The sequence below is a fragment of the Pipistrellus hanaki genome, assembly GCF_964339955.1.
Source record: "Pipistrellus hanaki genome assembly, chromosome: 4".
In the NCBI taxonomy this organism is placed as follows: Eukaryota; Metazoa; Chordata; class Mammalia; order Chiroptera; family Vespertilionidae; genus Pipistrellus; species Pipistrellus hanaki.
The window spans coordinates 27,573,724-27,862,081 of NC_140506.1; the positions used below are offsets into that span (position 1 = coordinate 27,573,724).

Below are 288,358 nucleotides of genomic sequence, written 5' to 3' on the forward strand. Positions count from 1 at the left end.
TCGTGGAGCAGGCCAGGTGAACCAACTCAAACAACATCAAAAGCTGATATTCATCAAAAGAAGGTTTTGTTATCAGTTTGGTGGGATTACAAAGGAATTGTCTACTTTGAACTCTTACCACCCAACCGAACGATCAATTCTGATGTCTACATTGAACAACTAACGAAATTAAACAATGCAGTTGAAGAAAAGCTGCCCGAATTGACAAATCGAAAAGGTGTTGTATTCCATCATGACAATGCAAGGCCACACACATCTTTGGTCACTCGGCAAAAATTAATGGAGCTTGGTTGGGATGTTTTGCCATATCCACCATATAGTCCTGACCTTGCACCATCTGATTACTTTTTGTTTCCATCTTTACAAAACTCCTTGAATGGTAAAAATTTCAATAATGATGATGATGTCAAATCGTACCTGATTCAGTTTTTTGCTAATAAAAACCAGAAGTTTTTTGAACGTGGGATTATGATGCTGCCTGAAAGATGGCAAAAGGTCATTGATCAAAATGGGCAATACATTACAGAATAAAGTTATTTAGTTCCATGAAAAAATTGTCTTTGATTTTCTTTTAAAAATCCGCAATTACTTAGTTGCCGATCCAATATATGTGATTAAGTACTAGAATAGGCAACTTACCTATATAGAAGAATTCTAAATAATTTATACAGATACTTTTCCCTCAAGGGGGTATCCTTAATTGTATCTGTTCAGTTACTCCCTCCCAAAGAATAAAGGAGGGGCGGGGGGAAGAGTAACAGGTGAGCAAGGTTAACATCAACAGTGTAAAGTCATATTGATAGCATGTACCTTTGATATAACACCCTAGATGAGAATACTTTATGTCTATTGTCTCCCTCCTAAAATTAATCTATAATAATAAAAGCATAATTAGCTAATTAGGCCAGACAGCTGAATGACCTTCTGGCCATCCTTCCGGATGAAGGGTGGGGGCTGAGGCAGAGGCAGTTGGAGGCAATCAGGCAGGCAGGTGAGTGTTTAGGGGTGATCAGGCAGACAGGTGAGTGATTAGGGGTGATCAGGCAGGCAGATGCGGTTAGGGGTGATCAGGGAGGCAGGCGAGCGGTTAGGGGTAATCAGGCAGGCAGAGGTAGTTAAGAGTGATCAGGCAGGCAGGTGAGTGGTTAGGAGCAATGAGGCAGGCGGGCAAGTGGTTAGGGGTGATCAAGCTGGCTAGCGGTTAGGAGCCAGTGGTCCCAGATTGTCCCTTAAGCAGAGTCAAAAGCTAAACCAAGGGCTCTACGATAAGAACATGCTTAGCATGGTCCAATGGACACAAGGAGGCTAGAGTGAGTGGAGCAGAGGGAGGCAAGGGTGCAGTCACAAGTGAGGACACAGGTACAATGGCAGGTAGGAGACAGCTCATGGATGACCTTGTAGACCACTGTAGAAACTCTGGCTCTTTCTTATTTGTCTGGGTGAAATCAGATGCTACTGTAGGCTTCTGAGTAAGAATGGCATGATTTAATTTATGTTTGAATATGACCTAGACTATGCATTGTAAGAAGGTGAGGGCAGAAGCAGTGAGTCAGATAGGAAACTAATCCTGAAATCGAGGAATGACATAAGCAGGGCCCAGTAGTCAGATTTTGTTAATGTTTAAGGTGGAACCTTAAAATAAACTTATTTATCTTTGCTTTAGTGTCTCATGCCCCCCCAAAACCCCATCCCACCCCACCAGAGGACTTCTCTTAAGGTACCCACTTCAATCACCCCTCTTCTCTCTCACAAACCACTGAATACTTCCATTGTCTGGAGAATCAGCCCAATTGATGCAGCTACAGTACCAGAGGTCAGAGCTCACCTCCCTTTCTGGCCTCATTTCTCTGGGGCATCTACAGGAAGCCTCACTTTGATTTGGTTCATTGGCCATTCCCTCAAGTTTTCTAATACTTTCCTTCCCCTGGCCCACACTTTGTTATTTTGTTTTACTTAGCACACCTTCCTCATTAACCCATCACCCATTTTGAAATTCGGTATACCTTTAACACAGAACTCAAATTCAAATTCCTTCACAGAGCCTTCCCTGCTTGCCCAGTGACAGGATTTTCACTCAGATGGCAACTATCATATACTAGCCTATAACGTAATTTCTTCTACCAGTCAGCTGCTAAACTCTAGGAGGCCCCGACTATGTCACAGGTGTTTTTGTATCACTAATGTCTGAACATAGCATGTATACAACAAATGTGTAAAATGCTTTGGCTAAAAGAATATTCATGTTAAAAAGCACCTACCCATGCAAACATATGCAATTAGGATCCAAATGAAAGATACACACACACACACACACACACACACACACACACACACTTAATACAACAAATATATTATAATGTACACACATACACGTACATGTAACATAACACATTTATTATAATACACACGCACACACAATCAAAACTTTGACAACAGCCAGAGTTTTCCACAGTCTTTAAAAACATGAAAAAATAAGGGTTAATATGAAGAAATATAACTCATAATCTTATAATTTAGGTAACAATGTAGTCTACTCAATTAAGAATTCTACTAATTAAGACTGGAAAATTGCAATGTCCCTTATATACTTAATATTTTTAATTTATATTTATTTACAATATTCTCAAGGATTGATAGAGCCACTTATGTCATAAACCAGATTTTGTAACTGGGCTCTTCGTTAGGTAAGCAAATCCAAAGGCAATAAAACCCTGAAAAGTGGGATGAAACCCCAATAGAAACTCTCTGTAACCCACAAAGTCCTTTAATAAAAAACACTGTGCAAATTCTGCATCCGGTGGATGCATTTTTATCTGCCAATATTTACACCAAGAATGTTTGTGCCATCTGTGATTTTTCATGTAACATAGTTTCTTCGGTTTGTATAATTTAGAATGTGTTTCTATCACATGTTACTGTGAACTGGTAGGCACCTCAAACATTTCAAAAACTGCAGGGCAATTGACAGCAGTCGTACAAAGCAGGCCAGAAAGGGTGCAGGGAAAGGAACCAAACTCTCCTGTTTTATCTTCTTTTATTTTTGCTTGCATTTGGTCTTTATCCTACTGGGGTCTTTGGCAATTGTATGAGTACTAGTAGATGACAGCACCAACCATACCTTTTTATTTAGCACAAGTTGGATTTGAAAAGCCAAAACAAGAAAACACTTAAGGAATCCTGAGACTCTCAGAGAAGTAAATTAAGTCTGCTATTTCTTTTAGCTCTGCTCTCCTGCTCTTTATTCTTTATTTTTTTAAAAAATATTTATTTCCCCCATTTTCAACAAGTGAAGTCATTAAAGATCACTAAAGGCACATAACCTATGAACAGGGTAAGTGTGAAAAGGCCATGGTATAGATTACAGACTGGGGGAAGACACAGAACTAGAGGAGCTTACAGTGAGTAAGCACTCAGACTTTGCTGTACAGTTAAGTATCACTGCATGTTACACAATAACTGAGGCCTTTCAATACTAGTTGTTTGCAACGGCCGCCAACCTTTCGGACCTCACAGACCACCAGTGGTTGGCGACCACTGCTCCAATGGTTTCCTTAAACCAGCTGTTGCCAACCATTCAGACCTCATGGACCTTCAGTGGTCCTCGGACCACCAGTTAGCGACCTCTGGTTTGAAGTAATATAAGCATAAGCTGTCCTTCAAAAACTGAACATAAATATAACAGGAACAAACAAGTTATAAGGAAAAATTTTAAATGTCCAAATATTAGTGTTCTTGGACAAAAATCTATTTGTTCAAGAATAAGATAATTTTAGAAAGTAGCAATTTTTAAAGAAATAAAACATTGCAAAATGAATTTTAGTCCTTCTTTATATAATTTATAAGTTTGGAAAAAAATGCAGGCTGTTAATAAGTCTAGAAAATATTTTTTATGCAGTGTATCCATAACAATACCGATCATGTAGTCTGTCTGTCTCTCTCTCTCTCTCTCTTATAGAAACATTCATATAACTAAATCTTCCCTGGATAATCTCTGTATCACCATTTTCCTCCAATTGCTTCATAAGCCATTCTAACACATCTCTGGAAACTGTGGTGGGTAGTCTAAAATCATTTATGATTTAAGGATACCTGCAATATATTAATGACATGAACATTTACATATCTAACATTTACATATATATTTAACCAAGGTAATCTTTTAAACAATGACCATATAAGAAAGTGACATTATGATACAACAGACAACAGATTTTTCCCAGTGAACTATACAGTACTTTTCTTTTTTTTTTTCTCAAACATTTAATCACCTTTATTTATTTTTTGTTTGTTTTTTGTTTATTTTGTTAATCCTCAGCCGAGGATATTTTCCCATTGATTTTCAGAGAGAATTGAAGAGACAGGGGAAGACAGAGAGAAACATCGATGTGAGAGAAACACCTGATTGGTTGCCTCCTGCAGGAGCCCTGACCAGGGCCCAAGCCGGGGAGGATCCTGCAACCAAGGCACATGCTCTTTTTTAAAAAATATGTTTTATTGATTTTTTTACAGAGAGGAAGGGGGATAGAGAGACAGAAACATTGATGAGAGAGAAACATTGATCAGCTGCCTCCTGCACACCTCCTACCGGGGATGTGCCCACAACCAAGATACATGCCCTTGACCAGAATCGAACCTGGGAACTTTCAGTCCGCAGGCCAATGCTCTATCCACTGAGCCAAACCAGTTAGGGCAAGATACATGCTCTTGACTGGAATCAAACCTGGGACCCTTTGGTCCATAGGCTGATGCTCTATCCACTGAGCCAAACTGGCTAGGGCTATACAGTACTTTTTCCATTGACAAATTCACCTCTTTCCAGAAACATACAAAGACAGTTGAAAGACAGTAATAGCACAGTGCTCATTAAGCCATTAGAAAAAAATCACCTGTTTTCAAAATATTAACTTAACCTTAGTATTAAGTGCATCAATGTGTCCCTTGAAAGGAGTGTTACTTCTAAACACTTCATATGACAAAAGGTTGTGAGAAAGTCTTATCAGCAAAACTGGTGGCAGCTACTCAAGAGATCCATTAAAAATTATTGTTAGTGATTCTACATGACAACTTACCCAACATTAACTTAATGTTCTTTTTTGTTAATTCTTTAGAATGGGAATTTAACTCTAGAATAAACACAGTGTCTTCTGAGTATAGTCAACAAGCTACAATGCCCAAGTCCACATGAGAGGTTTTCAGACCTGGCAGGAGGAATCCACTATACAGCATGGATCTCTGTCTGTACTCAAAATATCTAGTGATATTTCTCATTTATACTGAACTTCTTTGAAAAGTACTGTACTATTTCACATGATCCTTTTAGTGTAACAAAATGTATTAAATAAAACCTTTAGATGAGGTTTAAAAGCAGCTGAAAAATGGGCTGCCTTAGGCTCTAATTATCAGGAGACTCTGTTATCTGGGAGTATAGGCTCTCAAATATCAGAAACCCCAATAACTTATCATAAAAATACAAGCTCTTGCTTTTGAAAAATATACAAAATGCACTGCACATGGAAATATCACTTGATTGTCAAGGAAGACAAGATATCAGTCTCATTCATAGATTCAGGTTGCACTTGAATTTCAGTGATCTTTGTTTTTGCAGATTCCATTTTTCACAGTTTTGGGCAGCCTCTGACCTTTGGTGTAAGCACGGTACCAGAAATGGAGAAAGAGCAGCAGAAAGATGCACCCATAACTCATAATGATGTACAGAAAGACTGGAAACTGGTACTTGCAATCCTCCATGAAAAAGAATTGGCCTATGTGGATGGTGACAATAATGAACTGGACCTAACGGATGAAAGAATGAAAAATATTGTTCAGATATGAAGAGTCACAAAGGAGCAATTATTTAATGCATTCTTTGCTACTTACGTTTAAACACTCTCCAACCACCTCCAAGCTACTGTTGGATAGGGAATTTTGTCTTTCAATCTAGCCTCCATGGAAGTGAGAGTGGGTGGAACGGTGTTAAAATCCAGATGGGAATTTGGAACCACTATTCAGTCCCACCAAACTGCACAACTCCAGAGGACCTATGCAAATGTGCCTGTTGCTGGGCAACACAGCAGCCCTTTTCTACTCAGAGAACCAACAGGGCAAGTGTTTTGCAAGTCTTTGATGGAAGTCTTTGATTGATGAAATGCACATGGGACCACCACCTTATGGCCTACTATTTCAGGTAGTTTCAATTTCAAATAGTTTGTTGTTAGATTAGGTATTTCACTTCTGGGGAAATAAACATATTCTAATTAGAGCCCCACCAGTTTTGTAGGCACAAAGGCATGTCTGATTCCTCAGATCTGCCATTTGTCCTCCACTGTTAATAGATAAAAATATATACTATTTGCCAGAGACTGAGTGAGACAGTATTGGGGACCTTCTTAGTTATGCCCAAAGACTCTGTGTTCCAGAACAATTTACATAGTCTTAAGAAGGACACTTAATATATCCAGATTTTTAAAATATATTTTCCCTTACTAAAAGGCAACATGTGTTGTGTGGAAATTTTAGAAAAGTAAAAATCTATAAATAAGTAACAATTACCCATAATTCATCCAGTTATCACTGCAGTCAAGATTTTTACATAGTTTCTTTTATTATCATCATCAACTTTTCTTGTATTATGTTAAGGAACTTCTATGACTTTCCTAAAGTTTCCTAAGGAACTTCTATGACTTTCCTGAGAGTTATTCATCTCATTTTGCAGAGAAAGAAACAAAACTTTAGGAAGCCTAAGCAATATCCTCTATGCTCTATGCAGATATGATTGTGTATAACTGATACATGTGGAATAATACATGTATCAGTTATACATATATTAATAATGAACAAAAATCTATCCTTCTTTCTATATAAGTATTTTTCCACATTTCTAAAGAGTCTTTACAACATTTAAGAGTATGTTAAGTAAAAAAAAGCTTAATACAAAATATTACATGCAGTATAATACAAATCATGCAAAAGGTATACATATATGTGTATAGAGGAGAAAAGCTAGATAAGAATAAAATAAAATACCAGCTCTGATTTTCCTTGAGTGGTGAAATTATATATATTTTTTCTCTTTGCTTATCTTGATGTTCCTATTTCTCTCCAATGAGCATATGTTATTTTAAAATCAGAAAGTATACTTTAAGAAAAAGCAATTGTGAATAATTCTTATGACTTTATAATACTCCAAAGTAGGAGTTAAAATAATGTATTGCACTATTTCCTTGGGAATGGTTATTTAGGGTATTGCCAATTTAAAATACAATAAACAATTCTGCAAGGATATACTCTGATATTGATTTAATATCCTTACAGACTAAAATATCAGTCTCTCACCTGGGAGAACACATTATATAAATATGCCAAACTTCATTTAGCAAGATGTAGGATTTTAATAGAATATCAATTTCAACAGGCTATCTACACCTAAATTCATACTTTCTCTTTAGTATTATTGTCAGAATATAACACTACATTATAGACTATAAATCTGGAAACATGAGGATCATAGAAATTTTCTTTTAATAGAAGATAAAATGTAAAGCAATCAGCATCTCAACCTATGGTCACTCTTCAGAAAAATTGTATGCCATGTATTTTTAGGATTAATGCTTGGAAAGCCTTATTAGGTCTAAATTGAGTGCCTCTGCAATTCTGAACATTGTTTACTTGGGGACAATGCTCTAATGTGTGCTATGGGGGGGGTGCTTAAAAAGAAATTTTAAATAATTTTTATGACTTTGTAATATTCCAACATAGAAATGAAAATAATTTATTTCACCATTTCCTAATGTTTGGTTATTATATATATATATATATATATATATATATATATATATATATACACACACACACACACACACACACACACACACACACACATATATATATAACCAATAACTGTAGACTTTTAATCCTCACAGTATTTTCCTAGTTGGAGGAAATAGACTTAGAAATATGAGACTAGGTAGGCAGGCACACAGGAAGGCTCATGGTTCCCTCAAAGTTATATCCCCTCAAGATCATTTATCTAGAATATGACATTTCTAACTTCTAATTTAATATTATGCCTACTGAGGTTCACATAACTTTGAGATTAGTTCGTTCATAAATGTGTATCTATACTAATAAAGGGTAATATGCTACATAGACTGGACATCTTCCAGACATCCATCTGGATGTCCTTCTGGACAAAGCCACATGGTGGGAGCCAAGCCAGAGGTGGTGAGGGGTGACCAGGCCAGCAAGGGAGGGCAGTTAGGGGCTACCAGGCTGGCAGGCAGAAGCGGTTAGGGGTGATCAGGCAGACAGGGGAGCAGTTAGGGGTATCAAGCAGGCAGAGTGGTTTGGGCAATCAGGCAGGCAGGTGAGCAGTTAGGAGCCAGTGGTCCCAGATTGTGAGAGGGATGTCTGACTGTGGGATTGGGCCTAAACCGGCAGTCAGACATCCCCTGAGGGGTCCTGGATTAGAGAGGGTGCAGGCAGGGCTGAGGGACCTCCCCAATCCCCATGAATATATTTCATGCACTGGGCCTCTAGTTTTATAGCAATACACAAAATAGTATAAAGATGGCATATGGATACACATTTTTATTTAATTGTCTAAACCTCTTGATTACCAAATATTCTTTGTTTTCAATAATGTTCCTGACAACAGTTTAAATAAGATAGAAAGGATAATCATGTGATATCATATAGAGGCCAGGCACTTCATATCCTTATTGTATTGTAAACTTTGTTCTTTGTTTAGTTAATAACCTAATTCAAAGGGAAAACTAATGACTCTAGTTTAGTTTTATATATTGTTTTAAAGACAAGTAATTACTCACAAGCTGTAATGATGTCAGATATTTTTTCCACCACAAATACTTCTGGTAGGCTGGTCCCAGTGCACATAGTCCGTAGTAGGAATACATGACTACATGAACAGCTGTGTTTAGAAAGGCATGGAATGTTCCCAAACCACCTGGAAAATGAAATAATTGTCAAATGGGCGCACTTCCTCGAATAAGACACATTTTTGTCTGAACTGAGATTTTAGTATATTTATTTTTTTATTTTAGTGGGTGAAAAACACACATTATGTGAACATCAATCTTAATAAACAGTATCAAATTAGAGAGCTGGACAGATAATACATTTATTGAGTAAAATATAATATACAAATCTTAGAAAATAGCCTAGTATGCCCTTATTCTGTTATATCTTGACTAAAGATGGGCTTATGATTTGGTTTTATTTTAACAATCTGAGTTAAGATGATATATTACTAAATAATAGTAATCAAGCTCATTTTTAGTGAGAGTTAACACAAAGTGCATGACCCTTAAGTGTACATATGCATAGACCAAAGTAAACATTACCAAATTCAAGATATAAAACATTTGTGACACCAGGTAAGGCTCCCATATTCCCTTTCAACCTTGTAACCTTAATTTTGATTTCTATAATCAACATTAGTTTTGCCTGCTTTTAAACTTCATATAGTTATAATTATACTAGATATAGTATTTTGTGCCTTTCTTTCAATCAACATGTTTTTAATATTCACTCATGTTGGTGTGTATATTAGTAGTTTGCCTTTTTATTGCTATGTAGTATTATACCATATGAATACATAAGAATGTATCCATTCTCTTAAAAGATATTTGAATTATTTCCATTTTGGGTTATTATAAATAAAACCACGAAGAATACTTTTGCAAAGTGTCATTGTATGAATCAAATTCACTTTTTCCACAATCAGTTTTTAATAAATATTTTTATTACCACAAAACTTTGGCTTTTATTAGTAAGCTATGCTATGTTTGCTTTAGTCAATTACTTGTTTTTCTAAAATACAAATAAACATTTATTGTTAAACCACCTTTGTTTATTGCTCCCATTTGATTTTTATGCATTGTGCCATCCTATCTTGGTTTTCATCTTCTAATTTCCCCACAGCACCTATTTATAACATTTAATTTAGAATAGAATCAAGGAATGCTGGGGGAATGTAAGCAAAGATCATTTCAATTGCCTTTAACTGGACCAGTAGTACAGGGGGAGGAGTAACAGGGTGATTAGTTGGTAGTGGGAGAAAAAAACAAAACTCTTCCCTAGCTTCTCTTTCCAAAGTGGCTCATTCTAGAAGAATCTGCATTCTTTATGTAGAACCTAATTCAGCATAGTAATATTGTCCTGAAATTTAATTTTTTCTCCAAGATATTCCATTTCCTTTATTCCAGTATTCTTTAATTCCAGAAATAAAACAAAATCTCATAAATCTGAACTGATTGTTTTAGAAAAGGGACCAAATCCATAGACACTAGAAATTAGAGAAAGTTTAAAGCAAAATAAAAATTGTTGCACAGTAGAAACTAATTACTCTTTAATAATCATTCATAATTGCAGCAATTCTAGATATATCACTGCTAAAGTACTCTCTTAAAATAACCTATTTTAAATAATTATTTTAAAGTAGCTTAAATATTCCTCCAATGCCTCATTTATGATATATTGTCCCTTCATAAACTTTCCCTTCCTGAATAAAATTTTAGCTAATCCTTTAATTATCTCACATTTCAAATCAGAAGAAACTGAATTAATAAAGCTTATTAACAGCCTCCCAACTTTTATTAAACACATTTGGATTAGTCTTCTTTCCCGAAAGAAACTTAACTAAATATAGTGGTGAGGAAACACCTTTTCTAGGGGCATTTTAAAAATAGAATAGGTGTCTATTCCTGATGGTTTAGGAGTTAAAGCTGCTTAATAGGGATAAGCCAAATTCCTCTCAATTCTATTTGTGTCTCATGATTATAAACACACAAGAAATATACTATACCCTGGATAACCAACTACATCAGAGCCAGTCTCATTAAGACACTACTCTTATTTTTTGGCATAAGCATGTCCATGTTCCCATTCAGACGCTTTCATCATTTAAATGTCCTAAAACAAGGATACCATGGACAGGAATTTAACAAAGTACTGGTATAGCTAAGAGTGTTTAGTAAGGATTAGTGATCAAAATAAGCTATCTAAACAAACTTGCTTATTTTCTCTAGTTTATGATTACTTTCTAATAAATTATTTTGATGAGTTTGTTCAACAGAATAATCACATGTTAAGTAGCATTGTTTATGGAAGGCTTCTCCAAGAAGTATTTTCTAAGCTTGCTTTCTTCTTTGTGATAACAGTTTTGAAAAGCAAACATCTCAGAATGAATTACAATTAGTGCCATCACCTTTTAGTCCTTTGGTTTGGGAAAAATAATCACCTGGCTAATTATTATAATTCTCCATATATCTAGACGGGAATCTGTGCATAATTAATATAAAAACATGTCACGAAAATATTTTCATCATATTCAAAAGGAAAGCTGGATGGCGATTATCCCAGAGAGTTGTACAATAAGCCAACAGGAAATTAAACACTAGATAGAGATCAATTATGCTAAAGATTTTGGAAGAACAGTTTGAAACAGGCAGTTTCATTTGAGGGATGGGAGCCAATGTCAAACCATATCTCTGGAAATACCTCAGCTCTTATTCTGTGCTTGTTACTGAATAGATATCAGGTGTACATGTGTATACTAGAGTTCCCATGAAGATCTGAACAGAAATGCAATCCATGGTACACAATAGAATAAAAATATTATTTTCTAATATTTACATTTTGTAAAGCAGTAGAGGGATTAAGGAATGGAAAATGAACCCACTACAAAGTGCTTGAGGTCCATAAACATGGTGACAATGAAAAACTGAGGTATATCATGTGTTTAAATTTTCATTATTGAAAGTATTGTTTGTTTGAAATTGATTTGAAGATAGAAATTAGAAAAGTGCAAAACTCCATTCTTCAAATAAAATTTATTTTTCCCATTATGGAATGAACAGATATACAATATAGAAAAAATTATAAAATACAGAGAAGGAGAGAGAAACCACTTTTTGTGTCAATATTTCTAAATAATTATATTTGGGGGTATTGCTTTCCAATCTTTTTTTCTATTTTTATATATTATTCAGTGTTGTGGTAATATTCTGGTCTCCTGAAAGAAATCTGAGTAAATAAGATATAAGGGTGTAAAAGAAACATTTTCTTTTAAAAACAGAATAGTCACCTATTCCTGATAATTTAGGAGTCAAGCTGCTTAAAAGATGCCTCTCAACATTATTTTCATTTTACAATTATATACACACAAGTAATAACCATTCAATTAGTGGATAGTTGAGTCATTTTCAATATTTCACCAAGACAAAAAGAAGTCAATAATATCACTGAAGAAAGAACCGAGAGGCACAATATGCAAGTGAGAGAAAAAAAAGAAAGTAAAGTATGGACATTAAATAATATAGCTACCCTTTTATTGTGAAATGGACACAGATGAGGCTCTCCTCTAGTGCAAGTTAATTTTTTACATTAACATACAGTATAAGAACAGCTACATTTGCTTTTTTTTATTAACAAAAAAAATATTTAAAAAAAGGATTTCAGGACATTAAATGAATAATTTTCATACCAAGTCATTATGTTCTCCATAGCACTTTATTCCTCAGCTCTCTACTAAAATTTATGCGGCCATAACAGATAACTTAGGAAGAGATTTCTATTACAGCTTTTTTAAAAATTTTTTTATTGATTTTCCACAGAGAGGAAGGGATAGAAATAGAGAGCTAGAAACAGCGATGAGAGAGAAATATAGACCAGCTGCCTCCTGCATACCGCCTACCGGGGATGTGCCCGCAAACAATGTACATGCTCTTGACCGGAATCGAACCTGGGACCCTTCAGTCCACAGACCGACGCTCTACCCACTGAGCCAAGCCGGTTTCGGCTCTATTACAACTTTTGACCTAATGTTGTGTTTTATAGTTAGATTACTTATAGAATAATGCTTGCTCACACCCTTCCCAGAATATTATGGCTACATTTACTTTTTTTTAATATATTTTATTGATTTTGTACAGAGAGGAAGGGAGAGAGATACAGAGTTAGAAACATTGATGAGAGAGAGTCATCGATCAGCTGCCTCTTGCACACCCCCCACTGGGATATGCCCGCAACCAAGGCACATGCCCTTGACCGGAATCGAACCCGGGACCCTTCAGTCCCCAAGCCGATGCTCTATCCATTGAGCCAAACTGGTTTCGGCTACATTTACTTTTTAAAAATGCTCTGCAGATAAATGCCAATTTTGGGCAAGGAGATAGTTTACATACTGAAAAATCCAATGCCCTCTTGGCTCCTCTGGGTTTTAGCACCTCTGTTGTGCCACTGATAATGTCTTCTCATGCTCTGAGACATAAGACATGCAGATTAGACTCCCCAAGCCTAGAGAATCTAAAATGCAAACAAAAGTTACTCAGTTGTGGTCCCCCCTCCCCCTTTTTTTCTTTTTTTTTAAGTTTTGCAGAATCAGAATGCCTAATAGAGGTGAGCCTTTCACAGAAATGCTAAAACATTGTTTACTATGAGCTACAGGCCTACTTAAAGACGTCTTAAATTTAAGAAACTAGCACAAATAAAATGTTTGCTAATAAGATAAGAATATGTTATTAGGAATATCACTTAATAAAACTTTATGATAAGGTAAAATTATTTAACCTCCTGTTTTTTTTTCAGTTCTAGATGTTCAAAAGCATAAAACCCAAACCAAACAAAAGAGCCTGTAGCCAACCTTTTGACTTAAACTATTCTTGACTTGAAAAGCAGTAACAAAATATGCTTTAATATGGCAGGATGCTTAAAGAGGTTGGGACAACTGCGATTTCACACATCTTTACGGAGCTCTTAGCGTTTACAGTGTGTATCAGTTATTAGAAATTTGAAGGCAGAGAAAACATGGAGCTTGAGACAAACATTCCAACTCTCTGGATACATATAAGGAAATAGATACCTAATTACATTCCTATAAAACCATTTTGTTTATTGTTTATTTTTAAAAGATATTTAATAGAACTCCTTGGGAAAATAATAAAATCCAAACAAAACAACTAAAATATATGTAGAAGACTATACCCAAAAGTCAATGCATTTCTAAAGAATGGAGAGTTGGAGAAGAATCTGGGTAAGAGTCCTACATTTAGGTTTTAAGTAATAATAAAAGTTAGAAGTTTGATCAAAGTGATTCTTTGACGTTTTGAGTTGCTCTTAAATCACACTTAAGGATAGATTTTGTGTTTATAACATACAAAAATATTAGTATTTATAAGAAATGATCCCAACTCTCCCTTGGCTACCTGCAGCAAATTTGACTCCAAACCACCAGGTCCATGGCATGATGGTATGATGGAAGACATGCAGAAAAGTCACTTGGCTATTTTTCTTACGCAGAACAAAAAAGATCTGAAATAATTTAAAGAAAATCAAGTTCATATAAAATCATGCAATAATTTATCTAGAGTTATAAAAATATTGACAAAGTAAAACTATTTCACATCACAATTTGCTTTGAAAGGACTGACTTATAGAATGCTCATGGAAGCAGCTGATTCTTCAAGTTCAAAAGCCAATTAGTATGAAGGAACTTGGGTATGATGCCTAGTCATGGGAGAATCAATAAAAGGTAAAAAAAAGAAAAAGAAATTCCATGCAGATTTGAAAAAATCAAAGATATTAAATGATGAATATGGCCCAAAATAAATGGAAAAAATATTATTGGCAAAACACACACACACACACACACACACACACACACACACACACACACACACAAAACAAACAAACACATGTATGGCATGGAATCTTAATTCTTAGAACTGACATTATTCTACATGGCTCTCTACTACACTTTCCCAATTTAGGTAATGGATTAAGCAAATAAAGAGGACTTGCAATAAATCAAAAGTTAGCAAGTTGTTATTAAAGAAAAATGAAGAGGAAAACACTTGAAGAGTTAATTGGGGAAATAGGACAGAAAAGAAAGCAAAGCTGCCTTGGAAAAACAAGGAGGGCAAAGAAGGCACCCTCCAGACTGAATGTACCCAAGTGGCTTGCAGTAACTCTACAAACAAAGGCAAAGAATAGAAAGAATTTGAAGGAAATTTTTTTCCCAAAATAATTTCAAAAGCAGGATTAAATGTCCAAAAAGGTACTCAAAATTCAGGAGAGCAACAATGAATTAGACTTTGAAGTATAGTCCAAATTCTATAGGACTAAACAGAGTAGCAGAAACAAAAGTACTATTATAGTAGGAGTATCTCAAAAAGTGTGGCTTAAGGATGGACACAGAGGCAGCAACCATTTCCTTATGTAAGCTAGACTGAGAACATGCAAAGCAGAAACAACGAAGCCAAATGCATTTGCTTGCGCACATGGGAGAAGGCAGCACGGTGCAGAAAAAAACGGAAGACAGCAATCTGAGACCCTAGCCCATCAGGGGCAGCATTCCTTTGGGTAAGTCATTGAACCTCAGTATTTTCAGACTGAGGGCTTTGGACTTCAAAAGATCAATAGTTCTTAACCGTGGCTGCATGTAATAATGTCCAAGAAGTTTTTTTTAAAAATAGCCATGCCTGGTATCTATTCTAGATCACCTAGCTCCAAGTCTCTGAGGTTGGGCCCAACCTTTTGGCTTTTTAATGCAAGTAAGTTGACTACACCATGAGGGTTGACTGGCCTAAGCAAGGGTTCTCAGTGTGTGAACCTTGGACCAAGTCATAACATCACCTGAGAAGTTGCTAGAAATGCAAATTTTTAAGCTCCACCCAAAACCCATTGAATTAGAAACTCTAGGGATCAGGCCACGGGGCTTGTGTGTTTTTAATAAACCCTCCAGGTGATTCTAATGCATGCTAACTTTTGAGAACAATAGGAGTGATTTTATGCTCACAAAAAATCCTTTCCAGTTATTACATTATGCATAGTCATCTGGGAAGGTAAAAGCATATTGAGATTTGTTATATATTCTGAAGAGAGAACACACTTAGGCCCAAGACTGTTTCCAGATAGCCAAGGCCCACATACCACAAAGATATAATAATTACACAGCTTTCCTACTCTGGAAACAAAGGCATAGGACTTTCTCCTCTCCTTGTGGACCCTGATCTATAGCACTCCCAGGGCCCAGCCACCCAAATTCAGCTTATTCCCAGGCAGAGAGAGGACTCAGAGGGCAGCTGAAGGTAGTTTTGGTATTTCCAAAATAACTGATATGCCAGAGTGACAATATTATTGTGTAAGTTTATAAAGTTTGAAGCCTTAATTCTCTTAAAAAAGTATGATGATATAGGGTTTTTGTAAGAAGGACCAAAGGTAAAGTGTTCTCTGCTCTTTTCCTCCTAAACTTGCTTCCCAGCACAACTGTCATCCATCTAAAGAAAGATGCAGTTTTCTCGTCTATGTGTCAGTTACACGCTTATCTTAAACAGGTGGTAGACACATAAGAACACATTTTGGAGTTGGCAAACGACTGAAAAATAAGCTTATCCTATCTATTTTCTAATATTACTGATAAAAAAAGGCAGGTCTGCCTGAAGAAGAGAGATAACCAAAGTTATCTAGTTTATTGCTTTCATCAAAAGATCAAACATTTACCAAATGAAATGATGACATACTCACAGTATCTAATAGCTCGATAAATTTGGAGAAGTAATAAAGCCAGCAGGTGCGTGCCATCTGCAAAAACACACATAAATATGAATTTCTTTTTGTTTTATTTTTACATGGGGGGAAATTTAGTTCTTTTTAATTTTGGCAAAATACCTATGATATAAAATTTATCATCTTAACTGTTATTAACTGTACAGTTAAGTAGCATTAAGTACATTCCCATTGTTATGCAACCATCACCACCATCCGTGCATAGAGATACCCATCCATGTACCTAATAAAACACCGCCCCGTCGCCCCTCCCCCACAGCCTCTGACAAAGGCCATTTTACTCTCTGTCTCTGAATATCACTCTAGGTACCTCAGATAGTAGAAGCATACAGTATTTGTCCTTTTGTGCCTGGATTATTTCATTTCGCATAATGTTTTTATGGTTTGTGAATGTTGGAGCATGTGTCAGAACTTCCTTCCTTGTTAAGACTGAATGATATTCCATTATATGCATACACCACATTTTTAACCTTTCATGCCTCCACCTTTTGGCTACTGTAAATAATGCTGCTATGAATATGGGTGTACAAATACCTTTTTGAGTTCATGCTTTTAGTTCTTTTAGAACTGGAAGCAGAATTGCTGGATCATATTATAATTCTTTTTTAAGTTGTTTGAGGAACAGGATAAGAATTTACTTTTAAATTTTACAGAAAATAACATACCCGACTTCGGTTATTTCTAGCTGGTAAATTTTAGTTTTTCTTTCAATATACATATCCTAATAATTGAGTCACTCATTCTGAATTCACATTATTACAAATGGAGCCCAAAAAGTTTTAAAATTAATTTTGAGTTACTAGTTTTTCCAGAGAGAAACTTACCCTCAACGCTGTAGGCGACCGTGAATAGTCAACAATTTCACATCGAAATGAATAACCTGTACCCCAGCCAGACATCACAAACTGCAAGAGAGCACATGCATTTTAAAGAAGGAAACATTTGCTACAACAAAGGCAGTTTTGACTGTTTCTTCGTTAAATTCTCAGCTGATCAGCAGTCAGTGTGGAGGGGAAAAAATGAACAAGAACAATTACAAACTAGGAACTCACTGGATATGAAAGCAGTAAGAATTTTCAAAACCATAAACTCATACCTTATTTAAATAAACTGGGTTTGGACTAAAATGTTCATTTCTTGGGATAATTATTCTAATATAGTGGAGAACAAAACACTGGGAGTGTTTTTGCTTAAACATCAAATACTGGAAGTATATGCTAGTATATGTACATATTAGGTATATCTATATATGCCTGTGCTTATGTTTGTATATTCTAAAGAGAATAAATGGGCCTGAATTCAGTCTTTTCTGCTGATCTCTAAATGTCCCAAATAGTCAAAAAATAAATGAGCAAACCATTCCTCAATGTACTCATAAGATACACTGCTTTTTTTCCTGACCTTAGCTAGTTGGTGTGATGTGAAATGGTAGTAACCCATGGCTCTTAAAATTAAGGTTGACCAAACACAAGACTCAGATATTAGTTTGGCTTTGGACCCACATGACAAGTAAGAAAGGAAAATCTCAAGCTTAAAAAATGCAAACTAGCAAGCCTTAATTCCAGCACACCCACAAAGTGACCTTCTACTAGTGGTGAGAAGAAAAAGCTTACTGTTGGTAAGTCTGAACCGCAATTCAAAGATTACATTGACATTCTTTCAGTCTGATGGTGGGAAGGTCTTCTTTTAAAACAGTATCTGAAAATGAAAAACTAAGGACTGTAATTTTAAATTAATTCCTAAATTAATTTAGAGCTCTGAAAATATGACCACTTCTCTTTTTGATACCCTGTTCTCATAAGTGCTAATATCTTCCCAAGAATGTCTTCTTTCTCGGTATAATGGTTATATCATTTTATGCCATTAAAGTACACTTTAAATTTCTATTTTTAATTGCTATTAAAGCTAAAATGACAACTTTACAATAAATTAACTTCTAAAAAAGCAAAGGTTTATGAGGCATTATCAGAATGACATTTCCATGGTAAAAAGGAACAAAGGAGAAAGAACAACTATTTAGACTGTGGTATTTAAAAATATACCATATTTTTCTAAATCCAGCTCCTAGCTTATGTCATGAGATAATTTAATCACAATTTTAACTTGGTAAGTTATGAAATCTTGAAAATTAAGATTCAGAAAAGTATAAGACATATTTCACAGGTGAGAAAAAATATCTTACAAAAAACAGTCAATAAATTTTCTCTAAGGAACAGGGAATGTGATACAGAAATGACTTATTCTTTATGAAATCTGTCAATGAGCATCCTCATATTCTCCTGAGCTCAGACTTAACTTCTGACTGATGTAAGGAAAACGCTAAATCCATTTACTTAAACTAACATGATTGATTCTCCCCTTTCCCTGCCCCAAACAAGCACTGCGCTATGTGACTTGGCCTTTTGTGGGGACTTCATTGGTCTCTCTCTCTTTTGAAAATTATGTTTTTCTTGATTTCAGAGAGAGGATGGGAGAGAAAGAGAAACATCAATTATGAGAGAGAATCATCGATCTGCTGCCTCCTGCACACCTCCTATTGGGGATTGAGCCTATAACCTGGCATGTGCCCTGACCAGGAATCAAATCCATGACCTCCTGGTTCATGGATCGATACTCAACCATTGAGCTACAACGGCCTGGCTGGTCTCTCTTTATTAGTGTCTGACTCGTCCCAACTAACACATTCAAACCATCACTAAAAAATAAGGCACATGGGTTCCTTTAGTCTGATCTACCTTTCACCTTGCTCATATTTCCCTAACTCCTTGGTAGAGGTGTTTACTGGAGACCAAATGCAATCATGCTCCACCCAATAAACCATGAGTTCAGATGTATTCTGGAGATGACAGGATGCTCAGCCGCAAAAGTCTTTGTTTAAACAAAGAGTGGAACTGAATGCCTTCCTGATGTTAAGTTTAAGAACATTCTAAAAGTCTGTGGAGTTTTTGACATATGTGTCTATGTTTTAGGCTGTCCATTAATAAACACCAAAATGGACATATAAGTAACTCTGGTATTAGTGGTTAATGAGAAATGCACTTTCAAATTCAGATATTTTCAAACCTTCTTTTATGTTGTGATTGCCAAAATAGAAATCAAAACTAACTGGTTACAACTGAAATATTTCATAAGAAATATATTTAAGGATAGTATTTTCAATGACACAGTCAGACATAGCATAAAGGAACCTGAGAGACAATTGGTTCAATGCTGACTTTATACAATGGGAGACCTGAGGCTCAAAGAAGTTAACGTGCTCAAAATCAGGTAGCTAATTAGTAGCATAACTGGGACTAACTAGCTCCTGGTCTCCTGGCTCCCAGGTCAGTTCTTAACACTGTCTTACAGTAGGCTATATCCTATTTCTGATAATATTGTATTTTTTCTGTTCTTCCCTTTCAGTTACTTATGCTCCAGAAAGGACAGTAAGGTGGCCTGTTGAGTTAATTTTAGAAATAACATAGAAGAAATGGAAGACAGAAAAGTAAGTCCAGACTTCTGAGGGGCTTATGAGGATGAAGTCAGAACAAAGTGAGGGGAACCCAACCAGGTGGATTCATGGTGGGAACCAGGAGAGCCAGAGGGGCTTTGCTGGATCTCTTGTGAGTTCCAGTATGAGGAAGCCAGTCAGTATTGGAGAGGCAAGGAATCTCAGAAAAGCAGTGAGGGTAGCTGAGACATGTTAATAGCAGAGGGAGAGAAAGTGAATCCATGAGTCTGCTTTTAGGTTCTGATTTTTTTACAGAGAGGAAGGGAGAGAGATAGAGAGTTAGAAACGTCGATGAGAGAGAAACATCGACCAGCTGCCTCTTGCACACCCCCTACTGGGGATGTGCCCCCAACCAACGTACATGCCCCTGACCGGAATCGAACCTGGGACCTTTCAGTCCGCAGAACGATGCTCTACCACTGAGCCAAACCAGTTTCGGCTGCTTTTAGGTTCTGAAAGATCCCCACCTCTCTTACTGACAATTAAGGGACAGGCTCCCTTACGTGCTGCTTTGTGTGAGTCTAAGTTCTCTATTCCCCCAAAGCTCGGCTAAACCAAACCCAAACAACTCACCATCATCACTCGTGTAGAAACTAAATATTCCTACCATGAGGAGGACAACTCATTAGTCAGAATGAGCTCTGCTGTCAGACCTGGATTCAAATATCAGTCCTGCACTTACCAGCTATGCTACTTTGAGCAAGTTACTTAATTTGTCCAAGTATGTTTTCTTAAAACTAACATTTATGGCCAAAACTGGTTTGGCTCAGTGGATAGAGCATCAGTCTGTGGACTGAAGAGTCCCAGGTTCGATTCCAGTCAAGGGTATGCACATTGGTTGCGGGCACATCCCCGGTAGGGGTTGTGCAGGAGGCAGCTGGTCAATGTTTCTCTCTAATTGATGTTTCTAGCTCTCTATCCCTCTCCCTTCCTCTCTGTGGAAAATCAATAAAATATATATATTTTTTTAAAAACTAACATTTATGGATTCATACAATTATCTATTAAGGTTAACTATGTGTCAGTCCCTGGACTTATTGTTAATAATTCTCATTACCTATGAGTAAATTATACTTAGATCCTCTAAAAGGTTTAATACCTGGTCTATATGTAACAATTTGGGGCAAATCCCTGCTCTAGTGAGCTAAGATTCTAAAATTCCTTAAATCTCGAAAAGTTTTATCATAACAAGAAACATAATGACTGATAAACAGGTAAACTCAGGCAAAATTCTCCCATTAGGAATACTAAAGACACTTGCCTCATAACACATATACACAGAAAAGAGTACTATGAAAAAATTGTACGTTATCATCGCTTTCTTGAGTTCAAAGGGCTTTCGATTTTCCATGAGCTTTGGTCCCAGAGAAGTGACAAAATAGACATAGAGTCCCAAGATGATGGTTTGTGGCAGAGGTGATGACATTAAGAACCAGTCTTCAACTCTTGGATCTAAGAGAAAAACAAGATGTAAGTACACATCAAGAGCAACAAGCATTTCTTTAAGTGAGCACCTAGACCCTAATCTTGACAGCAGACTACATGGGCAATGATCACTACCATCTTCAGAGTAAAGGAAAATTATCAGGGATAGTGATGGGGTTAGAAACAGCGAGGCTGTTAGCACCAGAGGCTTCAAAGGGCAAAGGAAGGTAGTTACCACAACCCAGGAGAGAGTCATATGGAGTAGCCCCCTGCAGAAGAGCTGTGACCTTCAGTTGAGGGATTCAGCCATCACAAGGCAATTCTTCAAGTAAGGGGTCAGGAGAACTGATACCCCAACACCACCCTCCTCCCTCTCCCCAGTTTCCTAGGGTTCTCTATTGGCTCAACCCAACCAGAAACCAGAGGGCAGGAGAGAAAGCCCATGGATATAGTTCATATTGGTCACTCTCCAGGCCAAGCACAGCATGTGGAGTGCATCTGGTGGACAGAAAATAGCCAGTAAGGTCCTACCACCCACCATAACCAACAGTAACATTTTAGAGTTCCTCCATCCAGACATTCTTTTATATACTAAAAGTACACACATATCATCAGCCACATTAATATGTATAGTTTTTATCCCCAGCGAAATAAGGACCTAAAACCAATACCAAAGAACCCCTGTAAGGATGTTAATTAACATTATCTCTTTTGGATGGTGACAATACAAATTATTTTTTTTCTAAATGTTTCTGTTAGTTACAGACATCACATGGATGATTGAAAACTAGTTGTTGTTGTTTTTTAAGTGTCAATAAAGGAATTCCTGAATTGAAGGCTTATTTTATTTTCTTCTTTCATTGACTCAGCAAGGGGGGAAGTCAAATGACATCATCATTTTTCGGTTATTCTGCTGGCAACAGTACAAATAAAACAAGTCAGGAAAAAGCATTCTGGGCTGGCTCAGGAAGTAGAAGAAAATAATTTTTAAATAAATAACCTTTTCTTATAATTTAGCATTGTAAGCACACACCTTTTTGAAAACCCTGTGAGTGACTTTCATGGGCTACAGATTTTTTTCATATCTTTAGGGAAAAGCTAGTTAATTAGATTCATTGTTATTTGAAAGCAAATAATAAAACAAAACACTATGCTTTTTAATCCTATTTCAGCAAGCTCTGGAGTTGTGATCCTGGAATCCCTCCTGACTTGGGGCCACTGACTTAAAGTCTTTTTGCTTAATTTCCTCGTCTAAGAACTGGGCATAAAGCAGCATGTATCGAAGGAAAGGGATTTGGGAGGACTGTGTGAAAGAGGTGAAGGGATTAAGAAGTACATATTAGTAGTAACTGAATAGTCACCGGGATGTAAAGTACAATATAGGAAATGTAGTCAATTACCTATATTGTAATAATTATGTATGGTGCAAAGTGGGTACTGGAAATATTAGAGGGAACACTGTAAAGTATATGATTATATGACTACTACACTGTACACCTAAAACGAATACAAAATAATACTGAATGTAAAGTGTAATTGAAAAATAAAATAAAATAGCTTATATCTCCTAGAGGATTTAGTGAGTTACTGTATTCAGAAAGCCCAGGAAAAAATAAGTGCTTAGTAAATGTTATTATAACAGCAGGTCTCAATTCAGCAGAGCAGTCACCTCTGGAATGTTTAAAAGTCAAGTGGCCAAAAAATGACCCAGATCCAACGAAATCAGAGTCCTAGGCTCCATATGGGTCCTAGGCATCCATATTTTGAGAAAAAGCTGCTTTGGGTAAACTTCTTTCTCTTATATTTGGGGCCTAAGAGTCGCTCACCATTGCCCTGCAGGAGTAATTTCTGTGGTTTTCCTGCCTGCTGATCCAATCAGTGACATCTGGTCTTCCATACAACTACCAAATTCCTAAAAGTATACTAGTAGCTGTACTCAGATTATTCCTCTGATGAATTAGCTCTCTCCACTGAGCAGATAAAATTAAAAATCTTTAATATGATGCTCATGACTCTGAAAACTGTTTATTTTCTATGTGATCTAGTGAACTTCCCATAATGAAAAGTGTATAAGACAGGTGTGGATTGGTGACTTTGACGGTGGGGTGTAAGATGGGACTGCTCAATGATATTTAAAGTTAATCCTGAATCAGTCTATGATTTCACAAACTGCCAAAGATCAGGGGTGAGGTAAGTTCTGTTCTCTAGAGAGAAAAGGCTGATGATGCATCTTCTATTTGGCATCAGAGTTGGGTTTAAGTGCATAAGTGGAGCCAAGATGAAAGCAGAGGCTGCAAAGGCAGGCTGTCTGAGAGTCTGTACCCCAGGGATCACCAAAGTTCTGACTTATTACTACTAGTCTGATAGTTCTTTTCTAAGAGTGTGTATGTGTGTGTGAGGGGGGAGGTGAACAGGGAAACTACAAGTGTCACATACATAGAACATTAATGAACTTGTCCATCAACCGCTTATAAGGCAGTGTTCTCTTCTCAAGTAGCATGTACTAGCTCAATGAATTCTCCCTTTAAAATCCCAGGCACCAATAAGATGAAGAAGCTAGAAGGAAAAGCAATCATGTATTTCAGTACTTTGTGAAGTATTAAAGGCTCAGGATGGCAACATTCTTACTCAGATTGTCTTTGCAAAAAAGGTCACAACTAAATCTGAAGAGTTATTAGTACCACCCAAATACAAGGAAAGTTGCTTTTTAAACAACTGAAAACATTATAGTATTATTTCAAAATCTGACACTTCATATCTAGAATCATAGTAAATCCTCTTATAGCTTAAGTAGTAATTAAACCATTTTAAGATCCTGTAGCTGCGGAATGTTCCACCTGAAATAACTATGCATGATCACAACTTCTCTAGCAATAAGAAAACCAAAGAGCACAGGTAAGTATCTTAGAGGCGATTTAGGATTAGTGCCAAAGCCAAGAATGCACTTGAAATTCTTGGCCCTTGATCAGGTGCTCAGAACTTCCCAGGGTAAGCAAAGTACAACTGAACTAAGTTGGCCAGAAAAGATTCCTAATGGCTTTCAGAGATCAATCAATACCACACTACCCGGAAGCAAAAACCTCTCCTCTTTCACCTGAAGGTGTTCTTATGAGGGGGAAAATCTCTACACAAAGCTTTTTAACCTTTCTAGAGTCCAACAGGAAAAAAATGTGAAGAAACCTTTACAAACATGATATGCTGTACTGAAAGCATTTCAAGATGAAAATGCTCTATCAATCATCTGGAACCACCACCCCCACTTGCCTTGTGAAACTTCCCAAATGACAGAAGCACTTCCATGTATATTATCTGCTGGCTGGTAGCTATCATTCTAACAAAGAAACTGAGACTCACAGACAAGAAATCATTAGTTCCAGGTCCTAGCTAGTACAGTAGTGTCAGGACTAACATTTAGGTCTTTGCATTAAATATCCCCTCCCTTCCCTCCTCTCTTACGTCTTCAAATTAGCCCAACTCCAGGTACCTGACTCTTCCTCTCATTCCAATTGCACTGTTTGCAACGCTGTCTCCAGGACTCTCCTTGTCTCTCCATAACCACCCCAGCCCTGGGTCACTCCTTTTTCTGACCTAATATTATCCAGCCTTTAAATTCCTAATAAAAAGTAAAGAGTTGAACCATGAATAAAAGTAGAAGAGGAATTCAGAAGTAGTTCTTTTTTAAATATTTTATACTGCTAGCACTATATAGATAGCCATCATCTTTTAAATAGATTTGACCTGTGAGTTAGTATATTGATTATCTGAATCTCTAGGGCTCCTGCATTTGGAATAGTGAATAGCAAGGGTTGAATAGCAAGGAATCTGTCCTCCCAAACAGATCTACTTAAAAAAAAAATGTACCTAAATCTACTAGGTTCCCAAGTTCAAATCATAAGAGTTCAGGTAGCAAAGTACACCTCTACTTTGAAAAGCAATAAAAATATTAGTATTTTAAAAATAAATAAATGAAAAGAAATACTATTAGAAAGCAAAAATATAGTGATTACATGAAATACTGAATCAATGAGAACAAATTACTATAAACCTTCAGAGAAGAAAAACCTCTAAAGAAACCTATATGTCTTCTGCATCATTACGTAAGTTGAAAAAAACTAAAATAAAAGAGAAGAAAAAAAATAGAAATAACCATTCTCCATTTCCCAACCAGAGTGAAGCATCTCTATTTGTGGCATTTTTCAGGGGTAAAACTATTAGGACCTTTCTTAGTGAAATGAAGTTGGCCTTTAGCAGTCTACTGAAAATGCTAGCAACCATGAAACAGTTTATCGTGGCTGAAATTAAGGTTAACTAGAATATATTTCCAACTGTGATAGGTATCAAGAGGTGGCATCTTTCCCCCCTGAATTTGGTGAGCATGCAATTTCTGGTTGACAGGTAAAAATCACTCTAAAGTGGTGATGGTGGTGAACATGTGTAAAATAATTCAAATATGAAATACCAGAATACATAGGTTCTAGTTTTTTCTGCCCAACACTAACCATGAATTTGGCCAGGTCACATCTCTGGGCCTTAGTTTTTTCAACTCTAAAACGAGGAGTTAGCTTCGATGGTCTCTAGGTCCATCTCAGCTCTAAAATGCTCGGTTGTCTACTAGTATTTATTTAAATGTACCTTTATTATATTTTTTAGAATGTTTTATAATAGTTATAAAAGCAATACACATTTAATGGTTTAAAAAAATCCAGATAGTCAATAAGTAAATAAGAAGTTACTAATAATACTACCCCATAGAAAGAACTGCTAATCCTCACAAAAGAAATATATATGGTATTTTATAATCTGCTTTCATTTAATCTTCTTGCCATGGGATTAAATGTTTTTCTATAACACTGATGATTTTTTTTTAGTGGGCAAGGGGAGAAGGCAGGCATTTCAGAATTATTCGGGGTTACCCTAGGAAACACTCCCTGCTTTTTCTGATACACCCATTGGGGAGGGGGGGTGCACCCCTCCCATTCAAGAAGCATCCTGAATAGAGCCATTGTTGGCAATAACTATTATCTCCCTCAGGAACATTAGGCAGAATCAAGCCTAAGAGCACTGTCTCCCTAAATCACTTTTAATGGCTACTCAGTTGGAATGTACCATCATTTACTAACCAATTCTCTTCATTGGATATTAAAATTCTTTTCAAAAAAATATTTTGGGTGTCCTTGAGAGAGTGTTAAGCTACAAAGTCTCTCATTCTGTTTCAGTGAAATCCTATTAGATGTGGGAATCTTGACATAAAAAGACAGGATGAGTCTCAATTAGAAAATATGGTTACTTACCAGCATCCTTGATCCAATTATCATAAAGACGCACGGTCCTCGATGTAAGATCACTGAAGGCCATTTTCCACAGGATTTACTAGCTCTTACAGTGGGTTCTTCAGTAAAACAAAAAAAAAAAGAAATGCATTATGACCTGTGAATGCAAATAAAGCCAAGTTTCTAGTAATACAATATTAAAAATGCTAAAAATTTAATAGGAGTAACTGGCAAACCAACACACTTTTACTGAGGGTAAATGCATTAGTGAACCACATTGAACCCTGATGTAGTTGCAAACATTTAAGATTTTTTCATCATTGTAATAACAATGCTTATTTTGCTGAATAAGACTGACATTCTATGTACAAGATATAAAAGGAGTAAATGAGTATAATAACTTTATCTCCTCTTTATGCAACAATCAGATCAGGAATGGACTGAATCTCCCATGGCAATGCTGAGCTAAAAACTCAGGAGAAGAAAGTGAAAAAGACACACAAACTCTCAAAGGAGCTACTTTGATCCAGACTTACAGCTGATCATCAGGCATCTGAGAGTGGTCTTCTATATGTCACTTTTCACCATGTAAGAGAAACAGAGGTAGGAAGAGGGAGGGAAAGAAGAGTCACAAGAGCCAAAGAGAGGCTGCCTAGTTTGTCTGAACAGATAGACAAGAATAGCTGGGAAAAGACCAGTGAGGAAAAACTATCTGAACTAAATATAAAATATACTGTAAATCTTCAATAATTAAAAAAAAAAAGTGTGAAGAAGCAAACCAATGAAATACCACAGAATGTCCAGAAATGCACATTGGGAAATATAGGACAGAATTTAATACATTCTAAGATGTATACTTCCCACATTTTAACATCTCTAAAATCAGCACACAGCTCACAAGTGGAGACTGTACCATAAAATGAATAGTATATTTGATTCAATTCACATGGTGGGAAGATGAAGACTTTCTGCCTCTCCTTTGTCTTATGGAAATGCTTGGTAGCCCTGTGCTTTTTCCATGGACGCCTTAATTCCTAAAATTTCCTAAACCTGCCTATTTCACCTCTAAAAACTCCTTTCAGTATTTTATGGCTTCCCTTTGGCATATGCAAATTACAGTTAACCACTGTTGTGCTTTGGGGCCATTATTAAATAAAATAATGGTTATGCAAAAGCAAGCACTGTGATATCTCAACGGTCAATCTGATACTGAGTCGGTGGTGACAGATGCACAAGAATGCAAATGTACTTAATACCACTGAACTTTATACTTAAAAATGGGTAATATGGTACATTTTACACGTATTTTCACCACAATAAAAAAGAAATTATCTAATGTACAATAGAAAAATTGAGAAAGGACACAAATAAACAAAATCAGAAACAGAAGAGGTGAAATAACAACAGACCCCACAGAAATACAAAGAATCATAAAAAATACGATCAACTCTATTCCAACAAACTGGACAACACAGAAGAAATGGACATATTCTTAGAAAAATACGACCTTCCAAAACTCAAACAGAAGGAATCAAAAATTCTGAATAGGCTGATAACTATGGAGAAAATTGAAGCAGTAATAAAAAAAAAAAAATTCCAGCCGAAACCGGTTTGGCTCAATGGATTGGGGACTGAAGGTCCCGGGTTCGATTCTGGTTAAGGGCATGTACCTTGGTTGTGGGCATATCCCCAGTAGGGGGTGTGCAAGAGGCAGCTGATCGATGACTCTCTCTCATCGATGTTTCTAACTCTCTATCTCTCTCCCTTCCTCTCTGTACAAAATCAATAAAATATATATTTTAAAAAAAAATTCCAACAAACAAAAGCCCTGATCCAGACGGCTTCACAGGGGAGTTTTATCAAACATTCAAAGAAATAAAACCTACCTTCCTCAGACTATTTCAAAAAATTCAAGAGGAAGGAACACTCCCAAGCTCTTTCTACAAAGCCAGCATTACCCTAACCACAAACCAGATAAAGACACTACAAATAAAAAGAAGTACAGGCCAATATCCCTCATAGATGCCAAAATTCTAGCAAATCGAACCCAGCATTACATTAGAAAGATCATACACCATGACCAAGTGGGATTTATTCCAGGGATGCAAGGATGGTACAATATCCACAAATCAATAAACATGATACACCACATAAACAAACTGAGAGTCTTTCTTTTAGTATTCTAAAATAAAACCATATATATATATATATATATATATATATATATATATATATGATGGTATTTCTAAAGGTGACATCTCAATCCAGTGGGGACTAAATTATCAGCAGTAATTTAATAAATATTGTGGTAAAACTGAATAGCCATCTACAAAAAAAAAAAAAAAAGTTGGATCCAAACATTATACTATAAACCAAGATAAACACCAAGTGAATAAAATTTAAAATATGAAAACTAGAGCCATGAAGCATTGAATGACAACTTGGGAGAACACTTTTATAACCTTGGCACAGGAAAGACCTTTCTAACCTTGCCTTAAGCACCATTAGACATAAGAGAAGACTAACAAATTGAACCATATACAAATCTATAAAAATCAAGAAGAAAATACCAAATGATAAATAGAAAAAATATGTTCAATCTATATTACTAATTTCCCTTATAAAGAGTTCCTAGAGACTGATGACTTATAAGCCAAGATTTTTTAAAGTGAGCAAATATCCACAGAAAATAAAATATAAATGGCTCTTAAAACTTATGAAAATTTGCTTATCTTCAATCATAATAAGAAACCTACAATATTTTATTGCATTGATGGGCCAATGTCCAAACATATTTATCAATCAGATGGGCCAAAATGCAAAAATATGTTAACTCTGTTAGCAGGACTGTGAAAAATTCATACAATTGCTGGTGGGAGTGCAAATTAGTACAATCCTTAGTGAGAGTAGTTTGGCATTATCAATAAAAATGATAAATGCATATTTTTAACCCAGCAACCCTACTTCTAGAAACTTACCTAATAGATATACATGCACATATGCAGAATGACATATATTCAAGGTTATTCATTGCATCAGTTAGTAAAAGCAAAAGCCCTATTAAAAGGGGACTGGTTAATGAATGATAATACATCTAACACCACGAAACAGTAAGCTGCTGTAAGAAAGAATGAGGAAGTCCCCTGAGTGCTGATGTGGGACAGTATCCAAGATAAATCTCGATGTGAAAAAAAGCAATGGAAGGTACAAAATTTTTAAATGACTACCTTTTACATAGAAAAAGACGAAAGAAGAAAGAATATAAATTTATATTTCTTTAGTTTAGCATGAAAGGAACTCTGAAAAGATATCCATTTGAAAGAGAATGGGGAACAAACTGGGCTGAAGAGGTGAAAGGAAGATTTATATTGTTTTTTTAATTTATTTATGTGACTAAGAATTAAAATGTTCTAAAGGAAAAAAGTAAAAGAATAAAATCAGTTGTCTCTTTGCTGGGACAATTCCTACCTAAATACTCACACATAAATGCACATGTACACAAAAGAGGTGTTGTTATCTTAATTTCTCAAGGGCCCGTCAGCTCCAGAACCTCTCTCCAAGTCCAGGAAGGTATCTCAGCATGCCCCTGCTTTGGTACATCCTGTGTCCTCAAACTGAGTTCATATTCAAGATGTGGTGATGCCAGGATTTTACCAGTGTCAACTTAAACTCTGGTTTTTCTACAAATGTTTCTATAGTGAAGGTGTGATGTAGGGTTAGGAACAGGGGCTGTGGGGTAACTGAGAATTTTATTTGAATCCCACCACTTAATAGCTGTGTGAACCTCAGCAAAAATTAAAGCTTAATTTCCTATTCTGTAAAACAGGACAACCTCCAAGACCATAGGAGATAATATATATTTGTAAATTTTAGAGCACAGAATCTGATAGAGAATGAACACTTACTTGCCTGGCCAGCATGGCTCAGTGGTTGAGCATCAGCCTGTGAACCAGGAGGTCACAGTTTGATTCCCAGGAAGGGCATATGCCCAGGTTGTGGGCTTGATCCCCAGTGGGAGACGTGCAGGAAGCAGCCATCACTAACTCTCTCATCATTGATGTTTCTATCTCTCTCCCCCTCCCTTCCTCTCTTAAATAAATAAAAACATATTTTTTTAAAAAAAAGAATAAATACTCAGACATTATCATTTGTAGAGACAAGTTGTACCAATTTAATTGGGAAACATCTGGCCAAACTCATTATCTTGTACAGTTGAATGGCAGTTTATGGAACAAATCTAGAGAAAACTCTACTACTTTAGTTTTAAAGCCTGTATGTCATAGATTATATATGATTCTTTCCTTGATGTTTTCCAGTTGTCTCTATGTGAGTGTTCCCCTTCACCTTAACCACTGAGACAACAGACTTCAAGCCATTATTTTTATAATTAAACTGCCAAAATAATGCTGTTTAAGTTCTTTAGAATCAGACTGAAAGATTCCAATTCTATATGGCAGCGTTTTTCAACCGCTGTTCCACGGCACACTAGTGTGCCGTAGGTGCAGACAAGACAAGAATTTTATAATTTTTCACTATTTTGTTTACTTAATATTTCATAATAAAGTAATTATAAAATACTTTCTTTGTGTTTATTTGATTCCTATTCAAGAGAATTACTTTATATATAGTCAATATAGGCACAGAGTTAAATTTTTTAACATTTTCTAATGGTGGTGTGCCTCATGATTTTTTTCATGAAACAAGTGTGCCTTTGCCCAAAAAAGGTTGAAAAACACTGCTATATGGCATATGGTAGGGTTACATTTCAACGTATTATTCTATTTTCTGCGCAATTTTCACCCTTCTCCGCCTCCTTCTCCCCCCCCTTCCCCCCTCCACACACACTCATTCTACCATTTTCCTCTCTGAAGCACAGACTCAAAGAAACCACAGTGTAATGAAGGTGAGAAATACTCACAGGCTATAAACAGTGGTTTCTATAATCCTGAAGACTACACAAGGTTGAGATACAGGAAGAGAGATGGTAGTCAGAGGAGCAACTCACACTGGAAGGGACAAAGTGGCAGAAACAGACATCCTCCAAGCCAGAGAGTTGGAGGACTAGAGAGGTAGGGAAGGGATCCATTAGCTTAAGTTTCAGGGATAGTGACTCTCTCATTGATCCTTTGCTTATAATAACCTGCCATCCAACAGACCCTAACACTTGTGGGCCCACCAGAAAAGAAGGAATGCCCATAATTGTGCAGGGATTGGGAAAACAAAACAAACAAAAAAACGAACAAGCAAACAAAACAAAAAAACAAACCAAAAAACCCTGATCCATTTACCTGTTTAAACTGAACTCAAACTGCTGACAATTTCCTTATATGCTTGGACAGTGATGGACTGAATGCCAATACTACATTGTAGGAATTGGTCTAAACAACTAATGAAGGAATATGGGGCAACCTGGGTTGTCCTGCAAATATAGTGCTGCCCCTGGAGAAAAGCCAAGCATACTGCCTCCACCCCGACCCTCTGCCATGACTAAACATGGACATTTGATTGCTAGACAATGGTACATAGAGATGGGAAGAAACTTATTCTATGTTCTCAAGGTATAGAGCTATCTTCTGTGTGACAGCAGAACTAGGACCTTAACAACCAATTTAAAATATGTAATGTCATAAAAGTTCAGGGCTGGAGCCCTGACTGGTTTGGCTCAGTGGATAGAGCATTGGACTGCAGACTGAAGGGTCCCAGGTTCGATTCTGGTCAAGGGCACATCCCCTGTGGGGTGTTTGCAGGAGGCAGCTGATGGATGTTTCTCTCTCATCTATGTTTCTAGCTCTCTACCCTCTCCCTTCCTCTTTATAAAAAATTATATATATATATATATATATATATATATATATATATATATATATATATATATATTTTTTTTTTTTTTTTTTTTTTTAAAGTTCAGGGCTGGAGATGCCAGAAAAGTCAGGGCTCTCGTGTATGTGAAGCAGAAACTTAAAACTCAAAAACAGTTGACACACTTCCATTAAGGGTGGAGGAGACAAGGGTATAAGGGAAGAGAACAAAGCTCCCTGTCAGAGTTGGTCTGCCTCTAAAACATGTGGCAGGCTTTGAGTGAACAGAAGCTTGTTGATGGGGGGTAGGTGCTGGTAAGCCATTGTCCAACCCCTGCAATTGACCCATGAATATTGCTCCTTATTTTTGACAGCGGGTCACTTAGGAAAGAAGGGGTTTAATCTTTCCAGACCAGCTTCTTCAATTCTACATTAAAGATGTCAAATTCAAATGTGAGAAATGTGCTTGCTGCCTCCAGGAGAAGGCCCTTTCCACGGGGCAGCCTACCTTGGGACTATTCAAAGCCACAAGCTGCTTATGTCAGCACCAGGACATAGAGAGCATGCTTAAGGGACCTTAACAGTAACCTATTTTAACAATCATCACAGGCAGAACCCATCTGGGAGAGTCTCTTGCTGGAATTCACTCAGATGGGAGTGGGACCTTGGAGTTGCCTGCGGTAGGAAGTACCTCACAGGAGTTCAGAAATCTGAAACCAGGGCCAACTATTTCCAGGTGGAACCTCAAACATAGATTTATCCAAATCCTTCAAAACATGTTGGGGACACTCTCTTGAGGGAAAGGAGTGGTGGAGTCAGCATATGGCTTTCCTATGGCATGTCTATGGGCCAGAAGTAGGGCCATATTCTTTTCCCTTTCTCTTTTGATGTTTGGGAGGTTGAGAGGTTCTGGGATCCCTCCATTTATCTCTGTTTTGGAACTGTTTTATATCTGCTGGTGATTTCAGCAAGTCCTTTATTTGCCCTAAAAGTCCCTGACTCTTCTCTAAGTTTGCCTGTCTCTCTAATTATAGAATAATGCATTGGGACCAGATCCTCGGCAAGAGTACTAATTGCTCTGCTTAGCCTGGGAGGCTCTCTGATATTATAAGAGTAATAATAAGGACAATAAGTAGCATATGTAGCATTTTGCTAAAGGTTCGACATGAATTGTATTTTCTAGTGGGACCTGTGCCTAATATAATTGATTTCCGGGATTCCATTTGTAACAAGTTATCCTATTAACAAGTTGAGATTGCTAAGTGAATATCTAATATAAGGTTTGTCTCTTGGCCCAAATTCAGGAGTCATGACTGTGTTGCAGAGAACCAGATAGAAATGTAATCGGCACTAGTCTGGAGAGTCATGTATGTATAATGTTGTATTTTCCAGAAGCATCTAACTTTAGTAGGTCCCCCTATTAACGGAAAGGAAAGAAGTGAAAATCAAGATGAAATAAGAGAATACTAAGGAATGTAGGGAATGGTAAAGATATTTGTTTTGAGGTCCTGCTTGACATGGAAATTACAACTCTTAAGCCTGATTGAAGGGCAAGCCTTACTCTTTTCATAGAGACGTTTCATATGCATGATGATGTCACTGTTATTGGAAATAGGAAACATCCATTTTATTTAAACACTAGAGGAGCAGTGCACAGATTCATGCACTGGTGGAGTTCCTTGGCCTGGCCTGCACCCTCTGGCAATCTGGGTCCCCTTGGGGGGATGTTGGACTGCTGGTTTGGGCCCAATCCCAACAGGCTAGGCTGAGGAACCCCATTGGTGCACAAATCCGTGCATTGAGCCTCTAGATCTTTGGTTAATCTCTTCCCATTTTTCCCCCTCCCCGCTTCCCTCTGAGATTCATCAGTCTGTTCCATGTGTCCATGCCTCTGAATTGAATATCTGACCCCTTGTGGTCAGTGTGCATCATAGCTACTGGCTGAACGACCACTTAGGCTTTTATACATATAGATGTCGTATTACAGTCAGAACAACCTAAGTGTGTGGGTGTGATATAACAACAATTAGAAGTGTGAGTTCAACTCTCTGCTGTCTGTGTTTATGGGTTTACAGTATGATATCTGTACCATCACAGACTGTGCTACAAGATAATTCTAAAGAGCAGATATGTAAAAGTCACTAGAAAGTCTTCTGTGCTTCTGCACAGCATGCTTAACTTCTTAATCACATTTTGTTTTAAAAGCATTAAGATTAGTTTATTCTGTTCCCATATCACTAGGACAAGCAGACGAATGGACTCTCTGCTTCATTTCATATGTGAATTATCACTGCAGAGTAATCTCTTCAGGTCACAATCACAGCAGACACTGTTTCTCAATGATCACTGCCTTTCTTCCTTGTGGGGTAATCACTCTTCTCCCTTATTCCAGGCTCTTCCTTCTCCCTGAAGCCTTGTGCTTCCCATGTGACTGAGAGGTACAGATAGGAAATATAGTACCAATTACCCTAAAGAAGTTGCTACTATCCTAATTCTTTCTCGGTGCTTGGTGTGGATATTGGCATTTGACACAGTTGTGGGAAGGGGGATTTGAGGGACTGCTGGGAGGCATTGGGGAGTGTTTTGGAGCTCCTAAAAAAGATACAAGACCTTCTCAGTGCTCTGGATGAAGGGGCATGAAAATGTGACATTTGGAATGATTGCCACCATTTTATATCAAAACATAAAGTTCACCCATTTAGAAGACTTTTCCTTACTGCATTTTCTGTGATAACGCATCCCTGACTCCTGAGGCCATTTTGAGTTGAGTATTCTGTTGCTTATAGAGGAATGCATTTTCCTGATATGATAAGATTCATATTTGTAAAATAGAAAGTTAGCTGTTTAGTATCCTTATTTGATGATATTTGTGTTGATAATTTTGTTTGTCCAGAACACAAGTCTTTTATTCTAATTTTCTTTTATTTACTATGACCTAAGATGTAACAATGATGTTCTCTTTTACAGATGCTTGAAAATGTCAAGCGAATTTCACCCTTGAAATCGGAAGCTTCTTTCCTTACATCCTGGGTGTGTGCGCTGACTCAAAGACCTGCTCCCAGATTTCTCATCTCTTGAGTTGTTTTGAATCATCGGGTGAATCTTTTCCAATACTGACTGCACCTCCTATTCCTGTTCCTGCCCTTCTTGACCCAGATGCCTTATCAATCCAGGTGACATTCATTAACTGAATCCTTTGACATGATTTTTGTATTTATTCCTTATACTATGGATGTTGTCATGCCTGAGAATGGTTAATGCAGGATTAAGAAGAGGTTCCCAAACCTGGCCCATCACCAGACTCTCCCCAAACATATTATATCCAAGTCTCTAGGTAATTCTGATTACCAACCAGGTCTGGCAATCACTGATATAAGAACACAGAACAGAGAAAAATTGTAGTGACCTGATTCCACACCAAAGGTAAATGGTTTCAAATCTCATCTGACAAAGTCAAATTTATTTCCTTATTGCTTAATATTTAATACATCTTTATTCTTTGGGGGTGGTAGGAACTTATTTCAATGGACTCTAAGGACCATCCCTCTCAGCAAGTTAGAAAAAAATTTAGTTGGGAGGAGGAATCCTCTTAATCCTCTATGTTTTCTGTCAACATTGCCATCCTTTTAGAATGCAGGGTCCCATCTTTCATCCTCTATGTTTTCTGTCAACATTGCCATCCTTTCAGAATGCTGGTTGTCCATGCAGGTCTATGTTGTTGCCAGCTGCACGACTTCATTTTCTACAGCTCTTCTGCAGTAATTCCTTTTCTGTGGAGGGTACTCAGAAGTCTACCTCTGCTCTTGCATCACGTGGGAGCAAAAGAAATTATCTGGCTGCCTAAGGCTCCATAGCCACCTGTTCCAGCTCTACCCAAGCAAGAGAGTCTGACCCCTTTTACTCTCTGTTCCCATAATCCTGCTGGGCACCTCACCAGGGCTGTTGCCCTTCTCTCTGAGGACTGCACTAATTGCTTTCCCTCTGATTCCTTCTCCCTCAAGCCTGAAGCATGCTCTTCTGTGCTAGGAGACATGGAAACCTCAGAGGTTTCCTCCAAATCTCTCATCTATGCCTTTGAGTTCTTCTTTATGGGTAAGTGCCTGAGCTTTTGTAATTCAAAAGCTAGGATAATACTTTCTGTTTCTCTGCCTTTTACTGTCTGTTTCATTCTCAAGACAATTTGCGCAACCTAGCTATTAAATAGAAATGGCACGGGGCGGGGGAGGGGCGAAGGGAGGGTTGAGAAAGGAAATGCCAAGGAGGAACATAGTATATAGAACATTAAAATAACACACAAAATCCTGTATGGTAGGTATAACAAACATGCATTTTTGCTTCACACTGTGTGTGCATGTACACATACTCAAACACATACACACAATGATTAACAACATTGAAAATCTGTCATTTGAAATAAATTTTCACTGAGTCTATTTCACATTCTAAATTCACTTTTTTATTTTTTTAAAAGTCCTCATTCAAGGGTATGATTTATTGATTTTTTTAGAGAGAGAGAAAGGGGAGAGAGAGATAGAAACATTGATGTGAGAGAAACATAGATTGGTTGCCTCCCACACATGCCCCTACAGAAGAATGAACCCAGAACCCAGGTATGTGTCTGACCAGAGATCAAACCCACAGCTTTTCGGGGCACAGGAGAATGGCCAAACCCACTAAGCAACACCAGACAGGGTACAATTCATAAATTTTAAATTGTTCATTGTTCTCAGTAGCATTATGAAATCTCACTCTGTCTCACACTCTCTCCCACTCAAGATGTAAATCCCTTTGTCCAGCATATCTACCCCACTTCATCTCATCACATCGGCATTATATCTTGTCACAACATCACAAGTAGAAGGGTGAGTACACTGCAATAAGACTTTTATTACAGCACGTTGTTATGTGTTCTCCTTTATTATTAGTTACTATTGTTAAACTCTTACAGAGCCTCATTTCTAAATTAAGCTTTGTCACAGGGGTGTATGTATAGGAAAAAAACATAGAATATACAGGGTTTGGTGCTAGCTATCTGTGGTTTCAGGCATCCACTGAGGGTCTTGGAACATATCCCCCACGGACAAGGGGAGCATTAGTGTAATTGCTAAAGGGATTGCTGTGAAGAAAACTGCTCTTATTTGGATGAATCAATGCTGCTGCTTTACTTTAAACCGGTGGTTCTCAACTGGGAATGACTTTGCCCCCCAGGGGACATTTGTCAATTTCTGGAAACCTTTTTGGTTGAGTCAACTGGGGAGGGGGTGTTCCTGGCATGGAGTGGGTAGAGACCAAAGTTGGTGCTAAACATTCTACAATGCCCAGGACAGCTCCTCACAACTATGAATTGTCCAAAATGTCAATATAGCTGAGGCTCAAAAACCCTACTTTAAACACCAAATTATTACTTTTAGTCATTTTTCACATTTTAATATACTTAAAAGTTTCTGGCCCCCTTCTCCCAACCTCAGTATTACTACATCATAGGGACAGAACAAACTCAAGTACCAAACCTTTGCAGCACTCAAGCTCACAGCCTCTTTGTGGCTGCTCCTGCTTTACTACGGAGGGTGCAGGTGGCAGGGGCCAGCTGATTCCAGTGAGAAAACAGCCGATTGATATCTAGGTGGAAGCTTCCCTAGCAATCTTTGAGCTCTTACTGAGAAATGTATTTCTTATCTCAGGGGTTTTCTCCCCAGGATAGCAGGAACAGAGACTCCACCTGAACTCTGGTTTTCTAGAGTCATAACCTAGAGAGAGGCCATCTGTGATACTCACTTGGGAAGCGCTGGCACCACCCCACAGGCTGAGTTCTGTCACCTGTTCTGACGCACTCTGAGCTGCCCTGTCCCTTTCTAATGAGTCAGGATGCACCACCTTTTCCTTGTGCTCTCTGAGCTGGCCTTTCCCTCCTTCCTTGCCAAACCATCCTCATTTGAAGGTGTGTTTCCCTTATCGATTCTCCTAGGACCAAATAAGTAATAGCTTCATTTGCCCTGTCTCCCTCTCCTCCCTTATTTTGAACAGGGATAAAGTTACAGACCACCACCCAAATATGAGGCCAGAGTTGGCTTTTCAACAGAAAGTGTCCCCAGTTCCATCACAGACCTCCATCCCTATGTTGGTACCTTCCTGCAGCTCATTTTGGTTTATGTGTCCCAGAGCGGCATCTGTGGCTAGCCGGATCTGTTCTTAAAGGTTGGTGCCTTGCCAAAACCTGTTTGGCTCAGCAGTAGAGTGTCGGTCTGCGGACTGAAAGGTCCCATGTTCAATTCTGGTCAAGGGCATGTACATTGGTTGCGGGCAAATCCCCGGTAGGGGGTGTGCAAGAGGCAGCTGGTAGATGTTTCTCTCTCTCATCAACGTTTCTAGCTCTCTATCTCTCTCCCTTCCTCTCTGTAAAAAATCAATAAAATATTAAAAAAAAAAAAAAAAGGTTGGTGCCTTTTGTCTGCTTTCCAAAGGACAGGAAGATGGGACCTTGCCCTCAGGCAGCCTCTGCATGTGGAAAGATTCTAGAAAGTTGGATAAGTAAGTCAGAGAGGAGAAAAGCATCTGAAAACCTGTCCAGATTAGATGTCTCTAGGAAATATAAAATTATATATGTATGACCCACCAGATTAACAGACTAAAGTGACGGCTGGAACCAATGGGGCTTGTTTCTCTTCCAGAAGGAGTGCTAGAGTACTTCAAGGGCAGCTTAATCCATTTGTAATCTGAGTCCTCGTACAATGCCCTCAGTAAAATAGGTGGCAATAAAAATCTGCTGTATGAAATTTAAAATGTAAAACAAGGCAGGGTAAGAACAAACACTCCATCCCTTAGGCCTTCTTCTCCACTCTTTTCTTTCTTCAAATGAATGCAATACTCCTGTCATTCATTTCTCTTCAAACAAACAAACAAAAATTTTAGCATCTGCTATTGTGCAAGGAATATTATTTGTCAAATATGGACCCTGAATTCAAACAACTTTCAATTTTGGCAGGAAAAAATAAATACCTACACAGATATCTGAAATGCAAAGCAGAATGTAAAGTCACACAAACAGTTCCCGTAGACTCCTACAGCCTCTAGAAATGGAGATTCACATCTGGCTAGTGACCCAGAAGAAAGGCATATGGAGGAGAGGATACATGAGCTGAGCCTTGAGAATAAACGTTTCAATAGGCAAAAATATGTGCACCTGGAAAGAAGAGAGGCGTGCATCATTTGTTTATTCAATGAATATTCTTGAGTATCTGTTATGTGCCAACCACAATATCTAGGTGGAAGTTTCAGAGAAATAGCAGAAAACAAACCAAAAATCCTGCCTTCCAGAAGTTATAGAAAAGCTCCCGGTGTATTTCCAGAGAGGTTGTTAGTCCATTTTGGTAATGTACGGAATTAAGGAAGGGAACAACAGAAAAAATCAAAACAAGAAAGGTAGATCCCACAGACTGTGAAGGAACCAAAAGCCAGGCTGAAGAATTTTTTGGATTTAGTTCTGTTGACAGTGAGGTATCATTACAGGTTTCTCAATGAGGGACTGTCTTAATCAAAGTGGTGTTTGGAAAGATTAACTGGGTGGGAGAGTCTAGGGCTGGGTGCGGTTTGGAAGCTGGGAGAATATTTACGCAGCTATTGCATCTACTGGGAAGGATCCAACATAAGCATCATTTCCTTTGAGATGCCATCCCTGATTCAATCCGATCAGTCAGGACTGGTGTCCCACTAAGGTATTCTCATAACAATTTGTCTCATCTACGCTAGCACTTATTGCATAGCACTGCAAATGCCTGTTTATTCATTCTTATCTTTCCACTCCTATGAGGGAAGAGCTGAGCCTCATTAGCTTTGTGTTCCCAATGCCTAGACCAGTGTCTGGCATGCTGTATAAAATATTTGTGGTATGAATGAATGCCCCAATGTTATGGGTTAAATTCTGTCCCCTCAAAATTAATATGTTGAAGTCCTAACCCCCCAGTACCTCAGAACGTGGTCTTTTTTGGAGCCAGGGTCTTTACAGAGGCAATCAAGTTAAAGTGGCATCATTAGAAAGGGCCCTAATCCAAAGTGATTGGTGTCCTTTTTAAAGGAACAGGCATGCTTATAAGAAGAACACAGTAAGAACATGAAGATGACCAGCTACAAACCAAGGAGAAAGGCCCGGAACAGATCCTTCTCTCGCAGCCATCAGAAGAGCCCGATCCTGCCAAACCCTTGCTTTTGAATTTTTAGCCTACAGAACTAGGAGATGATAAATTCCTGTTATTTAAACCGCCCGGTTTGTAATGCTGTGCTATAGCATCACTAGCAAACTGATATGAAAATGTTCATCTAACTTGCAGAGAAGCATCCAGACTTAGAGATCAGGATTAAGGGCATCATTAACTATAAATAACAAGAGGTGATGACATGGGAGCAGCATACATCTCTGTGATAAGTAATAGAGGAGGAAATGTGGCAAAGGGCAGCCTCTCAGGGAACACCCATGTTTAGGAAATAGAAAGAGAAGCCAGGGACAAAGATAAAGGTGCAGCAGAAAGCTGCAGAATAAAGCTGCCTGGGAGAATCTGCCTCCAAATACTGAACAAAGTAAAGTAAGTGGTCAAAATACTGCCCCCAAATTTTCACAGAAGCAACCACATAAGAAAGGGCCACAGACAGATGTTCAAAACCTCAGAAAGTTGTGTGGCCCTGGGAAGGCTCTGAAGCAGAGTGTCAACCGTAGGTGGCAAAGCTCTTAATGCAATGTGGCCTCTTCCCCATCTGTACTCTTGATGCAAAAAACAAACAAACAACACACCTGGGATTTCTGACTGTGCCTGAACCTTAGGAATTCCTCATTTGAAACACAGAGGCCGAAGAAGCCATTAGGGACATTTCCGAAGTGAGAGTCTTCATCTCCTCTATGCTTCCTTAGCTGTATGTGAAACTACACTACTGTGTGAGTTGTGCCACTCACAACAGGAATGGCCCTCATGAAGCCTGAAGGACCAAACACTTCCACCCCAATTTAGACTGGAGGTGCTGCCCCACAGCCTCCACCAAAGCCCCTGTAAGGAGATAAGTCCTTAAGGGTTGACAAAAAGTTTTCCCGGGGGAAAAAATAAAATGGAAATTAAACTTTAAAAAAAAGATGAAAACATCCTGAATACATGTACAGGACCAGGAAAAAAATTGGTGGTGAAGGAGATGTTGAAATTGTATATGGGTGCATATGCCTAAGAGAAGAACTCTGCCTTGACAGGAAGCCAGAGAAAGGAGAAAAATAATGAGACATAGTCAAGTGAAGATCCCCTGGCCACACCTGCAAGGAAGGCAGGCATGAGAAAGTCCCTGTTTCAATACCTGTAATAATAAATGGTAATGGACTAAGTTTTGGACAAATTTTTTTTGCAGCAACCTATAAGCAGCTGGGGTTCTAAAGTGCAATTATATTTCAGTTGTTTGACAATTCAAAGTATTTCACTGAAACAAAGTATAACAGGCGTTTAGTTTTTTAGACAGGCCACAAACACTGACTTAGTACACAACGTGAGGAAATACAGTTTTAACTGGAGTTCTGGCTCTGAGAAATGGAGGGTCATTCAGCACAGCAAAAGAAAAGAGAACACCTTTTCCAGGACCTTAAGACAAACCTCATGTGGGTGTATTTTATACCCAGAGATCTCTATCTGGTCTACATCTCCAAATACAACTATCTACTAAGGCCTAACTCCACCCAAAATGTTCCAAGTACACAATTGTTTAATCCCTCAAACATGAAAAAGAAAAAATAATAGTCAAATTATTCAATTTCAACTCATGTGGCTCAATGCTGGAAAGAAAATAATTTCATCATTATCTAGTTATATAAAAGCCTAATACGTATGCAAATTGTCCCCACGGGAGCTTGACTGGGAGACCAATCGCTTGCTATGACGTACACTGACCACCAGGGGGCAGTGTGGGACAAAGGAAGGCCATGGCTGGCTGCCAGGGAAGAAAGGCCTCGATCAGCCCTGATCACCAGCCAGGCCTAGGGACCCTACCTGTGCACGAATTTCATGCACTGGGCCTCTAGTCTTAAATAAAAGAGTAATTCTTAAATTTTAATGTGCTTTATACCTTCTTGAGATACTTGTTGAGAAGCCATATTCTAGGGCCTCCCTCACAGGCAGCATCATTCTGGAAGATGATTCTTAACCAAACTTAGGGAAAACACTGAGCTATAATTTTCTGTTTTTATTTAAGATAATGCATGTTAATACAAATAAATTTTTAAAGGGATATATTAGGTACTTAAGAAAACAAAATAAAGCATTTCTAACAGTATGAAAGAAAAACATTTTGGAGCAGGAAAACTACAGAAGCAGGTTGGCCCAGCCTGAGGCAGCACCCCCAGGATCCTATCCTGATTGTGTATTAATACTTAACACACATCTTCATTTCACATCTGTCGGTGAAAATACTGACAGTAGAATCACATACTGAAGGGTAAGGGGGAAGTTGAGTTTATTAATTTATTCCAGTTTTTTTTGCACATAAGGGTTTTTCCAAGCCTACTGTTTAGTTATTTTTATTGCTTATCTAAATTTCTGCTTAGAGATTTAATGGAGGTCAATGGGTGGGAAGGGGAGACATATGCAATACTTTCAATAATAAAGATTATTTAAAAAGAGAGATTTAATGAAGAATTCATGATATAAAAATATTGTTCTGACCAAAACTGTTGATAGCTTAGTCCATTACCATTTATTATTATTCCTCTGAATCAATTACCAAATTATACAAATTGCATGCACTCCTACAGCACAGTAGGTCACCAGTACAGACATTCCCCTCTTGGGCATTGGGACAGCCAAGTTAGTATTTCATGGCTGGCATCTATTCTGAGTGGTAGGGCATCCATGCCACACTGGTTGTTAATAATTTTGGTGCCCACTCTAGTTTGTAATTCTATAATTGATAGTCACCATACCAAAGTTTAGTTGTAGACATCTCTTGCATTACCTAAATTCTGTAAGTTCTTGTGAGGTAGGGTGGGAAGATTGTCACATGCAAATTTACATCTTATACAAAAGTAACACCAGGGCAGGTTAGGCAAGAAGTAAATGTCATGGTATCAACAATCCATCAGTAAAGGAAATTATCAGAGCTGATGATCATATTTTGCTACACTGCTAGCAGGAAGACCCAAATTCCTCAGCTTTAAATTTAACTTAGAGGTATAAGCATATAAGACACTTTTATTTTTAAGGAACTCACATGACAAGGTCAACTTTTCAATCTATTGTTATTTAACTGTACTCTCTTTGTGCTCTTGACCTTTACTGAGAGGCTATACTTGATTTTCTCAAAAAATTTTCTTTAATAAGATTTGGTTCTGAAAAACTTGAAGAATGTGTTTTCATTAAGGTCAGTTTCACTTTTTTAAACTCTAGGACTAAGATTATTTGCATTTTATTAAATTGAATTATTACCATTTAACCAAATCTTCATGGCTTAAAGGAAGACATAATACATTTATATTAGGATATGTGTAAATAAATTTATATTATTTCTATATATAATGAGTATATATACTTATTTAAAGTGTATATGTTTAATATTATGGATAATATGGAAGATAGTATGGCTAAATTAAACATTTTTTTTAATTAAACATTCTAAGTAAGTTTCTCTTTATTGGCTTAAGTATTTTTCAGTTCCGTTAACTTGGTTCCTGGTAACTAGCAGAACTAATGTGAGTTTTCTCTCTTTCCTATTAAACTTTGTTGGAAAGGCAAATAATGAAATACCAACAATATAGATCAGAAACTGAGAAACTGGAACCTGGATAAGTTACACAATGGCAACCTCTGTTTCATATAAGCTTTACTTTTCAGTCTAGCTTCAACTTTGAGGTTTACTTGCCCCAGTACAAAAAGTACCAAAATTCAGTATTGCTACAGGAGTAATTAAGCAAAAGCACACTTGTTATTATCTCTAATATAAAAAAGTCCTTGGAAATTTGATGTGTTTTCCTTTTGGTCAGTAAATAGAAAGATACAGTATTGCAAAGTATAATAAAATCATAATTAGTCAAACTGCACATAAAAATGTTTTCTTAACAGTTCTATTATTGTACTAATTTGACCAAATGTAAGTCATATATATATATATATATATATATATATATATATATATATATAGAGAGAGAGAGAGAGAGAGAGAGAGAGAGGGCATTTTTTAAGTGAAATAAAAGATTTGAAAAATTTTGGCATAAGTAAATTATAAAATCTTCAGAGTAATTAAGGCCATAGAACATCGTTTCAGAATAGCTTTCTACAGAGATATTTATTACCTACAAATTCCAAAGTGTCTGATATCCACACAGCTACTGCACTACCTTTTTGCCATCTGGAACTTCTTTTTTATAGAGTTTAATATTTCAGATGGCCACTGATTATATAAAAATACACCCCTACCACTAAAACACACCATTTAAATTACAAAGGATTTCACCTCTCCTTTTACTTTTTTCCCCTAAGACAGATGCAATATGTATTGAATTTCTTCCAATCTGTTGTCTGAGCTATGCAGTTTGTAATTCCTTTAGACAGAATTTATGAACATAACCTTGAACCGTGCTTCTATTAAATATGTTGATCTTAAACCTCTCACTCAAACATCATTCATGGAGTTCTTAGAAGGCTAGCCAATGGCTTTAAGGATAGCAACAATGCAATGTCTTCTCATTCACTCTGTAAACCCCCATCCACAAGAGGCTACTGTCATCCTACCCTTTTTATGACCCAGCTCTCCTTCTGTATTCTCTACTGCGAATGCATCTCTCTTCCCCTAATCTCAATCTTAATCCATGACAAGTCCTAGAAAAAGCAAAAATGAGAGATAAAAACAATAAAAACTTATCTTGAGGGAAAGCAGAAGAGCACAAAGTCACAAAGGGATCCTTGCCAATATGTATGACAATAGAGAACAAAACTTATTGTTTGAGCCCTAACCAGTGGACAGAACATAGGCTTGTGGATTGAAGAGTCCCGGGTTCAATTCCAGTCAAGGGCATGTACCTTGGTTGCGGGCACATCCCCAGTAGGGGGTGTGCAGGAGGCAGCTGATCAATATATCCTCTCATGGATGTTTCTAACTCTCTATCCTTCTCCTTTCCTCCCTGAAAAAAAAAATCAATAATATATATATATTTTTTAACTTATTGTTTGATATATATTTCATTTTCATCATAAAGCACGTGTTGTGATAGAAAAAAGTTGAACCAGTTGCAACCTGCAATAGTGGATCAAAAGCAATCGTGTAAAGCCCCTTGCCGGCTGGAGCAGACAAGCTGCTAAACCTTATTGGAAAAAATAATAGGCATCTGATAATGAAATAAAGGAGAGGGGTTGTTCTTGAGTAGATCCGACATACTGTGGCTGTCTTCAGATAACCATTGCACATGGCTACAGGTGCTGTCTCTCAGAGGAGCTATACACAAAGGTTGGGAACCACCCTTCACTAAAACCCAAAGATTTTTTCCTGAGTTCTTACCTACCCTATTTCCCTGAAGTCCCATTTTGCTGACCTCTTCTTCCTTCCTGAAGCCCTGACTTTGACTTTCAGAACATACCACCCTTCTAACTGGCTTCATGCCATTCCATTGTTCAGTCTTTAATCATTTTGTACTGTTGGTGCTTTTTTTCCATACTCCTGTACAGGGGGTTTCTCTCCTCAACCCTTGGCACTTTTTTTCTTAATCTACTTACTCATAATACTATGTATGAATGACCCCCAAATCTGCATTCTGAACCCCAACATTTCACCCATGCCAGAGGCCACTATTTCCAACTGCCAATAAACATTATAACTTGGATATTGCACTGTCACGGGACACTTAACTAATCCCTAAAGGAACTAATTTTACCCAAGTTTCACCTCCCACCAATTGGCTTCTTTATCCCACAGCTCCACTGATGTTAATGGCTTGACTTTTCTTCTGACCTGAAACAATGGAATCTGCTTTGGCTCTGCTCTTTTACCTCTATCTTGTAAGCTGTTTCTTTACTTAGACCTTTCTCTATCATTCTCACTGCTAATAACCAAAAGAACCCACTTCTCCCTGTATTACTACAACTGGGCATGGACAACTCCTATCTCTACTCTTATTTCCTTTAAATTCATGCTTAGGATAAATGCTATTATTAGGGGAGGGGAATCCTAAAGTGCCACTTTCATCATCTTTTCCCCTTCTGGAGAATCTACAATGATTCCCTATCATAAACCACATCAAGCCCCAAGTTCTCAGCTCCCTTATCTGACTTTATTCTCCCCCTTCAAGTTCACTTCCCACATCTCCCTACTACTCTCTAATGTTAAAATCTTTTAATTTTGCCAGTAAGCTATTTCCCACCTGTCCCCTTCTCTCCCTCTTAACCCTCAAAGTCATCAACTCTTGCTGCCATTACATTGTTTCTACTAATAGAAATGAGGATGTAGAAACTTCAGTGGGTGTCTATTACAACACCATTAGTCCAGTTGCAAAGATTTGTAAAGAGAAGCAGCAGCAGCTAAAACTGGACAAATAGATGGGGCTGAATAATGAAGATTCCCTAAGAGCAGTGTGTCACATTTATTTGTCTTAAAGACTTAGCTCTCAGGTAAAATTGCCAAAACAATCATGAAATCATAATGAAGCACAAGCAAATAAAACAAAATCCCAAGGTCTCTCTTGTGACCACCATGTATGAGATGCGGAAGAACAATACTTCCTGCCTGGGAACTGTGCCCTAAGATAAAAGCAGTTCCTCTGCTTTCATAAATTAACCAAGATGTTCAAAAGCAAGGCACAACAAGCTCTACTGAGTAACTTCTCAGTCACCCAAATCAACCTGGGCCAACCTGGAAATTTTATTATTAGGAATTTTTGCAATTAGTAATCTAATGAACAAAATAACTGATGAACAAAATCTGAAGCAGGGAACAGACTGAAGAATCTCAGAGGGAATGGGGAAGGGCATGGAAGAGATTAACCAAAGAATTTATATGCATAGATACATAACCCATGGACTCAGACAATAATGTGGTGAAGGCCTGGAGGGGTTTAATGGAAAAATGGGGGACATCTGTAATACTTTTAACAATAAAGTTAAATCGAATAAATAAATAAAGCTGTCTTGATTAAGGTTTTTTAAATTCTTCTGAAAAGAATACCATTTTAATAATGAATTAATAGAAGCAAGCAAATCTGTGAAATAGGTCACTTGAAGCTAAAGTAGAAATATATAATGAAACAGCAGAACCACAGGTGAACAATCCATTTTTTTTATAAGGCCTCAGCAGTCATCATGGGTATTGCTCAAGAACTAAGATCCTCTGAGGGAATTTACAGGCAGTTTACTTGAAGAAGGAAAGAAAGCTCAGCATACTATGGGCAGTTCAACTAAGTACATCTGAAATCAAATGTTGCCTATTTCCTGAGGCCAGGGAGTAGCTACCCACGTTATCCAAAAGAATAACAACAGCACCCACGTATCAAGGGCTCTGGGGCAGGTGCTGAGCTAGTTATTTCATTCGCAGCATTATCTATTTAATCCTCATAGCAACACCATGAAAGAGATATCATTCTCTTTATCCACTCATCTACTGATGGACACTTGGATGGATGTGGAGAACATTATGCTAAGTGAAATAAGCCAGTCAGAGAAAGACAAATACCATATGATTTCACTTATATGTGGAATCTAATGAGTAAAATAAACAAACAAAATGGGAACAGACTTATAGATAGAGAACAGACTGACCGCTGTCAGAGGGGAGGAGGTTGTCAAGTCATAGATTCAGAAAACAGTATGGTGATTTCAAAAGGGAAAGGTGGGTGGGGGAAGATAAAGAGGTAAATTGATGGGAGGAGACTTGACTTGGGGTGGTAAACACACAATACAATATACCGATGAAGTATTATAGAAGTGTACACCTGAAACCTGTATAACTTTGTCACCCCAGTAAATTCAATCTTAACTAATAAAAGGGTAATATGCAAATTAATTGTCACTCCAAAGATGGTGGTGCCCATAGCCACAAGATGGTGGTACCCAGTCCTCTCAGCCCTGCCAAAGTCCCCCAGTCCCAGGGGAGCGGCTGCTGAGAGCGGGCAGCGTGAGCAGCCTGGTGGAATACTTGCTTCATCACCCTAGTGACGAGACAAGTGTTCTGTGCCCAGCTGCAGATGGGCCTCTGAGCCCGGAGAGCCTCTGAGAAGTGGGCACAGAATGGCTAGGCACCACAGAGAGCTACTGGCACCTGGATTCGTGCTCAGGACTTCTAGTAAAAAAGAAAAGAAAAAAAATTATGAAAGGGGGGGGAGAGAGGGGGGGGAGAGGAGTGAGAGAGAGAAGAGAGAGAGAGAGAGAGAGAGAGAGAGAGAGAGAGATGTCATTATCTTTATGTCACAGATAAGAAAACTAAATCTCAGATAAGTTAATTAACTTGCTTCTGATCACACAGTTATTATGTTGCAGAGCAAGTATTCAAAATTCAACAGCACTCTAGTCTATGTTTACCTACTACAGCATAGAGGTTTTCCAATATGAGGGGTGTTAAGGAGAAAGATGGCAGGACAGACTTAGTTTTTTAACCAACATGTATTAATATCATAGCAGAGGCTATGCGGAGGATTCAAAAGTGGACCAACCCCTTTACACCTACTAGGATGGCCATAATAAAAAGGCAGACAATGACTAGTGTTGGAAAAAATGTGGGTAAGTTCGAACACACATACATTGCTCTTAGGGTTGTAAAATGGTGCAAAAAAATAGTTTGATAGTTCCTTAAAATATTAAACATATGACCCAGCCATTCTACTCCTAGGTATATACTGAAAGAGAACTGAAAACATGTGTCTACACAAAAACTTGCACATAAATGTCCATAGCTATTATTTATAGTAGCCAAAAAGTAGAAAAGCCCCAAATGTCCATCAATTAATGAACCAATAAATATAATGTGGTATATAACGTACTGTTGAGAAAAAAAAAATAATGAAGTACTGATTCATGCTACAATATGGATGAACCTTGAAAACAGTATGCTAAGAGAACCAAGATGGCAGCGTAAGTAAACAAGGTACTTGCCATCTCCCACAACCACATCAAAATTACAACTTAAATATAGAAGAACTATCATTCAGAACCGCCTGAAATCTGGCTGAATGGAAATCCTACAACTAGAGAATTAAAGAAGAAAACACATTCAGAATGATAGGAGGGGTGGAGGAGTAGAATGTACTGGTCTAACACCCAAGTGTGGTGTGTGATTTTTTTAATCAAGAGGGCTATCTAGGTTGTAGAGGCCTCCCATGAGGAACAAGGGGTCCCAGACCCCTCAGCCCAGGGTTTCAGTGCTGTGAAGAGAAGACCCTATAACTTCAGGCTATAAAAATTAGTGGGGATTGTGGCTGAGTGACAAGGAGGCTGCTGGAGACCTAAGCAATTCCTCTTAAAGGGCCAGCACATGGATTTACTTGAACTTTCTCCCTCTGAAATTCAACACTGGGGCAATGGTTTGGCGGGGATTCAAGGACATACGAGGAGGAACTGAGTTGTCTGGTATTGGAGAAAGAACTCAGAGGCAGCTTTCTCCAAGAAAGAAAGGACATTGTTCCTATGTTGAGACCTCCGCCATCACAGAGCTGCTTGGCAAACACCACATCTGAGTCTCCATCAACCTGTTTCACACTACTTGCTCTACCCTGGTGATTCCCTAAGACCCCACCCCACCCAATTAGCAGCCCTGCCCAAGCTGTTAGCAGTGGCTTTTCCATATGAATGGCCTGTCCTGGGTCAGGTTTCGGACTTTCCTAAAATCTCTCAAACAAGCAGCAGCCCCATATCTCTTAATAAGGAGCCCCAGACCAGTCACTAGCAACAGCCTGCCTTGCTTCACAGCTTGGCCTCTCCTAGGCACTTTCAAGCCCACAAAGCAAGTAGCAGCCATCTGCAGATTGCTCTATAGCTCCTGATGAGTAGTGCCAGGCCAGGCACAGGCAGTGGCTGACTTTGCACCTTCACGGAGGCGCCCAGAGGCAATGTACCAGAGTCACAGGCAGAGATCAAGAACGTCTTCCTGGAGAAAGTGGTATCAGAGCAGACCATTCAAAAGAGCTAGGCTGATGAAAAAGCTATAGTACCCTGCAGAATATAACCTGGGGATGCCTTATAAGAGAAAATTAATATAATTTATTCCAGTTCTTCTTGACTACTGGTTTTTAAACTTAAAATGGCTTGTGGTTCACATTATTGCTAATCTCCCCAATCCACTATGTAGAAAAGTCTCAGAAAGGAGTAAAGGTAAACTCAGAAGTAGAATGTTCAAATCCTCCAATGGGATACATCTCCAAATTGAGGGATGAAAACTACAGCATTAACCACCCACTTTCACAGATTGAGGTTAATATAGAATTGAAGGCCTTTGCATGAAGAGCTATGGACCTGGAATGAAAGACAGCCAACCAATTGGTAACAATTAGGTTCCACCCTTCTTATGAAAAGAAACAATGTAAAATTTACATGGTGAATAAGTTTTAGTAGGTTGTGACAGTTCTGTTGAAATTAAGGATGGTGATGTAAAAATGAATGCCAACTACAAGACAGAGGTCCCCTGGCAGTCTCAAAAACATAGTTGGTGAAGTACGTACCAGAGTTTTCAGCACTGCATGTCCCTCAGAAATGTTTGGTGAGGATTAACTGCATGGTTAATCTTAAGCAGTACATAGTCTAGAGGCTTTACCTTAATAGATTGGAATCGATAAGCAAAGAGAAACTCTTGAAGGCCAAGGAATGAATGTTATTCACCTGCACCCCAGCCTAGCACAAACTACAACACCACAAAGTCAATTCTAAACAAATGGGCCAAATTACACCAAGGTCAGCAAGATCATATCCACATGTAGCTCTTAATAAAGTATACACTAAGAGTTCAGCTTTTCTTCAGGTTGTGATATATTAAATATATTTTTTTATTAATGACTATATGCATAAATTTAGTGCATAATACAATCTGCATTTTTAATTACTGGTGAAAATATAGATTATTCAATAAGTAATGTCAGGATAAATGGGTAACAAATTGGTAAAAAAAAGAAATTGGAATCCATATCTCATTTAATCAAAATAGATTTCATATGCATCCAAAAATTTAAATGTAAAAAAAATGGAACTATAAAAATGAAACTGGTTGAAAGGTACACATTATGTCTCTGTACTAACTCTGCAACTTCCTGTGACTCTACCATTATTTCAAAATAAAAACTTAAAAAATACTTGGTAAAATCTGAGATAATTATTTTATAATTCTAAAATGAGGAAGGCCTTTCCAACCATGACACAAAGTACAGAAGTCACAGATTTAAATATTAATTACATATGCCTATCTAAAATTAAATATCTGTGCCTGTCAAAAGCTTCAGTATACAAAGTCAGGAGACAAATCAAACAGAATGAAAACCATATGCCTCTGATATCCCAAAGGGCTAATTCCCTTAGTATGCAGACTGCCAACAAATTAACAAACAAACAAACAAAAAAAGCCAACAACCCAACAGAAAAATGGATAAAAGACATGAGTAGGTTACAGAAAAGGAAACAGAAATAAATCTAAAGTATATACAAAGATACCTGACCTTACTCAGCAATGTGATAATACAAATTTAAATTAGAAGAAATATCATTTTTACTTATCAGATTGGCAAAGACCATAAAGTTTAATAACATGTCGTTAGCCAAGGTGTAGAGAAACACACACTGCTGATAGGAATGTGAAATGGTATAACCTCTGTGGGAGTGATTTGGCAATATCTGTTGCAACGAAAATGTTCTATGTGCCTATTTAACACTTGTGTGAAAGATGCATGCACAAGATTTTTTTTTATAACAAAGTTTTAATAGCAAAAGAAATAAAAACTTTCCAAGTGTGCACCAATGTGAGGGAATACTGTGTAGCTATAAACAAAATAGAGTAGCTTTACCCATACTGCTATTGAATAATGACTAAAATATATCATTAATGCCAGGTAGAAGACAAACTCACTTGTATATGCACAGAATGTCTCTGGAAAGGTTAAGAAATGGTTAAAAAATTATAACAATAATTTAAAATATTAATGTTTCCTAAATTTTATGACCACACATGGAAGGCAGTGAACAAAGTAGTAATGATCGTAATTACACACATTTTCTGATTCCTTGGTACAGGCTTTGAAACTACAGGATACTGAGAACAGATTACTCACTAAGCAAGGAAGAAAACAGCATCAACACAAGCCAAACCCATTAGTAGATGGCATAGATTTAAGAAAGTTTTATCTAGACCTCAATATACAGATGAGCTATAAGAAATCAGGTGTTATTTACCTTTGTAGCTCAATCTCTGCCTCATTTCCCAAACTAGCACAGACTTTTTAAATATATATATAAAATTGATTTCTTACAGAGAGGAATTAAGAGTAATAGAGAGTTAGAAACATCGATGAAAGAGAAATATCAATCAGCTGCCTCCTGCACAACTCCCACTAGGGATGTGCCTGCAACCAAGGTATGTGCCCTTGACCGGAATCTGGGACCTTTCAGTCCACAGGCCAATGCTCTATCCACTGAGCCAACCCGGTTTCGGCTAGACTTTTAAAACAAAGCAGATATGCAAATGTTTGAGTGAACCGGTAACTAATTGAATGAGTAAATGGATGGGATGGATGGCATGGACAAATGGATAGATGGTTACAAGAAAGTGTGAATAGAAGGGCTTGATCTACTTCTGTTTCCATTGTCTTCTGACACTGGGCAAGCCTCAGTCCCCTTGTGGTTCCCTGTGCAAATGGGAGGTGCTGAAATGTGTGTTTAAGAACCATGATCATAATCCCTACATGAGTTGGTGGATAATTACTATTATATGTGGCAAAATAATGCCCTCCCCCCCTTTCAAAAATGCACATACCTTAATTCCTGGAATCTGTGGCCATATTATATGGCAAATGGGACTTTACAGATGTAATTGAGGTTACAGGCATTAAAATAGGAAAATTATCCTATATTATCCAGGTAGGTCCTGTGTAATCACATGAGCCCTTCTAAGCAGAGAACTGTCTGGGTGAAAGAAGAAGAAATGTGGCAGAAGAAGAAGGCAGAGAGATTTGAAACATAAGGATTCAATGCACTGTTGCTGGCTCTAAAATGGGTTCAAGGGCTAGAGAGAAGTACCCAGTAGCTAAAGGAAGCCCCTGGCTGACATCCAGCAAGGACACAGAGATTTCAGTCCTGCAACCACAAGGAAATGGATTTTGCCAACAACCTGAATGAACTTGGCAACAGATTCCTTCTAGAGCCTTCTGATAAGAATCCAGGCCAGCACCAGGAGAAACACAGACCAGAGTCATGGCTCTTGACCACCTGTGTTTCTGATCTACAGATCTGTGAGATAATTAATCTGTATTGTTTTAATTCACTAACTGTGTGATGATTTGTTATGGCAGCAACAGAAATCTAATATACAATCTTTCATTCAGTCTAAGAACCATTGTGCCACATGTTGGACCCTGTGGCACAATGGGTACATATTCTCAAAAAGCGCAGAAACCCACTGAACAATTCTATGATAGAGGTTAGCACAACACACTACAGCAAGCATGTCAAACTCAAAGGCTACTACAGGCCAAATAAATAAGGTATGTGGTCCTTGGGCCACGAGTTTGACATGCTTGCACTACAGGAATACAAAGAGGATTGCCTAACCAGTCTGGCATCCTTAGATGCTTTTTTACTTGTCAAACCTCTAATTCCTCACCATCCACCAATGAATTGGACCAACAATCTTATCAAAAGCAGAAATTTACAAGCCATTCTAAACACTATTGACCCCTCAAGACCTATAACTTATATCACCCTAATAATATTTCTCCTAAAAAGTCCTGTTCTATTTCCCTCAATCTTACTTCTTCTTCTCCAAACTCCTAGCTCCTACTTCTTGACTCTAATCATCTCTTACCTGGATTACTGTAATGACCTATCAATTAACTTTACAATAGTCATAATTTCCCATAGTCTATCAGGGACACTTTTGCAAGGATTAAATGGATCATGTCATACTCTTGCTCAAAACCCTTTGAAGACTGCCTACAGCAAAAGTCTAACTCCTTGGCTACCTTAAGCAACCTTTCTAAGCTCCAATAAGGGCAAAAGCTATCTCTGCTTGGCTTCTAATCCCAGTGCCCAGGACGGATCTGCCACATAGTTGATTCTTGGTGTTTCCCACCTGACGCTCCAGCCTCCTCCCTCACCTTACAGCAGCCCCCTTTCTCTATCTTACTTAGTCTTACCTGTTCCAGGCTATTCCATCCGCCCTTTCCTTCCATGTTTCAATTTCTCCTCAGGGCTAAAACACCTTGTTCACCTGACTTGTAACTTGATCTCATTTTTAAAGACTGTGCCTTCCTCTAGTAGGGTTCCTTCTCCCCTTAGAGACCAACCATTCAGAGGAAGTATCTAGTCTCTCCTGGGTCCCTGATGTAAGCTGTCTCCTTCCTACCACAGCCTCTACAATAAACGCTCTAGTGCGGTGTTGTCCAAAGGTGACCTGTGGACTGATGCGAGTGGTTTATTACCAGTCTGTCACAAGGCAAGTCCGGAAATGAAATGTAAGTACTTTACGAATGTTTATGGCAATAGGATATTGCTGTGACATTCAAGTATGTATACTCGTTAAACAAGGCATAGACCAGTTTGGGTGTTGCTGAATTGGTGTGGTGAGTCACATGTGGCGCAAGCTGCATTTTATTCATGTGCACCAGGACCACTTGTTGTGTGTGGCAGAACAAAAACAAACTAACAAAACCCCCACTGGTCCGCCACCACAGATGTCCTAAGGAGCACTGCCCTAATGGCCTCAGGTATGTCCTCATCGTCCACCTGTAGGATGTTGTTGGCTGCCTGAGAGATGTCCAATAAATACCAGTGTCTACATCCTTAAAGATGGGAATGATAGACTTCCTGAGAGATGTGAGATCAGAGCTACTTCTTAGGAATTGGTAGAAATTGAGCACTTTGGGATAACAGGATGGGCAAATGCACTGAGGAAGGAGTGCAAATGAGGAATAGGGAGGAAAGACATTTAAAGATATTACACAGGCAATGAGAAGCTTTCAAAGGTGAAATATTACATAAAAATATATTTATGTAAATGAGTTCAACCAGACAGTTGTGCTAGAGTTCTACCACTCTGACCCCTCCCCTCCTTCCAAGCTTACCCCAAAGCAATGTCTCGGGGCAGAGTCTTCAAGCCCTCACCTATAAGCAGAGGGAGCCCCATGTCAGACTCAAAGGCCAACAGGAGCCAAATAAATGAGGCATGCAGCCCGCGGGCCAAGAGTTTGACATGCTTGCCCTAGAGCAGGGTCGGCAAACTCATTAGTCAACAGAGCCAAATATCAACAGTACAATGATTGAAATTTCTTCTGAGAGCCAAATTTTTTAAACTTAAATATCTTCTAACACCACTTCTTCAAAATAGACTTGGCCAGGCCATGGTATTTTGTAGAAGAGCCACATTTAGGGGCCAAAGAGCCACATGTGGCTTGCGAGCCGCAGTTTGCCAACCATGGCCCTAGAGGGTTTACAGTGTTGTGACCTTGCTGTATGAAGAATGTATGTGAGGCCCTAGCTGGTTTGGCTTAGTGGATAGAGTGTCGGCCTTTGGACAGAAGGGTCCCAGTTTCCATTCCGGTCAAGGGCACATGCCTAGGTTGCTAACTCAATCACCAGGAGGGGGTGTGCAAGAGGCAGTTAATCATTGATTCTCATCATTGATGTTTCTATTTCTCCCTCCCTCTGCCTTCCTCTCTGAAAAAAAATTAAAAAAAGGATGAATGTGAGCAGTGAGCCTGTGGGAAGGGAGACCAATGAGGCTTTAACTGCTATCATCCCAGTGAGAATTGTTTAAAGGTCTCAACACGGGCAGAGGTAGTTTGGGATGTGCAACGTTGGTGAGTGCAAAGTCAAGAAACATTTATGAGGCAACATGAAGGGCTCGGTGATTCACTAGATAGGATAAAGGGATGGGATAGCATAACTAAAATGTCTAGATTGGTTTTGGTCACTATGAGCATGGTGGTGTCACCAGGTGAAATAAGGAACAAAGAAAGTGGGACAAGTGTAGGGGGGCTCACAACTTTCAGTGTGACAAGCCTGTGGGATGTTCAGGTGAAGATGGCACTTGGGAAAAAGGTCAAGGTATCTAAAGATACAGAGGTTGGAAGCTTTCACATCTAGATGGTGATTAAAACCATAGTAATAGATGAGTGCGAAAAATTGTGGTCTAAAGACAAACCCGTGAACAATACTATGATTAAGGGGTACGCTGAGGTAGGGAATCTTACAAAGAAGATAAAAAAGGAAGAGTCAAAAGGACACGAGACTTAGTACATGCAGAAACAAACAATATTGGGAGAAATTCTGAAGAAGGAGACAGTGATAAACATAGTCAAATGCACAGAGAGGTCCAGTGTGACAGTGCTGAACGGTCCCCACCGATTTAAATGAACCTAGAAGCTCCTGTGACTTTAGGAAAGTTAAGTAGGATGATCAGGCACAAACCAAAATATAAAGGCAAGTGAGAAACGAAAGACACTGAATAGGTCACTCAAGAGGTCTGTTTGTGAAGGCTAGAAAAGAGAAAGGAGGTACAAAATCAGGCTACATCGTTTTTGGTAAAACCTTAACATTTTTGTAGTGAGAGGACAATGCAATAGAGAGAAAAGGAGAACCAACCAGAAAAGTCCGGAGGAGAAAAGGAGGGGAGGGAGACAGAGGCCTCCCAAGTGGTGCTCTTCTTCCACTGGGGCAAGGTGGCACCTCAGCCTCAGGAGAGAAGGAGGGCAGGACACAGGTGAGTTAACAAGGGGGAATGAGGCCAGGGCCCATGTGTGGATTACACCAAACCCATCACAAATCTTGATATTTTCTAGAACCCAACCACTCTCCATTCTAATGGTAGTCTAAGTCACTGTCCTCTCTTATCTAAATCACTGCAATAGTCTCTCACCTGGTCTCCCTGATTTCACCCTTGTCCCTCTTCAGTGGATTCTTCACATTAAGAAACAAAAACAAAACAAAATGAAAACACCCACGTCATGTTAGTTCTCTGCTTAATATGTGTCAATCAATGTCTTCCCATTTCACTCACTTACGTCAGTTAAGAGCCTCAAACCCTATAATAGGCTTTGAGACTCCACATGATCCGGGCCCTCCCTATCTGACCTTACCTCCTCCTCACTTCTCTTACTTAGCTTCAGCCACACTGGGCTCCTTGCCCATCCCTGAACACACCAAAAAATGCTCTTGCCTCAAAGCATTTGAAACCACTGTTCCCACAACCTGAATTTTCTTCTTGCAGAATCTGCCACAGCAACTGCTTTACTTCCTTCAGATGTCTGATAAAATGTCACCTTCACCACCCCGCTAACATGAACTTGCCTATATTCATTGCTTTATTTTTCTCTACAGCATTTGTCACACACACACACACACACACACACACACACACACACACATATACATATATTTCAGCCATATTCTATATTTTTGTAATATCTGAACCCCCTAATTCCCAATTACACTAGAAATATTAGTTCCTCAGGGTAGGGATCTTTTTCTGTTTTTGGCGTTGCTGCCTCTATAACACCTGAGACAGGCCTGGGACATGCCAGACATTCAAATACCTCTAGACGAATGGCTAAGCCTTCTTAAAAGTATGTATGGGCATGGGGTGAGAGGTTATGTTTGGAAGATGATGGGATTGAAGATATAAGAGAGTGAACACAATGGAACACAGTTTTCAAAGGATAAAGGACAGAGCTAAACATGTGGATAACAGTAGAAAGAAACAGCACCTAGAAAGGGGTTTCTGTTTTAGGCAGTGACCAAGAATTACAAAAAAAATGAAAGGAAGGGTGATAATCAATTGACCTCAAAATCTTGCCAAAACAAGCCAGAATTGGTAGTTACAGGTAGAATGGAGGCAGGAATAGGAATTGGGCATAAAGCCCCATCAGTGGAGAGAGATGGTATCCAGAGGTGAATGTGTAGGTCACGTGGATTGATGAATCCTAGAGAGAATCATAATATTCTTTGCCATTACAAATGAGCATGTAAGTTACCAGGTGTACTGGTTAATAATGTGGATTTTGTGATAAAAGAAAACTCGATAATTTCATGAAAAACATCAAAAGTGCTTTATTTAAAGTAATGACACATTTCCTCCATCTTTCAGGTAATTTGTGGATACTATCCCAATAGAACTTTTCTTGTTTTGAGGCAAACCATTCAGAGACCCAATTTTCCACTTCTTTGTATGTTTTAAAGTACTGCTCAGAAAGTGTGTGGGCCATCGATCGCAACAATTGGTAATCTAAAAGAGCAAGATCTGTTAATGCTTCACAGGCAAGATCTTTTAACATGTCTCTAACTGGTTTTGAAGTGTGTGATAATGCATCAACATGAAGCAAAACTACTTTGCTATGTCTTCTGGCACAGTCTGGTCATTTCACCATCAAAGCATGATTCAAATTGATTATTTACTGTCTGTAGTGATCAGTATTAACAGTTTCACCTGGTTTTAGAAGCTCATAATACACCACATCTTCCTGATCCCACCAAACGCAGAGCATTGTCTTCTTTCTGAAGCGATTTGGCCTTGCAGTTCATGTTGGTGGTTGACCTGAATCAATCCATGATTTTGTACATTTGGGATTCTCAAAATAAATCCACTTTTCATCGCCAGTCACAATTTGATGCAAAAAAAAAACAAAAACACACACACAAAAAAAAACTTCCTTTTGTTCTGTTGAAGCAACATTTTACTGATGACTTTTCGGTTTTCCATTTGTCTTTCGTTCAGTTGGTGTAGCACCCATTTTCTTCCCTTTAAAATCTTTCCTATTGCTTTTAAACAATCAGAAATTGTTTGCTGAGCAACGTTTAATCTTTCTGCAAGTTGTTTTTGAGTTTGACACTCATCTTCATCCAATAATACTTATAATTGTTGTTCTTCAAACTTTTTCGGTTGACCTAGACATTCTTTGTCTTTCATATCAAAATCATCACTTTTAAAGCGTTTAAACCAGGTTCACAAGTATCTTGAGATGGAGCATGTTCACTATAAGCTTCCCAGAGTATTCAGCAGCACTTTTTTTCAAAATAATGAATTAAAATTTCCTGCAAATGCTCTTTTTTTGGCACAAAATTTGACATTTTAAGTGTACAAATATCTGTGATGTTAACACCTTCAGAAAATTTGACATATGAAGTTTTGAAGTTTGCTGTCAATACAACAGAATAGCATACATATCAAATTGCATATATATCAACATATGTGTAACTCCAGCTATTGAAAAAGATCTGCATTATTAACTGATACACCTGGTATCCCCTTACCTTGCAATGATTAACCAACATTTGAAATAAAATTAAAAAAAAGCAATTTTCAGAATCTCAACCAAAACATTCCCCTGACCCAGTCTTCCCAAGGCCAACTTTGGCAGCACAATCCACCCATGTTTCCAGGCTAAAAACCTTGCTCTCCTATCCTTCCTTATCCAAAACTTCCTCTTCTTCACCTTCTCTTCACTTTCTCTGCCCTCCTCGTGCCTTTCCATCCATATAGTTATATATGACCTCTCCTATTTCAAACCCTAGTTTCCTTTCCACTTGACAGTGTGACCAGGTCCTTTCTCTTGGCATTCCTGATCATAGACTGCATTAACTAGACTCCTTTAATTCTACCATTCCCACTCACTCAAATTTCTGATAAACTAGTCTCTCAACCAAGTAAACTTTCTTGCTGATCCCTGGAGTCTCCCTGTTATACCCTCACAATAACTGGAATAAAAATACATATTTTAGACTTTCAGGACTTTGCCTTTTTCTGTTTGCCTTTAAAAGTTATCATGTACCTTTAAAGGAATAAAAATTGTTTCTACTGCTTTAGCTGGTTTGGCTCAGTGGATAGAGTGTCCGCTTGTGAACTGAAAGATCCCAGGTTCGATTCCAGTCAAGGGCATGTACTTTGGTTGAGGGCACATCCTCAGGAGGATGTGTGTAGGAGGCAGCTGATCAATGTTTCTCTCTCATCGATGTTTCTAACTCTCTATCCCTCTCCCTTCCTCTCTGTAAAAAAAAAAAATAAATAAAAAAAAAATCAGTAAAATGTATTTTTAAAAATATATATATTTTATTGATTTGTTACAGAGAGGAAGGGAGAGAGATAGAGAGCTAGAAACGTCAATGAGAGAGAAACACCAACCAGCTGCCTCTTGCACACCCCCTACCGAGGATGTGCCCGCAGCCAATGTACATGCCCCTGATCGGAATCGAACCTGGGACCTTTCAGTCCGCAGACCGACGCTCTACCACCGGTTTTGGCAGTAAAATGTATTTTTTAAAAATTGTTTCTACTACAAAAATAAACCCTAAAAATAAATAAATCAATCAATAAAGTGCTGCTATATTAGTTTAACAGAGTATATGTGTATCATTATCTCATTTTTATTACTCTCCAATCAAAGGAACACTGGGAATAAAGAAACAGCAAAGTTATCCTATATAATAAAGAGGGAATATGCAAATTGACTATCATGCAGTGACAAAGATGGCGGTGTCCAGTCCTCTCAGCCCTGTCAGAGTATCCCAGGCGCAGGCAAGCCTCAGATGCTGGCTGCCCAGCCGCCCAGGGCCGCCTGAGGCTCAGGTAATCAAGGCCAGTTAAGGCTAGTACTGCTGGCATTGTCTTCCCCTGATCAACCGATTGCCTCCTGCCCCTGAGGGCTCCCAGACTGTGAGAGGGGACAGGCTGGGCTGAGGGACCCCCCCATTCTCCCAGGCAATGAATTTTCATGCACCAGGCCTCTAGTTAAATCTAAACTAGGGGTGTCGAACTCAATCAGAGAAGGGGCCAAAATCTAAAATACAGCCTAAATTGCGGGCCGAATGGTTTACTGAACAGTCATAAACTGACAATGTCATAAACTGACAGTGGAGTGCAGTGATGACAGCGCGGTGCGGGCCACATTGCAAGGCCTGGCGGGCTGGATTTGGCCCGCGGGCCTTGTGTTTGACACATGTGATCTAAACTGTCAGATTGCTGGATAACATTTACTATTTATCTACATGAGGTAAGCATTATGTGAATTTCTATTGTTTTTAATATTTTCTTATGACTCATTCTTTAATTTAAGTAGACTGCACATCATCTTATTAGCCAAGAATCTCTACACTATTACCCTGTACTAAGTAGTTGATTTATATTTATTTTTTATAATTTTCTTATTGATTGGATATTTAAAAATATATTTTATTGATTTTTTTTTTTTACAGATAGGAAGGGAGAGGGACAGAGAGTTAGAAATATCAACGAGAGAAACATCAACCAGCTGCAACCTGTACACTCCCCACTGGGGATGTGCCTGCAACCAAGGTACATGCCCTTAACCAGAATTGAACCTGGGACCCTTGAGTCTGCAGGCTGATGCTCTATCCACTGAGCCAACTGGTTAGGGCTTGATTGAATATTTGATGCAATTAATGGATTACTTTTAACTTTTTATATGTAATAATATAATTGTGGTAATTTTTGATAAATCCCGATCTTTTGGAGATATACTAAAATATTTACAGATAAAATAAGATTTAGCCATGAGCCTGAGTAATGTGTACATTTAGTTCATTATATTCTCTCTACTTTTATAAAAGTAAATGTTTTGAAATTTCCATAATATGAATTTTTAAAAAGAAATAAAATTTCCATTTTATAAATGCGTATGTTTGTTTGGAGTGATTTTTTGTTTGTTTGTTTGTTTTGTTTTTAAAGTATACTGAAAGATGGTTTTTGTTTCTTCATCTAAATAATGTGTTTCCCTGAAAATAAGACATCCTCCAAAAATAAGACCTACTTACAGGTTTCCTTCTGAGTGAAATATAAGGCATCCCTTCCGAAAATAACCCCCCCCCCCCCCTCTCCCAGGCTAAACAATCAGATTTGGTCCACTGATTCTGAAAGAAATAGAGTCACAAGAAATTCACCAGGAAATTCAGGAATTGGATTGTTATGATGATGTTCCAGAAGATGATGACATGATTTTCACTGAATAAATGAGTAAATTCTTGATACTGTAGGATTCAGTTTGTCTGGTTTGTGTTGACAACTACCGTACTACTGTACCGTATACAGGTAATAAGTTTTCTTTATTTTCATTTAACAATAAATGTGTACCGTATTCTTCTTCATGGAAAAATAAGACATCCCCTGAAAATAAGACCTAGCGCATCTTTGGAAGCAAAAATTAATATAAGACACTGTCTTATTTTCGGGGAAACAGGAGTAGTTCCCAGCTTTTTTTCAAGAAAAAACTTTGCCAACCTTAAAAATAAAAATAAAATTTAAAAAGCCTACAAAAGGCTAGAAAGCAATTTACCAAAGTTCTATGGAAAGTAACCTCACAGGGTGATCTGATCATAAAATCATAAAATCCTAACTATGTAGTTAGGTAGCCACTCCCCATACAAATAGCTTCTTTAGTGAAAAGTTTTAAGCCAGCCCTGCCCATTGCTCTCTGGCAGCTAGGTTAACACATTTTTGAAATACCAGAAGTTACCCCCACCTTGCTTTCTCCAATCTTCCTTATGCTCCCTTTTTACTTTCAAAAGCATAAAAGCTGAAAAACTGTTATTTTCCAGAACATTTGAGATCAGTTTGATTCAAAAAATTCATTGAAATTTTTCCGTAAGTTTGGACATTTCTTATGTCAACAGTGGGAGATGTCTATTTTCTCACTTGTTACAAGTTTTGGTTTTCCTTGTTATGATTTCCACATTTCTAAAATCAGCACATACTATTACCTTAGTCAGAAAATAATAATATTTTTCTGATTATATGGAAGTATGATTTCCCAGGTTAAATACAAAAAATCTGTTTATGTCATAAATTGCTATACCTTTCCCTATATTTACCATGAAAAATATTAATGAAAAATATGTACATCAAACTACCTGTGGTATGACAGCAGGATGGAAAGGGTGAGTTTTGATTGTCATTGGGAAACTCATGCCAGACAAGATAATTGTGAAATGATAGAAAGATGGGTAAGGTTTGGTCTCATTTTGGCAAGAAAGTCTTATTGACTAATACAATTGAGTGCTCATAATGAACCCTCTAAGAGCAAATGGTCTAGAGGAGTCAAGCATTTCTGGGAATGTGATAGACGATATCTTACACAATTTTCATTTTAAGCTTGGCTTGGACAGGATTCATGCCTGGATGCTGATATGTAAGGTAAATTTTTATTTTATCTTACATTTCCTGTAGATGATGAGGGCTATAGAAGTTTCTCTCCACCCTTGAATGAGGGGAAACAGTTCATGTGTGTTTACTCTGGCCCCCAACATAATTCTCTCCTCCTCCTCCCTCCTCCCCGCCACATCATTTAATTCTCTATGTGAGATTTAGCTGAGAGACTCTCAAAGACCTTGTTCACAATCACAACTCAGGGCTCCTGAGACTCAGTATCAGAAACTGCAAAGTCCTTGGAAGAAGGAACCACATCTCCATTCACTTATTCAATAAATATCTGGCCACCTACTAGACGCCAAGCACTCTTCTTACCACGAGGTATACATACAGCAAATCCCTGTTCTCACAGAGTTGACTTTCTTATGGGAAGACACACAAGTAAACAAAAATAAACACAAACATCAATAAGACAAACGGTGGCAAAAGGGATGAAGAAGTGCTACATGAGAGTGATGTGCCGGTCACCAGGGAAAGAGGACTGCAACAGAATAGTTGGAAAGGTCTAGAACACTTGAGAAGATATGAGGGGTAAGTGATCCTGGAGGTGTTAACAGCAGGGGCACAGGCCTAGAGGCAGGACGAGCTGTACGTCAGAGGAACAGGGAGCAAGGCACAAGAAGGAGCATTATGCTAGATGACCTTCCAAGTGTCTTTTAGATGAGGAGGGATGTAGATCCCGTCATGACCTTGAGGCTTAAATTAGAGCCAGGGTTTTTTTCTAGGTGCAACAGGAAGCCATCAGAGTCTTTTTTAATTTTATTTTAGCATGGCTATTTTCCTTTTTTATTTATTTTTTATTTTTTTATTTTTTAAATATATATTTTATTGATTTTTGTACAGAGAGGAAGGGAGAGAGATAGAGAGTTAGAAACATCGATGAGAGAGAGTCATCAATCAGCTGCCTCTTGCACACCCTCAACCAAGGTACATGCCCTCGACCGGAATCGAACCCGGGTCCCTTCAGTCCCCAAGCCGATGCTCTATCCATTGAGCCAAACCGGTTTCAGCTATTTTCCTTTTTTTAATTATGTAAAATACACATAGCATGAAAGTTCCACATTAACCATTTTTAAGTGGTGTGAAGTACAGTCATATTGTTGTGCAATCATCACTGCGGTCCATCTCTAGGACTCTTTACAACTTGCAAAATGAACCTCTCATCAGAGGCTTTTAAGCAAAGCAATGACATAATCTAACTTATGTTTTAAAAAATTAATATGGTTGCTCAATAGAGAATTGATTGCAGGGAGACAGTAGGATTGGGAGTTTATTGATATATTTTGTGGACTTAGCTGACATAACTGCTGCTAATTTCGATGTGGGCATGATATAAAGAAAGAAATGAGGAGAGGAGATGACGTCTCGATTTTTTTACATCTCCAGTGGCTATAGCCAATGTTTATTTCATAAATAAGTGAATATTTATCTAACATTTAAAAAGTAGAAACCTTTATTCCTACAAATGCAGACAACAGACATGAAAAGATGTGGTAGATGTCTCTTTTTAGGGCCTAACTACCTGTGCTAACTCTGTCCTTAAAGCATAGATAAAATCGACATAGTTGGTTCAAGTCAACATTATCAGCCTAATCCCAACTTAACATCAAAGGCTAATCTTTTTTATGCATATAATAAATTTTATTAAGCATTTCACATAAATTTTTTTTAATATATTTTATTGATTTTGTACAGAGAGGAAGGGAGAGAGATAGAGAGCTAGAAACATTGATGAGAGAGAGTCATCGATCAGCTGCCTCTTGTACACCCCCTACTGGGGATATGCCTGCAACCAAGGTACATGCCCTTGACCTGAATCCAACCGGGTTCCTTCAGTCCCCAAGCCAACGCTCTATCCAATGAGCCAAACCGGTCTCGGCACATTTCACATAAATTACTTCATTAATTTCCTAAATAAATAGCTTTTAACCTTTGAGACTATGGTGCCATAGGCAAATTGGATGTTTTGGAGAGTTTTATGAACCTTTCAGAGTGCACCCAGAGACCAAGCTTGGGATAAAGAAGCTCTGCTCCACCTTATGTGAGTCGTTACTGTATACCATAATGCAAACCTACACTCTATTAGCCTAGTCCTGGAGAAATGCTTTCAAATGTCCACAATAAGTGAGTTATCAAGAACCAATGTCAATTTTTAAAATATCTTTGCATCTTTAGAAAAACTGGTATCCAAAATATTATACATGAAGTAATTCAAGGAACCCACTTGATAAATACCTTTTAAAATTCATTTGTAGGGGGGGGAGGGGAAAGTACTACCTTACAAATTTATATTTGATGAAAAAAACTTATTCTAGATTCAAACATGGGCATATTAGCACTGAAATTCAGATTAAACTGAGTCTGGTTCCCAGTTCTGTTACCTACTAACCACATGACTTTGGGCAAATTACTTGCATCAGTATTTTTGTTTATAAAATGGAAAAAATATCTGTGAGGAATAAATGATATAAGGCATATGTATAAATTAGCAAAATGCTTAGCACATAGCAAAATAATGCTACCATTATAAAATGTACTTTTATTTTTCTCATTTTATCAGTTCAGTCTGTTTTTAAATCAGTTCAGTCTTTTATCAATAACTTGTAAAGCTTTAAAAATAACTACTATACCTCTGTAATTAATTTGAATTTAGAATAAGTTTTATCTTGCCCAATTCAACCTGTCAGCTTACCATCACTAAGAAATTTATCAAGCTTAATAGACTAGCTAATGCTATACTATGTATTATTGCTTTCAATTATTATAGAAGTCATTTAAGGGAAGTAGGAACCAGCTCTAGTTTCTACATATTGGTTCATGTTGTTGAAATAAAATGTAGTGTGAATGCTAAAAGCCTAATTTAAACAATAAGTATGAGTTCATTAGCAGAGTATGTGTAGCAAAGAAAAAGAAATCTCCATGTGCTCTGCTTTTTACATTCACTTTGTCTTTATTGATGTCCTTAGAATAACTGCAGAAGCAAAGGTTCTGACTACTTACTATGCTACGGCATAAACTATTACAGTTAGACTAATAGCAGCAGTAATTTTGACTGGTTCTGATCAGTTAGTCAAAAATACTGTTTACAGTAAAGAGTCAAAAAATGAGTACAAACCATAAACATTGACTTAACCTTAGACATATAAATAAGCATTAAGTCCCCAATTTTCTTAAGCAGTTTCAAGTTTTCCTTGAGGAGGAATACCTCCCCAATATTTTTCTTATAATAACCATTCTCAGAATTTATTTTCTATAACCTCTAGTTTTAATTTTCTAAGTGAATTAAGAACTAAAAAACAAAAAACAAAACAAAACAAAAAAACTTGTAAAGCAAGGTTGGGATATTTCCTTTCAAGTTTTATAATTTTCTCTCCAATCTTTGTCTTCCTGCCCACTCTTTTAGTCACTAACCTTTATGAAATCTTCCTCTTTACATTTATGCTTCATAGATTTACACACTGATTTAAACTATCTAATCACAATGACAAGTGTAACTGGCACCAACGGGTTTGCTATGAGTACAACAGACTATTGTTGTGGGAACAGGGAACAGGCTACTAGCAGCCCGGGCAGCACACAGTCTGCTTTATGGGGAAATGAAGCGCACAGGCTCCCGGGCCCACTGGTTCGATGTCTTTGTATTGGGATAGACCATATGCAATTGTCAACATTCAACCGTCTTTTATCCAGAGAAACGGCACGTGCATACAAGTGCATATACTCAACGTAAGATATATTTTTATTAACTATTGTTAAATATTGTATGTACTACCCATGTTTTCCCCTGTGAACAATGAATAGTGATCCTTTATGATTTAAAAGTCCATGCTACATTTACTCAGGAACTCACCTTAAGCTACTGAATAATCAGTAATTGCACTCTGGGTTCCTAAGAATCTTATTTCTACCTCCTTCCTTTCTCCAAGTTAAAGTCACAATTTAGAATTTCAAAGAGGCTGCTGAAGGCGAAAGTTTGTGCCTTCTAGCTAACTGAATGATCAACAGCACAGGGATTAAAATGTGAAGTCAGCATCAGTTTGTTTACTGGTTTGCTTCTAAGACAAATGCTTTTGGCCCCCAGGATCCAACGCAGCACTGCCGGTCTAGAGAAGGCAGATAAAGGACAAGTACAAAGGGGAGTGAGTAGAGAAGCACCGGCACAGAATTGGGATACATTATCCCTAAATACAAGCACCTTTTACTTTTGTTCTATCTTGTTATGCTATTTAATAAGCAAGCAAATAAATCATAAATGTGCTATTAAGACAAAACCCAGAAATGTGGGACAGAATGGATTAAGGAGGAACTGTATTTTTTATTGATTAAGGTATTACAAATGTGTGGTTATTCCCCCCCCCCCCCCCGCTCCTCCTCTCCCCCCAATCCTGCAGAGGGACTGTATTTATATAAGAGACTACTATCAAACCCTTAGAAGTTCTCACATTTCTACTACTGACCCTAAAATGTCTAAGTCGGGTTTAGAATTGTGTCCTTATGCCCACACAGAACTATTGAATGATATCCGAGCCCTAGTGTCTCATACTTTCTACAACATCAACACACGGAGTTAGTATGCAGAGTGAGAAGAGCCTAAACACTTTAATGATACCTGGGTTTCAATCCTGGCTGCATACATCTAACCATAATCCTCATGGCATACATGCGTGCAGAAAAGCAACATACATGGGTGCACACATAGGTGCACCCTTTCTGCTTTTGTCATCTGAGCACCTTTATTCACTCTCCTGCCCCCATGTGTGTGTATTATGAGGATTATGGTGCACACCTTGCTGGCTTCAGAGGATTCGTGAGAAAAAAAGAATGTAGTACCTTCCTGCAACTATTACTGATCTCTAAAAGGTGCCAAAACTTTTCACTGTCAACCAAGGTTTTAAATCTTAAATGCAGGCATAGTAGTCTATAAACGTGTGGCACGGAGGATGTCCACGCCGTTTATTTTCTATCCCAAAATTGTTGTGCAAACTGAGCATAATCAAGATACCGGGTGTAAACATGAAGGTAGCTGTTCTTTCCAGATCAGATAGAGAAACCAGAGCCTCCCAGGGGAGGAGGAGAGGTTTCAGAGAGGTGAAGATGCAAATGCCAGAGGGGTGCTTTTAAAATACAGATCTTGACAGGTCCCTCCCCTTCTTCTAGGTCTCTAATGGCTCCCCATTAATGTTTGAATAAAATCCAAAACGTTAGTTAGAAACCAGGCTCTCTGTACCCCCAGCCCAGGCCTATCCAGGCAACCTCTTTTGCACCTTCCTCTGCGGTGATTTTACAGTACTTGCATTCTCTCTGCCTGAGTCTGATTTTCTGCCCTCACGCTGTTTCTCTCTCCGCTGCCCTAACTTCTAATCTTCCTCCTTTCTCCTCAGGAGGACAACTTTGTCTGCCTTACTCCGCTTGGCTTCCTCAACACCATCTGTGTTAACCACTGTTCATCACACTGCACTGTTACTGCTACCCTCCCTCGAATCCACACAGACCTGAACAGGCTTTAGCATCTAGTCTTACAAAAAGCTGACACTCAATGATGTTTAATATGCATTTCTGAAACTCTCTAATTTGGCCCTATTGCCTTAGAGTTAAGGGGACAAAGATGTTGGGCTGCTGGTGCTCATGGCTTGTGTGGCTGGTTATCCAGATGGGTAAGGACTTGTCTTTAACATGGCAGACATAAATGACATAGTAACTTATTTCTCTAAAAATATGTTTATGGCATGCTTCTTTCCATATTATATGATGTGTATTATTGAAATTCAAGGTTGTCTCCCCAATTTGCATGCTACCATATTTACAAATGTTCCAAAATTATTTATTTGGTAAATAGCATTCTTCCATATCCTAAAACTGATGTTTGTACGTGTAGCAAACCAAGGAGAATAGACAATTAAACAAATTAAGAAAAGTCTTATTTCTTCAACTAGCAATTATTTAAGAATAGAGAGATTTCCAAATCTTGATGGACATAAAGGGTGAGATTGACAGTAATACAATCATAGTAGGAAATTTTACTACTCCATTGTCATCAAAATATAGATCTTCCAGACAGAAAATCAACAAGGAAACACAACCCTAAATGACACATTATATCAGATGGATTTAATTGATATCTTCATAGTATTTTACCCCAAAGCAGCAGAATATACATTCTTTTCTCAAGTGTATATGATACATTTTCTAGGATAGACCATATGATAGGACATAAAACAAGTATTAATAAATTTAAGATTGAAATTTTATCAAACATCTTCTCTGACCATAATGATATGTAATTAGAAATCAATCACAAGAAAAAAAAAACTGAAAAAAACACAGACATGGAAGCTGAATAATATGTTACTAAATAAGGAATGGATTAACAATAAGATCTAGGAAGAAATAAATCATACCTTGAACCACATGGAAATGAGAGCACAATAACCCCAAATCTATGGAACACATAAGTCCTGGATTAGGTAGATAGGAGACTCGGTAGAATCTTATTTTCTTCTCATTAGCCAGAAAATGGAGATTTAGAAAGTTTAGAAACTTGACCTGACTGAAAAGAAGTAAGAAATGGTGGACCTTGAAAATGTCTTCAGGTTTTCTCACTGTGCAGAATATAATCAAACACTGCTGCAGGTAAATATTTTACCCTTTCTTCTCCCTGTTGCAGGTAAATATTTTACCCTTTCTTCTCCCTGTGTGATCTATAATAATAATCTGCTTTGTTGATATTTATTGCTATGTTGCAGACAATTACCTGAAAGAGAAGTTAGTGTGCTTCACTGAATGGAAAAGTTTAGCTAAATCAGAAAGCAGGTCTAATTAAGCAAGTTTATTCTATATATAAAAGGCTAAGTTGACTCAAACATGCACAATACATATAAAGCTCTCGCTAGCACTAATCTCATGTATGTGCTTCCATCTGTCATTGTCAATCATGAATTTGGTTGACACTTCTATTCTAAAGAAAGAGTGGTTAGTGATATTAAAATATTCCGCCTAATTAATTTCCTTTCCATGTGCATGAATACATGCACAAGGCTACTAGCATAATATAAAAGATCAATGAAACCCAGAGCTTGTTCTTTAAAAAATTAACAAGATTGATAAAACTTTAACCAGACTCATCAAGAAAAAAAGACAGATTGGACAATCTGTATGAAATGGATACATTCTTAAAAACATACAATCTTCTAAAATTTAATCAAGAAGAATCACAGAATCTGAATAGACAAATTATAGCTAATGAAAATTGAAGCAGTAATTTTGAAAAACTCCTAACAGATAAACATCCTGGATTGAATGGCTTCACAGGTGAATTTTGCCAAACATTCAAAGAAGAACTAATATCTATCCTTATCAAACCATTCCAAAAATTCAAGAGAAGGGAAGACTCCCAAGCTTACTTTACAAGCATTATTCTAATTCTAAAACCAGACAAAGACACTACAAAGAAAGAAAATTATAGACCAATATTCCTGATGAACATAGATGCTGAAGTCCTCAACCACAAATCAGTAAACAGATCCTGCAATACATTAAAAAGAGCATATTCCATGACCGTGCGTTATTTATTCCAGGGATGCAAGGTTGGTACAATATCTGCAAATCAATAACCATGACATCTACACTAATAAAAGAGAAATATGCAAATTGACCACATCTCTGTGACACCCACCAGCCAATCAGGAGTGAGTATGCAAATCAATCTAACAAATGATGAGGATTAATTTGCATACACAGGCATGGAGCGAAGACTGAAGGCTCTGTCCAAAAGAAGACTGAAGACCAAAGACTCTGCTGTAGCCAGAGCCAAGCCTGAAGGCTGAAGGCTTGGCTCCGCTGCGGCCAGAACCCATTTTAAAGGCTAAAGACTTGGCTTGGCTGAAGGCTTGTCTCCGCTGTGGCCAGAGCCCCGCCTAATGGCTGAAGGCTTGACTCCGCTGGGGGCTGAAGGCTTGGCTCCACTGAGGCCCGAGTCTTGGGTGCCAGAGGAAAATCAGTGCCGGGTGGAAGGAAGGTCCTATTGCACAAATCTTCATGCAATGGGCCTCTAGTACTACATAAACAAAATGAAGGATAAAAACCACTTGATCATAGATGCAGAAAAAGCATTAGATAAAATCCAGCACCCATTTATAAAAACTCTCAGCAAAGTGAAAATAGAGGGAACCTCAATGTAAAAAAAAGGCCATATATGGCAAACTCACAGCTAACAGCATACTTAATGGGCAACAACTAAAAATATTTTCCTAAAGTTCAAGCATAATACAGGGATGTCAGCTTTCAACACTCTTATTCAACATAGTATAGGAAGTTCTAGCCACAGCAATCAGACAAGAAAAAATAAAAGGCATCTACGTTGGAAAGGAAAAAGTAAAACTGTCATTATTTGCAGATGACATGATACTGTATAGAGAGAACCCTAAAAATTCCACACACACAAAAAAACTACTACACCTTATAAATGAATTCAGTAAAGTTGCAGGATACAAAATAAATATCCAAAAATCAGTTACATTTTTATGCACCAATAATGAACTATCAAAAAGAGATCCCATTTTCAACTGCATAAAGGTAAAATAAAATAAAGTACCTAGGAATAAATTTAACCAAGGATGTAAAAGACCTGTACTCATAAAATCATAAGACAATAAAGAAAGAAACTGAAGAAAATACAAATAAGTGGAAGCATATACTGTGTTCATGGATTGGAAGAATTAACATCATTATAATGTCCACACCACCCAAAGTTATCTACAGATTCAATACAATTCCTACCAAGATGCCAATAGTGCATTTCACAGAACTAGAAAAAATATTCCAAAAGTTTATATGGAACCACAAAAGACCCCAAATAGCCATAGCAATCTTGGAAAAGAAGAGTAACATTGGAGGAATCATGCTACCTGATGCCAAAATATACTATCAATACAAGGCCATAATCATCAAAATAGCATGGTACAGGCATAAAAATAGACATATAGATCATTCAAAAAAAATTTGAGAGTTCAGAAATAAACCCATGCCTTGATGGTCAATTTTTATTTGACAAAGGAGGCACAAAACACAATGGAGTAAAGATAGTCTATTCAATAAATGGTGTTGGGAAAATTGAACAGATATGTGAGAGAGAAAAAAAAAAAGAAAGAAAGAAATTAAACCACTCTCTTATACCATATATGAGACTAAACTCAAAATCAATTAAAGACTTAAATGTTAAACTAGAAACCATAAAAATACTAGCAGAAAACATAGGCAGTAAAATCTTGGACATTTCTCATAGCAATATTTTATCTGATCTATCACCTCAGGCAATGAAAACAAAAGAAAAATAAACAAATGCCAACATCAAACTAAAAAGCAACCAAATTAAAAGACAATCTATATTTGCCCCAATGATACATATGATAAGGGGTTTAATATCCAAAGTTTATAAAGAACTTCTAAAATTCAACACCAAAGAAACAAACAATCCAATTAAAAAATGGGCAAAGGACCTGAATAAACACTTCTTCAAAGATTACGTACAGATGGGCAAGAGATATATGAAAAGATGTTCCATGTCACTAATCATCAGAGCAATATAAATTAAAATCACAATGAGATATCATTTCACACCTGTATGAATGGCTATCATCAATAAATCAACAAACAACAAGTGTTGACGAGGATGTGGAAAAAAGTGGACCCTCATGCACTGTTTGGTGGGAATGCAGACTGGTACAGCCACTGTGTAAAACAATATAAAGTTACCTCAAAAAATAAAAAAATAGATTTCATTTTTATATGGAATCTAATGAATAAAATAAACCAACAAACAAAATAGAAACAGACTTATAAATACATAGAGCAAACGGACAGCTGTCAAGGGGGACAGGTTGGGGAGCTTGGTAAAAAAAGGCAAAAGGATTAAGGGGGGGAAACCTCATAGACACAGACAAAAGTATGGTAATTACCAGAGAGAAAGGGGGATGAGAAGAGGTAGAAGAGGGAAAAGGGGAGATAAATGGTAATGGCAGGAGACTTAACTTGGAGTGGTAAACACATGAAACAATACACAGACCATGTATTGTAAAATTGTACACCTGAGACCTATATAATTTTATTAACCAATGTCACCCCAATAAATTCAACAATAATAAAAAAAGAACAGAGAATTTTCTTTTATGGATATCCCAGTGTCTACCATAGTCTTTGTTATGGGTTGAATTGTGATCCTCAGAAAGATATGCTGACATCCCAGCTTCAAGAACTTCAGAATGTGACATAATTTGGAAACCGGGTCTTTGCAGATGTAATTAGTTAAGATGAAGTCATACCTTAATCCAATATAACTGTGTCCTTGCAAGATAATGGCCATGTGAAGACAGACACACAGGGAGAATGCTATGTGAAGACTGAGCCAGATACTGCAATATAATATCTCTAAGCCAATGACTGCCACTGTCACCAAGAAGCTAGGAGAGAGGAGTGGAACAGACTCTCCTTCAAAGCCCTCCGAAGTCACCAACACTGTTGACACCCTGATTTTAGCCAACTATCTTCCAGAGCTTGGAGACAATACATTTCTGTTGTTTTAAGCCACCTAGTTTGTGGTGCTTTGTTACACCAACCCTAGGAAACTGACAGAGTAGAAAACATGCAAAAGGGGGTTAATAACACTGTTCACAATGAACTGAATTACTGATACTTCAGAGATAAAAAAGTAGACACAACAGATCCGGTCTGTTTTTAAATTTTCTTTTAGAAATCTGACGATGTGTATTAAGAACCATAAAAACGGCCATAATTGTCAACAAAGTAATTCCACTCCTGGAACACTATCATAAGGAAACAAATCCCAATTTGTTCAATGATATATCTGCAAAGATAAGCAGTACTATAACTTGGGTTGTTTATAATTTGCTGCTCATATAGCTGCCCACAAATAGAGGATCCATTGAGTAAATCGGCTGAGTAAATTACTAGAATATAATGCAAACACCAGGACTTTTGGAAATTACATAAAATGAAAAATGCTTACTATTTGTTATATGGAAAACACAGAATACTAAAATTCTATAGGGAGTGATTTAGGAAAACATGCATGGAAAAAAAATTGGTTTTTTTTTGGTAGGTCAGTTTCTTGATAGGTCAGTTTCTTGGTAGTCAGTAAAGTTTCTTGGTAGGTCAGAACTCTCTCCTTTGCTCCCTAACCTCACATTTTGACACCTCATTCCAGTTTTCTTTTCTCCTTAAGTCTCCCCAAGCAAAGCCAACTCTTTCCTGACAATGCCTCTTGGGACTGATCCAGGCCCATGTCGCCTTATATAGAGGTGTTTTGGGAAAAGCTTCCTCTTTGGCCTGTCTGCAGACTCATCCAACTGTCATGTCTACTGCCAGAATAGGACAGTCATTCTACAGCCAAATATATCTGCTGTGGTCGTCTCTTCATTTGTCTTGTGTGTACTTTTATGTATATATTTTTTTCAATAAAAACATGTTTGTTTTTTGGTAACTTACTGTGGTTTCATATCTTGTTTTGCTAAAATAAGATTAGGATTCATGATTCTCTGCGGATATGGTCCTACTCCATTACACTCCTGAGTGTAATGTATTTATTAGCCAAGATCACTGGATTCCTGCTCTCTGCCAATATGGTCCTACTTCATTACACTTCTAAGCGTAATGTTTAGCCAGGACAGCTGGGTTTCTGTCAACAGAATGGAGTAGGCAAAGGCTTTTTTCTTCTTCTACAATGCCTGCCAATGCCTGCATGTCTACCAATGCAAACTCCTCAACATCCTGTAAAGCCTGGCTTAAAAATTTCAAAGTTTCCCTCCATCAGCAAACCCACCTAACTGTGCTATCTTAATTCATTGGTCACATTCTGCAAATATGTATCTACCAACTAGTAGTTGTAAGGCCTGAAGATGTTAATTTCCTAAGTTGTTCACAATCTTTTTGTGGACATCAAACATTTATGAAAGAAGATAACAAATAATAGAAAATGACATGTATGACATGTGGTAAGTGATAGAAGAGTGTTTAGGGATGGGAAGGAGGGAGACTGGTGAAGAAATGAGGGAAGGGGGTGAGACTGCTGAAGGCTTGAAGGAAGAAACAAGGGAAAAGTTGAATAGATTTCATGACCAGGAGAGGGGTGTTTGGAGACAGGACCACTACGTTTGGTCCTAGCTGACTAGGAAAATGGAGGGGGCCCTTGACAGAAATGACATCAAGTAGAAATTCTCTGGGACAAAGCAGGGCAAGTCCAAATGGAATATTATAGGCACTGAGTGAGAGATGCTACACTCATACTGAGTAAGACACATGGAAAACATAGAATCTTAAGCTGGATGAGTGGAGGTGTAACAGAAGAGACAAAGTTCTATGGAAAAAAAAATTATCTGGGTGTTTCATTAAGTTATTTGATCAAAATGCAGATATCTCACATTCTGGTAAAGCAGTTCCAACAAATAAAAAATAACTAATACTATCTCTCAACTCCAAGATGGGGAGGAGAGGAAGAAAAGAGGTGAAAATGGCAATATGTAAGCCTTGTCTCATCAATCATAACAGTTTTGTTTGTTTTTTTAATCTCACCAGCATCTGACCGCATTCAGACAAAGTCACCCAGACTAACAGAGTGAGTTTGGTGTAATCAGTGATTATATACACATTATCAAAAAAGTAGCAATTTAAGAAAATGGGAAATATGCTAATTTTATAGCAAGAGAAAATTAGGACTCTCTTAAAAACTTACTAATTATGATTAATAACAAAGAACATTTAAAGTAGCATACATTCAAATAATAAGTGTGAATACCTTTATTGTGCTTATGGGGTCTGGATGTGCTTATGGGTTCCGTGGATGTCCGACACACACCATTTTTCCTCACTCAAAGACAAACCTGGATTTTTTACACTCACTGCCACAACCAGTGAGGCCTGTGTTCTGAGTAGTCTACAGAATGGCTGCACTTACTCTGCCACATCACACTTTGAGTCAGAGGCTTTTGCAGTTGTGGAAACAGAGAGAAATGCTCTCCCATTTCCTGACCAAATTGCTGGAGCCCCTATGCCTGTGTCTTGGGGTTGGAACAATACGATTTGCTCTGGGAGAGGCATTTAAATACAGACAAATGTCAGCCAAGGCTCTTATCTTCCAGGAATGGACACTATCATCGCAAGCATGGGGTCCTTATGAAATCTTAAAAAGTAGAAGAACCCAAACTAGTACAAAACGACACAAGATGGGAAAGAGGGACCTGAGAAAGAGAGTCTGGAGAATGATGCTTGACACATCTCAGTACTTCAGGAGACCAAGGACCCGGAAGGGACCTGTCAGTGACCCAGTATGCAGCAGGCCAACAGCCCCAGTGCTGGACCACAGCCCGAGTCAGAATCCCCTGATGTTCCTGTACCCTGGGGCAAGTTACTGTCTCGGTTTCTTCGTCTGTAAAAATGAGGATCTTATTTATCCTTTCCCTCACAGGATCCTCGAGAGGATTAAGAGTTCGCACAAGTTCTTAGAACAGTGCCTGCACGTAACTACCTGCCACTGGAATAAAAGGGTTTTTTTTTTTTTCAGTCCTCAGTGACCTTGGGGAGAACAATTTCTGGCCAGCAGTAGACGGAGCAGACATTACAAAGTAAGAGAATTAATTAAGCAAGTGAGCTGTAGGAAGACAGAGGCAGCCACAAAGTATGGATGAATGTCACGGCGAATAAACAATACTAGCAAGAGTGAGGAGTGAATGCAAGAGGATAGGGTTAAGTGAAAATGCCTTCCGAGGGGCTATCGCGGCCAGAAGGAAAAGGCTTGGCTCGCCAGAACTATTCCCCAGGCGGTGTGGGGCCAGTTTCCGCACCCCCACGGGGAGCTGGAAAGGGCAGAGCCCCAGCTCTCCCGGGAGCTGTCTCCGCAGGCATCCGGTAAGTTTGAATCAGCGCTGACGGATTGCGGGGAGAGGCCCATTTCCTACCGAACGCTCCTCGGAACAACAGGCTTTCCCGTTTCCCTCTCCGGTACGACCTGTTCCACGGCTCTGTGCTCATCACCCCGCTCCCTGGCCACCGGCGGCCGCCGGGACAGGATGCAGCTCCGGGAGCTCACGCGGCAGCCAGCGCCCCAAGTTCATTCCGGCCTCAAGGACACCCCAGCGCCACCGGGGGGAGGAAGCAGGAAGAGAGGGGCTCGGGGACTCTGGGGTGTGGCTGGGGAGGCCGGATCCCGGCGCTGGGAAAGTGACCTCGGTGGTCAAGGTCGAGCAGATCCTTCTTCCCACTCCCAGTCCCTCCGGCCAGCACCTCGGTCCTCCCGCCGGGAACCGCGAGCCCCGCGCCGCGTGGGAGCGCTCCGGGGAGGCGCGCAGCCCGGGGACGGCCGGCCACCGGGGTCCCCTCGGGACGCGGAGGGCGGGGGGAGGCGAGGGGCGCCCGGGACGCGCACAGGTGAGCGCGGCGGTCCCGCCTCCCCCGAGGAGGGCCCTTCTCCCTCCGCCCCGCCAGCCGCGGTGGGTGCGGGAGCCTCCAGCCCGCCCACCCCGACCCCAGGGAGGGCCCTGCTAGGCTCTCCGAGCCCCCGGCACCCGAACCCCAATCTCTGCGTGCAGCACCCACGTTCCTCCATCAGGCTGCTCCCAAGCCCTTGTCTCGGGGTCTCCCTCTTCCCTCCCTTCCCCCCCCCCCCCCCCCCGTCTCTTCTCCGCGCCCCGTAAAAGTTTGGCCCCAGCCGGCGGCCCGGCGCCCCCACTCACCCTGCGGGAAGCGGAGCCTGAGCGCCCGGCGCGCGGGGAGCAGGGGAGGCGGCGCGAGCGCGGAGCTCCTCTCGGCGGCCTCGCGCCCCGGCGGCCGGCTGCACTGCGAGGGGAGGAGGCGCCGCTGTCACCTGCCCGCGCTCCCACCCGCGGCGTGACGCGCCGCCGCCCCCGCCCTCCTGCCAGGTGCCCGCGGGGGGCGGGGGGCGGGGGGCGGGGCGGGCCGGGGGGGAGGACTGGGGAGGGGCGCGCGCCGCGGTGGCCCCGCCCCGCCTCGCCCAGCCCCGCCCCGCTCCGCTCCAGCACCGCTAGCCCGGCGCCCGGGACTGGGCACTCCGGCTGCTTTGGGTGATCGGTTCTGGCCGATGGACTCATTCCATTTCTTTCTTGGCACAGATGCCATCCGCCCCCCCCCCCAGGTCATCTCGAGACTGAGCATAAAGAATGTGGACATTGTCCTCGGGCATGATTCAGGAATGACACCGGGAAAATCTTCAATGAGGGAAACCTGGCCAAGGGTGGGGCTGGCGGGGGAGAGGGGAAAATAAGGACGTCCCTGCTCCGGGAAAGGCTATACGGAGGGTTCATTCTTAATCTAAAATGAAGGCCAGGCCCAACCAGGGCGAGAGGACCAATGTGGGTCAGCTTCATCCTCTGCTTATTAAGAGGATTCCTGCAAATAAGGGGGCTCTTGGAACAATGAAGAGCAAATTGTATTTACGCTAGCTGCTTTCCTGGTTGTTAATGGCAACGGCTGCAGGAAACAAAGTCGAGCAAACTTTCTCCTGAGCTGCTGCTGTTGGTTGTAGAGTGGGGTGAGGATGCACATTACACATAAGTCTGTACTGGGTACTCCGTTATTTTTTTTTAAACTCACTTGGTCTTGTTTCTGGTTATGGTCTTTTTAAATGCTGTTACGTGTTGGAATCATGACATCAATAGCTGAAAGGCAAAATAGGGGTCCAAAGAAGTAACTGATTTTAACAGCAAGACCAAGAACTGGGGTTGAGTTATCATCCAAAAACCTGAAAAATTATCTGAGGAGTTGCAGTCCTGACCCAAGCACCTCGCAAACGTGGCCTGTGGTTTTGTGCTGCGAGTTTTAAGCATGGAATCACGACAAATGGTTCAAAATTACCCGAGAGGGTGGGTAGAGAGGACACTCAGGGGGCCAGAAACACATTTTTCTCATGGGCTTTAGCTTCTATCACCTAATCCTGATGCATTGAACACGAGGTTTTAAATGCTTTTTATAAAACCTTGAGGGCCTACACAGTAGCTATGGAAAGGAAGGCAAAAAAAAATGGGAAACAAATTTAAAGGAACCTTGAAGTCAAAGAATTTCTCCTTCCTGTAAGATAAGCATTGCTTTCATAATAAAAACAGGTGGCTTAGCAGATTGGGGAAATCTTTTGGGAATTGGACACAATTGCTTATTGATGTTTGCTTTTGAGTCTTTCACTATCAACCAGTCTACATATCCTACTATTTATGAAATTTCAAAAATGCAGAAGGTCAAATGGGTTCATTCACTTAACATTTATTGAATGCTACTATGTTCCAGGTCCTGAAGATTTGTCAATAAAACAGACACAAAAATCCTGTTCTCGTGGCGTGTACATTCATTCTATTGGAGACAATGGAACATAGGTGAATAAACGGTATTCAGCGTTCTTATTGTGATAAGCACTACAAAGAGCAATAGAGAAGGGAAAGAGCTGGGGGCTTTGGAGGTAGGGAGCTGCAATGTTAACGTGATTAGGGAAGACCTCAGTGGAAGGAAGCACTGAGCCAAAATTTTAAAAATGTGAGGTGGCAAGCCTATTTGTCTATCCAGTTTTCAGCACTGCAGTCAGGGGCAACAGCAGGGCTAAAGGCCCTGGGATATGCCTGGGATAGAACAGCAAGCAGGCCAAAGTGGTTGAATTGGAGAGGTTGAGGATAGTAATAAGTAAGTAAGATCAAGGAGGTAAGAGATGCATTTTGAGAAATGACATCATCTGACTAAAATTCTAAAAAAAGAGTGTCCTGGCAACTTTGTTGAAAATACTTTGGGAGAGGAGGGTAAAAGGGCAGAAGCAGAGATGATTTAGGAGGGTCTTACAAAACCTGGTTGAGAGATAAAAGTGGCTTGGCCAAGCTAGTAGTTGTAAAGGTGATCAGGTTTTTAAAATATATTCTGTAGGTAATATCAACAGGATTTCCCAAGGATCTGCTGTGGTGTGTGAGAGAGGAAAAAAAAAAAAAAAAAAGAAGTCAAGAAAGACTTCAGGGTGTTTTCCATGAAGAGGAAGAGAGCATTTTTTCCATGAGAGGTGATATACCCCTAGTTGTGGTTGCCCGCTCGGCGCCTGCTACTCTCATAGTCCTTTCACCATGGTGGCAATATTTTTGATGTGAAAGACATTGACCCAGAGGGCAAGAAGTTGGATCACGTGTCCTGACTGCATGGTGAGAGTGAATCTTTCATGATGGACCTTGTTTTAGATGTAAACATTCAGATTTACCCTGTAGACTTGGGTGAGAAGTTCTGGTTGGTCATAGCCAGTACCTGGTGTGAAGATGGTACATTGAATGATGGTGGACACAACCCCGCAGATGACAGATCTTCCAGGTATGTATGTAAAGTCTGGAGAGATATACAAGAATGAGGGAGATGAAAGCAGCATGTTTCTCTGCCTGCGTGTTCCATGGGGGCCTGTTCATGAGGCTGCAGACATTGCCAACATCCTGCATGAACTTGAAGTAGATTCCAGAGTTTATCTGCTGATGAAGAAACTGGCCTTCTGAACCACCTTTGAAGCCAAACTTCCCCCCATCTATGCCTTTCCGATGTACTTCCAACATCCTGAAGCTGCTATCATCATCCCTTGCTTGGATAATAACAGACTATAAACTCTTCATTGCTTCTGCACATTGCTCCTTTTCAACCGACATGAGAGTGATCCTATTAAAATCAAAGTCAGATTATGTCAAAACCTTCCAACGGCTCCCGTATCCCCTTCACAGGGACCTACAAGGCCCTTCTTAATCTCACGTCATCTCTGACCGTTATCCCCCTAAAGACTCTTCCCTATTTGCCTGTCTTGATGACCCTTGGACATTCTATTTATGCTCCTGCTGTACTTGATGTTCCTTTTATAGATGTCTGCATAACTAACTCCCTCACTTTCAGATCAATACTCAAAATTCCATCTTTTTCAGGGAGGATTTTCCTGGCTGCCCTATCTAAAATGTAATGCTGTTTTCTACCCACCATTACCATTCCATTTCTCTCTCTCTCTTTTTTTCCTCCTGCACACTTTTCAATAACATATTTGATTTTCATATTTAACATATTTATTGTCTTTTCCCTTCACTTCAGTATAAAATCATATCTTTTCATCTTTTAAAAACTGCATTCTCCTCATCCCATTTCCATTTATTCAGTCTCAATTTTATTTTTTTCTGAGTAAGTCAATTAATTTAATAAAATATTTAAGAAATGCATTTTTTTGCCGAAACCGGTTTGGCTCAGTGGATAGAGCGTCGGCTTGGGGACTGGGAGGTCCCGGGTTCGATTCCGGTCAGGGGCATGTACCTTGGTTGCGGGCACATCCCCAGTGGGGGGTGTGCGGGAGGCAGCTGGTCGATGTTTCTCTCTCATGGACGTTTCTAGCTCTCTATCCCCCTCTCTTCCTCTCTGTAAAAAATCAATAAAATATATTAAAAAAATCAATAAAATATATTTTTTAAAAATGCATTTTTTTTATTGTATTCAGTCTCAATTTTAAGGTCATGCTAATAATATTTATCACGAATGTAAATATTTGAGAATAGCAAAATGGTCTGTTTTCTTTTTAAAAAAATATATATTATTGATTTTTCACAGAGAGAAAGGGAGAGGGATAGAGAGCTAGAAACATCAATGAGAGAGAAACATCGACCAGCTCCCTGCTGCACACCTCCCACCAGGGATGTGCCCACAACCAATGTACATGCCCTTGACTGGAATCAAAGCTGGGACCCTTCAGTCGGCAGACCGATGCTCTATCCACTAAGTCAAGCCGGTTTTGGTGCAAAATGGTCTGTTTTCTTCACTGGCACATAGTTGGCATCCAAGAAAATGGAAACATGTATGCACATAAAAACTTGTTCACAAATGATCATATCAGCATTACTCATAATAACCAAAAAGTGGTCATCCAAATGACCATCCACTAATGAGCTAATAGATATGATGTGGTATATCCATACAATGGAATATTATCTAACATGAATGAATCTTGCAATCATGTTGAATCACAAGGAGGAAGCTAATAGAGGGTATGAAAGTAAGAATATAGAAAGCGCCTAGTTTCTTTCTTTTTTTTTTTTTTTAAATATATTTTCTTGATTTTTTACAGAGAGGAAGGGAAAGAGATAGAGAGCTAAAAATGTCGATGAGAGAGAAACATCGACCAGCTGCCTCTCGCACACACCCCCACCGGGGATGTGCCCGCAACCAATGTACAATACATGCCCTTGACCGGAATCGAACCTGGGACCTTTCAGTCCGCAGACCGACGCTCTACCACTGAGCCAAACCGGTTTTGGCAGAAAGCACCTAGTTTCTTGATGGTCTTTAAACCAACATACCAACTGAGGACTGCCTTCTGGGCTTTTATTTTAAAAGATGCATTTAGTCTGGCAGATGTAGCTCAGTGATTGAGCACCAGCCTATGAACCAGGAGGGAACATGCCGGGATTGTGGGCTCGATCCCTAGTAGGGGGCATGCAGAAGGCAGCTGACCAATGATTCTCATCACTGATGTTTCTATTTCTCTCTCCCTCTCCCTTCCTCTCTCTGAAACAATAAAAACTTATTTTAAAAAATAAATACATTTATGTTTTATTTAAGCTATCATGGATTATCAGGTAAACCTAATCCTAATTTATAAAAACTGCTGCCTTTGGACAGGTGTTTCAGGCTCATCATAATTCCCACCATTATTTAATGTCTTGCGTAGTACTGACTGGGCGCTACCAGGTATCGACACATCACACTACTTTTCTCTCCACGAAAAAAACAACAACAAAACAAAACAAAAAAAATTAATAAATGAAAGCCAGCCAGCCCTGTGTTTCATGAGAAGTGGAAGAGTGCATGTCATTGTGGAAGAAAAGGCTCTTCCGTTTTCGAGAATCCAAGATGGCTGCTCGGGTAGGCAACTAGCCGCAGCCTCACACAACAATTTTAATAAAATACAACTAAAATATAAAATGGACATTACCAAGAACTACAGGAAAGTCGACTGACTGGAAATCCTACAACAAGAAGCAAGGAGAAAACCAGAAGGAAGCGCGGAGGAGCTGTAAAAGCCTAAGGTACGGAGACACGCGGCGCGCGGAGAGGACAGAGCCGGAGAGGAGGGAGGCCGAGTGCCTGGCGGACGTTCCCTAGCGGAAAGGAGATAAAACTCCGACTGTGCTGGGCCCTCACTGCTCTGAACCCCCGTTCTGGGCCAGACCCCGGGGACTCAGGCTCAGCCATAGGGAGCTGGGCTGTAAGTCGGAACCCCGGGGTAGCGGAGAAAGGAGGTCCCGGAGGCGCGCACACTGCCCCCAGAGAAGGGACGGTCGGCTGTGCCGCGGGATTGCCCTGACGGGAAGGAGACTGGGGCTCCAGACTGCTGTGAACGCCATCTCCAACTCCACTTCCAACTGAACTGAACCCCAATACCGGGCTCATTGTGGGAGAGCATAGACTGTTTGGCAGCAGGCGAAAATCGAGGGCACCTTTCTCTCAGAGGCGCCGGCAGCGAGCACTGAAGGACCCGCATAGGGCGGGGCTGACGGAAGCCAAAGCTGCAGGCTCCACCCTGAAACCCCGCCCCATCTGTAACTGCGAAATGCGACAACAAAATAGATCACAAACGAAAGAAATGGAGGACAAAAAGCGTCTGGATATAGAGTTCAAATCTACGCTTATAAGGTTTTTCAAGAATTTCCTAGAAAAGATGGATAAGGCCTATGAGGATATGAAAAGAGATCAACTAGAATTAATAAGGAGTCAACAAGAAATGATAAGGGATCAACAAGAAATAAAGAATACATTGTCTGAAATAAAAAATATTTTACAGAGTCCTAAAAACAGAAGGGAAGATCGCAAGAATCAAGTCAAAGATTTGGAACATAAAGAGCCAGAAGACACTCCTCCACAGAAGCTAGAAGGCAAGAGAATCCAGAAAATTGAAGATAATGTAAGAAACCTCTGGGACAACTTCAAGCAAACCAACATCAGAATTATGGGGGTTCCAGAAGATGAGAGAGAGCAAAATATCGAAAACATACTGAAAGAAATAGTGACAGAAAACTTCCCCCACCTGGTGAAAGAATTTGACTTACAAGTCCAGGAAGCGCACAGAACTCCAAACAAAAGGAATCCAAAGAGGACCACACCGAGACACATCATTATTAAAATTCCAAGAGCAAAAGATAAAGAGAGAATATTAAAAGAAGCAAGAGCAAAGAAGGTAGTAACTTATAAAGGAGCACCTATACGATTGTCAGCTGATTTCTCAACAGAAACCATGCAGGCCAGAAGGGAATGGCAAGAAATATTCAAGGTGATGAATAGCAAGAACCTACAGCCAAAAATAAGCTACCCAGCAAAGCTATCACTCAGAATCGAAGGCCAGATAAAGAGCTTCACTAATAAAAAAAAGCTAAAGGAGTTCATCACCACCAAACCAGAATTATATGAATTGCTGAAGGGGGTTCTTTCAGAAGAGAAAGTAAACAAAGATAAAAATTATGAACAACAAATACGTAATTATCAACAAGTGAATCTAAAAACCAAGGAAATTTAAAAAATCTGATGAACAATATTAACTGTTGAATATAATAGAATCAGAGGTATGGAAGGGGAGTGAACTGACGATTCTTGGGGAAAAGGGGAGAGGGGGGCGTGGGAAGAGACTGAACATAAACTGTGCACCTATGGATGAGGACAATGGGGAGAGGGGAAAGGGCAGAGGGTGGGGTGGGAACCTGTTGGAGGAGAGCAATGGTGGGGGGGGGGGAAAGGAACATTTGTAATAATATGAAAAATAAAAACTTATTAAAAAAAAAAAAAAAAAAAAGAAAAAAAAAATAAAAAAAATAAAGTAGCTACAAAAAAAAAAAAAAAAAAAAAAAAAAAAAAAAAAAGAAAAGGCTCTTCCTACGTGACTAATATGGCACAGCCACTGCTGGCGCACATCATCCTAAATGTACTTAAGAAGCTGTTATGAAAGTAGCCACAGTAAGAACTATGACCAGAATAGCAAAGACACGAAATGACAAATTAGCTTAATAATAAACTTAATGGATGAAAATCACAGTTGTGACAATGGTGTAATAAGCACTAAGTAAAAAATTTTTCTTGGCACGAAAACCGGTTGCCAATGATGGGATTACAAAAAGGTTGATTGTGGCATGTACTAGTATTGCTTCCTGAACAGAAACTAACACTTGCAAATCTGAGTTTAAACAGTTCCTAGCATGTTGAAGCTGTGGTGAAGGGGCTTGTAGTACAAAATTGCATGAAATTGTTAAATCGTTTATATTCTCCCCTCCCCCTGCCAATGAGAGTACAGATATGAAATATATAAACACCACTCCATTAGCTATAGTGATTTGTGATCTCCAAAGGTTTTAACAGTTTGCATAACTTTTGAACATTGTGTGAATAATGGGTTTATCAGGAAATTATTTTTGTGAGTCAAGTGGGTAAACAGGATTGCAAGAGGTGATCCAGCAAGTCGGAACTGACCCTGGACTTGTTTTATATCTAAAACTTAAATCCATGGTGGCAGTTTGCACAAGTCACACAACATGTTTATTTCATAATTAAATGGGAATCATATTTAATTTTAGAAAAAGAGAGTGTCACAAATGCAGTAATTAATACTATGAAACAGATATACTACCATGGTTTGCACCACATCGATGACGTGTGAGACCAAAGAGATTTTTTGGATAGATATAAGAAACTGCTTTTTGTTATCTAAAGAAAGGGTCAGCTGATCCATTAGTGAAGATTTAGTCAAAGATTGGGACTTGGGTTGACATTCTATACACTCCATTTCTCTATAAGTGTGTTCACAACCAGTTAAACAAATTATCCATTTATTCATCACATATCTAATCAAATTGTACCTTTATGAAACTAACTTGACCAGGAAAAATACGGCCTATTTTTTTTTCTCACCTGAGGAAATGTTTTCCCATTGATTTCTAGAGAGTGGAAGGGAGAGAAGAAGGGGAGAGAGAGAAATATCAATGTGAGAGAGACACATCAATTAGGTGCCTCCCACACTTGTCCCTACCGGAGCTGGGGAATCTGCAACTGAGGTATGTGCCCTTGACCAGGAATCAAACCTATGACTCTTCCATCTGTAGGCCAACACTCAAGACAAGCTAGCCAGGGCTGGCCTATTTTCATATGCAGAAATCATTTTCCAGTCATCTAAGTGATGAGTACCCCTTGTAGAGCTAAGAGCTGAATTCTAAAAAAGTTATTTGATTTCAAATAAATATTTGTAAAATTGAACAAACTTGCCTTTTCTCACCTAATATTGATAATATGAATAAAGAGTTAATGTAAGTTAGCATACTGAAGTGTAGGTATGAAAACTAACCATGAATCGAATGATATAAACAACTCAGATATGTTAAATATACAAAAAATTTACTGAGAGATCTATATTTTGGAAAAGCCATATCTGTGAAAAACTATTATATTATTCACTTTAATAAAATTAATATTGCTCTCAAATAACAGGAAAAATGTCACATTTCTCTAGTTCAAGATAAAAAAATCTAACTAGTGGCTCGATGTACAAATGAAGATTCGTGTAAGAATGGGCTTTCATTCCCCATTACAAAAGAGTAACATAATTGACCATACTTTCGTGGCACACACCAGCCAATCAGGAGTGAGTATGCAAATTAACCCAACAAATATGGTGGGTTAATTTGCATATATAGGTGCTGAGTAGCTGGAAATTGGGCGGAATGCAGGCATTTTTCACCACTGCAGCCTCTCTGGACCTCTGTGCAGCATGAGAAGGCGGAAAGGCTACTCCGGCCAGAGCAAAGGCAGTGCCAGCAGCCAGGGGAATGAAGGCCCATTCTTACACGAATCTTCATTTGTACATTGGGCCACTAGTAATAAATAATAACCAAAATACGTACTTCTAATTGGGTATTTGATTTTACATCAGAAAATCTAATCTCTATTATTATGTATTTACTATGTTATATGCTGATATCAAAATGTAATAAAAATAAAGAGTATGACTATAATTCTTACATTTGATTCTTGTTATCCCCATCCCTTCACTTATTTACCATGTTCTCCTGCCTTTTGTAAGCATCTGAGGTTGTGAGCCCTTATCTTTCCTTTCCTACATTCTTTCTGGGTACAAAGCTACTCAATGTCTTAAAATATATAAAATTTCCAGAACTATCTGTCATATTTTCATGATTTGGTGGGAGGAGGGGAGGGGGAGAGAGAGGGAAAGACACTAGAAAAGAAACTTTAGAGCCTAAGACAATGGAGAAATTCAGAAATCCAGTCCAACCATAATATTACCAGGTAGGAATGGGCTAGTTTGAGAAGACTATATTAAGAAATCTAAACTCAAGGTTTCAAAGTTCCCCTAATTTTGTTTAGCTATTGAGAATCACAAAGCTAGTCTCCAGTATTACAGCAGCCCTCTAAAGGATTCAGGGAACATCTATGTTCGTATACAGGTTTGTAGCAGCTTGAGAATAGGACCCTTTGCCATTTTGCAAGAAAAAGGCTACATTATTAAAGTAATACCCAGTTATTAACTAATATTTAATACACTTAAAATGTTATACATATTAAATTATAAAAATGACACAATTAAGCACTTTATTATTTGCAAATTGTGAGTGGAATTGCTTTGCAGTTAAGTGCCTGTTAATGGTGTGGTTTCACTGATTAATTCAATAAATAAATACATATTTTTGCATCTACTATTTTCCAAGCAGTGTTCCAGATGCTGAAGATAAGCAATAAACAAAACAGACAAAACTCCTGCTCTAAGAGTGTATATTTTAGAAAGGAGAGGAAGACAAAATAAATATGCAGACAATGTGCTGTGGAGTTGAAATTTCAGGAAATCTTGGTAAGAGCTCAGACCACAATAATTCTGAGATTTTTAAATAAAAGTTCTATAAGTTGAACAATTCTTGTATGTCAGAACTTTATTTCAACTTTGTAAAGTGTATTTTATTATCTTTCCTCAAATAAATAAAGAAATTAGCTCAGGGAGGCTAAGTAACTTGCTAAATAAAACAGCTTAAATGTGGTGGCTCCCTAATAACTTAGATGGAAATTTTAAAAGTTTTACTTTAGGCAAAAGAGCATGCTCCTTCCATTAGAATTTGAATGGTCATTCAGTGTAATTCATGAAACTTTTTTTTTAAATACATTTTTATTGATTTTGTACAGAGAGGAAGGGAGAGAGAGAGTTAGAAACATCGATGAGAGTCATCGATCAGCTGCCTCTTGCACACCCCCTACTGGGGATGTGCCCGCAACCAAGGTACATGCCCTTGACCGGAATCGAACCTGGGACCTTTCAGTCCCCAAGCCGATGCTCTATCCATTGAGCCAAACCGGTTTCAGCTAATTCATGAAACTTTTATAAAGACACTTCACCTTTAACTTCAATGAATGTTAACTAATCTTGACTATATGCCTCTATGTATTTCACATAGTGATTGCCACTTAAAATAGGCTTTCTAAATATTTCAATGTGTGATTCTGGAGCGAAATGAATTTAACAATTTTCTATTCCAGTTTTCCGTCCCCTCCCTTCCTTTTTTAACTAATGAGGAAAAGAAAGTAAAAATACATTATTCAAATTCGTATGTTTACTTGTTGATTTGGTAGTAAAACTAAGATTAAGGCTCAGGTCTTCTGATTTCCAGTCCATTGTTTATTATTTCTTTCTTTGTGAAGCCATTACAGTTACTTTGCATAATGTTACCATCTTCAATGTTCATAGTGATTGTCGCTCAGTTATTTTAAATCTTTTTTCCCACAGTATTTGCTGAAACTGACCAAGGCTTGCATAAATATACTAGTATATTAAAACAGTAAAATTGAAATAGATAACTGAACTCTCAAAGACTTATTTAAGAATATTATTTCCTCATTTTAGCATGACTTAAAACAGTGTATTTATATAGAGACGCACAACAATGGATGGCGCTGGAGTGGCAGAAGCTGGGGAGTGCCTGGAAGCAGCAGCTCTCCTGCGCCTGCGGTTGTTTAAACAGGAAGGTGTTATCAGGCTCTAATTTAGTGCTGCCGCTAATTCCAGCCACAAACAATGAGAAGAACAAAAGAGAAGCCACTTGAGCCAGTCATTTTTTGCCTTCAAGAGTGACCACCACTGCCAAGGAAACAAAGCCACTGGCCAGGCCTATGGTTACGGCCCTATTAAATAACCATTGGCAGAATGCCAAGGCATTAAGAGGAGCTTGGTCTTAAACACTGCCTCACTTGTATTTTTAGTGACAAATAACAAACCAGGTTAGAATCCTAGCATTCATTTCTTTGTAAGCCCCGAGAAAGCATAGCTTGGGAGAGCCACATTAACCATGGAAAAGTGTATGAGCACCTGCATGAGTTTAAACAGGAGTGGTTAGTCCGGAGGATACAGGGCATTTGTAGATTCCCTACAGAGAATTAAGAGAGGTCGCAACAGGGTTATTATTTCCTTGTTTGTTTGTTTCTTTTTTCTATTTTTCAATGGACCACTTTAAAAAAAAGTAGAAAATAAAGAACTGTACTTCCTATATTTGAGATTTTTAATTAATTGTAAAGAACAGGCTTAATAGAAATTTAGGTTCAATTGGGTCCCCTATTACCAAGATGAGCAGCTGTCTGGTCCATGGACAATTTGGTTAATGGATCTCAGGAGAGTATGTGTCCTTTATCTGACCTCCAGCCTTTCTGGGATGTAGAAATGATTAAAAAATTTAAAGATAGGTAAAGAGCCAAAACCAGTTTGGCTCAGCGGATAGTGTCGGCCTGCAGACTGAAAGGTCCCAGGTTCAATTTCAGTCAAGGGCATGTACCTTGGTTGTGGGCACATCCCCAGTAGGGGGTGTGCAGGAGGCAGCTGATGGATGTTTCTCTCTCTTCGATGTTTCTAACTTTCTATCCTTTTCCCTTCCTCTCTGTAAAAAAATCAATAAAATAAAAAAGATAGGTGAAGACATTCTATAAAGGGTCTCATATATGTCTATGTATATGAAGGTAATGTGCATTCCCCCTTTTTCCTATTAAGTCCCAAAAATAGCTATTTGGGACTTATTAGGAAAATGAAAGGTCTATGAATACCTTTTCTGAGAGACTAGCATTGTTTATTTTGAGAAGTAAAATGTGTCTTGATAATTTTCAGTCATGTCTATAACCCCAAAAGTAGTAGAGTGTCCTGGCAAGGCTTTGTATTGTGGCCTTAATACATTGAAGATGTGTGATTTCTTTTATACTTTGGATATCTGGAAGGCAAAGAGTCCCATAGTTGGTCTGGGCATATCTTGGTAATTATCAGTCATGTCTGTAACCCCAAAAGTAGTAGAATGTCCTGGAAGTCTAATTGAAAGGGGCAATTTTAGGCGATGGCCCAATTGTTTATAATAAATATGAAGGTGAGGCATGTTTGTTGACCAGGGCATCCAGCACTCAGATAACTGCCTAAAGTTTGGCCAAGTGTGTTTTGTCTAGGTTCCCATCCTTTATTAAGAACATCCTGGCTAAGATAAAAATCTGCATTCCACTGAGCTCCATCCTGTTTGACCGTTAGCTATGCTGTGTGCATAGTCTATGGACTCCCATTGCTATTCATTCAGTGAATCCCAAGTAGCCTTGTGGACTAGGGGTGGCATCCTTTAGTACCATGGCATGTAGCAAGAAACAGAGGACAGGGAAAACCACATCCTCATGCTGGTGGAATATGCTAGAGAGCACATGTTTGACTCCACCCCGTCTTAAAGAAGCTTCAGTAGCTGTGCTGTCTTTCTGATGTGCTGTTCCCATGACCCATAACTATTAGGCAGCTGGTTATGAAAGGTCACAGCAAGAGCCTCTGTTTTCTAGAGAGCCCAGCATGTATTTCATTTGTTGTTTTAACAGATGAACAGAATGGCTAAGAAGGGCAGTTTCTTACATCAGAAGCCCTTGGGTAACTTATAGCCATCCTACGTTGTTCAGAGACTCCAGGAGGCAACAAGAGGTAGCCAGTCTCTTGAGGGAACTAGCAGGAGTGCTGTTGATTTTAATTTGGAAGTAAAAATTGTAAATGTAATATCATCAGAACCCCTGAAGTACTAAAAGATGTTGGACCTATAGATCCTAAATGACTGCATTAAAAGAATCTCCTTGGAGGAGAATGCCACCATGTAATGTCACCCGTTTCTGGAAGAAGGTGGATACAGTGGAGATCCTATCTGCAAAGAACGTGTGCCAAGCTGTTGAAATACCCAATGGGGAGCTTGGTAAAGGTGCATTGTGTCACTTGAGGTGAAGACAGACCGCAGCCAAGAGGCTATTGAAATAAGCACTGAACACGTCAGCCAAATCTACAAGAGCAAAATATGTGCCAGTTGTTGATTGAACAGAATCAGTAATTTTAAATAATATTGAATACTGGGTATGAGGGCCACAATGGATATTAACATCATAGTGATCCATCATAAAGGTCCTTTTGATCTTTTTGTTATGTACATTATTTTGTATGTTAATCTATAATAAAAGTGTAATATGCTAATTAGACCAGGTGTCATTCCGGATGAAGCCAGGGCTGCAAGGGAAGCCTGGGTCACGGGTGCCAGAGAAGCCGGTGCTGGCAGCCAGGGGAAGGCAGGGCCTACTCTTGCACGAATTTCATGCATCAGGTCTTTAGTTTAGTATAAACATTTTGGGGTTTTAATTGGATCAAATTATAAAACTTTGTTATTATATATGTATTTATTACTTACCTTTTATTTTCTCCCCTTGTATTTTGTTTGTTTTTAAATAAGTAAGTAATCTAGGAATAGAATTATGTTTGCTCAGCTGGCATTTGCTTATTGCCTAAGATTTAGTTTCTGTTTTTCTCTTTGGGCTTAGAGTCATCCAAAGTAGCCATCTTTTTTCATTTTCTTCCTCTTTCAGGCTTTTGCTCCTGCAAGTGTAGTACATCTTTACTTTATCTGGCTAAGAGGGGAAGGGGATGTTTCCTTTTGGATGTTTACCTGATAAGCTCCTGGTGGTGCCAAGAGGCCTTTGCTGTGAGCTGTGGCCCCTTCTGTAGGGTGTCCCAATCAACCATTGCTAGGAAAGCAATGGTGGCATCAGCTCTATTTGTGCATGAGACCCTTTGCATACTGACAAGCAGCATCTCTCAGGAGAGCCCATGCACACGTGGTAGAAAGAAGGAAGGAGAGGGAGGAGAGAGGTTTCCATGATAATGATAACATGTTGAACATCCTGTTATGTGTAACAAAGAGATGCTTGTAAGAATACCACTAAAATGTCAGTGGTGTTTATCTCCGGTAGTATAATTCTGCATGACCATCACGTGTTTTTTTGTTGTTGTAAATTTTCTATGTTGCATGAATTTTTTACGATGAACATGTATACAGCATCCCTCGGTATTTGCAGGGAATTGGTTTCAGGACCCCCCATGAAAACCAAAATCTCAGGATGCTCAAGTCTCTTATATAAAATGGTATAGTACACACATCTTTCCATGATCTTCCCATCACTTTAAATCATCTCTAGATTACTTCTAATTCCTAATACAATGTAAATAGTTGTTATAATGTATTATTAGGAGATAATGACAAGAAAAAAACTCTCGTGTTCAGTAGAGACACAGCCATCACAGGCCTAATTAGTAACAATGTTAGTAACAATGTAACTTTTTTGGGAAATATTTTTGATGCACAGTTGGCTGAATCTGCTGATGTGAAACCCAGAGATGTGGAGAATGGACTGAATTTATATAACTAGAAAGAAGTAATACACTCTCTTAGGTACTGGCCTAGTTTGCAGAGACATTGCTAAATGCATCAAAAAGGTTGGAGTTGTTGGTATAATAAATATGGGACCTGTTATGGTGCCTCCCTCAGGAAAATGGTGGAGAAAATTGAAATCAGCCAGCACACTAAGTACACTTGCTCCTTCTGCGCAAAACCAGAATGAAGAGGTGAGCTGTGGGGATCTGGCATGAGAACAGTAGATGGTGGTGCCTAGACTTATAACACCTTTTCTGCCGGCACAAAGAAGTCTACCATCAGAAGACTGAAGGAATAGAAAGACCAATAGAAGCTGCACAATTTGAAACACTGCTAGCCTAAAATAAATGGGTTAATTTATGTTTAAAAAAAAAAAAAAGCAATAGTTATTTGCAATTTAAAGGAAGTTTTATTTTTCCTTAAAAGTAAAAAAAAAAAAAAAAAAATCCCAATTTCAATAGCATTCTTTAAAGCCATAAGCATCCTATCCTCACCAAGAGGAGCAGGGAAGTGAGAATAAAATTGTAATAGCTTAAGAAAATCAACAATAAAGTAAATATATATAAAACATCTGTCCAGAAAGGTCTGATATGAGGTCTAGCACTTACACACTTAAAAATTTGACAACTGTATACTTGATATTCAAGCTCATAAAAATTTCTTTTACACATTTCTTGCTGATAAGAATCAGGAAGAAAGGAAATATAAGATTAGCTTTATGATAATAACTTATGGGTTGACACAAAAAAGAGAAGACAGTAAACTAGAAATTTTATGACATTTCATGTTTAAGCCAGGCTCCCTGTCAGGAAATTTTCTGTCTTGACGAATGAAGTAGAACTTGATCACATCTTAACAAGATTCAGAGAAAGGAAGTTCAAATATGAGTACAAGCTGCCATCTGCTGTGTTAAAATAAAGGCAACATGGGATTTTCCCCAAGTTAAAAAAATTCCTGTGGTACACTTCTTGAATTCTGGGAAAAACTGAATTAAAAATATTTACGTAACATAAAGCAAGACAACGGTCAACTAACTGAAATCACTACAAAAACCAAATGCGTGAATAAGAATAAAACATTTTTATGCTAATTTTTCAACTATTATTTTTGATATGAAAGTGAATGTGAACAGATGGATGGTGTAGCCAGTAGAAAGTCAGTGCTGTTAACAACCACTTGCTCATCCTCAGAGACTGCATCTTATAGCTCACACAGTCCACTCAAGATCCCACATAGGGTGCCATGACTTATCTCCTTATACTATAGCAACAGTCCGCCCTAGGCCACAGCAATTGGGATCAAGAAATATGTTTTGATTAAATATACTACATAGAAGCCTGTTTTAGGATTTCATGCAAATACCAACCACATTTTTTGGTTGTTGTTAATCCTCGTCTGAGGATATTTTTTCCATTTAATTTTAGAGAGAGTGGAAGGTAGGGGCAGAGACACATAGAGAGAAATATCAAAGTGAGAGAGACACATCAATTGGTGGCTTCCTACCCACACCTGGACCAGGGCTGGGGATCAAGCCTGCAACCAAGGTACATGCACCTGACTGGAATTAAACCCAGGATTCTTCAGTCCAAGGGCTGACGTTCTATCTATTGAGCCACACTAGCTAGGACATATTTTAATCACATTTTAAAACATGAGGAGAAAAATCATCCAAATTCAGAGCTAATTTAGCTTATCACTGAACAATTTTAAAAAATAATGTAACAGTCCCATTAAAATTTTTTCATTAACAGAGACACAAAGGTACAAAGGTGACATTCATCCTTCCTCATCACTGCTGCTCCAGGCATCTTCAAATGCTGGATTTAAATGTGATCTGGTTGAGGTCTAAAAAGAGAGGGAAAAGAAATATTTGATTAATCTATCTCATGATTTTAGATTCACAATATAGTTATTAATATACCAGACAAAAACAATTAGGTATTCTGAAAGAAACAATATAATTGTTAATTATAAAACGGGTAATGTGAGAAACACCCCACATACTATATAAGATAATGTAATTTCATTTTAAATAGACATACCAGACTTTATCCAAATTATCTATGTTTCCCTCAAAGCAGTTACCTCACAACACATACATACATATGTGTGAGCTCATGAGAGTGTACATGCACCTACCATGATGCTATTGCTTAATATATTTCTGCAACTCTTTGGAATTATCTGGAGAAAGTGACAAATTACCATCCATATAGCTAAGATTGGAGCCAGGTCTACAGTCTGACTAGACAACTTTTTATGGTTTGGATGGACCTGACTTTTATAAATAAGCAAATATCGGAAAATAAAGAATAAGGTATTCATTAACCTAAGTAATACAATTTTTGGTTCAAAAAGTAATTTGGGTTATTAAGTTGTGAGGCTTATTTTTTATGGTTGGTAAAGGGGTTCAAAAGCAATGCAAAAATGTGTCAGAAATGGTAACATGTTTGTCATTAGCACTAGGTTTCCCTGGGAGATTTCTTGGAAAGATAACATGCATTTGCTGATGTTTATTTAAAACAATAAAAGATCATAGTATTCTGACGGCTTTAGAGTTATACCTAATAAAGGTAATCAGCAACTAGAGGAATTTTAATTATCTGTGGTATTTTAAAGCAACTCACTTTTTTGGGAAACATTTTAAATGGTTATCTTCTTATTCTCTGGCAAATGACTAAAGGGCTTTAAGATGGTCTCATTTTTTTGAGTGTCTGGGCATTATAAGTCAGGTTTACTTCTCATTCTGCTGCTTTAACATTTGCTATAAGACTTCAAATTACCACCAAGACTACTCAAATTATCTTACATGTATTGCTTTTACAACATACAGCAACATACAGCAATATTCTCAGACATACACTAGGTAATCCCTAGGATAACATAATTTTATAGTTCAAACAATGATGATGATAGAACAAGTAGACATCCAGTACATACCCACAGTATCAGCCAGGATGGTTGTAAAACAATATATTAATTTAGGTATTCTTTATAGCTGTCCTATAGTCTATTACTAATCTAATGTTGGCTATTGCCACTACCGTGTTTCCCCGAAAATAAGACATCCTCCGAAAATAAAACCTAGCGCAACTTTGGGAGAAAAAATTAATATAAGACACTGTCTTATTTTCGGGGAAACAGGGTATTACTAAACCTAATGTTGACTAACATCACTTAGTTGTACAACAAAATTCAATTGTACCCCAAATGTCCAGATACCAAACAATTTCCAAATTTCAGCTAACCATTTATTTCTAGCAGCAGTCTATGCATTTACAAGAGTAGTGTACTGAACTATATTCATTTATTCTTTCATCCAAATGTTTACCGGGTTTATAACTTAACTACTAAGTTGTCTAGTGAGAGTTTATTCAAAGATGCATTGTCCTTAGGGCAAGGTGATATTTCTCTTTCCTACTCTATCTTTGGAAGTCTTTAACTTTACCAAAAACATCCCTGGATAAACCATATAATGGTCATGCCTCCAAATTCTACTATGGAAGGCCATTATGTAACCTATTAAATATTTAAATTTCATTTGGAGAGTCAACAGAGAAGTAAAATTATATTTTACTGTATATTATTTTTGAGCAAAGAAACAAAAATAAAGTGAAAATTGAAATGTAGTTGTATATATATGTTACTGTTTGTAGTAGTAATATACTACTAACATTACTTCTTATACTGTAATGTATTATAGGAAGTACATTTTATTGCTAAAAAATCACAAATGAAGCATCATACTTAAATTAAAAGCTGCAGTAAAAATATGTATGGATGTATACACATATTATTGCTTGAGACCCACTGACCAAGTGTAGCTACCGACAGTTTTCTCTACAACATCTCCTCCTAGTGGACATCCTTTCTATGCTTGAACATCTCTACCTTACCAGGCTGCCTGTTCTATTGACAGATAATTGCAAAAGTCACGAAAATAGGAAAGCATGAGTTTAGAGGGGATCTAATCCAGGTCCAAAAACTGGGAAAGAAGGACAGAAACAAACATCTACCGCATATACATCTTGATAAATCCTAAATTTCTTAATGGTCATTATTGGAAAGTTTCCATAAGTAGAATATAAATTATACACTTACACAAATGATAAATAAAAGTTCTATATTGTGTGACTAAAAAAGAAGTAATATTCTTGATGAGAGGTCAAATTTTGACTGTAATGTAACTGACCTATAGGTCTCAGAAAGGAAAAATTGATTAAGAGCTATATAGGCTTGCTTTGACCACAACTATTTTAGAAAGAGGGGGAAAAGAAGGCAGAATACTGATACAATAAAACAGCCTGTCAATTAAGTACCAGGATTTATGTTTCAAGACCATAAAATTTGTTCCTACTCCCCAATACCTATCAGTTTCTAATGCAGAACTAAATTACTCCACTATCTAGGATTTCAGAAGAAACACCCATAATGGATTATATCTTGGTTGATGGGGAAGTAAAGCTCACCTAAGAGTGGATCTGAAAGGGATCCTAAAAACAACTTTTCTTTGATGATATAAACTTAGAGATATAAACTTGTCCCAGACACTAATAAAGGGCAAAATTGGGATTCAAATCCAGTTGCCTACCAGTTTTATTATTACTTAATTTCCTAAAACTAAAGACTGAGTGTGTGTATGTGTGTTTTGTTCTGAACTGTAGGTAGTTGCCTCTCTAGGAAACTGCAGGAGTTTTTTATAGTTGAGATGAAAAACATTTAAATATGAGTTAAAAAGTAAATATAAATGTCAGGAACAGAGTCCTGTATAGATGAACTTCTCCACTGGGTATCTGTAAAATGATCACATTCATGTTGTACCTACATTTACAGAAAACTTTCAAACTAAAGTTTTGTGAAAATAATCTTAGCAGAGACCATTTTATATTAATACTAGGGGCCCACTGCAGGATGGGCTGCCGCCTCCCGCCCAGCCCATGCTTTCCCTCTGGCAGCTGCCTTGCTTTTCCCTTCCCCGCCTCTTCCTTCTATGCTGTCTTCAGTCTTCACTCCTCCCTTCCTCAGCATATGCAAATTAACCAACATCTTTGTTGGGTTAATTTGCATACTTGCTCTGATTGGCTGGGTGTGTAACGAAGGTATAGTCAATTAGCATTTTTCTCTTTTATTAAGGTAGACTAGTAGCCCTGTGCACAAATCTGTGCCCCACTAGGTTCCTGCTGCCCACACATAGCTTGCTTGCTGCCCTGTCCTGTAGCTTTCTGCTGCCCACTTGTAGTTCGATGTCCCACCCTCCTGCAGATCCAGGATCAGTTCTTTATGGCTTTGGTCATAGGCCTCAGGGCTTAACGGATAATTAGCATATTCCTCTTTTATTGTATAGGACTATTATATAGGATGAGAATTATTGCTATCTTAAACTAAAACAGTATATTTTGAAAGATAAGGATTTATAGCTCTAAAACAAAAATAAAGCTAACTTGTGTAACTCTATTTGATTTTATCTTCATTCAGGTTAATTTTTCATATACAAAATTTTTTCTAGATGAGGAGTTCAAATTATGACTACATAATAAGGAAATAAATAATCATAATCACATGTTAGCTTTATAAATTAAGCATTTCAATTTTCTTCTAATGTTCTTTTTCCAAACATATATCATAATAGATTAACTTTTATTTAGTAAATAATTGTTATACTTCCTAACAGGATCTATACTGTTTTAACTTGGATTTAGTGTATATAGCGATTCCCAAACAGCAGGACACAGTAATTAAATAATAATGCAAAATAAATGGCTGGATCAAATTACTTCACCACATTAAGCTTTCTACAGAAGAATATTCAGTCACTTAAAGCTGCTGTGCACTAAAACTAATCAGGGCCATAATAAACCAATTAGACATGTGATGAAATCTGGAGGTATTCATACAATGTTTGACCAGCCACTTAAAGATTTGTCATTGTCTTTTTAAAAAAAATACATTTTATTTAAAAAAACACTTTTCTTTATGATTTAGAAGTCACTATAAAAATTTGTACAAACAATATTTACCTCATCATCATCAGGCACTGGTTCATTTAAGGATGGTATCCAAGCAAGTATATTGCAGTCTCTGCTACCACTGTATAGTTCCTATAACACAGAAAGCAAATATGTGAATGAGAGTTAATTAACTTAAAGCTGGTACTAATTTGAAACACTTTCATCACTTATATTCAATATAGTACTGGAAGTCTTAGTCAAGCAATTACATGAGAAGAAAAAAAAATAAAAGACATCCAAATTAGAAAAGAAGTAAAACTGTCAATATTTGCAGATGACATGATACTGTAGAGAATCCTAAAAATTCCACCAATTATAGGCCTGGTGCACAAAATTCATGCATGGGGTGGGGGAGAGGATCTCCTCAGCCCAGCCCGCACCCTCTCTAATCCAGGACCCCTCAGGGGATGTCTGACTGCTGGGATAGGGCCTAAACTGGCAGTCAAACATCCCTCTCACAGTACTGGACCGCTGGCTCCTAACCGCTCACCTGCCTGCCTGATTCGCCCCTAACTGCCCCTCCCCCGGCCAGCCTGATCACCCCTAACCGCCTCTGCCTGTCAGCCTGATTGCCCCTCACTAACCTAGTTGTCCCTAACTGCCCCCCTTCCAACCTTATCACCCCTAACTGCCTCTGCCTGTCAGCCTGATCGCCACCAACCCCCCTCCCCTCCCCCACTGGCCTGGTTGCCCACACAGCCTGCTGTTCAGTCGTTTGGTTGTCCCTCACTAATCCCCTGCCAAGCTTTCCACCTGCCCTGGCCGGCCTAGGCCTCCACTCCAGGCTACAAAGTTTCAATTATAGAAGATAAATATATCCCAGATACCAGGGCCTCCGCTTGGGTCGCCAGGGGGCATGGTGGCCTGTAAACCACCAGAGGCCCCTCGCCTAGGCTGCCCCATGCCCCAAGGGAACCCCCACCCTGATCCGGGACACCCTTCAGGGCAAACCAGCTGGCCCTCACCCATGCACCATCCTCTATTCTATCTAATAAAAGAGTAATATGCAGATTGACTAACACTCCAACACACAAGATCAAGATAGCTGCCCCCATGTGGTCAAAGATCCTGCCCCCATCTGGACACAAGATGGCCACCACAAGATGGCCAGCAGGGAAGGCAGTTGGGAGGGAACAGGCCTGCAAGAGAGAGAAGCTGGGGGCGATTAAGCCTGTAGGAGAGAGCAGTTGGGGGTGACCAGGCCAGCAGAGGAGGGAAGTTGGGGGTAAACAGGCTGGCAGGGGAGCAGTTAGACATCAATCAGGCTGGCATGGGAGTGGTTAGGGGGTGATTAGGCTGGCAGCAGAAACAGTTAGGGGCAATCAGGAAGGCAGGCAGGTGAGCAGTTGGGAGCCAGCAGTCCTGGATTGTAAGAGGGATCCCAGATTGGAGAGGATGCAGGCTGGGCAGAGGGGAACCCCAGCACCGCCCCCCACCCTGCATGAATTTTGTGCACCGGGCCTCTAGTAAGGAATAAACAAAATTTTACATAGCTCATATGTACTTAAATCAAGATACACAAACTGTATTTTGAGATTAGACACATATATTCTATTTTTCCAAAAAGATTGTTTGCAAGAATTTATTTTAATTTGCCCAAAGTTTTCTAATGGAGCCCATATGCAAAAAAAACAAAACTTTATCTCAATGAAGCTGTTGAGTATTATATATTGATTCATATATACATCCTATACCATCTAAAAATATATTCTATATTAGCCTTTATTAATGAACCCAAACTCAAATGTGAATTAAAAATATAATTACTCATAAGTTATAACTTATTCTGATACACACACACACACACACACACACACACACACACACACACAACTAGCCTGGCAAACTACCTACCTAAATATTTTAAATTCCCATTGGTATCATTCTTACCTGGAAATTAGACTGAAATACACAGCAGTCAACACTTTTATAATGTCCCTTAAGCATAGTTATCTGTTCTCCTGAGTAAATTGTATAAACAGCAATGGTGCTACCATATGGTACAAAAACAAATTCTGAACTGCAGCCACAGGAGACAGTGAATTTCAATCCTTTTCTACTGTCATTATAAACTTTTCCGTAATTCACCTGCGGGATATAAAAATCAAGAAGTTACTTCTTAAATCTGAATTAAAAAGATAAAGACTAGAAGTATTTACTGAAATATTAGACTATATTATAAAAGGGTTCTTATATATCTAAAGGAAATGACCAATGCCCTAATATAAATAAGTGCCAATGACATAAATATACATTTCAAAGGAGGAAATACAAATAGTAAAAAATTCCACACACAAAAAAAAGTTCATATTTCAACCTTGATAGAAATAAAAAAGCAATTAAGGCATCCTTAAAGAATAATTCTCACCCTAGCTGGTTTTGCTCAGTGGATAGAGCATCAGCTTGTGGACTGAAGGTTCCTGGGTTTGATTCTGGTCAAGGGCATGTACCTTGGTTGTAGGCTCCCAACCCTGGTCAGGAGCATGCGGGAGGCAACCAATAGATTTGTCTCTCTCATGTTGGTGTTTCTCTCTGTCTCTCCCTCTCCCTTCCACTCTCTCTAAAAATCAATGTGAAAAAAATATCCTTGTGTGAGGATTAAAAAAAAGAAGAAAAATTCTCAACAATTTAGCAAACATTTTAAGAAACCATAAAATACTCAATATGGGTATAAGGGAAATAAACATGGAGGCCCTTAATTTTACCATAATTTAAAATGTTTTAAAATAAAAGGTTATTTCCCATGGTACATGACCTTGACCGGAATTGAACCCAGGACCCTTCAGTCTGCAGGCTGACGCTCTATCCACTGAGCCAAACCGGTTTCGGCTCATCTTAAAAAACTGAAACTCTATACCCATTAAACAACAATGATATTCTTATTCTTTGACCTAGTAATTACTAGGAATTTATCTTAGGAAAATAATTTAACAGCAGAAAGCTCTATGTCAAGAGGAATTCAATTCATTAATTCAAATAGCAAAATAACTGAAATTATATGTAAATTTCTAGTAATATTACATTAATTCTGTAGTTTACATGGAAATTAAAAATGATAATTATGAAAATTATGCAGAAAATAGAAATTCATAATTCTCGGCCCTATCCTTTATTTTAACAAGATCCCTATGTGATTTGCCACAGCATAGATGGACCCAGAGGATATTATGCTAAGAGAAATAAGTCAGAGAAAGACAAATACCCTGTGATTTTATCTAAAGAACAATATTAATGGATAAATAGAAAGGATATATGCACCCCTATGTTCATAGCACTACAATTTACAATAGCTAAGATTTGGAAAGAGCCTAAGTGCACATCAGCAAATGAATGGATTAGAAAACTGTGGTAAATCTACACAATGGAATACTACCCTGATATAAAAAAGAAGGAATTCTTACCATTTGCAACAGCATGGATGGAATTGGAGAGCATTATGCTAAGCAAAATAAGCCAGTCAGAGAAAGAAAAATATCACATGATCTCACTCATTTGTGGAATATAATGAACAACATAACTGATGAAAACAAATTGGACCAGAGTCATAGAGACATCAAACAAACTGTCCAACCTATGAGGGAAGGCAATGGGTGAGGGGGTAAGAGATCAACCAAAGGACTTGTATGCATGCATATGAGCATAAACAATGGGGGCGGGGGGGACTGCAGGTGTGGGGGTGAGGGTATGTGCTGGGGGTTGGGGGCAGCCGGGGAGAGGCCAATGAAGTGAAAAGGAGACTTATCTAGTATGTAATACATTAAACAATAAAGGAAAAAAAGCTGATTCAGAGTTAAGAAATAGAGTTAGACAAGAAACAGTTAAATCTATACGAAAAAAAAGTCAAATGGTGTATGACACATCCATTTCTTTAATTTATATTAAAAAGGTTTTTAATATAAAAATCTTAATTTATATTCAAAAGGTTCTTAAAATTTCTTACTAGTGTGTTTTCTCCGTTGGAACTATTCCAGAGCCTCATTCGATTATCAGTACCAATAGTCAGCAGGTGAAGCCCATCGCTTGTAAAACATAAGCCATTAACTTTCCCATTATGAGCAGTGTTTGCTGCAATGAAAAATACAACCCAGTTTATCTGTTCTTGCATTCAGTACATATTTAATGCCTGATGATCTATTTATTTAAACACATTAAAGGACAACTATCTGAATTAGTTAAAATATATAAGTTGATTATATTTAACATTCATCAACCTTTTGATTATTTGGATATGATAATCTATATAAATTAGAACCATTAAACTGAGGAAAACTAAAAAGTCAAAGGAAAAATAAATCTTGCTGAATATATTTGTCTTCAAAGAGTAAGCTGTGTGCCTAGCTGCTGTGGCTTCATGGTTGAGTGTTAACCTATGAACCAGAAGGTCATGGTTGGGGCATGTGCCCAGGTTATAGGCTCAATCCCTAGTAGGGGTCCTGAAGGAGGCAGCTGATCAATGATTCTCTCTCATCATAGATGTTTCTTTCTCTCTCTCCTCTTTCCTCTCTAAAATTAATTTAAAAAAAACCCATAAAGTATTTAAGCTGTATTATAAAACTCAAATACATAATTTAACACAAAAAATTTAAACACATTTCAAAATTCTTATATATTATTTCCATTTTTAGTCTAAAAATCATCCCAAGGAGTATTAAAAATCATTAATAGTAGTATTTCATATTTTAAAAACGTTATCAGAAGATAATGTTCTAGTCTCACAATCAAAATTCCTATTACTTTCAAAATAAACAACTTTGAGAAAGCATAATTCTCAATAGCTGATTAAGTAAAAAGATTATTAAAACAATTAAGATTTTATATAGTTCATCCTAATTATTTCTGATCCAGAATTAATTCTGAATCAGAATTTTAACCTACACAAAAATGAAATTCTATTGTAAAAATGCAATTGAGGTACTTTATCACCTGGATGACAGCTGACACATTTAACACAACTTGCAAATTTTGTTCTGACATAATGGCCACTAACTGTTATTACTTCTTTAATTTAATTAAAACTTCCCAAGTGGCACTGAATTTGTATTAGTTAGTATAATTAGAAAGAAAAAAAAGGTAACATTAATCCAGAAAAGTTTCTACACTTGAAAATTCAGGGACAGAAGAAATGCCATATTAACTTGTATTTTGAAGAAAGACAAGAATAATTTATTTTAATTAAGAAATTGACTTAATATGAATGCCTTTTAAAAAGTCACAAAATTTGCCATTTGTCAATATATATTTAGTATTGGTTTTATTCAAAATTTTCAATATAAGAATGCTATCATTATCATATTTCATATTTAGTGCATTCCCCATTACCTGATTCAGCAGCTTGTGACTTTTCCCCATTATGCTGATCAAGAGTAATCAAACATCCTGATGCTTTCCTCACATCCCATAATTTTACTCTACTGTCAGCACTGAGAAGAGATAAATGTTACAGTGACATAAATAACTAGAATAGTGACTGTACTCTTCAGTTATATTTTCAGTATTATGGCGTATTTCTACATTTTGGTTATTGTACTTTTGTCTTATAAACAAACATTCAATAGTCAACAGGATCACAAAGAAATAAAAAAATAAGAGAAAAAATATGTTTTTTTTAGATCACAAGGATAGAATTCTGCTACTTTTCATTTTTTTATTACGTAGTTTTTATTTTATTTTTTTAATAACAGGAACATCTTTCTCAAGGAGTAGGTAGGCTTAGAGTTTGTTGCTTAAGGAAGTTTGTCACTACAGCCTTACTATTGTTTATTATTCAAAATGTTATCTACATAATCAAGCAGTTAACTAATTTCACTTTGCTTAAGAATTCATTTAGCATGGATTTGGTGGGCTTTTAATTTAATTAATTAATTAATTTTAAATATATTTTTATTGATTTCTGAGAGGAAGGGAGAGGGAGAGAAACATCAATGATGAGAATCATTGATCAGCTGCCTCCTGCAGCCCCCCTAAACGGGGATTGTGCTCGCAACCCAGGCAAGTGCCCTTGAACAGAATTGAACCCAGGACTCTTCAGTCTGCAGGCTGACACTCTATCCACTGAGCCAAAGCAGCTAGGGCTGAGTTTTTAATTTTATATGATAAAAATAAGAACAAAATTAATAGGAAGAGCAAAATATTTTTATTTGGTTTCCTATACTCAAATCAATCTTTGCCCAATATACAATAACTAAATTTAATGTCTTCTAGAAATTAGATATTTATTTTTCATTTTATTTCAAGGAAAAGAAAGGCAAAACCATGGTTTATTAATTTCAGTTTTTATTTATTTATTTTTTTCTCATTAATTTCAGCTTTTAAACTACCCCTAAAGAAAATATTTATTACCCCAGGCAAAAGGGTCTTGGGTTCCATTCCTGGTCAAGGGCATGTACCTTGGTTGCAAGTTCCCCATTCCAAGAAGGGGCGTGGAGGAGGCAACCAATCGATATGTTCACCTCATCTCACATCAATATTTCTTTCTCTTCCTCTCCCCGTCTTCCCTCCCTTCCACTATCTCTAGAATGGAAAAAATATCCTCCAGTGAGGATTAAAATATATATATTGTATATATATAAAATCAGTTCAACACCTACTTTCAGTCCTCACAAAGATTCAACAATATTCCATTGGGTTTATCCAGGCCATTTTAATTAGAAAGACCACTGCATTGCATTTTATAAATCTGTGACTCATTTCACAGATCACTATCAAACCTAGCCAATCAGAAGTCAGCAAAAACCTAGGTTTCCATTCTCAAGTTGGTTTTATTTCTTTCCAGCTGGAGAAAACATTTGCAATGAGAGAGTGTGAGGATTTAAGTCTCTTCAAAAAAACAGATTAGCTTTAGAGATATCTGATATGGATTACTAAATCCATTCTAGTACTGATTCAAATTCCGAGGGCACTCTGAGAACTGATCACCTATTAGCCTCCCAATTATTTGAGGAAAAGCTAGCATGTATCCACAAAAAGCACCTAGCTCCTCACCTTCACACCTCTTTAGTCACCTTCTTAAGAATTCAACTTCAGAAATTGTAAATTTCAACATCACATTCTGCAAACCAGTAACGAATAGTCTTTTGGGACTAATCTGTGACAGAGAGGGAGGGCTAGCAGCTTTATAAAAATCCAGGCACATATTTTTATAAAAATTATATGAATAGCTTTTGTAATAATTCTTCTGCAAACATTTATTAAAATGTCTATATCAAAATCTTTGACTACTATTTCCTATACCTTCAATTTTTTGATTTTCTTACTCTGATACACATACTTTTTCTATATCATTATGTCTTTGATTCACTCCAATAAGCTTTTCTGTGATTTTATTTCCTTCCTTATACACATGACTTTCACATTTTTTCACACAATTGTTAAGTCTGTGTCATTTAATACTTTGATTTCTGTGGCTTAGTAGATCTGTTGTCTAAACATTCAACTAAGCACACAACACTGCCCACCCTGCATTCTTATGTGGCCCGTACCAGACCGCTAGCCCAATTGTTAAAATTGTTAATCTAAATCTTAAAATTGCATCCCCATTCTGGTATTTTCAATGGATGACATGAAGTTCTATTCCACTAAAAAAAATAGAGGCCACTATGCTCGCTTTTTTGAGCTCTCTTCAAACTCACGTATTTAACTGTATTCCTCCTTCCATTTAGTCTCACAGTGCCCTTCATGTGTCAAATTAAGTGTCCTCCTTCTACCTGGACCCTTGATACAGCCCCCTTAAATATCTGTTTAAGGTCTTGATGTAACAACTTTCCCTCCATTTCTTATCTTCACCAATTCCCCTCTACTGGTACTTTCTCTCACCATTTAAATACATTAGACTATTCCCTCCAACAAACAACCCCCCCCCAAATGCTTTGGTCCACTCGAGTTAAGTGCTTCTGCTATCATTTCCCATATTACACCTCTCAGAGACTTAACTTTATGAAAGCATTTTTCAGGCTGTAATATAATTGCTGATTTGTCTGTTAGCTTCTTGAGGGGAATATACCTTAGTTAACTCTATATCCCTTACAGAATGCTTGGCACATGGTAGGCAGTCTTTAAATATTAGTAAATTGAATCAATGAATGGATGGATGTGTTGAATCAGAGTGAAAATAAATCTGCATTAAAAAAATGAATAAAAATGCTATTTTTAAATCAACAGTGCTAATACTTTTATATGCAAAAATGACACAACACAGTTGTTTTTATATTTTTCCAGCAGTACTAGATTTGCACTGTTACACTGATTCTCTTATTTTCTCTTATTTTAAAAGGTGAGCACCTTCAAAATGGTTAGACAAGATTAGAGCTTTTTTGCAAAGAAAAATTCTTTCGGTGATACGAATTAAAATCTGTAACTAAATAATTTTATTTTTAAGGACCTAATAACTAAACACACATCTTACATAGTCTTCTAGAAATGCTTTTTATTATTAACTTCAAAACCAAATAATTTACAATTTACCTTGCAGTTGCCAAGATATAATCATAACGTGGTGACCAGGAAACTGCCAAAATTTCTTGTCTGTGACCTGCAAATACAAACTGTATGAAAAGTCTTACAAAGTATTTAAAACTCAAAAGATATAGTGCAATTAATTTTGGTTCTGAAGAAAGTGAAGACTAAGTATTAAAGGTAAATTGATATAATCATTTTTTCACTTTTTAAATAATTGTTTAAGTATAGGGTGCTCCAAAATATGTATACATACACTTTGAGTAATTATGAAGGCGGCATTAAAATATATTTCATTTTCAAAATTGAGCTATAAGCTGTTATAGTGTATAGATATTTATGGGGGGACATCCTGTATTAATGGGAAGTCTAAGGGGCATTTCTTACATATGGTATTCTATATAATAAAGAGGTAACTTGCAAATGGTCGTACGGCATGACGCATAACAGCCAGCAGAGGGCTACAGGAGGGCAGGGCAGTGAGCTACCTGTGGCAGAGAGCTACAGGAGGGCGGGGCGGCCAGCTGAGGCACACAGCAGAAAGCTACTGCACAGGGCTACTAGTTTTAATATAAAAGGCCTGATTTTACTTTGGAAAAATAGGCAGAGCAAGTGAGTCTTTCTTTTTAAATACAGGTCTTGGCCTAACAACTCAATCTATCATTTGTGATACAGCTCAAGCTCATTTACTTATCTCTATAGGAAAAGCCACTAAAATAACCAAAGATAAACATTCTAAACAATAAAAATATTTTCTAACTTTTTAGGAAGATATAAGACAGGAAAGTAACTTTTAATTCATGATTATAAAAAGACATTTGTATAAAAGTTTTATCCAGAAAGCAAAAGTGGTAAGTTCATAAGATAAGTGATTTCAGCATTTTAATGCATCTTTACCTAACTGAACTATTCAAATCAGTTATTTTAATCTACTTAGCTTATATTAAAAAGAAACTAATAATATAAAACAAATGTTATCTATTTCACCAAGTTTTTCTTACATATTTATGTGTTTCTCAGAGATGAATAAAGATGTATATTTCTGAATTACACCCCATATTTTCATTGTTTAAAATTAAATTATATAATGCTGATTTTTAAAAGTAGCAAAAATAATTTCATATACCTGTACCACAGTATTATGTCAATATCTTTTTCTAACATATTTTTATTGAGGAATTAAAAAAGCACCTAAATTTTAAGAATCTTTACTCAGCCAGAACAATATTAGACTATGTTCATGAGACAAATGTACTCATGTAAGTTTCACAAGTAGTTTACTTTTCCACAGGTAGAAATAGCACAAGGTTTTGAGTTAGACCTTCCATAAACTTTGAGTTCCCCTATGGCCATTGTTCATATAAATGTCTCTTCAATAGTTCAGTTTTATAAGAATAATGCACAGAAGGATCTTTATTTTCCTGTTGACTTTTAACAACTAGCACAAAACACATCAGTCATGTCACTTACAAAGCATACATTGTTAGTAATGTTTCTTTTTATTGAATGGTTTACTCAGAGTAGTAGTTGTTACAAATAAAAAATACCCTGTAGAATGTGGCAACAGGATCCAGACTTTAAGTCACAAAGTTGTACTTTGGGCGCTCTAGTACCAACTGTAAAACAAAAACGGAAATGGTTTAAGATAATTTTATTATAAATCATCATCAAAAAGAAATAAGAAACTACTATTATGAATTAATGACATTTTCACTACACCCATACAGAAATATGAAAATGTATATTAAAATATATTTCAAATAATTTTAATGTCTATAATTAGAAAACTTATTTTAATGGTAGTTATATTTTAGTACTAAGACAATTTTATTATTGCATTATTATTTAACATTTAATATAGAAATAATTGTTTTCGTTCACAAGAAGTTGCAAAGATAGTACAGAGAGGCCCTTGTGTACCCTTCAATCAGGTTCCTCCAATGGTTATATTTCAGGTAACTATAGTACAATAGCAAATCCAGGAAATATGTATTGGTACCATGTGGTATATAATTCTATATTATTTTATCACCTCAAATTATTTTACAAGCTCAGTTTTTCTGTGATAATGAAATATTTCCAAACGCTAGTTAATAGATTCCAGAAACTCTGGACTCAGATTGAGTGGACCTCAAACACAAATTAATGCCCAACTCTTCTCTTTAGACGGAGCAGCTAACTGATGTCCAGAGATTCGTGTAGTGCCAGAGAATAATTAAATCACAGGGAACTGACCCCTGATAACAGAAAAACATTTTTTTCTTCCACATACATGGAAATTGTTGTTGCAGGTACTTCCATAAAAATGAATGTTTAATTTGAATCATACAATTTTAGAGAAAAGGAAATAATTTCCTTATTTTATTGTGTTGAATTGGAAAAGTTGCCAAATTTTGCTCATGTAAAATCTTTAAAACTTGGTGTTTTAAAAGAAATTCTTTGGGAACAGAAAGGTGTCCTCTTGATTAATCTTTGAATCCTACCCACTAGCAGTGCCTGACCTGCACAATATCTGTTAAGCTGAATATAACCAGTAACATACACCTGTCTTTTTGTGTGTGTGTGTGTGTGTGTGTGTGTGTGTTTTAAAGAATTGTAATCTCCATTTGAGTTAAAATGTCTATGTCAAAACTAACTAGAAATGAAAAGAGAGAAAGTTTTCAAAATGTTACAAAACAAATGAGCAAATGTACAAACCTGCTACCAAGCAGTGCTGAGTGGCAACTGGAGACATATGATGACTATAAACTGTTTCTTCAAAATTAAAAATATCTGCAGCCTGATAATAAAAAAACATTTTAAAAGTGTATTCTAATTACAGTCAGAAAAGCAACAAATTCCTTATTTACTTACTTTCACATTGCTAGGAGTTTTTAAACTGACTTAATAATTTATTTGACTTAAATATAAGAATGTTAATACCCTAAAAAACCTGATACTTTTAAATCCTGTTATTTGTAACACTTTTTTCCCCCTTATGTGAGAAAAAGCTTTTCTCTCACAAATCCCAGAGATTAAGATTAAAGACAGCCTGGCTCGTCATCTTTCTCTCTTCCATCCTGGGGACGTCAGCATCTACACAGATGATCTAGCCAGCACTCTGCTTCTCAGTTCCATGCAAGCATGGCTACCATACTCAGGACACTCTCATCACCTAGAACTGCTCCTCCTTTAAAACTATACATGTCAGCCTAGTCAGTGTTGCTCAGTGGTTGAGCGTTGACCCATGAACTGAGAGGTCGCCAGTTAGATTCAAGGCCAGGGCACATGTCCAGGTTTCCGCTAGATCCCTGCTGCTTAGGGATGTTGAACATCTTTTCATGTGTAAATGCCTAAGCAACAGGGAAATGCAAACCAAGACCACAATGAGGTGTCACCTCATACCTTTTAGATAAACTATTATCAAAAATAAGAAGTAACAATGTTGGCAAGGATGTGGAGAAAAGAGAACCCTTGTTGTACACTTTTAGTGCAGCCATTATGGAACAGTATGGAAGTTTCTCAAAAAGTTAATAATAGGTCAACCATATGATCTGGCAATTCTACTCCTGGATATTCATCTGAAGAAAGCAAAAACACTAATTTGAAAAGACATATGCACCCCATGTGCATTACAGCTTTATTTAATAGACATATAGAAATACTATTCAGCCACAAGAAAGAAGGAAAATCTGACATGTGTGACAAGATGGATGGACCTTGAGGGCGTTATGCTAAGTGAAATAAGTCAGAGTAAAAGAAATACCAGTTGATTTCTTTTATATGTGAAACCTAAGAAAACCAAACCAATAGAAACAGAATAAAATAGTGTTTACTAGGGGTTAGGAAGTGGGAAAAATGGGAAGATGTTGGTCTTAGGGTATAAATTTCCAGTTGTAAGACAAGAGAAGTAAAAAGTTGCCTAGGGAAAAGGACTTGAGACAGAGAGTACAACACAGTCAAGATATGATCAGAAGGCAAAAGAAGATCAATTTAGTGGCAGCAAATCATTTATGGAAAAAGAAGTAGAAGCTAAGTTTGAGGGAGTGGGGTGAGGTTACGGAAAATTTAGAATGTCAGGCTGAATTTAAACAATGGGCGACAGTAGTGGGTTTGGGTGAAGACCGGATGACTGTTTTATAATAAGATTAATTCTGGGGTAGAACTTACCATAGAAAATGTGGAAAGAAAAATGCAGGGAAACCATTTAGCAGTTTTTAGTAGTAGTTTAGATATACAGTGATGGTAAGGGAAAGAGAAATATGAGAATTAGAAGAAAGATTGCTAAGACTTGAGGACTAAATGGATGTGAGAAGTGATCAGCATGTAACATGTTAAATTTGAGCAGAGGTTCTATAGAGAGGTATAGAAATTTGGACTAGAGCTCAGGGAAAAGATTAACACTAGAAATATAAATTTGACCAAATATCATAAAAACTATTATTGGACATTTACTAAACTATAATATTAACAGCTTTCTTTTCCTTTACGTTTTTAGGTCAATAAGAGATAAGTCCAATTTCCTTCTTTATACCACAAGACCACAGTAGTTTTAAATAATAAAGATAATAGCTAATGGTTTTAACCACTTACTATGTTAGGTGCTGATCCAGTTTCTTTACAACATTGACCTATTTAAACTTAATAACCATTCTATAAGTAACAATCATTGTCCACATTAACAGATGAGAAAATGCAACACAAATAGGTTCAGATACCTGCCCAATGTTATATGTCTAGTCACCAAGATATGACCTCAGGTAACCTAACTTTCCTTAACCATTATAGTGCTTTCACATCTATTACATGACATCTTAGCAAATAATCACACCAAAAAGGTTTAGAATTAAATTCCTCATCATCCTACAGATCCATTTGGAAAGATTTTAATTTACTTACTTGTAATGTGTTTGTATCCCATACTTTCAGAGTTTTATCAAATGAGCTGGATGTGAACATGCCAGTGTCATGAGGATACCACTGTACAGTCTCCACACTATATTTGTGGACATCAGGATGGTATCTACAAAACAGCAACCAAAATTTAGAGATAACTGACTTATGTGAGTTTGAACTGATACTACATTAACAAATAGTAGTCTTAGGAAGGATGATATGAATGGCCAAATCTAGGTCACATGACTGTGTCCTAGCTGTCCAGGGAAAGAGTATGTTCAGACATCTCTAGTTTTAGGGTTCCCTAATGTGATATGGAGCCTGCTCCCTACTAAAACTCTTAAAATGAGAGGCTTCCTATTTCAGTACTGTAGCCTGGAGGGATCAGCCAGTTACACTGGACCTGTTCATGGAGGGGACGTGATTTTTCCTTACTGAAAGAGATACTTATTCTAGTTTTGGATTTGCTCTTCCCAATATCATTTTATCAGCACTATCATTCTTAGATTGTTGAATTCCTCACATACTTCCAGCATACCCACACAATATTATTTCTGATCAAGGAACTTACTCTATGGCAAAAAATGCAACTGTGATGCCCATGGGATTCACCACTCTTATATAACCCATCACCCATAGAAGCATGGTCAGGTGATGACTCAGTTATGGTATCAGCTACAATACACCTTGTGAGGGTAAAGTGTAGTCCTAAAAGATACAGTATATGCTCTGAGTGAGTGCTCAATACAGTATACGAGTCACTTTACTGAATCTTAATTAAAAAAAAAAAAACTGGGTGTTAAGAAACACAAGATAATGCAGGGACATAAGTCTTTATCTTCTAGAGATATAAATAATTATGAATAAAATTATATGACTCGATTTGTTTCAAAACAGTTCTCAGAGTGTGTGGGTGGAGATGAAATAATTAGTTATAATTGACTAGAGGCCTGGTGCACAAAATTCATCTACTTGGGGGGGGGGGGGGGCTCAAGCCTGGCCTGTGCCCTCTTGCAGTCCAGAAGCCCTCAGGGGATATCCAACTGCTGGCTTAGACCCGTTCCCTGCAGTCAGACATCCTTAGCACTGCAGCGGAGGCGAGAGAAGCTCCCACCACTGCTGTGCTTGCCAGCTGTGAGCTCGCCCTGTGGGAGCACACTAATCACCAGGGGGCAGCTCCTGTGTTGAGCGTCTGCCCCCTAGTGGCCAGTGTGCGACCAGTTGTTTCACTGTTTGGCCTATTTACAAATTAGCCTTTTATTAAATAGGATAGTTGTTAAGCTGGGCGATGGGTATGCAGCTCATTATATTACTCTCTACTTTTGTATATGTTAGAAATTTTCCATAAGATAAAAGTTAACAGAAGATGAATGCAACTGTGTGAAGAAAGGACCAGCATGAGTTCTGATTCCTTAAGGTGAAGGTTTGGATTGCAATACCAGCTTAAGGACCTTGAACATTTGTGCTGCTACCTGAAGAATGAGAACATGAAGAAAGAAAGTCTCAAATGCTAGTTCTGGCCTTGAGACAGCTACAAAAATAAAAGGGATATAGTGCCTATCCATATTTTCTTTATTTCTATGTCATATGTAGATATACTTATATATGCTTTAATTAATTTAATTTCCCTTCTTTCCTCTCTCTTAACTCCATTAATTTATAGAGGTTAACTATACAATTGAGCCCAGAGGTTGCATAATATTGATACAAGATCATGTAAAAGAAGTATTGAAAAATGGACATTATCTTGAACTGGAGTTGGATGTGTTAACTAACTAGACTTAGGTCATCACCCTTTTGGGGAAGAGGATGATACATTTTGGTCATATAATGAATACGTGCATTAGGTTAGTCTGGAACTTGTTGTCGCCCTCTCCCAACCCCCTCCTCCCCCCCAAAAAAGAGAGGGTAACCATGGGAAGAAAGATGTATATGGATATTAAACAGCCAAATGGGTAGATTGTAATGGGCACGTGCTCTTTTCTTGGCTGCTGAGAATGAGTATGAAACTCCACCTGTTTGGGGAAAATCCCCTTTGTTTCATTGAATGGCAAGACCCTGCCTCTTATTACAGAAAGCAAGGGGCTCCATTCGCGTTTCCTTCCCCTTGGCAGCAGGGGCATGGGCATGTGTCTCAAACTTCATCAATCCTGCCTGGGACTCTAAAACTCTAGCTAGTAATAAACAAATCCCAAGGATAGTCGGCAATTATTCATAGCTGTGGAGTTTAGACTCTGTGTTGGTGACATGTAGCAGAAACTAAATTGTTCCTGTGGAATAGCCTTGATGGTGTTCCCTATCCTAGTTTCTCCTGCTTTTGCTCATTTTCTACATTTAATTCTTCCAACTTCCTGCCAAGTATGTAAGAAACTAATTATCTTTCCAATAACTTTCTTTTTTAACCAATATCCCAATAAATTTCTGCTTAAAATAAGAAGAATTAAGTTCTATTTACTTCTAAGAATCTTGATCTACAAGGAGATATTCTAGTTTTAAACAAATCAAATCTTTAATGTGGTGATCACAAACGCTCATTTATATTTTAAGTAGAAAATGTTTTTAATTTAAAATAGGACAAAATATTCTATTATTCCCTTACTATGTATAATCTGTTATTCTCATTCACATTAATAAGAATTTTCGTAGAGAAAAAAAGCCTTTTTGTTGCCCAAGAACAAATACATTAAGTATAGCCCAAATAAATATCAGGAAACCATCTAAGCCACATTAACTCAACAACAATTTTTACTGAAATTATTTTTTAAAGTTCGTTTATAAAGTCTTTGAATATAAATATGCTAATTTAAATCATTTTGTAAAGATGCTCACTATAAGCCTATGTTATACTTTAAAAGACAGTGAACTCAAAAGTAAAGCAAAAGGCTGATACACTAAACATTTACCTGACTTTACACACCAGAAATATTATTTTGCTATAACAAATTAAACAATGTTAAATGTTATCTAAGATAAAACAAGATAAAAATGAATTTAATTAATATGACTTTCCTACACTTAAGAATTTAGATTTTATTTATTTTTTGGTAGTGAAGACTATAAAATGATATAAGTTTTATAAGAAACCACATTTCAGAGTATTTTAGATGGTAGCTTGCTTTGTACTAAGTTTCCCTATAACTATATATTACTTTACATTCACACAGTGGCTTTATAGTTTCCAGTGTGCTTTTTGAAAGATAGTATGTCACTTAAATAACATTTCATTTCTCACAGATACCTTGTAAGAACATGGAGAAATATTTCATAAGTCTCTATTTCCCAAAATGAAGCACCAGAGCCAAGAAACAATCATCAATCTCTCAAACATTTCATGGACTCATACACCTCTTCAAACACCGTGGGAACAAATTTAATACAGAATGGTTGTTATATTAATGTTCATGACTTTTTCTCCTTAAAAGCATTTTTTCAACACCTATTCCTTCTGTAAATTTAAAGGTCTTTTCAACATCAGATCAGAAATAGGTGACAAGAAGTGACCATTATGAACAAATAAAACATTTTATTAAAACCACAAAACATTTTGGTAAAGCCCTAAAAATAATTCTCACAAGCCTGAAAAGACAGTAAAGAATAGTCAGAAAATCCAAGACAAAGAGAGGTATGTTTTTACTAGTAAGTTAGGAAGCTTTAAGTAAGTAGAGAGGTAAGAGGGCTGTGTGCACATGTGCATGTCTGTCTGGTGAGGGACTGCCAGTATATTCACTGCTTCTAGCCATTAATCTTTTTGTTCTATTAATATCAACTAAAAAAACCCTAATTTGTGTTTATAATTAGCTGAAAGACTCATAAATGACTCCTACTCTAAGTGGTAGTAAAAGCTAATAGCTCGCTGAGGCGTGCTACGTAAGTAGAGAATAAAAAGCACATAATCAAAAGTTTTTAAATAAAATCCTTTTGAGAAATGATGTTTTGAGAAAGTCTCATTAAAAACATCTACATCTAAACTTGCTATTATTTTTTTAAGAAAATGTCAAGGAATACCCAAGTAAATACATCATGTGAACAAGTTGATTGAGACATTCAATCATATGACTATTTTCATAGTTTGCATTTGATGCAAAAAAAACACTCAACTTTTTATAAATTAATGAATTCATTTTTAATACACACCTGTCAACAGAACACACTGCTTTACATGTGTAACAAGGTTGTCTGCTGGAGTTCTCAAGATCATAAAGTACAATCACACCATCTGAACCACCTGATAACATGCTAATAATAAAAAAGTTAACATCATTTTATATATTTCAATTATTTATGTTTATGTATTTCTGAAACTTACTGATCTTTAAAAACCCACATATTTTATGCCCACAAATATAAGTAAAAATTAATCAAGACTTCAATAAACTAAATTTTCTTAATCTATTATTTACAGAATGAATATGAAAAGATTCACTGTGATCATTTAAAATTTACTTTTATGATACCCAAAAAAAGGACAGTAAAACACGATACTTAAAGAAAGGACAGTAGAAAGTAATATATTACAAAGTAATTTTAAATGTCCTAATTATAATTGTGCTAAATAGAAGTGGAATCAGATAGGCTAGCTGATTATTACTGATGCCAGCTAGCTATATGATCCTGGGCAAGTTACTTTACCTGTTTCAGACTTCAAACATTTTAGAAAAGGGAGACAGTTTCACCTAAATCATAAAGTTGATATAAATATAAAAGTAATATGCAAAGTGCCTTATATATTGCCTGGCAAAAAAATAGTGATCAATAAATATTAGATTCTTTCCATTATGAACATTTTTACTCAATTCATTCAACTTTGAGACCTGCAATATGCTAGGCACTCTGCTAATACAACTGTGAACAAGGTAGGTATGATTCCTGTCTTCGCAGAGTTTAAAATCTAGTAGGGAAGAGATACAGATCTATGAAGTTATAGATCTACATAAAGTATTGCTATTTGCTAATATTATTGTTCACTATCAATCCTCATGTTGCTGACTATTCATTCTGGTTCTCTGATTTTATTCTCTGGTAGATTCCCAAGAACCATATTCCCTGAATTCTTGCATGTTATTGACAATTTGTCCTTAAAGATCTGACTGGATATAAAATCTCTGACTCATTTTATTTCCTGAATACCTTAGATAAGAAACTTAATTTCTTTGGACAAGTCCAAAATATGTAAATATTTGCTAGCCCAGTGCACAACATTCATTTACTGGGGGAAGGGAGGAGTCCCTCAGTTTGGCCTGCATCCTCTCATAGTCTGGGACCCTTCAGGGGATGTCTGATCGCTGGCTTAGCCCTGCTTCCCTGACTGCTGGGTATGTTAGAGCAGGCCTAAGCCAGCAGCCGGACATTCCCCAAGGGACCCTTGGCACTGCTGTGGAGGCGGGAGAGGCTCCCACCACTTCTGCTGCACTTGCAAGTCATGAGCCCAGCTTTTAACTGAGTTGTGCTCCCCCTATGGGAGTGCACTGACCACCAGGGGGCAGCTCCTGCATTGAGCATCTGCCTCATGGTGGTCAGTGCACATCATAGTGACAGGTAGTTCCGCCATTAGGTTGATTGGCATATTAGGATTTTATTATATTGGATTTCTCCTTAGTTTCAACTTCACCTAAGGCATTATATCGTATATGTATTTGCTTGTGTTCCCTATGCTTTAGTCTTCATTTCTGAAACATTTTTATTTCTAATTGTTTCTTGAATCTGATCATCTCATTTCTGAGTTTTTCTAATTACAACTTATGTTATCCTTTCATATCTTTTTAAAATGACTTTTAGTTTTGAAATATTAGGTTGAAGTTCTCATTACTTTATTAGCATATCTTTCTGACATAACTGTGTGATCTATCATTGCATAACTTTTGCTTATTCTCTTCATTCTTATAATAATTTTTTATGTAATTTGACTTTAATCTGTTCTTTTGCTCATTTTTACATAAAATTAATTTTCTTAAATTTTTAGAAGGGAGACTTGGTTTAGAATATTTATGTTTTCTACTTCTAGAGCATTTTCTTCTCTTTTGAAAGATGCTCAAACTATGGAGCTTACTTTCAGAGATTTCCTGGTTGTTACCTCTCCCACATTTATCTGGGCCATCTCTTTCCTTTGTTCTAGTGTCACTATATTACTTAATTTGGATTCTATTCCAAGTAGTTTTCCTCAGTATAGGGTTCCGTCCTACAGGGGATCTGTAGTTGATTAGCTAAAGAGATATAAGAAGCTCTAGCTCCACAGGTCTGAGAACCCCTTGAACATTCAGAATATGCCATCCTCTCCCACTTTCAGCTGCTGTAGTCAAACTGGCTTGCTGAGTTTTCAACTGACTGCTGGTTATGTTAGGTATCAGGTCTATCTGATGCCCCAATGCTTTTAATGGCCTTCCCTAGTATACATGCTGATACCACATAGATCTTGCAGTTACTTCTCAGTTTATTCCCACTCATTCACACCTTGTGGCTTGTGAGGAAGTATCCTCACTTGTATTTATTATTAAGTGTTATACACTAGTTTTGATCTTGCCATCTTTAATTTCTTTGCTATTTAATTTACTTGTCCATAAAGAGCTTGTGCCAGAAATGAACATTCTTCACTGAGGAAGTCTTGCTACAAAAAAAAATTTCAGCTCACCTAATCTGTGTGCTTAGTGATGTAGTAGATTTACATTCTGGTACAAGCTCCTTATCTTGTGGTGAGCTAGTTACAAAGGGTTCATTAATAGCAGCATGTCTTAAGTAGCACCAATTTACAGACTTGTTTTAAGAAAAATTCAATACCAATTTGTAGAACAATTAGGTTAATTTAAAAGCAGTAATTCAAAGTTCTTTGATCAAGGAGTTCTAAAATCCAATTGGTTGTGGGCAATAGTTGTTGTTTCTTTATTCATTAGCTTCATTACATTTGTAGTTTTTACTCTAATTATGACTATTCAGAAATATTTATAAATTTTAACAACTACAACTTTTAGTTTGGTTGATAAAGTGTTGCAGCTTGTTTGGATACATGTGAGTTACATGTGTTCCACAACCAATTTCAAAAACCTTTATGCTTTATATTTGGGCTTTGTGAAATGCATTTCTTAAAATCACAGCACTACATGTATTATAACAACAAAAACAAACAAATGTTTTTAAAGTTGAACTCTTAAACTAAATTTAAATGGTATTTACAATAATGCCAAATGTTTCATCTTTGCTAGAATGACTTCTATAAGCTTGATTCCAGCAATTGGATGAAAAAACTGAATTATTACTGGAATTGACTGTACTTGAACTACATGATGGCCTGGACATTATTTAACAGTAAGATTATTATTATGTAATAGAGAAAACCCAAAAAGAGATACAGCTTCATGTTTTTATATGGAAAAGACAATCTGGTGTTAAAGAGGAATAAAATTAATTATAAGAATTGAGAAGTTGTCTACGGCCATACCACCCTGAACGCACCCGATCTCGTCTGATCTAGGAAGCTAAGCAGGGTCGGGCCTGGTTAGTACTTGGATGGGAGAATTGAGAAGTTATAAAAGAAAAATTGAGATTTACAGAATGATATGCAAATGTATTCTATGCAGTTGCACCTATTAAAATGTTATTTTCAGGTTAATGTCTTAAAATAACTCCTAACTTTGGAAATATATACTTCTTTACCAGATTTGTATACCCTGGTTTTATCCTAGTTTTCAGTGAATTCACTATAGCTCTTGTGGTGGTTGGTAAATATTAAGTATTTAGAGCAAGTTTCATGTACATTGGTTTTCTTAAGAAAAAGGATATCAATATTTAATTTTCCACTAAATATACAATTTGCTTTTTATTTCTCTCTTTGCTGCCAAAAGGGTTTGATGCAAAATACAAGTCTTAGCAAACAATGAAATAAATAGTTGTAGATTTTTACCACGCAATGAAGGGAAAAACCATTGCAGCGAGAATCCTGACTTCTCTTTATATGCTCTGCAAAAAGATTCCTCAGCTTATATTTCTCACACATATAATCTAGAATTTCCCACATTTCTCAATGGCTCCATGTATTTCACAGATCAAACAACTGATCATTATCCCACATGGCTGACTGGAGAATCTGTACTAAATATTCTTCCGCCAGAATCCAGGACCAAAAGAAATTGGCTGTTCATATTTGCATTATTTTATAAGCAAATGCCCCACAGCTGTCCTTGAATGGGATGTGTTATGTTAAGCCTTAAAAAGGTCAGGAAAAAGATAAGAGTTATCACTGGTCATCTTTCAGATTTAACCATGTGCTTAAGTGAGGACTTGTTCACTCTTCATGTTTCTCATTTACTACCATGTGAGGCCAGGACAGAAGATGGAAATAAAAAATAAAATTTTATCAAACCTTTCTTGGCTTATTTTAATGTTAATAATAAGACATAAGACATGATAAACTTTTCTTCAGTTACTTCTACACTTGTTAAATTAACTAGAGGCCCAGTGCATGAATTCATTCACCAGTAGGATCTCTTGGCCTGGCCTGTGGAATTGGGCTGAAACCAGCTCTCTGACATCCCCTGAGAGGTCCTGGATTGCAAGAGGGTGCAGGCTAGGCCGAGGGACCCCACTGGTGCATGATCAGGGCCAGGCAGGAACACGGGAGGTTGGCCAGCTGGGGAGGGACCGCAGGAGAGCTCCAGGGTGTGTTCAGCCTGTCTCACTCAGTGCTGATCCGCCAGACCCCAACAGCAAGATAACCAGACTGTCAGCAGCCTGGTGGTCAGTGCACATCATAACTAGTGGTTGAGCAGCCTTAGCATATTATGCTTTCATTGGTTAAACAGATGACCAGACACTTAGCATATTATACTTTTATTATATAGGACAGACTACATGAAGGGTTTTGAACTTTCTTGTAGTCATGTGGGGATCAAGATGAATTTTAAGTAAGATAATAATATGTTATGATTTGCATTTTTCCAAGCACTTCAGCTGTTGTGTGGGAAATGGACCACACAGTATAAAAGCATAGGTAATAATGCTTTGGATTGATAAGAGTAATGGCAACCAGTAACGATATGCCAGTTCCTATGCTAATCATTCTATATAATAAAAGCCTAATATGCTAAGTGTCCCGTCAGCCATTCAACCAATTAAAGCATAATATGCTAATGATATGCAGGGCAGCTCAACCACTCACTATGATATGCACTGGCCACTAGGGGGCAGAGAGTCAACTAGTTGACCAATCGCTATGACATGTACTGACCACCAGTGGACAGATGCTCCAACCCATAGGTTAGCTTGCTGCTAGGGTCTGGCCAATCAGGACTGAGCAAGATGGGCTGGACACACCCTGGAACCTTCCCACAGTCCCTCTCTGGCTGGCCAACCTCCTGCGTCCCTCCCTGGCCCCGATCGTACACCAGTGGGGTCACTTGGCCTGGCCTGTACCCTCGTGCAAACTGGGACTCCTCAGGGGATGTCCAAGAGTTGGTTTCAGCCCAATGGCAGAAAGACCGGTTGGTATGATACACACTGACTACCAGGGAGCAGATGCTTAATGCAGGAGCTGCCCCATGGTGGTCAGTGCGCTCCCACAGAGGGAGCACTGCTCAGCCAGAAACTGGGCTCACGGCTGGCAAGTGCAGCAGCAGTGGTGGGAGCCTCTCCTTCCCTAAGGGCTCCCAGACTGCAAGAGGGTGCAGGCCAGGCCGAGGAACCCACCCAAGGGCACGAACTTCGTTGACTGAGTCTCTACTGTTACATATATAATCTCAATGAATCTTCACAATAAACTTGTTGATATTATTGTTCCCATTGTATAGCTAAGGCTATTAAGAATTAGAAAAGTTAGATAAATTGCTCATGGTCACCCAGCTGACAGGTGGTCACACAGTTAATAAGTGGTAAAGCCAAATAAAACTCTGTTTTGCTTAAAACTTAATGTTTTAAAATATACTTTTACTTTTTAATATCTCCCCCATATTAGTCTCCTTGAGAGTAGCAACTATAGTTACATATCCCAACACTTAAATACTTTCTGAGTTAAAAATGAATATGTCTATCTGGCAAAATTTTGTAGGTATGAAGCTCTAGTAATCCCAGATTAAAACTTTACAACTTAAAATTTTTACTAATATTTATAAACCTTTACATAATTAACCCGAAAGCAAGATTTTACTGCTTCTCACTTAGAAAGAAAAATGTATAAACTTACTATCTCCCTTCAATAGGTTCAATGTCCAGGCTGTTAATTCCATTGCTGTGAATCCTTTCAACATCTCTGTCTTTGTTTAACTCCAGTCCCAAAACCCTTTAAAAAAAAAATTAAAATTAAAGAAGGTATGTGTGTGTGGGTGGGGGGGGGGGGGGGAGAGATAAAATAAAACAATAAGAAAATAATTCAAACATAAAAAAATGTCCTTACTCTTACTAAGATTAGATACAGTACAAAAATCACAAGTAAGCCCTGGCCAGATGGCTCAGTTGATTGGATCATCCCATATGCCAAAAAGGTTACAGGTTCACTCTGATCAGGGCACATACCTAGGTTGCGGGTTCAATCCAGTGTTTCTCACATACATATTTCTTTCTTTCTCTCTCCCTGCTTTCCTGTCTCTCTAAAATCAATAAAGACATCTTTGGGGGGAAAGGGGACTTAAAAAATGCAAATAATGTTTAAGTCTCTTTCTTAAGTTTTTATGGATTTTTAAAGACCTTACACAAAATTTTAAAATATAAAAATACTAACAATCCTGTAAATAATTTTTCCTGAAGTACTCTCTTAAACTTAATTTATATAGGTTCCAGATGTGGGTTTCTATGTTACAAGAACTATATATCGGGTCTAGTAATAATTAATGTCGTTTTTAAACATTCGTTTAAAATCTTTCTTGGCGTTGACTTGTATTGACATAACCTTCAAACACGTGGTATCTACAGAACGTGGGAAGTGCAATTAACAAGTTTTGCTTGAAAAAGTTTGTGTTTGGTTTGGTTTTTGTTGCAAAACTAGGGCTAAGAAGATGGCGGATGAAGAGCATATTTGGCACTGCATGCTTTACGAGTTCCAATTAGGAAGAAAAGCAAGTGAGGCTGCAAAAAACACCTGTAGTGCTCTTGGTCAAGATGCAGTTAGCGCCAGAAAATGCCAGCGTTGCTTTGAGAAATTTCGCGAGGGAAATTTTTCGTTAGATGACAAGAGTGGTCGAGGCCGTGTGTCCAATTTTGATCAAGAAGCTCTTCAAGCTCTTTTGGTGCAAAATCCTCAAATTACCCACAAGAGCTTGCGACAACTTTAAATTGTTCACAAAAAACAATTTCCAATCAATTGCGTGCACTTGGCAAAGTCCAAAAGTTTGGAAAATGGGTTCCTCATGAGTTGACCGACAATAACCGTAATCAAAGAGTCACAATTTGCAGTTCGCTCCTCTCTCGTCAAAACCGTTTGCCGTTTTTAGAGCAAATTGTTACCGGAGATGAAAAATGGGTGCTGTATGTTAATTTGAAAAGGCGGCCTCAATGGTTGGACAAAAATGAGGCTCCGCAGCCCACGCCAAAACCTGACTTGCATGCGAAAAAAGTGATGTTGTGTGTTTGGTGGAATTTTAAAGGAATTCTTCATTATGAACTTTTACCATCTAACCAAACCATTACAAGTGCAGTGTATAGTGCCCAATTGGAAAGGTTAGTCCAAGCTTTAAGAGAAAAAGAACCCGCGCTGATTAATCGGAAGGGCGTAATTCTTCACCACGATAACGCACGACCGCATACTGCAAGAATCACTGCTGAAAAACTGCGCCAGTTGGAATGGGAAGTTCTCCCTCAACCTGCATATTCTCCTGATATTGCCCCTTCCGATTACCATTTGTTTCGTTCTTTGCAAAACTTCCTTCTTGGAAAAAAATTTAATAATGAAGAATGCCTCAAAAATGCATTGACCGAATTTTTTGCATCAAAATCACAAGAATTTTACAACAGAGGGATTAAAATGCTTCCTGAGCGTTGGGCACAAGTAGTAGAAAACAACGGCAACTATATTGTTGATTAAATTTTGTTGTATTGTTTAAATAAATTCGATTTTAAAAAGTATTAGAAAACGACATTAATTATTACTAGACCTAATATTATACCATGTGCTAATGTCTTAAAATAACTCCTAACTTTGGAAATATATACTTCTTTACCAGATTTGTATATCCTGGTTTTCAGTGAATTCACTATAGCTCTCATGGTGGTTGGTAAATATTAAGTATTTAGAGCAAGTTTCATGTACAATACATTGGTTTTCTTAAGAAAAAGGATATCAATATTTAATTTTACACTAATATACAATTTGCTTTTTATTTGTCTTTTTGCTGCCAAAAGGGTTTGATGCAAAATACAAGTCTTAGCAAACAATGAAATAAATAGCAAACAATCAAATCTTCTACGGTCACCATATATTAGGACCCCCCCCCCCCCCCGCCCCCTTAGCCCCTAACCCTTTCCCGCTGGCAACCACCACACTACTGTTTGTGTTCATGAGTTTGTTTTATACCCCACATATGAATGAAATCATATGGTTCTTAGCTTTTTCTGAATGACTTATTAGGTCTATCCACGTTGTTGCAAATGATGATATTTCATCCTTCCTTATGCCTGAGTAGTGGTCCATTGTGTATATGTGCCACATCTTCTTTAGCCAGTCCTTTAAATTTAATTTAAAGAGTGCATTTTATTAAATTTTTATTCAAATATTTAGAGACAAATTTTCATGGAAATTTAAACTGATAAATTCAGCTGAGGACACCTAGTGGACAAAAGCTTAAATTACAGTATGTTAAATAAATTCCAGGAGCATTTCCTATGCCTTAGGTGTAAATATAAAATGAGTATGTTTAACTCAACAATTAGGCACATTTAAATAAAGCCAATTAAATACTTATAAATAAATTAATAATCTCATAAATTAAGATGAATGAAATTTTTGATATTCCATAGCTGTAAACCATCATTATTCTGGTCAGGCTATTAAAATTAAATGAGCCGATACCGGCTTGGCTCAGTGGATAGAGCTTCGGCCTGCGGACTGAAAGGTCCCAGGTTCGATTCCAGACAAGGGCATGTACCTTGGTTGCAGGCACATCCCAGGTAGGGGGTGTGCAAGAGGCAGCTGATCGATGATTCTCTCTTATCGATATTTTTAACTCTTTATCCCTCTCTCTTCCTCTCTGAAAAAATCAATAAAATATATTTAAAAGAAAGACTAAATGAGTTAATACATAAAAAGTGTTCATTACAATGCCTAGACATAGTAAGTGCCTAGTGAATGTTAACTATTAAAACTGTCTCAATCTCTACCATGTTAAAAATAATTTACAATAATTTAACCAGAATGATTTCTAAATTCATTATTGATGAATATGATATTAATTTATATGAAATGTTTACCCCACCAAATTAATCAGTTTAAAAAACAAAACAAAAAACAATGTAGTGCTAGAAAAGTTTCAAACTGATATTTTATAGCAGCACTGATAATTTAAACCATTTTGGATATCATTTTAGCACTAGGAAGTTGATTTAAAGATATACATGGCCCTTTGTTTTCTGGAAGACAGGTTAGCCTTAGGTTCACTTACTACTTCTCTGACCTTGCCCAATAACAATAACAGTTAATAATAAAAGTCAGCTATTTAATGACATTGTAATCAGTGGTAATAGTAAGTGTAATAAGTGGTAATCCTAACTCGTAGAATTCCTAGATAGTAGATTATATTATTAAATGCTTTTCCTGAATTTTAAACTACGGTAAGATATCAGTAATTTGCCCAAGGTCATTCATCTTATAATTAGCTGAACTGCATCTGAACTCTGACTTTTTCTTTCTCCAGATCACCATGCTGTCCTGGCATTTCTAAATTTCCACCTGAAAATAGTTTTTTCCCATTGAAATTCCATTTCTTCTTAAAATATTTTTTCCATTTTATGATTATTCAAATTATGACAGAAATATGTGCTTCCTGTAACAAGTAAAATATTAAACAAACACATACAAAGGTAATCTATCACCCCTTCCTTGAGTTCTCTTCTAACAATGAGAAACATGGCGTTCATTATCATTAATGTATTAATTTATCTGGTCAGTCCCCCTGTATATAACTAATCTCCTATCATCACTACCATCCCCTTCGCCAATAAGGATGCTACCCAGGAGGCTTGAGCTTCAATTTCTGCAACTCCAAACTCCCTTATCACCTTGAGATTGTGAGTTCCCACACTCAGACTACCTCCTCAGGCTCTGAGATATCACTCTGGGCCAACCTAATTCCTGTTTGGAAGCCTATCTCTGCCCAACCTCAAGACTTTAGGGACTGAATTGTTGGGGAACTATGAGAAATCAAAATGAAGGGAAAGTGGGAGGGTAGTACTGTAAGATAGGGAAACAGGGGTAAGGTGTGTGTGGAAGGAGGCAAAGTGTTAATAATAAAAAAGAGTTAATATCGCAGGTCTGAAACTGCTACCCTTAGAAAGGCTTACTTGCAAGATTGGCCCTTGCCTGGTTTCTGGGATGAGAATGGCTCACTGGATGAGGATGGTTCACTGTGCCTTAAGTATTTGGAGCAAACAATATGCTTTATGTGGAATGCGTGCTTTCCTTCTGGGAGGCTGGGATTTGTATACATTCTAGCTACGTGCGTATCCACACACAGAATTATAATACAGGCTCCAAAAGAGGAGTAAAGCCGAGGTTGGTAAGAGGAAAGTGATAGAGAATAAGGCCAGAAAGTATGAGGCAAGGCCAACATAGCTATTGATCCAATTTTTAACTGGCCTATTAGAAAGAAAGAGTAATGTTTTCTATACCTGCGTGTGGACTCCGCTCTTTGTAGGTGAAGAGGGTCGTCCAATCCGGCTTGTCGCGCCGACAAAAAACCTAGCATCCCGTTCTTGTGCGCAAATAGGTACACTGGCGGCGGCCATGACAGAGCTCGGGGGCGGGGCTCTAACAACGCCGCCTCCCATTGGGAGAGCCAGGAAGCCATCTGACCAATGGTGAGCGCCGTTACTGGGAGGGCGCGAGGCCAGTGGGCGTTCCCGGGCTGGTGGGCGGGGCGTGCTTGTTGATGTCGCGGCGGACCCTGCAGCAGCAGCTCACGCTGGGACCCGGGGGGCCGCCATGGGCTGGTCTCAGGGTCTGGTCCGCACAGTGTGGAGGGCGCTGTCCAAGGAGGTGAAGGAGCTGGTGGGCACAGACCAGTACGGGAACAAATACTACTACATCCCGGCGTACAAGAACTGGAGAGGTGAGGTGCCAGCGGGGGCCGCGGGGGCGCGATCCGTGCACAGGAGGGGAAAGGAAGGGCGCCCCGTAAACTAAAGCCACGTGCGGCGCGTGTGATGGCACCTGAGGGGACAATCCGAGTTCGTTCGCCCCGCCACACGTTGGTAATTTTCACGGACCGCTGTCGTGCCGCGGCCCTGTCCGGCCCGGCCCGGTGCTGCACCGCAGCCCTTGGTCTGTGCGCCCGGCCGGACCCCCGCGAGCTCGGCACACCCCCGTCTCTCCCCGCGCGGGCACCTGACGCCCCAGGGTGGGTCCTTGACTTTGGGCAACGTAGACGGGGACAAGTCCACCGAGATCTTTTAGCCGAGGTCCTCCGAGGGGCCAAAAAGTGGCCTTTCCTCCTCCCGGGCCCCGCTGGGACCGGCCGGAGTGGTGTAATGGAAGGGGAGTATCTTCAGCGCCTCTGCTTTCACCTCTTCTTCGCGCTGACCTTTTTTCCCAGTAGTTCGGGACTGTCTCCAAGCCGCACCTCCCTTACCATCAAAACCTGTCAGAGTATGTCAGTGCACCCTAAGCCAGTGGAAAAGTGATCCCCACGAGGCTCCAATTTACCTTTCTTGCCAGTTTTCCATTCAAGGCCTGGTGGAGCTCACTTGACAGTACGTGGCTCTAAATCGTGAGATTTCTATGTAGAATTCGTGCGAAGTACTTGTGAGATTTGAGGAATTAGGGGCGTTCCTGTCCGCTGAAATCACATCACCTAGCGGTAGTCATCAGAACCTCTTCTGTGGGGGCCCCACACGGCGATGCAAAAGATTTTAGGCTTTGGGTTAAAAAAAAAAAAAGGCTTTGTTTAGAATTGTCAACTTTTAAGATCTAAGAGTTGAGGGATCGTGGAGTATTTGTCCTCCATAAGTTTCAGCTTCTTCGCTTCAAAGTTAGAAATGATAATAATAATAACCATTATATTAAGAAGCGGTAAGACTTACCCAAAGTTGTGTGCCATTCATTTCTCATAACTCTTGGCAAAGGGAACTGCTTTTTCCTTCATCACACGGCACATATAAAGTGCATTCTGTGATTTATCACTCAAAATTGTTGGCCTAGCCTTTTTCTGTAACTTAGTTTAATATTTTAGATGTTTCCTTAATGAGCTGCTAAACTCTTTCAGGGCAAGGAATAGCTCTTAAAAAAAAAAAAAAAAAAAAAAGTCCACGAAGAAGCTAGCATAGTGAATTCTATGGCAGATTTTAAGCAGAGAGAAAGATATTTCTTTTCTATAAGTTATCAGTAACGTTTAAAAATACACAAAACATCAGATTGACTTGTAATTGAAGTGTAATTTACATTCAGTAAATTCTGTACTTTTTGGTGTACGGTTTTATGATTCTTGAAATACCTATGTTTAGAGTCATGTAACTATCGTCGCCACAATCAAGATACAGAACAGTTCCTTCACCCGACCCCACCCCACCTGCACCTGGCAGATTCCCTCCTACCCCTTCGTGCTTCATTCCCTCACCCCACACCCAGAGCTTGGGAACCCTTGATCTGTTTTATGTCCCCGTGGTTTTGTCTTTTCTAGAATACCATATAAATGGAATTTTATGGGTGTAGTCTTTTGAATCTAGTTTATTTCACATAGCACAATGCAGTTGAATTTCATCTTGTGTCAGTTGTTCCTTTTTATTGCTAAATAGTATTCTACTCTTAACTTCTCCTAATACTGAGCTAAAGCTGATGTTCCCAAAATGGAATGGGTTGGCTGGAAAGGCAGAGATAGCAATGGATAGAAGGTAACGGTGATGCTGCTATTTATTTACTTTTATTTATTTACTTTACATTTTATTTTTTTATCTTCGCCTGAGACCATGTTTCCTTGGTTGTCCCATAATGCTGTTATTTATTGATTGATTTGTTTACTTATTGTTGCAGTTTGTGTAAATTGAGCTTCTTTACATTTTGATTGCTAATATGTTTTTAAGCCTATTGTAATTTATGGATTCTTTCTTTATGTTGATTCCCCTCCCTGCCCAACACACAAACCTCTGCTTTTTTATTAGTGGATGTTGGGGAAAAAGCTACTATTTTAAGGGTATTTTAAATATATTTTTATTGATTTCAGAGACGGGGAGAAAGAGATAGAAACATCGATGAGAGAATTATGGATTGGCTGCCTCCTGCCCGCCTACCACTGGGGATCAAGCCTGCAACCCAGGCATGTGCTCTTGACCGAAATCGAACTCAGGACCCTTAGTCCCCAGGTTGACTCTATCCACTGAGCCAAACTGGCTAGGGCAAAAGCTATTTCTTTTTTAAAAAAAGTTTATTGATTGATCTTAGAGAGGAAAGAAAAGAGTGAAACATCAGTTTGATGTTTCACTTATGTATTCATTGCTTAATTCTTATATTTCCCCTGATGGGGGATCTGCAATCTTGGTATATCAGGGATAATGCTCTAACCAACTGAGCTACCAGAATGGGATGCTACTTCTTTTTTTTAAATAATAATAATAATAATGCCATTAACCCATTCATATTTGTTGTAATAAGTGGTAAACTTAGTCTTACTTTAGTAATCTTGATTTTTATGTTTTTTTGTTAATTATGTTCTCTTATTCTTCAGTACCCTCCTTAGATGTGTTTTGCAGCACAGCCTCTATTTTACTTGAAATTGGCTATTTTTATGAAGTGAGGTCTGAGTGAATGCTACACCCTGTGTCTTCCTACAGGGCACTGATAGAATTTCTCTGGGAAAACTGTACTCAGTACTTAGGATGCCTTCACTTTCAGCCTCTGCAAATGGGAATCTTAAGTGTCAGTATCAAGTCAGAGTTATAGTAGCCTTTGAGAAAGGGGGACAGAGCTCATTGGGATACTCAGCACATGCTGTTGTTAAGAGTCTTTTGTTTTTCTTTTAACTTTCTTTTGTGACAGCTTACAAGCAGTTCTTATTAGTGATAGCTAAAACTCCCTGTGGGGGCGCTGGTGGCATTTTCAAATTCCTTTGACTTGACTCTTACCACTTGTTTGCCCCTTGCTCTCAGTCCTGCTGCTCTAAGCTTAGGATTTTCTCAATACTTCTTTTTGAGAAACCCATATAGATTCTTTCCAGACTGTAGCCCATATGTCTGTGCTGATTCACAGGCTAGTCAGCACTGCTGAGTTTGTCTTTCATCTCATCCTGTATCATTTATTGTTTTTCTCATGTGACAAATATTTATTTAACACTGCTTTATGCAAAACGTATTCATTTTATGTATTTTAGATTTATTGGCCTCAGTTTCTGACCTATTAGTACCTTTAAAAAAAAATCTTTATTGTTCAGATTATTACAATTGTTCTTCTTTTCCCCCCATAGCTCCCCTCCACCTGGATCCCACCCTACCCCCTGCCCGTACCACCCCCTCCCCACTGTCCTTATCCATAGGTGTACGATTTTTGTCCAGTCTTTTCTAGCACCCCACACCTTTGTCCCCCAGAGAATTGTCAGTCCACTCTCTTTCTATGCCCCTGATTCTATTATTATATTCACCAGTTTTTTCTGTTCCTCAGATTTTTTATTCACTTGATTTTTAGATTCACTTGTTGATAGATATGTATTTGTTCATAATTTTTATCTTTACCTTTTTCTCCTTTTTCCTCTTCTTAAAGAATACCCTTCAGCATTTCATATAACACTGGTTTGGTGGTGATGAACTCCTTTAGCTTTGTCTTATCTATGAAGCTCTTTGTCTGACCTTCAATCTTCAATGATAGCTTTGTTGAGTAGAGTAATCTTGGTTGTAGGTTCTTGCTATTTATTCATCACTTTGAATATTTCTTGCCACTCCCTTCTGGCCTGCATAGTTTCTGTTGAGAAATCAGTTGACATTCCTATGGCTACTCCCTGATAGGTAACTGTTTTTCTCTTGCTGCTTTTAAGATTCTCTCTTTGTCTTTTGCTCTTGGCTCAAGACATATGATGTGTCTTGGTGTGGTCCTCTTTGATTCCTTTTGTTTGGGGTTCTGTGCACTTCCTGGACTTGTAAGTCTATTTATTTCACCAGGTAGGGGAAGTTTTCTATCATTATTTTTTCAAATATTAGGTCTAGTAATAATTAATGTCGTTTTCTAATACTTTTTAAAATTGAATTTATTTAAACAATACAACAAAATTTAATCAACAATATACTTCCCGTTGTTTTCTACTACTTGTGCCCAATGCTCAGGAAGCATTTTAATCCCTCTGTTGTAAAATTCTTGTGATTTTGATGCAAAAAATTCGGTCAATGCATTTTTGAGGCATTCTTCATTTTAATTTTTTTCCAAGAAGAAAGTTTTGCAAAGAATGAAACAAATGTAATCGGAAGGGGCAATATCAGGAGAATATGCAGGTTGAGGGAGAACTTCCCATTCCAACTGGCGCAGTTTTTCAGCAGTGATTCTTGCAGTATGCGGTCGTGCGTTATCGTGGTGAAGAATTACGCCCTTCCGATTAATCAGCGCGGGTTCTTTTTCTCTTAAAGCTTGGGCTAACCTTTCCAATTGGGCATTATACACTGCACTTGTAATGGTTTGGTTAGATGGTAAAAGTTCATAATGAAGAATTCCTTTAAAATTCCACCAAACACACAACATCACTTTTTTCGCATGCAAGTCAGGTTTTGGCGTGGGCTGCGGAGCCTCATTTTTGTCCAACCATTGAGGCCGCCTTTCCAAATTAACATACAGCACCCATTCTTCATCTCCGGTAACAATTTGCTCTAAAAACGGCAAACGGTTTTGACGAGAGAGGAGCGAACTGCAAATTGTGACTCTTTGATTACGGTTATTGTCGGTCAACTCATGAGGAACCCATTTTCCAAACTTTTGGACTTTGCCAAGTGCACGCAATTGATTGGAAATTGTTTTTTGTGAACAATTTAAAGTTGTCGCAAGCTCTTGTTGGGTAATTTGAGGATTTTGCACCAAAAGAGCTTGAAGAGCTTCTTGATCAAAATTGGACACACGGCCTCGACCACTCTTGTCATCTAACGAAAAATTTCCCTCGCGAAATTTCTCAAACCAACGCTGGCATTTTCTGGCGCTAACTGCATCTTGACCAAGAGCACTACAGATGTTTTTTGCAGCCTCACTTGCTTTTCTTCCTAATTGGAACTCGTAAAGCATGCAGTGCCGAATATGCTCTTCATCCGCCATCGTCTTAGCCCTAGTTTTGCAACAAAAACCAAACCAAACACAAACTTTTTCAAGCAAAACTTGTTAATTGCACTTCACACGTTCTGTAGATACCACGTGTTTGAAGGTTATGTCAATACAAGTCAACGCCAAGCAAGATTTTAAAGGAATGTTAAAAAACGACATTAATTATTACTAGACCCGATAGGTTTTCAGTATTTTGCTTTCTCTCTTCTTCTGGCATCCCCATAATTTGGATGTTGGTATGCTTAAAGTTGTCCCACAGACTCCTTACACTATCTTCATATTTTTGGATTCTATTTTCTTTTTCGGTTGGGTGTTATTTGCTTCTTCGATTTATCAAATCTTTGACTTGATTCTTGTGATCCTCTAGTCTGCTGTTGGATCTCTGTATAGTATTCTTTATTTCAGTCAGTGTATGCTTAATTTCTAGTTGGCCCTTTTTCATATACTTGAGGGTCTCATTAAATTTATCAGCCTTTTCTAGAAAATTCTTGAAAACCCTTATAACAGGGGTTTTGAACTCTATATCCAGTAGTTTGCTTTCCTCCATTTCTGTCATTTGTGACCACATTTTGGCTGCTTCCCTATGTTGATAGAGTAGCTTTGTGTGCCAGGTCTCCTATAGGGCCCAGTGGTTCAGCCACCCCAGTTACCTGAGGTGGACACTCTTGGCGCACCCCTTTGTGGGCTGTGTGCACAGTCTTATTGTAGTTAAGCCTTGATTGTTGTTGGTATCGCTGGGAGGAATTGACCTCCAGGCCAATTGGCTGTGAGGATCAGCTGTGTCTATGATGGAAAACTTCTGTGCTGGAGACACCCTTATGAGGCAAGACTTGCTTCATTGGGGCTTTGGTGCTGAGTCTACCCCCTGAGTGTGTCCCTTATGGATCTGAGGAGTTGAAATCTGGATGATCCTACTCTGACCCGTGGGTACACTGGCTCTTGGATCTCCAAGGAGGTGCAAATTTAGCCTCTGCCTGCGTCCACCCAGCAGGAGCTAGGGAGAGATCTGCAGATTCCTCTTCTTTGTTTGGGGTTTGGAGGTGCCCAGATGAGGCCCAGCTGTGAAGCAATGTAAGCTTCTGTGGAGCCTTGGGCCTTCTTTTGGATGTTCTGGGTCTCTCTGACTCAGCTGCAGTTTGTTAGGTAATTTTAGATTTCAAAGGACCAGGCCATCATATGCAAAAGCCTCTGTGCACAGCTTGTGTGGGGCGTGGTCATAGGGTGGAGCAAACAGCAATGGCTGCCTGTAAGCCCTGCTGTAAGAGGCCCCCGGGTCTCAGTGTCCCTTGGTAATCGCTGCAAGCACCTCTAAGAGAAAGCCACCCTCGAGTATTGCCCACTGCCAGACAATCCAGTTTCTCCCCGTATGAGTCTGGGTCCCCAGAGTCTCACCCAGAACGGGAGTTCAGAGAAGTTAGGAGCTTGTGTCTCTCTCCCAATTGAAAAAGACAACCACATCCTCTGTTGCCAGCACCTTTCAGCATGCATATGCATCCGTACCTCTGCACTTTACTTCTGCAGCTTCTCTGAGTCTCAGTGTGCTTTTCTCTTTCCTTCTAGTTATAGAATTTCCACTCAGCCAGCCTTCCTGTGGTTCTAGATGATGTTTGTTTTGTTTTTTAGTTGTAGTTTTGTGGTTGTGCAAGGCAGCAATTTCAGGTGTTTATGCCACCAACTTGGTTTCTCTGACCTATTAGTACCTTTATTTGTTTTACAGTTTGGCTATATACCCCCTTATATAGTACTGAAGGCCTGGTGCATGGATTTGTACATTGTTCAGGGCTGTGGCCTGCAGTGATTGGCCCACTGTGGGAGCACCGATCATCACGGTCAGCCAATGTGGGAGTGCACTGACCACCAGGAGGCAGCTCCTGCGTTGAGTGTCTGCCCCCTGATGGTTAGTGCACATCATAGCTACTGGTCATCCTGGTCATTCCGCCATTTGGTCACTGGGGTTTTATATATATAGGTAGATTCTTTAGTAAACTCAATAAGATTTAGGAAGATAAATAACAAACATGAACCAGTGGCTATTTTAGACTGAAGTTGCGTATTTAATTTGAAACAAATTAGACATGTTTTCTTCTCCATTTTGTTCTCAAGTTAACATAGCTTCCAATCTTTTTAGTAATGCTTACATTAATGAAAGATAGCATACATCCGGTGTGAACTCTGATTGTTTCATTTATCTGCAACAATCATATAACTAGTTATTATTGTCCTCATCTTAAACATGGGTGATTGTTTCGTTCTGAATGCTGAAATGAGAGTCATATATACATATCTGGGGACAGAGTAGGTACTCAAAAAACAGCTGTTAAATGAATTGAGATATTTATGGACCCAGAATTATAAAAATAAAAACAAAAATATTTTAAAACCATAGGAAATGATAAAGTTGCTTCAGGAAATCTTAAAACGTGATTAAGATAAATAGATATTTTAAATTCTTACCTGAGGATGTGATATTATTGCTTTTTTTTTTTTTTTTTTTTTTTTTTAGAGAGAGAGAGGAAGGTGGGGAGAGAAAGAGAATCATCAATGTGAGAAAGAAACATTGATCGGTTGCCTCTGATGTGTTTCTGGAATGGGAATGGAGCACACAGCCTTGGTATGTGCCCTGACCTGGTATTGAACCACAACCTTTTGGTGTACAGGACCACACTCCAACCAATTGAGCCACCTGGCCAAGGCAAGATATATTTTTATTTATGATAAATAGGCCAAATTATTCTTCAGAGACTAAAATACTCTCATTAGAAATTAATGTCTTTTCTGTAAATTTTCTAGAGTGATTCCTCTTTGGACTTAACTTAGTGACCTTCTAAGTTTAGCTTTATTGCTAGCATCAAACTTCTGTTAAGATATTCAATCTAGTTTTTTTGTTGTTGTTTTGTATTTTTTTCTTTTAGGATGAACATATCATCTAATAATTCAAAACCTGCATCACCCACTGTTATATGTACTTATAGAGCTGTTTTTGATTATTTCACCTAAACCTATTTGTTTTTACTATTTAAATATAGTAAAACTTTAATAATTCAATGTTCAATTAAGACATAGTTATTAAGGCCCTAGCTGGTATTACTCAGTGGATAGAGCATTGGCCACAGGCTGAAGGGTCCCTAGTTAGATACCTCAGTTGCAGGTTTGATCCCTGGCCCTGGTCCAGGGGTGTGTAGCAAGCAACCAATCGATGTGCCCCTCTCACATCAATGTTTCTATCCCTCTCCCTAAAAATCAATGGGAAAATATGCTTGGATGAGCAAAAAAAAAAAAAAAAAGACATAGTTATTAAGAATTAGACAAATGGTCAAAATTACTAAGGTGTGTCTTGTTTCAGGTGTAATTGGAAGATCATGATACAACTCCATTGAATGTGATAATCTTAACATTTAAGAAATAATGAAGACATACTCGATTTTTCCAGCAGATGGCAGAATTGTTTAAAAAATGAAGGTTGTCAGATTATTAAATATTGTTCTTTAAGCTGATTTCAGAGAATAATCTTTTTTCTAAAATAATTGGATTTATACATATATATTTCCTCCAAATAAACCCTGCATTACTGCTTTATAACCTGCTAAATTTTAAGACAAGAATTTTAAAATGACACTGAATTATTCCTAGTCAATAATGCACAATGATGTAAGTGGCAATTGTATTTTGAAGAATTGAACAAAAAATTAAAAAGCATGCATATAATTTTACCAACAGTAAGTAATATATTATCTTGAGCTTTTAGTGAACATATAATCACCACTATGGACATCATCAAATTGATAGATTATCCTAAAATATCTTATTATTTTAGCTAAAACATGCCTTCTATTCAGGGGTATCTAGAAAAAGTTGAACTTGCTTTAAAAATTTGTGCAATATAAAATGAAAATTATAAAATCTATAATAAGTTGAACTTGCTTTAAAAAATATTTTTTTATTGATTTCAGAGAGGAAGGATGAGGGAAAGAGAAATAGACACATCAATGATGAAAGAGAAGCATTGATCGGCTGCTTCCTATACATCCCACACTGGGGATCGAGCCCACAACCCAGGCATGTGCCCTCACCAAGAATTGAACTGTGACCTCCTGGTTCATAGGTTGATGCTCAGTCACTGAATTATGCATGCTGGGTTAAACTTTTTATATAGATTGTGTCAGGGTTATCAGAAGGTTGTACTTTTTTCTGATCATTTTAAAATTTCATTTTTTAATAGTGTTTTCCTCTGAAACCATTTCAGTTGCTTATTGAATTCCCTTAGATTTTGTGTGTATGCATTGCATGTATTTCAACAGTTGTATTTTGGTGAAGGATAAATAACCAACAAATCCCTGGAGTTTTTTATTGCACTCCTATCTCACACTAGTAGAACCACATTTGTGTCATACCTTCATCCAAGAGAAAAACAGAAGGATGAAATGTGTTCACTGTCAAGCATGTCAATCCTTTATACTAGCTTTAAAATGAGTTTAAGGAACCTTAATCTTGAATTCTGCCTTTCCCTATCAAGGAAATATCAAACTTTTAGAGAAGAAATGTAAACTATTAATGAATTGGTGACCAAGCTATGTAATATCTATTTCTAAGTAAGGCTGGAAATACTTTATGTAAGAGAAAAATGGTACTTGTCTTCTTTTGCTTTGAGGATTTCATAATTGAGTTACATTGAGAATAGTAATGCCAATAACAATAAGAATGATAATAATTATTATTAAATACTGTAAATTAGACACTTTTCCTTGGACTTGTCATATTTACTGTATCGGTGGAAGAATTATAACAAATGAGAAAAATAGTTTATCTAGTGTTGGTTTACCAAGGCCATTTAGTGACCTACTCCATTTGTATTATGTTTGCCTATTTGTATTTCTTTGCGTGGAACCCAGTTTCTCCCCACAATGTAAATCATGTGAAACTGTTACTCAGCCCTCTTACTTCTCAATGTACTGCTCAGTTCAATTCATCTCTGTTGCTATTTGAAGACTTTTAGTGTTAGTCACACTGCAAAAATTACAAAATTGGGTTGACATGCTTGCTTTTGAGATTTGACAATTGAATGGCTTAGGTAGAGAATTATCACAGAACCTTATTGCAGACTTCACTGTTTGGTTGTTAGAATTCATTTTCAATTTTACAAAATTACTGAGGAATGTACTACTATACATTTTTTAAAAAATATTTTTTGTTGTTGTTGATTTTGGAGAGGAAGAGAGAGATAAAAACATCAATGATGAGAGAAGATCATGGACCAGCTGTCTCCTGCACACCCCTTACTGGGGATGAGCCCCCAATCCAGGCATGTGCCCCTGACCAGAATCAAACCTGGGACCCTTCAGTCCGCAGGCCAAAGCTCTATCCACTGAGCCAAACCGAGTAGGGCTTTTAAAAAAAAATAGTCTTGTAATTTTAATGTTGAAGAAGCTCTTTCCTTTTGTTTTTATTGTCTTCAAGGTCACTGGTGCCTCCATCTTGTGGTCCAAGTGACCAATTGTGCTCTTTGCCAGAGATTCTGATTAAGCTTTTCTTTCTCAGCTGAATATATCATATAAAGTTATTTATTTTCTTTTGTTTGTTTATTAAAAAGCATAACTCTTTTTTAAAAATTTTCACCCAAGGATATATTTTTATTAATATTTTTAGAGAGAGTGAAAGAGAAACATCCATTGGTTGCCTCCCATATTTACCCTGACTGGGGATCAAACCTACAACCTAGGCATGTGCCCAACCAGGAATCAAACCCAAAACCTCTTGTTGTACCGGCGGCACTCCAACCAGACAGGACTAAAAAAACATAACTCTTAATAAACAAACACTGATCCAGACTTTCTAGCAGGGCTTTGTATGAAAATCATCTTTTGTCTTTTCTATTTATTTTTTATCTTTCCCTCTTCATTGTCTGCTCATTCTCAAAATGTGCTCAAAAGAGACCATTTAAAGTGACCTGTTTAGAGATAAAGTATCTAGAAAAATAGCTACAATAGTTTGATGGTGATAGTGGCGGTAGTAGTAGTAGTAGTAGTAGTAGTTGTGTGTGTGTGTGTATGAGAGAGAGGGAGGAGTTTGATTAGCCCTTTGTGTTGAAACCTGAAACCTGAGATCTTAAAAAAAGTTATTGTATAATTTCAACTATAAGCTTATTAATAAACTTGAAAATTAAATAATGATCTTTACATGGTTTTTTGACAAAATTATAGCACAATATGACATCCTTTATTTCATATTTATTTCTTTCAATGGGATTAAGAAAAGTATTTTTGCAAAATTTGAGGGCTCAAATTTCCTAAGGATTTTTATTAATCTTTGCCAAATATTCTATTCATTATCCTTTGAATCTTCTTTCATGTTCTAATCCTTATTGGTCTTACGCTGGCCACCTCAATTAGAAATTATTTTCTTATAAATTTATGTTATTTTCATAGATTTCATGAAACCATATTTTGCAGCATTTGCAACTTCACATTTGTGTTCACTAATGCTATATTTGTAAAATATACCCCCATTGTGTTATAGGCAATTGCTTTTGTAGCTGTTTCTCTAACTGTTCTTCTGGACAATATCTAGATTGAACAGGTGTTTAAGAAAGCTTATCTATCTATCTGACTAATAGTTGTTTAATGCCGGATGTTGGGCGACATTTAACACCGGTGGGTCTTGATCCAGCATCTAGAAGGGTCCTGGAATCTGGAGAAGGCTGTTCGTAGATTAAGTAAGAGTCCAAAGATGAAAGATAATTTTGAAAGGCATTGAGAGGTCAAAGGAGCTTTAGCTAACGGAGCTAACTTGTTCTTGTCTCAGGACCCCTTGCTTTTTATTAATACAAATTGTCCTAAGGCAGTGGTCTGCAAACTCCTTAGTCAACAGAGCCAAGTATCAACAGTACAATGATTGAAATTTCTTTTGAGAATCCAATTTTTTAAACTTAAACTTCTTCTAACGCCACTTCTTCAAAATAGACTCACCCAGGCCGTGGTATTTTGTGGAAGAGCCACACTCAAGGGGCCAAAGAGCCACATGTGGCTCGAGAGCCGCAGTTTGCCAACCATGGTCCTAAGGCAAGGTGGAGATAAACTTCAAAGGGTAAGGTTTCTGTACAGAAGCCTTGTCAGAATGGGGACTAGCCTATAGCTGTTCAGGTGTTTGGCCAATGGGAGACAATAACAGCTCAGATGCCCTGAGCTGTCTGGTAGCAAACAATCAATTTAATGCATCCCTTTCAGGTTTGGGTAAATGCTTTCAGCCCTTTTTGAGTCCCCAAGTTCTGTCCACCTTTTGATGAAACTCTTGCAATTATGACATGCTAGAACTAGCTTCCGGCAGTTGTTGAATACCCACTGTGTGCCAGGTATAGTTCCAGGTGTTACATATACCAATACAAAATAGAATAGGCAAAAACCCATGCCCTTTTTGAGTTTGTATTGAAACTAAGGGAGTCAGATGATAATACACACACACACACACACACACACACACACACACACACACAAAGTACATAATTGTCATAGTATGGTAAATGCTAAGGGAAAAAGAAAATTAAATCAAAGTAAGGAATTAGGAATACTGGAAGTAGGGGCTGAGGTAAAAATTTTAATGGGATGGTTAGGGTAGTTTGGTTTAGATGCTAACATTTTGAACAAACCTAGGGGAAATGAGGAAGTTAGTCAACTGGATATCTGGAGCAAGAGTGCCCAGTCAAAGGGAATAGCAGTGCAAGTGAGCATTTGCTCTGAATGAGATGGGAATAATCCTGAGCACTTTTATTGGTGCCTACCACATACTAGATATTTAGTTAGTGTTTGTTACATTGAAAGAAAGAGACTCCACAGGGGTAGACTTTGGCTTACCTTACCTCATTTCCTTCCTTTCAGTGCTTCTGCTGCTTCTCTCTCTCTTTAAGCAGCAGAAGAAAGAAAAGTAGTCCCTGCAGAATATGAAAGCCTTTGGGTGGTTTCACATTAAACCTAAAAGATTTCCTTGTAATTTTACCTCTAAAATTTGATTTTCCAAAATGTTGTTTCTGAAGCCTTGGAAATGGAACTTACATTTAGTGACTGGTCCAACTAGTACCTTTTAAAAAATCAGATACATTGTTTTCTGCCTATGTGTTATCTAAGGAGGCAGTCCACCAAAACTAGGACCATCTTCTGTCATTTTCACTCAACTCTTTAATAGTTCTTGAATATCATATATGTACCAGGCACACAAGAAGTGTGTGCATGTGTATATTTAAGATTATTTTTTAGATATGTCATCTCCACAAATTACTCTCCTTTAGATACTAAGATCTAGTTTGTAATAAAATATTTCAAGTGCTTTAGTAAATACACTTAACAGTATAATTCAGTAAACCATTTTAAAATGGAAAATACTTTTCCTCAAAAATTGGAAACTAGTATATATTATCATTGAAGGTAAAAAAAAATACTTGATCTTCAATACAAGAATACCAAGGTACTCTTGCCCTCAAGACTTCTTTTGACCACTCTACCATCTGTAACAAAGAAAAGTGATTGCTGGTAAGACAGCATCCTCTTTTCTAAATCCATTTTGTTGTTGTTAATCCTCACCTGAGGATATTTTTTCCATTGATTTTTAGACAGTTTGGCTGGGGGGGAGGGAAGGAGGGAGGGAGGGAGGGAGAGAAAGAGGGAGGAAGGGAGGGAGGGAGGGGAGGGAGGGAGGGAGGGAGGGAGGGAGGGAGGGAGGAAAGGAAGGAAGGAAGGAAGGAAGGAAGGAAGGAAGGAAGGAAGGAAGGAAGGAAGGAAGGAAGGAAGGGGAAAAGGAAAGGAGGGAGAGAAAAAGAGAGAAAGGAACATCCATGTGAGAGAGACACATCAATTGGTGGCTTCCTGCACATGCCCAGGGGCCAGGGATTAAACCTGCAATCCAGGTACACGCCCTTGATGGGGAATTGAACCCTTAATCCTTTGGTCCAAGGGCCAATGCTCTACGACTGAGCCACACTCTTTAGGCTCTAGATCCATTTTTAATAGAGCCATCTTTTCCCTTCATAATTCTTACAAAGGCATCTTCCCCCTCTGAGTCTTAAATTTACTTGCTTGACCTTTAAGTTTTCCATGTGAGAGCACTGACTTTGCATTTGTAGTTTTCCAATGAGCAACATAATTTATATTGAAAAGTATTTCTAATTAAAGTAATTCCTGATTTTTCCTCTTTGTTAAACACTAAAAGTTACTCTGCTAGAAAATTAAAATGTTTTTTTCTTTGATTTTTTTAAATTATATCAGAAACAACATGACCAGCTTGAAGAAGATAAAGAAATCATTAAATCATTTAAATTTTTAACCTCATTTGTCTATGCATATGTACATATGTGTATCTTTAAGTTATTTTTTCCCAAATATGAATTATAAATGGAGGGTCTTTTGAATGATTACTTTTTTCAATTATGGATGAGACAACTGAGATTGTTACTGTCTCAAATCTCCTAAAAACTCAAAGCTATACTTTCCCAGTTTAGTTTAACAAAAATGATCTTTAAAGTGATTTGTTAGTATGCTACTTTTTATTAGTATGCACTACACAATAAATACCTTGCTCTTCTGTTACACCAATTGAACTTTCTTTAGTACTGTACTAGAGGCCCAGTGCACAACTCGTGCTGGGGAGGGGGTGGTCCTCAGCCCAGCGTGCACACTTTAGCAGTCAGGAGCCCTCAGGGGATGTCGTCAGCCAGGCTTGTGGCTGAGCAGCACTGCTCCTGTGGAAGCACACTTACCACCAATAGGGGGCATCTCCTGCATTGAGCATCTGCCCCCTGGTGGTCAGTGTGCATCATAGCGACTGGTCATTCCTCCAGTCAATTTGCATATTACCCTTTTATTTATTTATATTTTATTTTATTGAATTTTTACAGGGATGGTTAGAGTTAGAAACATCGATGAGAGAGAATCATCAATCAGCTGCCTCCTGCACACCCCCCACTGGGGATGTGCCCGCAACCAATGTACATGCCCTTGACCGGAATCGAACCCAGGACCCTTCAGTCCGCAGGCCGACGCTCTATCCACTGAGCCAAACCAGTTTCGGCGTACCCTTTTATTATATAGGCCTTCTTTCCCTTCGCTTCTGATACCCGGGACCCAGGCTTTCACTTCGTCTTCACTGCAGACTCTGGAGTCTGCAGTCTTGTCTTTGCTATGGCACTCCACTCCTGTTGATCCCTTTATGTCCCCCACCCCAACCCCGCCATCCCTATCATAGCAGGCATCCTGCCCCGCCTGGCCACCTCATGCCTGGAGCAGCTGGGCGGCTGCCATCTTGGCCTTCAATTTGCACACTCATTCTGATTGGCTGTGAGTGTAGTGGAGGTACGGTCAATTTACCTATTTGTCTATTATTAAGATTACTTTATTTAGATATGTCTGCTACATTTACAGCTTTGTTTTTCTTTTGAAAGTAATCTTCTATTTGTCAGATCAAATCAAGCTCTATATCTAGTACACAAATCAAATCAAGCTTTATAGCTAGTACACAAAACTAGCAGCAACATTCATAATGGAAGCATTGACACATACCCACAATAGTATGCTTTGTGGCACTCCAAACCCAATAATAACCCAATACTGTGTTATAACTGACACATTTCATCAACACAAAATTTTGGTGAGTCTCTTTTGAAACTCATAAATAAATAAAAAAGTCTGTCTGACCATGTTGTGCAATATTCTTATAATTGAGTATGACTTCACTAAGATGTTTTCATTTAAGCAGGATGTCCAAATGAGGAAAATAACTGAATCAGAAATACTGATTGTCAAAACAATTGGTTAAATTATAAAGAAAGGTAAGTGGGTCAAAGCCAATGTCAGAAATTAGTCAGCTGTTTAACCATTTGTACGGAGTGTTTAACATTGGAGTTAAACACTTAATTGAACTCTATTTGGATGACTTACTTTTGAATTATAAATTGGAAGATAACTTTTGATAAACTGTTGGTGACATTACAGTGTAATTAGAAAATTAAAGAATTAAGCACATTATTTAAAACTAATAAAATTTCCTTTTTCTTCTTGAATTGTCTTAATGTCTGTCATTTTACATCCATTAGCAAATAAAATCTTTTAGGATTTCCCTTTCTGTTTTTACTTTTAAAACATTGTCCTTGGCCGGGACCGGTTTGGCTCAGTGGATAGAGCATCGGCCTGCGGACTGAAAGGTCCCGGGTTCGATTCCGGGCAAGGGCATGTACCTTGGTTGCGGGCACATCCCCAGTAGGGGGTGTGCAAGAGGCAGCTGATCAATGATTCTCTCTCATTGATGTTTCTAACTCTCCATCTCTCTCTTCCTCTCTGTGAAAAATCAATAAAATATATTAAAAAAAAAAAAATAAAAAAAAAAAAAAATAAAACATTGTCCTTGGATTCCCTCCTCTTTATATTTTTAAGTTATGGACTGAGCAAGAACAAAAAATTTTAAATATCTAAAATAGGAGCCTCTAAATGCGGTATTAGCATCTTGGAGAACAGCTTATTCATAGGCCACTGTGAAATGTCCTGCTAAATTATAGGCAGCCAAGTACTTAATGTGATTCTCAGCCAATAAGTGATAATCACCTATTTCTTTTTTGGGAATAGAAAATAGTCAAAAGTTTAAATCTGAGAGTCTCAGAAATGAGTCTGGGTCAAGTTTGGATCCAGCAAAATTAAATTTGTAGTTAATGCTTAAATTGTTGAATAGGTAGCAAATTCAGGAACATTTTGGGCAATTATAGTTTTATATGAGTGATTAAAAACCCTACAAATCTAAAGTTTTACTCTCAATAAGGACAATTATAATCGTTAACATTTACTGTGTCCTTTAAGAAACTAATACAGCCGAAACCCGTTTGGCTTAATGGATAGAGCGTCGGCTTGGGGACTGAAGGGTCCTGGGTTCTATTCTGGTCAAGGACATGTACCTTGGTTGCAGGCATATCCCCAGTAGGGGGTGTGCAAGAGGCAGCTGATCGATGACTCTCTCTCATCGATGTTTCTAACTCTCAATCTCTCTCCCTTCCTCTCTGTACAAAATCAAGAATATATATATATATATATATATATATATATATATATATATATATATATATGTTTTTGTTTTTTTTTTAAAGAAACTAATACTGAAGGAATAAAAAAAATGTAATGATCACTTTCTTTTCTTTTTAGTATGTATAATTTGGGAGGATAATTGTTTTATATCTATTTCTGAAAATTATGAAGGAAGATGTGAAAACTCCAAATAAATTGTTTCAGCAATAAGAAATTATTGCTGTTTTGGAACTATAGTTGCTTGACCTTTAAAAAGTGTTCCTTTTGTTTAATAAATATGTGAAATAGACTTATAAAATTTTATTTGCTCTCAAGATGCTGAAAACATATTTTTTCCTATGAATAAGCATGAATGTTGGAATCGGTCTTTGCAAAGGCTTTGGCTATTGAGTAAACCATAAAAATATGACGGAGGTTTGAGTCATGTGCTCCCTCCAAAGTGAAAAAATGTTGTTACTTAACCCAAATCTATGTGATCATACTTGCTTTCTGCAAAAATCAAATTTTTCTCTCCTACTAGTATTCCACACAGTAGGTGATACCTTTCTCTGGCTTCCTTCCTATAGTATATAACCTAACTGGAAAATTCCTTACCAAACCTTCATAAGCCACTTAATTTTTTGGCTAGATAATTTATTGTTAAATTTAAAAAAACATATATTTTATTCATTTTTTACAGGGAGGAATGGAGAGGAATAGAGTTAGAAACATCGATGAGAGAGAATCATCCATCAGCTGCCTCTTGCACAGCCCCTACTGGGGATGTGCCCGCACCCAAGGTACATGCCCTTGACCAGAATCAAACCTGGGACCTTTCAGTCCACAGGCCAACGCTCTATCCACTTAGCCAAACCGGTTTTGGCTATTGTTAAATTTTTAAGTATAGGGGATTTTTAAGTATAGGAGACCCCTATTGTAGTCAGATTTATGATTTAAAATTTTGAATAATTGAGTGCACTGTATCAACTCATGTTTTCAGCATAAAAGAAATACAAAGCCACTTATCCATGGTAGAGGAAGTAAAAATGGAGGCTTTGAATCTACATGTTTTTAATATAGATCCTTTATATTTAAAACCCTAACAGACCAATTAAAGTTCAGTGGAATTAATGGCATGTTACCCCAGATGGGTAAGGAGCTGAGAGTCTCAAATTTTTTCTATATAGCAGTTACCCCCTTAGACATTAATGTAGGATGATAATATAATCTTTTAAAATATAAGTGCCCCTTTTGGAGGAGTAAAGCTATCATTAATTCTCACTCTGGATTGCTTTGACCATTAAGAATAACAAAATCAAATTGGATTAAAGGGCACTTAAGACAGAATAGTTTTAGAAGTTTAAGGAGGGAGAATATCTTCCTTTCTTTTACTTGGGAGGCTTACATCTATGCGTGGGAGACTTTTTAGATATAGAAAGAATGAGGACCAGAAAGTGGGGGAGACATTTGATAAAAGAAGTAGAATGCTCAAGGTAAACTTAGTAGTTTTGTTAGAAGTCCCTAAAAAATCACCTTTCCCTTTGACATATATAATCTGGGCATTCTTGCAGAATCTCTGGTCCCATCTCAGGCCTATTGAGTCAGCATCTTCATTTTTATAAGACTCACAGATTATTCACATGCACGTTAAAGTTTGAGAAGCCCTGCTCCAAGTGGCTGATTTCTGAGTTAAGCAAGTGTGGTTAGTTTAGAAAGCAGCCTTTCCACCCACTCTTCCTCCACTCCCTTCCTCTGTCTCTTTAATTTGATCTTCCTAGTCAGGCTACTCTAAGCTCTTATTTTTCATCTCAGTGTTATATATCCTTGGGAATTCCCTGTGGAGGCAGGGAAAGGAAGAAGAGCAGATGTGCTAAGAAATATACCACCTAAAAGAAGGTGGAGAAATAAGTCAAATGAAGTGACCCTCATCACCTACCTTATGATTTCAGGTAGTAGAAATTTTTCTTATGTACAACCCTTCAGTAGATATTCCCTGTAAACTCAGAGACCTTTCATGTAAGGAAGTGGGATTATTACATGCTGAGGCACTCTAGGGCTGACAGCTTCCTGCCAGGTAAATAATTCTGTTGCTGCTCTTAAGTGTTCTGTTTCTCTGGATGATCTTAGAAAGAAGCAGACTTCTGATTTCTTATGAGAAAATTTCACGCAGCATCTAATTCTAATGGCATCTTTGGCACCAAAGGCTACATCCTTCCTTCATAAAAGTAAAAATGATAGACATGATCATACGACACTTTAAAAATTTATGGATTCTCTGTCTACCTTTTAATGTCATTGTATTGTGAGTTGTAAATAAATCTCTTAACAGTGGTCATTGTTGAAAACAGTGGACTTCATAGATCAAGGCCAACTAGATTATATTCTTTTTTTTAATTTAAAAATATTTTTATTGACTTCAGAGAGGCAAGGAGAGGAAGAGTTATATAGAAATATCATTGATGAGAGAGAATAATTGATTGGTGCCTCCTGCACGTCCCTTCTGGGGATTGAGCTCATAACCCGTGTGTGTATCCTTGACTGGAATCTAGCTCTGGACCTTTGGTCCAATGCTCTATTCACTGAGCCAAACCAGCTAGGGCAAGGTTATATTTTTAGATACTAGAAGATGAGTGAGGATGAACTACAAGAAAGAAGAAAGAAAGGAATAGAGAGAGAGAGAAAGAGAAGAAAGAAGAAGGAAGGAAGGAAGGAAGGAAGGAAGGAAGGAAGGAAGGAAGGAAATTTCCTATATTTTTATAATAGAGATTAAAGAAAATAATTCCTAAGACTTTTCTTCTTCAAAACTATCTTAAAAATGAACCTTGAAAGTAGCTTCAAAATTTGAGCTAACATAAGATAGTATTTTACCCCTTCACTTTTTTCCAAGAAATGAGTCTGGGTCAAGTTTGGAGCCAGCAAAATTAAACTTGTAGTTAATTCTTAAATTGTTGAAAAGGTAGCAAATTCAGGAACATTTTGGGCAATTATAGTTTTATATGAATGAATAAAAAACCTCAAAAATAAAGCTTTACTTTCAATAAGGACAATTATAATCGTTAACATTTACTGTGTCCTTTAAATGGACTGGTGGGGTCCCTCAGCAGGTATCAAGTTGAAACTGGCAGTTCAGCATCCCCCAAAGAGTCCCGGATTGCAAAAGGGCACAGACCAAGTGAAGGGAACAAATCCGTGCACTGGGCCTCTAGTATTAATACAAGAATTATTACAGAATGACAGTAAGATATGTGGCTAACAGAGAATGGGTGATAGAGTGGCTAGAAACCAGAGAGCAACTTCTGTTTAATAAGAGAGAGTGTCAGAATGAGTCAGAAGAATAAAATACAATTTCTGGTTCACATCTTATTCTGTGAATCATTACCATATTATACCGTGTGTTTTTTTTTCTAGCAACAGATTCTGTTTGGGTGTCCAGCCACCACATGATACTATGCGTAAAGATTTTATTCTTATTCTCTTTCTCCACAGAAACACCCCAGGGAGGGAACCAACTCCAGTTCCCTTTCCCAATTACCTTCTAACTATTTCTCCTATCCCGTATTCCCAGCTATTCCCCTCAAGGCTTTTCTCTGTATAATAAGTTCAGATGGGCCCAACCTCCTTATACTTTTACTTTTAGGTTATATTTGTCTATTTCTTTTTAATGAGCTCTGTTTCACATTTGCCTGACTTTAAAAATGATTGGGAGAATGCAAAGAATGACTTCCTTGTGCAACTTTATTTCCAAGGGGAATACCATCAGGAAGACTATGCACCAATATAAACTCATAATTCATTGTGCCCATATCAGCTCTCCACTAATATTTTGTAGGGTTGCACTGAACATATTTTTCTCACCCATGCTCTTCTAATAATCCTGAGACACATAATTCATTTGGTCTTCAAAATAGTGAATCCTTATTAAACACAGTTTGATTGGCAGTCATGTCTGATAAAATGTTATATCACTTTACATATTGAGTAAAATCTTACTATACTGTGATGATTGCCTTAATAAATAAAAAGATAGAATTTCTATTTTAAAACTATAAAAATAGAGACATTATATTTAGAGACATTTTTCCTTTTGACTCTTTCTCAGAATTGATTCTGTTGGCATCCTCAATCATCATCTACATTACCTGATCAGACTTTCTTATATGATCTCCTTATAACATAGGAGTGTTGCTGGCCCAATGGCAACCAAGATTATACCTTAAAAACAAAACAAAATAATAAAACCTGCTTAATCAATGCATTCTTACCTACCCTCTAAAACTGGTATACTCATATTTCCTCTGCAGCTGGTCTGAAATTTTAATAAGTTGGGAAAGAGTGGAAAAGATTGATAAGAGGACTGAGGTGGAAGTGTAGGGTCATGTAAGCTGCCGGCTTGGATCAGCTCTAGAATGGGCAAGAAGTGCAAAGTATTAACTAGGACAGTGTTGTCAGAAAGTGAAATTGGAACTTCTAAAAGAAGTTCATCTTAAAATGTTTAACTCATAGGGTCAATTATTAACTTTAAATTATCAAATAGGTCTTCTTTGGTTACTTATTCTGAGTCCAGTCTAATTAAGGAATGTAGTTTTAGTTTGATATATCACTCCTCTGTCAGACTAAGCAAGGAGGGTATTCAATGCTAACTCCTTTAGTCTTAAGTTAGTCACACATTTCTTATTTGTTCTGATTTAAGATTATAAAAATCTTGAAATGTGGTTTTATATTTCAAAATCTACCGCATTTAAGTCAATGAATAAGTTCCAGGGCATTGGAGTCAGTATAATTTATGGTTCTTTTTTCCTCTCAGCATGAATAACTTGAAATTCAGTCAGGTGTTGTTTGGCTTTTCTTACCTAAATGGTATACTTATCTGATTCACTTCAATAGTTGCCTATTTTCTCTTTCAGAAATGTCTGTTCTCTCACCAGGAGACTAAAACACCGTGCAGATGTACAGTTGGATACAATGATACCAATATAATATATGCACTCTTCAATAATTTATTTTGTATCTGGAGTGATGCATCTGTTTCCTTCTTATGGGAGGGGGTTTGCGCTTCATTTCAATGTCATTTTAGGTACTGGTCCAATTCTTCCATCAGTTAACCAAAAATGAAAATTTCCATCTGTTCAATTGCCATTCAGAGGAATGTTTTATCTCTAAAGTACATTATGACAACTAAAATTGACGGCATAATCTGTCTGACTTTTTTATTTCCTTTCCAGATTCTCTTGAGCTTTAACAAGAGAGTATTTTTTTTTTTTTTTTGTATAGCTGCCTAAGATTATAGGATTTACTCTTTCTTCTCTCTAGTAACTATAGACCAATAGAGCATGAATGCTTGTCCACTATTCACTACTCCATTGTGTATTTATTTCTGTCCATTAGTGACCCTACAAGAAACATACTTGTTAGCATGCTATTAACAGGACAATGCAAACATAGTAAATGTCTGCCAGTGCTGTTTGGCATTCCATTTAATTCAGACTCTTTCCAATCGACTTTTTGGAAGGTACAGTTATAGGCTGATTTTTATTGATCATTCTGTACTTTAGAAAATTGGCTAAGGAGGCCTTTGGAATATACTATCTCTAAAGTTTTTAACTCTTTACTTAAAACACTAAGACTATTGACTCAAATAAGTTTTGTTGCTGAAACAGCAGAAAGATTTCTACTATTAATATTCCAATATAAATTAACAAAAAAATAAACAAACAAGAAAACCTCTTTCTATTTATGGACCAAGTAAAAATTTTGAGTGCAGTGAATTAATCAAGGTCCTGACTTTCAAATGAAGGATTATGTCATTGGAGTAGCACAATCATGTTAAAATAACTAATTTTTGCAATCAGGTATTTGAGGGCTCTGGGATCTCATGATTCTAGAAATACTCTTGTTAAACTGTTACTGGTATCTCAACTTCTTTGGAGATGCTTTAATTTGTCAGTCTTTCCTTATGGACCATTTTCTTGGGGAAATGTAACTAGGTAGCATTTAAGATATAGTCACATCATTTAAAGGATTATCATCATATAAAAAAGCCTAATATGCTAAGTGTTGTCGTCCAGTCAGCTGTTCAACCAATCAGCATAATATGCTAATGAATGCTAAGGATGCTCAACCATTTGCTATGACATGCACTGACCACTAGGGGGCAGATGCTCCAACTGGTAGGTTAGCTTACTGCTGGGTTCTTCTGGCTGATTGGGACTGAGCGAGATGGGCCGGACACCCCCTGGAGTCCTCCCGTGGTTCCTCCCCAGGTGGCCAACCTCCCGTGTCCCTCCCTGGTCCCAGTTGTGCACCCATGGAGTCCCTTGGCCCGGCCTGCGCCCTCTCGCAATATAGCACCCCTTGGGGGATGTTGGAGAGCTGGTTTCTGCCCTATGGCAGTACGACTGGTCGCAATGACACACACTGACCACCAGGGGCAGACGCTGCTCAGCCAGAAGTGGGGCTTACTGCTCTTGATAATTATTTATATTGGGGGGGATCACTGGAAAAATCCAGTGGACACTTTTCACTCTTAATTCAATTAACTTCTTTAAAAGTTTGATTACACTGTTTTTTTCCTGGTTCTCATTTTACCCTTTTGACTATTTTCTTTCAGGTTCTGAGGCTATTCCTCATTATCTGCTAGCTCTTATATCTTAGTATTCCCCCAGAAGTCTTCACTCAGCTCACCCACTCCTATGACATCAGGATTTATATATGATGATGACTCCTAAATGTTATCTTCCACCCAGGCCTCTCTCTTGAGCTTCAAACCACTATATCCAACTACCTATTCAATATCTCCAGAGATCTGGACATCCTACAAACCTCTCAAACTCAGTATGTCCAACATGTCTAAAATTAAACAAGTTTTGTTGTCCCTCCCCAGCAGATAGATATTGTAGATATGGCTATTATCTAAATCATTTGCTTAATCTAAGTCTCAGATTAGCTAAAATTGTTAATATATATGTGTAAATTCAGTTAAAATTTACCCACAGATATTTTTTCTTACTTTAGTACTTTCTATTTTTCTAATCTTGTACAATTAAGACTATAATTTCCAAACTTCTGTTTTGCAGCAGGACCTTACTATTGAATTAGACATGAATAATAATACGTATTAGTATTTCATATTGACCTAAATTGTAGAACATATTGGCATTTATCTATATTTATTTACTTTAAGAAATAATTTTAATTACGTTTTAAATAATTTTAATTTACCACTGTTGTTTAATGGTAACTTACTTTTCAGAAAAATATGACATAAAACAAAGAAAATGGGACATAGTAATTGAAAAGATAGTCAAAGTAAGTCACATTTATTTCTCACATAAAAATTTCACCTATAATCTTACTTATTCACTTTGGAATTTTCAGTTAAGTATTTTGAAAATTATAACAATAATTTGTTTTAACAAAATTTATATCTTGCCTGAATTCTCTAAGTAGCAATCATGTAGGTAGTATGATAGGACAATTTCATTAGAAACCTCTTTAATAGTTTGGTTTTCAACAGTCTCTATGTTGGGGATTTATTAAACCACATAAACAAATAAAAATTGGTTGTTAATATTCCAAACATTCAAACTGAAACATTGAGAAAATTATTGAAATTTTCAGAGTAGTATTTATTTTATCACCCCCAGGAAACAGCTGATGCATAAAAATATGTTACTGCAATTTTGTTCATTTGAAATCCTTAAGTTTAATTAGATTTTTTTAAAACACTTAATTTATGAAAGTTTCTTTTGGATTTTAATTTTGTTTAATGTCTTTTGTTCAAAGGCACATAAAAAGAAATGTTTCCCTTTATAATAATTTCTTCCAACTCTCTTAAAATACGGTATTTTAAAGTTCCCTTTGTTGATCTGATATAATGCTTTTGCCTTGTATACTGGCTTATAGTAAAGCTAATGGATTTATTTCAACTAGCTATTCTTTTCTGTTAGAATGTACTTGAATGTTTGAAGATTCTGAATAAAGCCAGTTTTTAAAGTCATTGCTGTGAATCATATGACATGGTCTATACTTATGTAGTCATAAATTCTGTGGACTGTTTTTTGTGCATCACTTGGGCCTAGGCAAAATATCTTTGGTCTTGATTGTTCCCAAGTTTATCTCTTCTTTTTGTAGAGTTAAGAATTCCTGTGAGTAAAATTCAGCATTCAAAAGAATAGTTTAGAGAAAACAAAGCTAGAAATTTGAAATGTACTGAGAAGTTTCTGTGACATTTATATAAGCTATGTCATGTATAATGTATGCAATGTACAAAGCATTTTTAAAGTTATTCTGTTTTATACAACTGACCTTGGGACATTTCCTATTGGAAATTGTTAAACTTTGATTATAGGCCATCATTATTAATATTCCTAGTATTGTTAATTATCCATACAACAGACCTTGGGTTTTTTAACTTTTAGGATAATGTTAAACTCTAACCATCAAGAGAACTTCTTTTTGCACGTTTAATATTTATTGAACACCCATGATATAGACATTTAATAAGAGTACAGATTCTTTGTTTTTCCTGAAGTTTCTTGTTTGTTATCTATGGAGACCAAATTGAAATAAAAGAACTACCACAATCCAGGTTTACTTTTAAAGCTTTTTCTGACTTTGTTCTAAATAGGACTGATTGCTTAGGTATGAACTTCTACAGTAAGTGTGAAAGTATGTCATTATTAATTAAAAGTATTTTCTGTGTGACTAAACTAATATATACACATCTGACACACTATTTTTAATTATTTAAAATGTTAGTTACTCAAGTTCTTGTATTTTCATATTTAATAGACTAGTCCTAGAAGCAAGATGATTGTTTAACTATTTCTTGGATTTCTCCAGTACTCAAAAATCTTTCCATATTATTGCACAGAAAATTCTATATTTTGGAAATCAATCAGTGCTATAAATTTCCAAGTTCCTATTTAAAGGATGATTTAAATTCTGAAGGAAAGAGGATAAACAACAATAATTATGCATTATATTTTAATTAAATACATTACTAACAAATTTTTAAAAATTATTCATACAGAGGTAAAAATGATTCATCTTTGGGATTCACTAAAAAGCCCTTTTTACATTAAAGCAGAAAAAGACAAAAGGCAACAGAGGTTGGAAGTGGGATACTATGTAAGTTGGAGAAGCAAAAGGCTAAAATCGCATAACTGTAGGTTGGGGGAAATAGGATTAATTTTAACAAAGTCCTGTTGATGATTGTGGTTGCATGCATGTTGAAATTTTAATAATAACATTTCTGGTAGGTGGCAGCTAAGTAGCATGAAAGTTGATAGCAAATAACTATGTGGTGGGGAAACTATGGATTAACTGTCAGGAGGGAATTTGAAGCTTTGTTCTTTTTTGACTCATTTTGCATTCTACCACTCTAATATATTCTGTCTTAAAGTGGTGCACTTCTGAAGGTGGAGGTAAATGCAGGAGCAGTTACCATGGTTTCTCCTGCTACCATGGTAGAAATCTCTGGGACAATTCTCTCCCCAAAGCAGAGGATTCCAGAACAAATGCTACATTATTTCATAATCACCTAAATGTTGCCTAGAGTGGCTGATGCTTGGAGTTTTAGATATGAACCTGGCTTATGAGTCTAGATTATAATAAGGGTGTATGAATACAGGGACCAATGCCATGTTGAAAGGCTAAAGAATGACATAAGCTCTAAGCTGAGTGTATTTAAAGGAGTGGTCGGTTGCTTGTGCATTAGTAGCTGTACCTCTCATACACCTCTGATGTATCTGGGATGTCTAGCCCTTGAGTGCCTGGCCAGCCTTGATAAGAGTCAGGACTATCATGAAGAAAGTACTTATTTTCTCCTCTCTGTCCCTCTTTTGTAATTTAGGGATTCAGTGCCTCAGATTATATGTATCTTCTTTTCTCTATTTTTATCTCTTTTTTATTCCTACTCTAATAAGGTGGGATTAGGCATGAGACAGTTTACAATAGTTTTCATAAGAATTAATTCTATCCTAATAAAATTATTTTGGAATTGCACAAATTCATATTAATGTTATGTTGACAAAGTATATTAGAGCAAAATAAAAACCACAAACCCAGGATGTTTAAATATGGGAGTCCTTTCTATATAAACTTATAACCTAAATTAAAAATCTTTGTAGAGCCGAAGTCGGTTTGGCTCAGTGGTAGAGCGTCGGTCTGCGGACTGAAAGGTCCCGGGTTCGATTCCGGTCAAGGGCATGTACATTGGTTGCGGGCACATCCCCAGTAGGGGTGTGCAAGAGGCAGCTGGTCGATGTTTCTCTCTCATCGACGTTTCTGGCTCTCTGTCTCTCTCCCTTCCTCTCTGTAAAAAATCAATAAAATATATTTTTTTAAAAATCTTTGTAGAAACTTTGAACTAAAATGTAATCAAATAGATTATTGATTTGGGTTTTCTTTGGGTTACTGGAAATTCGTCATGAATTGACTTTTGCTAAATCAGATAACTATAGTTTTTTGGACTAAAATTATGTTTTTATGTGCTATTTCAGAAACAGCAATAGTATTTATAGGTTTTTGGAGCCAGTTTGCACTGACTTGTGAAAGCTGATTGGAGTCAACTTGTACTGGCTTGTGAAAGCTGATGGTTAACTTTTCGGAAATTTTGTGTGTTGGTTATTCAATGTAGACATTATTGAAAATTAAATAATATAAACTTAAAATATAAAAAATATATAATAAATATTCAAAATTTAGTACTTTGTAATAAATTGAGTACATTTTATTATTATCCAGGCTCTTGAGGTTATGCCTGTCATATATATATATATATATATGGTAGAAATAGATATAATGGTGGGCTTCTGTGCATCTGTCTCTTCCTAACTCCATGTTCCATGACATCACGTGAGTAGCTTGAAGTTGGCCATTAGTGGAGTATTCATATTATACCAATAGACAAGTGCAAATTGTAAGTGATTTCCTATGATAGCAGGGGAAACCATGGTAACTGCTCCTGCATTTACCTCCACCTTCAGAAATACACCACTTTAAGCTACAAGTCAGAGCTTGATATGTTGTGTTGATTGTCTACATTTTAAAGTGGTGGAAAAGTGTTTACAATACATATTGTATCTACATCTATTATATTACAAATAGCACAGAAATCAAGGAAGTATTTAAAACTATAAACCAATCAATACTCATATAATTACACTCAGAGAGCCAGTTTTTGAGCATTTAACAGCATACTGGTTTAAATTTATTAAACTTTATAAATTTTTACTAATAAGTACTTCAAATTTAAACTACACAAATGTTAATAAAATACATTTTTATTCACCCATTATCAATTACTACCCAGGACATGAGATGTATTTGTGCATCTATGTATATATAAAAGGCTAACTGACCTATCATCCATCCGTTCAACCCATCCAACTGACCGACTGGCCGTTACATATGACTCTCACTGGCAATTTAAAAGTAAATGCTGGCTCACGCATGTGCAATACATATAAAGCTCTGAAGTATTACCAGGATCTGTGAAAGGAGAGGTTCTGATTCCAAGAATTGATCTGACACTGGCCTCCCATTTAAATTATTTCAAAGACAGTTTCCCATGATGCCAGAATTTGTGATGACTATTAATAAATCACAAAGACAAACTCTAGACGGAGTAGAAATATTCCTACTTGAACTTGTTTTTGGACATTGTCAGTTATATGTTGTTTTCTCTCTAATTTGAAGAGCATATGATGTTAAAGTTAGAGTTGTAAATACTTCATCACAAGGGAAATCAGTCAAACACTCTGAAAGTGTTTTTACTCTTAATATGGTATACAGGGAGATATTAGAATAAGTTTAATTATCAGTTATTGTTTTTTATCAATGTTTTTATATTATGTTTTTGTTGTTTTTATATCATGTTTTTATTGTTTTTATATCCTGTCTTTGTTATTTTTATATCATGTTGTTAATTTATTAATCAATTTATATATTATTTTCATATACATTTTACTAATTTTCTTTCATCTCTGACACTTCTATTATAGAAAAATGGTAAATAGTGATATTAAAATATTTCTTCTAATTTCCTTTCAATGAGCACAAATTCATGCACTGAGCCACTAGTTTTTAAATAAAAAGCTAGCTTATAGTTTTCTTAAATTTTAATATACTCAATAGTCTTCATATTAGAAGTTCCCTAAATGACTGACTAGTCTGAGTAACAGAAACTTTAAACAATGACAGCAAAAGAGATTCTGATCCCATAGTTTTATGGATTGCCTAAGAATCTACATTTACAAACCTCCTCTATTGCTACCAATCATCAGTCAGGTTAGGAATCACTGTACTTCCAAAAATAATTTCCAGTGCCTTTTTGAATATTTGAAGACCTTTACTTGGAACAAGTAAAATAAAAAAGAGGGAACTTCAGCAAGCTCAATGCTGTTCATTTATTGAGTTTAAGGAAACTATTGCATATATTATGTTAGTGCTATTTTACTTTATTTTATTTATTTTTTTAAAATATATTTTATTGAATTTTTACAGAGAGGAAGGAAGAGAGATAGAGAGTTAGAAACATCGATGAGAGTCAGTCATCCATCAGCTGCCTCCTGCACATCTCCTACTGGGGATGTGCCTGCAACCAGTGTACATGCCCTTGACTGGAATCGAACCCGGGACCCTTCAGTCCGCAGGCCGACGCTCTATCCACTGAGCCAAACTAATAATAATCCCTACGGCTAAGGCTATAGGGATTATTATTATTTTTTTTTTTTTTAGCAATGTATTATTTTTTAAGTATTTTATCTATTATTTCTGTATGTTTGTAATAGGAAGTCCCTATTCATCAGGTTAAACTAACATGTTATAAGAATTGAGCATATTTTTAAATAGTGATGGAATTTGATTGAATTTTAATGTCCATATTTTTAAGATGATTGATTATATTAGTAGCTTTTAAAAACACCTATTTTGAGATTTTTTTTAACTTTTCAATTTCCTCCAGTGGGTTTTTTTAAAACCTTTTTTTTTTCTTTTTGCATGTGCCTATGCATAGTGAGTATTCAGTAAATGTTTTCTAAGTGAAAATAAGCTGAATGTGTAGCTTGTGCCAAACAGTGTTCTAGCTGATTATAATTAGATTATCTGCTTTAGTATTCATGTATATTAAAGTTAGACCTAATGAACCTACCAAACTATAAAATGATGATGATGTTGATGATGATAATGATAATAATAATAATAGTAGCTTCAAATACTTAGAAGGCACTTCATTCTCATACTAATTCTGCAGTACAAAGTATTATTATTATTATTATTATTATTATTATTATTATTACTGTTTTACTGGTGCGGTAATTGAGACATAGAGAAAGTAACTTGCCCCAAATCACATGGCTAACAAGTGGCAGAACTGAATTTGAACTGAGTCCGTCTTCTGAATCATTATACTTTAAGTTATATTTTCCGTTGAGAGATATTACACCTCTTTGTCTTTTGCATAATGTTTAAATAAAGATTTTTAACATGGCACTCATACCTCTTCATGACTTTATTCTAGCTATCTATTGTACCACGTCACTGTCAGTCTTGTTCTTCATCTCCAATTACTGACAATTTTCCAAAGGCACTATGATACTTCATGCTTCCATCTTTTTTATTATATTCTGCCTTCTGGCCGAAATGTGTCCTCTTTACTCACTTGGCTGACTCCCGCATGTCCTTAGAAACTATGACTTTTTCTGAAAGCTTCCATAACTGCTCATGAGATAGTTATCTGTCTCCTCGGTGCTCTCCTAAATTTGTCCTCTCTTAATGTACCCATTTATAGCACTTATTTCACTGAGCTTTAATAAATCATTTCCTCTCTCTCAACTAGACTGCTTTCTTGAAGTAAAGGACTGTGTTTTGCACATCTCTGTGTCCCCATGGCCTGCTAAAAATTTCCAGGCATATAGGCGATGTTCCATAAACATTTGTTGAATGAATGATCGTCATTTCTTTACTTGTTTTATATACCATTCATAAGGTTTTCTTATTGTAGTATCATTTTGAATTTTAAAAAGGGCTATGAATTATTTTGTTAGTAGCATTAATGAAAAGATGTTTAAGAACAAGAAGTTACCTTGGAATGCAAATCACCTCATGAGTGTTTCAAGATACCTTTTAAAACATAATGTTTTTGCATATTTAGTTGCAAAATAACATAGGCCCCATAATAGGGTATTATTAAAAATCAAATCTTTTTAGCTATTCAGTTGAAGATGATTCCTTAGTGAAAAAAATAACACAGTTGTAAGTATGTGTTAAGAAGAATGATTGCTCTAGCTGTTATAATTCTTTGTTTTAATATTTTTACTCAATAATTAATTAAAATATAATTAAAATTAAAGTTACTAGTAATTATTTTTTGAATACATATATTGACATTGTATATAGAAATATTAATTTCATTAAGACTCATAGCAATTTTCACCACCAAATATAGTAAAAATAAATAAATATAGACAGACAACTATATAGAACAACTAAGCCTCTTTGGGGAAAATCTCTTTTTAAAACATATCAAAATATGTTAATGGTTTTTATATCCTCATTTTTTAATAATTGTCATGAAAAATTTAATTATTTAGTTGGGGGGGGTATTTTTTTCCTTAAAAAGAATTTAACTCTTTAAATGGCATGAAAGAATAAGGAGAAAAAATTACTTGTTTCAGCCCGATAGGCAGTGGTTCAGGCTAGCACTATTTTGCTGCAGCTGAAATGCAAACATGAGAAAATTGCAGAAATTTACAATTCAATGTGTGTTTCATCAGAGAGAAATCCACAGATTGTTTTGACACTCAGTTAGAAATTCAGCATGAAGATGGACGTCTCATGAAATTTGCAGCTGCTGATTGAATTTATATTTCCATAAAGGCCATCAACAGTAGCAGCCTGCAGGGGAAGAGAGGGGAGAAATGACAAAAATTGTGAGGCTAGCATTTTTCCTCAGCGTTATAGTGGCAAATTACTGGTAATAAGGGTTTACACTGACCAGGATTAAAGAAAAATATAGACAGCCAGAAGGGAAGGACTTCTCAGTTTAATTGATTTTAACTAAATTTGTCTACATTTGATATCTAAATATGTGTTTAGTCATATATAGAAAAGGTAATATGTACCTAAAGGTCAGTTTCTTCGTCTTTAGTATTTACAGAGGAAAAAAATAAGGTACTTCTTTAAGTTATAGGAGGCTTTATTATATAGGTTATTTTCTTAAGAGCATTTCAGTATAGAAGATGAGTATTGTACACAGTACAAGCTTGTTTTTTTATGAGATTGAAAAATCATTTCATGTTCTTACAAGTAACCTACAATTCACTTTAAAAACTTTAATTATTTTTATTGCTGACAGTATTACAGATGTGTCTCCCGTTTCCCCTCCCCACACACCCAGCCCCTTACAATTCACTTTTTGAGACTACCAACTCATTTTAAATATTAAGATTTTTTTTAAATTGACAGCCAACAGATAACAGGCATAACAAGTTGTCTTTTCAAGGACCTTATTTCATTCTTATTTTAAAGTTAATTTTTAGCAAAATTGATTAAAAGTTATTTCTTTTGTTTAATGCTTGTCTTGTAGAGATTTCATTTTGTACATGACTTTAAAATATTCATGGATTGTCCATGAACTACAGGAATTAAGAATGTTTGTTGTTCCTGTAGAGTTGTTTGTCTCTGTGAAAATGTGTTTTTTTTAACCATAAAAGGATATACTCAGGTGGGTTTATTTGAAAATTAATATTTGCATAACTATATGTAAAAAATAGTATCCTTCTTGAGAAAACAAAATTCATTTTGTTTAAAATTATATACTCAAAATATATAAAGACATGTAGAACTACTGTAGTTCTAACTACTGTACCCAGAAATCATACATGATTGTTAGCCTTTATTTTTTTAATGTACTAGATTATTTAAGAGAATAAAAACGTAGAAACTGATTTCATTAGTTTTTTATTAAGTATATCTAATATGTCTATATTGTAAACTGTTTTAATTGACATCAGTACACATTTCTGGTATTTGTACTTAAAATATATGTGGACATTTTTCAGAGTTTCAGAATTTGCTTTTGGTGTTAAATAAGCATCTTCAGATGACAAGGGTGTGCTTATTCTGTTGGGAGTCTATGAAGGCTTGCTTTTTTCAACATCACTTGTTATTATTTTACTCTCTGTGTATTAATCCTGGAATCTACCATTTAGATTTGTTTTTATTTATTGTGTATTAGTTTATATACCAAAGCAAAACTGTCTTATGAGAGAAGTGCCATGTGTTCATTGTATACAGTTTAAAGGTATTTGGACAAACTTTTCTCATGTGTGCTTTTTCTTCATAGCGTTACTCAGGCATGCACATTTAGTGTCATTCATTCATCTAGGCTTCCCCTCTTTCTTTCTACTTCTCTCTTCCTGCCTACCCCATTCGAGGATTTACTATTTTCCAAAATCTATTAGCTTAACTAATTTAATTTACTGCATGTTAAGAGTCACCTTTTTCTTTGTTTTAAGTTGCTATCAGTTGCACCACCCAATCACATTAATATCTTTATTTGCTATTTTGGTTCCTGTCCCTGCCCATGTGTATTTTTAGTTTTGTTACCTGAGATATAATTCATTCTTCATTCAACAAATATTTATTTACTGATGTTTATGTATCAGAGACGTATATCATAGATAATAAATAATTGAATAGGTAATATAATGTTATGTAGAAATATGAAAAACAAAAGCATGGTAAAGGGGCTCAAATGTGACAGAATGGGGATGCGGTAACTATTTATGAAGAAAGTTCCAAAAGAATCTTTGAGGATATGCCATTGAAAAAGAAACCCAGGTGAAGTGAAGGAGTGTACAGTAGTTCTACATATTCCCCTTGGTTTTATACAGCATGATCATTTCCCCCTGATTTTGCTGTGTGTCTGCTTCCACTTATCCCCATCCTCTAGTCACATTCAATATTAGTAGTCTAGAACAGTGTTTTTCAACCTTTTTTGGGCAAAGGCACACTTGTTTCATGAAAAAAATCACGAGGCACACCACCATTAGAAAATGTTAAAAAATTTAACTCTGTGCCTATATTGACTATATATAAAGTAATTCTCTTGAATAGGAATCAAATAAACACAAAGAAAGTATTTTATAATTACTTTATTATGAAATATTAAGTAAACAAAATAGTGAAAAATTATAAAATTCTTGTCTTGTCTGCACCTACGGCACACCAGGCAACATCTGTGCCGCGGAACAGCGGTTGAAAAACGCTGGTCTAGAATTGTGCTTTCACAGCTCCAATAGCTTTTGCAGGTTCATATAATTTGTATATTTATATACAAATACACACAAATACCATTTTTGGAGGTGGTATTGTTTACTTATTTTTTTACCAAAAAATGGAATCATATTTACCTTTCCTTGGCACTTGAGGTTCTTACTCAGCAACAAATCATGACCATCACTTCTGTCAGAAGATACAGACCTAAAGCAATTATTTTAATAGCTGCATATATTTTCATAATAAGGATATACCACAGTTTATTTAACCTTTGATTAATACATTAATGGACATTTGAGTTGCAACCTTTTTGCTACTAAAAATGGCCAAGTAAATGTCCTGTACAAATAGCTTTTTGTACTCATGCTTTTACAACTGTAAGATAAATTCCCAGAAATGGCATTGCCATGTCAAAGGATATCTGCATGTTTCATTAATAAATGTTACCAGAGTATTTTCCAAAAAGGACTTAGCAATTCACATTCTAGCCAGCAGTGTCGGTGAGTGTCCTTTTCTCTGCAACCCTACTAGCACTAGGTAACTTTTTATTATGTTTTGTGACTCTTTTTAACCCATCTGTTACATCTCTATCAGGTGCTCAGTTTATGTGTACTCTACCTATGTATTTAGAACAATGGGACAATGTGCCCTTAAAGAACTCTACAGCCCACTTTCTAGCAGTCTTACCATGTTGTATTTTAATGCATGTTTAGTATATGTGTTCACCAGCTCTGAACCCTGACACTTTAGTAACACGTGGCTGGGCACACTATACAAGAGTGGTCTGGGTCAATGCTTATTTCAAAACTAAATGTGTAAGATTTTTTTGTTGCCAAGTCTGTTAGATTATCTGTGCTGTTGATTTCTCTTTGTCAATGCAGGGAGGAATTCACTAAAACTGTCTTTCTTTCTTTCTTTCTTTCTTTCTTTCTTTCTTTCTTTCTTTCTTTCTTTTTCTTTCTTTTGACATTTTCTTTTTGAGGTTTAATCAAGCATTTTTCTTACATTGCACATTGCTGTGATCAGGACACAACTATTATATTTGTCAGATTGTTGCTGGCTACTAATACAGTTTTTTTTCTGGCTCTGAAATCACATGCATATTCTAGGTTAGTCTTCTGAATATTTTTGAATATTGTATACAGTTTACTAGGTGTCTTCACCCCAGTATGTGATATATACCAATTAACAGAGGTCAGACAAAGGGAAAAGCTGTTTATCATTTCTAAGCTGTTTGTTATAACCAGATAAAAGTATATTCCCATTTCAGATTTAAAGTGTAAGTAAAGTTCATCCCTAGTAGCAAACCAGTCTCTTCATTTTAGAATCTTAATGTTGAAATGTCCCTATGCTGTTAGTTAGCCCAACCCCCTTTTCATAGGCACTTATTCCAGAAGGTTATGGTTCTAGTGTATTTTGATTTCTGCCTTTATTTATTCTTCATGAGAACTGAGAGCTATAGTGACCCAGCAAGAGCCTGAGTGACCATTGAAGTAGTCTGTATTAGTACCTCGACTCTAGAGAAAAGGGAAAATGTGATTCCGATTACATGACAGATCATGCCTTTAAATGGTGGGCCTCAAAGATTATTCAGCCTTCACAAGTGTAAAGACCAGATGGTATTTCAAGCTTTTACTGTAAGAGGAGTGTAAGAGTCTTTGAAGTTAGTTTTAGTAATATGTCACATATAGAAATCTTAAGGAATCTTCCATACTGTCTTATATAGACAGGGAGGACATTTTGGTTAATCCAAGAGACTACTAACAAATATAGTGTTGAGAATATAGGCCAAATGGGCATGACAAGGAGGGAACCATATCATCTCTTCAAACTGCTTCTGGAGTTGCATTATACAGAGTAGCCAATTCTATTTATTTTGCCTTCCCTTTTCTTGTTTTCCCATTCCATGTCTTATTCATTCTTATCATTTTGATGTGATCGAGCATATATTTCTCTTCTACTATGTATTAGAAATTCATGGGATAATTCAGACACTGAAACTTAGAATAATATTCTTCCAAGCTCTGACATCAACAGCAGACCTCAGCTCTTAGATCCTTTCTTGAATCCTACTATTTAGTTTGGACCACTTTTTTTTTTTTTTTTTTTTTTTTTTTTTTTTTTTTTTGAGGCAGCAACTTTTTAATCTAGATTTTTTTCATGTATAAAATCATTGATTATTTTTTCTAATTCTTTTTTTTTTTTTGCATTAAGTAGCTCAATCTTTTTTGCCTTAACTGTTTTTCTTTCTTAGCATTTTTTAAAATGTGAAGTGTTTTTTTAAAATCTATTTTATTAAAAGTACAACAAACTAAGTTCAAAAGTAAGAGATGATGGTACCTAGATAATTTAACAGTTATTTCCTCTTCTTTCTTTCCATTCTCTTTTCATTTTTCCTTTAGTATTTATAAGCATATTTGAAGATTTCTTCTAATTCTCTGCATAACTAATGAGGTCTTTTGTAATAAAAGACCAAGAAGTTTATACAGAACTAGTTGTATTATTTTAAATGCTAAATTGTTATAAGTAGGGGGCAGTAGGACTATATTAGGTAAATCTCTATATATAAAAGCCTAAGTGACGACCAACTGACTGAATGGCTGTTACACACAATGACCACCAGGTGGCAGACGCTCAACACAGGAGTGGAAACCACAAGCATGGAAACATGGAACAAATTGATGAATCTTAAGAGGGAAGGGGATTATAATATATTCATAGCCAACTCAACTATCTATTGATTAGTCATACCTGTACATTTAAGGGTTTTGTTAAACCCGGGGAAAAAAACAATTTTGGCACAGAACCAGTTTAGAGTAAGAACCAAATGTGAGCCAAATACATCTTGTTTATTTGGCATTCTATTAACAGTAATAACCTAAGAACAGTGCAGATTTTCATAGCATGTTTCTTAACACCTTTCAAACCAAAATCATGTTAGGAATAGCTGCTGGCCTAAAGTTTGTAGAGCCACATATTAAAAGAAACATGTTGGACAAAGAGAGAAATACTATATAGATCTTTTAAAAAATATTTGGTAATAAGTCATAATCATTCAAAAAAGGGGAAAACCAGAAACAACTCTGTAACATCAATTTTGGGAGTCATAGTTCTTAATTGATGCTCTCTTTGCAGCTGTTACTTTTTCTTTTCATTTCATAGCCTGCTGTCATTTGCCTATTTCTTCTGGGCATGAATGCTTTTTTTTATCTTTCTTATATTGTGCTTTTATTTATAGAAGACAAAGTACAATGTGATGTTTCTTATTACTTGTTAAATTCCTTGTTTATATGCTAAATTCCTATTTTAATGTAGTTTTGGGATAAATTTACTGAAAATATTCAGTGCTTATATTTTCAGTTTTGAATTTATTCATATTGTGACAGTAATTGGTAGAAAACTGTTTCTCACAGCTGACAGGCAAAAAAAAAAAAAAAAAAAAAAAAGGCTTGGGGGACAAAGCTACCACATGCCAGAGTGCTGAGGACCCATCAGATATTTAAAGAAGTGGCATTTGTACTTGCATTATTTAAGCTACTGTTGAAAAGAGAGATGGGAACAGACTATATTTGTAGCATGCATTTTATAGAATTTATTTTCTAAAGAGTCATGCTTTTGAAGAAGGTAAAACATCTATCAGACATTTTTGTAAAGCACACAAAGCCAATAGATAATAGTTCTTCTAAAAAAGAACTGCAAACCATTAAATGCTTTCACATAAATCTTTTTTATAAATCCAAAAACTCAAACATATTTATCTCCTAGAAAATAGTAATTAAGAGCAAATTTCAAACCAAATGTTAATGAATAATTTTATTATCTTCTACCATAGAAATACTATTTGGTAAATAGTATAATTAAAGATATAATGTATTTAACCTGTTTTGCCAATTAACTTTGATCATTAATTGTCAAAGTGTGATTAGATGGACCTCTGGTGTCTTTAAGAATCCCTCAGCTGATGGGATAGTTAGCCAATCTTTTTGTTTTATTGATTATGGCTGTATTTCTGTTCTTTCTGGCAAGTATGAATAACTATATTTAATAAAAATTAAACAGCATGTTATTGATGTCTCATCAAAAAGAAAACCAACCTTACCCTTAATTCTGATAAGATATGCTGTGTAAGCAGGAATGGATGAAACAGTAATGACATTTATTTTGTTCTTTTTAATAGTATATAGGTGAAATTTTGAAGAGCCTTTGAAATACATCAAGACACAATAGCTCTTTTGGACTTTGAAGATATTCTATTAAATCATCTCAGATCCAGTGTTGAAATGAACATGTGTATAATCCCTAACTTAATAATTTAAGAACTTTTAAGAAGTTGCTAAGTTGTCCTTTTTCTCTGACTTTAACCATGATACACAAATTATAGAACACTTTAACCTTAAGAGTGGGTATTTTGTGTGTGTGTGTGTGTTTTAAACTCAAGTTTTCATAGTCTGATAAATTTGTTTGTTTTGCTTTTTTCCTTCATATGTAGTCAGTGTAGTGAGTTGAATAGTGTCCCCCAAAAGTTTGTGTTTTCCTGAAATCTCAAAATGTAGCCTTTTGCTCAGTGGATAGAGCGTCAGCCTGCAGACTGAAAGGTCCCAGATTGGATTTCAGTCAAGGGCATGTACCTTGGTCGCAGGCACATCCTTAATAGGAGTGTGCAGGAGGCAGCTAATCAATGTTTCTCTCTCGTTGTTTCTATCTCTGTTCCTTCCCCCTGTAAAAAAAATTATATATATATATATATATATATATATATATATATATATATATATATATATATATATACACATATATATATAGAATGTAGGCTTTTGGAAATAGAATTTTGCATATGTAATTCATTAAAATGGGGGTCCCAGCCAAAACTGGTTTGGCTCAGTGGATAGAACATTGGCCTGTGGACTAAAAGGTTCCAGGTTCGATTCCAGTCAAGGGCATGTACCTTGGTTGCGGGGACATCCCCAGTGGAGGGTGTGCAGGAGTCAGCTGATTGATGTTTCTCTCTCATCGATGTTTCTAACTCTCTATCCCTCTGTCCTCCTCTCTGTAAAAAAAATAAATAAATAAAATAAAAAATGGGGGTCCCATTGGATTAGAGTGGACCCTATATTCAATGACTAGTGTCTTTGTAGGAGTGTACACGCAGAAACAAACACAAGGATGAAGACCAGGTAAAGATGGAGGCAGAGAGTGGAGTGATACAGCCACAAGCCAAGGAATGCCAGTACCATTAGAAGAAGCAATAATAGAGTCCCCTGTAGAGTTTTCAGAGGGAGCCATGATCCCATCTGCACCTGATTTCAGATTTCTAGCCTACAGTGAGATAATAAATTTCTATTGTTTAAAGCTGCCAAGTTTGAGGTCTTTGTTATGGCAACCCAGGAAACCAAGGCAGTCATTATTCTTAAGCATTCTCCTATATGCCTGCATTTTACTGCTCATCCTATATAATAAAACCCTAACATGCAAATCGACTGAACAGTGGAACAAGTGGCAGAACTACTGGTTGCTATGATTTGCACTGACCACCAGAGGACAGATGTTCCATGCAGGAACTGCCCTCTGGTGGTCAGTGTGCTCTCACAGGGGGAGCGCCGCTCAGCCAGAAGCCAGGCTCATGGCTGGAGAGCGCAGCAGCGGTGGCAGGAGCCTCTGCTGCAAGCGGGTGGTAAGGAGCCCAGGGTCCCAGACTGCAAGAGCCATGGGGGATTGGGCCTAAGCCAGCTGGTGGACATCCTCCGAGTGGTCCCAGACTGCAAGAGGATGCAGGCCAGGCTGAGGGAACTCTCCCCCACCCCCCACCCCCCACACCCAGTGCATGAATTACATATTTGTTTTATCCTACTAAATGATAAAGTCCTTGAGGACAAGACAGTGAGGACTCGTTCATAGAAGACACATATAATTCAGATCACCCCAAATATTTATTATTATACTAGAGGCCCAGTGCATGAAATTTGTGCACTGGGAGGAGGGTGCTCCCTCAGCCTTGCCTGCACCCTCGCACAGTCTGGGACCCCTCACTCCTTATTGCTCACTACTGCTCCTTACCACTTCACTCACTGCTCCTTAGCACTGCCTCAGAGGCAGGAGATGTCCTGCCACCACTGTTGTGCTCGCCAACCGTAAGCCCAGCTTCTGGCTGAGTGGCACACGCCCTGTGGGAGCACACTGACCACCAGGGGGCAGCTCTTGTATTGAGCGTCTGCCTCCTGGTGATCAGTGCGCAACATAGCAATTAGTCATTCTGCCTCAGTAGTTGCATAGGCCATTATATAGATAACTACGTGTACGCTCTTTTTTCTTTTTTCCCCCCACACTTCCCAAATGTATTCTTCATGAATAACCATGTTAATTTTTATTATATTTGCATATTTGGGGAAGACTAGCATATAAATAATTATAAGAAAATGGTTATAGATAGTTATCAGGCTTAGGTTCCTATAGTTAGCAAAGATATGCTATTATTATCACTTTTATATCCCATTCCTATGAAAGATAAGATCTGAAGTGAGTTCTAAAGTAAGTGAAATTTCTAAAGGGCTTTTAATCTAAATTTCCCAAGAATATTCATTTTGTTACAATTTTACTCTAACATGATAGAACACAGCTGAAAATAAACAATTGCTTAACTATCAAAATTCTACCCAAAGCACAGATCATTTATTCACAAAGATTAATGCTTTAGTTAAAAAAAAAGCACTAGAAAATGTAATTGAAAGTAACATGATATTTTATTGAGAGCTGATATAAAAAATAACATCTAAATAGATATGTAAATATTTAATTTTTTTAATCTTTAAGGGATTGGCTTATAGTCTAAATTTCTAAGATTTTAAAAATGGTTATTAAATAATATTATGTCTCAATTTGGACATACTCTACATATACTAGTCTCATTTTTATCTCTCTTTATTTAGAAGTAGATTTAAATTGTCTCTTAGTATTTTTAGCCAAGAGTTGAAATATTGCCAGTAAAAACACTAATGACTATTTGAGGTGGTTGTAGATTATTTTCACTAGTCCCAATTTTTTAATGAAGTTTAATATATAAAGATTCTCAGTTTTTGTGTATCAAATTCTCACCCTTCTTAGAGACTGTAATTAAGAAATATTGCTTAACTCATTACAGGAAAAGGACCAGTACTGGAATAAGAATGCCAAGTTTAAAGGTTGGAAAAGACTTAAGTGTATGTTTCCTTTAGTTACATAAATTAATGAATTATATGCAGAGCTTAGTTTATCCAACTAGGGGAATAAATATCACTTGTAATGGTTAAATCTTTATATGTCCATTGGCAAACACAAATTATCTCCTAATAAGGAGGAAAGAGTCATTGTTTTTAGTTAGTAGAGGAGATTCTGTGCAGACATTTGTTCACCAGGTTTCCTAGAGGAAAGTGACGGTCTTTAAGGGCCACTTGGTAATTATTTTCTTTCTGCTTTTCAATGATGCTTTCACGTGCCATGAATCAAAATAAAAATCCCTGTGGCAGCCATGGGCAAACCAGATATGCTTCTTGAAGCCTGACAATTTCCCTGGCATATCATTTGAGGGAATCATATGGGTAAAATTATTCATAATAAACTCTAATTAAAAACTCAGCATGAGCTAGTATATTTGAAACTAATATAATGGAGTATTTTTTAGAAATGTTTTTGGACTTAGAACTGTTCTGTATATCCAGATGAGCCCAGTAACCTTGATAGCACTATTTTAGCCATAGGGGATTTTTTTAATCTTTTGTTTCAAATTTGTAGATTCTTTATAAAGAAATAATTCTATGATTGTAATTTAAATTTTTCTTAAACCCAAGTGCTTATTATTAGACCAGTTGCATAAATTATGGCTCACATACACAATAGATGCAGCTGCAAAAACAATGAGGTTATGTTTTATGTATTAATATGGAAAAAATTTCCAATATATATTGCTAAGTAAAAAGGAAAAGTGCAAAAAAATTGGTAGAGCAAGTCATTTGTAGAAAATCAAAAAGGGGGAAATTATGTATATATGTTAGGCAGCATGATGGTCTTCTCCATTTTGTTTTGTACTTTACTAGTAATTGTACTCCAGATACAGAGAAACTTCACATCTAGGGAAGATAATAATGCTGGCAAAGATGCTTAGCCCTAAATTGTATTTGTTTACCTCTTCCTTCTTCCACAATTTTTTCCCCTTTGACCTTTCTACAAACTTTTCTGAGATGCTCTTTGATCCTCAAGTCAATATAGAGCTTTCCAGGCATAAGTATGACTGTCCTACAGGATGCCAGGCTAGTCTGAACTTGAAGAATATCAGAACTTCCCCTTGCCCACCCCTCCCCTTCAGCAGCAAAACTGCTGGTTTAAACATCATCTAACACTCCATGGTCAAAACTTGACTTATGATGGCCCTTCTCCTCCCACCAGCCCCACAGCACCATAGAGAGAGCACTATTAAAAATGTCTGTTGCTTTTGTTTTGATGCCTCATGTGATATCTGATTGTTATTTAAGTTCAATATTTAAAAAACACACACAAAACTTTTGTTTAGTTTGTAGTGTGACTTTAAAATTGTAACGACCAACAGAATGATTTATAGTAATAGCTAATACCTATACTAGTGCCAGGCATTATTCTTACCACTTTATATAGAACAACTAATTTTTTTTATTATGATCATGTTTTATCTTATTGTTCCTATTTTATAGATAAGGGAACTAGGGAACAGGGAAGTTAAATAACACTAAAGAATATAAACTGGTGCCCTAACTTGTTTGGCTCAGTAGATAGAGTGTCGGCCTGCAGACTCAGGGGTCCCGGGTTCAATTCCGATAGGGGCATGTACCTTGGTGTGGGCACATCCCCAGTGGGGACTGGGCAGGAGTCAGATGATTGATGTTTCTCTCTCATTGATGTTTCTAACTCTCCCTCTCCCTTCTTTTCTGTAAAAAATCAATAGAATATATATTTTTTTAAAAAGACTAAAAACTGGTAAATATTAGAACCAGGTGGTCTGGCTCCAGAGTCAGTGTTCTTAACTAGTTGCCTATGCATTAGGGCAAAAAAAATAAATTAAAAAATCTTAAGTTTATTCAGCTTTTGTTTTCTCATCTTAGTTGGTGTCAAGACATTCCACAATAATCTTAGTTACTTGTAGAAACCTATGAAGTAAACACTTCCATAACTGTGATGAGGTTTGGCCTCAGAAATTTCTGAACCAACTCCTGGTTCTCCTCTGCTAACTAGGTATATACTACCTGTGTTGTAACCATCTTTTCCTCTCTTCTCTCTGATTTTTCATGTTCTTTAAACTGTGATGAGAATCTTATCTTTGTCAGGTAGGATTATAACCTGGCATAGAGCCCACAACCTAAAAAAAGAATCAACCCAACTATTCCCAGAATAATATCTTACCCTGGTAAGGTTTCCTACTGAGATATTAAAGTCAGGAAAAGTAAAAGGTATAAAATGGAGTGTTTGGTGATGCTGGGATGCCTAGAGTTAGCTTAAATGGCATTTGTGTACAAGTGTCTACTGACACTGAAAGAAAAGCCTTCTTTTTTTTAAAATATATTTTATTGATTTTCCACAGAGAGGAAGGGAGAGAGATAGAGAGCTAGAAATGTCGATGAGAGAGAAACATCGACCAGCTGCCTCCTGCACACACCCCCACCTGGGATGTGCCCGCAACCAATGTACATGCCCCTGACCGGAATTGAACCCGGGACCTTTCAGTCCGCAGACTGACGCTCTGCTACTGAGCCAAACCGATTTCGGCATAGCCTTCTTTTTAAAAATGATTTTCTAGTCCTCATTTCATGGTATTGGAACTGCCCATTGCCTTCACTAGCATAAAGGGTGGACAAGGGGTTCAGAAGGCTGGTCATTGTCTGGTTGAGACTAAGGGAGCTGAAGCAACTTCCACCTTTTAGTCTTATGTCAATCCTTGCCGCTAGTCTATCACTGAACTATTACTGGAATTGCCTGCCTAAGGACTATGGGTGTATCCCAAAACCTGAATAAAAGGGATGGCAAGGCCAGAGCAAAACAGAGTCCTCCCTTGGGCTTCCACCTGGCCCCAATTCCCAAATTAGCATTTCTTGTCTCTTTCATTTGTGTGTGACCTCCTCCAGAACCCAAACCCTGAACCTGAACCCTGAACCATGCGGGACATGTGACACTCGCATCATGGCAAATGGAATGAAAGAGCAAAGAAAGTTTACTTCCTAAGCAATATATTAAACATGAAGTGAAAAAAATTCAAGATAGACTTGTTTCTTTTCATATTTTCCCCTTCAAAATTGGTTTATTATTGACAAATGAATTCATTTCTCTTTCAGATCATAAATTTAAATGTCTCTGAATAAGAGCCAGTGTCTAATATTTTTTAAAGTTCTAACATGTTCAAGAACTAAGTTTAAAAATTTATTTCCTTCATTGTTTCTTCCCTTTACAATTGGGAGAGTTTTGAAATTACGTTTGGATGGCTTTTACTGAGGAGCTATGTTTGCTTGTTTATCCATTTTAAATCAAGAATAAGCATAAATATTTATATCATTTCTTGCCAAATAACTCAGTTTTCAAATTGTTTTTGTAACTTAGTGCTTACTCAGTTAAACTTTTTGAAAAGGAGATTGAGTTTAAAATGTGAGGTTTTTTTTTAATCAGATAGGATACCTTGCATTGTTTCAAATGCATGGACAGTTTGTTTATATATGAAGTGAAGAATTAAGCATTGGGTTATAAAATTAAGATTCTTGTTGGATAGCACATTTGCCTAGGAATATTGGGTAATGGAAATGTTTAATAATTAGCATAGAGAGTTTAGTGTTGTCCAAAGCTATCTCCCAGGCAACTCTCTTCAAGCCGGCACACCTGGGCTAGTCATTTTATTTCCCAATCTCAGCAAAGATGATGTTAATCCTAACACTTGAATAAGAATTCTTCCTATAATCCTTGTGTTTTTTTCCTTCATGACATTATAGTAGAGAAGTGTCAACCTTCATTTTTCTTTGCAATTTAGATGTTTCTCATCCCTTTTCTAGCAGTCAAGCAGTGCAAAGTATCATCTTTGAGGAAGTAAGAACACCAAAGTTCTGACCAGAGTGGATTAAAATGAGTGATTTGAGAGAAGAGAGGTGACTGGAGAACATTCACAATTGGGTTCACCTTTCCAGGATATGTGGTTGTGTCTTGAGTTTTTTTTACTCAACATGCAAGGTAAAACTATGCATCCTTATGATCTCTCTGTAGGAGCCACAGCATATTAAAAAACCAATATATATTAATCTCTAAAATTAAGCACTTTGAATTTATATCAGAGTTCTGTATTTTTTTGGTAATATATAGAATGTGTTTTAATTTGGCAATTTTAAAGATCAAATATATCCCTTTGGATTACTGCCTCTAATTATATACTACTTCAGTTAATATATTCTGTAACCTTTTATTTAAAATTATATAAATAGATCACAAGAGAACATAGTAATATTTTATAAGTTCAGTCTTAATTGGTGCAAAGAGTATCTTTTATTAGATTTTTAAAATCACTTCCAGGTAAAAGTTGTTTTTAGTTCATGTAATTTAGGATCTCTGAAAAGTTATTTAAGGAATGAGACCTCGATTTTTATCCTCCCTCAGGGCTAACTGTGCTATTGACAAAAATATTCAATATACTCAAACTTAGATTTTTTGTTACATAAAGCAATTTAACTATTTTGGTTGATACCACAGTAGAAGAAAGTGTAGATACATTCACATTTTCTCTAACAACTAATTGTATGACCTTGACCCAAATTTATTTTTATCTATAAAATGGGAATGATATAAAGTTGCAAAGTGAAGATTAAAAGAAATAGCTTAAGAAAAGCACCTAGTACTATTCTTTAAACTCTGTATCCAATTGATCCCAATGTTTAACCTATTCTACCTTCTAAACTTCTCTCTAGAATATTGTGGTAGTTTAGTATTCTAATCCTGTCTCTTCTAAATATCCTCATTGAAGCTACCAAAGTGATTCTTTTTTTTTTTTCTTCTTTATTGATTAAAGTATTACATATGTTTCCTTATCCTGCCATTGCCCCTCCTCTCCCCACCCACTCACTCGAGCCCTCATCCTCCTGTGTCTGTGTGCATTGGGAAACAAAAAAATTCATGTGACTAGCTTTAATATGATATTTGCTTTATTGCAGTGGTCTGGAACTGAAACTGCACTATCTTTGAGGTATTCCTCTACAGTGGCATTTAGTACATTCGCATCATTGTGCAACCATCACCTCATTCTACTTCCACATTTTATGAGGACTTTTTAAAATTAATGTATAATCACTTTGAATAGAGTTTCCACCCCTTGGTTTTTTAAAAGCCTTTACAAATGGCTTGATGGCTAACTATTTTACTATGATCTCCCAAGTTTTCTTTCTGTTCTGATATTCTTATTTTAATGTTTTACATGGGTTACATGTAAATATAGTAACATGCTACCTAAATATTCCCATGTCATCAAAAATTAATTGCTTTCTGTTTGTGTAGTATAGAATATTATCTAAAACAAGCAGAAGACACTATGTTTATGTATAAAGAGTTTGTAATTCACTTGGAGAACAAGATATAGATAAAAATATACAGAAAAACACATTTATTTTAACTTTCTGTGGTAAGGTCCAGGACATTTAAATGTCCACCCGTGCCAGGCTGTGATGGCTCAGGGCTTGAATGTGCACCTGTGAACCAGGAACTCACAGTTTCAGGTTCCATCCCCAGTAGGGGGCGTGAATGAGGCAACCAATCAATGACTCTCTCATCATTGATGTTTCTCTTTCTCTCTCCTTTTCTCCCTTCTTCCCTTCCTCTCTCCCTCCCTTTCTCCCTTCCTCCCTCTCTTCTTCTCTGATATCAATAAAAAAAATTTTTTTAAAAACTACAGATAGAAAAATAAGAGATATAATATAAATAAAATAATTTTTAAAATAAAAGGCAAATGTTCACTCCCTTGGAGGAGGCTGCTCGCTAATTACCAAAAGTTGAAGAATCTGTACATTATATATATACATATATGTGAGTGTGTGTGTGGTAAAGTACATTTCACAAAAAATTTACCAGTTGAGCCATTTTAAACATTCTCATTATTGTTCAATGTCCAAACCTCTTTTCATCTTAGAAAACTGAAACTCTAATTATGCAACAACTCTCCATTTCCCTTCTCTCCCCTCACCCCCTGGCAACCACCATTCTGTTTTCTATTTCTATGAATTTGACTTCTATAGGTACATCATATAAGTGGAAATCATACAATATTTGTTCTTTGATGATTGGCTTATTTTACTTAAAATGTCATCAAAATTCTTTCATGTTGCAGCATGTGTTAGAATTGCCTTTTTTTTAAAGGTCAAATAATATTCTTTTGTATCTATATATCACATATTATTTATCCATTAATCTGTTGGGCTATTTCTACTTTTTTATTGCAGTGAGTAATGCTACTATGAACATGGGTGTAAAATAGCTCTTCAAGGCCCTGCTTTCAATTATTTTGAATATATATATATATAATTCCAGAAGTGGAGTTGCTGTATCATATGATAATTCTGTTTATTTTTTTTGAGGATCATCCTACTGCAGTTTTACCATTTTATATTCCCACTAACAGTATACAAGGGTTACAGTTTCTTTATATCCTTGTCAATACTTGTTATTTTCTGCTTCTTTAGGAGGGATAGGAGAGTTCAATTGTAGCTATCCTAGTAAATATGTGGTATAGTAGTAAATTTTAAATCAATTTTTAATAGAGAAAATTATGATGGAATGCACAATCTCATTTAGAGATTATAGCAAAAGTCTAAGTTTGAATACTGTGCCAACTGACCCTTTTCTATTCCAGTACTCCAAATGACAGTCATTGTGTGAGGCTTATGACAGCTTGATAGATTTGATGCAGTCTTTTTTTTTTTTTTTTTTTTTTTTTTCCTGGAGCATTACTTTATAAATGCGCTGTAAAGACAGCTTTTCTGGGGGGTGAGCAATGTGATATGGTTTGATATTCAGGCTCTTTGTTGATTTGGATTCATCCAAGAATGTATTTGTAGACCACTAGCTTTCCACCAAAATCCATGTTCTTCACCACTTAACTAGACCACATTTACCAGCTTTCTTTGAAATTAGGTGTGGTTATATGACTAAGTTTTCTCCAGTGCATTGTAAGTGGAAGTGATTTGAGTCACTTCCTGGCATAGCCAATAAAAACCTCCATATGTGTTTTCAGTGCTTTTGCTTTTTCCTGGCTGAATGAAATGGCAGTGTTCAAGGAAACCTTGGCAGGTTTGAAGATGGCTGAACAGCCATCAGCTTGGATCCTTAAATGACTGTGTGGAAAGAGCTGGCCTGCCTGAACATCCATTCATCCAGGACTGTTACATAAGAAATAAATATATATTTTTTTAAATCATTTTTAGAGTCTATTTGCTACTACAGCTTAGTCTACATACACTGATACAACATTTTAGGAAATACAACTGAACAGAAATTGAACTAGATTCAAGTGTTTAATATCATCGGGATATCTTCTTCCAATGGCATGACTCTACTTTCCTCCAAATTGGTTTCATCATAGGCAGGTTTTCTCCACAGGGTAGGATAGATGGCCCCAGCAGTTCTAGGTTTATATGGTCTTTCTAGCTCATGATCACAGCGGTTAAGAGTCTTGGGAAATGTATTAACTCTACAGGTTATTATAGGAGAGATGAAGGAGAAGAAAAGAGAGTATTACTTATAATAGCATTGAAATATTGGGACCGTTGAACCGGATGTGAGCAACATGAGCCTTCTTTCTCATTCTCCCATATATATTATGGTTTTTTACCCAGGGCACACTGAGTATGTGTGTGTATATATATTTATATAAATAATGTATTGTATATGACAGTTTAACATTTATTTTTGCATATATTTTTAAGTGAATAAACACTAAGGTAAAGAAATTTTTCTCTTTAAGAAAAATATTTGCCTTGTAGGATGTTACAGTTTGTATAGGAAGAGTGATAGAGTTTATGATACAATAAAACTATGTTATAAGGTCATTCTCTTCCTTCTTCCAGAAGAAACATGAGATTGACGTCTAAAAGATAGAGGTATATTCCGTGGAAGGGGAAAGTAAATCAAAGTGAGAGATATGTGGAGCCAGATATGAGGCTCTATTATAAACTCTAATTACCTGACCACTTTCTAAGAGTGGGCCACAAATGCAACTCTAATCAAGATTTTAGCATCCAGTTTAAAAAGGACAACCTTCTTATCAGAGATTCACAATGGCTATGTGATCAATTACCTAAACAACTGTTTTGGAGGAGTAAGACTAATTGCTTACAAAAATAAAAATTCCCTCTTTTATTTTTTGCTTTTATTCTTAAAGCAGATGTTTTTCTTTTTCTTTTTTTATATACCTTTTTAAAAAATATATATATATATTTCATTTATTTTTTACAGAGAGGAAGAGAGAGATATAGACAGCTAGAAACATCGATGAGAGAAACATCGATCAGCTGTCCCCTACATGCCCCCACTGGGGACATGCCTGCAATCAAGGCACATGCCCTTGACTGGAATCGAACCTGGGACCTTTCAGTCCACAGGCTGACGCTCTATCCACTGAGCCAAACCGGTTTTGGTAGATGTTTTTATTTTTTTAAATCAACCAATAAAGAAAATATAAAATCTCATGTAATTAACCCACTAGACTCTTGTGACTAGAGACAACTTGTGGCCACACTCCCTAAGTTTTTTGGTAGTCCAGAAAAAGAAACAGATGGTTTTATAATTTATACTGTCTAATTTACATTCCCAACAGTATAACAGCCTGTTAATTTTCATGCATCCTCAATAACACTGTTATTGTTGTTTAATCTTTCCTAGTCATATATAAGAAAATTGATATTTGCTATTTTTCTATTACCCTTAGTACTGATATCTGACGTGACTTCCTCCCACTGTTAGTATAAGCAGACATTATACAATCTAATAAACAAGTATCTTTGACAAAATCTTTTGATAGAGCGAACAGTCATTGTGATACACACTGACCACCAGGGGGCAGATACTCAACGCAGGAAGCAGGCAGGCAGGCAGTAAGGAATGAGGGCTCCAGCGAGAGGGATGTCTGCCAAAGGCTCCTGGACTATGAGAGGATACAGATGAGTTTCATGCACTGGGCCTCTAATCTAGATATATAAGAGGATAAGCAACCCAACGACCAACTGGCTGATACATATGATGTGCACTGGCAATTTAAAAATAAACGTTGACTTGTGCATGTACAATACATATAAAGCTCTCACTGGTACCAATCACATGCATGTGTTGCAATCTGTCATTGTCAATTGTGAATTTGGTTGACACTTCTATTATAGAGAAAGGACAAATAGTGATATTAAAATATTTCTTCTAATTAATTTTCTTTCCATGTGCATGAATCTGTGCACTGGACCACTAGTTACTTATAATAGCACTGAAATATGGATAATGGTATTTCACTAGATTTTTAGTTTGGTAAAAATATAATAGTTTTTCCTGGGGGAGGGGGGAGTGGGCAATGTGATATAGTCCTGTACTCAGGTTCTTTGTTGATTTGGATATATTCAGTGATATATTTGTAGATCAGAAGCTTTCCACCAAAATCTTCCTGGATCCATAGGTAAACCATATTTACTAGCTTTTTTTGAAAATAGATGTGGTTATGACTAAGTTTTCTCTAGTGCATTGTAAGAGGAAGTGGATTTAACTCAGCTGAAAATATTTTCAAGTGGGTTTAATAAAGGCAGAAGAAAAGTGTCCAAATGATGTATTAGTCTTCTTGATCAGAAAGGAAGTATGTGCTATTTTGGATAACTTGATTCCCTTTGCCAGCCAATAGGTGGTGCCATTGCAACACAATAGTTAGGTTGCTTAATGGTGCTAAGCAAAGGGAGGATGGAAATATATGCAAAGTGGTTTTAAAATGGGTTGTTAGAGGCAAAAAAAAAGTTGTGGGAGTCCATGCATAACTGATTATATGTGGATGATGTTAGCACATCAGGTTTTGTAGCTTAGGAGGTGACTGTGCTAGAACATTTTCTTAAATTTCTATGTGAAAATACAATATACAGGTGATGTATTATAGAAATGTATACTACCTGAATCCTATATAATTTTATTAACCAATGTCACAACAATAAATTCAATTTTAAAATAAATAAATACATAAAAATAAAACTTATTTTGAGGGAGAAAAACACATTTACTTTGCTTAAAAGTAATTAAAATTGTTAGTTATACTTATGCAAAAGTAACAGCTAAATCACACCATAGATGTGTAGAAAACACTTTTACAACATAATAAACTTTTTCAGAAAAGAAAATTAGATATAATTCAAAACACATCTTTCCACATCCATAACATTTTCTTTGAGCTTTAGTTTACTCACTTATAAAGATGAAGATTGTTGTGAGAATTAAACAAGAAAATAAAAATAAAAGTGCTTAGTAAGTACCATATACATAATTGTTGCTTAATAATATGATTCTGCTCATCTTCAAAATAGATCAGATAACATTGATTAGTAAACTATATTAACATAATTGATATGTTGCTAAATTGGACTAAATGATGATCTCTGGAACCTTAACTTTATCCTTTATTACTAAGAAAAAGTAATTTTTTTAAAGTCTATTTATTAGATTCTTTTATAGGTAAACTAGAGGCCCAGTGCATGAATTTGTGCATTTTGTGCATGGGTGGGGTCTCTAGGCTGGGCTGGTGATCAGGGCCGATCAGGGCTGTCTCGTCCAGTCCCAATCGGGGCCAGGCCAATCAGGGCCAATCGGGGACTGCTGGCTGGGGCGGGGGGGGGGAGGGGGGGGGGCAGGAAGACGGATTATGGGAGGTTGGCCAGCCTGGGGGAGGAAACACGGGAGGTTGGCTGGCCAGGGTGAGGTTGGCTGAGGGAATGCACTGACCACAAGGGGCAGCTCCTGTATTGAGCGTCTGCCCCCTGGTGGTCAGTGCACATCATAGTGACTGATCAACTGGTCATTCAATTGTTCTGTCATGACAGTTACTTAGGCTTTCATATATATAGATATCCTGATATGCATTATCAATACACCCGTGAGCACAGGCCATTTTCACTTGTATGTGTGTGGTATTTCTGGAGACATCCATTTTAAAGTAATACCATTTTACAGATCTTTACTATTTATAACTATGGTCTTTACCTTTTTCAACATCAATGGAAAACAAGGAATAAATAGATAAAATTCGCAAGAAGAATGATCTTTATTGCAACCTTGACAAGCAAAATGGGAACAGTCTTTCCCTTTCATGCCTTCCTTTTGGTGAACTCACAATTTATTAGCATGTCTTTCTATCAGTGAACTGGGATAGAGAATGAAGAGAAAATTTATGTCATCCAATTTTATTAATTATTAGCCAAAGTAAAGTTTTGTAATAAGGAAAGTTTAAATTAATGACTAAAATAATGGGATGCTATCAATAAATTGCTCTTGCTAGAATTTTCTTTTTATCTTTCCTTTCACTGTTGGTGTTGGCCTTAGGCTACCTCAATCTATTCCCCTTCAAGGGAGCCTCCAGGACTGGTGAAGGCTTGCTTCCTTGAAGACCTGAAGTTTTTCCTCTTTGTTATTCCTAAGGACTTCTTGTTTCAGAGAGATAATGATTTCTAACTGAACTCATCCTTTCTAAACACTGTAAGCAAAGCCTTAAGTCAGATTCCAGCCTTAAACCATAGCTCCACAATTGAAACAGGACTTATAACTCTTAGGGGTATGGAACTGCAGGAAAAATCCTATATTATTTTACACCGTATTACTCAGAAGTTTGTGACAATTACTTGATTAACTACATGAAAGGTAAGGTAGGGAAAGAAGTAAATGTAAGATGGTCTTTATGCTATTCACAAGATCTCAGTTTTCTCTGAGAAACAGTATATGTTCATGAATGGATTTTTTTTTTTGCCTCAGAAGTGCAGTAACTGGTCTGAATTAATGATTTTCATAGGCCTCCTTAGAGCTCTAGGAGTGTGAGGAGGTTAGCTCTAAGAGGAAGGGAGAAAAGGTGAGTGGTACTATGGACCCCTCTGCCTCAACCAGAGAATCTCTGCTTTAAACACTTTCATAAATTCAACCTGTTGAAGATATTTTGAAAGAATAGAGCTTGAAAATTATTGATGACTCAACTTCTTACCAACTGAGCTCAAGTTTTATATTCAGGAATCTGGTCCACAAATACAAGTTGATGTTTAGTTGATGAATATCACATTTCATTAGATGATTATGTAGTCTCTATATCAGAATAGATTTCTGTTCATTAATGATAAGTAGTGCCTGATGTAACTAAATTAGGTAGATTAATGAAGGATATTAGTAATTTCATGGTTTAATCAATAATATATATTTTAAAAATTAAGACTAATATGCCACAAAATGTACTCTATTTTCATTATTTATATTTGAAATATATATTCTGTAAATTAGTAACTGTAACTAATAGTGCAGTCCTTGACTTTTATTTATGATCTTTGATAAATGACCAGGTATTAACTTGATTTCTATGAAACTATTTGTATCTAGAAGGCAATCAAATAATTAGCCATATCTTCTTCATTTCAAGTTTGAAAATAAAGTTTGGGCTAGGCCCGTGCTAAACTGGTAGCATAATTTTACCATTCTCTAAATTCTAGTAACAGTTTTTTTAAATTAATTCCTTCAGTTTCACTCTTTACCTCTATTTACAACACCAGTGTTCAAGTTAAAATCTAAAGTGAAAATCAAATATTTAATTGGTTTATACCAGTCTGAGTATGTGCTAATTTTGACAGTAGGAAACATGATTCCTTTTTATATTAAGGGTGTACCTGATTGGAATTTGCTTGCTTTAGTTAGCAACTATGACTATAAAATGAAGATTTTTCCATCAATCATAAATATCCTCATTGTAAAACAGTCTTTTTAAAACCTGAAATTTCCATATGGTATATCTTAAAACCTTTGATTTGGCTAAAAAGAATTTTAACCCCCCCTTTACTATCATGTCTTTCCATTTTTATTTGTATTTAAAGACATTTTAACTCATCTGTCATGATTTAGACATAGTCATACTAGAATCACTTAATGTCAGTTTCTTGTGTTATTTTTGTCAAATGCTCAAATTCTCTATTTTAGATATATTTTTTAAATTGGAGAGAATTTAGTTTATAAAGAATTGTATAATGTTTCTGATTTTAACATTGGACTAAAGGTCTGTGTTTATTTTTTATTTATTTATTTTTACTGATTTCAGAGAGGAAAGAAGAGGGGGAGAGAGAGAGAGAAACACCTCCTGCACACCCCTACACTGGAGATCAAGCCCACAACCCAGGCATGGGCCCTGACTGGAAAACATACCATGACCTCCTAAGTCATAGGTCTATGCTCAACCACTGAGCAACACTGGCCAGAGAAATTCTGTGTTTTATTATTAAAGAAAGATTTGTAGAATAATTTAGATGAGTAAAATATTTCTAAATATAGATTTCCTACACATCAAAACGTGAAATGCTGCTTCTCTTTCAGTCTGTCAGAGTGAACACATTATTAGGTGGACTAAATGGTCATGAATTCGTCCCAGCCTGTTTGGCTGAGTGGAGAGAGTGTTGGACTGCAGACTGAAGGGTCTGGGGTTTGATTCCTGTCAGGGGCACATGCCTGTATTGCAAGCTCAGTCCCTAGTAGGGAGCATGCAGGAGGCAGCCAATCAATGATTTTATCATTGATGTTTCTATTTCTCTCTCTCCCTTCCTCTCTGAAATCAATAAAAATATATTTTAAAAATAGTCATGAATTCACCATTTGAATTTTTCCTTTTAACGGTTACCCCTTTTGAGGAAAGGGGACAAGTATACATATCCCAATGATAAAAAAAAAAAAAAAAAAAAAAAAAAATTCCTAGTAGTTTGGAAAAGAAATGATTTTTTAACATAACAGTCAAATGTTTTTTTCTTTATTTTACAAAATATAACTATTTTCACTGTTTTCTTTCCACAGCAATGGAGAGGAAGTAAATAAAGTAAAATACTAGATACTTCAAAGAATTATGTGTTTTATTTTGGAATGCAATCAGAAAACCTATTTAACTTTTGATTATAAATCTTCCTAGATTAATGCAAAAGACTATTCAATATATATTTATTGGTTGAATAACATTTTTAGAAATTAAAATTTTTGTTTATATATAATATTACTATGGAAGTTGAAATATAGAGAGTAAGAGTTGACCATGCATTTAGAAAACAGACACAAGTTTGCAATAGGTTCATCGTTTTTTCTTAAATTGTGATAATATTAATATGTAAATTTCAGACTTAAATTTTACAAATTTTATTTATGGCTCATAAGAAATTAATGAAATCAGTTTTAAACAAACAAAAAAATTGATGTGCTATTAACTTGACACAAAACATTTACACTAATATAGGAAACAGGTCCCTCTGAATTTTTCTGCTGTCGTTCTGTGTATAGTTTAAGACCTCACAGCTTTTGAGTCCTGAAAGGCAAGACCATATAATTTAAGGCATTTCAGAATGACCAAGCATTTTGATATAATTTTGGATGTTCTAAGTTGGAAGAAGCTGAGATCCCTTATAAGGTGGGAAAGCTAATAAGATTTTAGGTAATCCATTGAACTACCCTGTTTCCCGAAAATAAGACAGTGTCTTATATTAATTTTTGCTCCTAAAAATGCGCTAGGTCTTATTTTCAGGGGATGTCTTATTTTTCCATGAAGAAGAATACGGTACACATTTATTGTTAAATGAAAATAAAGGAAATTTATTACCTGTATACTATACAGCAATACAGTAGTTGTCAACACAAACCAGACAAACTGTGAATCCTACAGTATCAAGAATTTACTCATTTATTCAATGACAATCATGTCATCATCTTCTGGAACATCATCATAATAATCCAATTCCTGAATTTCCCTGGTGAATTTCTTCTGACTCCATTTCTTTCAGAATCAGTGGACCAAATCTCTCATGTTTAGCAATAGCATTCTGAAACAGAGCCTAGGGGGGCCTTATTTTCAGGGGGATGCCTTATATTTCACTCAGAAGGAAACCTGTAAGTAGGTCTTATTTTCGGGGAAACACGGTAGTTTCTGTTGTGAAATCAGCTGACAATCTTATGGGTGCTCACTTATAGGTAACTAACTGTTTTTCTCTTGCTGCTTTTAATATTTTCTCTTTGTCTGTTGGCATTTTAATTATGGTATACCTTGGTGTGGTCCTCTTTGGATTCCTTTTGTTTTGGGTTCTGTGTGTTTTCTGGACTTGTAAGTCTATATTTTTCACCAGGTGGGGGAAGTTTTCTGGCATTATTTCTTCAAATAGGTTTTCAATATCTTGTTCTCTCTCTTCTTCTGGCACCCCCATAATTCAGATGTTGGTATGCTTGAAGTTGTCCCAGGGGCTCCTTACACTGTCTTCATATTTTTGGATTCTTTTTGCTTTACCAGTTGGGTGTTTTTTGCTTCTTTGTATTTCAAATCTTTGACTTGATTCTTGCGATCCTCTAGTCTGCTGTTGGATCTCTGTATATTATACACAGTCAGTGTATGTTTAATTTCTAATTGGTTCTTTTTCATATCCTTCAGAGTCTCACTAAATTTATCAGCCTTTTCTAGAAAATTTTTGAAAAACCTTCTAACTGTGGTTTTGAATTCTATATCCAGTAGTTTGCTTTCCTTCATTTCTATCATTTGTAACCTGTTTCTTTGTCTCCGCATTTTGGCTGCTTCCCTATGTTGATAGAGTGGCTTTGTGTGCCAGGTGTCCTATAGGGCCCAATGGTTCAGCCTCCCCAGTTACCTGAGGTGGACACTTTTGGCGCATCCCTTTGTGGGCCGTGTGCACAGTCTTGTTGTAGTTAAGTCTTGATTGTTGTTGGTATCACTGGGAGGAATTGACCTCCAGGCCAATTGTCTGTGACAATCAGCTGTGTCCATGATGGGAGAATTTCTGTGTTTGAGACACCCTTATGAGGCAAGACTTGCTTCAGTGGGGCTTTGGTGCTCACTGAGACTACCCCCTGAGTGTGTTCCTTATGAAACTGAGGAGTTGTAATCTGGATGGTCCTACTCTGACCCCTGGATAGACTGGCTGTTAGATCTCCAAGGAGGTGCAAATTTAGCCTCTGCCTGAGTGGACCCAGCAAGAGCTATGGAGAGATCTGCAGATTCCTCTTCTTTGTTTGGGGTTTGGAGGTGCCCAGATGAGGCCCAGCTGTGAAGCAGTGTAAGCTGCTATGGGGCCTTGGGCCTTCTTTTGGATGTTCTGGGTCTCTCTGACTCAGCTGCAGTTTGTTAGGTAAGTTTAGATTTCAAAGGACAAGGCCATTCATATGCAAATGCCTCTGCACACAGCTTGGGTGGAGCTGAGTCTCAGGGCAGAGCAAACAGCAATGGCTTCCCGTCAGCCCTGCCTTAAGAGTGGAGTTTGTGGGAGCTTTTGTCTCCCTCCCGATTGAGAAAGCCAGCCTCATATTCAGTTGCCAGCCTTCTCCGCACGCACGTCTCTGTACCTCTGCACTTTACTTCCGCAGTCCCCTGAGTCTCAGTGTGCTTTTCTCTTCCTTTCTAGTAGTAGAATTTCCACTCAGCCAGCCTTCCTATGGTTCTGGATGATGTCTGTTTTGTCTTTTAGTTGTAGTTTTGAAACGGTTGTGTGAGGCAGCAAGTTCAGGTGTTTACCTATGCTGCAATCTTAGTTCCTCCTGTATGTAAACTTTTTTATGCTAATTTTAAAATCTCAAATGGAAAATGTTTACAATTGGAAGTCATAAAAACACTAAGTTCAAATGCTGGCTAGTTTAATTAGTATTCATCCTATGCCTCTTTTTTATCATTTGTTAAAGATTCTTTTAAAGATAAGAGATAATATATTGAAGGCACCTAAACATCATCTGGTATATAGCAGGCTCTTGATAAATAGATGCTACATCTTAATAACTTCAGTCAAATTACATGAAAAGTTCTATGTGAAAATGTCTTTCAGTGTAAGAACTCTTATTTTTTATTCTTAATTTATCTATTTTTAAATTTACAATGCTTCAGAACAACAAGGTTTGAAGTCCCCAAATCTGTTACATACAGTGTGATTCTTGGCTTTCAGTAGTCCTCACTTTCTTATATTATGCATTGACACTTCTAAGCCTCCTTTTACATGCAAAATTCTGTCTTGTACATCACCAGACAAACTGATTTGGGATTATCACTTGGTTGCACCAATTGCTGCCATTAGGTTAAAGGGCCAGACATCAGTCAGACAGAAATTGTCATACCTTGACCATACTACTCACTTCACCTTTCCTCTAGGCCAGGGGCTCCTCCTGTCAGCCATCAAGGGCCAGAATCTTGCTTTTATTTACAAGAGAATAGTTATCGCAGGGATGTATCACCTCACTTTGTCTTTCAGTAGTCCTCACTTTCTTATATTATGCATTGACACTTCTAAGTGTCTTTCCAACCCAAAGTCACCTCCAATTTCATTCATCTTTCCCACAAGTGGGAACTATCGGTCTGGAAGTAGACAGCTGGTTGAAACCCTAACCAAGGGTTTTTGGGTCACAACCAATATAGGCTTCCACCTTTGATTTGGTACTTGTGGAAGAAAATCCCTCCTGCACTGTGATAGATGTCTTGTGAGTTCTGAAGCTCCAAACTTTAAAGATTAAAGGCTGCCCAAATATCTGCGCTTTCCTGCATGGATGGATTAGGGAAGGAGCCTGGACCCTGGGAAAGAAATAGTTGATTTTTAATCTTCTGGGAAATGGCAGTTCCTTGTCCTTTTAGCTTGGCACTTTTATTGACTAACTGAAATGTGGTGTTTACAGAGGTAGCATTTGTAGATGTCTAAAATCTGGCAGCATAGCATCATGGCTAAGTATGTAGGGTAAGGAGATAGAAGGCCTGTGTTCAAATCCTGTTTCCTGTTGCTTATGTGTGACTTGAAGTAAATGTCAAGTTCTCTTAAGTCTCAGTCTCTTTATAAAGTGAAGTAATAATAGTACCTCATAGAATTATCAAGTTCAAATAAAATTACCCATTCAAAGTTAAAACTTAGTCTAGTATCTGGCATATGGTGAACATGCCATAAATTTTAGCTTTTTTTCCCCCCTTCTGGTCACCCTGGAATTTTAGGATCTCTGCCCTCTTCTTTCAAACCTTACACAAAATTATTGTATATAACACAAGATTTTATAAAAATGAAGGGTAAACATAATCCTGGCAAGATTTTGATATTCATATCTGATTACAAAGAGTATATTCAGCTATTTCTCATCCACAGGAATTTCTTACTGCTGTTTTGGTTTTTATGCTCTGTATCATCATGTTGTGTGTCTGGGCCTGTCTGTATAGGACCAGTGTGGTTTCTGAAGTGCGGTCTGCATGATGACTTCATGGGTTACAAAGACAACCTCTTAAATCTTTAAGATATGTCTATTTTATGTGTTTAACACAAAATACAACTAGTATATTCAGTAAGTGATTTAATGGATATTTTTAGGGTAAGGTAAAAGTGACTATTAAAGAAAAAAACAAGCTAAATTAAAAAAAAAATGTTAAGGATAGAATGCTAAACTAATGTGACAACAAAATTGCTAAGCTGGTACTTCAGTGACTGAAGTTTAGAACTCTCTACTTTAGATCCTCTTTCTCATATCTGTGTCCAGGGTTCCAAAACTCTATCCCAGAAGCCCAATAAAACAGATGAAATCTTTTTTTTTTTAATCTCTATTGTTGAAAGAATTACAGATGTTCCTTTTGTTCCCCCATTGACCCCCACCACCCTACTCCCACCCGTCCCCAGGCCATCAGCAAACAGATGAAATCTTTTACTTAAACCTGTCATCTACCCAATACTCAGGATCACTCCTTATGGGCTCCAGATTTTTTTAAACAAAGGAATAGGAACTCTCTTATCCTAGGACAATAAGCTCAATGGCAGCTAGCTTTAAAATTTTTTAAATTTTGGAAATAATATTGTTTTTTATATTATAATTTTTAAATCCATGTACCTTGATTCATTATAATCTACCAGAATTCAAACTTTTATTTTGTCTGTCTTAAGTCTAATATTGTTTAATATTAAGTTAAACAACTATATATTGTTTTACTTAATATTATTGAGTTCAGTTGTTTGTTCTTTTCTTAGAAAATGTTTTTATTGATTTGAGAGAGAAAAAGAAGGGAAAAGAGAGAAATAGAAACATCAATGTAAGAGAGAGAGGAAACGAGAGAGAGAGATTTGTTGTTTCAATTTGTTTCACTTATGTATGCATACATTGATTAACTCTTGTGTGTGCCCTGACCAAGAATTGAACCCTCAACCCTTAGAGTCGACATTCCAACCAACTGAGCCACCTGGGTAGGGCTAAGTTAATTTTGTAAAATCATTTTTTAAACTGGGGGGGGGAGCAGGCAGGCATCAATCTGTTGCCTTTCACATGCTCCCTAATCAGGGATTGAACTCGCCACCTTTTAGTGTACAGGACAGTGCTCCAACCAACCAAGCCACAACAGCCAGGGATTCGGTGCTTCTTGTATTTGTATGTGTATTACTTCCCAGGTGAGGGAAGTTTTCTGTTATTATTTCTTCAAATAGGTTTTCAATATCTTGCTCTCTCTCTTCTTCTTCTGGTACCCCCATGATGCAAATGTTGGTACACTTGAAGTTTTCCCAAAAGCTCCTTACTCTGTCCTCATTTTTAAAATTCCTTTTTCTTTTTGCTTTTCTGATAAGGTATTTTTGCTTCCTTATATTCTAACTCAGTCTTTTTGATTCTCTGCTTCATCTTCTCTAATGAGGTATCCCTGTAAAGTGTTCTTCATTTCAGTTAATATATTCTTCATTTCTGACTGGTTCTTTTTTATGGTTTCCATGTCATTTTTAAGCTGTTCAAGTTCCTTTAAGTTCATCTACTCTTCCCCTAAGTTTGTTGAGAGTTTTTATAACCAGTAAATACATGCTCCATAATAAGATATAAGACATAGATACTTTAGATCTATACTTTATTATATATCTATACTTATTATGGAGCCCATACTAGAACTATGAAAAATAGGTATGAAAAGTTTATTTAATAAACCAAGGGCTTTATTTTATATTTTATATTTTTAAAAGATGTGTACATCATTTTTAAAAATCTTTGATGTCATCTATTTGTGAAAAAAGTTTTCTTCAGTGATTATCAAGGAATTAAACACATGAATTAATCTTTTTCTTTATACATGCACAGAAATAGGTATGGCCTCTGATTTTTAAAAAAATCTTAGGAAACCTTAAATGAAGTGTATAGACCCATGGACAGGAATTAAAAGTTAATTTTTGTGTTAATCTAAATGTCTATATAGATATGTTTGTAATATATATGCATTTAGTGGTGCTACTGGTAATAATAGACCCTTCTCCCCACGTGCTATATTTTATTGATGTACATTCAAAAGCTTATAGAACACACTTTCAGAAGCCTATTTGTCAATATTTTGTATTTTTTACAACAGTTTTTCTTTCTACACTTGCTGTTGCTAAGATGACATACATCATATCGAGTCTAGTAATAATTAATGTCGTTTTTAAACATTCGTTTAAAATCTTGCTTGGCGTTGACTTGTATTGACATAACCTTCAAACACGTGGTATCTACAGAACGTGTGAAGTGCAATTAACAAGTTTTGCTTGAAAAAGTTTGTGTTTGGTTTGGTTTTTGTTGCAAAACTAGGGCTAAGAAGATGGCGGATGAAGAGCATATTCGGCACTGCATGCTTTACGAGTTCCAATTAGGAAGAAAAGCAAGTGAGGCTGCAAAAAACATCTGAAGTGCTCTTGGTCAAGATGCAGTTAGCGCCAGAAAATGCCAACGTTGGTTTGAGAAATTTCGCGAGGGAAATTTTTCGTTAGATGACAAGAGTGGTCGAGGCTGTGTGTCCAATTTTGATCAAGAAGCTCTTCAAGCTCTTTTGGTGCAAAATCCTCAAATTACCCAACAAGAGCTTGCGACAACTTTAAATTGTTCACAAAAAACAATTTCCAATCAATTGCGTACACTTGGCAAAGTCCAAAAGTTTGGAAAATGGGTTCCTCATGAGTTGACCGACAACAACCGTAATCAGAGTCACAATTTGCAGTTCGCTCCTCTCTCGTCAAAACCGTTTGCCGTTTTTAGAGCAAATTGTTACCGGAGATGAAGAATGGGTGCTGTATGTTAATTTGAAAAGGCGGCCTCAATGGTTGGACAAAAATGAGGCTCCGCAGCCCACGCCAAAACCTGACTTGCATGCGAAAAAAGTGATGTTGTGTGTTTGGTGGAATTTTAAAGGAATTCTTCATTATGAACTTTTACCATCTAACCAAACCATTACAAGTGCAGTGTATAGTGTCCAATTGGAAAGGTTAGCCCAAGCTTTAAGAGAAAAAGAACCCGTGCTGATTAATCGAAAGGGCGTAATTCTTCACCACGATAACACACGACCGCATACTGCAAGAATCACTGCTGAAAAACTGCGCCAGTTGGAATGGGAAGTTCTCCCTCAACCTGCATATTCTCCTGATATTGCCCCTTCCGATTACCATTTGTTTCGTTCTTTGCAAAACTTTCTTCTTGGAAAAAAATTTAATAATGAAGAATGCCTCAAAAATGCATTGACCGATTTTTTTGCATCAAAATCACAAGAATTTTACAACAGAGGGATTAAAATGCTTCCTGAGCATTGGGCACAAGTAGTAGAAAACAACGGCAACTATATTGTTGATTAAATTTTGTTGTATTGTTTAAATAAATTCGATTTAAAAAAGTATTAGAAAACGACATTAATTATTACTAGACCTAATAGTATTTAGATAAGGACTAAATGAAGAAACCAGTATCTTGGCTCTTTCAACATTTTGAAAATTGTCACGTAAACATTTTAGTATGTGTTAAATTTATGGTAACTCTGGTTACTATTGTATAATATGTTTATGTAGGTGGGTATAAATAGCATTTTAGTAAAAATATGTGTACATATATTGAGCCTCTGCTCTAAGAATAATACAGCTGTCATTTTTATAGACCTTTTACCCAGACCTTTGTTCTTACAACCTAAGGGCCACAGAGTACAAACCATCACTCAATTCCTTCGTTTGCCAATGTATTATGAGGATAGGGTGGCAACAGAGTTTTGTGGTTGGTTAAGACTTACTAGGGTCCCTAAGTATTAATTCCCTGGGCAGAAGCACCTCTAATATATTTATTCTTATAGAGTTTAGGGGAATGGAACACTGTCAGTTATTAAAATGTTTTTATTGTCCATTAGTGCCCTACAGATTAATTGATTGCTTTTTTTCTGTACACAGTAAGTATATATATATGTGTGTGTGTATATGTGTGTGTGTGTGTGTGTGTGTATACATATATATATATATATATATATATATATATATATATATATATTTCACCAAAATTAATTTTACATCTTACGGTAGGAAATTAAAGTTTTTGCAGTCAGATAGAAATTGCCTGATTTTAAATGAAATCTATTTTTTCCCCTGTTAATTCTTTTATCATATGAGAGGGTATACATTATCAAAGAGAATATTAGTTATAACTATTGTATCCTGTATTATAATAACAATATTAGTTATTATAACTACTGTATCATTTAATAATGTAACAATCACTTTTGTCTTATAGGACAAATTATTCGAGAGAAAAGAATTATAGAAGCAGTAAATAAAAGCGAAGTAGACTATGAAGTAGGGAATATCCCAACAGAATGGGAAGGTAAGTTTCTGCTTTTAGTGGTATCTTCTGGAAGGCAAATTGTTTAACTTCATACAAATTAGATAAGAGAATTTATAATTACATGTTCTATTTTTGCAAAAACTCTTACAATCTAAGTCCATGAAACTTGTGGAGGTGTACGATTATTTCCTTAATAATAAGGATAAGGAAATAATAAGGAAACGTATGTATCATGAAAAGAACTGTTAAACATTAGCAGAGCTGGGACTAGTGCGAGTGAAGCTCCAAAGATAAAAATTGAAGGTGGCACTCACTTGCATGTGCTAGCACTACATTTGCCCGACCTCAGGGGTTGAATCCTATTTCTGGCACTCACTACCTACATGAACTTGGTTAAGTAACTCAAACTTCTCAGCCATACCTTTCACTTTATAAATTGTGGATAACTTGCTGTAGGAAGCATTTGAAGTATTTTTTCAATATTCCATGACCATGTTAGCTGACTTCCTGTTTAGATAAGGATGGATGCTCGTTTCCTATTAAACGCTGGGATTAAGGTAAAAGATCAAAGAGAGATAAAGGAGTAGGAGCAGTCTCTCAGTATGGCTGGAACAGTAACATTTGAACTCGTAGCTTCAATCCACTATTTAAGCTTCGTTGCAGAAAAAGCTCATCTATTTGGAAGAAAATAGAACCCAGTCTGCCAAGAGAAATATATAGCGAGACACAGACTATTTCCTAGGTTTCCAGCGGCTTTCCAGTTCCCAGTTTCATTTCTGAATGAAGTTCAGCTGCAAGCCTACCTTTGAGTTCTAAGTACCACCCAACACCCTTGTTATAAATTTTCCCCTTTTTCCTTACCAGTTCTTAACCTAGTGCCTGGCACATAAGGAGGCACATAGTAAATGCTCGGTAAATATATATTGACTATATGAAATCAGGCTTAAGTTGGCTTTTATTTAGCAACTAAAAGAACTTTTCCTAAAATGCTAATACCTAATTTAAATGTCACTTAATAGTTATCAAGTGTTTACGTATATACCTGGTATTGTGCCATTACTTTTAAAATTTTGATATAGTTTAATCATCATAACAATCCTAGGGTAGACACTGTAATTATACTCATGTAATAGGGAACCTAAGGTCAAGAAAAATTAGATAAATTGCCTAGGTTCTACAGCTACACACTCTAAGCAGTAGAACCATTGCTTCCTGGTGGTGTAGCATGATACCTAATATATGGTAGTTATAGGTATTAAGTTACTTTTATGCCAGCATGTGAGTGTAAATATTTCCCTGGAAATATATTTTTCCATTTCTTCTTATTATCTATGAAAATACTAGAACTATGAAAAAGAACATTAAAATGGGTAGATACCATAGACTTTTTGAAGAAATACTGCATATAAACTGGCAACTTCTAGGAGGAGTAAATTGAGCTTTCTTATTTTAACAGACTTTCCAATGTTGTAAGCTACATTTGCAATTCTTAAATAATGCCTGTGCCTTCTTATAATGAGCCTATTTTTCATTTTCCCCAATAATAGTATAGAATTAAAATGTGTATAGAAATAAATTAAGTTATAAATAAACAAATAGGTAATGACATTTTTTTAGCCTTTGCAACTTTCAGAGAATTAGAATAAGCTCTAATGCTTTTTATGGCTCTGTCCTAATCTAGTAATTCAACATAACTGTTCCGTAGGGCATACCCTAAAAACAAATGTATCTCCCACACACTGAAACTAAAATTATTTCTGTAGTGTTATATATCTATTAAATGTAAAAACCAAGAAGTTCATACTATGAAAAAGTAAATTGAAGTCTAAGTAAACACACAAAACACTATATACAGGAAAGGAAAGAGAAAAAGATCTTTTAAAGTAAATAGTATCAACACCAAATGAATCTAAACTACTTTTAGGTCCAGATGAATATTTGTCAATTACTAGTAGCAAAGTACAGGTACCTACAAGCTGCATTTACTGCCACAATAATATATAGACAGTGTGCCCTTTTCATTTATCTAGTAAATATCTATTGAGGGCCTGTGCATTCACAGACTTTCCATTCTGGAGCGGGAAAGTGGGAGAGAGAAGACAATAAACTAGACAAATAACTATATAGTATGTTAAAGAAAATAAAGCAGGGAAAAGGAATAGAGAGTGTTGGAGAAGGTGTTGCAATTTTAAGAAGTGTAAGGAAAAGGATTTGCTGAGGTAGATGACTTGAATAAAGGCAGAAGAGGAGTTGGCCATGCAGGTAAACAGCAGAGGAGCATTCCTGGAGAGTAAATGCACAAGCCCTGAGGCAGGAGCATGCTCAATGTTTAAGGAACATCAAGGAAGCAGAGTGACTGGAATAGAGCCAGAAGGAAAGTAATAGATATGGTTAAGAAAGTAACAGGATGCCCAATCACGAAGGGTGTTATAGGCCAGTTTGAAAAGAGCAGGCCGAAGCTCTGAGTTGTATTTAACAGGATCACTCTGGCTGCTGCATTGCAAAGAGATTAAGGGGGTCATAGGCAAAACATGGAGACAGAAAGCTCTTGTAATAATTTGGGCAAGGGATAATTGTGATTTGCACCGCAGTATGAGTGGACATTGAAAGAAGTAGGTGCATTCCATATCTATTGTAAAAGTAGAGCTGATGGGATTTGCTGACAAATTGGATGTGGAATGTGAAAGAGAAAAGTCAGTGATGATCTTAAGCTTTTAAGCCTTACCTGGGAAAATGGAGTTGTTGACTGAGAGAGGCAGGACTGTGGGAGGAGCAAATTTTGGGAAAATGGGATCAATTTTGGAAATGTTAATTTTGATAAGCCTATTATACATCTAAGTAGAGATAGTGAGTTGTATATAAGCCAAGAATTTAGTGGAAAAGTTTGGGTTGCAGATAAAATTTGGGAGTTGACAGCAAATAAATGATAATTAAAGCCAGGAGACTGGATGAGATCACAAAGGGGATGAGTGTAAATAGAAAATGAGAAGTTGAAAGACTGCATCCCCCCCCACCCCCCCTCACCTACTCCCAATATTAAGAGACCAGACAAAAAAAAGGAACAGCCAGAAAAGTAGGAGAAAAAAAAGAAAAGTGTCATGTGCTAGAAGCCAAATGTCAAGGAGAAAGAAGTGATCAACTATGTCAAATGAGGACTGAGGACTGAGCTTCTTAGACCTGTGGATTTATAGTTCCCATCAAATTTAGAAAAAAAATTGCCATAATTTCTTCAAAATATTTTCTCTGTCCTTTTCTGTCCCCTATTTTGATAATTTTAAGCTGCTTTAAGTTTTCTCACAGCTCACAGATGTGCTGTTCATTTGTGGAGACATTGGGTTTCATTTTGTATAATTTCTCTTGCTGTATCTTCAAGTCCCTATTTAATCCTTTTTTTTTTTTTTTTTTTTTTTTTTACAATGTCAAATTACTATTAATCCATCTGGGGTAATTTTCATTTTAAAGATTGCATTTTTCATCTCCACAATTTTGATATGGGTCTGTTTTATATCTTCCAGATCTCTACTTAATATGTTTTACCTTTCCTCTAGCTTTTTTAACATATGGAATGCAATAATAACTTTTAATATTCTTGTCTGCTAATTCCACCACCTGTGTCTGTTTTCACTTGGTTTTGGTTAGTTGATTCTTTTCTCCTCAATATGGGAAATGTTTTTCTGTTTATTTGCTAAGAAATTTCTTTTCTTTTTCTTTTCTTTTTTTATATATATATTTTATTGATTTTTCACAGAGAGGAAGAGAGAGGGATAGAGAGTTAGAAACATCGATGAGAGAGAACCATCGATCAACTGCCTCTTGCACACCCTCTACTGGGGATGTGCCCGCAACCAAGGTACATGCCCTTGCCCGGAATCGAACCTGGGACCTTTCAGTCCGCAGACTGACGCTCTATCCACTGAGCCAAACCAGTCCCGGCTGCTCAGAAATTTCTGATTAGATATCAGACATTTCAAATTTTTGCTTAGTTGGATACTGGATATTTTTTTTCTCATTTTTGTTCTTGAGCTTTATTCTCTGACAGTTAAGTTACTGGGAAACAGTTTGATCCTTTCAGGGCTTGTTTTTAAGATTTGTCAGGTGGACTGGAGCAGCATTTAATCTAAGTCTAATTATTGTGAACTGTTGACGCAAGTAATCAATGCCATATTTTCATACTTAGAAATAAGTCATAGGTTCTGCCTTTATTCAAGGGGAAGAGATCACACAAAGGCATGAATACTATGAGGTGGGGGTTGTAGAGGCAACCTTAAGAGTCTGTTCTTTATACACAGTAACAGTAACATGAATGACCTTACGAACAACCGTTGAGTAAAATAAGCTAGATGTAAGCGTACATACTGTAAGATTCCACCTATAATAAATTGTAGATAAGCCCTAACCTGTTTGGTTCAGTGGGTCCCAGGTTCAATTCCCGTCAAGGGCATGTACCTTGGTTGTGGGCCCTCCCCAGTAGGGGGTGTCAGGAGGCAGCTGATTGATGTTTCTCTCTCATCAGTGTTTCTAATGCTCTCTCCTTCTCCCTTCCTCTCTGTAAAAAAAAAAAAAAAATCAATAAAATATATATTTTTAAAGAAAGAAATTATAGATAAGAAAAAACTAATCAATGATGACAAAGTATGTCAGTCACTAGGGGCTGCAGGTGGATTAGGGTGCTTACACATAGTCAGACACTAGAGGACTTTTGGGGATAATAGAAATGTTCTGTATACTGATCATGGTGCTGGTCACAAGGTTGTATACATTTGCCAGAACTAATGGAATTGCATATTTTAAATGGTTTCACTATATTGTATATAAATTGTATCTCAATAAAGTTGATAAAGAAAAAATAACAGTAATAGCTGTGAGCATCACAAAATTTGTAAATTAAATATGCCAATTAAATCTAATAATATCCTAAAGATATGCTTAAGGGTCAGTAGTCAGAAAATGACTCATTTTGCCCTACCCCATTTGACTCAGTGAATAGAGCATCAGCCTTCAGACCCAACGGTCCTGGTTAAATTCCAGCCAAAGGCATACACCTCAGTTGCAGGCTTTATCTCTGGCACAGGTTGGAAGGCAACCATATCTCTGGCACAGGCTGGAACTGTGTGGGAGGCAACCATTCGATGTGTCTCTCTCAGATCCATGTTCCTCTCCCTCCTCCCCCAACCCCCTTTCCATGCTCTCTAAAAATCAATGGAAAAATATTCTTGGGTGAAGTTTAACAAAAAACAAACAGAAAATAACTCATTTCATTTGAAGAGTTTTCATAATTTAAAAATGTAGGTTTTTATATTTATAGTTCTTTATGATGTGTCAACACTCAGAACTGGCAAAGATCATTTTTTAAAAGGTGAAGCTTTATTATGGTGTCTTTCCCTTAAGTAAAATAAACAACACATATTTCTGTAATATCTTTTATATGCAGACTGTTAGTGACCTTTCTATAATTTTAGTTCCGAATGGTCTATTGAATCTGGTGATGAATGTCTCATTTACCTTAACCCCTGTTGGCAGTGCTTCTAAAAGTATATTAGCTATTTTCGGTGTCTGTGGAGATTTGTAGAATGTATGCTTCATGAAGTATTTTCCTGCCTGCTTCTTCTAGGCCCTTTTGGTTATTAATAGGAGTTTTAATTCGTATGCTCACTTTCATGCTCATTATAGTGAGTTATATTCCAATAAGAATATTAAAGTTCAATGAAAATCTTATGCATACTGATGAGAATGCAAAGGAACATTGATTAAAGAATGCTAGGATCTTAAGGCATAAACTGTCCAGTGGTCTTGCTAAATTCTATTCAAACAATGGTTACATTTCAATGAGGGCTGATACAGAACCCACCTTACAGATATAATTACCAATGGTAAAATCATTATATAATTTATAATTGGATACGGGTTCAGTTCCGGGTTATTCTGAGGTGAAAAGAAAAACAAAAGTAGTAATTTGATACTAATGCTTATTTTTATTCCTTCTCCTAAATTTTGTCAACCTTCAACAGGACATTTCCTTTTTTGTACATAGTGAATGGGAAACTGGGGATGATTATATAATTGAGGAGTCACATTGAAAATTTCCAGTTGTAAACCTTTCTTGGATGCATAACAAAAAATAGCTATCAACCATCATCTCGAGGAGACATTTCAAGTATCTGGTTATTGTAGAATTATAAATATAAAAATTTATTTTAGCAATTACTGTTATGTAGATTAAAGGTTTTTTTCCCGTCAGCCATTTGAAATAAAGCCAAAGGAAGCCCTTGTATCTTTTCTTGGAGATTAGTGTCCCATGAGAGTGAATAGTCTAGGTGGAACTTAATATATTATCTGAATTATAACCAGTTAGCTTTAGAAAACACATATCTGACTTTCCTCAACTTATTAATGTACCTTAGAATTAAAAAATATATATTTGGATTCTATTGAAATAATTTTGTTTTTCTGATCATTAAGAAAAATTGAAAATGTTATTTATCTCATGCTGATAATAACTATGCATTGTGCCATTATACTTTTTGGCATGATCTAATGCTGACAGTGTGTGTTCACAGACTCTAGAATACATGATAATCATTAGTATAAAGTATAATAGTAAGTAATATGAATGTGTTTTGTTTTTTTAAAATATATTTTAATGATTTTTTACAAAGTGGAAGGGAGAGGGACAGAGAGCTAGAAAGATCGGTCAGCTGCCTCCCACACACCCCCCCCCCCCCCCCACTGGGGATGTGCCCGCAACCAAGGCACAAATAAATATCTGTGTTATGCATGAATGAGTAAAATGTTTGTGCAAGTTACAGGACCCTTCAGTCCTCAGGCCAATGCTTTATCCACTGGGCCAAACTGGTTTTGGCAATATTAAAGTGTTTTGCACCAACATATACAGTTGTTGCTAAAAGAATTATATTTAACTAGAGGCCTGGTGCATGAATCCATGCACCAATGGGGTCCCTGGGCCTGGCCTGCAGGATTGGGCCAAACCGGTTCTCCGACATTCCCCAGGGGGTCCCAAGATTGCGAAAGGGCGCCGGCCAGGCCAAGGGACCCCTCAGGTGCATAATAGGGGCCAGGGTGGGATGCAAGAGGTTGGCCAGCCGGGGAGGGACCATGGGAGGGCTCCAGGGTGTGTCCGGCCCATCTTGCTCAGTCCGATCAGCTGGACCCCAGCAGCAAGCTAACCTGGTTGGAGTGTCTGCCCACTGGTGGTCAGTGCATGTTATAGCGAGCAGTTGAGCGGCCTTAGCATATCATTAGCATATTACGCTTTGATTTGTTGAACGGATGACCGGATGCTTAGCATATGAAGCTTTTATTATATAGGATATTATATAGGATGGTAGCACTGGCACAGGGGTTGATAATTGTTTTCATTTAAGTGCCAAACAGTGATTATTTTAGGCTTTGTGGGCCATGCGGTTTGTTACAACTACTCAGTTTTGCTGTTGTAGCACAAAAATAGCCATAGACAACATGTAAACAAGTGTGGCTGTGTTCCAATAAAACCTTTTTTAAGACAGATATATTTTTTTATTCATTTCAGAGAGGGAAAGTGATATAAACATCAATGATGAGAGAGAATCATAGCCGATGATTCTCTCTCATCATTGATGTTTATATCATGTTGTCCTGCCTGACCCCCACTGGGGATCAGCCTGCAACCCAGGCGTGTGCCCTGACTGGGAATGGAACTGTTACCTCTTGGTTCATAGGTCGACACTCAACCACTGAGCCATGCTGGCAGGGCAAAACCTTTTTTTTATGGATACTGAATTTGAGTTCTATGTAATTTTCATGTGTCATGAAATATTGTTCTTCATTAGCTATATATGGCTTGCAAGCTATAGTTTGCCAACCCTTGCCCTACCAGTTGATTTTCCTGAATTAAGTTTTAATCTGGATTAAAATTGAAGATTAATTGCTTAATACATTAAGCACCCAGTCACTGGTGACTGACACTATACTTTCCATCCGAAAGACAAAACAGGTTGGGCATTTAACATGTTAAAAAGAGTTATAAATCTCATGTTGAATTATTTTAAAAGAAGCCTCTTTTATAGAAAAAAAATGCCTATAAGTATAGTTAAGTCAATTTTATTTTGACTTCAAAGAGGCAGTTGAAAAATTTCATAAACCACTTCTTTCCTTGATTACATAGAGGAATCTTACTGCTTAACCTGGATTTTCTAATACAGGTTAAAATTTCATTAAGACAATTTTTTAGTGGAAGTATTCATTCAACAGCTGTATTTAACACCAACTCTTTCACCATAGCTGGTTTGGTTCAGTGGATCAATTGTCAGCATGCGAACCAAAGGGTCCTGGGTTCGATTCTGGTCAAGGGCACTTATGCCGTACTTACACTAATTCAGAATATTGTATGAGGTATGATTTTAGATATGAAAATGTCCCCTGTTTACCCTCCCAACTGTTGCATTTTTTTCATGACACAAATCACCTTCTGATATAATATGTTTGTGTGTTTCTTTTCTATACTCCCTTCACTAGTACATACAATACGGAGAGAGGGAATTTGTTTGGTTCCCTGTTGTATTTCCAGTGCCTAAAACAATATATAACAGTTTCTCAATAAATATCTGTGTTATGCATGAATGAATAAAATGTTTGTGCAAGTTACAGGAAACTTACATTTAAAATTTTTTTTTCCTAGCTTGGATTAGAAAAACAAGAAAAACTCCACCTACAATGGAGGTAAGAATACATAAGGATAATATTCAGAGAGCATGTGTTTATAATGCTGTGTTTCTCAATTGGGAATTTTTACTCCTAGGGATACATGAAGCCTCATAATAAACATGATACATCTTGCCAAAGTGTTCATTTTACTCCATAGAAAATAATCTAAAACACTTTTATAATAAAAATAAATGTGCGGTTATGGAATATAACAAAATTAGTATAAAATTTTAAATGAAATAATAAAATTTAAAACAAAATGAAAACACTTTTTAGAAACTTTGGACTTATAGCAGCTTGGGTCAGGACATTTCCTCTGGCCCCTGAGAGTTCTCTGTTCTGATATAGATCCTTTGAGGGAAAAGTTTAGGAAACACTAAATATCTTGGGCCTATCCAAATCATGTTCTGCTTATTTGCCCTTATTTTATATGAGACTTTACACAAAATTTCATGATTTTGTGTAAGTTTAATTCTATCAAGTATCCAAAGAAACTTTGAAATATTCAATAAGATTATAACATGTAGCACTTAGTAATTACTATTTGAGTTGTCTTCTTATTTAAAACTTTAAAACAACGGTCACCAGCCAGTGGTCCAAGGACCACTGGTGGTCCGTGAGGTCTGAGAGGTTGGTGACCACTCCTTTAAAAACATAGTTTTGGTAGTATGCAGAATAAATAGCATAGCAGTGCTGTGGCACATGTGTTTGTAAAACATGTTCATCTTATAATTTTTATTTTAAAACAATAGCATAAAGTGTTATAAAATATTTTGTAAGAAATAAATGTATTTCATAAAAGGAAAATTTCCAAATTCACTAGTGTACTGCCTATTCTTTTTCTCCTACTACTTAGGACTTCCCTCCTCTTTTATTTCCCCTGTTCCCTCACTACTACAAACCCTTATGACAATGTAAGTTAGCTCCAACACTCAGGCCCCACTTGTTGGGAGTTGTGGTATTCCAGGGAAGAACTCATAATGACCCATAAGTTGGAATACCTATCTTTACTCGCTCCATTCCTCTTACACTGACCACATCATTGTTTGTGTGGCCAAGGTCTGAGTGATCACATCTAAGCCCATCTCTAGCTTTGTATGTTGCTCCCACCTTGCCCTGTTCTACTCTTCATTGACCCTTCTTTCTAATATCAGTGGAGCTTGGAATAAAAAGGGGAAAAAGTCATTGTGATCCAAGATTAGAAGTATCACCAGCGGTTTACATTGGTAGGGTGGATTCAGAGGCCTTGGATTCACCTTCTCTTGGTCGTAAGAGGTACTGTTCTTAGAGCAAAGGCATTTTTTCTATTACCAGAACTTTGAAAGCCTTCTTCTATGGAAACATTGATATGAAAAGTGAGTAGATGGAGGCTACTGCAATAATCTGATTGAGTCTCAATGTGCCCCTTAAGGCAGGGAAGCCAAGCCATCCAGCTGCCATCAGGCCTGCCTGCAGTATCTGCTGGGTTAGGTGAATTCCTACCTGCAGTGGCTCTACATGGGCTACACCCTAGGCTTTAATGCCCATCTGAGCAGCCCTCCTGCTCTTAGTGTCTTAGAGTACATGGGGGTTCTGCAGCGATGTGAGGCGCCCTCTTTGTTCCCCTTCCACTCTGACCAACTGCCAGCTATGGCAGGGTATGGGCCTAATGCTCCAGCACTATCAATTTTCAGGGCTACTAAGCAAGATACCAGGCTTTCTCCATGGTACTCTTATTGGCTTTAAATCTTCAGAGTCCACACAGGACTCTTTAAAACATGACACTCCAGTCAGAGTTTTCAGTCAATAAGACCACCATTGGAAACCAGTCTTATTGAATTTATGCAAAGAAATGCATTGCCATGATTCATTCATTAAGAATTGCCAAATTTTGGAGGAATAATACAGGGGAAAAAGTACACTAACCTGCTTTAAGATCTTTTGATTTTCCTTGCCAATCCTTCCCATGGACTCTTCAGAAGATGTAGTAATATTTTTCCAAATGCATTATAACAAAACAGTGTAACTGTCTCCAAATGACAAGAAGAAATTTAATATGACATGGTAATGGATTTCATTATAATGCAGATGACATGGAATGTTGTCCTTTCTGTAAAACCCAACATTCTATAATATCAATTCAATATTTCTTCAAATAACTGACCTTTAAAGGAGTTCTCTCTACCTAGTATTATTATGTTCATTTTATAAGTTATAGAATTGAAATATCTTAAAATTGACAATTTGCATACTTAATTATACTTCTCTGTGGACTTAAATTGGAGTGTATATGTGTTTGGAAAATTAGATCCCTACCCCCCAACCTCGATTATCACTTTGGAGAATAGAATGGAAATGAATAAGAAAACTGTGGCAGATTCACACACTGGGTTACAGCATGAATGAAGTAAAGCTTCATGTTTCAATATGGATAAATCTCAGAAACGTGATATTGAGCAAAAAAAGCAAGTTGAATAAGATTTCACACAATATGATGCTATATATATAAGGTTTAAAAGCAAGGAAAAGATAATGGACTATCAAGTAAAGTTAGTGAGTTAAACAAATGAGTTTACTTTCTCTTCAAACCTAATGAAAATAACAATGAAGGAATTTATATTAAAAAGCATAAACCTAAATTGAACAGTGCTTCAGAAGTTAGAAAGCAGATGAACAACTGGTAACAGATTTAGCAAAACTGAGAATAACTCCTCTGGCAGAGGAGAAAGCCCAGCAGTAACCCAATTTAAATTGTAAAACCCCAGAATGCTTAGTAATTGGCAGTGCCAGGAAACTCTGAAAGTGGACTTGAGGCTTATACTGAAAATCTGTTTAGGAATAGTTGGAAACTAATAAATAAATGTAGAAGTAATAGAGTTGAAAAACCAGCATTTATTAACTGTTACTAATTCAGGGGAAAATTATTAGTGGATACTAAAACCATTGGGTCAAATTGGAGAACAGAAAGTTTACATGGCATCCAGGTAGCCCCCTGAAGATTACTTATTAAATACAATGTAAAAATACATCTGTAGTGGGCAAGTCTGGAGGATACCACCTTAACCAAGTGGTCAAAGTTATGCCAGGTAAAGCAGATTTGACCTCATATTTGCCTTCTTGTATGATGCACTGAGAATAAGGCATTATTTATATAGTGCTTATTAATCTAATCACAAAGAAACAACCAGAAAACCTAAATTGGGACACATTTCATAAAACACCAGTCTGGTCATGTCATTGTCATGAACAACAGAGAAAGATTGATGAATATAACAATAAAATATAGCACTTGATCCTGGATTAGGGGGAAAACAACTCTAAAGGACAGTATTGGGATAATTGGTGAAGTTTGAACATGAACCGTACATTTAGAATAGCATTGTATCAAAGCTAAATCTGAAGAAAAAGAAAAGGATGCTGTTAAATTCCCTTTGTAAAAGTCGGAAACCTAGGCAACTTCTCTACCCAGTTAAAAACTAATTTTATTCACGGGAAAGCGAAAACAGAGGAATGAAGTGAACACATACGTACTGAACATATCAAGTGAGGTTGAATTATAAATAAGCAAATAAAAAATAAACAGAATTCATGTATTAGCTCCAAGAAAAACAGAACTTGAGTAGCAAATGAAAAATAACTCAAGTATACTAGATAACTCCCTTGTTCATAGTGCTTACTTATAATATAAATATTGAATATTGATCTACAACTATATTGAGAGTATTAGGCCACAAGATTGATGGGAAAAGTCTTCATTTTTAATAATAAGTTAATGTACAATGTTTAAAACTAAAAAGTAAAGAATTAATAATATGAGGGTGTTATTTAGATATTACGGAGGGGTCAGTATGCTTTATAGCTGTCAAACACATTTGTGGCTCCCTGATTTATATGTACTATAATCATAGACATTAGCTAAAAGAATATGAAATAGTTTCTTCTGAGGAAAGGAAATACTATTTTTTTTTAAAAGCCTTTTAGAATGATCTGGTCCTACAAACTATGTGAGTATATAACTTTGATTTAAAAATATAATTTTTAAAAACACAGACACAATGTTATAGATGAAGGGTAGGAAAGTTTGTGTTTTTTTAAGCGCCAATAGCCTGGCAGGTGTGGCTCTGTGTTGAGCATCAAGCTAGGAAACAGGTCACGGTTCGATTCATGGTCAGGGCACATTCCCAGGTTGCAGGCTTCATCCCCAGTGGGGAGCATGCAGAAGGCAGCCAGTCAATGATTCTCTATCATTGATGTTTCTTTCTCTCTCGCGCGCGCTCTCTCTCTCTCTCTCTCTCTCTCTCTCTCTCTCTCTCTCTCTCTCCCTCCCTCCCTCCCTCCCTCCCTCCCTCCCTCCCTCCCTCCCTCTCTCTCTCTCTCTCTTCTCTCTTCTCTCTTCTCTCTTCTCTCTTCTCTCTCTCCTCCCCCCCCCCTCTCTTTCTCTCTCTCTCCTCTCTCTCTCTCTTCTCTCTCTACCCCCCCCCTCTCTCTCCTCTCCCTCTCCTTTCCTTTCTGAAATCAGTAAAAACATATGTTTTAAAAGACGCCAAATAGTAAATATTTCTGACATTGTGAGACAGTCTTGGTTGCAACTCTTTTAACTCTGCCATTACTAGTGTCAAAGCAGTTATAGATAATATGGAAACAAGTATTCAATAGAAATTTATTTACAAAACAGGTGGCAAATAGATTCTAGTTTGCTAGACCCTGCTATTGTTCAGTGGTTTTCAGATTGGGATACCTGTACCACTGGGTACATAAAGGCTTCCCATGCAATATACAGGTATGGATAGACTTTCAAGAATTTATTTCCATATTCTCTCTTTCCATATGTCGTCTTCCCTAAAAATGATCTGCGTAAGAACTTCCTTCTTGTGTTCCAGTTTTCCTTTCTGACTTATTTCATAATCATCTCACTTTTCAAAAAGAAAACCTTACTCCTTGTCCATATTAAATCTTACGCTAGTGCATTGCCTTGGGGTTTAAAAATCTCCAGGGCACCAAAATGAAGAGACTGTTGGAGTGTGAATCTCTCCCTCAGGAGAGTCCTGTGAGAGCAAAGCAGAGAAAACTTCAATAAAAATTATTGAAGGGACAACACTTTATTTCATCCAGGCAACAAACTCATACAAGGCTCCATACCTTATAGTTTCTCTTGCTAGCTAGCTGTCCATTTATGTATGTTAAAATTAAAATTCACAAGTGAGAAAGTTGTCATGGGGACACATAATAAAACATTTATTTGAATTTTAAAAGTATAGTTAGACTTTCTCTGACACAGTAAGTTAGATTTGGCTGATTGGGTTTGAAAATGAGGACAGGCTTTGCCAATTAAGTTATATGGTTATATTTTCCATAAATTGAATAAGCTAAACCGAGGCTTCATGTTTAAAGCATGCATTCAATATGCAATAAATTGGAAAATACATCCTTTGCCATTATTTAAATGTCAACTTAAATGTGCAAGGTAGTAAATAGTTTTCAAAAGTTTTAGGAGATGAATGTGCAAAAAAATTCAGAAAACTACTGCTACTATTGTTTATGAATATACAAAGATGTAGTGAAAGTATAAAATATGCCTGAAATACTTAACAATTCTAAAATATCAACATCATTTAAGGAATTATCATAGTAATATGCATAAGAAACAACCTTTTTGGTGGCCCAGTGTTTGGCATTCCTTTTTAAAGCCTTGATGCGTTTTTAAATTCATTTGGTTAATTCTTCAGCACTTGATATGTGCATAATAACCAACATAACTTCTTTGTAGACTTCTGTTGTACATACCACCCTTCCTAGATATCATAATTGTTAAATTACATTTAGATTCTATTTTTAGTATCAATTTTTCCTCTGTGGAACTGAATTAGTTGGTTTCTTTAAGGCAGCAAGGAAAACACAATTCACATATTGCCTTCAGAAATTGGATCTTATTGCAAGGTCACACTGGAGCATTATGTCTTCAGTGGTACAGCCATTCTGGAATCTGGTTTCTAATACTAGAAAGGATATATCCTGAGCTTGACCAAAGTCCTATTCTTTATTTTCCTCCTCACATATTTACAAAGAGGTGGTTGAATGGGTTTATTGCCATGCACAATGAAAGGTCCCTGTTAGCCAGGTTTTTATGCCAATCTTTTGACCTCTCTCATGCCTAACCATTTGTGCCTGCCTTTGACCAGCAAAGGAACAGGCTTGTCTCCCCTTAGGAGTGCCTGAGGCTCTACAGTTTAAACCTACCTGCCAATGTAATTGTGGGGCATTTTTGTGACTCTTTGGCTTGACGACTACCATGACTTAACTTGATTTTTTCCCTTTATTTTATTAAAACATTAATATAACCACAATTTTTAAAAATAGAAATAATAGGGAGAGTAATGGGGGGGGCGGTAAGGACACATATGTAACACCTTAATCAATAAAGAAATTTAAAAAAATAGAAATAATGAATTACCTCAAATCCTGTGGCTGGCTAAATAACCATTAACATTAACAAGTGAGTTTACCCATGCATACATTGGTACATAACTGTAATTTTGATATACTTATTATTTTGTATTGATCCTGTAGTCCTAACTATCATAATGAATAAAAGCAAACACTTGAAACAATAATGTAACACTTAGAGATGCCTTTCTGTGAGCCTTCTTTGATATTGACCTCTAGCTTTGTAAAAACGAAAATATAAAGTTTGTCATGCTTAGAAAACTGTAGTAAGAAATGAAAGTATGTCATTTGAGTGTTTTGAGCTCCTCGTGCACTTTTAACCATAAGCCAGTGTGCTTCTCTAACTGTAGGTATTTACTTATATATCGTGCGAGAAAATTTTATGCCAGTTTGTGTTGTAAATTTTTTTGGTTTTCAAAACATCGATTTTCGGATACTAAAAAGTAGTATCTCAAATTTCAGGCATCCACATGTCCCACTCTAGAAGGATTGCTTCCTGTATAGTCTATGCAAAGCTGAGGTCTGAGTTTGAGCTTAGTACATTTTTCCTTCTCTTTTGACCTTTATCTGACTTTTAAGGAGCAGAACAGAAAAGATGGTGTTGTTTTTAAGTTGTAATAAAGTCCTATTATTCATTATTTTTAGATATACTTGAACTCAGTTCTTCTGAGATTTCATTATAACTTACTAGGTGCTTATTTAAAAGTATACAGAATTAGTTCTGAGTAGTTCACCTTCATATGTCTTCAGTTACTAAGACAAGTCTTATTTCGGTTTTAGAACTGGGCTTACATCCGGAGTGAAAAAGGTTAAGGGAGTTAAATGAGGTTAGGGTTGTTGTTTTTTAACTCATTTCTTTTTTTTCCAGTTATCTCACCAAAACAGTTTCTTGTGATTTTCTTCTCCCTCTTTTTATGCTGGAGAAGTAATGATTTTCCTTATAATTTAAAAATAAAAATAAATAAATTGCTGCTGACCACTTTTATCAGATATAATTTGATTTCTTTAAATGGGAGAATGGGATAATGGTGTTTAGGAAAATTATATTGATTTCTTTGGTGATGTACCCTCTAGGACACCAAGCCACAGTTGATTGCTTCTGATTTTATTATGTCTTTAGGCATGCCAGATTTTATTCTCAAATGCATAATATGACCATGATAAAACACTGTACTCATTTGCTAACTATATGATGTTGCTATGGTAACAGGAATTAGGCATTTTTATATATTTTTTCAGATATTTATGTGTTCATTTCATTCAAATATACTTAATTTCCTTCTCAGATATCACATTCTGGTGTCACTGTGATGCATTTCTTTGCCAGTATTCCAAAACATGAGTAAATGGATATGTCATCCATAGTAGGGTTTTTCAACTTATGGGATACATTAGTGAATTGTGAAATCAATTTAGTGGGTTATAAGTATTTTTTCTTTTTAATGAAGTAGAAAAAATATGGGATAGAAAATACCAGCATATAAAACCTTACTATGAGTAAATATTACTTTCTGAAATTCTTGTTTCAGATACACACTATAAATATATATATGCGTACCAAGTTGTGGTGTAAAATGTATTTCTTACTGTGATGGTTAATTGTTATGTGTCAACTTGGCTAGGCCACACACTCAAGTATTCGGTCAAAAACATTAGTCTAGGTTTTGCTGTGAAGATGTGGGTGTGTGTTGTTGTTTTTTTCAGATGAGATTAACATTTAAATCAATAGATTTTGAGTAAACCAGATTACCTTCCATAGTGTAGATAGACATCATCCAATCAGTTGAAACCTAAGAGAAAAAAGACTGACATCCTCTGAGGAAGAGGGATTCTGCCTGCCCTGCCTGTAGACTGCTTTTGGACTTGAGCTGCAGCATCACCTCTAACCTGAGTCTCCAGCCTGTCAGCCTACTAGGAAGATTTGGACTTACCAGCCTCCACAATTATGTGAACCAATTCCTTAAAATCAATCAATCTCTCACCTCCCCCTGTACATTTTCACACACACACACACACACACACACACACACACACACACAGACACAGACACACATATTCCTACACATTCATACATGTATATGTGATATTGAGTACCTGTTATGTATTAGGCATTGTTCTAGGTATCTGATGAAAATATGCATCATTCACAGGGCTCATAATTCACAGGAACTAAAAGTTTGATGCAAGATATTTGGATATTTTTAAAGTATCTCAATCTGGTAGGTCTAAAATGAAACTCCTCTTTTCTCCTATTTCCCACCATGGTCAGTGACATTATCTGTCATCACTCATCAGAAACTTGGAGGTTGTCCTGATTTTGTTCACTTGCACAAACTTGGTGACCAAGACTTCCTTTTGAATATCTTAGCAATCTGTCTTTTCTTCTCCATCTTATTCCAATAGCCTTGAGTTCTGCCCTAATGATTTCTCCCTTGCATTTCTGCAGTAGCATTCTAACTGATTTCTCTATTCCAATCTTACCTGCCTCCAATCCAATTTCTACAGTTGCCAGAATCATTTTTTTTTAACATGGTATAGACATTTAAATCTCTCTGCTATGATTGCCAGATTTCTCAAATAAAAATACAGGGAACCTACTTAAATTTAGCTTTTAAACAAATAATGAATAATAATAAATGTAAGTATGTCCCATGCAATATTTAGGATATACTTATACTAAAAAATGATCTGTTGTTTATCTGAAATTCAAATTAAATATTTTATTCTTTTACCTGGAAACCTACTCTTGCTTCAAAGTCAAAATCTGTTCCAGGGTTTCAGGATAAAACCTCAATGTCCTAACATTGCATGTCATATGAACCACTGGCAGGGTCCTGAGTTTGCAGTGCTTCTTTACTCTTCCATTCCTGCAAACATGTACTTTATATCTTCCCAGAATGCCCCTGCTTGTCTCAGTTCTCTGGTTAATTTAAGACTCAGGTATCACTTCTCTAGGAAGTCATTTCTAACTCCCTAGTCCCTACCATGTGGACCATAATAGGAACACAAGCTTTCTGTTTCTCATATCATTCTTTGCTTAATATCACAAAATTAATCATATTGTAATTTAAATAATATTTCTACCTATCTCTCTTCTCTGGATTGTGAATTCCTTAAGGACAAGTTAAAAATTGTGTCTTTTCACTCTGTGTCCTTGGCACATATAGTGGACTCTCAATATATAAATGTACCAATAAATGAATGAGACAGAAGCCAAGAACCCATGCGCATTAACCACGTAATTGGCCATCGGTGCTTACCCAGATATTCCCCACCTTGACTCCTGGGTAAGTCTTTGTCGCAGCAAGTTACCTCCTTGGCCTGTCCTCCTACTGGCTCCCAAGGAATCTCCATAAGAATATCTCCAAGGCTTTGAATTGTAGGTGCTCAGGATACATTTGTTTAGTAAAAGAAAGAATGAATAGTGCATGAATGAATGAGTGTATCTTGGAGGACAACCTTCAGCAGGACATTTTTTATTCTCTAGGGCTGACTGTAAGCTGAAGCCCCAACTTCTCTAACTATATCTCACCTCTTCTTACCCAGCTCCTCTCTTCCCTTCCTTAACCTAGGTCCTAGGAGATAAGTGTTTTCTCTCTGCAGCAGCTGGCGCATTACAGCTCAACAAATGTTAGCAATCATTCGCAGATGGAACCTCCTCTTTCCTCCAGGGCTCGCCACTTATTTCCCACTCAGGAGCCCAAGCCTGGAAAGCCACGGGGGCCTGACATTGCTTTCTCTCCCAGGGATTGTGGTCTTCCCTTCTCACACAAGGGAGCAAGGTATCCTTTGTCTCCCACCAGGGCAATTCAATTAAGTAAGACTAAACGATTATATTTATTTTTTTAATTAATGTTTAATAGCTAAATTTCTTTTTCAATTAAATAATTGTATCTTTATTGTCAAAGTCTCTTTTTCATATATATGGAGGTACATTTATATAAAAGGAAATACCACCTACAAAACTATTAATGACTTAGGCTCTGTGATTAGTTCGTTTTAATGACATTTTTGAGGTTTAATAATCTGGCTCACGTTCAAAGAAAGAAAACTCAATGCCAGAAATTCCTAGCCATCAAGGAATATAAACAAATCTTACAATTGTCTCCTCAAATAACAAGAACAATTGAGATCAACTTCTTGCAATTAGAAATGTTTTGAAAAAAGTGCAGGGGAAAAGTTCAAGAAAGCATGTCAAAACAACAAAACTCAGTCTAATGTTCATTATTGTAACAGATCAAAGTCTGTTTGCAGTATATTTGAATGTTAATAAATTAAATGTGACATTGATTTGGCAGAGGCACACTAGTAATTGGCAAAAACACATAGCAGGAGCAGCTTCTGCTAAAGCAGAACTTGCTTGGTTGTTGGTTCATTCTCATAGATTTCTTAGCAACCCAGTGCTGTCATACTAACCTGTCATTTATTTACCCTTTTGGTTTCTACTCCCATCCAGGCAAGATTAAATTCATTTTTTATTACTAATCTAGCAGGTGTTGCCTCTGGTCTGAACACAGAGTACCTTTTGGTGACCTTGTACCTCTCCCGTTTTTCTCTTCTCTCTTTCACATATTAAAAATGGGTGATCTAATAACTTATTATTATATCCTGTCAGTTCAACTTGTAGAACTAAAAATGTAGTTTAATTAAACAGTTTGGCAGTATTTTTAAGCTTAGGCATTCTATTGCATTTGCTAGGCCTGAATTATCTCATGGTATGTTATAAAATTGACGCTGTAAAAAAAATATTCAGCTTACAACATTTTGAAATAGTTGTTCCCCAAATTCCCATTGTAATTATGTTGATTGTGGGGCAGGGATGCATAATATATTCTAGGAGGCCATTTTCTAAATAAAACCCTTCTACAATAACTGACATCTATGGTTTAGGGACCTAGAACATACTTTATGCCAAATAGTCACATACCATCTATTTACTAAACCTTTTTGTATTCTTCAAAAAAAAATTTTCTTAAATTGACTCAAAGTCAGTGTACTCATATTTAAATTTTTTAAATGTACATTAACACAAAATTATTCAATATATATAGTTTAAATTATAGAAAGAAATTAATGCAGATATCAAAGTCAAATATATTTATACTAGAAGCCCAATGTATGAAATTTGTGCAAGGGGCTCGACCCTCACCGCTGTAGCGGCTTGCCTTGCCTTTCACAGCCCCAGCTTCATCCGGAAGGTCGTCCAGAAGGACGTCCGGCTGTCCAGTTACTGTCTGTTATTTACTAGGTAATATTTCTAAAATGTTTTCTGTGTATACTTAGAACTGCATCCAAATATTCAATTCCACTTAATAGTATAGATTCATAGTTGTTCACTCCCACACCTCTGGTCCAAGTGTGGCCCCTGAGATGCAGAATGGCTTGGAAACATGAGACAGAAGAATCTTTGTGTAACCTTTTAACTCATTCAGATATATTTCCCAACCTTTCCCTTTCCCTGATACTCATCAAGTAAACTAAACTTTCTTCCAGTTACTATAACTCCAACAGAGAGCACTTGTGGTCAGCTCTCTCTCTTCTCAGATACTAGAGTGCAGTTCAAAGTCCAGCTTTCCAACGTTTCAGTTTCCTTTATCTCTCCCAAGGCATCATCACTGAGACTTTTGTCCTACTCTGCAATTTGTTTTACCTCTTTTTTGTAGTTCTAGTATCCAATTCTGTTATCTAATATCTCCCACAGCTATAACTATATATTAGAGCTGATTTTTTTTTCACCATCTTGGAAAATTCCTGTGTACTAGAATATCACATAAGGGACTGTATGATTGGAGTGGGATTATATCGTGCCTAAGGTCTATGCATAAGTTGTAAGTCAACATGTTAGTAGATTGCATTTTCAAGCTTTGTTTTTATCTGGATTTTATAAATAAATAAATAAATAAATAAATAAATAAAAACTTTAAAAGCTTTCTATCATTACCATACATAGTAATATACAGCATTGAATACAATAATACAGCTAGCATTAGGGCTCTTAAGCAAGGCTCTTAGCAAAGAATTGGCATTGGAAAGGACTTGAGCTACAACCTTTTGTATGCTTGAGTTCACAACACTGAATTAGTGAATAGTATGCAATAAATAATCATTACTTGGACTATTCTACAAAAACAGGGATGAGCTTGTTAAAGACATCCAGAGCTTTTTCTTTTTTTGGAAATATTTTTTTAGTGTAATCCTTCACAAACAATGGTAATTTATAATGTGACATAAAGAAACTATGTAGACTCAAATACTTAATACATAATACTTTTACAGCTGAGTGTCTGTTTTCCCAATATCAAGCATAAGCGAATTTGCTCCAACTGAACATCCCTACTGTCTGTTGAAAGGAGAAAAGTTGTCACAGAACAATAATCATCCGTAGAGGATGTATCTAAGGATAGGTTTGAAATAACAGATTAGATACAGCTCATGCTTTTTCTATTGTCATTATGGTTCCTTTCTCTTCTTCCCTGAGACTGGTATCCTTCAATACTTCATTCCCAGAGACTCTTTGATGTGACCTTCTGAGAATGGAATTGACCTCATGCATGACTTCCTAATTGTTAACTCCACTGCACTCAGCTTCAGATGGAGAAGTTCCATTGTTGACATACTCTTCTAAGTCCCAGGCCAGGGAAGCCAAGGCCAATGGTGTAACACATGGAAGAGTGGGTGGGCAGAAGCTGTTTGTCAGATGGGAACAGGGAGGGAATGAGGCATTGTCCTCCCTCCCAGATAGGTGCTATTAATTTGAGGGCTGCATATGATCACTACAGTCCTCTTGCCTTTCAGGCTGCACTTCTCAACTTAGTGGTAACTGATATCTTTGCAAAGCTTGAAAAGTCCTGTAGGTGGGGATACAGTCATGATATGCCTCAAAACCCACAGCAGTAGTTTCAGTGGACTGTATGAAGGATTTGTTGAAGGATTTTAGAGGAGGTGTATATAAAGTTAAGGGCATTGAGTACCTAGTAGAATGTCCAAAGAAGGATCCCAGGTTCAATTCCAGTCAAGGGCATTTACTCTGTTGCAGGTCCATAGGGAGGCAAACAATCGATGTGAGAGTCATCATATTGATGTCTCTCTTTCTGTGAATTTCTCCCTCCCTTTCACTATCTCTAGAAATCAATGAAAATATATACTCAAGTGAGGATTAATAATCACACAAAAGAAGATAGTATTATTTTCTCCATTTTACCTATGAGGAAACAGAGACACAGGAAGGATAAACAACATTGACAGGGTTACCCAGCTCATAAGTGGCAAAACTGGATTTGTATGCAGGAAGTCCCTAACCACTATTAAGAAACTTCCAGAAAACCTAACAATGTGAACAGTATACACATCCATATTTAACATGTAAACATTTATACATGCACTGTCACTTTATTCTCATTTTCAGATAAGGAAACAGACTGAGCCCTAGAGGTCAGTCTGCAGACTGAAGGGTCCCGGGTTCGATTCTGGTCAGGGTTGCAGGCTCGATCCCCAGTAGGGGGCATGCAGGAGGCAGCCGATGGATGATTCACTCTCATCATGGGTATTTCTATCTCTCTTCCTCTCCCTTCCCCTCTGAAATCAATAAAAAAAAAAAAAAATTTTTTTAAAAAGAAACTGAGACTGAAAAAAGTTAAGTGGCTTTCTTGGTGTCACCACTTAACTGAGAAGTGAAATACTGGGAACAACAATGAGGTATTTCTTAGATAAATCATGCCACAATGCAAATGATAAAATATCACAGAGCCACCTTTTTTTCTAAAATGTTAAAGAATATTTACTAACAGGGAGTAAAACAGTTTGTAAAAGAATAAATACTTATTTTGAATATATGAACATTCACGTAAAGGAAGGGCCACTTACTCTTGATTTATCCCTATACAAACACTGAAAGAAACATACTGTTTTTTTTTTTACTGATAAACATGACTTAAGATGATATTGTTCCAAGAAAATATAAGGAAAATTCATACTTTATGGCAGTTTCTACTGTAAAATAGGCTCTCTTACAAAATGACATGTTTATCTGTAAGTCTAGAAATTCCTAATTTTCTACCTACTTTCATTTTATCTATTCCAAATATTTACAAAACTAGATTTCCCTTCATAAATGATTTATGTTCTGTTTAACTTTAATGGAAGCTGTTAGCAAGAGTCTGATAACAATTAGTTTGTTTAAAAAGACAAAAAGGAAAATTCTTTTTAAGGGAAAATTAGTCTCCATGTTTTTCAATTCTGAAATCTTTATTACATCTTCATATGTTAAATTAATTAACATATTTTGATTGGCTCTCCAGTTGCCTAAATAGTTGTTATAAGAAACTGAGTGGTCAGAGTAATGTTAAGTAAAGAGAAGTTATGTGAAAGCAGGAAAAAAGAACAGCTCTTTGCCGTCCATTTCCTTTCATGCAGAAGGCAGAGGCTTGCACCAGTAGAACTGAAGCAAATAAGTAGGTACATGCAGCTTCAAGCTATGTGGCTGATCCTCATACAAAAGCCAGGCAAGCTGCAAACCAGTATCTCAGTAGGCTCTTGCTATTACCCATGTTGGGTTACTAGTGCAAATTCAATTCAGTCTTGAACCTTTCATTCTGCTCAAGAGAAAGACCTCCCATGAAAACAGTTTATAGAAGATCTTGAAGAGTATGGAAGCATGGAAAAGTATTTTCTTATACTTCCACTATCCCAGTATCATACTGAGGGAGATCCTTTATATGATCACCTCACCTGAGAATTTTACAATGTATGAGAGGCGAAGAGTATCCTCACCCTCATTCATAGCAACTGTCCCCAGCTCATAGTTACTATGGTTATTAAAGTAAATTATTTGTGGGGAATTGTTTGTTTTGTGGGAATTACAAGAATATTTATATTCTTTCCCTCAAATGTTCGCTTTGAGAAGAGATTCATTTGATGGACCCTTTGTGTCTAAAACTAAAAATCTGTAACACTATAACTCCCAAAAGCTTTTTCCCTTTAAGTACAAAACATTATCTTAACTATTGGTGCTTGTTTTTAAAGGACTATTGTTACTTGAAATTCATTTGAGAAACCAAGATTGTATCATGTACATATGCATGTATATATATATATAGTTGAAATATATATATATATATATAGTTTAAGTGTCACTGGGAGTATTTGGTTTTGTCAGTGTTGCCAGATATGTTACATTAACAAGTTTTTTTATATGTACTTTTAAAAAAATTAGAAAATATTATAACATAATAAAGAAAACATTAAATGGCCACCCATTTAGAATTGATCATGAAGACAGAAGAGAAAGAAGTAATCAACAAAAAGATATGACTGAATTTCATGTTTTTAAGATGCACATCTTTTCAAATTTTTAGCTGTGAAGGTGTAGTAATTGCTTTCTAGTGGTGCAAACAACAGTGGTGCTTTTCAATTTGATGGCCTTGTATTTAATAAAGACAGTGATAAATTCCTTGTAATTTGGGATATATTATAGATCTATACAGAGAGAATAGCAGGCTGCATTGCACGAATTGCTTGTACTGGTTTGAGGAAACATTTCCATTTGCAAAGCGTTCTCTGGAACTGATGAGTAGAGCATGCTGAACTCTGGTTCCATTCCTGTTTGGCTGCCACACCACTCCCGAGCAGAAAGAGTAGTGGGGCTTGGTTCTGGCAAGATAGAGGGGCATCATTCTGAGGCCATCTTTCCTTCAGTTCATCTCCAGTAAAAAGTATGAATACTGATGATTAATTTTGAGGCAGAATATAGCTGTTAAGCTTAGAGAATCTTTAATAGAATGTCTATTAGACTGTATAATATTTCATGTTAGTTTGTTTCACTTGTTCAGTAAATATTTCTACGTTATGGTTCTTCACATCTTTTTGTTATAGTACATGAGAACAGAACTATTTCATTAAAGTGACTCTGCTATGTAATATAGTTTTTTCAAACGTATCTTGTACATATCTATATATTTGAATAAAAAGCAAGTATTATGTGTATATATACTTTATTTTTCACTAGCTATTTTTTTTAATAAATCCTATAAGTTGGGTTTTCTTCTAACTAGAAACTTAAGTTTCTTCCATCTATACATTCATACAGGAAATATTAAAGAATGAAAAGTACAGAGAAGACATTAAAATAAAAAGCAAAGAATTTTATGAAAAAGAAAAACTCCTTAGTAAAGAAAGCAATGAACTCTTGGCTCCACCAGTTGAAACTCAGATTAAAGGGCATGCTTCTGCCCCATACTTTGGAAAAGATGAACCGTCCGAGGATCCCACGAGCACTGGTAAAACCTTCCAACCAGGATCCTGGATGCCACAAGACAGCAAGAAGAAGCACAATCAATGAGTGCCCTGTGGTAAAAAGTTGTTTCATTTATATGTATGTGACTATTTTAACAAATAAAAGTAAAAAATTACTTTGTGATTTTATGACTATACAGTAGTTCTCTATTCCATTAAGTTTAAGTATTCGTATTTTTAGTATGCACAAGAAATGTGAGGAATGTGCTTAGTTTTTCCCTCCTTCAATTGTTCCCATAAGAAGTATAATGTAGCTGGAAATGCTCAGGAATTTGGATCCTTAATATTTAAGGACCCCCACCCCCCAAGATATATCTTGGTAGAAATGATAAGGATAGTGACCTCTCCTAAATTATTAAATATAAAAGAAAAAAATGAGAAGACTACTATTTCTGAAGAGGCATTCTATAAAATTCTAAGGATTAATCAAGAATATAAAATTGGAGCCCAGCCAGTGTTGCTCAGTGGTTCAACGTTGATCCATGAACCAGGTCATGGTTCAATTCCCAGGCAGGGCACATGCTAGGGTTGCAGGCTCAATCCTCAATAAGGGGGCATGCAGGAGGTAGCCAATTGGTGATTCTCTCTTACCGTTGATGTTTCTATCTTGCTCTCTCTCCTCCCCTTCATCTCTGATATCAGTAAAAACAAACAAACATAAAATTGGATAGAACATTTTTTAAAATATATTTTATTGATTTTTTTACAGAGAGGAAAGGAGAGGGATAGAGAGTTAGAAACATCGATGAGAGAGAATCATCGAATGAGAGAGAATCATCGATCAGCTGCCTCTTGCACACCTACTGGGGATGTGCCCGCAACTCAGGTACATGCCCTTGACCTGAATCGAACCTGGGACCTTTCAGTCCACTGAGCCAAACCGGTTTGGCTCTATCCACTGAGCCAAACCGGTTTCAGCGGATAAAACATTTTTAGGCCAAGAAAACTTAATTGATAAATGGGGAAAAACAAAACAGAAAAACCATATGCCTTGATGAGTAGATGGGACAAAAGCTTAGCTTATGGATTGAGGCTGGAAGTTAGGGCCATTACAAGCAGACTATCCATTACAAAAGTCTGAGAGAAGAGGAAAGAGAACTAGAATTCCATGAGATTAAAAATTACTTTGAAAAAATGGAAAATAGGAGAGGGTTCTAAGAGAATGATAACACTGATAGATTCCAGTGACTTGTATATTGAAGAAAAATGTAGACAGATAACATTAAAGCACTGATTTTATACAAAAGTATTTTTGAAGGGTCATACATTTTTCTGAAGTGTACAACAACCTAGTTTTGTTGCTAGTCTTCCAATTTTAATACAGAGTTCCTTTCACAGTGTTTGGCCTTTAAATAGGCAATCAATAAATATGTACTGAATAAATGACCCAAATGTTGATGCTTTGAATGAAATAAGGAAATCCTTGGGTAGGTGTTAACAATGAACTCCTAAAACATAGGTTAAGATTTTTACTTAATAGATAGTAAAAAATTTTTATTGCTTAATAAACCACAGAAAAATACTTTATAAAATATTGTACTAAAACAAGTAATCAAATCTAATCACTGTAACATACTTATTTAATGCCAAGCTGCTAGATGATAATACTAATATTCCAGCAGCCCTATTATTATCTCTTTATTTCATCACAGTAAACCTCGATTCTCGAAATCCTCCCATTTTGAACAATTGGTTTTTCAACCTGACAATTCATGAAAGAATATGATAGCTATATGATCAGTCACAAGTCTCTCAGGCAACAAACAAAGGGATATGTTAAAATCTCAGAATATTGTGCTGTGAATATTTTCATGGTGTGGTTTTTTGGTTTTGGTTTTGTTTTTTGCTTTTGTTGCTGCTTATTTTCATTTTTACTATGCATTTCCTTTCCTTTTTGTTAAATTTATATTTCATTCCCTTCTTGTTTTTAAAGTGTTTATTTATAGATTAAACAGTACATTAGACATGTGCTGTATATAAGAAAGGTTAAAACAGGGAATCATTTGGATGTCTGGAATGGTAATTCAATTTACATTATTTCTAGTGGGAAAAAATGATTTGGTTTTCAAACAGCTGTCTGGAACAAATTAAGTTCGAGAAACGAGGTTCCACTGTAGAAAGTATTAGTACATATTACCATAGAGGCAAAAAAGGAAATAGGCAACATAAAAACAGGTAAAATGTGTAGTATAATTGATTGTAAATTAAGATGAAGATATTCTTGAATTCTGGATTACAAGAAAAATTGTAAATATTCTAACATGCTAGAATATTCCTATTGCCAAATTCATATTAGCTTAATGTATCTCTTGTACTAGTAAATGTTTGCCATATATAGCCTGTTTATAGACATCTGCAGGTATGACAAAATTTACATTGTTTTTAATTTTTATAGTTTTCAATTAAAATATATTACATAAGCAGAAAAATATATATTTATTTATTTTAATTTCCAGCTGAGTTCTTATGGGAAAATAACATGTTACAATAAGATGGTACTGGCTCACCATCATTAGAATATGCACTTTCAAAATGATTTTGACAGGTGAGGAAGTTTGTAGTAACCCATCCACACTCCTTTCCTCAAGGCTAATAACATTTTTACGATGACTGTTAGGTGGTATCAGAATAGAGTTAAATGTCCTACATAAAAACTGATCTATAATCTTGACCTAATTAACAGTCTTTTCATTATACTTGGCTTTTAGGCCAGGTACATGCAAAGCAGAATGAAAGCATTAAATAACATATTAGTCTACAATATTTCATATTTTAAATTGTTATAATTTGGACATTTATAATTATTTTAAAGAAAATGTTTTTCACCCCCAAGGCAGACATCAAACCTATGTAGTTTTTAAAAATTTTTAAGTACTTTCTCAGAGGTAAATCCTTCCTGATTTCTTATACCTTTACAATACTTGCTTATCTATATCTATCTATGTAGATAAATAGATATGAAATATGCAAATTATTCTGGATACCGGAACAGTCTTGACTGGCTCAGGAGACTGCAAATGCAAATGGGCCCAGAGCGGAGACACAACACACAAGGGGGCCCGCCCTCCTGGGGAAATAGCAGGCCAGCAGTCCCACCTCTGCGTGTGAGCTGCAGAGGAAATACCTTTTCTTACAGCTCATTGGCTAAGCTCCCTGTTTATGCCACTCATAATGTTCTTGGTAACTTGGGTAATAAGAATCCAAGGTGATCTAGGGTTTTTCCACCTCACTTCTGAAGGAAAAAACAGAGGTCCGCTGCTGAAGGGGCTAAGAAATGGCTGTGGATAGAGCCTTGGCCTGCGGACCACAGGGTCCAGGTTCAATTCTGATCAAGGGCATGTACCTGGGTTACAGATTCCTCCCAGGCTGGGGCCCAGGTCAGGGCTCATGCAGGAGGCAAACAATCTAAATGTCCCTCTCACATTGATGTTTCTGTCTTTCCCTCTCTCTTCCACACTCTAAAAATCAATGGAAAAATATCCTCAGGTGAGGATAAAAAAGAAAAAAAGAAATGTCATATCCTATGAAAGAGACATTTCGAAAATGCCTAAAGAAAGTTGTCCTTTTTTTCGTGGTGAAGGGACTGGAGTCCATGTTGATGAAAACACCTTGGTGGCTGTGGTGGGTGGAAGTGACATGGACACTAAAGATTAATTTTGACACACAAACTTTGCAAAGAGGGGATTTTAAATGTTTGCTACAGGCAGCTATCTTTATTTCCCCAAAACCTGCCAAAAAAAAAGGGGAGGGGGGTAACTGATTGTATTACTTCTCAGAACTTCAAATAATATAAGTAGGTAATTTTTAAAGTATTCTAGATAATAGTAAATGTGACTGTTAACTATAGTACTATTTGTTTCAATGAGAAAAGATTAATATTTCTAAAAAATCCAAATCTCATAGTAGGCTCTATTTTGAATTCCCACACCCATAAACACACACACACACACACACACACACACACACACACACACGCATTGTAAAACCTATTGATCTTTTATGTATAAAAAGGCTTCCTAAGTGTTGGGAAAAGCTAAAGTAACAACAAATGCCATATGCCAAACAAATATAAAACTGGCATGTGTTTAAGACTTAAAAAGAAATTATAGGAAAAAAATATTTCAGTTAAATTAATATCTTTAAATTACCACAACAGAACAATGAATCCACAGCTTTAATAGATGACTGAGAATTAAGAGGAATATTTCTTTTGCGGTAGTATTTTTACTCTAAAATGTGGCCATAAGTGAGACCTATGTATATAAATTCCTTTTCTAAACAACTTGATGGCAGAAACCCAAAAGCCCTTTAGACATATCTTAACCTAGTTTTTTCTTAAACTGGATTCTGCATACACACCAGGGTCAGTAGTTATACCTAAGCATTTTTTTAAGTATTGTTTTCATTTCAATAATACAAAAAGCATATATTGATCACCTGAATTTATATCTCATAACTAAACACTGGATTATTTCAGTACCTAGGATTGCAATGTAATGTTTACAATGGCATCAAGTAGGAACTGACAATCTAAAATAGTGGTAGTATTATTCATACCAGTCCATAAACATTCTTGGGGCCCTTAGGTTGTCATTTGAGAAACATCAGCCTCAACTTTTACAAATGAAATTCATAATCTTTTGAAAAGTCTAACTTTTATAACATTTACTAACTTAAATTATTTAATACCCTTTCCCCCCAAAAAAAATCTAAAACCTCAGGACCTCCTTATAAAAAAGTATCAATTTTATTTCAATATCTACTTTCATTTTTAAATTAAAGCTGTTGGATAATTTCTGTAATTTAGAATTCATTATTAGGATGAGGAAAATGTTAATGAGCTATTAAATACTGATAGCAAATAAAATTATTGGACCATGGATTTAACTTATGAAATATGACTTACTCTTAGTTTCTTGAAAACAAAATTGAAATTTTAATTTTCACTGTGAACTTGTTTGATCAAAAATTATAGAACATCACTACATGAGTTCAAAAATTGGAAAAGTTAAAAGTGGTATACATAAAATCAGCAAATTATCATATAAGACATTTTAACTACTTCACATTTCTTCTTAGAACAAGAATAAACTGGTTCCAAAGTACTACAAGGGTTGGCATTTTACTGCAAGCTTTAAAATGTTAGTCTAGTCAACAAGTCATCTCTAAGTAAATGGCAGCATTCATACGTATAAAATTATTATTAGTAGGTGGTACTTTATACAATCAAGATGAACTTTTCATAAAATTAGATTTTAAAAAAGGCAAAATGTCTGATAATTACCAGTCTCTCAAAGGCTAGAATGAGGAAAATGTAGAAAATGAAGTACTCACTGATTAATATTTTGCTTTGAGAAAGCCAGAAATGATACTAAGATATAAGCAATAATGACAAAAGATTTGATTAATATGCGGTATCACTTTTTAAGCCAAAACGTATTTTTCACCTCAGGAAAGTTCTCACTTTTACATTCTTAGTTTCCTTTGTCCAGAACAGGCCCTTTTTGAGCCAGTATTTGAAGAGTTCATAATCAACAGTCATTTTCTCTCCACAGGATGTATTAGGCGGCAAAACGGCAAATGACTAAGTCGGTTATGAAGCATTTTTGGCATAATAAATAACTGTCAACAGACTTCTACACAGAAGCCTAAAAGTTGCTACAGTAGCGGTCAGAACTAACATGATTCTTCCATATGCTCAGGCTTCGTTTATTAAATGCTATCATAAATCCAGAAAAGAAACCTTTCAGGGTCCTTCCAAAGCTGCCTCATTTCCCGAATGAGTTTCCTCTGGTCGCAGAGCCTGTTCATGCCTTCAGTCCTTTTTCAGTCGTTTAGCTTTTGCAATATTTTCTTGGCGCTTTTGTTTTTTCTTTTGCTCCTTTTCCTTGGCCTCAATCATCTTGGCCAGTTTCCAGGACAGTACAGCACTTGCTAGAAACAATGGCGTAAGGGCCAAAATAACTGTTGTGAGGAAGCCATATGGATCCTTTGCAGCCCATTCCACAACATACTCAGCCCAAGCCTTTACGTCAAACATCTCTGCAGCAGTGTGAGGGGAAGGAGACTGGAAGGAGAGAATAAGAGAAAAGAATATGTAGTTAATCAAATTTTTGAACAAGTTACATTATACAATCGGTTAACTCAGAATTCCATTATCACTCATTAGTTGTTTTTTAAAAGTACTAATTAGTACTATTTTAATAGACTAGTATCTCCAGTTAAGAAAGAATAATTCAACTAGGACAACAAGAAAACTGACACTTAAAAGATGTGAAGGTATAGAAGATAAAAGTAAAATCCATGTGGAATCTGTCATAAAGGCTATGCATTCTCACATGCTGCCTATATTCAAGATAAACTTTATTTAGCTGCAAAGTTTTATAAGAATCTTGAGTTTTATATACTCATTCCAGGAAACAGATAAGTCCCATTTGTTTTGGGGTGTTGTTTTTTGTTTGTTTGTTTTTTACATAGCCTTAGTACTATTAAGTGTTAATTAACAAAAATACAAATCATCAACTTTGGTGTTTGAAAAAGACAAGCCAGAGAACAAAAAATGCTTGGAGTAGGAGGGGTAATGGATGGCCATTTCCAGGAGTGAAAAGAAGCTGCAATACTATCCATTCATATGCAAAGAGATATAAGCAAAATGTGACATGCTATTTTATGCCCTCTTTCAGCTGTAAGGACTCCTACTTGAAGACATAATTTAATCAATGATAATATATTTAATAATGGGAAAATTAACCATGACAGGTGCCATGGATTTTGTTCCCTTTTGAGTTGATAAGGGAAGGCCATCTGGCAAATGAGGAAAGTGTGGATTTGAGTGTCATTTTTTATTTTGCCCTAGAGGCTGTTCTACCTTTCACATTTGTGTCAACCTCTATTCAAAGTGGAGAATTAGAATTCCTTGGTAGGAATGGGTTTATATACATTCGCTTACAATGTCAGTTGGAATTTAAAAAATTACCTTATGCTTGAGTTGTGATCTCTAACTTTGTCCTGGATTAGTGAGCCAATTACAGTTTCAGATGGATGACCCCTGGTTGGCTGTCGTCTTCTTTAGCTCTACTACTGAGAGAAGGTTTAAATTCTATATGCTGGTTGGATTGAAAAGAATAAAAAACAAAATTTAAATCACAATTTTCAGGATAATTATAATACAATTTTAAATGAAAAAATTTCTCTGCCCTGACCGGTTTGGCTCAGTGGATAGAGCATGGATCTACGGACTGAAAGGTCCCAGGTTCCATTCCAGTCAAGGGCAAGTACCTTGGTTGTGGGCACATCCTCAGTGGGAGGTGTGCAGGAGGCAGCTGATAGATACTTCTAACTCTCTCCTCTCTGTAAAATATCAATAAAATATAATTTTTAAATGAAAAATTTCTAAATACTAGATATGCAACCTATAAATGACACCTAAAATTGCCTGGCACATTACAGACATCTAGTATCGATTTCTTTCTTCCTAATAAAAAAGAATTACAACTGTAAATGCCTTATAAGAAAATCCTAATTACTGGAGCCATTTTACTAAATAGCTTATTTCAACAATGCAATTATGAATTTTATAATTCAGTGACATAAAAAGATGTTAGCTCGCTGATGTTATAGCGTATCCAGTCCTACATCTGAACTTTTTACACTAAATATGTCGTCGACTACTTATTTATAGGATTAGGTACATTAATTACAAATTTATAGGATTAGGTACATTAATTACAAAATCAAACATCTCTCCTTAAGCTTTAAAGTTTTCTTCTCTCCCTATTACACGATTCGTATCCTCTCTAGAAGAATCAAAGATAAACAAGATATAAATCACCCACAGTCCCATCACCTCAAAAAAAAAACAACTATTGCGACTGGTTTTAACTACAGCCTACGATTTCTTCATATTTTGAAATGAACACACAGTAAAGTGCCTAAGACTGGTTAAATATCAGGCTCACCTTCCCACCCCGCAGTTCGGACGCCCCACCCACAGCGGGAACTAGATATCCGCCCGTTTCCACTTCAGCCCAGCAACGACCTCACCAATGCAACATTCAGAGATAAGAGAGGCACTTTGCCATAAGGAATAAAGCCGGCGTGAAGGGCCGGGCTCAGGGCAAAGTTCTCCATCGACACAAAAGGAGTTACCGTGCACAGCCCACACACCTCCCGGGAGCTCCCACACTTGCAGGAACAGTGTTACTTGGCGCTTCCGTTAGGGCTCCACCGGGCTGCGCTCCGGCCGGAGTCGCCGCCCCACTCCCGCCTCCTCCCGGGGGTTCCCTCCCGCTCCATCTTCCCTCGTCCCCCTACCCGGCCCCGGGGCCCCCATTCACCCGACCTTTCCCGGCCCAGGCTAGTGCGGGCCCCGCGGGGCTCCGGAGCGGCCGTCCGGGGGCGCAGGGGGAGCCCCCGCCACCCCTCGCGCGCTCGGGCCGCGGCAGCCTCCGCCCGGCGCCGGGGCCGAACCACCGCGAGCAGCCCCGAGCATCCCCGCATCGCGCCCCGGACCTTGGACTCGGACCCCAACTCCCAACTCACCGCCAGGCCGGAAGCAGGAAGGCGGAAGCCCCGCTTCCCCGCCCCGCCCACACGTCGGCCGGGTCCAGATCCGGCCTGGGGAAGCCGACGGGCCGGTTTCCGGCTGCGCGGCCGCCGCGTGCCGCCCGGGACCGCGGCTTCCAGGGCGGGGCTTCCAGGGCGCGGGGCGGGGCTGGCGGGGCGGGGCGGGGCTTCCTGGGCGCGGCGAGGGGGCGGGGCTTCCGGGGCGGCAGGTGAGGCCGCGGGGGCGTGGCTGGCCCTCGGGAGCGGGTCGGACCTCGGCGCCTCTACCTCGGCCGCCAACAGCTCCGCCCCTGCTGGAGCCCGTGGGGAAGGGTTGGGGTGGGGGCGGTCTGGGGCCCCTGGAAACTCCGACCTCGGAGCGGCGGCGAGGAAGGAGTGGGTCCCCAAGTCAAGGTGAGGGTCACACCACGACTCCGTTAGCCGTAGCTAAAGCCGCACGTAGAGGAGACAGAAAAACAGTTGGACCCTAGTGGATGCACTGACTCTTGTTACTAAGGGGCAATGCAGCCATGCTGAGTGAGGACTTTCTGCTGTTTGTTTTTAATAAGTACCTAACTCTCATGTCACAAAAGAATGATCGATAGTTGTCCAAAGTAAACGATAAATAATTAAACGGCATGGAGTTCCCGCAGAGGCTCTTGTTCTCTCAGTACACAAATAAAGGGATGCAGAAGTCAACAAGCAGGAGTGAGTGAATAGTGTCTTCTAAATCTGCAGAAACGGAGAGGTTGGCTCTGGGTTGGTTGGTGACCAAATTTTGTGATTGCTTGCACAAGTGTTGCAAGACCTCTCACTGTTGTATGACAAATAAAGCAGGTTTTTATTCCTGAAAGACTATAGAATGTACTCTTCGAGGAGCAAGCTGAAACATGTATAACTCGTTTAGGTATAACAACAGTAACTATTATTTACCAGGGAACAGGCTCTTGGCAAATAATCTGATGATCTAAAACAGTGTTCGTTGGGTATATGTTAATGTTTGTATGTTTTATTAGCAGCAGTTGCTTTCTTATTCTTGTTTGAAAACTTGGATGATGGTTTCAAAGCTACTCTGACCGAGCCTGTACCTGTTGTGGCCAGAAAAAGCAGCGTCAGTCCCTGGAGTGACTGAAAGTGTTTACTGAAAACTACTTGCTGGAGGTAACTTTATGTGGATTTTTAAAACTTGTCCAAGCAGTAATTCCAGGAGGGGGTCAGACTTTATTTTAACAACCTTCATTCCAGAGGCCAAGGTGGAGAGACAGTGTTCCTAGTTACTGCTTCCCCAATAGTTTGCTCTGCTGCAAACCTTGTTAAGCACATAGGAGTCCTGGGCCAGGGGGAAAAGTGCATGAGAGCCCTAGCTGGTTTTGCTCAATGGATAGAGCGTTGACCTGCGGACTGATGGGTTCCAGGTTTGATTCCGGCCAAGGGCACATGTCTGGGTTGTGGGCACGATCTCCAATAGGGGGCATGCAGGAGGAGGCAGCCAATCAATGATTCTCTGTCATAATTGATATTTTTATCTCTCTCTTCCTCTCTAAATCAATAAAGAAATATATATATTTTTTTTAAAAAAAAAGAAAAGTGCATGAGAAAGCCTCTGTAGCTCTTTGGCTCTAGTGTTCCACCATGCCTTCCCAGTTTAATGTTACTGAGCTAGCTTCCAGGTCCAGGGCAGGCTGCAAGCCCAAGTATGGTATAGAGTTGCCACTGCTGAGCTCCTGTTGCAACCTGCATTGCCTGAATGAGAGGCTGTGTCAAGATTGGTTCTTTCTGTAGTGAGAGTCAGTTTGTGATTCACTTGTCTCTGCTGATCATGTATACTCTAAGTCGCTCTGAGCCCCTTTCCCCTTCTATTTGTGGAAAGTATACTAGTTAGCACTGGTGTGCTTTCCACTTTCAAATTCTATCAGTTGAACTGGATTTGGCCATTTTTCTGACTTATGTTTCATAAGCAATGCAGAGTAAGGAACTTTGGTGGAAACATCATAGCCAGTTTTGTTAAGGTCTTGCTCTTTATTTGAAAAAGCCCTTAAATGGGTTTTAATTCTCTCTCAAATGTCTTCCAGAATACCAGCTTAGAATAACAAGGAAATGAGGTCTGCCTGTATTTATTTTTAAAAACTAAAACTGTATCCATGTAACTTACCAAATTAACTAAACCTTATACTTTTAATTAAGTAGAGTTTGTCTTTGCATAGGAATTGATTTGAGAGAGAGAAGAAGAAAGAGAGAGAGAAAGCGAAAGAAACATCCATTTTTGTTGTTCTACTTACTGTTGTTCCACAACCTTGGTATATTGGGACAATGTTCCAGCCAACTGAGCTACCTGGTGATTTCAAATAGTGTGCCACAAGAATTTTTAAAACATGCAATACCTGACTGCAGTCAGGGGCACTTACCTCTTTCCCCTTAGATTGCCAAATGAAAAAAATGACAACAGCCAACACAACAATAGCTGTATGGTGCGAACGAGTCAAAATTTTTAAAATTTTGTCAGATGAGCAAAAACATATTTTTTATTGTGCTGCAGAATTTTAGTTATCCTATATAATAAATGCCTAATATGCAAATTGCCTCTCAGGCAGTCGTTCAACTGGGAGTTCAATCAGAAGTTCAACTGCTCATTATGACGTGCACTGACCACCAGAGGACGGCACAGAATATGGCAGGCATCGGCAGACACGTTTGCTAGCAGCAGGTGACAGTGGAGGTGCTGCCAGCCCCAATGGGCCCTGACAAGAATGGGACCGCAGTGGGATGGTGGAGCAGGTGAGCAGTCAGCACCAGCCAAGGGGGGTGTGAGCAGGCCAGATTGAGTGGCAGCAACAGGAGCTGAGGGAGCCAGGTGTGGGGGGCTGATCTCCACAGGCCACCCCAATGGATCCCACCCGTGCACGAATTCATGCACTGGGTCTCTAGTTAGTTTATGTGTGTCATGAGATGAAAAAAGCTGAAAATCACTGCTTTATTGCAATTATATATTTGAAAATGGAATCTTACAAAATTGCAACAGTTTTGTTTTGTTTTTTTCTCTTAAAAAGTTAATTCCTAGTCATTGTCATGTGTTTGTTTATAAGTATTTTCTTTGAATGGTACAAAGTTATATTTTTCCCTGACTTGTGTCAAAACTGTGAATGAGTGAAACCTGAATAAGATTCACTTGTAATCTAGATCTGACTAAACATTTTGAGGGTTTCTTACATGTTCAACATTTTGTGCTTATTTCCCTGCAGCAACACTTTACATATTTGACTTATTTTGATGGAATTGGTTTCTCCCCTAAGTCTTTTTTTATATTGTGAGTTTTTTCTTCCATAGATACACAATGTAAATACATTTCTTTATAGGCATATTTCTGTGATTAAGAAAAGTAATAATCAATTTTTAGTGCTATTTGGAAAATCATACTAAAGAAGAATAATTTTTAAAGCTATTTATTGAGTTGTTACTGTGTGCCAGGTACTGAGCTAGATGCTTCACATATATTATCACTAATCCTGAGACTAAACAACTCCCCTCGATAATAATCTTATATCCATTTTACAGATAAGGAACCAGAGACTTTAAAAGTGCAGCAGGGCCCGACTGGTGTGGCTCAATGGTTGAGTGTCGACCCATGACCAGGAGGTCTCCAGTTCAATTCCCGGTGAGGGCACATACCCATGTTGTGGGCTTGATCCCCAGTAGGGGTGAACAGCAGATCAATATCTCTCCCTAATGAAGGTTTCCATCTCTCTATTCTTCCACACCCCCCCCCCCAAAAAAAAAAGTACAGCAGGATTCTAAGCACATCTGCCTAAATCTCTGCCCTTTTTTTATGTCCAAAGACTTGGCAAAAAAATATAATTTTATAAAATGAAAATTGTGCATTTTGACTCTATAATTAACTGATAATCACAACTAAAATCTTCCTATACTTCAGAATTGCCTACTGCCCAGGTGGTGGCAGCATCTCAAAGAGCTGTAGAGGTGCAGAAGATTCTCCATCCTTGACAGTTGATTTGCTGCTTCATCTCACATATGTGACCTGTCTGCCAACCTCTAAATTCTGTATTGGGTCTTTCACTGTTAGAGCAGCTGACCAGTGATTCTGTCACCTCTGTCTTGTCTTCTGAATGGGTCCTACTCTGCCAGTTTGCTTTCAGCCTGTTTTGCTTATAAAGCGTCACCAAGTTACTGTTTTCTAGAAAGGTCCTTTAGGTCTATCCATTAACACAAATAATTTTTTTTTCAAATGTTACTTTTCATCCATTGTTAAATGTAATTTAAATAATTAGCTAATATTATGAAATATTGTTTAAATTACAAGGCATTCTTGAAAACTTATGGAATATACCAGTTAGGGAGGTAATGAAATACTTTTAAAAGATAGAATTAGTTTTCTATCTTTTAGATCTAGACCTGACTAAACATTTTGAGAGCTTTCTTACATGTTCAACATTAAGATTCAGCAGGGAGCAGTGCAATGTTATCTAATTCAGAAAGAATGCATACACATATATAGCAGGATAACTAGTTAGACCTACTTTAGCCCAAAAATTGCTTGTAACATTAGTTTCATACTTTTGCATGGCTACCGCCTTCCTTCCTCTTAACAAAACCCCTCTCTACCCCTATTTCTTTTTTTCTTTTTTTCACAATACCTCATTTTGACATCTATTTTGCTTACTGATTTAATGTATTTTTTCTACTAGATTGTAAGTTACATGAGATCAGTTAACCCAGACCCAAGAATATTGTTTTGAATAATTGATTCCAAATTATAGCATTACTACTTAAAAATGAAATTGTTGCCGAAACCGGTTTGGCTCAGTGGTAGAGCATTGGTCTGCGGACTGAAGGGTCCCAGGTTCGATTCCAGTCAGGGGCATGTGCATTGGTTGCAGGTACACCCCATTAGGGGGTGTGCAAGAGGCAGCCGGTCCATGTTTCTCTCTCATCGATGTTTCTAGCTCTCTATCTCTCTCCCTTCCTCTCTGTGAAAAGTCAATAAAATATATATATATATTTTTTAATGAAACTGTTAGTGTTTGAACGAATCATGAAATAATCTAAACCCTGGGGAGTTGTGAAGCTCATATGAAAGTACCAAACTGTTACAACAGGTTTGGAAAGTAATAAGGGATGCCTCAGTAAAAAGGGTCTCAAGGTTAGCAAATAAGATGTATGGGGGAAGGTAAAAAGAATTGTGATTATCTTGTTAATGAAAGAAGACTAGTTGCTTAAAGATTTCTAAGAATGTAAAAGTGTGCACTAGGAATGTAGTCATTCATCATCTTCATTGATAAGATAAAGGTAATTTGTACTAGACCGTAGGTGCTGAGAAATAAGATACAAACAAGCTATACTGAAGATCTAAACAGAGATCTTTGAAAATGGACTGTGAGTATATATGCAGGCTAGATGACCTATGTAGATATAATATTTCCAGCTTTATGATTCCAAATGTGGATTGCAGAAGAAATACTGGAACTAGATAGCAGATGCTGCTCTGGCTGATTATTCCTTTCTCTCCCTGGCCGTTTCCACACACTTTAGAAACATTTCAGTGTTTTTGTGTACAGTCAATATAGGTGGTTTATGTGACACTGCTTTTAGTTTACAGAATTGTTTTCACTTAATACCAAAAATTGGGTGTTTCTGCTTTTTTTTTTAAATATTTTTTATTGATTTTGTACAGAGAGGAAGGGAGAGAGATAGAGAGTTAGAAACATCGATGAGAGTCATCTATCGGCTGCCTCTTGCACACCCCCTACTGGGGATATGCCCGCAACCAAGGTACATGCCCTTGACCGGAATCGAACCCGGGACCTTTCAGTCCCCAAGCCGACACTCTATCCATTGAGCCAAACCGGTTTCGGCTGTTTCTGCTTTTTAACACTGAAACTGTTTACCTTTACAATTCTGTATCTCCAGAATGTAATATATATGCATTTGTAGCAAATTAATTCCCTGTAGAGAAAAGGCTACCCTTTTGAGGGGATAAATTTTTTAGCAAATACATCTGAAGCTTTGGTTTGCAATTCTATTAAAGTTCTGAGAAACACTAAGCTTTCCTGCTGAGTCTAGAGGTTCAATTATTAGGCCTACCTCTAAATGATGTAATTATACTAGCTATGTCAAGTCATCTGTTATTTCTGTTCCAAGGTCTCCTAAAGACTAAATAAGAACTATTGTCCAATTGGAAAAACTAATCCATATGGTATAAGAATTCTTTCATGTAAAAGCAATATGTATTGCAAAAATAGCCCAAGCAATATCGCCTTCACTAAGTGGCATTTTAATTTAACAACTTTGATCTTCACCTAAGCAAACTATTGGAAGTAACCATATAAAACATGTTAATCATATTTGCTGTATTTTCAAAAACATTGTCCTTTCTGTCATATGGTACCCTTTATATAAAATCCCATTTACAATAGGCTAGAGTGCTATTCTAAAAAAGTTCTGGAAGCCACTTTAAAATTGTTTTCATTTAACTTGTAAATGTATATTTCAATTAGAATTGATATACAATATTATATTAATTTCTGGTGTACAATATAATGATTAGACATTTATATACCTTACAAAGTGACCATCCCAAATCTAGTACTCTTCTGACACCCTATATAGTTATTATAATATTATTGACTAGATTTCTTATGCTCTTTATATTACTGACTATATTCCCTATATACTTTATATCCCTATGATTATTTTTACAACTGGCAGTTTGTACTTCTTAATCCCTTTTACGTTTTTCACCCATTCCTCTAACCTTGCTCCATCTGACAACCATCAATTTGTTCTCTATATCTGCAAGTTGGTTTCTGTTTTCATTGTTTATGTGAAATCATATAGTATTTGTCTTTTTGTTAGTTTGTTTTACTTTACTCAGCATAATACCCTTTGAGTCCATCCATGTTGTTGCACATGGCAAGTTTTCACTCATGGCCAAATAATATTCCATTATGTAACTGTACCACAGCTTTTCTTATCCGCTCATCTACTAATGCACACTTAAGTTGTCTCTATAGCTTGGCTGGATAGAGCAGGAGGCTTGAGTTTCCCCCAGCGATGGAGGAAGCCAAGCTTTCTGCACACCCTGGCCAACCTACTGGGATCAGGCCTGCACAGATAGTCAGACATCCCTTGAAGGGTCCCAGATTGGAGAGGGTGCAGGCTGGGTTGAGGAACCCCCACTCCCACCCTCATGCATGAATTTCATGCACCGAGCCTCAAGTTTTAAATAATGGTGCAGTGAACATAGAAGTCGATATATATTTATATTTACAAATTTAAATTTATATTTAAATTTATATTTTTACAAATTAGTATTTGTAAATATACAAATTTATATATAAATTTATATTTACAAATTAGTATTTTAGGTTTCTTCATATAAATACCCAGAATTGGGATTGCTGTATTATGTAGTAGTTCTATTTTTTATTTTTTCAATAACTTTCATACTGTTTTCCATAGTGGCTGCACCTATTTTCAATTCCACCAAACAGTATGTGAGGGTTCGCTTTTCTTCACATCCTTGCCAACACTTGTTTTTTGTTGACTTATTGATGATAGCCATTCTGACAGGTGGAAGGTGATATCTCATTGAGGTTTTAATTTTGCATTTATCTGATGATTAATGGTGCTGAGCATACTTTCATATGTCTATTAGCCATCTGTATGTCTTTGGATAACTGTCTAATCAGGTCCTCTGCCAATTTTTTAATCAGGTTGTTAGTTTTTTTTGGTGTTAAGTTGTATGAGTTTTTTATTTTAATTATTAACCCCTTATCAGATGTTTTATTGGCAACTATCTTATCTTCTCCCATCCGGTACGTTGTCTTTTCATTATGTTGATGGTTTCTTACACTGTAATAACTTTTTAGCTTGATATAGTCCCATTTGTTTATTTTTTTCCCTTTATTTCCCTTTGTCCAAGGAGATCTATCAAAAAAATAAGAGCAATATCAGAGAGTTTTCATGGTTTCAGGTATGGAAGCCACTTTTTGATAAGAGTCTTGCCTCTCTTTGATTTATTGTGAGGAAGCTCAAGAACCAAATTTGAAATTCATGTTCAGCATCCATCCTGACCTTCATGCTTACATTGCTTTTTAAGCATATTTTTCTTATGTTAGGCCTCTTTTGCTTCCAGAGGCAACACATTCTATAACTAGGAATAATGCTCTCACTTACCTACCAAGTGACTTTGAAGGATGCCAGTTTTGAATGGGGCCCAGAGCAGGAACGGGCTCTGCAGCAGCTCCAGGCTTTAGGCCAAATATCCCTGACGGACACTTGGACCATATGATCCAGCACACTGTAGTGTCAGTGGTGGGAATTTATGGCAAGTCCAGAGGGAGAATCACAATGCAGGTCCCTGGGGTTCTAGAACAAGGTCATGCATCTGCAGCAAATACTTGTAAGCCCATTGAAAAACAGCTCTTGGAATGTAACTGGGTCTTGTAGGGCCTAAATGCTTCACCACAAGATGCTTAAACATGTCCCTCTTCCCTGTCCCTATCCAAGTGAGTGGCCAATTTTCTAACTCCATCAGTCTACCTATGTATATATTTTTATATAATCTTGATCTTTATAATTCTTTCTTATATGTTTTTATTGATTTTCAGAGAAAGGAAAAGGAGAGGGATAAAGAGATAGAAACATCGATTATAGAAAAACATCACCGACCAGCTGGCTCCTATACACCCACTCCCCCACTGGGGTTTGAGCCCCTAACCCAGGCATGTGCCTTAACCAGGAATCAATGACCTCTTGATCCTTCAGTTAACACTCAAACCTCTTAGCCACACTAGCTGGACTCTACCAATATATTTTAGTTGGCATTCCAATAAATGTGTTTTCCTTTTTCCCACGTTTATTTATTGATTGATTAAATAACAGATGGACTTATGGATTCCTAGCATTAAAATCCATTACTATTATTGTTTATTTAGATGTTCTATTTCTCCCAGATTTGACGAAGAGAGTCCCAGAATGTGTCCTGTATGTGTGAAGAGCCCCACTGTGTCATGTCCTCATCATTCTTTATTTTAATCTTCACCTGAGGATATATTTCTATTGATTTTAGAGGAAGTGAGAGGGACAGAGAAAAACATCGATGTGAGAAAAAATGAATCAGTTGCCTCCTGTACATGACTCAATCAGTGATTAAACCTGCAAACTTTTGGTTTACGGGACAACGCTCCAACCAACTGAGCCACTAAAAATGATGTCCTCATCATTCTTTGAGTCCTTTCTTACTTTGTGGTACAGCCACATGTTCTAAATTCATCTTGTATTTTCCCTGCCTCAGCCTTCAAAGCAGCCATTTTTCCCCCCCAAGGTGTCCTGCTTTCTTTTTGTGGAGAATGGAATTCAAGAACCAAAAGCTGAATGCTAAGTTTTTTCATTGCTACTGGTGTGTCATTGCTTGTAGTCCCTCTCAGCAGGCAGGCATATATACAGATATCTATATTTACTTCTATACCTGTTGAAAACCACAAGTTTATACTGATAACTTCAATTCCAATCTGTCACTACTTTCTAGTTTTTCATCTTGGTAATTCCCTCAACAGAAGGAAACCTGATTGCCGTTATCCTCAGTATATTTACTCATTTGCTCAAGGCTGGAATACATGCGAGGTTGTTTTAGATTGCTCTGTGAAAGGAAAACCTACCAGATTTTTAGGTGTCCCGTCTGTTTTCAACCCGTCTCTCAAGTTGGCAGCCAACTGAGCTATCTTTTACACTGGTTTCATAAATTCAGACTTAAGCCCCAAATAAGTATGTCTAGACTATTTAAACTGGGTGGCTCAGAGAATGAATGTTTAAAAGGTTATAGAGCTTCAACAGTCCAGATCAGTAGCGTTAGTTCCCACATTTGCAGTAACTCATAGTGGCTGACACAGGATTGCCTTTGTTGGGTAGCAGTAGCCAATCATGGCTTTGTCTTCCAGGTCTTAGTGAGTATAATCATGTCACTAAGAATTGCCACCTCAGCTGAAGGAAAGGGCAGATTTCCCCTCAAAGGTGCTGTTTAATCATTTTAAAAGCAAATTACAATAGATTGTTCATAAGTCACTTATGCCCGTGCATAAAGTACTGAAAGCACAATTTCTCAGTTACTAGTACATCTTTTATAACCTTGCATTATGGTCATATCCTTTTGAAAATCACATCAGGCTTTAGGAGCTACTAGTATTTTTGAACAATTATTTAGAAAATGGTTCCAGGAAAAACATGCTATCAAAGGCAGTATTCTATCTGGAAGGCTAGCACTTTCTTTCTGAACCAAAACTAATTAATTTCGGAGAGATGGCATTTTGTAGCTTGAGTAGAAAAGTTCAGGGTTTTGTGTAAATATGCTGTCAACATCTTGTTTAAGGATGCAAGTTATTTGTGCCTTAATAAGGATTTCTTTTTGCTTTTAATATTTTGTGTAGTTTGCTAAATATTTTTAAGCAAGTTCAACTTGCCATCTTAGCATTAAGTGATAAGTTGTCCAAAGATGAATGAATCCTTTTGTATTGATAGGCTTAAATTCTGGTTAGTGAGATCAATATTCAGTGTTGTTCAATACATTGGCTTCTCCCTCCAAAATGAGAGGTAAACTTAGAATTGTTTACTCTCATCAGCATAAAGTCAGTACTTGCCTATTTTTTTTTTAATATTGTACCTTTATGTTTACCTGCTCTTTACGAAAAATAAATTATATGTTAAATCCTTAAACTGGCCTGTTTTCTGTGAACTTGTATAATTGAGAAAATGTTTGGGAAAAGAAAGAGGAGCACTTTTAATCTGAAAAGCACATTGACCTAATTCATAAGGCCATGTGAAGGCTAGAATTATGCAAGCTGACCTGCTTTGATATTATCTTGTCCAAACGCCTTAAATGAATGCATCTAAAGTTAGATGAAACAAAATAAAAATTTATTATTAGAAAGTACATCTGTCAGTTTACTTCTAGTTCATCTCTGCTAAAGCAGGTTGGATCAGTTTTACAATGCTAAGACAGTCTGGTTGAGATTCTCAACTTTAAGGTAGGTTAATTTTTTAGCCAAGTATCATTGAATGTCTGTGGTAGGCTGCTTCTAAAATGGCTCCCAATGATACCCACTTCCCAGGTCCATGCCCTTGTATCATTTCCTCCCATTGAGTTTGGGCGAGCATGCTTTTGATGAATAGAATATGGCAAAAGTGATGGGATGTCACTTCCAAGATTAAGCTACAGAAAGAATCTGGCTTCCATCTTGCTCACCTTCTCTCACACTTTAGTGGAAGCCAGTTGCCCTGCTGTAAGCTGCCCTCCAGACAGGCAGGGGAACTGGGGAGGGCTTCTAGACACAGTCAGTGAGAACGAATTCTCCATAACCGTGTGAGTGGGTGTGGCTGCAAGCTCTTCTTTGTCCATCCGTGGACACCAGGAATACAGGCTTGTGAGAAACCCTTGGCCCTGCTGTGCCCAGATTCCTGACCAAGATTGACTGTGAGTCTATCAGTGTTGGTTGTTTTAAGCTGCTATATTCAGGGGTAATTTATTACTCAGCCATAGATAACTAATACAGTGTCCTTCCTTTAAAAAAAAAAAAAAAAAAAAAAAAAAAAAAAAAAAAAAAGACATAAAAGACTCACACTCCTCTGGGGGGTGGAGGATACAGTAGAGGGTAGCATTTCCAGACAGTGATTTGGCACAGTGGGTTTCTGCCACTAACAATATTCAAATCAATAGAGAGTTTTCAAGAAGTGCCTGAGCTTTGCCCCCAGAAATTCAGTTTAAGTTGGTCTGGAATGAGGTCCAGGCCTCTTAATTTTTCAAAGTTCCTCATTTTTTTTTTTCCAATTCCCATAAGTAGATGAAGAATTACTGATTTAGCATAAATTTATTAAGCCCCTTCTGTGCGCCAGGGGTAGAGAGCTCACCCTTTATCTCCAGATTAGGAGAATAGACAAGTAAGTCAACACGCTGACCACAATGTGACAGATGTTTGGGGAGTCACACACATGATAGAAGAAGCACAGAAAAGGAAACACCTAATGCAGCTTGGTAAAGTAAGAAAAGGTTTGACAGGAGATGTCAGGCCAAGTCTGAAGCTGGAAGTAAAAGCTAGTCAGCTAGAACTTGGGGCGGAGGTAAAGGGGTGGGAATAAGCATTACAGGCAAAGGAATTAACCAGCAAAGATACAAAGTGTTAGAGAATAATCAGGGGAATATATGTCCATATTTGAGTAATAGGGAAGGAATAAACTCTGGAAGGGTAGGGTGAGTATTAAGGGAACACAGGATGAGGGTCCAGAGACGGGAGGGATGAGGAGAGGGAGGATTCATTTGCTGTTGGGGACATACAGGACCGGGAGATAGCCCTGAAATGCAAAGGGAGGAGCCCACGTTGGCTGCAGATTCAAGCTTGGCAATTGCATGGGTGTCAGACTGTAACTTTGGCAGCAACCGTGGGGGCAGCAAAAACAGGAGACAGAGGGAAATGAACAGTTCGGTTTCAGATCTAAAATCCCAACCCGCAGAAGAAACAACTGGTTGCTGTTCGTACTGGAACCGAAAACCAAATTGGCATGTCACTTGCCACAGGAGCACATCCTTGTGGAAGATTCTGTGTGTTTGGAAGTATTCACGAACATGGCTTCTGTTTGGTCTCCCTGTGTTTCGGTGATTTGCACTCAGCTTTCAGGAAGACGGGGAGATCCTGAGAACTAGCTATATTGCCTTTTAGAAAGCATTCTGTTTCACTTGACCAGGGAAACCTTCAAAGTTGAACCGCATGGGCTGCTTTTCACTATTTTTTCCACTCATCACGTGCCTCTCCTTGGACACCTTTGCCTCTCTTCCCATTTCGGTGAGTGATGCCTCGGTTTGCCCACTATTGGTAGAATTTTGAACTGACATCAGATTACATTGTGTCATGAGGTGGGAAAGGTTGAGATGGTGACATCCACATATCCTCTTTATGATCTGGTCATTGTTTTAATTTCAAAGGAGCAACACACTCAGCTCAGTACTTGGGTCTATTTACAGCATGCTAACTGGTGCATCCGAGCAAAGTTACACATTCTTATTATGAATCCCTGACACTGACATGAGCTTTCTAGTTTCCGTCTGCCCATGTATTGTTGGTGCTTTTTTATTTTAAGAAACAAAGATATGTATAATAGTATTCCCATTGTTTGCTTTTTATAAAATATTTTTTATTTATTTCAGAGAGGAAGGGAGAGGGAGAGGAAGATAGAAACACCAGAGAGAATCATTGATCGACTGCTTCCTGTACTCCCTACACTGGGAATCCAGCCTGCAACCTGGGCATGTGCCCTGACCGAGAATCCATTCGTGACCTCCTACTTCATAGGTCAGTGCTCAACCACTGCACCACACCAGCCAGGCCCCATTATATGCTTTTGATAAACTGACACTTTTGAACCTTTAAAACTATTTTCTTGCTTTCCACCACAGGGAAATACAACTGACTCTTACTGTGAAAGGAGGATTGCACTGTCTCATCATCAAGCCCACCTTGAGGCTGGTGTAAAAAAAAAAAAAAATGCTGATGCCTGCATAACATGTATCTCTTAAGTAAATCAAACCTGTAATTCTACTTGGCTGCCTCTAAGTCATTTTGATTCCTGCCAACAAGAACATTAATGAACCTAGTATCTCCACAGCCTCATTTGGGTGTAAGACTCCATTCCTTATGCCTCGTTCCAGCAGCTGCCCCGCTCCATCTGATAAAGTGGAAAGCTGGAGCAGGTCACACAAATCCAGAGCATTGCTTAAACCCAGATTATTGCAGGCAGCATTCTCTAATTCTTCCATCTGCTTTTAGGATGGCAAATAATAGGTTTCTGGGGCATGGATTTGAAAAACCATCCATACACTAGTAATCTTGTCATGAAGAAGCATTTTATGAAATTCAAATTATTCATGCCCTTATTCTTCCTACTTTTATTCTTTTGACAATAATAAATAATTGTATTGATACTTCTTGCTTTGGGATCTTGGTTTACCTCCATGGATTTATAGTTGTGGGAATATTCCAGAATAAGTAGTACTTCCAATGATGGACTATAACAAATCCCAAAATAGCATGAGAAAGATATAGGAAGTATGGTAAAATGGATGTAAAAATATAAAAGAATACTAGTATAGCCCTCGCTGGTTTGGCTCAATGGATAGAGCATTGGCCCTCAGACTAAAGGGTCCTGGGTTCGATTCCAGTTAAGGGCATGTACCTCGGTTACAGACTTGAACCCCAACCCTGGCCATGGGCCCAGGTGTGTGCAGGAGGCAATCAATCGATGTGTCTTTCTCATATCAATGTTTTTTTCACTCCCCAATCCCTTATACTTTCTCTAAAAATCAATGGAAAAATATCCTCAGATGAGAATTAACAGCAACAACAGCAAAATTGTTTCTAAATTTCTCTACACTAGAAACACCTGGAAATCTCTTTAAAATTCCAAAGCCCAGACCAATTAAATCACACTTTCTTGGGGTGGGACATGAGTATTTTGACTCCTCAGGTGATCCCAAGGTGCAGACAAGCTCGGAAACCACTGATTTAGACAACTACTTCATGATTGCAAGAGAGCACAGCTCTGGCTTCTCATGGACTCCTGCCTGCCCTTGGCAGGAGGTTCTCTGCTGTCCAGATTCATCAATTTTGCCAACTTTGAGCCTAAGCAGGGCACAGAATGAGAGGGAATTTAATCTCAGACAGACAGCAGTTAAGCATCAAAACTACAGGTGGTTATTACATAGTTGATTAGCAAATTTTTTAAAGGAATTTTTATTTGTAATTTTTATTGACAACAAAAACTGCATCTCAGATTTGATTTTTTTTTTTTTCTATTTCAGTCTCAGATACTAGAAGTTTATGCTGTTAGCTTTATCAGACTACTCCACCAGGGTAACATTTTTGTCATGCTTTGGGTGATTGTTTTAGAATTCCTTCTTTGAGTTAGTCATCTTTAAAATACCTAACTCAGAACAAGAATTGTCCATTCACCTTTTTAAAGAAACAGTTTGACACTGAGACAAGCATTTAAAATTTTATCTTCCTTATATATACAGCTCATTGCTTATTTATATAGCCAATCATTGTCCGCCCACAAACTGAAGGAAGCTTGATTTTAGATGTAACAATTGTTTACTCAAAGGGACCGAATATACGTAGTTGATACCTTTTATCATAATTAGCATTTTTATAAATAACCACCATACTGGCCTGTAAAATTTTAAAGCTAATAGTGTAACCTAGGGGTGTCGAACTCAATCAGAGAAGGGGCCAAAATCTAAAATCCAGCCTAAATCGCGGGTCGAATGGTTTACTGAACAGTCATAAACTGACAATGTCATAAACTGACAGCGGAGTGCAGTGATGACAGCGCGGTGCGGGCCACATTGCAAGGCCTGGCAGGCTGGATTTGGCCCGCGGGCCTTGTGTTTGACACATGTGGTGTAACCCAATAAAACAATGGTTTTGCTATATCCTATAGAATGAAAGGCTGATATGGGAACAATGGAATGACCAGTCGCTATGATGTGCACTGACCACTAGGAGGCAGGTGCTTAATGTAGGAGCTGCCCCCTGGTGGTCAATATGCTCCCACAGGGGAGCACTGCTCAGTCAGAAGCTGGACTCATGGCTGGCGAGCACAGCGGCAGTGGTGGGAGCCTCTCCCATGACCACAGCAGCGCTGAGGATGTCCAACTGATGGCTTAGGGCAGGCAAAGGCTCCTAGTCTGTGAAAGGGCGCAGGTCAAGCTGAGGGGACACCCTCCCCTGCCCTCCCCATAGGAATTTTGTGCACTGTATATATATTAGAGGCCCAGTGCACAAAATTGTGTGTGTGTGTGTGTGTGTGTGTGTGTGTGTGAGAGAGAGAGAGAGAGAGAGAGAGAGAGAGAGAGAGAGAGAGAGATTGATTAACGGAAATAAAATTGCAAGTGAAGCCTTGGCTGGTTTGGCTTAGTGCAGTGGTCGGCAAACTCATTAGTCAACAGAGCCAAATATCAACAGTACAATGATTGAAATTTATTTTGAGAGCCAATTTTTTTAAACTTAAACTATATAGGTAGGTACATTGTTATTAATTTAATTAGGGTCTTCCTAAGCTGGCCTTTGCTAAAAACTCAAGGAGCCAAAGAGACGCATGTGGCTCCTGAACCACGGTTTGCCAGCCACTGGCTTAGTGGACAGAGAATCGACTCTGAAAGGTTGAGTGTTCAGTTCCTGTCAAGGGCACTACCTTGTTCCTTAGTTGCAGACTCGATCCATGGCCCTGGTCAAGGCATTTGCAGGAGGCAACCAGTCAGTCAATGTATCTCTCACATCTATATTTCTCTCTGTCTGTTTCTCCCCATCTTTTCTACCCTCTCTAAAAATCAATGGAAAAATATCCCTGGGTAAGGATTAACAAACAAACAAACAAAACAAAAAATGTAAGTGAAGCTGCTTGATGTTTGAAATTATCTGAATATCTTTAAAAAATTAACAATTAAACTTCTTGCTATAAGTATTTAATTAATTTTAAACCCTATTTGATTTAGAAACCATTTACACTGAATTTCTGGCTCAGTGTTCATTTAAAACCATCTATACTATTCTGTTCGGGCTCTGGATCCTAATCTTGCTTTGGTTACCTCCTTCTGGTCACTTGACTGCTGCTGAAGTGTAAGAAAAGAAGGCATATGACTGCAATCTAATTCCTTATATTTGTTAAAGGAAAATCTTCAGGAAAAATGTTTACTTAGAAAATGCCTGTGGTAATTAAATATGGAACTGCCATTTAACCCAGTGATCTCACTTTGAGGAATATTTCCTAAGAAACCCAAAGCACCAGTCAGAAAGGATATATGCACCCCTGTGTTCATAGCAGCACAATTTACAATGGCTAAGATCTGCAAACAGCCCAAGTGCCCATCAGTAGATGAGTGGATAAAGAAGCTATGATACATTTATACCGTGGAATACTATGTAGCCGTAAAAATGAAGGATCTCTTATCCTTTGAGACAGCACGAAGGGACCTGGAGAGTATTATGCTAAGTGAAATAAGCCAGTCAGAGAAAGACAAATATCACATGATCTCACTCATGTGGAATCTAAAGAACAAAAGAAACTGATGAACAAAACATGGAACAGACTGATGAATCTCAGAGGGATGGGTGGATGGGTGGGAAGAGATTAACCAATGAATTTGTAAGCATAAACCATGGAGACAGACAATAGTGTGGTGAAGGCCTGAGAAGACGGGGGTGGGGGCGGGGGGTGGGGAAGAACAGGCTAGAAGGAGTCAATGAGGGGGAGAAGGAGAACATCTGTAATGCTTTCAACAACAAAGATAAATATAAAAAAAGAAAATGCCTGGTGATTACATGGGCCATGGGGCTGGGTGGCAGTGGAAGAGTTAGGTATAAAGGGGTAAATGAAGATGGAAAAAAATAATGGAATACCTGTGTATTTTTTTTACTCAAAACTTATTTTACACATAATCATTCGGGCAAAGTGGTAGAAGTAAATGAGAATGCATGTTTGTCTTATTAAAGCCAAAAGATGAGATGGTGCAGTTTGTTACTAAAATTACTCTTTTTTTCATATGAAAATTTAAGGAAACCAAGGACAGTTGTGGTGTGTTGAAAATACAGGAGCCATGCAATTGGAAGGCCTGGGGTTTAAATTCGAGTTAATCACAGTTGTAAGGTGGTGTTATTTTTAGCCCTTCTCTGTTACAATGCTTTTTTAATATGTGAAGTTTACATTTTGTCCTAGAACACATTTGCTTCTGCTCCATTAAAGAAACAAAAAAGTTATGTACTGAATGTCACTCTTTTATTTCATTATAAGTGAGGCAACCCTGGTATATATAAGCCAAATGGTAACTAATCCCAATGAAATGAGATTTGATTTTGAAATAGTCTTAGAATTTGTATTTGAATGAAAGTAATATTTTGGCCAAAACCAGTTTGGCTCAGTGGATAGAGCATCAGCCTGCGTACTGAAAGGTCCTGGGTTTAATTCTGGTCAAGGCATGTACCTGAGTTGCAGGTACATCCCCAGTGCGGGGGGGGGGGGGGGGGGGGCCGCGGAGGAGGTGGTGCAGGAGGCAGCTGATCGATGTTTCTAGCTTACTATCCTTCTCCCTTTCTCTCTGTAAAAAATCAATAAAGCATATTTTTTTTTTAAAAAAAGTGATATTTTGGTAAATTATAATTCACTGTCATCCTGTTTATAACAGTATTGCTGGGGGGAAAAATTGTAGTCTAAAATTCTGTTATTTCATGTTCTTAAGCATATGTAGTTATAGAATTTGGGGAAATACCCTTTGAGTCAAAACATGGATATTACTTAGGTAGAATAATGCAACTTCATTATAGGATTGTTCTATATATCTATCTTTTTCCTTCCCTCCATTCAGAATTTGTCCCTAGTCACCCTTTTTTAGAAGCAACAATTAGAGGAAGTATTAGCTCGGGATGAAATAAAGCACCACCCTAAAAAGAGACGCCCGTTTTCTCTCAGTGTTTATCTTTGCCAAGATGAAGAGGGGCAAATCAAAATGTTGCCTTTAGGCCTTGATTCTGGGTGTTAGATGAAATGGACAGAATGCTGACCACATGTGACCTGAGCCGTGTTGGTGGTTATTTTACCTAGCTTCGGATCAAGGTTTGCTTGAAATAAGCTGTGCCGTGGCTAAACCTTTGAAAGACCCAGGAGTGAACTATGTTGCCCTCTACATTCTTCCCACCAGAGCATTACTTTCTGGTATTGATTTTGCAAAATGAAATTTAACTTCCAAGAGCACAGATCAGATTCAGGTATTCTTAAATATGAAATTGATTTTGACCTACCCAGGAGCTATAGAATAATGACAATCGCAGAGGTAAGAATAAAGTCATTGTACAGATTTTTCTGTGCTCCTTTTAGTAAATCTATTCTGGAGTATAGAGGTGGGCAGTTGGTAAACCCCATTTCTTTATTGTGTGATGCATCAGTTTGATACTGTCAGTCTGTTACCAAGGTTTGTATTGGGATCATTGCTGTGAAAGAGGCTCTGAGAATATTGTATCACCAGTTTTTAGATGTTGTTATAGGTTTCATCCAGAGCAGATGGAAGGGTAACACAGTAACCCAGTACCCAATTCAGGAGCGTGGAGAAAAATAGGCTGATGAAGGCTTAACTCAAGTCAGATAATTTATATTATAGGTGGGCATGGCTGGGTTAGATAAGGGTTGTGTTTTTTCAAATAAGCAGGTTTTTTCCCCTAAGATTAGAATCAACTTTACTGGTGGGAGCAGGAAACTTAGGGGCAGAACATTAGGTAGAAGATTGAGGGATAGCTGCTTCTGTGTCAAGGACAGGAAGGTGCCCATGTTTCTCAGGTGCTGCTTTTGCATAGTTACATCAACAACATGTGTCAATAGGTAAAGGAGAGACTAAGAATATGTACCATGCCATTGCACCATCAGCCAAAAGCCACATAATGTTCATCATAGGGAATAGTACATTTTGGTTTATTTTTGAACCCTTATTTCTTCCATTTAAAAAAAATATATATTTGAACTCTTACTATGTGCTCAACAGAAGAGTAGGGAAACATGATTCTAATATAGCGTCACTCTTCTCTTTTTTTCCTTGAAGTGTATGTATGCATTTCATAACATATAATAAAAGGGTAATATGCAAATTGACTGAACGGCAGAATGACCAGTCGCTATGACACACACTGACCACCAGGAGGCAGACACTCAATGCAGGAGCTGCCCCCTGCTGGTCAGTGCGCTCCCACAAGGGGAGTGCCTCTCAGCCAGAAGCCAGCTCATGGCTGGCAAGCCCAGCAGCAGTGGCAGGAGCCTCTCCCACCTCCGCAGCAGCAGGAGCAGGCCTAAGCCATCAGTTGGACATCCCCTGAGGGTTCCTGGATTGCTAGAGGGTGCAGGCTGGGCTGAGGGACCCCCTGAGTGCATGAATTTCATGCGCTGGGCCTCTACTATAGTATAGTAACCTTGGGTTTTTAGATGTGTTTTACTTTTACTTATAATGTGCTTATTTAAGAAGGGATAACATAACATACATTTTATAAATGATTGTAAGAGTAAACACCCCTGTAACTGCCACCCATGTTAAACAAACAAACAAAAAAGACTTTGGCCAACGTGTCAGAAGCCTAGTGGATCTCCTCCCAAATACACCCCACTTGCCCCCATTCCCTGAGTATGCTCTAGCCTCACTCTTTAGGCATTCATTTCCCTGCTTTTCATCTTCCACTTAAGCGTGTACCATATGCACCAGAAACATCCAAATAGTTCAGGGTTGTCTGTTTGGCAACTATATAAATGGAATCATAATTGCCCCCCTTTTTAGTCTTGTTTCTTCCATTTGTTATCCACACTATGGAATGTAGCTGCGGTTTGCTCAGTTTCATAGCTCTGTAGTATTCTATTGTATGAATCTACCACAGTTTATTCATCATGCTGTGTTGAACATCTGTGTTTTGTTGTTTTTTTTGCAGTTTGCACCTACTACATGTACTGTTGCTATGACTATTCTTAGGCTATCTTTTGGTGCACATGATATGAAAGCAGGCGTGGAACTATCTTTTCCTTCACGCACATTTAGTGAGCCAGTAATCTAAAGAAGGAAAGCAACCACTGTTTTGGGTTATTCTAAGATGGTAGATGCTGTCTAGACATCGAGATGACCATTTCCATCCAGGTGAATAAAAAACAGAATGTCCAGGAGTGTAACTTTGCTTAAGAGACATGTCTACAGTTATTTTTTTTTTAAATCAGGAAAACAAAATACTTTTGTTTTTAAACTACCTATGGCGCTACTTTTTAGAATTCTAAAATTACCAGAATGAAATGTCCTTAGAGGGTGGAGAGTGTATTGTATCTTACATTTCTTTTACGTTCTTCATGAAGGCCATGGCAATGCTGGAAAGATGTTAAGTCCCCACTAAACATGCATTCCCTCAATAAGTATACTCTGGAGTGAAGTTATTTATGCAAAAAGGGTCTGATTTCCAAGAGCAGGTTCTTAAAAGGGGGCAGGAGTAATTAGCTTATTTTTCTGTTTTGAAAGCCTCTTTCCTGACAGATAGAAAATACTAGCTTGGATGAACCAATGTAATAATCTGCCTTCCCCATAACTTTTTTTTTTTTTTTTTTTTTTTTTTTACCATATTCTTAAATGTCCTAAGTACAGCTAATATTTGTGTATCCCTGAGGTCTTTTCAAGTTATACTTTGGGCCTTTGTTAGCCTTTTGAAATGAAAGACAAAATAGAAAGTACACTATGAGGCAAGTTTATCACTTCTGGTAGCCTTATACAGCATCTGCATTTTAAGGCTGGACCAGGTAGGGCCAGATCATGGTATATTGATTCAGTATCATCCTCTTTATCTGAGCTTCATTCTGAAACTTGAGCAAAATAAAAATGTTTGTCACAGTATTCTGGGTTATCTGAAGTCTTGTTCCTGTTTACACAAAATGACCATTGGCCTAATGAGTTAACAAGAACACTTTACAGCTCACTCAAGAACTATTTCAAGTGCTGAGCAAAAGGTATTTTAATTGAACCATTACTTATCCAGAATCAGGCTGGCCGAGAACGCTGCTTCTTGTGAATTCAGCACACTACCCATACACAATTGGTTTTGCTCCTTTGGTGTAACGAATGTCTTTGAATTCTTTTCTGCAATGAAAAGATTCATATGGTTTGTCTTCCTTGGGGATTGTAACTTTCAAAAGATGCCCTTAAATATATTACTACCTTATTTAAACTGTTTGCTTCCAAGACGTGCAGTACTTTGTACAAAGAATAAGTTATGAATCCCCTGGACACACTGGAGGGAAATGCTCTGCTGGATTTCCAACTGTTTTTCTGTGGTCAGTTTATGACCTGATGCCCAGCTTCTTTATAGACTCACCACTCACAGGATAGTTCCCTTTCATGTTTTTTCCATGCTTATAGAAAGAAACACTATGTTTGTGTCTTCGTCTGTTTGGGCTGCTATAAAAAATTGCCATAATCTGGGTGGTTCAAAACAGCAGAAATTTATTTCTTACAGTTCTGGAGACTAAGAAGTCCAAGATCAAGGCTCTGGCAGATTCAGTGCCTAGTGACGACCTGCTTCCTGGTTCATAGACAGCTTTCTTTCTGCTCTAATCTCCCATGGGCATTAATCCCATTCGTGAGGCTCCACCCTCCTGACCTAATTACCTCCCCAAAGCTTCACCTCCTAATGACATTACCTGAGGGGTTAAGATTTCAAACTATGGCCTTAGCTGATTTGACTCAGTGGTCAGAACCTTGGCCTACAGACCAAAGGGTCCCGGGTTTGATTCTGGTCAAGGGGTCAAGGGCATGTACCTTGGTTGTAGGCTCCTCCCCAGCCCAGGCCCTGGTCAGGGCATGTGCAGGAGGCAACCAATCTATGTATTTCTCTCATGTGGATATTACTCTGTCTTTCCCTCTCTCTTCCACTCTCTCTTAAAAAAAATAAATAAATGGAAAAATAGCTTCAGGTGAGAATTAAAAAAGATTTCAAACTATGAATTTTTTTTTTTTGGGGGGGGGTAGGCATGAGGGAGGGAGACACACCTACATTCAGACCATAGCAGCTAGCAAACACCAGTAGAAATTTCTTTTTCCTGCACAGCTTTCTCTTGGTATTTGGAGAGAAACCCCCTTAAAGCGTTTCTATGAGTCCAGTGAAAGAATCTTTTCAACTGATATCTTTGAGATTTTGAAATATTTTTTTGACAGCTCAGTTTTTATAAATCTTGGGGGAAAATATTTTAGATTCTGTTATGAAGTTAAAATTTAGATATTAAAGAAGTGGAATAGTAGCTAAGAAAATGTGCCAGTTTCCATGTTGGTGGTAGAGAGCTGGCATGTATAGGAAGGTATTCAAGCAAAGGAGTGGCATAATAAAAGTGGTGTTTAAAGGAGACTACCAGCAGCAAGCCAGAGTCAAAACAGCTACCCTTCCATGAGGTTGCCCTAGGCTGCTCTACCCATTCTGCTTTCTGAACCCCTATAAATATTATTCAATATATAAGCAATAATAGATGGGTGGGTCAAAATAAAATGCTTTAGTAGCAAATATAGATTAATTTACCCTGATAGGACAGCTATGATTAAAATTCACATGGAAGATAAAATCTTGGATATGTTTTTCCTCCTGGAGTTAGAACTTTTAATATGTTAATGCTCATCTTGAGGATACAAGAGGAGCCTTATATTTTGAAGGATGCTTATATTTAATGAGCAGAGTTTGTGAAACACTGAGTTAAACTTAAACTATAACATATGTATTTACATAAGAGGTAATTGAAAGTGAGAATGTACGATAAAGCAGCATGAAGCAAGAATGGCCCTGGAGTCCCACCTTCGTGTGTCTTCAAGAATAGAAGTTATTCCCTCTAAAACTGCGATTTTCAACAGGGGCCTCCCTTGACAACGTAGTAGCAGAATCTCAGTTGGATCTTGTCAAATGTCTTTTCTGCATCTGTTGAGATGATCATGTGTTTGTTTGTTTTTTAGTTTGTTTAGATGATGAATTTCATTGATTGATTTTCTAATGTAAGCCAACTCTCCCTGCCTGTATTTCTGGGATAAATCCCTCTTGGTTATGATGGCTATCCATTTAGTATATTGTTGGTTTGATTTGCTAAAGTTTTGTTTAGAATTTTTGCATCTATGTACATGAAATGTATTAGTTTATAATTTTCTCTTGTTATAATATCTTTGTCTGATTTTTGTTACTGCTGTAGTACTAGCCTCATAAAATGAGTTGGGGAGTATTTCCTCTATCTTTTGGAAGAATTTGAATAGAATTTTCATTATTTCTCCATTAAATGTTTGGAAAATTTTACTCTGAAGCTGTCGGCTAGGGATTTTTCTTATGGGTAGGTTATAAACTACTATTTCTTGAACAGATATACAGTTTGTTCCTCAATTCTAATCCAATACCACGAAGTCAATTTTAGTTTTCTTCTTTTCCATATTTGTAATTCCCTTCTCTGACAATGAGAAATCTCTCTCCCATTATCTTGAATATTTACTTATTTGATTAATTCCCCTGTATGTAATAACCAACCTTCCTTTTCCATGCTGCCCCGTTCCAAATGCAAATGCCCTCTTTATCCCACTTGGGCTCTGACATCCTGCCCAGGACTGCAGCTGCCCCTTGTCTTCCAGGCCCAACCTCCATGGATGCCCTCCTCATCCACCCAGGCTTTGACACCTGCGCCAGACTGCTCCATTGCGTGGACACCTCCCACTTCCTCCTCTCATTCGTTTGTGAAATTGTTCCTGTCAACTGGGTCCATTTTATCCTACTTGAACTCCATGTTGTCTTGGAGATAATTGGCAATTAATAAATTCTTAATAAGACTAAAAATAGCCACATTTTAAAGTGGACATATGCTATATGACACTCTACAAAAAGGTGTTAGTATTATCAGAATTGCCAGCATTTGCATTTCAGCTCTGCCATTAACTAATTCTGCAGCCATGGACAAATTAAATGAATTTCTTTGAACTTTTATTTCCTAATCTGTTAAATAGGATGAGGATGTAAATAATTATAAGAATGATAATAAATAGCACATGATGCCTACTATGCACCCAGTGCTATGCTAAAGACAACATATATTGTCATCTAATATTTAAAATGTTTTTTTTGGAGGAGATAATACATTTATTTTTGCAGAAGAAAAAAAAATGTAATTTGAAGGAGGTGCTATTATATGGCTCTTTTTTTACAGATGAGAAAATGAAGCACAAGAAAGTAATTCATACAAAGTCGTAGCTAATAACTGGTGGAGTTGAAATTCAGACATTATGCCGCTAGAAAGCAATACTGCCCAACACATATAAAAATTCTTAGTATGTGGTGAGCTGTAGAGCTGTAGTAAATAATAACCTTTTAATATATTAAGTGATTAACTGTAATAGCTCTGAGTCACTATTACCAGGTCTATGACACGGGAAGAGACTGCACAGCCCAATAGCGGGGAAGATGAGCCATTTTTAGCTAGGATACTAATTGGAGGTAGTTTTTCTTACTAGACAGAGTTTAAAATCATCTTTATTTATTCCACATTGGTAAAGAAGACATTTTTATGTGGAAAGAATACACAGACGCAGAAATATGTTATGCACTTGAATCTAAAAGGAAATTTAAGATGAGAAAAGATATTTTCACTCAATAGAAGATGAAGAAAAGAGTTAATGGTACCCCTAGAGAGAAAAGAATAAACAAGGAACCTCAGAGCTGGAGAAAGTAGCCCAGTGGTAACCAGGAAAATAATAAAGACTTGAAAAGCATCTAGCATTCCAGTTCAGCATTTAATAAAACCCAAAGTTCACCAATCTATTAATGTTGGGATGGATTTGTGAATTTGGCACATGATAGTGCTCAATACATGCTTGTTAAATTTATTTGGCAATCCTTTAAAAAAAAAAAAGCTTAAGTCAAGTTTCTAGTTAAAGGTACAAACCTAAAACAAAAGAGAGAAGAAGGAGGACAGTTTTTCATCTTCTCAAAAATTTGGAAGATGAAAAACATATAGGAACTGACTGAATAGACTAGAAAAAAAGCAATCCTAAATTGTCATTGAGGAGAACTCTGGAAACTCAATTTACATTGCAAACCCCCCCAAGACACAGGTATCTCTGGAAGGTGAAGGTGAAGATAGGGGTTAAGGCTTCACCAACCCTGTGTTAATGAAGCCATTATTCTTTGTTCCTTTCCCACTTGTCACCGCAACAGCCCCTTCCTTTGTCAGCTCCCAGACTGTTGGCTGTCAACAAGCAGGCACCTGGCAGAAAAATAGAACTCTTCTCTGAGAGAAGATTTTGACATTGGGAATCTCCCAAGGAATAGGCCCAGCTAAATGGCCCTGCAATGAAGACCACAGTCAACAAGCCACAAGAACATGTGGTTTCTAATCAGCTTTCAGTGGACAACTTGTGGTTTGAGCAAACAGCCAGTACAACCGAGATATTCAGAAAATGAGAGGTGCTTTTACATTCATAAAAGAAGAGCATGGTGCTATGTTAAAAATAAAACATTCAGAGAACAAAGAAACAAACTTTTGGAAATGAAAGTTATGATAACAGGCATGAAGGGTGTTCAGATGAATCAGAAGATAGATAACAGAAAGTTGAATTTAGGAATTATCCCAGAAAGTTTATAAAATAAAAAATGAAGATAAAATAAGGGGAAAAAAGTAAAATTAGAATACCAATCCAGAAAACTGGATTTACCTAAGTGACAGATGGGTAAAATGTCTGGATAAATTTTAGTAATTTTATCATAAGTGGAAAAAGTAAATCTCAAATATATACGGCACGATGTACTTTATATGAAATTTACTTTCTCTAGTATTTCAATTTGTTTTTAGTGAAAGGGTTGGTCCTAATTACAAAGTTTGTCATTAAAATGAACTCCCAAAATTTACTTTTAAAAAAAATATATATTTTATTTATTTATTTATTTATTTATTTATTTATTTTACAGAGAGGAAGGGAGAAGGATAGAGAGTTACAAACACCATTCAACTGCCTCTTACACATCCCGCAAGCCAGGCACATGCCCTTGATCGGAATAGAACCCAGGACCCCTCAGTCCGCAGGCCGACACTATCCACTGAGCCAAACTGGTTTTGGCCCAAAATTTACTTTTTATCTACTGGCTCTGTTTATATGTAAGAATACATATAGATGCAATGAAGTTATATAAAAGTGAAAGAAAAGGAATGACAAACTCAAGATTCAGGACTATGGTTAAATCAGGTAAATGGTAGCCGAAAGGTGAATTGATTGTAGGTGGGGAGAAGATGGTTAAGGTAGGTTATTTTTAAGGCTCTAGCTTTCAAGTGTCATCAGTTCAAGGGTGCTAATTGCACTGTTAAAAACAGCTAATTAAGTAAATAAAAGAGGGCCATGCACAGACAGTGATAAGTACCTGTTGTGAATTATAATTCATATTTGTGTACCTCAGGTTCAATTTTAAGAAAATAATTTAGGTAGGAAAGGAAGTAAAAGCATGTATATTATGTGGTACAGACAGGATAGCATTTAACTTGGGGATGAAAAGTGTGTATATGTGTGGAGGAGCAGGAAGTAAAAGATATCGTAACTAAACCCTCCTCTTCTAATCTGGGAAATTTATAGGTAATGCCTACTATTAAATAGTCTTAAATAATCATATTCCTTAAAACTAACAAAGTAAACAGAATCTGCTACATTAATTCAAAATGATTGCTTGGAAGTATGGTGGTGGTGTTGGAAGTGACAAATTATGTTGATATTTGTTACAAGTTTTTAAAGCTGTTTGATTCTTTAAACAGTTGATAAAATTTGCAACTAATAAAAAATAAAGTTTAAAAAATAAGTAGTTATCAGGGCTAATTAAAAAAAAAGAAAAGAAAAGAAAAGAAAAAAAGCACTGAAACCGGTTAGAGCGTGGATAGAGCGTCGGTCTGCAGACTGGAAGGTCCCGGGTTCGATTCTGGTCAATGTTTCTAACTCTCTATCCCTCTCTCTTCCTCTCTGTAAAAAATAAATAAAATATATTTAAAAAAAAAAAAAAAAGCATAAGAGAAAATAATGGAAACTCATTCCTGAAACATATTTTGCCAGGAAATTATCCTATAAGTTGATCTATTATATCAATTGATTTTCAGCCAATTCTTTGCCATTTCCACATTGCAAAGATATGCTGTGCCTGCTTTTAATTTTCTTCAGAAAGCTAAAAAAAAACAAAAAAAAACCCCAAAAACGTGCTGTTCATGTGCATAGATTCTCATTACATCAATGGCTATAGTGCTCAGCCCTAAAATTCTGGAAAGAAGTTAGACTTTTATTTGGGAACTAGAGGCCCATTGCACAAAGATTTGTGCAATAGGCCTTCCTTGCCTTGGCTGCTGGCCCTGGTTTTCCTCTGGCATCCAGGACCCAGGCCTTCTCTCCAGCTGCAGCGGAGAAGTTAGCCTCTTCAGTCTTCAGTCTTCAGTTGTTGTCTTCAGTCTTTGCTCCTGCACCTGTGTATGTAAATTAACCTGCCATCTTTGTTGGGTTAATTTGCATAGCCACTTCTGATTGGCTGGTGGGTATAACGGATGTATAGTCAATTTGCATATTTCTCTTTTGTTAGTGTAGATTAGGGGTGTCGAACTCAATCAGAGAAGGGGCCAAAATCTAAAATCCAGCCTAAATCGCGGGCCGAATGGTTTACTGAACAGTCATAAACTGACAATGTCATAAACTGACAGCGGAGTGCAGTGATGACAGCGCGGTGCGGGCCACATTGCAAGGCCTGGCGGGCTGGATTTGGCCCGCGGGCCTTGTGTTTGACACATGTGGTGTAGATGATGAGCTTAAAAAAAGCAACACAAAATAGCCAAGGTATCGTTCTGATTAAAAGGAAAACGCTCCATACAAATAATTGAAAACTTATTATTTGATAAACAGAAAGCTAGAAAAATTGTTAAAATGGTGTGACATTGTTAGATACTGAAAAAAAGGATTACTATAAAACAGCAAAGAAAAAGTTCCTGTTCTACACTTCTGATGGAAACTATACTTTTGTTCAGGCATGTTTAGTAGTTACCTAGGCTGAATTTTTGGCAGTGTGTCTGTTAGCCACAGACAGTGTATTTTATCTTCTAGTTACTGTATTTCAGGCTTGGCATTCAAATACAATTGTCGAGATCCTAGATGTGAGGATAAGGCACTATTTAGAAGCTGTCTTCTTTGGCCACTGAAACAAAAAGTATTTATAGCCACAGTAAAGCTGAGTTTGCACAGAACTTTTAGTCATTCTGTATTTTGTTTTTGCCAATGCTAAAATGGAAATAATCATTCTAAGGTACTCATTAGAGTTATTCCAAAAAGCAATTAAGATGAATGTCAATGACAATCACCTTAAAAAACGGACTGTTTGATTGTTACATATTGTGATAAGTACAAAGGAAAAGTGAAGTTGAGTTTCATATCAAGGTAGGAAAGGATTGTTTCAGCTTTCTAGAGTAGAGTCTGAAAAGAAGGTGTAATTTAACTAAAAGGAATGAACCATGCTTATTATATAAATAAGCACATATATACTTTTAAGTCTTGTGATATTTAATAGATACTTGTTATCTGCTAACTCTGTGTAAAATACAAAATATGAGTATGTTTTTGTGTTGACATATCCACAAAGCCCTAATTTAGGATTTTAGGTAGAGCCAACGAACCAGCTATATTTAGCATCCATAAGTGAATATGGAACATACTCATAAGCAATGAGTTGACAGGCCCCATGACATTTTTTGGTTACATGTTTTGAGTGACCACATTTTGAGTTACAAGGCTTACCAACCTCATGGCCATAAAAAGTTCTAGTGCTCCCACCCTATTAGATATTGCATTTATATCTAGTTTGTTCATTTCTGCCTCTACATTGGGTAACTAGGGAAACAATGATGTCACTGCTCAGCGTGGTACTTATTAACTTCTCAATTTAGGCTCACGGTCTTGGAAGCCTACAGCTATTTAATAAGTCTCACCTCCACCTCTGTAATAAATTCATGCAACTTTTTTTTCAGGGGAAAATCAAGGAAACAGTATCATTCTGTTTAATGCATTGTTTGAAGGAAAATGTATATTCTAAAGTGTTGTGATTCTGAAAAATCATCTGTGCATTTACAGTAGTAGTTTTTTGATGGATGGTGACAACCTTGAGCCAGTTGTGTGACCCGAATTAAATATTCCCCTTGGACATGCTTTCCTTGGAGCAGTCGTCCTTCGGCCAGCCTTCACTGCCACTGGCCTTCACTGCCCCCTTGCTTTTGATATCAGAGGCTAGATCTCTATCTTGTGCTTCTTCCTTTTAATCTTCTTTCCAACTCCATCATGTTGGTAAAAAAAAAAAAAATAGTTTTTAGAAATCAACTGTAGCCAGGTATAACCCTGGACCTCAGAAAGCCATCTGCCCAGAAAATAGGATAGAAATGAGTTAGCAATCTTTCCAGTGAAATAAATAAATGGACATTCAGTACAACTCAGCAATCACTTGTCTAATATGTTTGTGTTCTTAGTTTCCAAAATTATTTCACTTTTTTTCTCAAACCTGCTCTCCTCAGCTTTTGACCTGGCAATATAATTCACTGAGAAAATAAACCAGCAAGATATGAATTGCCTTATTTCTCCACCATAAATGATCAAACCTACCCACCTCCATTCCTATCTGTACTCTGCCTTCCTTCTGCTTCTAGAAATGAAAGGCCAACCTTGACGCTTGAGGTCTTGCCCCCTCTCATTCTCAACTTTCTCCTCTCTCTTGCATGAGTTTTTCCTTCTCTGCTGGACATTTTCTTTATCCCATGGGCTACTGCCGCCTTGTTTTAAAAAAGCCTTTCTTGACTCTTCATACCACTCTAGCTACTGGCACTTTTCTCTTCTCCCCAGTCACTGGCAAAAAGAAGAGAGTAGTCAACTGTGTTGATGCTGCTGAGAGGTCAAGGATCCACAGAGAAGGCACCTACAGTTCACTGTCTCCTACCTCTCCGATCGATCTTCTGCCCAATCACTCCTCTGAAACTGCTCTTGTCAGGGTCCCCAGGAATCCCATCTGCCACAAACCTATGGGCCCTCAACCTCTTGGCAGAATTCAACACAATTGAATCCTTTCTCCTTCTTGAATACTGATTCTCCCAAAAGCAGAGCCTGAGACAAAGACTTGTATGTAGATCTTTTATTTAGGGAAAGACTCCAGGGAGGTAAAGTGAGAGATCACAGAAGGAGAGAAAGCCAACACAGATTGTGTTGTGAAGTTGGCCATGGCTATAGGCAACTGGTGGGACCAATGCTTGATTCACAAGACCTGGTTTATAAGACCCTGCAGAGTCTTATAAAATGTGCCTCAGAACTGTCTGTCTGGGGGACAAAAAGGGAAGCTGTATCCATCAGATCTCATGTCCCTCAGCTCAGGGGTGGGGCCCCACAAGTGTTGTCTTCCCTGTCCCAGCTCATGCAGAAGTGCCGAGTAGGTTCCTTAGGTAAAATCCTGCCAGTTTTAGCTGCCATCTTCTAATTGGCCTGCTATGCTTTCAGTGAATTCTGGTAGGCAATTTTGAGATATATTCTCATCTGGCAAATACCCTGTAACTTCTCTGTGCTCCCCAGAGCAGATTTTATGGTTGTTGTTGGTTTGTTCCCACCCATTTATATTTTGGGGTCCATAAGAGATAACTTGTCACCAAGTTTGGGTATAAATGTAGTCCACAGAATTGCAGTTTTGCTGTCTACTTGCTCTGTTTTTATGAAGGGATTTAGTTTTCATCACCATTCCATCCTCCTGTAGCATTCTCAAGGAACTAGTAATTTTAGGCAATAAATCAGCCAAATCTCTCTTTGAGCCAACTATCTGGTTATTTTATTTGAAATGATAAAACTACTTTGGGTGTACTGACATGATCAAATTTTACTTTTGTATGGCTGCTTTCTGATAAATCAAATTTCTGGCTCTTTTCTTGGATCCCTATCAAAAATGACATCACAGAGCAGTGTATATTGCTCCTAATTTAACACTTTTTGGATGATTAGATCATAAAATGTTAGAGAAGTGATTCATATCTTTGTAAATCATTGTGTTAAAATATATGATTTCATTTAGTGCATTAATATTGCAAGTGCAGTTCAGTTTCTGACTTCATACACAAGTGCAAATGAATAGGCACATTTACCTCCTGATTAAATAAAAATAGTGTTCCACATTGATGATTGAACAAACCAGGGCTTTAGAGAATTATTACTTAAACCTTTACCTGGCATTCTGTTCAACTTTCCATGCAATATATTTCATGACTGAATTACCCATGACTTTAAAGCAATATTTACCCAGAACCTGTGGTTTTTAAGATAATTTAAGATTCCTTTGCCAGATCACTCTGTCAAGTACAGCTTCTTAAGACCATAATAGATTATGCTTCTAATAGTTTTATTGTTGAGTAGATGATATGTGGTAGTTTATTTTCACTTAGACTTTTTTTGTTCTAAATAAAAATATAAAATGTGTTTCAAAAGTAATTACAATGCCATCATAGATTGAAGATGGGTTGACAGAGGAATAGATAGATGTATAAATAAATGATGTCGCAAATATAGAAAAATGTTAATTGTAAAATCTAGAGCATAGGTAGAGAGATGTCTTTCAACTTTGCTGTATGCTTAAAATGTTTATAATGAATTATTAAGGAAAATAACATTATAAACATTAAAACTTAGAAAGAGAAATGGAAGACCCTTGGATTTTATTCTAGAATTCCTCAGTTAAAACTGAACAAACTTTGCAAAACCTGAAGAATTATACTTTGAAAGTGTCTTCTATGTATATTTAAGCACATTTAAATAACTTTTTTTGAAAGAAGTTTTTTAATTTCTAAGAGTATCTTTATCTCTACTTTCTTTTCTGATAAAATAATTTTTATATTCAATATTATATTAGTTTCAGGTATACAACATAGTAGTTTGACATTTATATAATTTATAAAGTGATACCCCCATTAATTCTCATACTCACCTGACATCATACATAGTTATTACAATATTGTTTACTGCATTCCCTATGCTGAACTTTACATCTCCATGACTATTTTGTAACTACCAATTTGTACTTATTAATCCCTTCACTTTTCTCACCCAGTCCCCCAAGCCTCCTCCCATCTGGCAACTTTCAGTCTGTTCTCTGCAACTATGAGTCTGATTCTGTTTTGTTTATATTGTTCTTTAGGTTCCACATATAAGTGAAATCATATGGTATTTGTATTTCTCTAACTTATTTCACTTAGCCTAATACCCTCTAGGTTCACCCATATTCTCCTGATTGGGAAGATTTCAATGAAAGAAGAATTTCTTAAAAACAGTTTATATCACTTCTTTACAGAAGGTCTCTATCCAAAATAGTTTCAGGAAGTAAGTTTCCTTGATACAGGCTTAAAATAAAAGCTAAATAAAACACACACACACACACACACACACACACACACACACAAAACAAAACAAAACAAAACAAAACACATTTGAACCGGATGCCAGAGATGCTAGTTAAATTGCACCCCCTCTCTGCACACTCATGCCCACCCCGGGGCCTTGCCTATTAGCCATAACAGTAAGGATATATTTGGTTAGGGGCATAAGGCTGCAAGATTTTAAAGGGATGATGTCAGCTTCACCAATCAGCTTTGCCACCTGCCCTTAGAAATGAGCTTAATCTCTCAGGATTAGAAAAATAAAGGCCAGAAATCAGAACGCCTGAATCTTTGAGCACAAGCAGAGCTGCTGTGGAGCCTGCAAGTCCCAATGCCCAGAAAGTGAAGGTGGAGGCCATTCTACCAACTTGGCTGAAGGCTAGGGGAGCTGTGGCACCTTGAGGACTAGCAGTTTGACGAACAGCCAAGAGCAGCATCCTTGGCATAGACATTGTTGACTCAGCGTGAGAGCCTTCAGCAGTGGGGTTCATTCAGCCAGTTTCCTGGCCAGTGGTGAGGACCTCTGCCTGGAAGAGGAGAAGGTGGTGGACACCATGGGAGACTCCATGGCCGATTTCCTAGCAGACTCTGGAGGTTCCCTTTGCTGGCTCACAGAACCAAATGAGAAATGCATTGCATGGTTTATTGTTTGAGAATAAGTTCCCTAAAAGCAGAGCCTGAGGTGGGAATTGTTCAAGTGATTGATTTGAGAACTGTTCTTGGGAAGGGCAAGAAGGAAGCAGAGCCGAAACTGGTTTGGTTCAGTGGATAGAGCGTCAGCCTCGACTGAAAGGTCCCAGGTCAAGGGCATGTACTTGGTTGCAGGCACATCCCCAGTGGGGGGGCGTGCAAGAGGCAGCTGATCGATGTTTCTCTCTATCCCTCTCACTTCCTCTCTGTAAGAAATCTATAAAGCATATATTAAAAAAAAAAAAAAAAAAAAGGCAGATAGGGCAGGGCAGGTAGACAGCTACCTAAGAATGAGTTCTCAGCAGGCAGTTGGCTTCAATCCCACCTCACACAAAAGCTCTAGCACCTCACAATTGGTCCCACCTGGAGGCAAGGGACTGGTTTTTAGGGTCTGTAATTCAGCCAATCACAGAAGTGTGGAGGGTTGTAACAGCCTTCCTGAGGGCAATTCTTTGGGGGAAAGGGAAGTTGTGTCTTGTTAAAACCCAAAACACAGTAGCAGAGCCCAGTGTAAAAGGAAGCTGGACAGAGCATCAGTTAAGTCAATACTGATCCCACTGATGCAGTGGGATCGAGCCTAAATGGGCAGTCAGACATCCCTTGAAAGGTCCCAGATTGGAGAGGGTGCAGGCTGGGCAGAGGAACACACCCACACCCACACCCACACCCATGCATGAATTTCGTGCACAGGGCCTCTTAGTATCAAATAAGCATCAAGAGTGTAAAAAAAGAACATGTGACTCAGCTTACAGGGAGTTCAACCTTGTTTCTACCACTTCTGTGGCTTCAGCTTTAAACCTCCTTAGGCTTTTGTTAGATAAGGGACAATTGACATTTGCTACACCCTTATTACTATTTTGCTTATTATATCTATGAGGTTATAGGGAGCCACTGAAAGCCTCGAGCAGAGGCCAATATTTCTAAGATATCTTTGAGAAAAGTGAACCCCAGTAACCCCATGTGTACTGCCCAGAGGAGTGAGAATCAGGGAGAGATACTAAAAGGCTGGCACAGTAATTCAGACTTGAAGTAGTAAGCCTTCCCTGCCTCCTCCCCCAGCTGGGCTATATTTCTTAAAAACAGTTTGTATCTCTTCTTCCCTGCAGAGCCCTCCCTGAGAACCTTGTCATTACATGTCTAGTGTTCATTTTACCCACTAGGCATAAGGCATGAACCATGCCTATTTCATCATCATTGCATACCCAGAGCTAGACACTGTCCAGAGAGGTTTGAATAAAATAAAGTCTAATTCAATTGATAGTGGTCAAGTAAAACAAAAAGACAAGACTTGCTATCTGATGAAGGGAAGGAGTCACAGGTAACTTTAAAACTTGAAACCTGAGAGGACAATAGTGAGGAAGTTGGGAGGTTCGAGTATTGGTTTTCTATTGCTGCAAAACAGATTACCACAACATATTGTATTAAAGCAACACACAACTCCTGTGGGTGAGGCTTCTGGGCACAGCTTAGCTGGGTCCTCTGCTCAGGCTCCCACCTGCTGCAGTCAAGGTGTCACTATGCTGATGCTCTCATCTGGAGCTTGAGTCCCCTTCCAAGTCCATCCAGATTGTTGGCTGATTTGGTTCTTTGTGATTGCAGGACTGAAGCCTCAGCTGTCCTTTCCCGAAGCAGTTCACAGCGGAATCACCTGCTACTTGAAGGTCAACAAGAGAGTTTCTTTCTTGCTTAGAGGCTTTTCTTTCAGGTGAGGCCTGTGCCCCCTTTTAAAGATCTCCCCTGATTAGGTCAGGCCCAATGAGGATGTCTTCCCTCCTGATTAACTCAGTCACATAATTGGGGGCCTTGATAATATCTGCTCAGTTCCTTCGCCTTTGCCATATTCCGTTGGCTAGAAGCAAGTCACAGGTTCTGCCCACACAGAAGGGGAGCGGATGGCACAAAGGTACCAAGGACACGAATCACAGGGAGCCATCTTGGAATTTGCCAACCACAGCACAGTCCTCGTCAGTTTGGAGTGTTAGTGGGAGACAAGAAGCTGATGATGGGTGGAAAGTCAGAGTTGGACTTGTCGTTTTGACACAGTTGATGCTCTCGGAGAGGAGAGCGAAGCACCAAAGACTCTTGGTTTGGGGAAGATGTTTACTATATGGGGAAGTAAAAGTAAGTACCTAGCAAAGTAGAGAAAGACCAGCAGAATGTAGGAGAGGAACAAATGATGAAATGTCACATAAGCAGGAAGGAATTTCAAGAACTGGGTGATTAATAGAGTTGAATGTAGCAATCCTCAAGGAAAATGTTGGTAAAGCCATTCATTTGACTGTGCAGTGACCTTAGAAAAAGCTTGCGGTGAAGTGGTGATGTCAGAGTCGAGGTTGCAGAGAATGAATGGGGCAGTGGATATTAAGAGGGGTTTTCCGTCCAGACCTGTGACAACTCCCACATCAGTCAAGGGCAGGGCTCGGCCCTGAGTCATTGCTTCTAGATGAGAATGAGCTTTCCCAGGCCTTTTTTCAGTCTAGCTCAGCTTCCATGGCCCTCAGTTAACTTTTCTTCTGGGATGTGTGAGGTAGCACCACAGTTTGCACGCTATTTTGGGACTCTTCTGGACAAGACAAAAATGAGACTTGAGTAGAAATACGAGTTACCTACCAACAGAGGGAAATCTGAAGTAGGGAGCCTTTTTTTCTCTCTGAATAATTAAAAGTGAGCTCTTCCATATTAGTTCTGGAAGTTGAATTTTTAATGATGAGTAAAAAATCTTTGCTTGGTTTCTTTTTGGCCAGGCCTCATCTCTTTCAAAACAGGGGCCCCGCTGCCCTAGCTGTTTTGCAGAAACCAAGTAGAATTCTAAGGAAATGAAATAGTAGGAAGGATTATGCAAGTTTTGGGTCCAAGACATATTTTGAGGCTCTTGAAATAACCAGCATTGAAAAGGGTTATCATTAATCAAATGCAGGGTTTCTGTATAGAAGCTAAATTTAATTCTAATATAACAAATCCATAAATGAAACTATTTCTCTTTATGATGTCCCAGGATTGTGTACCACCTTCTCTCCTTTCATTCAAAAGATCAACCTGAAATAATTTTGTCTTATTATGAGACCTATATAGCTAACAAAGGCTAACACAAGTATCATCTGATTTGACCCATATAGCAATAATATCGTCCTACTTTCTTGTATCTTACTTTTATTATTATTGACAAATAATCACTTTCATCACAAAGCAATTTGCATAAGTATTTCGCCACCTATTTTTATTTTATCATTTTTCCCATGTTTAAAATTCCTGCATAGGAAAATAGGATTCAAATGGACAGCTCTAAGAGTTTATAATAATCTCTGCAGCCTATGGTATGTTCATCTGACATTTTAAATAGATTTTTCCATCATTTTAAGCCAATGGGGTAAGTGCTGTGCACATTGTTGTAAAGTGTATTTCATGGCTCACTGAGCTTTTCTGTCTTTAACTTTTCAATATATAAGATTAGGTTAAAAATTTGGCTGGTCAGGATAAGGAGAAATACTAGAGGGAAACGGCTCTTAACAGAATCTCCAGTGCGCCTGGGATCATAATTGAAATAGAAATGAACATCTTTCTCTGTAGGAAGTTCAAGAAAGGCTTTGTTCCATTTTTACATTGGAGATCATCTGTTATTGTAACCTAGACACCTAAACCCACTCCAGATTCAAAATTCGCCATTTATAAACATGCATGCCAAGTTTCAGGTGCCCTTTTTGAATGTTTGCATATAATTTGAACTTGCAGTGCCACAGTAGCACACAGTTTCCATTGTATGGCCTCACCCACACCACACGGGAGCTGCCTCTCTTCTCTGACATCGCTGGAATAGACGAAACATACTCCAACTTCGTTCAGAAAGAGGAATGTGTCTCGGCTCAACTGAAATGATTGCTAGGTATAAGCTGCCAACTCCATTTTCCTCCTGCAGAAATGTACATTTCTCCCTATTATAAAATGTGTTCATAATAGAAATGAGACAGTTCCCAAGAGTGTGGTTATCCAAAGGTAATCTCAGCCCAATCTGATTAGAGGCAAGTGGCTCATGCCTCAAAATGCTCCAGGGTATGATTATTTTATGATAACCATACTCTGTATCATGTCTTATTGATTAACTAATAAAGCATCAGGCTTTGCTATTTAGAAGAAACGCTGAGAAACCAAGGGGAATAACTGGTTTTAGAAAGGAAGTTATTCTTTCAAAACACCCCAACTACCTCTTCTGTCACCTTTTTACAACTTAGGGTAGACGTGAAAGGTCATTGGTGGCCTGTGTTAGTATCTCTTCAGTGTTAAGATCATTCGTTTGCTAATCCTGATGCACTTACGTGGATTCAAATGTACCCTAAACTGTTAACTCCCTGTGCCGCGAGAGCAGGATGACATTTCTTTAAGGAATGCTGTATTTTGTTCCCATCACCCAGATGACTTCATTGCACAAGTCCAGGGAAATATAGATAGAACCTGAAAAATATAGCAACCAGCTTGCCTATGGAAGCCATATGCTGGTAACATCACCTAGCATTGGAGTGAGACAAGCATATGACTAGCAGGCAAGTATTTTATACCCAGAAAAGCTTTTGGACTATCACTAGGAATGTGTCCCTTAGCACATAAGTCCAACATGCAGGCACCCATAAAATCCTTATCGCTCCCAAAGGCTATGACTACACATCTATAAAAAAGGTGGAGTGGGGCAATTGAAGCAATTACCATCGGTGATTCAATTTAACAACCTCTTTTGTCACAATTACTTTATGTTTTCATTGTAAATATAAGCTTATGGCCTAAATTACCAAATCATTGCCTCAGTATTTCATTTCCTCTTTCTATATAGACACAGCTAATATATTCAAATTAAAATGTTCCACAAGAAATGATGTCCAGCTCTAGTGCTTGTTGATGTATCTTTTTTATCCAATTTATCTCTCCAAGAAATATAATCGTCACTTCTATAATAACTGGCCCAGAGTCACTGGGTGCTGGGGTCCGGAGATCTCTTTTCCCCCTCAGTCCATTTCCTTGGCTATGCATTTTTGATGTGGTCTGAATAGAACACCACTTTGAAACGATATACATAAGGTTAGTTCAATTTATACATGTCTGCTTTAAGTAACCCACTATTCACAGAACCTGTAGTATTTTTATCTTCAAAATTCAAGTATTCTAGAATGGAATTTCTGTCTATTTGCTAAAGAGCATTTTATTAGAACCTCTATCTTTCAGATCTGTTTAGAGTTTGCCACAGAAACCATCCAAACTGTTTTCAAAAAGACCTTAAAACTGATCATTTAACACAACTTCCTATTTACATGATGTTGCTTCTTTCCCTTTTAAAGGCAGGGTTTTAATGCTCATCTTTTTTTTTTTTTTTCCTCCTGTGATAGTACATTTTTAAAATCAGACCTTTTGTTGGTGGTGTTTCTTTCTTCTGGGTATATGCATTCCTTCTAAATTTTCTCTGACAATCTTGCTCAGCAGGATGTGAGGACTGCCCTCTATGCTCTCTGAGATAAAGACAAATGGGAATTCCAAAGACTGATGATGACATTTGTCCTCAGGAAAGTTGTACAAGAAGAGCTTCCCCCACTTTTCCTCCCAGAGAGTAAAGAACCAGCCACTTCATTGGTTCTGCCTCTCGGACATTAGCGGGTTCTGGGATCCTCATGCTTTTCAACCATAGATGGTTGAAGTTCTCATGCTTTTTCTCTTCTTCTTGTACTTACTTAAGGCTTTTATTGTTTCATTCACTTGTGTCCTTTTTTAGAATGAGGAGTGGAAATAATTTAGGTATATGAAAACATGTAAGAGGTTATATATCCTATCTTCTTCTCATGTCTGTGTATCTGGTTATTTCCTTTGGCTATATAGTTTAGTAATTCCCTGTGTAAGCCAGCATGGGCTAAGTTATGCTGCTGTAACAAGCAACTGTGAAGTTGTGTTTTCAAATAACAAGATTCATAGTGAAATCATGGGTCAGCAAGATAGACTCTGCCCCACATAACCTCATGCTCGGACCCAGGCTACTTACCAGGAGCATTGCTGGGCACTAGAGCAGAGAGAAAGAGAGCTCTGGGATGTCTTGCATTGATCAACAGCCCTGGCCCAGAAGTCATACACATTACCCACATAAAGCACATAGTTCATTCAACAAGGACCGCACCAAGGGGACAGACGGTGCAGAATATGTCAGGGCTCTAGAGCGAGGGAGTGATGGAAACACTTGGTGAACTGCAGGAATGACTATCACATGTCCTCAACTAAAACAATAGAGACATTTATGAAGGAGCTCATTAGTTTCTTCTCCCACATTACCTAATAAATCCTTACCACACCTCAAAACCTCAGATTAGGGATGTTGTCATTGAACTTGAAAGCCAAGGAAAGATTTATTAGTTTTCTACTGCTACACAAACTTGGTCGCTTAAAACAACATATATTTATTATCTCATACTTTCCATGGATCGGAAATCTGGGTATGGGTTAGCCGGGTGTTCTGCCGAGGCTCTCATCGGGTTGAATTCAAGCTGTCAGCAAGGGCTCAGTCCCCTCTGAGACTTAGGTTCTTCTTCCACTCTCACTGGTTGTTGGCAGAGTTTTCTTCCGAGGCAGTTGATGAAGTCCCAGCTTCTTGCTGGCTGTTGGTCAGGGACACTCTGGTCACCCTCAGGTCCTTGCCACACGGCCTCTACTACAAGCAGCCCACAGCATGGTTGTTTGCTTCTTCAAGGCCAGCAGGAAAATCACCTCAGATCTCTCTGCTCTCTCACATGAGTGCTTCTGATTAGGTCAGACCTGCCCAGGATCAACTCTCATTAATTTAAAGTCAACTAATTAGATATTTTGATTACACCTGTTAACCCCTTTGTCTTATAACATACTTATGGAAGTGATGTCCCATTATATATACAAGTTCCTCTCACACTCGAGGGGAGGGTTTTATACAGGATTTATGCACCAGGAGCAGGAGTCTTGTGGGCCATCTTGGAATTCTGCCAACATAGATGCAGATGGGTCACATCTGCATTTAGAAGCAAGTCTTAGAACTAGTAGCATTTAAGGTCATCTTAACTGGCTTCACAGAAAAAATTGGTTGAATTGTTCAGTGAATCATCATTTAAAACAAAAAGGAGAAGGGGGAGGTAGGAAAGAGAAGAAGGAAACTGATGTGAAATGACTTCAGATAGAGAGGGCCACAAGGCAGCGATGGATCAGCCTCCCAAATGCCATGCTCTACACTTTCTCCCAAGTGTTGCACTGTCTCTTCAATAGAGAGAAGCATGGCATACTTAGATGGCCCTTATGGTGTCTCACATTGTATCTCTTTTTGAGGAGATAACATTTCTTTTGAAGGTTTACTTTAAAGGAAATCACTGCATTATTCTTTTCTAAGGAGAAGACCATTGGTTGGTCTGCTTCTTACTCAACTGCCTAGGATGGCCCATTATTTTATAATATGTGCAGTATTGCCCAGAAGTAATTTTCCTATTATTTTTGCCCACAAGGTGGAAAATTAAGGTTGAAATACAACTTTATTTTTGCTTTTCCCAGAAGAGGTGACAGTGTAGCTTTTCCTACCTGTTTTCAACAAGCAGTGAAATATTATTTTGGTTTCAACTATTGACTCCTTCATCCCATCTTGGCAAAAGTTTTATGTAGAGAGCCTCCAGCTCTTGTTTGTGCCCCAGAGGCCATCCTAGGATCTTGTGGGATGGAGGGATATTTCCTCCCAGAGCCTTTGTGACCTGGCCTTTCTACCTGTCACCATTCTCAGACATGGGCCTCTGCACATTTTTCCTCTTTTTCTAATTGGAAAAGCTTATTCCAAATTTCTCCATAACATTTCTGCCCAGGAAGATGTGGAAAAGCTCTACCAAAAACTTGAGCCTCAATGGTTTTTATTTTTCTTTGGTCCTGAATAAATACATTGGCCAAGGGGTACTATACATTTTAAGAGACTTCCTCTTCATTTCATTGTTTTCTGTCTTCTGTTGGCTTTTATGATCTATTCCAATGTAATGAAGAATTTGTAGAACTTCAATAAAAACTATTAGGATTATCTGTTAGGTTCACTTTTATAGATCTTTCCTTCTGCCATTTTGTGATCAATACCTATGATGAACTAATTAGATAGGAAAGGTGGGCTGTTTTTTTCTAGCTAAATAACCTTAAAGAATCTATAGGTTCCTAAAACATCATTTCATTATTTATTCAACACAAATACCTGAGTGGGTACTATGAGTGTAGTATTACCCTGGGCATTTGAGACATAGAAGAAACATATGCTTTCTGCCTGCAATGAGACTAGCAGGTAGAAAGAACATAAGTTTAAAATTATACAGACCCAAGTTTGGATCCCATTCTACTACCTGCTAGGTATAAACCTTTTGAATATTACATTTTTCTCTAAGAATTACTTTCTTATCTATAAAATGGGTATGATAAAACATATCCCCTTAGATTGTGAATATTCATTGCTTTAACATGCTGGCCCTGCCTACCTAAAAGTATGGTTATATCTAACACTCCATCTACCCTATCCCTACATCTGTGCAAGTGAATGTGGCTGGAATAAAATAACACAACATGCTGGCTCACTTGACTTTAAATTCGGGATTGCTAATCTCAACTGGGCCTACTGCTGCCCTGAAATGCGATTTATTTGCTCCATTCTTGCTCCCATTCTCCTAGATATCTGTCTTCAAAATGAAAACATGAACATAGATTTAACGTGTAATCCAGTAATTCTACTTCTGGGTATTTACTCAAAAGAATTAAAAGCAGAGACTGATGTATAATAATGTAAACGTACTTAATGTCATTAATTGTACACTTAAAGTAGTTAAAATGGTAAATATGTTATATATATTTTGTCACAATTTTTATTTAAAAATGACATATGAGGAGGAGGTAAGATGGCGGAAGAATAGATGGGCGGATTCTGAGCCCGCTCCCGAAGCAGAAAGAGAGAGCAACTGATGGTCTTGTGCTGTGAGTGTTTATTAGCAAGCTGGGAGACAGCGAACATCAGAAGAAACTGCTGGGGGGCTGCTGACGGAGGTGCCCCTCACAGGGAAGCACCCACGCGGGCTGTGTCCCTGCCCGGAGCTACCTACCGGCTTGCACGGGGAAACCTCACCATCTTGAGAGGAAGATAGGATCGTGTCAGAGGCCTGAATATCCACAGCCGCAGCGACCACAAGCAGCGGTGCCCCTCAGAACGCGGATCCCAGGCGGTGCGAACACCTGACTGCATTGGAATACCCCACTGCTCGGCGAAAAGGTCAGATTTCGCGGGGAGAGGGTGGAGAGTGCTCGCGGCGAAGATAAAAAGCCTGCGCGCCCACGCTCGCGGAAGCTGGAGGACAAAGGCAGTGATTACAAGTAGAAGCTCCCGCTGTTGGGCGGGTGTCACCCGTGAGAGTGGACGGGGCTCCTAACAGGGGAGATATCTAAAGAGCAACACATTTGGATCCGGCTCGGAGGGATATCGGAGAGTTGCGGGAGATTGCAGTTGCTCGGGCCTGCCCCCTCCCTCCTCCATAGTTCCTGCTGCAGAGAGGGCTGAGAGAAAAAAAAAAAAAAAAGTTGGAGAGGCTCTAGACTAGAGTCTGGAAACTCAACCTAGAAACACTGCCCCCAGAGGCTAATTCACAAATTGACTCTAGTGTAATAAAAACAAAGCAAAACCTGCCTAAAAATCAGGACTGGATCATAACAATAGAGGAAGCGAATGACCTTCATTACTGCAAATTTTACTTAAATTTTTTAAATTTTATTATTATTTTTTTAATTTTTAAATTTTTGTTTTTTATTTTTGTTTTCATTATTTGCAACGTTTACTCAAGAAACTATTTTTTTTCTTTTTCCTCACTTGATTTTATCTTTATAATTATTACATTGTATATGTAATCAACATTATTACTACTATTAATTTACCTTTTTCATCTTATTTTCTTTTGTTTCTTTTTATTATTTTTATTTCATTTGATTATATAGATTTTTTTTTTTTTTTTATCTCAGGATTACTGTTCTACAGTCTTTATCTATCTTTCCTTCTCCAACGCTTTATTCTATCTCAACCCTACCTTTATGCCTTCACCCTCTTTCCGATCTTTTCCTTTGGTACCCCGTTTATCTTAACCCTTTCCTGCTCTAGATTTTCCCCATTCCTTCTGTCTACCCCCTCCTAAAATTTCACCCTACTTGTATATATCTAATTTCCAACTACCTGCTCCAAGCCCATTCACACCTCCCTCGTAGTTGTCCTAACAACAAAACAAAACAAAACAAAACAAAAAAACAGTCTATCTCTCTAACTCTTTGAAGTTGTATGTTGAATGTTAACTATACTGAAGTTGTATGCTTTTTTTTATATAAGATTGATTTGCCTATGCTTTTTGTTTGATTGTATGTTTTTGTTAGCCGGGTTCTAGTCACCATTATTGGTGGTTATTAATATTGCAAACACATTTCTATTCAGTGCCTGTGTGTAGTACCTGGTTGTGTTGTATTTTGTGCCCTTAAATCAAAGCAGGAGAGAGAGAGAACTACACAACCAGACATCCTAGACAATGGGCAGACCAAAAAACAGTCCGCAAATGAAAGAAAAGCAGGCTTCACCAGAAAAGGAAGTAAACGAGATAGACTCAAGCAACCTACCAGAGCAAGAATTCAGAGTAATGATCATAAGATGGCTAAAAAGAATGGAAGACAAATTTGACAATATGAGTAAGACCCAAGAGGAAATGAAGAAGAACCAAGAAGAAATGAAAAATGACATTGCTACTGTAAAGAACTCAATAGAAAGCATCAAGAGTAGATTAGAAGAAGCAGAGGACCGCATCAGTGAGCTAGAAGACAAGATGGAAAAAAATACCCAATTAGAACAGCTTCTGGAAAAAAAAATTAAAAAACAGGAGGAAAGTCTAAGGGAACTTTGGGACAATACAAAACAAAACAATATTAGAATAATAGGGGTTCCAGAAGGAAAGGGAATTGAGGAAGACATGGAAAACGTATTTCAAGAAATAATGACAGAAAACTTTCCTGAGATAGAGAAGAAAAAACCCACACAAATCCAAGATGCTCGCAGAGTCCCAAGCAAAATGAACCCCAGAAAATCCACCCCTAGGCACATTATAATTAAGCTGGCAAATACCAACGACAAAAAACGAATTTTAAAAGCAGCCAGAGAGAGACAGACAGTTACATATAAAGGAGCCCCCATCAGACTAGCAACTGATTTCTCCACAGAAACTTATCAGGCCAGAAGGGAATGGGATGAAATATACAACGTCATGCAAAGGAAGGGTCTGAATCCAAGAATACTGTACCCAGCAAGGCTATCAATCAAAAGTGAAGGTGAAATCAGGAGCTTCACAGACAAAAACAGACTAAGGGAATTTATCTCCACCAAACCAGCAATGCAAGAAATGCTAAAGGGTCTACTGTAAAATTAAAGAAATTGAAAGCAAAGAAGGAACACAGGGGTATAGAATAAAAATGGCGTCAAATCAGTATCTATCAATAATAACTTTAAATGTAAATGGACTAAATGCTCCAATCAAAAGACATAGGGTAACGGATTGGATAAGAAAACAAGACCCATATATCTGTTGTCTACAAGAAACCCACCTCAGAAAAAAGGATGCACACAGACTGAGGGTGAAGGGATGGAAAAAGGTTTTCCAGGCGAATGGAAATGAAAAAAAAGCTGGGGTAGCAATACTTATATCTGACAAATTAGATCTCAGAGTGAAGGACATAACAAGAGATAATGAAGGCCACTTCATAATACTAAAGGGAGCAATCCAACAAGAAGAAATAACCCTGGTAAATATATATGCACCCAATACGGGAGCACCCCAATATATAAAAAAATTGCTGGAGGACATTAAGGGAGAGATTAATAGCAATACAATCATAGTAGGAGATTTTAATACCCCACTGTCACCCTTTGACAAATCATCTAAACAAAAAATCAGCAAAGAAATATCAATCCTAAATGACTCGCTAGACCAGATGGAATTAATCGACATTTTCAGAACATTCCACCCCAAAGCCACAGAATATACATTCTTCTCAAGCGCACATGGGACATTCTCAAAGATAGACCACATTTTGGGACATAGGCAAAGTCTCTTCAAATTCAAAAAGATAGAAATCATATCAAGCATCTTCTCAGATCATAGTGCCATAAAACTGGAAATTAACTACAATGAAAAAAATCCAAAGAAATCAAACACATGGAGACTAAACAGCATGCTATTAAACAAGGACTGGGTTACCAAAGAAATCAAGGAAGAAATTAAAAACATCCTAGAAACAAATGACAATGAAAACACAACTATCCAAAATCTATGGGACACAGCAAAGGCAGTTTTGAGAGGGAAGTTCATATCCCTACAAGCCTATTGCAAAAAACTGGAAAAAAGGGTAACAAATGATCTAACTCTACAACTCAAAGAGTTAGAAAAAGAGCAACAAGAAAAGCCCAGAGTAAGCAGAAGGAAGGAAATAACAAAAATCAGAGCACAGATAAACGACATAGAGACCAAAGAAACAATACATAAGATCAACAAAACCAAGAGCTGGTTCTTCGAAAGAATAAACAAGATAGATGGACCTCTAGCCAGACTAACCAAGAAACAAAGAGAGAGGACTCAAATAAACAAAATCAGAAACGAAAGAGGTGAAATAACAACAGACCCCGCCGCAATACAAAGGATTGTTACAAAATACTACGAACAACTCTATTCCAACAAACTGGACAACCTGGAGGAAATGGACATATTCCTAGAAAAATACAACCTTCCAAAACTCAATCAGGAAGAATCTAAAAATCTCAATAGAGCAGTGACTTGGGAAGAAATTGAAACAGTCATCAAAAAGCTTCCAGCAAACAAAAGCCCAGGGCCAGATGGCTTCACAGGAGAGTTTTATCAAACATTCAAGGAAGAACTAAAACCTATCCTCCTCAGACTATTCCAAAAAATTCAAGAGGAAGGAACACTTCCAAACTCCTTCTATGAAGCCAGCATCACCCTAATACCAAAGCCAGATAAAGACAACTCAATGAAAGAGAATTACAGGCCAATATCCCTAATGAACATAGATGCCAAAATCCTCAACAAAATTCTAGCAAATCGGCTCCAGCAGAGCATCACAAAGATCATACACCATGACCAAGTAGGATTTATTCCAGGAATGCAAGGTTGGTACAACATCCGCAAATCAATAAACGTGATTCATCACATAAACAAGTTGAAAGATAAAAATCATATAGTCATATCAATTGATGCAGAAAAAGCATTTGATAAAATCCAACACCCTTTCCTGATAAAAACTCTCAACAAGGTGGGAGTACAAGGATCATATCTCAACACAATAAAAGCTATATATGATAAACCCACAGCCAACATCATACTCAATGGCCAAAAACTAAAACCATTCCCTCTAAGATCAGGAACAAGACAGGGATGCCCACTATCACCACTCCTCTTTGACATAGTACTGGAAGTACTAGCCATTGCAATTAGACAAGAGGAGGAAATAAAAGGCATCCAAATTGGAAAAGAAGAAGTAAAGTTATCCTTATTTGCAGACGACATGATATTGTATATAAAAAACCCAAAAGACTCCATTAAAAAACTAATTGGCTTAATAAATGAATTTGGCAATGTAGCAGGATACAAAATTAACGCCAAGAAATCTATGGCATTTCTACACACCAACAGCGAATTTATAGAAACAGAGACTAAAAAAGCAATTCCATTTACCATCGCACCAAAAAAATTAAGATACCTGGGAATAAACTTAACTAAGGAAGTAAAGGACCTATATGCGGAAAACTACACAACACTGAAAAAAGAGATAGAGGAAGATGTAAACAGATGGAAGAACATACCATGTTCATGGATTGGTAGAATCAACATCATCAAAATGTCCATACTTCCTAAAGCAATCTATAGATTCAATGCACTCCCCATTAAAATACCAACGGCATATTTCACTGACCTAGAAAGAACTCTCCAAAAGTTCATTTGGAACAATAAAAGACCGCGAATAGCCACAGCAATCCTGAGAAAGAAGAGTAAAGTAGGAGGGATCTCAATACCAGACTTCAAACTGTATTACAAAGCCACTGTTCTCAAAACAGCCTGGTACTGGCACAAAAACAGACATATAGATCAATGGAATCGAATCGAGAACCCAGATATCAACCCAAATCACTATGCTCAATTAATATTTGACAAAGGAGGCACAAATATACAATGGAGTCAAGACAGTCTCTTCAATAAATGGTGTTGGGAAAATTGGACAGATACATGCAAAAGAATGAAACTAGATCACCAACTTACACCATACACAAAAATAAACTCAAAATGGATACAGGACTTAAACATCAGACGGGAAACCATAAAAATACTAGAAGCATCCACAGGCAACAAAATCTCAGACATATGCCTAAAGAACTTCTTCACTGATACTGCCCCTAGGGCAATGGAAGCTAAAGAGAAAATAAACAAATGGGACTACATCAAAATAAAAAGCTTTTTTACAGCAAAAGAAACCATCAACAAAACAACAAGAAAGCCCACTGTGTGGGAGAACATATTTGCAAATGTTACCACTGATAAAGGTTTAATCTCCAACATCTACAAACAGCTTATACAACTAAATAAAAGGAAGATTAATGATCCAATTAAAAAATGGGCAATGGACCTAAATAGAATATTTTCAAAAGAAGACAGAAGGAAGGCCAAAAGGCACATGAAAACATGCTCAAAGTCACTAATTATCCGAGAGATGCAAATCAAAACAACAATGCGGTACCATCTCACACCTGTCAGAATGGCCAACATCAACAAATCAACAAACGACAAGTGTTGGCGAGGTTGCGGAGAAAAAGGAACCCTCGTGCACTGCTGGTGGGAATGTAGACTGGTGCAACCACTGTGGAGAACAGTATGGAGTTTCCTCAAAAAACTGAAAATGGAACTCCCATTTGACCCAGTAATCCCACTCCTAGGAATATATCCCAAGAAACTAGAAACACCAATCAGAAAGGATATATGCACCCCTATGTTCATAGCAGCACAGTCTACAATAGCTAGAATCTGGAAACAGCCTAAGTGCCCGTCAGCAGATGATTGGATCAAAAAACTTTGGTACATCTACACAATGGAATACTATGCTGCCATAAAAAAGAAGGTATTCTCATCATTTGCAGCAACCTGGATAGAACTAGAGAACATCATGCTGAGTGAAATAAGCCTGTCAATGAAAGAGAAATACCACATGGCCTCACTCCTTTATGGATATTAAAAAACATTATAAACTGACAAACCAAAAGATAGATATAGAGACAGTAAAGCAACAAGTAGACTGTAAAATTACAGCGGGGAGAGTAGGGAGATCTGGGGGAGATAAGAGATCAACCAAAGGACTTGTATACATGCATATAAGTACAACCAATGGACACAAAACTCTGGGGAGGGAGGGTATGTATGGGGGGGGGCAATGTTAAAATATGTACACAGATAATAATTTAATAAAAAAAAAAAAAGAAAAAAAAAAAAGAAAAAACTAAGACATTTAAGTAAAAAAAAAAAAAAAAAAAAAAAATGACATATGAATACTTCCCAAGAAACATGTAGACAAGGAAGTCACTTGGCAGATATACTCTTTCCTGAAATTAATTGGCCTGAGAATATCTGAGATTCCTGGGTCCCCTTTCACACTTGTCCTTCTCTTCTTTATGAAAATCAAATTTTTTAAAGATGCATTTCATCTATTATTATGAATCTCACTATGGTGCATGGCTCCAGTGTGTAAGAAACCAGATAAATAAACCATTTTAAATATTAGTACGTGTTGAGAAAACGAATGATCCATTATTGGTTAATACTTATTATTATAGCTTAGTTATTTCCCAATTCTTTGTTTTTAATTAATTGAACAACGACTGATGAGTTGTCAGCTCATAGATCATCAAATATAATTTTTATAATATATTTATAAAAATTAATTCAATAATCTTTGAGATTTTGGCAAATAACTCACAAATTTTAAAAATTCCATAATATTGCTTCAACAAAATTCTTCTCAACTAGTTATACAAATGAATTTATATCCTTTACAGTGATTTAAATTTATGATAAAAAAAATTTTAGTTGTCACCTTAAGAGGTATGAAGACATATTTTCAAAATTATTTAGGAAGTATGCAAGCAAAACAAATTTTGATGATTGCTAAGTTAGTTGACTACTTGTATTTTTTCCTGTTTGCAAAATGCCAGCTTCTCCCAGATTCTATCAGCTGATGACCCTGATTTCTGCTGCATTGAGCAATTGAAGCAATCAAAAGACATCCTCCACAAACTTCCCCCCAATCTGTACACCTGCTAGCACCTGCACTCACACACTATACACCCTTCCCGCTCCTATAGATGAACTCCCCAAGCTTTTAAATAAATCCAGGTTCTCTCTGCATGCCCCAGGCCCCATCCCTTTGCCTATTCCAGGGTATTGTTTCAGCAGTTCACCTCTTTCTTTATTCACAATTGTTTCCCCTTTACATTGGATCATTCCTATTAAGTATACAGATAGGCTAATGTTTCCTCTCATCTTAAATAACAGACAAAAAAAAAATCTATCTTGATCCACTTTTCCTTTCAGCTACCACCCATTTCCCTCAGCCCCTTTATGTATAATTTTATAATTGACAGCAAAATTCCTTGAAAGAGTTATCTATTCTCTATTGCCATTTCCTTTTAAACCCACTTCAGTGCAGTCCCCTTCCCACTGCCATTGCTCTTGTCAAGGCCAGCAGTGGCTCTGCCTTGCCATGTCCAGTGAGCAGTTCTCAGCTTCATCTTACTGGACCCACGTGACACTCCCTCCTTGAAACGGCTTCTTCACTTGACTTCTCAGACCCCTGCCGTCCTAGAGTTCCTTTCTGGTGGCTCCTTCTCAGTCCCCTTTGGGAGTCCTTATGGATCCAGCTTTTCAGAACTGGAATATTCCAGAGTTCAGTCCTTGAACCTCTTTTCTGTCTACAGACCTTCTCTAGTCAACTCAACCAGTTTTGTGGCTTTAAATTAAGGTGACCAGACATCCTGCTTTTGGCGGGACAGTCCCAATTTTTAACAATTTGTCCCACGTCCAGTGGTGTTTTAAAAAAGTCCCCATCTTTGGAGTTTTAAAAAAGTCCCGATCTTTGGAGTGAGTCCCTGTGTCCTTTGTGACCTCATCTCCTACAACACCTGCCTCTGCTGCCTGTACTCCAACCATCCCAGATTCTTAGATGAAACTGCCTAAATTTGATATCCCTCTGCCTTCAGATAGACAAGTGGTCAGTTTCCTTGCTTCCTTCTGAGCTTTCTTTCACTTATTTTTTTAACCTATTTTACTTATTTTATTTACTTATACCAGAATGTATTTTTTGTTAAGACAAGAGTTTTTTTTCCCCTTGAAGTAGTGTCTGGCACAATTGAATTCTGAGTGAATGAAAACATTAAAAGATACCTAAATAAATGAGGACACACTATTTTGATGGATAAGAAAATGTTATGAAGATGTCAATTTTTCTCAAATTGATCTGTAAACTCAATGCAATTCCAATAAAAATCCCAACAGAGGTTTTTAAAGACCTTGACAAATCGATCCTAAATGTATATTGATGAGCACAGGCTAAGAATAGCACTATTAAAGAGGAAGAAGGTGGGAGAATTAGCTCTTCCATATAGCAACACTTTTTTATAAAGTTACTAGAGGCCCAGTGCACAAATTTATGCACAATGGGGTCTGGTCGGCCTGGTCCCAATCGGGACAGATCAGGGCTGGGCCTTTCGGGAGGAGGAGATGGCAGGAGGTTGGCCGGCCAGCTTGCCCCTATCGGGGCTGATCAGGGCCAGGCCAGCTGGGGGAAAGGGCTACAGGCGATTGGTTGTTAGGGGACTGATTGGGGTTGGGACTGTGGGCAATGGACCAATCAGCCCTACCTCTGAATGGGATGGGGAGTGCCAATCGGGGGCCAGCAGCCTGGGGTAGGGGCCATGGGTGGTTTGCTGGGTGGCCCTGCCCCTGATTGGGGTGTGGGGGCTCATCTGGGGTGGGGCTGGCCAGGGGAAGGGCTGCAGGCCTATCGTGGTGGGGCGGGCTGATCAGGGGCAGAACTGGCCAGAGGGGAAGAGAAGGGGCATTTGGCTAGCTGGCTCTGCTCTTGATTGGGTTGGAAAAGTCTGATCAGGTGCAGGCTGGCAAGGGAGAGGGACCTTGAGGTTGGCCAATTGGCCCCATGCCCTGATCTGGCCAATTAGCAGGCCACTTTGGGCATCATAGCGACCAATTGTTATGACCGAATGGTCTCTGGCTTTTTATATATAGAGATGGTAATTAATACAAGGTGGTATTGGCTCAGGACTAAACAAATTGATAATAGAATAAAATAGAAAACCCAGCAGCAGACCTGTGCACATGGAAACTTAATATATGACAGAGTTAGCATTGTAATCATTGAAGAAAGGAAGGATAATTCAGTAAATTGTCCTGGGTCAGCTAGTGATCTATACAGAAAAAAAAAAAAAAAAAAAAAAATGGCATTCCTATCTCATACCATACACATAATTAATCCTAGGTAAATTGAACTTAAAGGAGTGTGGCAAAACTTAAACATTTTATTTTTTTTATTTATATTTTTTAAAATATATTTTATTTATTTTTTTACAGAGAGGAAGGTAGAGGGATAGTTAGAAACATCAGTAAGAGAGAGACATCAATCAGCTGCCTCCTGCACACCCCCCACTGGGGATGTGCCTGCAATTGAGGTACATGCACTTGACTGGAATCGAACCTGGGACGTTTCAATCCGAAGGCCGACTCTCTATTCACTGAGCCAATCTGGTTTCAGCAAAACTTTAACATTTTTAGCAGAAAGTAGAAGGTCATACCTTTATGACTGTGAAGCAGAGAAGGACTTACTAAAAGGACCAAAAAAGTACTAACCATGAAAAAAAATTGATAAATCTGCATACATAAAAATGAGGACAATATGTTCATTAAGACACACTATAAAATAAGTGAAAATATGCAATACAAAATGGAAGAGGATATTTGGAACAAATATAACTGGCAAATGATTATTATTTGGGATGTATAAATAACTTCTAAAAAATAAGCTAGAAAAATACAAATATCTCAAAATGAAAATGGGCAAAAGGCTTGAACAAGCTTTCACAGAAGCAAAAACATAAATGACCAATATTCATGATAATATGTCTTATCAGTAATCAGAAAAATTCAAAATCAAATTTGCATAGGAAATTACTAGGTTTGTTTTTTTTTTAATTAAACAGTGTAAAACCAAGTGTGCATGATGATACAGAGTGCATCCAATATTTGTGCACTGCTCATGGGAATGTCAGTTGGTGCCATAATGGGGAAAGCAATTGGGTATTATCCTCTAAAAGTGAACATTCACCTATATTACCAGGAGATCTGTTTAGAAATTTGTAACAGCCTTGTTTATAATAACAAAAATTAAACAACTTCCCCCAAAGGAACACAATATTAAGAGATAGAAACTGTCCAATGGCCATTTACTGTATGAATAAATACATTGTGGCATATTTCTACAATGCAATATTTTAGAATAGCGAGAATGACTGAACCCCAACTACAACTGGCTTTCTTATGGTCTCTTTGGCCTGTGTTGCTCCTGTCCCAGCAGGCCATGCAGCCCAGCTTCAGGATGGGAAAGCCAGTCCTTGCAGTGACATCATGGACTTTGAGTGCAGGCCCTTCTCCCTTCCTCATAATATCAGCTTTCATACTATCCTCATAATATCAGCCTGCACCCTACCCTCAAAACGCTCGCTCTCTCTCTCTCTCTCTCTCTCTCTCTCTCTCTCTCTCTCTCTCTGTGTGTGTGTGTGTGTGTGTGTGTGTGTGTGTGTGTGTTTTTATGGTGTGTAGTGTGTGTGTGTGTAGTGTTTAGGGGAGGTGAAGGGAAGACTTGGAACAGGTTTGGGATTCTGCTAGGAGGAGGAGGAAGGGACTGGGCAGCCGCTACCCACTATTCTGTCTCTCCTGCATGCTGCAAACTCCTAGAGAGAAGGGACTATGTTATAATCATCTCTGCATTCCCTGAGCACATCTCAAGTATTCAAAAAATATTGAACAACAGATCAGCCTCAGCAAGACCTAACTGGTCAGACGCACTGAAAGAGAAATCAGGTTAAGAGCCTCTTGCCATAACCAACACACTCACTGGGAATGCTGGCATCTACCGATAAGGAAATGGTTGGTGACAAGTTAGGAAGTGGAGGTGTTTTAAGGGCTCTCTTTGACTAGCAGAACAAAAGCTTACTGGTCAGGGGCTCTGGCCTCCCGGGACCTGGCGAGGCATGCAGAACACTGTTGCTTTTTGGTGCAAGTGTCCTGAAATCTCCTGAGGTAGCTCCGCAGTGAGGTGTTTTTCTGATGGTGAAAGGAGCACAGCAGAAGCTTTTGTCCTCCAGTTGCCAGGGCGGGGAGCATGGCTTACCATTCAACTGGAACAATATTCTTGGCAGCAGTGCCTTTCAGTAGCTTTTCTCAGCTCGTCCCCTGCACAAGCCAGCCACTTACTGGACAGGCCGGCTGGCACCACAATGCGTAGGCACCAGGGTCCCTGGGCCCACCCACTTGCCCCTGGTTTCCCAATTAGCCTGGCGTTAAGATTTCCTATCTTTCTGATGATGCCTAATTTGCCACCCCTGTGTCTCAGGAGGTACAGAGAGACCCCTAATTGTCCTTACTTATAGTAAAAAAAAAAAAAGTCAAGTGTATTGAAACATTTCAGCCAAAAAGCCCTCATTGCTGCCTCCATACCAGTCACCTTGTGTGGTTATGGACTTTGAACTTTGCACAAAGGGCTCTGCTGAGGGCCCAGAGAGGCTGAATCCAGGCTGCACTCTGCTCCCTAAACCTGGGGTGGGGTTGAATCCTGAGTCTGCCTGGAGGAGGGGGTCCTTTCTCCTCAGATGGGCCCCGCAGCATGCCCGAGGGGCACCTTTGTCTGACTGGCACAGAGGCCTGGCATTCTCTTCCCATACTGTCACGAGGTCAGACCCAGAAACCCTAGGCTGATTTGCAATTGCTTCCTGTCCCAGCTCTTGCTGGGAATGAGACCAAGGGTGACCCTGGCCTGTCTTCCCAGCCCTGCTCCTGTGAGCTCTCTGGCTCCCTGATCTCTGCCTGTCTGCAGAGCATCCTCCAGACCCGGAAGCGCCCTGCAGCAGGGTCACAGCTGCCCAGCCTCCTCTGCCCGCCCTCCGGCTCCTCGCCTGACTGATGCCTGGCTCCCAGCTTGGCTCAGGGTTTCCATGTGTGCCCAGGCGCCTCCCGGTTGTGACGCCATCCCTGGATGCTGCTTTCCTTTCTGACCCTGGGATTCAAAACGTCAGGGCTTAGCCCTGAAGCAGCCCCTGGGTGGGACAAGGAGGGATTGTTTCCCAGCGGGTGGAATGTGTCATTCCAAACCAATAAGACATCTCGGAGCATCCAGATTTGACCATTGGGACGTCCTACACATGCCTCTCTTTATGAGAGCCTCTTGGGCCTTTTGTTCCAGCACCCCTCCCTCCTACCCTATTTTGGTTTGCAACCACAGAGTTCAGACCACTGTCATCTCGTCAGTGCATCTCCAGATTACAGAAGCTCTTTATCAGTATCGATTTTAGCAATGTGCTCAGACTCAATAACATCCTTCACAGCTGGACCCAACTCCGAGATCCTCCCAACCCTATGTCTCCCCGCGTAGTCAACCCTTACGGGGGAGAGAGAGAGAGAGAGAGAGAGAGAGAGAGAGAGAGAGAGAGCGAGAGAGCGCGCCTGCCTTGGGAGTGAGACCCAGAGATTATTTGGTTGTGAAACCATATGCAGGATGAGTCAGAAACCAGCACTGAATGTGCACGTTGTTACTGGGAAAACTGGCCCATTCTGTAGCTGAGCTGCATGACCTGCTGGAATAGGAGCAACAAGGCAAATAGGGCCAGAAAGAAAGCAAGATTGTGGAGGAATAAAAGATGAGGGGAAATGATCCTGTCAAAGCCAGGGAGAAAAGATCATAATGAAAACTGCTTGGGAGCCCCCATGCCTCCTGCTCCCTTGCTCTCTCCCTGCCCCATTTAAGGGTGGAAACTGCAGAGTCCTACTCCCTTTCCCTCATAATTCATTCTGGTTACCTACTCATTCCAACATACCTTTTCATAAATTCCTTTACCTCAGCTCCAGGTGCTTTCCTCAGTCACCATGGGTACTCAAGTCCACATTGTAATGCCCCTTGCTCCCCACCTTGCTCTCTCCTGTGGGGGAATCCCAGCCTTCAGGCTCCACCCCTACACCTAGCCCTTCCATGCCTATCTCCAGTCAAGTATGAGCTCCTTCCTAGCTGGGAACTTTTCTTGATGCTCCTTTTCTACTCTCCACAGCACCTAACATGATCAGCCAGAGTTTCTGGGAGTGCAGCTGGCGTTTCCATTGCAGTGGACGAAAGATGGCCACACTGTCTGACATTTCTCCCACCAGGAGGTGGGGTCTGCTTCTTTCACCCTTGAAATTGGCCCATGGCTACTCTGAAGATTGAAGTGATACATTGTCAGATCCCTGAAGTGATACTTGGCTCAGAACCCTGTACCTCATAGAGAAACCCTAAAACTACATGGAGAGGGAGAAGAGCCCAGCCAAGCCAACTTGATAGTCATCCCCTCTAATTTTCCAGACATGACTTGGACTCTCCACATGAGACCAGGTACCAGCTGAAAAGCACATGAGGGTGTCCTCAGTCACATGGAGCAGAAGAACCACCCAGCTGAGCCCTGCCAGAATTCCTGATCCACAGCATCATAAAATTATGTTACTTATGCCTCTCTAAGTTTGGTGATCCAGATAACAAGAATATGCAGATGTAACAAATTCTCCAGGTTATTCTTGTGAGTCCTAGAATTTGAGTCATGTAAAGGGAGCTGACATTTAACGAGTAGTTTTTTATTAAGGAGTAGAACATATAAACTCATTTTCTACCTTGTCTGCATATCCTAAGAGAAGGAAAATAAGGTAAAATAAAATCTCATCACTTATATTGTTGAACTCATTTTGTTTCTTGGACAATAGGCCAGTTCTGTTTCTGGCACAAACAAGAGAGGGCCTACAGCTCTCCTGAACTTTTCTAGACGATCCAGTGCCACAGACAGTGTTAATGAACAATGTCACCTCAACGGAATGAAGTTCAGCTCTGGATTTAAAACATAGTGAGTCCTGACAACATTTGGTTTGGACGTATTTTCTTCCACTATGGTTCCAGACCAAAACTGAGATTTTCTTTTTCTTTTTTCGTTTGTCTCATGGGAGTATATTTTAAGACTGAAGCCTGTGGGTTTCTTTCAGGTTACATAATGAAACCTTTAGGCTTGTAAGTCACATGACCGACCCCTGCTTTGCCATAGTTTTGGACAAAAACCACAGGACCCTGCAAACCCCATTGGGATTGGTGGTTTTTGTTTTTGTTTCTCAACAAAGCAGTTTGGGCAAGTCTGAGAAATTTTTTTGCAGACTCAGCAGAGATGGGTGTGAAACTCAGCATCTCCTTTGGATGCTTCAGCTCAGCGTCAGTGGGTTTGGACAAGCCTTGTGCTTAAAAATGGAACTCTAAAAGCATAAAACCACAGAAGCCAGAAGTATTTTCCAAAATGAGTTGAACCAAGCTGAAGCTGCCGGGATTCGCGCCCTCCCTGTGCAGACAAGTAGATGTGCCCCTTCCAACTCGATGCCCCACCAGCCTTCAGCTCACCGGGTCTGCTATGTCACATGCTGGGCAGAGCTGACTCTTTAGAACAGAACTCTGGCCTCTTCTGATGCTCTTCAGAGGTGGCCCTCTGTCTCCACAAACTCAGTAATTCAAAGTCTGGCAAGGAATCAATCTCACCATTTATTTTATTTCGTTCATCTGAAAAACAAAATATCCATATGGTGGCATCACTTGAGGACAGCTGACAAGTAAATACCATCCTTGAAGCCCGAGGCTCCCAAGCAGCCTGGGGCATGGCAAGGCTGCATCATCATGGCTCCAAGTGCTGGTTTAAAATACAGATCCCCAGGCGGCCCTCCGAACCATTTTTATTTTAATGAGCTGCCCAAGCGATTGTATATCTCCAACTCTAGGAACCACTTCTGTGTTTAAAAAATATGAGGCTTCTGCCTCTGGCCCAGATGGAGTAGCAGGGATCAGATGTATCCTCCTGCCTGAAACACCTGGAAAACGGGCCAGGTTTATGCAGGAATGGACTTCAGGTAGCACAGGGTGTGACTGCGAGAAGGGGACCAGTGGGTTTTTAGATGCCAGAAAGGGGGAGTTTGGCAACACTTGGGATGTGACCAATATGTTTCTAAAAGGGGGTTACCAGGCAGTGAATTCGTTTTATTACACAAAGGACTCTCACTCACTGCCAAGGAGAGTCTGCCACAGTGAGGGCCGCTGAGTGGCCCAAGGTCCTTCCTTCTGTGGGGAGGGAAGGAGGTATCGGCAGCAGGGGCATACCTGCGCAGCTGCAGGCTGAGCGAGGCTGAGGCAAGAACAGGTTACAGCGTGCTCTGGTTTGTGTTTTTAAATGGAGATATTTACACACTACAACATGCAGGCTCTTCCTGTAGGAAGCATGAGAAATGGTTGTGTCTGGTTGTGTCTGCAGCACTGGGCTGGCAAGCGGGAAAGGAGGTTTGTTTCACTGGACACTTTTTGCACTGTCCAAATACCTTACAACGTTCGCGTAGTTTGTTTTCAATAAATAAAAAAAAGCTAGCTAAAAAATTAAAAAGTAAAGATAAATGTTTTCTCTTAAGGATTTTTTAAAATATTTAATCAAATTTGATTGCATTTCTACACACTATCTATAATAGGGGTGTCGAACTCAATCAGAGAAGGGGCCAAAATCTAAAATCCAGCCTAAATCACGGGCCGAATGGTTTACTGAACAGTCATAAACTGACAATGTCATAAACTGACAGCGGAGTGCAGTGATGACAGCGCGGTGCGGGCCACATTGCAAGGCCTGGCGGGCTGGATTTGGCCCGCGGGCCTTGTGTTTGACACATGTGATCTATAACCTTAGAAAACATCAACCATTAACCACTCAAGTGATGGTTATAATGTGCGCCTATGCGATAATTCTGTGTCATTCAGAATTTAGTTGATCTTTTACTCACCTGGCATATAATACCACAGATTGCATCATTATTGTGTTTCAACTTGTTTGAAAGACAGGTTGTTGTCATTGTTGCCTATTCATTTCCAAAATATGAGTTTGAAATTAGTTAATTGTCCTTGGGGGTCTGGCACCGTCCCTGACAATGCCCAGTATCAATTATATGGTTATAGACACATTCCTATAGTTGTTTATAAAATCTACAAAGTTATTCTTTTGTAGACGCCTAAGTCAGAAGAGTAAGATGTTTCTAAGGTCCTTGTTTGCTCTGTGCAGGTAAAAAGAAGAAAAGCTTCTGGGTCGGAATAAAAGCTCTTTCCTCAGGCTATGGCCACCATCCCCCTGGATGTCCATTATCAGACCTCTGGGTGGGTGAGCCCTTCTTAAGGGGATCCTGCATTATACTCAGTACTGTACTTTTTTGTTCTTAAGGATGTGGCATATACACATTTTGTTGTAAAGCAAGAGAGATGAGCTGTATGAATCATTTAAAACTTTGCTTGTGTGCATAAGAATTTTGGGTGTTTAATGAAGATGCCCAGAGAATAGCTTTAACCAAAGAACTAATGTCAAAGAATGTGATTCAGGCAGTCTAAATAACTAATTATAATTCTTCTAAGCTTCTCGTACTCCACTATGCCTTCTCTACTCATGTGGTGCCACCACTGGCACAAGCAAGGCCAGTTTCTTCTCTCTTAAATGCTTTCTCAAAAACAGTGGAAAAGGTAGTAGAATGTGGATATTTGTGTTTGCTTGAATTAGCATAAACACTGAGAACATATGCAAGGGACTAACAGTACACTTACCTGTAAGGAAAGAGGAGAGAGGGACCAGAGTAGATTGGAACAGACCTCTCTGGATAGATAGATAGATAGATAGCTAGATCTCACATTTTTGTATTGTTTTCATACTGGACCATGTGAATGTATCACTGATTTTTTAATTTAAAATTAAAGAATATTACTCAAAGTTTAATAATAAAAGCATAATATGCTAATTAGACCAGACAACCAAACGACCTTCTGGATAAAGCCTGGACTTCAAGGGCCAACTCCCTTGCATGAATTTCGTGCATTGGGCCTCTAGTCATTTAATAAAAGCTTTATATAACATGCTTAAAACTGGGTCCAATGGGTTGAAATTGCATAAACTGAGTAAAAATAACAGGAAACTGAAACTCAACCCCCCCCTCCCTCCTCTTCTTATCAACTGAGATGAAAAAAGGGCATAAGAAATTGTATCAATGATTTCCTCTGGCTGCTATTTTCCATGGCTTCCATCCATTGAGTCTATGGGTTCTTAGAAAATTTTGAAAAACAAGAGACAAAATTTGACTTTGTGTAATTTTTCCTTTTGGAGACATTTCGGGCACCTCACTCTAGAATGACCTGTGGTACATGTTAGGATAATAGAGGCAAACACAACAAAGAGAATCCGGGGAAGAAAAAGATTGTGTGTGCAAGTGTGTGCATGCATATATATATGCAGGGGGCTGGAGAAGATGGCAGAGAAGGACTAGAAGTATTTCCCAGTGTAAACATTAAAAGTTTAACTTTTGCAAAGCAGCTTTTCTGGTGAAATATTGCTGACTGTATTTGGAAGTTGATAATATAATTCAGCTCTCCTCTGGGCATTGTGGGTATACTATGATTTTCTTGGTTGAAATGCCTCCCTCCCCATCCCAGAATAGTAGAAAGACTGAATAATTTCATATTGGACACTTTCCCTTCCAGGGAATAATTTAAGTGCTACCATATGTTTTCTTATTTTGTCCTTCTACTGTCTCTCACAAACCACTGGGCTTTGAAAAATGGAAAGACAACATGAACACAGAGGAACACTCTGGCGGGGCGTGTGCGTGTGTGTGTGTGTGTGTGTGTGTGTGTGCGTGTGTGCGTGTGTGTGTGCGTGTGTGTGTGTGCGTGTGTGTGTGTGTGTGTGTGTGTGTGTGTGTGTGTGGTTTGAAATCACTCTGTGGTGATTGCCCAATCACTGGGCCACGGTGATGATTCAGGAAGGTGTTCGTAGATATGTTCCACTGACGGGGACTGATAACAACCTTCAGAAACCGTTTAATCCCCAGGAACTAAAATGGGTCGATGGCGGCTGCACAAGGCTGGAAGGAATAATCGCTGAAATTAGACCCGAGGAGGAAGCATGCTCACTCCCAGTGCCTGATGTCAGAGCAGCTCAGGTCCAGGTGCTCTGCCTTTTACCGAGATGAATTCTGGAGGCTTTCCCTCGGTCAGCTCTCTCCTGGGCACTCCAGGTGGGTCAGTGTCTCTCCTGCACGCTGTGTGGCATTGCTGACCTAGGGTCACGGGGCACTGCCAGGTTCCCAGGAGCAGAGCCTGGGTCTGAAGCCTCGGTCCGCCTGGAAACAGCAGCCTGGCCATCTGCGTGCCCAGGGCTCCTGCCTGTTCCCCGCACTCAGCGAACTGGGCTCAGGCCCAAGGTGAGCTCTGTGACCCGAAGCCAAATCCTTTACTTGAAAAGCCCGGAGATTCTCTAAGTACATTCCCTCACCCCCATCCAGCAGATTATTCTGGAAGCCTCTTATCTCAGAAAAGCTGATCAACCTGTGTAAATTATCAAGATATTTCTTTCAAAGATCCTGCGAAACCGAAGAGCGTTCTTACGGGCCTGTACCACTTTTTAAGCTTCACCCCAACATTCTTGAACATCCTGCCATCAAGAACGGGGTCCCGCCCTTTTCCTAACTCCGGGCTGGCTGGTGACCGCTCTGACCAAGGCAGCACGGCAGCCAGGCCGCTGAGCTGGGGAAGGGCCAGGCCACTCGTGCTCTTGCTCTGGGGGTGCTTGTTCTGGCAGAAGCCACTCTGCCCAAGGGGTCCGCCTGCCTGGGAAAGTCAGCCCAAAGGGCACCACCGCCCTCCGTGCAGAAGGGCCGTCACCGAGCCTCCAGGT

General features: G+C 37.6%; 4 protein-coding genes, 1 long non-coding RNA gene and 1 pseudogene across 17 annotated transcripts; 3 read left to right on the top strand and 3 right to left on the bottom strand.

The window, feature by feature from the left end:
* Positions 1-2,383: 2,383 nt before the first annotated feature.
* ELOVL7 (ELOVL fatty acid elongase 7) lies at positions 2,384-78,860 on the bottom strand. 2 transcript variants are annotated; one of them, XM_084880618.1, is made up of 8 exons: positions 78,641-78,860; positions 26,791-26,888; positions 21,336-21,526; positions 17,409-17,489; positions 16,543-16,599; positions 14,223-14,328; positions 8,826-8,962; positions 2,384-5,793 (listed from the first exon to the last, which is right to left on the bottom strand). In XM_084880618.1, exons 2-8 carry the CDS (start codon positions 26,852-26,854, stop codon positions 5,584-5,586), a joined length of 846 nt encoding a protein of 281 aa, XP_084736744.1. In that variant the 5' UTR covers positions 26,855-26,888; positions 78,641-78,860; the 3' UTR covers positions 2,384-5,583. The 2 variants fall into 2 exon arrangements, with proteins under 2 accessions (XP_084736744.1, XP_084736745.1); XM_084880619.1 differs by lacking the exon at positions 78,641-78,860 and adding an exon at positions 77,867-78,031.
* A 2,201-nt stretch (positions 78,861-81,061) lies between these two features.
* Positions 81,062-81,430, top strand: LOC311620858 (DNA-directed RNA polymerases I, II, and III subunit RPABC3-like; annotated as a pseudogene). Its single transcript has one exon. The product of its transcript is annotated as a DNA-directed RNA polymerases I, II, and III subunit RPABC3-like (transcript).
* Positions 81,431-94,857: 13,427 nt separating this feature from the next.
* ERCC8 (ERCC excision repair 8, CSA ubiquitin ligase complex subunit) lies at positions 94,858-128,000 on the bottom strand. 4 transcript variants are annotated; one of them, XM_084880615.1, is made up of 12 exons: positions 127,819-127,962; positions 123,188-123,283; positions 117,157-117,258; positions 113,026-113,149; positions 110,845-110,926; positions 109,695-109,763; positions 108,157-108,223; positions 105,016-105,116; positions 103,637-103,761; positions 101,587-101,784; positions 99,710-99,786; positions 94,858-95,534 (listed from the first exon to the last, which is right to left on the bottom strand). In XM_084880615.1, exons 1-12 carry the CDS (start codon positions 127,893-127,895, stop codon positions 95,465-95,467), a joined length of 1,188 nt encoding a protein of 395 aa, XP_084736741.1. In that variant the 5' UTR covers positions 127,896-127,962; the 3' UTR covers positions 94,858-95,464. The 4 variants fall into 4 exon arrangements, with proteins under 4 accessions (XP_084736741.1, XP_084736740.1, XP_084736743.1 ...); XM_084880614.1 differs by having other exon boundaries at positions 94,858-95,533; positions 99,706-99,786; positions 127,819-127,961; XM_084880617.1 differs by lacking the exon at positions 117,157-117,258 and having other exon boundaries at positions 94,858-95,533; positions 99,706-99,786; positions 127,819-127,953.
* A 36-nt stretch (positions 128,001-128,036) lies between these two features.
* On the top strand, positions 128,037-218,080 carry NDUFAF2 (NADH:ubiquinone oxidoreductase complex assembly factor 2). 2 transcript variants are annotated; one of them, XM_084880624.1, is made up of 4 exons: positions 128,037-128,258; positions 192,478-192,567; positions 201,203-201,243; positions 217,736-218,080. In XM_084880624.1, the coding sequence occupies exons 1-4, from the start codon at positions 128,132-128,134 to the stop codon at positions 217,985-217,987; spliced, it is 510 nt and encodes a 169-aa protein (XP_084736750.1). In that variant the 5' UTR covers positions 128,037-128,131; the 3' UTR covers positions 217,988-218,080. The 2 variants fall into 2 exon arrangements, with proteins under 2 accessions (XP_084736750.1, XP_084736751.1); XM_084880625.1 differs by lacking the exon at positions 128,037-128,258 and adding an exon at positions 173,769-173,943.
* A 4,773-nt stretch (positions 218,081-222,853) lies between these two features.
* SMIM15 (small integral membrane protein 15) lies at positions 222,854-226,137 on the bottom strand. Of its 3 annotated transcripts, none has more exons than XR_014794757.1 (3): positions 226,090-226,137; positions 224,918-225,047; positions 222,854-224,008 (listed from the first exon to the last, which is right to left on the bottom strand). XR_014794757.1 is itself a non-coding variant. In XM_084880626.1 (2 exons), exon 2 carries the CDS (start codon positions 223,979-223,981, stop codon positions 223,757-223,759), a length of 225 nt encoding a protein of 74 aa, XP_084736752.1. In that variant the 5' UTR covers positions 223,982-224,008; positions 224,918-225,047; the 3' UTR covers positions 222,854-223,756. The 3 variants fall into 3 exon arrangements, 1 of the variants encoding a protein (XP_084736752.1); XR_014794758.1 differs by lacking the exon at positions 226,090-226,137 and adding an exon at positions 225,788-225,855; XM_084880626.1 differs by lacking the exon at positions 226,090-226,137.
* A 639-nt stretch (positions 226,138-226,776) lies between these two features.
* Positions 226,777-285,033, top strand: LOC311620903. 5 transcript variants are annotated; one of them, XR_014794759.1, is made up of 5 exons: positions 226,777-226,899; positions 227,505-227,646; positions 229,073-229,260; positions 261,802-261,907; positions 282,662-285,033. It is a non-coding gene; the product is annotated as an uncharacterized lncRNA (long non-coding RNA). The 5 variants fall into 5 exon arrangements; XR_014794760.1 differs by lacking the exon at positions 282,662-285,033 and adding an exon at positions 263,932-263,975; XR_014794761.1 differs by lacking the exons at positions 261,802-261,907; positions 282,662-285,033 and adding exons at positions 239,693-239,837; positions 239,942-241,168.
* The last annotated feature ends 3,325 nt before the right edge of the window (positions 285,034-288,358 follow it).

What these genes read in the sequence shown, in the direction of transcription:
- ELOVL7 (XM_084880618.1), bottom strand. Translation starts at nt 26,854, where the DNA reads ATGGCCTTCAGTGATCTTACATCGAGGACCGTGCGTCTTTATGATAAT. An exon ending in CTGTGTATATGTGTTATGAG is followed by an intron (nt 17,490 to 21,335) that starts GCAAGTGTCTTT and finishes GCTCTCTTGCAG; the next exon opens with TTTGTGATGTCTGGCTGGGG. An exon ending in ATCTGACATCATTACAGCTT is followed by an intron (nt 5,794 to 8,825) that starts GTGAGTAATTAC and finishes TTCATCCGTTAG; the next exon opens with GTCCAGTTCATTATTGTCAC.
- ERCC8 (XM_084880614.1), bottom strand. Translation starts at nt 127,895, where the DNA reads ATGCTAGGTTTTTTGTCGGCGCGACAAGCCGGATTGGACGACCCTCTT. An exon ending in GAACCTATTGAAGGGAGATA is followed by an intron (nt 117,259 to 123,187) that starts GTAAGTTTATAC and finishes TTTTATTATTAG; the next exon opens with CATGTTATCAGGTGGTTCAG. An exon ending in CCAACGGAGAAAACACACTA is followed by an intron (nt 101,785 to 103,636) that starts GTAAGAAATTTT and finishes TATATCCCGCAG; the next exon opens with GTGAATTACGGAAAAGTTTA.
- NDUFAF2 (XM_084880624.1), top strand. Translation starts at nt 128,132, where the DNA reads ATGGGCTGGTCTCAGGGTCTGGTCCGCACAGTGTGGAGGGCGCTGTCC. An exon ending in GGCGTACAAGAACTGGAGAG is followed by an intron (nt 128,259 to 192,477) that starts GTGAGGTGCCAG and finishes TTTGTCTTATAG; the next exon opens with GACAAATTATTCGAGAGAAA. An exon ending in TATCCCAACAGAATGGGAAG is followed by an intron (nt 192,568 to 201,202) that starts GTAAGTTTCTGC and finishes TTTTTTTCCTAG; the next exon opens with CTTGGATTAGAAAAACAAGA.
- SMIM15 (XM_084880626.1), bottom strand. Translation starts at nt 223,981, where the DNA reads ATGTTTGACGTAAAGGCTTGGGCTGAGTATGTTGTGGAATGGGCTGCA.